General features: G+C 46.7%; 7 protein-coding genes and 2 pseudogenes across 7 annotated transcripts; 3 read left to right on the top strand and 6 right to left on the bottom strand.

Annotated features, from left to right (window-relative positions):
* Nucleotides 1–15,171: 15,171 nt before the first annotated feature.
* LOC141027522 (uncharacterized) lies at nucleotides 15,172–15,900 on the bottom strand. Its single transcript, XM_073504587.1, has one exon. The coding sequence runs from the start codon at nucleotides 15,898–15,900 to the stop codon at nucleotides 15,172–15,174; it is 729 nt and encodes a 242-aa protein (XP_073360688.1).
* A 15,649-nt stretch (nucleotides 15,901–31,549) lies between these two features.
* On the top strand, nucleotides 31,550–35,421 carry LOC141027869 (AAA-ATPase ASD, mitochondrial-like; annotated as a pseudogene).
* A 20,771-nt stretch (nucleotides 35,422–56,192) lies between these two features.
* LOC141027521 (uncharacterized) lies at nucleotides 56,193–56,921 on the bottom strand. The gene has a single exon (XM_073504586.1). The coding sequence runs from the start codon at nucleotides 56,919–56,921 to the stop codon at nucleotides 56,193–56,195; it is 729 nt and encodes a 242-aa protein (XP_073360687.1).
* An 8,059-nt stretch (nucleotides 56,922–64,980) lies between these two features.
* LOC141027520 (uncharacterized) lies at nucleotides 64,981–65,562 on the bottom strand. Its single transcript, XM_073504585.1, has one exon. It carries the CDS (start codon nucleotides 65,560–65,562, stop codon nucleotides 64,981–64,983), a length of 582 nt encoding a protein of 193 aa, XP_073360686.1.
* Nucleotides 65,563–73,098: 7,536 nt separating this feature from the next.
* LOC109769935 (AAA-ATPase ASD, mitochondrial) lies at nucleotides 73,099–75,510 on the top strand. Its single transcript, XM_020319815.4, has one exon. The coding sequence runs from the start codon at nucleotides 73,197–73,199 to the stop codon at nucleotides 74,841–74,843; it is 1,647 nt and encodes a 548-aa protein (XP_020175404.2). The 5' UTR covers nucleotides 73,099–73,196; the 3' UTR covers nucleotides 74,844–75,510.
* A 9,938-nt stretch (nucleotides 75,511–85,448) lies between these two features.
* LOC141027519 (AAA-ATPase At3g28580-like) lies at nucleotides 85,449–227,848 on the top strand (annotated as a pseudogene).
* Nucleotides 227,849–233,642: 5,794 nt separating this feature from the next.
* On the bottom strand, nucleotides 233,643–234,437 carry LOC109754235 (uncharacterized). Its single transcript, XM_020313147.3, has one exon. The coding sequence runs from the start codon at nucleotides 234,419–234,421 to the stop codon at nucleotides 233,912–233,914; it is 510 nt and encodes a 169-aa protein (XP_020168736.2). The 5' UTR covers nucleotides 234,422–234,437; the 3' UTR covers nucleotides 233,643–233,911.
* A 4,202-nt stretch (nucleotides 234,438–238,639) lies between these two features.
* On the bottom strand, nucleotides 238,640–239,281 carry LOC109754233 (uncharacterized). Its single transcript, XM_020313146.3, has one exon. It carries the CDS (start codon nucleotides 239,172–239,174, stop codon nucleotides 238,860–238,862), a length of 315 nt encoding a protein of 104 aa, XP_020168735.1. The 5' UTR covers nucleotides 239,175–239,281; the 3' UTR covers nucleotides 238,640–238,859.
* Nucleotides 239,282–248,786: 9,505 nt separating this feature from the next.
* On the bottom strand, nucleotides 248,787–253,138 carry LOC120970268 (uncharacterized). Its single transcript, XM_040397461.3, has 2 exons — nucleotides 251,794–253,138; nucleotides 248,787–249,154 (listed from the first exon to the last, which is right to left on the bottom strand). The coding sequence occupies exon 1, from the start codon at nucleotides 253,055–253,057 to the stop codon at nucleotides 251,798–251,800; it is 1,260 nt and encodes a 419-aa protein (XP_040253395.1). The 5' UTR covers nucleotides 253,058–253,138; the 3' UTR covers nucleotides 248,787–249,154; nucleotides 251,794–251,797.
* Nucleotides 253,139–288,358: the final 35,220 nt, after the last annotated feature.

The raw sequence follows: 288,358 nt of genomic DNA, 5'->3' as shown, positions 1-288,358 counted from the left end.
GTTGGAATTGGCTTTTTTTGTTGCAACCGGCTACTATTTTTGTTACTACCTCGACCAGCAGGCACAACCGAGTGGAACAAGTGACCGTGGCGAGCTGCGTCAGGCCACCGCGGAGAGCTGGAACCGTGGCAATGAGGTGCTGCAACCGTGAATCGACTTTGATGGAACCGTTGCGGCGACGACAATGTCACCATAGCGAGCTGGCGAGCTTCGAGGCCTGCAGTGAGATGTTGCAACCATGCACGCCATTGCTGGAACCCGTGCAAATGTAGCCTGCGAGTCTCGGTGCGGCAGGATCCATGAATGCTGCAATTTAGTGTGGTGGCGCCCACGAGGCGCAGTGCTTTGGACCGGCATGGCGCGGTTCCGCGACCGAGGGTGGTGGGAGCCATGGTACTGGGCGAGATGCGGGATGGGAAAGGGTGCTAGGGAGATGAGCGAAACCATTTAGGCAAATCAAACAACCGAAATTTGGGTTGGCCGACCGACGCTTAGCATCGGCCATTTTTATAATAGATCTTGGTATTTTGAAAAATAAAAAGTGAACACTTAGGAAAAAAAGACTAGCGCCAATTCATACTTCTGGCCCCCCTCATGCATGACTTAACAGCAACTTAAGGTGACAGGCCCCCGGCCTTGCCGCAAGCACAACAAGCACCAACGAGCTCGAGGAGACAGGTTACGAGCTACACCCCCCCCCCCCCGACGCGGTGCTGCGTGCTACAACCCCGGCAGCCGCCGTTATTGGAGATGGTGGTCTCATGAGCTGCAACCGGCAGCAACCGACGCTAGAGCGAGGCGTGCTTCTGGTGGCGTGGAGTCGACATGCTACAACTAACATGATTTTGAGCCACAACCGGATTTTCCTTTTGTTGGAACCGACGAGTTTCTTTTGTTGTGGCCGGCGACGGCGAGGCAATTTTGCTGGAATTGGCATCATTTTTTTGCCCAAACCGACGGAACCTTTTGCTTCAACCCGGCAACGCCGGCGGAATTTTTTGCTTCAACCCGGCGACGGCAAGACAATTTTTGTTGGAATTGGCTTTTTTTGTTGCAACCGGCTACTATTTTTGTTACTACCTCGACCAGCAGGCACAACCGAGTGGAACAAGTGACCGTGGCGAGCTGCGTCAGGCCACCGCGGAGAGCTGGAACCGTGGCAATGAGGTGCTGCAACCGTGAATCGACTTTGATGGAACCGTTGCGGCGACGACAATGTCACCATAGCGAGCTGGCGAGCTTCGAGGCCTGCAGTGAGATGTTGCAACCATGCACGCCATTGCTGGAACCCGTGCAAATGTAGCCTGCGAGTCTCGGTGCGGCAGGATCCATGAATGCTGCAATTTAGTGTGGTGGCGCCCACGAGGCGCAGTGCTTTGGACCGGCATGGCGCGGTTCCGCGACCGAGGGTGGTGGGAGCCATGGTACTGGGCGAGATGCGGGATGGGAAAGGGTGCTAGGGAGATGAGCGAAACCATTTAGGCAAATCAAACAACCGAAATTTGGGTTGGCCGACCGACGCTTAGCATCGGCCATTTTTATAATAGATCTTGGTATTTTGAAAAATAAAAAGTGAACACTTAGGAAAAAAAGACTAGCGCCAATTCATACTTCTGGCCCCCCTCATGCATGACTTAACAGCAACTTAAGGTGACAGGCCCCGGGCCTTGCCGCAAGCACAACAAGCACCAACGAGCTCGAGGAGACAGGTTACGAGCTACACCCCCCCCCCCCCCCCCCGACGCGGTGCTGCGTGCTACAACCCCGGCAGCCGCCGTTATTGGAGATGGTGGTCTCATGAGCTGCAACCGGCAGCAACCGACGCTAGAGCGAGGCGTGCTTCTGGTGGCGTGGAGTCGACATGCTACAACTAACATGATTTTGAGCCACAACCGGATTTTCCTTTTGTTGGAACCGACGAGTTTCTTTTGTTGTGGCCGTCGACGGCGAGGCAATTTTGCTGGAATTGGCATCATTTTTTTGCCCAAACCGACGGAACCTTTTGCTTCAACCCGGCAACGCCGGCGGAATTTTTTGCTTCAACCCGGCGACGGCAAGACAATTTTTGTTGGAATTGGCTTTTTTTGTTGCAACCGGCTACTATATTTGTTACTACCTCGACCAGCAGGCACAACCGAGTGGAACAAGTGACCGTGGCGAGCTGCGTCAGGCCACCGCGGAGAGCTGGAACCGTGGCAATGAGGTGCTGCAACCGTGAATCGACTTTGATGGAACCGTTGCGGCGACGACAATGTCACCATAGCGAGCTGGCGAGCTTCGAGGCCTGCAGTGAGATGTTGCAACCATGCACGCCATTGCTGGAACCCGTGCAAATATAGCCTGCGAGTCTCGGTGCGGCAGGATCCATGAATGCTGCAATTTAGTGTGGTGGCGCCCACGAGGCGCAGTGCTTTGGACCGGCATGGCGCGGTTCCGCGACCGAGGGTGGTGGGAGCCATGGTACTGGGCGAGATGCGGGATGGGAAAGGGTGCTAGGGAGATGAGCGAAACCATTTAGGCAAATCAAACAACCGAAATTTGGGTTAGCCGACCGACGCTTAGAATTGGCCATTTTTATAATAGATCTTGGTATTTTGAAAAATGAAAAGTGAACACTTAGAAAAAAAAGACTAGCGCCAATTCATACTTCTGGCCCCTCTCATGCAGGACTTAACAGCAAGTTAAGGTGCTTTTTGCCTCGACAGAACCTGGACCAGCAAGCTGGTGTATATGCTTTGCGTCATCGGCGATACGTGTGTCAGTACCAGGTTATTTAGACCGCGAAGTACGCCCCAATGCGAGCGGTGTGGTACTAATTTTTGTTTAGGCACGGTACGGTACTAAAAAGCACACGGCGAACCGAGCGGTTTGCTCGTCCCCGGCCCAGCGGCAGCTAAACGCTCGCTGGGCCACCTCCTCTTCCGCCCTCAACTCCTCCATCGCTCCCCTCAAAAGAAAAAAGAAAAAAAAAATCCTCCATCGCGTCGCCTGACCAAACCACTCCAAGCAAATCCTACGCCCCGCAAACCTGAAACTCCTCCGCCGTCGCCGTCGTCGTGCCATCAAGTCATCTCTGCCTCTGCATGTCGTCTTCTATATATCTAGACAATAAACATACACGAAGAAAAGTATTGCATGCTTCGTCTCGCCGACGACTGAGCACCATGCATGTCACCTGCCGACCACATGTATCGATCCCTGCTCACTTTCAAAGCTAGTACTGTACTATCGTAGTATTATACACATGCAGATTAATTATACTACCTGTTGTGACAAGATGCAGTCAATCGTCTAATAAAGTGACAAGATGCAATTAACAATCCGAATCCTGACGCATCTGGTTGCATACAAACTGAGCTAGCCAACTCTGCATTTGCCATTGCATCCATGCCCGGCGGTTCTCTCCTCACCTGCTCCGGCGCCAACAACGACGACTACACGTGCTTAGCTAAGCTTCAACCTAAGCAAATCACCACACGAATCGCAGTCACTGCCATTATATACGCAACACTTACACACATGTACAGTCCAGTCCAGGTCACTACGGCTTTCCGTCAACACACGATATCAAGAGGAGCTCCACGACCGGCCATGGCGGTGGCGGTGATGGAGAGGTGGGCGGGCTCCGATCGGCGCTGCCGACCGTCATCTTCCTCTGGTCTACGTCCCCCGACCTTCTGCCTCTACCTCTCCACCTGGGCCGCCAAGCTCGCCGCCTGATTCAACCCCTACCTCCGTCGTATCACCATCTCCGAGTATGGCGCAGAGCGCTTTCAGCGCAACGACTTCTTTCTCGCCGTCGAGGCCTACCTCAGTGACGGATGCGGCTGCAACGCGCAAGCTCAAGGCCGAGCTCAGCAAGAAAGCAAGAACCTCCATGTCTCCATCGACGACCATGAGGAGGTCACCAACAGTTCTCAGGGACCACCGTCTGGTGGTATGCCTCCAACAGGCCAACGTCATTAGCTTCTACCACGGCGAGGACGAGAGGCTCTAATCAGGGGCAAATTTCTGATCTAGTTCTTCAGCAGGCCAGCAGCAGTAGTATTCTCCCTGCTCAAGGCCATACTATCAGATCTGATCTTCTTATTTCAGGAGCCAAAGTTTATCTGGATGCTGCTTTCAGTTGTGCAAAGATCCCAGGATTACTTCATGGTGCAACAGCTACAGGAGTTGGGGTGTTCCTTAACTTTTTGCAAGATCAAGTTGAAGTGAATGTTCGAATTCAAGCTTCGGCTAAGAAAACCAGCTCGCCACTTCAAGCGGAAGCTCTTGCTTTGCTTCTCGCAGCTCAAATCATTCATAGGTTACAGATTTCTAAGCCTACTTTTCTTACAGATTGCCTCTCTTTGGCAAAAGCAGCGGCCAACAGAAATGTACTAGCGATTTCTACCACTTGGTTGCTGAAATTTTCTCCTCTACTAAGGAACTCCAACCACAGGTATATCACATTTCAAGAGACATCAATGGTATTGCTCATAATCTGGCTCATCAGGTTCTTAGATCCTCTACAGAGCCTGACATTTGCTGCTTTGCTTCATCTCATAGGAATTTGTCCTGCCCTGTAGTTTCTCTTCTCTCTGGTTTTAATTTTCAGTGTTTTGTTCTCCATGCTGTAAGATGCTACTGAGTTCAAATTGCAGGTTCTTGGATTCCCTCTGGCGCGTTTAAGACTACAGGAAAATCACATTTGCATCATACTAGACTTGAAGCTTTAGGTCATTTGGTGGAAGGCGCATCAACAAGCAGTTTACATACCACAGGACCCTTACCCTATTCTTGATGAAACTGCAGCTCTCCAGCTTGTGGTGGCAAATCATCACGGTGTGATCTTGATGGCTGATCACACATCATCTTGCTCATTACTTCAGCTACTAAGTGCACATTTCTGTAGTTATTTTTGGTGTAGCCTGCTATGGTGCTCATCAGGTTCTTACTTTCAATGTGGAACCTGTCTGTAGATATTTCAGTCAAGCTCATAGGTGCAGTTTAGCTGTTCTTCTTCCAACATTTGTTACTACTTGTTTGCTGAGGAGTTATAATCTTTGTTGTATCATGTACTTGAGCTTGATTTGAAATGAAATTGGCGCCTTCTGCGCCTCTCCTTTTTTCATAAAAAGAAAAAAACCGGGTTGTCTTCCATCGGTGGCACCGCGACCTCGTCGTCGACTCATTCCTGCCCTTTGTCATTCGCAAGGGTCACGCAAAAACGACCAACGCCGTCTCTTCACGAACAATGCCAACGACAGCCAGGGCCCCTACCAGGGGAGTGAATTGCAAAAACCATCAGCAATGAAAGCAATGAAGGTTAGGTTTGCAGGAAACCCAAGTTTACATATTCATGCCAAAAACAAAATTCTGCACCTACTTTTTTTTATTTTGCAGAAAACACTGGTTGGTGGCTTACACCATTGTGATTTTTTCTTTTGCAGAGAACACTGGTTGGTGGCACTAGTAGAAAAAGGGTCATCTGTCCCGGTTGGTAAGGGCCTTTTGTCCCGGTTGTTGAACCGGGACTAAAGGGTCGTTACTAATGCCCTAGCCCTTTAGTCTCGGTTCTTACACGAACCGGGACAGATGGGTCTCCACGTGGCCGCTGCGGCCAGCCCAGGCAGGAGGGCCTTTGGTCGCGGTTGGTGACACCAACCAGGACCAAAAGGCCTCCACGCGTCAGCATTTCAGTGGCTGGGGTTTTTGTTTTTTTGAAAGGGGGAGGGTTTAGGGGGTAATTTAGGGTGTGTAAGCTAGCTAACAGAGAGAACTGTCCTCTCTTATTTCCATGCTTGATTTACCAACGCTACTGCTATGCCTAAACATGGCTTAGATTAAAGTGAAGGCAACATGTGGTGCATGTCGAAAGTAATATTAATCCTAACTTGATCAAGTTTGGATTAGTACTACTTTTGACATGCACCACATGCTAGTTGCCTTGACTTCATTCTAATCCATGTTCATTTCACCCACTGATATACAATAACTCTTCATGCCCGCATCATGCATCATCATAATAACAAGTCCTACTAATCATCATCATACAACTTCTACTCGTTATTAATAACAAGTCATACGATCATCATCCTCATAGTCATCGAACCAACCCTACTTAATTGTTCTTAGCACATGATCATCAGTATTAGGTAGGACCTAAATACCCTCTTTAAGGTAAAATTGCATAAAACAATATAGACCCCGACTCTCCATTATGGAGAATGGAGATCATCCTGTCTCCAATTTTTGTGCTTCGCTTCCTTTTGCTTCCAAGAACCTCCTTGCGACTGTCCATACATTTTTTCCATTCTTTGATTTTCATGTCTCCACTTCTTTTAGAAATCCGGTATGGACAGTTGAGATTCGTAGGATGACCTGGTTGTATGTTCAAAACATCAAGGCTACCATTCTGATACATCAAATGAGGCACACAATCCTCTGGGATTATCTGTTGAAAAACATAGTAATAACTTCATAGTTAGCGATGATGTACTAGTTTTAGAAGTATGCAAAAGATGCACGAATGTCGTAATAGTAAGAAATCTTACCAGGGTATCTCCATAGTAGTTACCATAGTTCAACACGTGCACTAGTGGCACGTATTGACCATAATGTGGAGGAGTTTTACAATAGATATTGTAATTTTCAAGATCAGTACAAAATCCGACCACATGAGTTTTCTCCTTATAAGTTAACTCAGAGCCATCGGTGTAGTAGGTTCTGTCTACCATGTTCCGCACATTGTTTGAACAATCAAAATAAGCTGTCAATGAAAATAAGCTGTCAACTATTTTGAAATGAACAATATAAATTAGCTAATAACTATGTTTGAGAAACTCACATAGCGGTAGAATTGGAGGCGTATCAACAAGGACCCAAATGTCCATATTGTCTTGCTCGATGTCAGGATCACCAAGATCCATGGTGACAAGCATACCCTCATCAAAACCATACATCTTGCAAAATGCTTCCCAATTGTTGCAACCAAAATGGGTTACGCTCTCAGAATTATACAGATTTACTTCAAAATCTATATCATGATGGGTCCTTAGGTGAATTTTCTTTGTTTCCATACTTTCATGGTCTTCAAAACCCATCCTCTACAAGACGTAGCGTCTTGCATGACATGGGATAAGCTAGTTGAAGTGTAAAAGATGAAAAGTACACGTTGAAATAGTTGAAGTCGTGCTTAATTACGAAAAAATTACACTTGTCGTTGTTGCGTACCGTTTCAACATCGAAGGTCTCCTCCAGCTTAATACTGAAGCGCAGATCTTCGTCCAGGTGAGGCCTGTCGCACAGACCTCGGTCGTCGTGGCACCAGTCGCACTCCCACGAGAGACTTTCGTCGTTCGAGTACGACATTTCCTATGTTCATAATTCAAATATTAAACGTCTACAATTAAATATATGTACTAAAAAACCTAAGTTAGATCATTAGTATTCTTCACGGGTTGACTATCGGTTTGTCGAGTCTTTTCTTGAAAACCCTCAGCTCACGTGGTGTATACATTCGACCGTTGGTGATGGTCGCTCTTCCATTTGTCCCCGAGTGCATTACACCAAAATGTCTAGCACACGGGAACGAAGGAGAAGCGACCCCCACGACAACAGTCGGGATTCTTCATCCTCTCATATATATATGGTGGAACTCTCCCTCACTGATTCCTCTCAGACATTTCCGACCGTCGGTGATGGTAGCTCCTTCCTTTCGTTCCCGAGTGCATTACACCAAATTGTCTAGCACACGGGAACGAAGGAGAAGCTAGCCCCACGACAACAGTCGGGATTCTTCGTCCTTTCATATATGGTGGAGACTCAATAGACTTAAAGTCAACCCGAAATATCGTTTAATTATCTTTCTAAAACCGGTTCGTGGCTGGTCTCACCTCGAGGTCGGAGGGGGTCTGTGATGGGGACGACGGCGGGGATGATGGAGGGGGGCTCCTAGATTTCTGCGAAAACAAAAACCCTATAAGCTATCAACTAATCATATGCATACGCCTTGCATAGTGCTCTCCAATTTTAGCATTCAAAGTAGGAGTAGTTTTCCAATTTGAGCATTCAATAAGCAAAATCAAATCACAAAATAAAGTAGTATTCAAATTAGGATGCATTCAATTATAAGCAAAACTACATCATGTCCATGCGTCCGTAGATCGTCGAATATTATCACTAATACACCTCGAATACTATCATACATATCGCCAGTACAGCTAGAACCGTAGCGCCTGACGGGTATCGACGCGGGCGGTGGACACCCAAAGGGAAGGAACCATCACAGGATCATAGCTCCAGTGAGATCCCTGAAGAACCTGCCAGGTATTGTCGAACCTGCCCTCCAACGCAACCATGTAGCGACGGACGTGCTGGTCCTCCTCACTAACACGGTGACGTACCACCTCCGCGGTGTCCGAAAACCTCGGCACCGTCACTGGCCCACGCGACCGCCACCAAACAAGGAACGGGTCAACGACGGGCTGGCTCGTCACCAACCTACGCCCCCCGGAAGGTAGCACCTCCTAAAACCAGCCCGCCGGAGCCCAGTCCCGGACATGGCCCCTCTGATCAAGCCGGCCTCCTCCGCCGAGTCGACGACGTGGATGCGGGATTGGCATCGTCGACGTCGATGCGGGAATAATTGCTTTAACTAATAAAATAAACTAGTTCTATTAATTTTCTTGCTAAAAATAAACTACTTCTATATATAGTAAAATAAAGTAGTTTTATTAAATCAACTGGTTCAACTAGCTACTAAGCACTTACTATAAATAAAATAAAGTAGTACTTACTAAAAACAAACTACTTCAACATATAGTAAAATAAATTAGTTTTATTAAATAAACTAGTTCAACTACTAAGCACTTACTATAAATAAAATAAAGTAGTACTTACTAAAAATAAACTACTTCTATATATAGTAAAATAAAGTAGTTTCATTAAATCAACTAGTTCAACTACTAAGCGCTAACCTAAAATCAAGTAGTACTTACTAATTTTACTTTTTCCTCTACACTAACCTAAAATGCACTAACCTAAATAAAAAATTAACACATATATGAAAAAAACATATATAAACAAAAAAATGCTATGAACATTATATTCATACATACATAGCCACATCCATTCATCATATAGCTACCACATACATATATACATTATATATATATGAAAAAAATGCAATGACCAAAAAAATAATACACATTATATGAAAAAAAGCACTGAACTGAGCCGTGGCGGTGGTGGCTCACATCGGGGGCGGCCGGCGAGGGCGACGGCGGGGGCGGCGAGGGCGTCGGGGACGGCCACGGTGGGGGCGGGTCGTGGCGCAGGGGCGTGGCCGGGCGTGCTCGGGGGTGGCAGAGGGCGACGGCGTGGGTGGCGGACGGCGTCGGCGTGGGCTCGGGGGCGGCGGACGGCTTCGGCGTGGGCTCGGGGGCACGGGCGACGGCGGTGCAGCCTTGCGGCGTCGAGGAGGTCGGCGTCGTCAGGGGCAACTAGCGATGAAATTCTGAATTTTCTCCAAGTGTTTCTTATATAGGAAAGGCTTTGGTCCCGGTTCGTCGCACCAACCGGGACCAACGGCCCCTTTGGTCCCGGTTGGTGGCACCAACCGGGACTAAAGGGGTGGCATTGGTACGGGTTGGCGCCACGAACCGGTACCAATGCACACCTTTAGTCTCGGTTGGTGCCACCAACCGGGACCAAAGGCCTTGTGCTGCTGCGCCCACGTCGAAAGTTTAGTCCTACCTCGCTAGTTGACAGGGGCACGCAGTGGTTTATAAGCCCCACTGCCGCACCCCTCTCGAGCTCCTCTCCATTGCAGGCTTACGGGCCTAATTGTCACTGCTATGCCTGATGGGCTTACTGGGCCTTCTGCCGGCCTGAATTCTGGCCCATCGATGGGTTTCTAGTCGTATTCAGGCCGTGGTGGCCCAGTAGGTGGCATATTTTTTTTATTTTTTGCCTGTTTTTTGTTTTCTTTTTTGATTTATTTATTTTGTTTTGTTTCTACTTACAACAAAAAACTTATTTTATTTTATTTTATTTTGTTTTCTAATTACTTATTTATTTTACTTTATGATAATTATTTTTGCTATTAAAGTTTCTATCAAAAAGAGTTCTTTATGAAAATTCTTTTTGCTTTTAATGATTCTGAACAGAAAATACTTCGATAATTTTAGTTGCATCAATTTTATATGATTTTAGTATCAATAATACTAGAGGTTTCTTATAATGTTTTGAACAGAAAATACTTTGTTAATTTTAGTTTCATAAATTTTATTAAAACTTATTTTATTTTGTTTCTACTTATATATTTTAATAAAGTTTATATTATTTTGTTTCTAATTACTTATTTATTTTATTTGTTATTTTTCATGCACCATTTTTCATGCATTTACTAATTATTTTGAGCTATAAGACCCTAAAATTGAAAAGCATTTCAAATGAACTCTGAAAAGGTTGAAAGTTGGCATGGTATCATCATTTCATCCACATAGCATGTGCAAGAAAGTTGAGAGGGTTACGGCAAAAACTGGATGTACTTCGTGTACAAAACGGACAATCTCATTCCAAGTATCAGGATTTCATACGGAAACTCGTCTGTTAGAAAGGGATTTCATTTTTTAAAACTTATTTGAACTCCTGACTTTTTGTGTGTACAAAATGCACCATTCAAAGCCACATCATCATTTTTTAATCCTTTCTGACTTCATTTCTTATTTTTCATGCATTTACTAATTATTTTGAGCTATAAGACCCTAAAATTGAAAAGCATTTCAAATGAACTCTGAAAAGGTTGAAAGTTGGCATGGTATCATCATTTCATCCACATAGCATGTGCAAGAAAGTTGAGAGGGTTACGGCAAAAACTGGATGCACTTCGTGTACAAAACGGACAATCTCTTTCAAAGTATCAGGATTTCATACGGAAACTCGTCTATTACAAAGGGATTTCATTTTTTAAACTTATTTGAACTCCTGACTTTTTGTGTGTTAAAAATGCACCATTCAAAGCCACATCATCATTTTTCAATCCTTTCTGACTTCATTTCTTATTTTTCATGCATTTACTAATTATTTTGAGCTATAAGACCCTAAAATTGAAAAGCATTTCAAATGAACTCTGAAAAGGTTGAAAGTTGGCATGGTATCATGATTTCATCCACATAGCATGTGCAAGAAAGTTGAGAGGGTTACGGCAAAAACTGGATGCACTTCGTGTACAAAACGGACAATCTCTTTCAAAGTATCAGGATTTCATACGGAAACTCGTCTATTACAAAGGGATTTCATTTTTTAAACTTATTTGAACTCCTGACTTTTTGTGTGTTCAAAATGCACCATTGAAAGCCACATCATCATTTTTCAATCCTTTCTGACTTCATTTGTTATTTTTCATGCATTTACTAATTATTTTGAGCTATAAGACCCTAAAATTGAAAAGCATTTCAAATGAACTCTGAAAAGGTTGAAAGTTGGCATGGTATCATCATTTCATCCACATAGCATGTGCAAGAAAGTTGAGAGGGTTATGGCAAAAACTGGATGCACTTCGTGTACAAAACGGACAATCTCTTTCAAAGTATCAGGATTTCATACGGAAACTCGTCTGTTACAAAGGGATTTCATTTTTTTAAACTTATTTGAACTCCTGACTTTTTGTGTGTTCAAAATGCACCATCCAAAGCCACATCATCATTTTTCAATCCTTTCTGACTTCATTTCTTATTTTTCATGCATTTACTAATTATTTTGAGCTATAAGACCCTAAAATTGAAAAGCATTTCAAATGAACTCTGAAAAGGTTGAAAGTTGGCATGGTATCATCATTTCATCCACATAGCATGTGCAAGAAAGTTGAGAGGGTTACGGCAAAAACTGGATGCACTTCGTGTACAAAACGGACAATCTCTTTCAAAGTATCAGGATTTCATACGGAAACTCGTCTGTTACAAAGGGATTTCATTTTTTAAAACTTATTTGAACTCCTGACTTTTTGTGTGTTCAAAATGCACCATCCAAAGCCACATCATCATTTTTCAATCCTTTCTCACTTCTTTTGTTATTATTCATGCATTTACTAATTATTTTGAGCTATAAGACCCTAAAATTGAAAAGCATTTCAAATGAACTCTGAAAAGGTTGAAAGTTGGCATGGTATCATCATTTCATCCACATAGCATGTGCAAGAAAGTTGAGAGGGTTATGGCAAAAACTGGATGCACTTCGTGTACAAAACGGACAATCTCTTTCAAAGTATCAGGATTTCATACGGAAACTCATCTGTTACAAGGGGATTACATTTTCTTGAACTTATTTGAACTCCAGACTTTTTGTGTGTTCAAAATTAACCATTCAAAGCAGAGACTGATTTTGAATGATGCATATTCAACACACAAAAAGTCTGTAAAGATCGCCAACCCCAACATAAAAAAATGAGCATAGATGCGCCTATAGAGAGAATTCAACCTAAATTCATAATAAATTTCTATGAATTTCAAAGAAATTCACTCTGAATTTATGTCAAATTCCCTGTATAAGGGCATCTATTTTCATTTTGAGAGGAGCTCAACAAGGCAGAGAGGGACGGGCTTATAAACCGGTGTGAGCGCCTTTCGGTTGGCGAGGTGGGACTAAACTCTGACCGCAACGAGGACCAACCCTTTAGTCCCGGTTTGTGGCACAAACCGGGACAACTGGTCATGGGCCAGGGGCGAGGCGCATTGGTCCCGGTTCGTGCGTGGAACCGGGACCAGTGGCCGACGTGGCCAGGCCGGCCCCCTGGGCTCACGAACCGGGACAGTTGCCTCCTTTGGTCCCGGTTCGTGAGCGAACCGGGATTAATGGTATTACGAGGGCCGAACCAATCCCCTGTTTTCTACTAGTGGCTTATTTCCATTGACAGCTTATTTTGATTGTTCAAACAATGTGCCGAACATGGTAGACAAAACCCACTACACCGATGGCTCCGAATTAACTTATCAGGAGAAAAATCATCTGGTCGGATTTTGTACTGATATTGAGAATTACAATATCTACAATCAAACTCCTCAACATTATGGTCAATACGTGCCACTAGTGCATGTGTTGAACTACGGTAACTACCATGGAGATACCCTGGTAAGATATTTTACTATTACGACATCCGTGCATCTTTTGCATATTTCTAAAACTAGTACATCATTGCTAACTATGAAGTTATTACTATTTTTTCAACAGAGAATCCCAGAGGATTGTGTGCCTCATTTGATGTATTAGAATGGCAGCCTTCGTGTTTTGAACATATATCCAGGTCATCCTACGAATCTCAACTGTCCATACCGGATTTCTCAAAGAAGTGGAGACATGCTAATCAATAAATGGAAAAAATGTATGGACAGTCGTAAGGAGGTTCTTGGAAGCAAAAGGAAGCGAAGCGCAGGAATTGGAGACAGGATGATCTCCATTCTCCATAATGGATTGTCAGGGTCTATATTGTTTTATGCTATTTTACCTTAAAGAGGGTACTTAGGTCCTACCTAATACTGATGATCTTGTGCTAAGAACAAAGTAGGGTTGGTTCGATGACTATCAGTTTGATGATCGTATGACTTGTTATTAATAACGAGTAGAAGTTGTATGATGATTAGTAGGACTTGTTATTATGATGATGCATGATGCGAGCATGAAGAGTTATTATATATCTGTGGATGAAATGAACATGGATTGGATTGAAGTGAAGGCAACATGCATGTGGTGCATGTCGAAAGTAGTACAATCCAAACTTGATCAAGTTAGGATTAGTAGTACTTTTGACATGCATCGCATGTTGCCTCACTTCAATCTAAGTCATGTTTAGGCATAGCAGTAGCAGTAGCACGGAGATAAGAGAGGACACATCTCTCTATTAGCTACCTATACCAACCTAAATTACCCCCCAAAACCCCCAACCCCCCCTTTAAAAAAAAAAAAAACAAAAACCCCGGCCCCTGAAATGCTGACGCGTGGATGCCTATTGGTCCCGGTTGGTGCTACCAACCGGGACCAAAGGCCCTCCTGCCGGGGCTTGCCGGAGCGGCCACGTGGAGGCCCATCTGTCCCGGTTTGCATAAGAACCGGGACTAAAGGCCTAGGGCATTAGTAATGACCCTTTAGTCCCGGTTCAACAACCGGGACAGATGGCCCTTACCAACCGGGACAGATGACCCTTTTTCCACTAGTGTCAGTACAAGCACGGTTGTGGAGGTACGGGTATACTAAGAGACGCGTCTGTGCAGCACCAAAGTTGCATTGGCGATCACGCGTGCGGAGCACGTAGAGTTACTATGCGTTTCATGTGAGGCACATTGATCAAGCAAATAGAGGCACGGAAGTGCAGTCAGTACAAGCACGGTTATGTGGAGGCACGGTTTTGAACCCTCTTGCTGCTGTCAAGATTCTAGAGGCACAGATGTACGGCAGTAGAGGCATCGGTCCGAATATCTGGTTAGAGGGGCTCGGTTGTGGATGCATAGGTGTGAAGTCTCTAGGGTCACGGGTGCGTGACACCACAGGCATGGATTGAGTAGACACTTAGTGAGCCACGCTTGTACATAGGTCAGTTGCACACAGTAGTGTAGTTTTGTGGCATCGTGCAGAACTGGTGTACGGAGAGGAACCTGTGTGCAATAGCAAGGATGTTCTGAATGGACGGAGCGGTGTTTGATGTGAAATGGAGGCAAGGATTTTTTTTCAACGTGGTTAAAGTAACAAAGTTCTCGTCGCTTGTGACTGTGTACCAAATGATCTTCTGCAATATTTATGAATTGTTCACGCCAATGTTTAATAAGCATTGTACTGAAAGTTTACAACGATATCATCACATATTCTTGTAAATGCACGATGCATCTTGTAAAGGTTGAGTATGAAAATTATAATACAATATCGTGCGAGATATCTCTCGTTCTATAATCATGGATACAATATATGCTTGCTCAGTACTGGAACATAACTTACTAATTGCATTTAGACATGCAAAACGTAGTATGCATTTGTACATGAGCACACCACTGTGTTCAAAGTTCAAACGTAAAATAGTAATACAATACACACAGCATCTTTGAGCAACAACAAACATATTTACAACATAGGTTCATACAATCCAAATTATGATAATAGTAGTTCCTACTAGTTTAATGTAGACATCCATTTTCTCGCAATTTACCAACCACTGTTTCCCTTCCGGCGCTTCCAGCCGCTGGAAGATCCCTCGTCATTGCTCTTACGTGGGCGGAGTCTTTCTTTCATTGGTTGTTGGTGGAGGTGACGTAGCCCGTTCTTGATGGTTAGGATTCTATGGTACAACTCGTAGCTAACATACCCGTCCTTTGCCGCATACTCAAGGTGTATCGGGGAAAGTGGCTTCCAGTCCCAGAACTGGTGCTTCTCCTTTGGGAATGATTTCTTCATGTTCTTGTATGAGGGGTCGATGATGGCCGCTGAAAGGTCACCCATGGAGTCCCTTTCTCCACCACCCTTGATGCAGAATAGCCTCTGGAGGTCGACGTGGTGCTCGTCTAGAATTTTGATCCATGCGCGGGCAAGCATGGTCTTGTCGTTCCTGGTATCGACGCTAGTGAAAGTTACCGCTTTCCGTTGCAGGAAGTCAACTAACGCCTGGGAGCGCTCGGATCTGCAGTAGTGGTATACAAGGACATGCTCGCGCATGGCAAGTTGGACGATGGCGATCCCTTGTCGTATGTAACTGCTCTTACGTGTGTACTCGAGGTCGAGGCCGACGAACTTGTTCTTCTCCTCCTTTAGCCATTCTTCGTACTTTTTGATGATCCGCTCCACGGTCCTTGGGTCGTTGGTGTACACCACCTCGAGCACGGTTGTACCATGGGCAGTGATGTGTTCGGTGAGTGTTGTTAGTTTCCCGTCGTCCATGGCTGGAGGTGTGCGGTGGTGAACTGCGGCCGGCGAGAAACTTTCGAGGAAGAGGATGAAATGGAGTCGGAAAAGTGAAAGGGTTCTTTTGTTGTGCAAAAAAGGAAACCGCCAAAGAGCAGTTGCTAGTCACGCGGCGGTTCCAGGCGTAGAATTTCGGAAACAGGGGTTTGCTTTATCTGTTTTTTTAAGATTTTCACTTCTCTTGTTCATTATATTTTTTTATTCGTTTCGTGCTGCCTGCGTGATCCATCTTTGGCTGTGAAAGTAGTTGTGTAAACGGTAGAACACTCAGCAGATGCATGGTCGTGCCTTTTTGTGAAAACGGTTTTTTCAATTAATAATCTTCCTTGGTTAGGGAGGCACGGTTTTTATGTTAATCGGTGCACAAGTGTGTGTTTAGGTAAATTTGAAGTAAATATAGTTTGGACTTGAAAACGGAGTCCTGTTTGGTTTTTAATTGAGATATGTTTCACTAGAATAAGTTTGATAACATGGCATTGATAGAGGTTTTGAATCACAAACTGATTCTTGTTTCGATTGATTTTTGAAAATGAATCCTTTTGTTTTTTGATTTTTTGAATTGTGAACTTTTGAAAGGGTAAGAACTACATTTTTTTGAATGAATCATTTCGATAGTTCAAACAGGATTTGTTTCAAAGGATCATTCCGATGGTTGAAACAGCAAGCTGAGTGTCCGTAAGAGCTACATAAGTTGCAAAAGATCATTCTGATAGTTCAAGCAAGCTCATGGTCCATAATAATTACAGTACTCTACCATCCTAACTAGCAAACTTATAGTAATCAGTGTTTTGCTCCTGGAGGCATCATCATGAAACGAGCATTGAACATTCTAGGAGATACACTGTTTGCTTCCATTTTACGTGCTGGTTCCGACGGAATCTACATAATGCGCTGAATGATGATGGACACAGAACGGTCATGGCGCTCTTTGAAAGTGATTAGAACAACGTTCTTTTGAATGAAGGATGCAGCCGATATGAAGTCTCTGAAAGAAGACTTTTCTATTACCATCCTGCCGTCATTTTTGGAGATGTAGTACGATGAAGGAGTGATGACATGTGTAGGTTCATTAGGAGCTTCAAGGGTTACCCTGTCATTGGTTGGCATGTCCACCCATCTCTTCAGTGTTGAGACAACGCTCCTCAGAATTTTCTAGAAGAAAATGGAAATTAAATAGAAATTAAAACCGCTGATTTGTCACTTGGACAATAAATAAAAGAATGTCTGAATATGGTGAGTGCACAAACATTAAGAAATTTCATATTGGAAGTAATATAATTCCTGGCATGTTCAGGTTTGTGTGTAAACAGATAAAACAACATATTAAGAGAACAACAAAAGTTTTGTTGTTTTAGGTTTGAATAAACAGGTTCTTTATAATTTTACATATAAGCAATATTATGTCAGTATTGTTTATATTACATATTAGCAAAATACGTTTGGTATTTTGACAAGGACAGTTGTAACCAACCATGACATAGTCTTTGGTGTTAGTGGGAGTCAAGACATGGACAAATGGACGACAACGGATGAAAGTATCTCCGAAAAGGCGTTGTAGAAAGAATCGTGTCTGGTCGTAGGTAAGCTCAATATCCTTAGAGTAGACACAGCAGTGAACATGGTCGAAATCGTCAGAAGAAAGATCGTCGAGAGCTAGAAAAAGAAAAAAATTTAAAGTTAGATAAAGCTATATCCAACACGGGGTTAATATTATTCAGTTCGATTCCTGCATATAAAATTACAGCGAAAGAAGATAAGTTTGTAATATAAAAATATAACGAAAGATGATAAGTTTGTAATGTTTGTAATATTAAATACCTACCAACGTGGGGTAATGGAAGCAGCTTTTTGTCATCCCGATATGTTTGTATTTCGAGATTGAGACCCTCGTCTGGTTCAAATTCTATGCGGTCTCCAGCACGAAGTTCATAATCAGCCGCAAAGATGTTCCACTCACCACCGCAGAACTTTGTGTAGTTCGCCCTATGTTTAACAAAGCATTGTAAGACCTTCCTTCATGTGTAAGAAGGGCTGGCTCTACCTGCTGTTTACGCAATTTTCTTGCTTCTTTCTTCCTCTCTTCAATGTATTCAGCGAGAAAAGCTCTGACATTACAAGGTACATACTGGAAAAAATAGTGCAAATAACAACCTGTAAGTATAAATTTGAACTCGCGTGCTATTAATGTTAAAAGTTTTCTTAAATTGGATATGAATTTTTGATAAGAATTACAGGTAACAACATAATTGTATTATAAATTAATGGATACAGATTTTTGGCATATGTTGACTAATTTTAATTAGAACTGAAGATGCATTATAGTAATCAACGCATAGGCATGCAAAACTAATGGACTATATTAATCAGGGCATAGGCAGGCAAACTAATGGAAAATGAAAACACAAGGCAGGTGCGAAGAAGTGGCAGCAGGGGAACCTAGTGTAGGTGCAAGGGGGTATGAGTGACAGTGACGATTTCTACTGTGTTGTAAGCAACTAATGTGTTAGTGATGCTTACTAACCATGCGGTTGCAGCAATTTTCATCAAGAATAACCTCAAACTCCTGGAGAACTTCAGGGTGTGGTTCGCAAGGGCCGCCTGGTTGGCGGCAGGTAGGGCAAATCATACCTAAATAATTCAGAAAAACTATGTTAAGAACACAAGAATATCATAACAATTTAAAAACAAGTTTCAACGTTGAAGGTAGACAACGAATAGCTTCAAATATGTTAGCCATATTGAAGGCAGGCAACAACTACAAATTTACCAGAAATCTTCTCATCTACTCCTTCGAGAAAAGTAGTATGACAGAGTTTATAACACTTGTTTAGATTTTCAAATTGTTTTTATATTCCTTTAGAGAATGAAGTCGTTGTACCGGATCTGATGCTTCAATAACTATCAAATGAAAAACCTAAATGTAAAACGTTAATACGGATCGGAGCATGCTGCTTACGCATGTGCTTTTTACCTGGGACAGAAGAAGAACGAGGGTTGACGAACGGAGATTGGGGTAGGGGAAGCTTAGGGCAAGCGCACACGGTTAGCAAATGTGCGAGAGAAGCACGGCTTAGAAGTTAATCAAGAGACCCAATAAAAACTCTACAATAACTGTTTTGAGATTTGGAGATGATGATATTAGAGTAATGATAGTTGAGTAGTTGTGAATTTGAGAAATACTTATGTTAAAGTTTGTGATTCCCGTAGCATGCACGTATGGTGAACCGTTATGTGATGAAGTCGGAGCATGATTTATTTATTGATTGTCTTCCTTATGAGTGGCGGTCGGGGACGAGCGATGGTCTTTTCCTACCAAACTATCCCCCCTAGGAGCATGCGCGTAATACTTTGCTTTGATAACTTGTAGATTTTTGCAATAAGTATATGAGTTCTTTATGACTAATGTTGAGTCCATGGATTATACGCACTTTTCTTCCTTCCATCATTGCTAGCCTCTCTAATACCGCACACTTTTCGCCGTTATCATACACCCACCATATACCTTCCTCAAAACAGCCACCATACCTTCCTATCATGGCATTTCCATAGCCATTCCGAGATATATTGCCATGCAACTTACCACCGTTTCGTTTACTATGACACACTCCATTATTGTCATATTGCTTCTCATGATCATGTAGTTGACATCGTATTTGTGGCAAAGCCACCGTTCATAATTCTTTCATACATGTCACTCTTGATTCATTGCATATCCCGGTACACCGCCGGAGGCATTCACATAGAGTCATATTTTGTTCTAAGTATTGAGTTGTAATTGTTGAGTTGTAAGTAAATAAAAGTGCGATGATCATAATTTTTAGAGCATTGTCCCAAGTGAGGAAAGGATGATGGAGACTATGATTCCCCCACAAGTCGGGATGAGACTCCGGACTAAAAAAAAGAGGCCATAAAAAAAGAGAAAAGGCGCAAATAAAAAAATGATGAGAGAAAAAGAGAGACGGGACAATGTTACTATCCTTTTACCACACTTGTGCTTCAAAGTAGCACCATGATCTTCATGATAGAGAGTCTCCTATGATATCACTTTCATATACTAGTGGGAATTTTCATTATAGAACTTGGCTTGTATATTCCAATGACGGGCTTCCTCAAAATGCCCTAGGTCTTCATGAGCAAGCGAGTTGGATGCACACCCACTTAGTTCCTTTTGTTGAGCTTTCATATACTTATAGCTCTAGTGCATCCGTTGCATGGAAATCCCTACTCACTCACATTGATATCTATTAATGGGCATCTCCATAGCCCGTTGACACGCCTAGTTGATGTGAGACTATCTTCTCCTTTTTTTGTCTTCTCCACAACCACCCTTCTATTCCACATATAGTGCTATATCCATGGCTCACGCTCATGTATTGCGTGAAGATTGAAAAAGTTTGAGAACATCAAAAGTATGAAACAATTGCTTGGCTTGTCATCGGGGTTGTGCATGATTTAAATACTTTGTGTGGTGAAGATAGAGCATAGCTAGACTATATGATTTTGTAGGTATAACTTTCTTTCACCATGTTATTTTGAGAAGACATAATTGCTTAGTTAGTATGCTTGACGTATTATTATTTTTATGTCAATATTAAACTTTTGTCTTGAATCTTTCGGATCTGAATATTCATACCACAATTAAGAGAATTACATTGAAATTATGCCAAGTAGCATTCCAACATATCTATAATTTTTGATTGTTCCATGCTATATTATATTCTGTTTTGGACATTAATGGGCTTTATTATACACTTTTATATTATTTTTGGGACTAACCTATTAACCGGAGGCCCAGCCCAGAATTGCTATTTTTTGCCTATTTCAGAGTTTCGCAGAAAAAGAATATCAAACGGAGTCCAAACGGAATGAAACCTTTGGGAACGTGATTTTTGGAACGAACGTGATCCAGAGGACTTGGACCCTACATCAAGACATCAACCAGGAAGGCACGAGGTAGGGGGCGTGCCTACCCCCTGGGCGCGCCCTCCACCCTCGTGGGCCCCACGTTGCTCCACCGACGTACTTCTTCCTCCTATATATACCTACGTACCCCCAAACTACCACATACGGAGCCAAAAACCTAATTCCACCGCCGCAACCTTCTATACCCGTGAGATCCCATTTTGGGCCTTTTCCGGAGCTCCGCCGGAGGGGGCATCGATCACGGAGGGCTTCTACATCAACACCATAGCCTCTCCGATGATGTGTGAGTAGTTTACCTCAGACCTTCGGGTCCGTAGTTATTAGCTAGATGGCTTCTTCTCTCTTTTTGGATCTCAATACAATGTTCTCCCCTCTCTTGTGGAGATCTATTCGATGTAATCTTCTTTTGCGGTGTGTTTGTTGAGACCGATGAATTGTGGGTTTATGATCAAGTTTATCTATGAACAATATTTGAATCTTCTCTGAATTCTTTTATGTATGATTGGTTATCTTTGCAAGTCTCTTCGAATTATCAGTTTGGTTTGGCCTACTAGATTGATCTTTCTTGCAATGGGAGAAGTGCTTAGCTTTGGGTTCAATCTTGCGGTGTCCTTTCCCAGTGACAATTGGGCAGCAAGGCATGTATTGTATTGTTGCCATCGAGGATAACAAGATGGGGTTTATATCATATTGCATGAGTTTATCCCTCTACATCATGTCATCTTACTTAAAGCGTTACTCTGTTCTTTTGAACTTAATACTCTAGATGCGTGCTGGATAGCGGTTGATGTGTGGAGTAATAGTAGTAGATGCAGGCAGGAGTCGGTGTACTTGTCGCGGACGTGATGCCTATATACATGATCATACCTAGATATTCTCATAACTATGCTCAATTTTGTCAATTGCTCAACAGTAATTTGTTTACCCACCGTAATACTTATGCTCTCGAGAGAAGCCACTAGTGAAACCTATGGCCCCCGGGTCTATTTTCCGTCATATTTAATCTCCCGACAACAAGTTATTTCTCGCGCCGTTTTTATTTTGCTTTCTTTACTTTGCATCTTTATCATAAAAATACCAAAAATATTATCTTATCATATCTATCAGATCTCACTCTTGTAAGTGACCGTGAAGGGATTGACAACCCCTTTATTCCGTTGGTTGCGAGGATTTATTTGTTTGTGTAGGTGCGAGGGACTCGTGCGTGGCCTCCTACTGAATTGATACCTTGGTTCTCAAAAACTGAGGGAAATACTTAAGCTGCTTTACTGCATCACCCTTTCCTCTTCAAGGGAAAACCAACGCAGTGCTCAAGAGGTAGCAGTCCCCAGCCCAGGGGTCCAGCCAAAACAGCGTGGATGACCCAGTTCCGATCGAGATGGAGGTCCCAATGCGGAGGACCGGTAGTAGCTGAATGACAGATTGCCAGAACTGGGACCCTCCGGTCCGGACGCAGAAGGCGAGGGGTTGCCCACGCAGGTATTTCTGGTGCACAATCTGCAACCACAGGCCTCCATCGCCATTCGCAATGAGCTAGAGCCAACGAGTGAGGAGCGCCAGGTCCCGGGGCTTGCAGATTTCGGACCAGCGCACCATATGGTACTTCTGCTTGTCACCCTCGCCCGCCCAATAGAACCGGGCCTGGACCGAACCAATCTCGTGGTGGAGAGTCTCAGGGAAGCTGTAGAAGCTCATGGTGAATAGGAGGAGGCTGGAGAGGGACGAGTTGATGAGGATCGTATGGGCTACCTTAGAGAGCCATCAGCCCTGCCACAGCTCGATGCGGTGTTGAAGCTTGAGCACTGAGGGCCGAAGGTCGGCCATGGACAGGCGAGAGTCACTAAGGGGAACCCCAAGGTAGGTACTAGGGAATGTCCCCAACCGATAGTTAAGTCGGTTAGCGATGCTCTGGCTCTCAGCGGGCGAATAACCCAGAATCATCACCTCGCTTTTATCAAAATTTATTTTGAGGCTCGACAGGTGTTGAAAACAGAGTAGGAGAAATTTGAGGTTTGACATCTCAGGCGCCGAGCCTTGAACCATGATGATGGTGTCATCGGCGTATTGGAGAAGGGAAACGCCTCCTCCCTCCACCAAGTGCGGGGCGATGCCTAGAATGTGGCCGGCGGCCTTGGCCTTATCCAGGATCGAGGCCAGGGCATCAACCACCATATTGAACAAAAACGGGGAAAAGGGGTCACCCTGTCTAACCCCACAGGAGGTGGGGAAGTAGGGCCCGATTTCCCCATTGATGTTCACCGCGGTGCGACCTGACGACACCATCTGCGTGACCCAGGATACCCAGCGATCATCGAACCCTTTTCTAAGCAGCACTTCCCGAAGGAAGGGCCAACTAACCGTGTCGTACGCCTTATGGAAGTCGATCTTCAGGAAAACCGCCTTGAGGTTTTTGGAGCGCACCTCATGTAGGAGTTCGTGGAAGTCTAGGACCCCATCCAAGATATATCGACCCTGAATGAAGGCGGATTGATCCGGGTGGTTTATTCGGTCAGCTAAAGGGGCCACCCTATTGGCGTACCCCTTGGCAAGAATGCGGAAGATCACATTGATCATCGTGATAGGACGGAACTGGTGGATGTTAGAGGTGCCTGGGACCTTGGGAATCAGAGTGATAATCCTGTAGTTAAGGCGCTTGAGATCTATGGAACCGACATAGAACTCCTCGAAGATGGCCATGACCTCCTGTTTGATGGCGGGCCAGAAGGTCTAAAAGAACTCAACCGGCAAGCCGTCAGGTCCCGGGGCGGATGATGGGTTCATCCCTTTAATCGCCAGCCACACTTCCTCCTCAGAGAACGGGCCGTGAGGGCCGCATTGTCTGCGGCCGAGACACACTGCGGTCCGACCCAGAAGTGTGGCGCAAGAGCTAGGGGGGCTGCAAACAGGGCTTGATAGAAGCCGTCAACGTGGGCACGACTGTCAGCAGGCCGCTGGAGATGCGTCTCGCCATCCCACAGCAGGGGGATGGTATTCCGCCGCCGCCGACCATTGGCGATCGCCTGGAAGTAGGCGGTATTCGCGTCACCCTGGAGAACCCACTTTTGGGTACCTCAAAGGTGCCAATACACCTCCTCGTCGGTGTATATGACCATAAGATGGTCTTCAAGGTCATACCGCTGCATACATTCGTCAGGAGAGAGGCCCACCGAGTCGGCCCGAAGGTCCAGGGCCTGAATGGAGTCAAGGAGGGCTTTCTTGCGAAGACGGAGGTCCCTCCCGAGATTCGCGCCCCAGCCCTTCATGAACTGACGGGCGCGCTTGGCACAGAAGTGCCAGTCATCCACCGCCGAGATGGATCGGTGGGAAGCAAGGCGGGCTTCCAGCCAGCGGCTGCGCACGGCCTCAGCGAAACCGTTCTGGTTAAGCCAGAACGTCTCGAAGCGGAATCTAGGGGCAGAGGGGGGGGCGTTCATCCTGAGAGGATAGAAGAAGAGGAACGTGGTCCGATCCAATACGCGTGATGGCGCGGAGGGAGGCAAGGGGGTACCTCAACTCCCACTCAGGAGATACCAAGACCCGATCCAGCACGGAGCGCGTTGGGTCGGCCTGGCGATTGGTCCAGGTGAACCTGGCACCAATCCTATCCAATTCCCGCAAACCAAGATCTGCAATACAGTCGTTGAACAACTTCATGCGTGGGAAGTTAACTAAGCCGCTATTCTTGTCCTCTGCAGATCAGAGAAGGTTGAAGTCGCCACCGATGACGACGGGAAGCGGGCCGCGGATACCTTACTCGAGAGCTCGTCGAGGAAGGACACCGAGCGACTGTGGTCGGCGGGGCCATAGACTATAATGATCTCCCACTTAAAGTTCAGTGCGCGCTCGAAGATTTCCATGCTCACAAAGAACTCACCCCTATCCATGCTCCCAACCTCAAAGGTGGCATCCTTGACACCTAATAGGATGCCACCAGAGTGCCCGGCGATCCCACTAGAAGGGAGCCAATGCCAGGCGAACAAGTGGGTGCTCAGGTGCTCAAGCTCGGCCAGGGTGAAATCGGTTTGCATGGTCTCTTGGATTGCAACTATGTCAATGTGTTCGTCACGCATGTATTCGATGAGTTGGCAGCGTCGGCCATCCTGGCCGAACCCGCAGATGTTCAAGAAGAGAGTCCGCATCAGACCGCCATGGAGGGGCTGCTTGACCCCAGGACACGGGAGGCGCTTTGCGCGCGGAGGGCGGCGGTGCGGGATCGGGTGCGGCCCCGAATCTCCAGGGGGGCGGGGGCCGCCAGACGGGACGACTGGGGGTCCGGGGGAGGGCCGCTAGCCTCCGAGGAGGAGGAGGCCAGGCGGGCACGGGTCTCGGCCAGCCGGCCATCCAGGACTTCCCGGGCGCGGATGGCCTCGATCTGGACTCTGGGGGAGCAACTTCCCCCTAAACACTATATCAGAGTCGGCCGTGACCTTGGCAAGATGTCCAAGTGGGACCGACTCCAACACAGAGGAACATGTAGCAGAAGAAGCGGGGATGACCGGGGTACCTGGCTCGAGGTTACGCGCCGCAGCCCGGAGCTCAGCCCGCTCCGAGATGGGAAGGGCGGGGCTGCCAACCGGGCGAGCAGCGTCAATCCGGGCACTGCCCCGCGAGGATGTCACCGGAGTCGACGTCGACCGGCCGCGTCTGGTGTAGGCCGTGGACCGCGGTGGGTGTGGGGGCGCCGCCAGGGGAGTAGTCAGGGCGGAGGCACCCGCACATCCAGCGGTAGTCGTCGGCGGGGGGGAGGGGGGAGACCGCAGGCAGGCGAGGCGAGGAAGGCGGGGGAGCGGCCGCCAGCGCCACGTCTGGCCCGGCCTGCACCTGCAGCACCAGAGGTAGTGGGGGAGAAGCCATCTGGACTGGCGGTGGAGGGGTCGGCACCCCGTCGAGGGCCACAGCAGGAGACTCAGGCGAGGGCACCAGGGCGGGTGCATCGGGAGTCGCGAGAGATGGGACGGGTCCCGAGGGGCGGGGGGAGGCCGGCGGGGACGAATCTGGCTGGACAGGGAGGGAGCCCAGGGCGGGGGAAGAGGCTGTCGGACCAGACGGAGGAGGCGCAGCCAGCGCATCAGGAGAGCGAGGCGAGGACGCCGGGATGACGACGAGCCCGACGCTGGAGGTGTCGCTGGACTGCTGCTCCGCGAACGGTGTCGAGGGTAGGAGCGAAAGGAGCCCCTCAGGCAGAGTCGCAAAGGGACCGGCCGGCCGGCCGCCCACCCTGGGTCGAGGTAGAGGGCGGGGGCGCCGGCGGAGGGGAGTGGGAGGGGCTATACTCCGAACCATCCTCGTCGTCAGAGCGGTGGGAGCGGGGGTGGTGGCGACCGTGATAGTCATCGTGAGGGTCCGAGCGACCACCGGGAGGAACGTCGTCAGTGAAGCGAGGGCGCCCCACATGGTTGGGCGGCTTGGGAGCAATGCGGAGGTCGAATCCTTGGTCGTTGAAGAAGACCCGAATGGTGGCCCGCAGCTTGTCGGAGTCGAGGCACTTGACCTTGACTCGCACCTCCTCCTCCTTGCGGAGGGAAAGCTCATCGACGACGACCACCTTGCCCAGAATCCGTGACATTTGACGGATGACACGCTCAGAGCGCGCGATGTCGGGGAGACTAGCAATAAGGATCCAGGCCGTGTCGAGAACGGCCACCGCCTTCGGGTCGAGAATCGGCTCGGAAATGTCGACGATGAGTTTGTTGAGGGCAAGTGTGATCTGGTCGCTGCGGGTGGCGTATCCGTGGCTGACGGAGTCGGGGAAGACCACAGAGAACTCGGTGCCAGAGATGGGAGTGACCGCCCAATCCAACTGACGGCGGTACAGGTGGTTGAGCTCCGCCTCGATCATCTCGGGGGAGGCCACACCGTCTATCACTATGACCACCGCCTGGAGGGATGGGGTGGGTGGCGAGATGTCGGGGACCTCAATGTGGAAGAACCCCAACCCCTCGATCCCATGTCCATACATCCTTAGCTTGTCCGGGATCGGCCGATCCGGGCATAAGAGGGCAGGGTGTCCGAGGTCCTTGCAGATGTAGCAGCAGGCGGGGTTGGCGCAGTTGACTTGAGTGTGGCCCTCAATACCACAGTTGAAGCAGGGCGGACCGGGGGGGCCGGACACCGGACACGGGAGCGGAGTTGAGCCGGGGATGCAGCTGGCCGGGTTTTGCACAGCCCGGCCCTGGCCACGCCTCTTCTTCTTCTTGGAATGCCCTTGGAGGCCACGGGGCTGCCCCCCACCCATGACACCCGAAGCGAGGGGTGTGGCCGAGGAGGAGGCATGGGGCGGGACATATTTCCGGGTGGGGGCAGCCGGAGCCGGTGCGGGAGGGCGCGGGGATGGAGGGCGCTGTTGCCGGGGCAGGGAGGGTGAACGGTCGTGACGGTGCACCGGGGAGGGGGAGCGGCGGCGAGCCGGCCGGCCACCCGCGACAGGGGGGAGCGCGACCGGCCACGCCATGCGGAGCGGTCGGGTGACCAGCGCGCGTCCTGGCGATCCTCCCGGGCAGACGGGCGAGAGGAGTCGCGATCGCGGCCGCGGAGCTCCCGGCGCAAGTCTTCCTCGCGGCGGAGAGAGTCCGGAGAGGGGCGAGGCGGGTCCCGGAGATCCTCGTACCGGCGCTTGCGCCGCGCCTCACCGTCATCCCAAGCGCGGGACATGGCCGGAGGAGGGGGCCGGGGGAGGGGGCCGAGGGAAGGGGCGGCAGGCGCGGTCGAGGTAGGGAGAGGCAGACCGACAGGATGGGGGGGAGGCGGCTGAGTGCCGGGGGGGAGGGGCGGAGGGGGAACCCGTAAGGGAGCCAAATGGCAGGCACGGCGGAGGTGGGCCTAGGGCAAGCAACCGGCCCAGAGGCAGTAGGCCGGCCCAACGGGCCCACCCCCTCGGGCGCATGGACCAGGGAACGGCACACCGGACCAGTCCGCACCACCTGGCGGCCCACTAGGCCACGGCCCAAGACCCTAGGGCCCAGGGAGCAGGGGGAGGGGTACCAGCGCGGAGGGTTTCCCCTCGATGCACCAGCGCCGCTGCCGCCGTCCCGGAGGCCGAGGAGGGGAGCGGCAGGGCCACCTGGAGCTGACGAAGCAGGCCGGTCGCCTGGACTTGGAGGTGAACCTTCGCCAATACTCCAGTAAGAAAAGATATCTGATCAAGGGGTGCCGCTGGAAGGGGTATCAGGCAACGATTGGCTTTATGGAGCGCGCTCCTGCGATTCCGCCTTCGGGCGACTCGCCGGCGCCCTTGCCCTCGGTCGTCCCCGCTGCCTGCTCCTCGCCGGCGCCCCCGCCTCCGCCGCCTCCCGCGCCCTGCCCGTCCCCCCCTGCCGCTCCGCTTGGCGCTGCACCGGTAAGGATCCGGTGGGCCGACCTCGCAGATGACGACCCCGTCTCCGCCGGTGCTAGAGCCCCCATCCCCGCTTCTCCCTCCCCCCCCGACGCCTGGCTCTCGCCGCGCCATCTAGCGTGGCCCCCATCTCAACCTCCCAGGAGCGAGGTTCGGGCACGGGCTCGCGGAGGCTGCCGCCGACGCAGGTGACGACCGGTGCAAAGGGCGGTGCTTTGCCGCGGGATGGGTCGCGCCTGCGTCGCCGCCGTTGATGGGGCGTTGCAGGCCGCTCTGAGCTGGGGTCCGCCCGAACTGCGTGGCACCCGTCCGCCTCAGCTTCGTCCTCCCGTCCGGCGACCCTTGGCCCGCTCCTCCTGCCCCTCGGCCCCGCGGCTGCTCGCATTTCTTGACCCTCGCTGTTCCGCCCGTTTATCGCCTGCCAGTTATTTCAATAACGACACATACTCGTGTGGTAGGTCGTCGATTTAGGTCCATATCTTCAGAGAATCGAGCTTGGTCGACGAGGGTTTTGTAAACCCTTCATATGGCGCCAACACCACGACATTACCACGGAAATTCTAGGGCCCTTCTTCCAACCTGTTTCGAATCGTCAAGGCAATAGAACTGCAAGGTGTAAAGGTTGTCGTTCAGGGGCGAAGGTTCACCTCCTTGGCCAAATTCCACCCCGCTCTCATGTTCTTCTAAAACCAATATTGGTTGTTGGGCTTGTCCATATGGACTCGGGCAATGGCTATCCATCATGTCAAATTAGTCGTCAGTGCTTCATCCTGTTGCACAGGAACATCATGGAGGTCGTCCTCTCTAAGCCCAAGTCGCCATCGCCTCTGAGGAAAAAGCTAACCCTAGCATGAGGGGGAAAAGAGGTCTTGGTGATGTCCAATAGGTTTTTTAGACAATGGTGGTGTCCAATACGTGATCCGCATTGGAGTTATCCTAAGGCTTGGTTTCGTGCGTGTGATGTTATTTCATGTAAATGAAGCAGTACGGGTACGCCTCAACCAACACACATATTCGATCCCCGAGCTCCTCTCATCCTTGTCTCATGGCCTCCTCAGCTTCCTCCTCCCTCTCCCTAGCAGCCCTCCCAGCTACCACTCCACCTCCACCCCTCGCTCCCTCCGCCCTCCTAATCCAGATCCAGATCCCTCGCTTGCTGCCGCCGTTGGAGGGCTGGAGGCTCCCGTCCCTTGCTCCCTAGGGTGCTCTGAGCTCCTGCTGCCACCTCCTCCACCTCGCCTTCCCGCGAACTCTACCCCAAAGCTAGTCGCCGAGGCACCTGTGCAGCCTTGGGTGGAGGGTGGGGGACAGCGTCGTTCGCGGATGGAGAAGGCGCCTACTCCATCTCCCGGGAAAGGGGTCGGTCTCTCCCTCGCCTTCAAGAGGAGAATGTATGGCCGCTGCTTCCGTTGCCTCGCGTCGGAGCACTTCGTGGCTAACTGCCGCGACCCTATAAGGTGCCTGGGTTGTGGCATCTCTGGCCACCGCGAGCGGGAGTGCCTGACGCGCCTTCCGTCCAGACAAGCTTCAACCCGCCACTCCCCTCGCCTGCGGCCTCTCCACGTCGGCCACCGGATGCGCTACCCTGCCACGCGCCTCCGCCATATCCGCGACATTGCTCGTGGGCCTCCGTTGCTGCCTCTCCGGCTGTGCTCGTTCAGGAGGCGCCTTGTAGCAACTCCGGCTCCCCCTGCTCAGGTCTTGCCGACCTCGTCAAGTCTTCCATTGATGCTGAATTGGGGCTGCTGCAACCCCACTTTGCAGCTCAGATCGAGGCGCTGCGCATCGAGGTGCAAGCCCTGGCTGCCGCTCGTACAGAGGAGGTCATTCAGCCTCTCCGCGACATGGCGTTCACTCTGCAGGGTTGGGCAGTTCAGGTTTCGATCCTCTTAGAGCGGCTGGAGGTTATCAGTGGAAGTGTTGTTTCTTCGCCGGCCATCAATGGGTCTCCTGAGGTGCGAGAGGGAGGGACTACGAGGATCGGTGGGGGACCTTTCTCTTCCTCGGCGCCGATGGGTCTGCCTCCCCCCTGGTGTGAGCATGAGGAACCGGCGCCTCTCGTTGTTGCTTGTGCTAAGGGTGTTAGTGAGACTAGTGTGGCTGCTTGCTCGTCTGAGGTACTGGCTACTATGGTGCAGATGTTCTTCCTACTTTGGATGTAGTTTTGCACTAGATGGTGATTCAACATGAGGAGGAGCAAGGAACGTTTGAGGAGATAGTCAAAGTGAGCAAGGACATGGAGCAGATTGAGGTGGTTTTGCTCGCTGGCTTGGCTGTAGAGGTACCTCCCTTGGTCTCCTCTCCAGTGATGCTTTCTTCAGGGGGCACGACCACTATGATGTCTTCGGGGTCCGGGAAGCTACTTGATGACATTGGCATGCCTCAAGGTCCGGCTTGAACCACCTTGCTGGATGAGTTCCTAAGTAGTTTCAGTTGCACAGCGCCACGGTCCTTGCTCGAAGCACCAATTCATGTGCAGATTGAAGGGGCATCTACTTGTTCCGAGAGGCCTAGTGGACGTTTGGATAATAAGAACAAAAGTTCCAACATCCCGGCTGCCAAGCATGCTGAATATAGGTTGGCGGAGGCTTTTGGGGAGCTACCGAAGGGAACGACATCTAAAAAAGTCACCGAGGAGGATGTGCAAGAGAAGATGAAGTCTTATTTGCGGATGTACAAGAAACCGCTACGTCGACGGCGATCCAGGCAATTCGTGCCTTGGTGGAGGTTAATGTGTGATAGCATTTTTCTGAAGGTTAGGCGTGAGTGCACATCTGGTTGCAGGCGTGTTCTTGAGGTTGCAGAGGTTGATTTGGTTGGGTATGTTGTGTTGTCGATGGTCTTGGGCCTAGGCACTCTTGTATCCGGCTCGGACGATGTTCCTTGAGTGCTAGTCGGGTGTGTGTGGTCTTCGCCGGTTTTCCTTGATTAACCGTGCCATGTACGGTTTTTAGGTCCGGTTTCCCTTATTAACTGGACCAATTCTCTTCTTCTTAATGCAATGCGGGAGCTCCCCGCCCTTTGACGAGGTTCCGTCAAAAAAAGAAATTTCAGTGGTGTTGCCGATGAATTGACCCAAATAAGTGTGTGTGCGTGCGCGCGTGCGCACAAGGTCCCGCTGTTATTGGGAGTATAATGTTCTAACCTATGTTGATAGCCAGATTCAAAAAAATGTTGATAGCCTTATAATCGTATATTTGCCAACTATTATTCCGTAATAAAGCTTATGATTTTCCTTAAAAGAAATCGTCATTTCTTAATTTCCGGATGACCAAAAGGTCGAGTTCTATTAAAATCTCAGCAAATGAAGTAACATAGGAATAGCAGAGGCTGAAAAATGAAGGCTCTCAGTGAGCCGTTCTGACAACGATATAGTGATCGTTTGGTGGCCCAATGACATTCATATAATTTTTAATATGTTTGAAATAGCTTGTACTTCAAACTTTTATAATAGATGTTGGTATAAGAAAAGCGAAGGCTCAGAAGAAAAGAGAAGATTGACGTGAATCCGTACTTTTAGCCCCCCTCATGCTGAGTTAAAGGCAACTTCAGGTGACAGGCCCGTGGCCTGGCCCGGCCAGAAGTACGTCATGACTGCTTTTTGCCTCGGCAGACCCTGGACCAGCAAGCTGGTGTATATGCTTGCGTCGTCGGCAATAGGTTGGTCACTACCAGGCTATTTAGACCGTGACGTAGGATTCGTGGCGAGCGGTGTGGTACTAATGTTTCTTTCGGCACGGTGTGGTTTGTACACGCCCGACCGAGCGGTGTACTCGTTCACGGCCCAGCGAGCCACCTCGATCGTCTTCCGTCCAGCTAAGCTGTGCCTTTCCCAGGGAAGAAAAAAAAAAGCTAAACTGTGCCTTGTCCTCGGGGGTCATCAGCACCATGCAAATCGTCACCCATGCTTCATCTCGCTGACGACTCAGCACGATGCCGACCTCATGCATCTCTGATTAGTTTCAAAGCTACCTACTATTGTATAATACACATGCAAAATTTTATACTAGCCTGTTGTAACAAGATGCAATCAATCGTCTAAAAAATGTTTCATGATGCAATTAACAATCGCAATCCTGACGCATCTGGTTGGCTACAAAACTGAGCTAGCCAAGTCTGCATTTGCCATTGGATCCATTAAGTAATCTCGTTTCCATGGACTGTTCGATCAACGCTCGCCGGTTCTCCTCACCTGCTCCGGCCCCAACGATCACGACAGCACGTGCTTAGCTAAGCTTCAACTTCAGCAAAATCACCACACACGCATGTCATTATATACGCAACATGTACACGCATGTCCAGTCCAGTCCAGGTCACTACGGCTTTACATCCACACAATATCAAGAGGAGCGCTAGGTCCGGCCATGGCACCGGCGGTGGTGGAGAGGTGGGCGGGGCTCGGATCGGCGGTGGCGACCGTCATCTTCCTCTGGTCCGTGGTGCAGAACTACGTGCCCCCCACCTTCCGCCTCTACCTCACCACGTGAGCCGCCAAGCTCGCTGCCTTCTTCAATCCCTACCTCCAGATCACCATTTCCGAGTACGGCGCCGAGCGCTTCCAGCGCAGCGACTTCTTCCTTGCCGTCGAGGCCTACCTCAGCGATGCCTGCGCCCGCCGCGCGCGCAAGCTCAAGGCTGAGCTCGGCAAGGACAGCAAGAACCTCCGGGTCTCCGTGGACGACCACGAGGAGGTCACTGACGACTTCTCCGGGATCACCATCTGGTGGTACGCCTCCAAGAGGCAGTCCAAGGCCAACGTCATCAGCTTATACCCCGGCGGGGACGAGAGGCGCTTCTACCGAGTCGTCTTCCATCAGCGGCACCGCGACCTTGTCGTTGACTCCTACCTTCCTTTCGTACTCGGCGAGGGCCGCGCTGTCACTGTGAAGAACCGCCAACGCCGCCTCTTCACCAACAATGCTAGTGGTAGTTGGAACCCCTACAAGGGCAAAAGCGTCTGGAGCCATGTCCCCTTCGAGCACCCCGCCACCTTTGACACGCTCGCCATGCACCCCGATGAGAAGGAAGCTGTCATCGACGACCTCATGGCCTTCCAGGAGAGCAAGGAATACTATGCCAAGGTCGGCAAGGCATGGAAGCGTGGGTACCTTCTTTACGGACCGCCTGGCACCGGCAAGTCTACCATGATCGCCGCCATGGCCAACTTCCTCGACTATGACGTCTACGACCTCGAGCTCACGGCGGTCAAGAACAACACCGAGTTACGGAAGCTCTTCATCGAGACAACGGGCAAGTCCATCATCGTCATAGAGGACATCGACTGCTCCGTCGACTTCACAGGAAAACGCCGCAAGGACAAGAAGGCCTCAAGCAACAAGGACTCCGACAACGATGACAAGCCCAAGCTACCGATAGAGCCAGAGAAGGACGATGCCACCAAGGTGACGCTCTCGGGCCTGCTTAACTTCATCGACGGGCTGTGGTCTGCTTGCGGAGGTGAGCGGATCATCATCTTCACCACCAACCACAAGGAGAAGCTGGACCCGGCGCTGATCCGGCGGGGCAGGATGGACAAGCACATCGAGATGTCCTACTGCCGCTTTGAGGGCTTCAAGGTGCTCGCCAAGAACTACCTAGATGTCATTGAGCACGAGCTGTTTGGGGAAGTCCAGCGCCTGCTCGAGGAGACCGACATGTCGCCCGCTGACGTTGCAGAGAACCTGATGCCCATGTCGAAGAAGAAAAAGAGGGACCCGGATGTGTGCTTGATAGGCCTAATCGAGGCGCTCAAGCAGGCCAAGGAGGAAGCGGCGGCGGCCAAGGTGAAGGAGGCAGAGGAGGCTCAAGCGAAGAAAGCCAAGGAGAAAGAGGAGACAGAGGTGAAGAAAGGCAAAGACAAAGACAAAGCACCCGAGGCAGCCAATGGGGATATTAAGCAAGGTGACAAGTGAAGTGACATCACAACAGGAAGCCAAAGAAAAAGAATGAGCTTGTTCACTAGTGCTCCCTTACAAAACAAAAATGCAGTGTTTGGTGAGAGAAAAATAATGCACCTCTCAACTGAAACAATATTTCTTTCTTCTCTCACTTGTAATGCTGCTGCATATAAAGCGTGCAACAATACAAAATGCTACAGTAACAAGAACCACACGCTTTTCATACACCAAAAGGCCAACAAGTTTTTTTCAGGGAATTAAAAAATAAACATGGTATCATGCAGGCTTCATTACCATTTCACCAACACAATGTCGCCACTACGCATGACAGTGACAATACGCAATTAGCAATCGAATTTCTCCTGCTCCTAGAGTTAATTAAGCAACCCAAATCTGAATTGGCCCGTTCATTAATTAATTAACTAATTAAGCAACCCAATTCTGCATTCCTTCAGCCCTGACCAAATGTAACATGATATTGTTGTAAGAACAGAACAAAAACAGAGCGTCGTTTACAAAACAAAAAGACAGCAGTCTAGCGTATATAACTCGCCTATAAAACTTCCTTGCTCTGATAAAGTATACAAATGCTACAGCAGACCCGAAGACACAGACACATGCCAATGATCAGGAAAGAGAATGCGAAGCATTGCTTACCAGCGCACGCAAGCTCACCTTGTGGTCACCATGTTGAAGGTGGTGAAAAATGGTTCAGCCCGAACACCTCTGACGTTATGATGAGCATGTTTTGATGGATACTAGACCATGAAGGCGCGCGTTGCCGCGCCCGTCTATTTTAGAAATAATAAATTTCAATCATGTATATATTTTGAACAGTTCAAATTTACAATGCTTACGCCACATGACTGCTTGAATACTTAACATTGGTTATGTTCTAACACAAATATATTACCAGCAAAAAGACAATACACAGTTCCAAAGTAGACATTCATTAATGCATTTGTCTGCGTTAGCACTTGAACAGGGAGGAGTATGCACAAACACATGCCCTCGCCGAGATAGGACATGTGTATGAGCTTCAGGTCTAGTTAGGCTGACCGTTCACTGAACAAACACTAACCATGTAATACCTATATAATAAAACGAAAGATGAGCTATAGAATATCAGAAGAGCTTCTATAACCTACAGTTTCAGGGCAAAAAATGGCATGTACTAATCTGAAAAGGTACATTATTCATAAGCTACGCTATGACACACTTGTTCGAACTTAGGCTACATTTCATCAGTATGCAAATGCTATGTTTGGAGATGGTATTATTATTAGCAAGCATGTAATATAGTCACAATATATATTATTATTATCAGTTGTACTACGACCTTACATAAATAACAAAAGTCAATATACATTTCATTTTCTTAAGTACGTAGATGATTGTCTACCAAATAGCAAACCTACAATAGGAGAATGCTAAACATAAAGAATGCTGAAAAGGCGACGATCAAATTTTGTAGTTCATTTCAGCAATCCTTCACATAAATATATGGGACTAACCAAAGTGTGACCTTAAAACACATTACGCTAGAAGTAAAGAAAATAAAGGTCCAACGCTAGCACACAAATATCCATACGCAAGAACAAACAATGGAAATCACATGATAGTATCATAACACGAAGCTTGAGCATTACATCAATCACTTTCCCATGTCATACAAATAATGTCACAGAAAAAGCATACCTAGAACATGCCATAGGGAAGCGTCATGGAAATAACCATATTGCCATGCTATGCGATTTGTCGGTATCCTTCCACTGCAAGTTTATGACCACCACATGGTGGTACATCAAACTCTACCTTATCATGGCCCATGACCTCTGAAACATTATATTGCCCAATGTAACGGCAAACAAAATACTCATACAATCAAAGACAACACTATGAATTGCATAAGCTATCTTCCGTGCACTCACAACACTCACAACAATGAGAATGAGAACTAAAGAGCATCTTCATTTGGATGGCTATCTGAGTACATTTCTTTGAAACATGGTTTATATCTGATGTGATTTAAATCTTCATGGAGTCCATAGAATATGCAGGGAAGCAAGTTCTAAAAACAACTTGGGTCCATTTATTCTGAAAAAGTTATTTGTTTGATCAAGTGTCTAACACACCACCAACCATATTGCAAGATATTCATATCATTATTAAATAACTTGGTCCGGCAAGAAAACAAATGTAACTATAATAATTGTGTACTCCGCTCCATCTAAAATGACCATTTCTAAGTCGGGATTTGGAATACATATCAGCTAGGAAATGTTTTTTTAGATCCTTTCATAAATGATTGAAGAATGGTGACTGCTACTGAACCTCAGTAAGAAAAACGTCACACTCTCATATGCCAAATCCATTATTGGGATAAAAAAAATTAGGGTCATCCTACTTACATTCTATTTCTTTGATGCCCACAGGAGAATAATGATCAACACTGGGAGCAGGAACCATAGGAAGATGATGGGAGATGATCACACTGTACACATTTCATAGTTTTAAATAGCGCGCTAAGCATCTTAGCGGCGGACCTCTTCCAAATGCTATAGCGGAGCTATAGCGCGCTATTTAAAATATTTGTTCATTTGTTTGGACCAAAGTCTCTTAGCGCAAGACCTTTTGTAAACGCTATAGCGGAGCTATATCGGGCTATTTAAAACAGTGACACATTTGCGCCAATATAATAGCAATAGTTTATTAACATTAGCAGGTGCTTTACTAATGAATGGGAAGATGGGGAGTGTGTGAACATGGCTCTGCAAAGAATCAAAATAGCGACATGAAGTCAGCATTAAGAAAAAGGGTTCAATCTTGACAACAACCCCCCCCCCCCCCCCCCCCCCTTGCGACATAAAAGGTCGAACAAGTTACCTATAAAACAAACTCGAGCTGATCAATGAAACTCAGTAAACAAGTTACCTTCACAAAACCAAAGAGAGACTGTAATCTAGTAACCACCACTTAGGAAAAACACGCACATCCCCATGATTAACCGAGAGGAAGCAGAAGGAAAAGAGACTTCTGCACGTGTCTGTGTCCCGTAGTCAGCACGGTGAGGAGAATGGAAGCTGGGCAGAAAGCTAAACGGCTGCGGCAACGTCGGCACACTGTCTCTCCTTCACGGCCGCTTCCCCTGCAGCTAGCAACCCGGCTGGTGCCCGCAGAAGGGGTGGGTCGATATTATGCGGGCGCAGGATGGAAGATGCATGGGAGGACAAGACGATGGAGCGGACTTGGTCATCGTATCTATGCTTTTGGTAGGGTGTGCGGTGGTGAGAGAAGGCTGCCGCCATCACCGCTAGGGTTCGCCCAAATCGGCGGCGAGCAACAACCCCACCCCACACGCGCTCCCATAGCCATGTGCTGATCGCAACCGTCTGTTCACGATCAGGCATTACGATGCATCAGTGAATGAGCGGGCGCCCAGATCGCTGTCCGGAGCAGCAGCCCATTAACGTTGGGCCGACCGGGAAGCCCGAGTTGGAGCGGTACAAAAGGCCATGGGGTGAGGTGGGATGACAGGACGATCAGGAGCGTTGAGTGACGCAATCGAACGGTTTTTAGCGTTAAATTGATGTGGAGAGCCGTAGCTCACCCCATTATACTGTTTTCTCAATATAGATGCGCAAGAGATATTAATAATTTGTAAGATGAGCATGTGCAGAAGAGCCATGATTTTGCACCAAATTTAAGCATAACTACATTATGATCAATGATGAGACGGATTGAGGAAACTAAAATAAGGTTAGATGTAAGCCATCAATACTAATGCTTAATTAATCATCACTGGACAATTTCTAAACTATTTAGTTTTAGATATACACTAATGACCAAATAAGAAGGAATAAAGACAAACAAGTCAAACCGTGCAAATTTTGACCGAATTTCTAGAAAAAATTATCCAGAAATTGAACGCCAAATTAGTATCAGTAAATACATAATACTATATTTTTAATATCACTATTTCAGGGTAAATATTTTTCAAATTTTTAAATAGCCCGCTATAGCACGCTATAGCGTTTAGATGAGGTCCCGCGCTAAGAGTCTTCCGTTCAAACACTTGAGCAAACATTTTAAATAGCTCGCTATATCACCGCTATAGCACGCTATAGCATTTAGAAGAGGTCCGCCGCTAAGAGACTTAGCGCGCTATTTAAAACTTTGATATTTTTTAAGTATTATAGTTATTGATAGTTTTTCCTACAAAGGTGGTCCACTTTATGGGCCTTCTTCTTTTGGAGTCGGAGGGAGTACAATAATTTTGCCACCAGGTATGTTAGCTATATTTAATTATTTTATTTTGATGGTATAGAACATGGGCTATAAAAAATTAATCAGATAAAACTTAGTGCGCAGGAGAATAATTGGCTTAGGTCAAGGAACACTAAAAAATCATTCTAGGTCGCTAAATAGTTTCTTTTGCTATAAACTTTTCTGTAACCTATGTGAATATAATGGTATCTGAACATATTAACTTTTTTAACAGTAAAACTAATCTAGCCGCACAAATGCGCGAGTTACCCTTAGGGATGTAAATGGTGCAGATAATTCCTGTTCCGGATCAGTATTCGCATCCGTTACTAAGGATATGGTCTGCACTTGCACGAATCCGTCAGATGTCGGATATGGATACAGATACGGATTTTGGTCAACTGGGTATCCAGCGGCTATGGTATCGACAATATCGGCCAGATGTGGATTATCCGGTACATTTCATGGATTATCTGAAGTTGTGAAATATGATTAACTGATAAGTTCAGCCCTATCGACAAGCCTGATATACAATTAACCCACCAATTAGAATCACCGGATATAAAATTGTTGATGTATTAACATGAGTTTTTTTTTCGAAAATATCATATCTATTATAAAGATTTATCAAAAATACAAAACACCCCCAACATAATAAAAATTACATCAAAAGTACAAGTCCTCACCTACTCTGGCCCCAACGATGACCAGAACAAGTGCTTAGATAAGCTTCAACCTCAGCAAAATCACCACAGGAACCATTGGCATTATATACGCAACACATACACGCATGTCATTAAGGCTGGCATATGGAAGCATCGTCAATTTGCTCAAGCTAACGTGATTAGGAACTTGAAGTTCAACCATTTGAAAAGGAAGGAAAGGCTTACATAAGAGAGGGGTAGTTGGCGTTTCAGTGGGTCGTTCTCGCGATGTTTGGTGATGTTTGGTGATTCGGTGGTCCAAATACCTTGATGTAATACTTATTACATTTGAGATACATTGTACTTTCGATGAATTTTTATAGGAAAACATTTGTATACGGCCCATCGGCCCAACTTTGCGCCGGCCGCTCGATCCAAACTAATCATGCGTCTGACAACTACTATCTTATCTCCATAACCGATTAACTTTATCTCTCTCACCCACATCTCTATCTTTCCCGCGCCGACGACCGCCTCCTACTCCCCTGCGTCGAGCGTCGGCGACCGCCCACCTCCTGCTCCCCTGCGTAGCACCCACGGAGCCACCACCGCGCATTGGATTTGCTGCGACCAACCCCGCGCTCGCCGCATGCTCCCCCGGCCTTGCCGCAAGCACAACAAGCACCAACGAGCTCGAGGACACAGGTTACGAGCTACACCCCCCGACGCGGTGCTGCGTGCTACAACCCCGGCAGCCGCCGTTATTGGAGATGGTGGTCTCATGAGCTGCAACCGGCAGCAGCCGACGCTAGAGCGAGGCGTGCTTCTGGTGGCGTGGAGTCGACATGCTACAACTAACATGATTTTGAGCCACAACCGGATTTTCCTTTTGTTGGAACCGACGAGTTTTTTTGTTGTGGCCGGCGACGGCGAGGCAATTTTGCTGGAATTGGCATCATTTTTTTGCCCAAACCGACGGAACCTTTTGCTTCAACCCGGCAACGCCGGCGGAATTTTTTGCTTCAACCCGGCGACGGCAAGACAATTTTTGTTGGAATTGGCTTTTTTTGTTGCAACCGGCTACTATTTTTGTTACTACCTCGACCAGCAGGCACAACCGAGTGGAACAAGTGACCGTGGCGAGCTGCGTCAGGCCACCGCGGAGAGCTGGAACCGTGGCAATGAGGTGCTGCAACCGTGAATCGACTTTGATGGAACCGTTGCGGCGACGACAATGTCACCATAGCGAGCTGGCGAGCTTCGAGGCCTGCAGTGAGATGTTGCAACCATGCACGCCATTGCTGGAACCCGTGCAAATGTAGCCTGCGAGTCTCGGTGCGGCAGGATCCATGAATGCTGCAATTGAGTGTGGTGGCGCCCGCGAGGCCCAGTGCTTTGGACCGGTGTGGCGCGGTTCCGCGACCGAGGATGGTGGGAGCCATGGTACTGGGCGAGATGCGGGATGGGAAAGGGTGATGGGGACCTGAGCGAAACCATTTAGGCAAATCAAACAACCGAAATTTGGGTTGGCCGACCGACGCTTAGCATCGGCCATTTTTATAATAGATCTTGGTATTTTGAAAAATGAAAAGTGAACACTTAGGAAAAAAAAGACTAACGCCAATTCATACTTCTGCCCCCCCTCATGCATGACTTAACAACAACTTAAGGTGAAAGGCCCCCGACCTTGCCGCAAGCACAACAAGCACCAACGAGCTCGAGGACACAGGTTACGAGCTACACCCCCTGACGCGGTGCTGCATGCTACAACCCCGGCAGCTGCCGTTATTGGAGATGCTGGTATCATGAGCTGCAACCGGCAGCAGCCGACGCTAGAGCGAGGTGTGCTTCTGGTGGCGTGGAGTCAACATGCTACAACTAACATGATTTTGAGCCACAACCGGATTTTCCTTTTGTTGGAACCGACGAGTTTTTTTGTTGTGGCCGGTGACGGCGAGGCAATTTTGCTGGAATTGGCATCTTTTTTTTGCTCAAACCGACCAAACCTTTTGCTTCAACCCGGTGACGGCAAGACAATTTTTGTTGGAATTGGCTTTTTTTGTTGCAACCGGCTACTATTTTTTTTTACTACCTCGACCAGCAGGCACAACCGAGTAGAACAAGTGACCGTGGCGAGCTGCGTCAGGCCACCGCGGAGAGCTGGAACCGTACCAATGAGGTGCTGCAACCGTGAATCAACTTTGATGCAACCGTTGCGGCGACGACAATGTCACCATAGCGAGCTGGCAAGCTTCGAGGCCTACAGTGAGATGTTGCAACCATGCACGCCATTGCTGGAACCCGTGCAAATGTAGCCTACGAGTCTCGGTGCGGCAGGATCCATGAATGCTGCAACTGAGCATGGTGGCGCCCGCGAGGCCGAGTGCTTTGGACCGGCATGGCGCAGTTCCGCGACCGAGGGTGTTGGGAGCGATGGTACTGGGCGAAATGGTGTGGTGGAGCTGAGCGAAACCATTTAGGCAAATCAAACAACTGAAATTTGGGTTGGCCGACCGACGCTTAGCATCGGCCATTTTTATAATAGATCTTGGTATTTTGAAAAATGAAAAGTGAACACTTAGGAAAAGAAAAGACTAGCGGCAATTCATACTTCTGGCCCCCCTCATGCATGACTTAACAGCAACTTAAGGTGACAGGCCCCCGGCCTTGCCGCAAGCACAACAAGCACCAACGAGCTCGAGGACACAGGTTACGAGCTACACCCCCCCGACGCGGTGCTGCATGCTACAACCCCGGCAGCCGCCGTTATTGGAGATGGTGATCTCATGAGCTGCAACCGGCAGCAGCAGACGCTAGAGCGAGGTGTGCTTCTGGTGGCGTGGAGTCGACATGCTACAACTAACATGATTTTGAGCCACAACCGGATTTTCCTTTTGTTGGAACCGACGAGTTTTTTTGTTGTGGCCGGCGACGGCGAGGCAATTTTGCTGGAATTTGCATCTTTTTTTTGCTCAAACCGACCAAACCTTTTGCTTCAACCCGGCAACGCCGGCGGAATTTTTTGCTTCAACCCAGCGACGGCAAGACAATTTTTGTTGGAATTGGCTTTTTTTGTTGCAACCGGCTACTATTTTTGTTACTACCTCGACCAGCAGGCACAACCGAGTGGAACAAGTGACCGTGGCGAGCTGCGTCAGGCCACCGCGGAGAGCTGGAACCGTACCAATGAGGTGCTGCAACCGTGAATCGACTTTGATGGAACCGTTGCGGTGACGACAATGTCACCATAGCGAGCTGGCGAGCTTCGAGGCCTGCAGTGAGATGTTGCAACCATGCACGCCATTGCTGGAACCCGTGCAAATGTTGCATGCAAGTCTCGGTGCGGCAGGATCCATGAATGCTGCAATTGAGTGTGGTGGCGCCCGCGAGGCCCAGTGCTTTGGACCGGCATGGCGCGGTTCCGCGACCGAGGGTGGTGGGAGCCATGGTACTGGGCGAGATGCGGGATGGGAAAGGGTGCTGGGGAGCTGAGCGAAACCATTTAGGCAAATCAAACAACCGAAATTTGGGTTGGCCGACCGACGCTTAGCATCGGCCATTTTTATAATAGATCTTGGTATTTTGAAAAATAAAAAGTGAACACTTAGGAAAAAAAGACTAGCGCCAATTCATACTTCTGGCCCCCCTCATGCATGACTTAACAGCAACTTAAGGTGACAGGCCCCCGGCCTTGCCGCAAGCACAACAAGCACCAACGAGCTCGAGGAGAAAGGTTACGAGCTACACCCCCCCCCCCCCCCCCCGACGCGGTGCTGCGTGCTACAACCCCGGAAGCCGCCGTTATTGGAGATGGTGGTCTCATGAGCTGCAACCGGCAGCAACCGACGCTAGAGCGAGGCGTGCTTCTGGTGGCGTGGAGTCGACATGCTACAACTAACATGATTTTGAGCCACAACCGGATTTTCCTTTTGTTGGAACCGACGAGTTTCTTTTGTTGTGGCCGGCGACGGCGAGGCAATTTTGCTGGAATTCGCATCATTTTTTTGCCCAAACCGACGGAACCTTTTGCTTCAACCCGGCAACGCCGGCGGAATTTTTTGCTTCAACCCGGCGACGGCAAGACAATTTTTGTTGGAATTGGCTTTTTTTGTTGCAACCGGCTACTATTTTTGTTACTACCTCGACCAGCAGGCACAACCGAGTGGAACAAGTGACCGTGGCGAGCTGCGTCAGGCCACCGTGGAGAGCTGGAACCGTGGCAATGAGGTGCTGCAACCGTGAATCGACTTTGATGGAACCGTTGCGGCGACGACAATGTCACCATAGCGAGCTGGCGAGCTTCGAGGCCTGCAGTGAGATGTTGCAACCATGCACGCCATTGCTGGAACCCGTGCAAATGTAGCCTGCGAGTCTCGGTGCGGCAGGATCCATGAATGCTGCAATTTAGTGTGGTGGCGCCCACGAGGCGCAGTGCTTTGGACCGGCATGGCGCGGTTCCGCGACCGAGGGTGGTGGGAGCCATGGTACTGGGCGAGATGCGGGATGGGAAAGGGTGCTAGGGAGATGAGCGAAACCATTTAGGCAAATCAAACAACCGAAATTTGGGTTAGCCGACCGACGCTTAGAATTGGCCATTTTTATAATAGATCTTGGTATTTTGAAAAATGAAAAGTGAACACTTAGAAAAAAAAGACTAGCGCCAATTCATACTTCTGGCCCCTCTCATGCAGGACTTAACAGCAAGTTAAGGTGCTTTTTGCCTCGACAGAACCTGGACCAGCAAGCTGGTGTATATGCTTTGCGTCATCGGCGATACGTGTGTCAGTACCAGGTTATTTAGACCGCGAAGTACGCCCCAATGCGAGCGGTGTGGTACTAATTTTTGTTTAGGCACGGTGCGGTACTAAAAAGCACACGGCGAACCGAGCGGTTTGCTCGTCCCCGGCCCAGCGGCAGCTAAACGCTCGCTGGGCCACCTCCTCTTCCGCCCTCAACTCCTCCATCGCTCCCCTCAAAAGAAAAAAGAAAAAAAAAATCCTCCATCGCGTCGCCTGACCAAACCACTCCAAGCAAATCCTACGCCCCGCAAACCTGAAACTCCTCCGCCGTCGCCGTCGTCGTGCCATCAAGTCATCTCTGCCTCTGCATGTCGTCTTCTATATATCTAGACAATAAACATACACGAAGAAAAGTATTGCATGCTTCGTCTCGCCGACGACTGAGCACCATGCATGTCACCTGCCGACCACATGTATCGATCCCTGCTCACTTTCAAAGCTAGTACTGTACTATCGTAGTATTATACACATGCAGATTAATTATACTACCTGTTGTGACAAGATGCAGTCAATCGTCTAATAAAGTGACAAGATGCAATTAACAATCCGAATCCTGACGCATCTGGTTGCATACAAACTGAGCTAGCCAACTCTGCATTTGCCATTGCATCCATGCCCGGCGGTTCTCTCCTCACCTGCTCCGGCGCCAACAACGACGACTACACGTGCTTAGCTAAGCTTCAACCTAAGCAAATCACCACACGAATCGCAGTCACTGCCATTATATACGCAACACTTACACACATGTACAGTCCAGTCCAGGTCACTACGGCTTTCCGTCAACACACGATATCAAGAGGAGCTCCACGACCGGCCATGGCGGTGGCGGTGATGGAGAGGTGGGCGGGCTCCGATCGGCGCTGCCGACCGTCATCTTCCTCTGGTCTACGTCCCCCGACCTTCTGCCTCTACCTCTCCACCTGGGCCGCCAAGCTCGCCGCCTGATTCAACCCCTACCTCCGTCGTATCACCATCTCTGAGTATGGCGCAGAGCGCTTTCAGCGCAATGACTTCTTTCTCGCCGTCGAGGCCTACCTCAGTGACGGATGCGGCTGCAACGCGCAAGCTCAAGGCCGAGCTCAGCAAGAAAGCAAGAACCTCCATGTCTCCATCGACGACCATGAGGAAGTCACCAACAGTTCTCAGGGACCACCGTCTGGTGGTATGCCTCCAACAGGCCAACGTCATTAGCTTCTACCACGGCGAGGACGAGAGGCTCTAATCAGGGGCAAATTTCTGATCTAGTTCTTCAGCAGGCCAGCAGCAGTAGTATTCTCCCTGCTCAAGGCCATACTATCAGATCTGATCTTCTTATTTCAGGAGCCAAAGTTTATCCGGATGCTGCTTTCAGTTGTGCAAAGATCCCAGGATTACTTCATGGTGCAACAGCTACAGGAGTTGGGGTGTTCCTTAACTTTTTGCAAGATCAAGTTGAAGTGAATGTTCGAATTCAAGCTTCGGCTAAGAAAACCAGCTCGCCACTTCAAGCGGAAGCTCTTGCTTTGCTTCTCGCAGCTCAAATCATTCATAGGTTACAGATTTCTAAGCCTACTTTTCTTACAGATTGCCTCTCTTTGGCAAAAGCAGCGGCCAACAGAAATGTACTAGCGATTTCTACCACTTGGTTGCTGAAATTTTCTCCTCTACTAAGGAACTCCAACCACAGGTATATCACATTTCAAGAGACATCAATGGTATTGCTCATAATCTGGCTCATCAGGTTCTTAGATCCTCTACAGAGCCTGACATTTGCTGCTTTGCTTCATCTCATAGGAATTTGTCCTGCCCTGTAGTTTCTCTTCTCTCTGGTTTTAATTTTCAGTGTTTTGTTCTCCATGCTGTAAGATGCTACTGAGTTCAAATTGCAGGTTCTTGGATTCCCTCTGGCGCGTTTAAGACTACAGGAAAATCACATTTGCATCATACTAGACTTGAAGCTTTAGGTCATTTGGTGGAAGGCGCATCAACAAGCAGTTTACATACCACAGGACCCTTACCCTATTCTTGATGAAACTGCAGCTCTCCAGCTTGTGGTGGCAAATCATCACGGTGTGATCTTGATGGCTGATCACACATCATCTTGCTCATTACTTCAGCTACTAAGTGCACATTTCTGTAGTTATTTTTGGTGTAGCCTGCTATGGTGCTCATCAGGTTCTTACTTTCAATGTGGAACCTGTCTGTAGATATTTCAGTCAAGCTCATAGGTGCAGTTTAGCTGTTCTTCTTCCAACATTTGTTACTACTTGTTTGCTGAGGAGTTATAATCTTTGTTGTATCATGTACTTGAGCTTGATTTGAAATGAAATTGGCGCCTTCTGCGCCTCTCCTTTGTTCATAAAAAGAAAAAAACCGGGTTGTCTTCCATCGGTGGCACCGCGACCTCGTCGTCGACTCATTCCTGCCCTTTGTCATTCGCAAGGGTCACGCAAAAACGACCAACGCCGTCTCTTCACGAACAATGCCAACGACAGCCAGGGCCCCTACCAGGGGAGTGAATTGCAAAAACCATCAGCAATGAAAGCAATGAAGGTTAGGTTTGCAGGAAACCCAAGTTTACATATTCATGCCAAAAACAAAATTCTGCACCTACTTTTTTTTTATTTTGCAGAAAACACTGGTTGGTGGCTTACACCATTGTGATTTTTTCTTTTGCAGAGAACACTGGTTGGTGGCACTAGTAGAAAAAGGGTCATCTGTCCCGGTTGGTAAGGGCCTTTTGTCCCGGTTGTTGAACCGGGACTAAAGGGTCGTTACTAATGCCCTAGCCCTTTAGTCCCGGTTCTTACACGAACCGGGACAGATGGGTCTCCACGTGGCCGCTGCGGCCAGCCCAGGCAGGAGGGCCTTTGGTCGCGGTTGGTGACACCAACCAGGACCAAAAGGCCTCCACGCGTCAGCATTTCAGTGGCTGGGGTTTTTGTTTTTTTGAAAGGGGGAGGGTTTAGGGGGTAATTTAGGGTGTGTAAGCTAGCTAACAGAGAGAACTGTCCTCTCTTATTTCCATGCTTGATTTACCAACGCTACTGCTATGCCTAAACATGGCTTAGATTAAAGTGAAGGCAACATGTGGTGCATGTCGAAAGTAATATTAATCCTAACTTGATCAAGTTTGGATTAGTACTACTTTCGACATGCACCACATGCTTGTTGCCTTGACTTCATTCTAATCCATGTTCATTTCACCCACTGATATATAATAACTCTTCATGCCCGCATCATGCATCATCATAATAACAAGTCCTACTAATCATCATCATACAACTTCTACTCGTTATTAATAACAAGTCATACGATCATCATCCTCATAGTCATCGAACCAACCCTACTTAATTGTTCTTAGCACATGATCATCAGTATTAGGTAGGACCTAAATACCCTCTTTAAGGTAAAATTGCATAAAACAATATAGACCCCGACTCTCCATTATGGAGAATGGAGATCATCCTGTCTCCAATTTTTGTGCTTCGCTTCCTTTTGCTTCCAAGAACCTCCTTGCGACTGTCCATACATTTTTTCCATTCTTTGATTTTCATGTCTCCACTTCTTTTAGAAATCCGGTATGGACAGTTGAGATTCGTAGGATGACCTGGTTGTATGTTCAAAACATCAAGGCTACCATTCTGATACATCAAATGAGGCACACAATCCTCTGGGATTATCTGTTGAAAAACATAGTAATAACTTCATAGTTAGCGATGATGTACTAGTTTTAGAAGTATGCAAAAGATGCACGAATGTCGTAATAGTAAGAAATCTTACCAGGGTATCTCCATAGTAGTTACCATAGTTCAACACGTGCACTAGTGGCACGTATTGACCATAATGTGGAGGAGTTTTACAATAGATATTGTAATTTTCAAGATCAGTACAAAATCCGACCACATGAGTTTTCTCCTTATAAGTTAACTCAGAGCCATCGGTGTAGTAGGTTCTGTCTACCATGTTCCGCACATTGTTTGAACAATCAAAATAAGCTGTCAATGAAAATAAGCTGTCAACTATTTTGAAATGAACAATATAAATTAGCTAATAACTATGTTTGAGAAACTCACATAGCGGTAGAATTGGAGGCGTATCAACAAGGACCCAAATGTCCATATTGTCTTGCTCGATGTCAGGATCACCAAGATCCATGGTGACAAGCATACCCTCATCAAAACCATACATCTTGCAAAATGCTTCCCAATTGTTGCAACCAAAATGGGTTACGCTCTCAGAATTATACAGATTTACTTCAAAATCTATATCATGATGGGTCCTTAGGTGAATTTTCTTTGTTTCCATACTTTCATGGTCTTCAAAACCCATCCTCTCCAAGACGTAGCGTCTTGCATGACATGGGATAAGCTAGTTGAAGTGTAAAAGATGAAAAGTACACGTTGAAATAGTTGAAGTCGTGCTTAATTACGAAAAAATAACACTTGTCGTTGTTGCGTACCGTTTCAACATCGAAGGTCTCCTCCAGCTTAATACTGAAGCGCAGATCTTCGTCCAGGTGAGGCCTGTCGCACAGACCTCGGTCGTCGTGGCACCAGTCGCACTCCCACGAGAGACTTTCGTCGTTCGAGTACGACATTTCCTATGTTCATAATTCAAATATTAAACGTCTACAATTAAATATATGTACTAAAAAACCTAAGTTAGATCATTAGTATTCTTCACGGGTTGACTATCGGTTTGTCGAGTCTTTTCTTGAAAACCCTCAGCTCACGTGGTGTATACATTCGACCGTTGGTGATGGTCGCTCTTCCATTTGTCCCCAAGTGCATTACACCAAAATGTCTAGCACACGGGAACGAAGGAGAAGCGACCCCCACGACAACAGTCGGGATTCTTCATCCTCTCATATATATATGGTGGAACTCTCCCTCACTGATTCCTCTCAGACATTTCCGACCGTCGGTGATGGTAGCTCCTTCCTTTCGTTCCCGAGTGCATTACACCAAATTGTCTAGCACACGGGAACGAAGGAGAAGCTAGCCCCACGACAACAGTCGGGATTCTTCGTCCTTTCATATATGGTGGAGACTCAATAGACTTAAAGTCAACCCGAAATATCGTTTAATTATCTTTCTAAAACCGGTTCGTGGCTGGTCTCACCTCGAGGTCGGAGGGGGTCTGTGACGGGGACGACGGCGGGGATGATGGAGGGGGGCTCCTAGATTTCTGCGAAAACAAAAACCCTATAAGCTATCAACTAATCATATGCATACGCCTTGCATAGTGCTCTCCAATTTTAGCATTCAAAGTAGGAGTAGTTTTCCAATTTGAGCATTCAATAAGCAAAATCAAATCACAAAATAAAGTAGTATTCAAATTAGGATGCATTCAATTATAAGCAAAACTACATCATGTCCATGCGTCCGTAGATCGTCGAATATTATCACTAATACACCTCGAATACTATCATACATATCGCCAGTACAGCTAGAACCGTAGCGCCCGACGGGTATCGGCGCGGGCGGTGGACACCCAAAGGGAAGGAACCATCACAGGATCATAGCTCCAGTGAGATCCCTGAAGAACCTGCCAGGTATTGTCGAACCTGCCCTTCAACGCAACCATGTAGCGACGGACGTGCTGGTCCTCCTCACTAACACGGTGACGTACCACCTCCGCGGTGTCCGAAAACCTCGGCACCGTCACTGGCCCACGCGACCGCCACCAAACAAGGAACGGGTCAACGACGGGCTGGCTCGTCACCAACCTACGCCCCCCGGAAGGTAGCACCTCCCAAAACCAGCCCGCCGGAGCACAGTCCCGGACATGGCCCCTCTGATCAAGCCGGCCTCCTCCGCCGAGTCGACGACGTGGATGCGGGATTGGCATCGTCGACGTCGATGCGGGAATAATTGCTTTAACTAATAAAATAAACTAGTTCTATTAATTTTCTTGCTAAAAATAAACTACTTCTATATATAGTAAAATAAAGTAGTTTTATTAAATCAACTGGTTCAACTAGCTACTAAGCACTTACTATAAATAAAATAAAGTAGTAGTTACTAAAAACAAACTACTTCAACATATAGTAAAATAAATTAGTTTTATTAAATAAACTAGTTCAACTACTAAGCACTTACTATAAATAAAATAAAGTAGTACTTACTAAAAATAAACTACTTCTATATATAGTAAAATAAAGTAGTTTAATTAAATCAACTAGTTCAACTACTAAGCGCTAACCTAAAATCAAGTAGTACTTACTAATTTTACTTTTTCCTCTACACTAACCTAAAATGCACTAACCTAAATAAAAAATTAACACATATATGAAAAAACATATATAAACAAAAAAATGCTATGAACATTATATTCATACATACATAGCCACATCCATTCATCATATAGCTACCACATACATATATACATTATATATATATATATGAAAAAAATGCAATGAACAAAAAAATAATACACATTATATGAAAAAAAGCACTGAACTGAGCCGTGGCGGTGGTGGCTCACATCGGGGGCGGCAGGCGAGGGCGACGGCGGGGGCGGCGAGGGCGTCGGGGACGGCCACGGTGGGGGCGGGTCGTGGCGCAGGGGCGTGGCCAGGCGTGCTCGGGGGTGGCAGAGGGCGACGGCGTGGGTGGCGGACGGCGTCGGCGTGGGCTCGGAGGCGGCGGACGGCTTCGGCGTGGGCTCGGGGGCACGGGCGACGGCGGTGCAGCCTTGCGGCGTCGAGGAGGTCGGCGTCGTCAGGGGCAACTAGCGATGAAATTCTGAATTTTCTCCAAGTGTTTCTTATATAGGAAAGGCTTTGGTCCCGGTTCGTCGCACCAACCGGGACCAACGGCCCCTTTGGTCCCGGTTGGTGGCACCAACCGGGACTAAAGGGGTGGCATTGGTACGGGTTGGCGCCACGAACCGGTACCAATGCACACCTTTAGTCTCGGTTGGTGCCACCAACCGGGACCAAAGGCCTTGTGCTGCTGCGCCCACGTCGAAAGTTTAGTCCTACCTCGCTAGTTGACAGGGGCACGCAGTGGTTTATAAGCCCCACTGCCGCACCCCTCTCGAGCTCCTCTCCATTGCAGGCTTACGGGCCTAATTGTCACTGCTATGCCTGATGGGCTTACTGGGCCTTCTGCCGGCCTGAATTCTGGCCCATCGATGGGTTTCTAGTCGTATTCAGGCCGTGGTGGCCCAGTAGGTGGCATATTTTTTTTATTTTTTGCCTATTTTTTGTTTTCTTTTTTGATTTATTTATTTTGTTTTGTTTCTACTTACAACAAAAAACTTATTTTATTTTATTTTATTTTGTTTTCTAATTACTTATTTATTTTACTTTATGATAATTATTTTTGCTATTAAAGTTTCTATCAAAAAGAGTTCTTTATGAAAATTCTTTTTGCTTTTAATGATTCTGAACAGAAAATACTTCGATAATTTTAGTTGCATCAATTTTATATGATTTTAGTATCAATAATACTAGAGGTTTCTTATAATGTTTTGAACAGAAAATACTTTGTTAATTTTACTTTCATAAATTTTATTAAAATTTATTTTATTTTGTTTCTACTTATATATTTTAATAAAGTTTATATTATTTTGTTTCTAATTACTTATTTATTTTATTTGTTATTTTTCATGCACCATTTTTCATGCATTTACTAATTATTTTGAGCTATAAGACCCTAAAATTGAAAAGCATTTCAAATGAACTCTGAAAAGGTTGAAAGTTGGCATGGTATCATCATTTCATCCACATAGCATGTGCAAGAAAGTTGAGAGGGTTACGGCAAAAACTGGATGTACTTCGTGTACAAAACGGACAATCTCATTCCAAGTATCAGGATTTCATACGGAAACTCGTCTGTTAGAAAGGGATTTCATTTTTTAAAACTTATTTGAACTCCTGACTTTTTGTGTGTACAAAATGCACCATTCAAAGCCACATCATCATTTTTTAATCCTTACTGACTTCATTTCTTATTTTTCATGCATTTACTAATTATTTTGAGCTATAAGACCCTAAAATTGAAAAGCATTTCAAATGAACTCTGAAAAGGTTGAAAGTTGGCATGGTATCATCATTTCATCCACATAGCATGTGCAAGAAAGTTGAGAGGGTTACGGCAAAAACTGGATGCACTTCGTGTACAAAACGGACAATCTCTTTCAAAGTATCAGGATTTCATACGGAAACTCGTCTATTACAAAGGGATTTCATTTTTTAAACTTATTTGAACTCCTGACTTTTTGTGTGTTAAAAATGCACCATTCAAAGCCACATCATCATTTTTCAATCCTTTCTGACTTCATTTCTTATTTTTCATGCATTTACTAATTATTTTGAGCTATAAGACCCTAAAATTGAAAAGCATTTCAAATGAACTCTGAAAAGGTTGAAAGTTGGCATGGTATCATGATTTCATCCACATAGCATGTGCAAGAAAGTTGAGAGGGTTACGGCAAAAACTGGATGCACTTCGTGTACAAAACGGACAATCTCTTTCAAAGTATCAGGATTTCATACGGAAACTCGTCTATTACAAAGGGATTTCATTTTTTAAACTTATTTGAACTCCTGACTTTTTGTGTGTTCAAAATGCACCATTGAAAGCCACATCATCATTTTTCAATCCTTTCTGACTTCATTTCTTATTTTTCATGCATTTACTAATTATTTTGAGCTATAAGACCCTAAAATTGAAAAGCATTTCAAATGAACTCTGAAAAGGTTGAAAGTTGGCATGGTATCATCATTTCATCCACATAGCATGTGCAAGAAAGTTGAGAGGGTTATGGCAAAAACTGGATGCACTTCGTGTACAAAACGGACAATCTCTTTCAAAGTATCAGGATTTCATACGAAAACTCGTGTGTTACAAAGGGATTTCATTTTTTTAAACTTATTTGAACTCCTGACTTTTTGTGTGTTCAAAATGCACCATCCAAAGCCACATCATCATTTTTCAATCCTTTCTGACTTCATTTATTATTTTTCATGCATTTACTAATTATTTTGAGCTATAAGACCCTAAAATTGAAAAGCATTTCAAATGAACTCTGAAAAGGTTGAAAGTTGGCATGGTATCATCATTTCATCCACATAGCATGTGCAAGAAAGTTGAGAGGGTTACGGCAAAAACTGGATGCACTTCGTGTACAAAACGGACAATCTCTTTCAAAGTATCAGGATTTCATACGGAAACTCGTCTGTTACAAAGGGATTTCATTTTTTAAAACTTATTTGAACTCCTGACTTTTTGTGTGTTCAAAATGCACCATCCAAAGCCACATCATCATTTTTCAATCCTTTCTCACTTCTTTTGTTATTATTCATGCATTTACTAATTATTTTGAGCTATAAGACCCTAAAATTGAAAAGCATTTCAAATGAACTCTGAAAAGGTTGAAAGTTGGCATGGTATCATCATTTCATCCACATCGCATGTGCAAGAAAGTTGAGAGGGTTATGGCAAAAACTGGATGCACTTCGTGTACAAAACGGACAATCTCTTTCAAAGTATCAGGATTTCATACGGAAACTCATCTGTTACAAGGGGATTACATTTTCTTGAACTTATTTGAACTCCAGACTTTTTGTGTGTTCAAAATTAACCATTCAAAGCAGAGACTGATTTTGAATGGTGCATATTCAACACACAAAAAGTCTGTAAAGATCGCCAACCCTAACATAAAAAAATGAGCATAGATGCGCCTATAGAGAGAATTCAACCTAAATTCATAATAAATTTCTATGAATTTCAAAGAAATTCACTCTGAATTTATGTCAAATTCCCTATATAAGGGCATCTATTTTCATTTTGAGAGGAGCTCAACAAGGCAGAGAGGGACGGGCTTATAAACCGGTGTGAGCGCCTTTCGGTTGGCGAGGTGGGACTAAACTCTGACCGCAACGAGGACCAACCCTTTAGTCCCGGTTTGTGGCACAAACCGGGACTACTGGTCATGGGCCAGGGGCGAGGCGCATTGGTCCCGGTTCGTGCGTGGAACCGGGACCAGTGGCCGACGTGGCCAGGCCGGCCCCCTGGGCTCACGAACCGGGACAGTTGCCTCCTTTGGTCCCGGTTCGTGAGCGAACCGGGAATAATGGTATTACGAGGGCCGAACCAATCCCCTGTTTTCTACTAGTGGCTTATTTCCATTGACAGCTTATTTTGATTGTTCAAACAATGTGCCGAACATGGTAGACAAAACCCACTACACCGATGGCTCCGAATTAACTTATCAGGAGAAAAATCATCTGGTCGGATTTTGTACTGATATTGAGAATTACAATATCTACAATCAAACTCCTCAACATTATGGTCAATACGTGCCACTAGTGCATGTGTTGAACTACGGTAACTACCATGGAGATACCCTGGTAAGATATTTTACTATTACGACATCCGTGCATCTTTTGCATATTTCTAAAACTAGTACATCATTGCTAACTATGAAGTTATTACTATGTTTTTCAACAGAGAATCCGAGAGGATTGTGTGCCTCATTTGATGTATCAGAATGGCAGCCTTCGTGTTTTGAACATATATCCAGGTCATCCTACGAATCTCAACTGTCCATACCGGATTTCTCAAAGAAGTGGAGACATGCTAATCAATAAATGGAAAAAATGTATGGACAGTCGTAAGGAGGTTCTTGGAAGCAAAAGGAAGCGAAGCGCAGGAATTGGAGACAGGATGATCTCCATTCTCCATAATGGATTGTCAGGGTCTATATTGTTTTATGCTATTTTACCTTAAAGAGGGTACTTAGGTCCTACCTAATACTGATGATCTTGTGCTAAGAACAAAGTAGGGTTGGTTCGATGACTATCAGGATGATGATCGTATGACTTGTTATTAATAACGAGTAGAAGTTGTATGATGATGATTAGTAGGACTTGTTATTATGATGATGCATGATGCGAGCATGAAGAGTTATTATATATCTGTGGATGAAATGAACATGGATTGGATTGAAGTGAAGGCAACATGCATGTGGTGCATGTCGAAAGTAGTACAATCCAAACTTGATCAAGTTAGGATTAGTAGTACTTTTGACATGCATCGCATGTTGCCTCACTTCAATCTAAGTCTTGTTTAGGCATAGCAGTAGCAGTAGCACGGAGATAAGAGAGGACACATCTCTCTATTAGCTACCTATACCAACCTAAATTACCCCCCAAAACCCCCAACCCCCCCCCCCTTTAAAAAACAAAAAAAAAAACCCCAGCCCCTGAAATGCTGACGCGTGGATGCCTATTGGTCCCGGTTGGTGCTACCAACCGGGACCAAAGGCCCTCCTGCCGGGGCTTGCCGGAGCGGCCACGTGGAGGCCCATCTGTCCCGGTTTGCATAAGAACCGGGACTAAAGGCCTAGGGCATTAGTAATGACCCTTTAGTCCCGGTTCAACAACCGGGACAGATGGCCCTTACCAACCGGGACAGATGACCCTTTTTCCACTAGTGTCAGTACAAGCACGGTTGTGGAGGTACGGGTATACTAAGAGATGCATCTGTGCAGCACCAAAGTTGCATTGGCGATCACGCGTGCGGAGCACGTAGAGTTACTGTGCGTTTCATGTGAGGCACATTGATCAAGCAAATAGAGGCACGGAAGTGCAGTCAGTACAAGCACGGTTATGTGGAGGCACGGTTTGGAACCCTCTTGCTGCTGTCAAGATTCTAGAGGCACAGATGTACGGCAGTAGAGGCATCGGTCCGAATATCTGGTTAGAGGGGCTCGGTTGTGGATGCATAGGTGTGAAGTCTCTAGGGTCACGGGTGCGTGGCACCACAGGCATGGATTGAGTAGACACTTAGTGAGCCACGCTTGTACATAGGTCAGTTGCACACAGTAGTGTAGTTTTGTGGCATCGTGCAGAACTGGTGTACGGAGAGGAACCTGTGTGCAATAGCAAGGATGTTCTGAATGGACGGAGCGGTGTTTGATGTGAAATGGAGGCAAGGATTTTTTTTCAACGTGGTTAAAGTAACAAAGTTCTCGTCGCTTGTGACTGTGTACCAAATGATCTTCTGCAATATTTATGAATTGTTCACGCCAATGTTTAATAAGCATTGTACTGAAAGTTTACAACGATATCATCACATATTCTTGTAAATGCACGATGCATCTTGTAAAGGTTGAGTATGAAAATTATAATACAATATCGTGCGAGATATCTCTCGTTCTATAATCATGGATACAATATATGCTTGCTCAGTACTGGGACATAACTTACTAATTGCATTTAGACATGCAAAACGTAGTATGCATTTGTACATGAGCACACCACTGTGTTCAAAGTTCAAACGTAAAATAGTAATACAATACACACAACATCTTTGAGCAACAACAAACATATTTACAACATAGGTTCATACAATCCAAATTATGATAATAGTAGTTCCTACTAGTTTAATGTAGACATCCATTTTCTCGCAATTTACCAACCACTGTTTCCCTTCCGGCGCTTCCAGCCGCTGGAAGATCCCTCGTCATTGCTCTTACGTGGGCTGAGTCTTTCTTTCATTGGTTGTTGGTGGAGGTGACGTAGCCCGTTCTTGATGGTTAGGATTCTATGGTACAACTCGTAGCTAACATACCCGTCCTTTGCCGCATACTCAAGGTGTATCGGGGAAAGTGGCTTCCAGTCCCAGAACTGGTGCTTCTCCTTTGGGAATGATTTCTTGATGTTCTTGTATGAGGGGTCGATGATGGCCGCTGAAAGGTCACCCATGGAGTCCCTTTCTCCACCACGCTTGATGCAGAATAGCCTCTGGAGGTCGACGTGGTGCTCGTCTGGAATTTTGATCCATGCACGGGCAAGCATGGTCTTGTCGTTCCTGGTATCGACGCTAGTGAAAGTTACCGCTTTCCGTTGCAGGAAGTCAACTAACGCCTGGGAGCGCTCGGATCTGCAGTAGTGGTATACAAGGACATGCTCGCGCATGGCAAGTTGGACGATGGCGATCCCTTGTCGTATGTAACTGCTCTTACGTGTGTACTCGAGGTCGAGGCCGACGAACTTGTTCTTCTCCTCCTTTAGCCATTCTTCGTACTTTTTGATGATCCGCTCCACGGTCCTTGGGTCGTTGGTGTACACCACCTCGAGCACGGTTGTACCGTGGGTAGTGATGTGTTCGGTGAGTGTTGTTAGTTTCCCGTCGTCCATGGCTGGAGGTGTGCGGTGGTGAACTGCGGCCGGCGAGAAACTTTCGAGGAAGAGGATGAAATGGAGTCGGAAAAGTTAAAGGGTTCTTTTGTTGTGCAAAAAAGGAAACCGCCAAAGAGCAGTTGCTAGTCACGCGGCGGTTCCAGGCGTAGAATTTCGGAAACAGGGGTTTGCTTTATCTGTTTTTTTAAAGATTTTCACTTCTCTTGTTCATTATATTTTTTTATTCGTTTCGTGCTGCCTGCGTGATCCATCTTTGGCTGTGAAAGTAGTTGTGTAAACGGTAGAACACTCAGCAGATGCATGGTCGTGCCTTTTTGTGAAAACGGTTTTTTCAATTAATAATCTTCCTTGGTTAGGGAGGCACGGTTTTTATGTTAATCGGTGCACAAGTGTGTGTTTAGGTAAATTTGAAGTAAATATAGTTTGGACTTGAAAACGGAGTCCTGTTTGGTTTTTAATTGAGATATGTTTCACTAGAATAAGTTTGATAACATGGCATTGATAGAGGTTTTGAATCACAAACTGATTCTTGTTTCGAGTGATTTTTGAAAATGAATCCTTTTGTTTTTTGATTTTTTGAATTGTGAACTTTTGAAAGGGTAAGAACTACATTTTTTCGAATGAATCATTTCGATAGTTCAAACAGGATTTGTTTCAAAGGATCATTCCGATGGTTGAAACAGCAAGCTGAGTGTCCGTAAGAGCTACATAAGTTGCAAAAGATCATTCTGATAGTTCAAGCAAGCTCATGGTCCATAATAATTACAGTACTCTACCATCCTAACTAGCAAACTTATAGTAATCAGTGTTTTGCTCCTGGAGGCATCATCATGAAACGAGCATTGAACATTCTAGGAGATACACTGTTTGCTTCCATTTTACGTGCTGGTTCCGACGGAATCTACATAATGCGCTGAATGATGATGGACACAGAACGGTCATGGCGCTCTTTGAAAGTGATTAGAACAACGTTCTTTTGAATGAAGGATGCAACCGATATGAAGTCTCTGAAAGAAGACTTTTCTATTACCATCCTGCCGTCATTTTTGGAGATGTAGTACGATGAAGGAGTGATGACATGTGTAGGTTCATTAGGAGCTTCAAGGGTTACCCTGTCATTGGTTGGCATGTCCACCCATCTCTTCAGTGTTGAGACAACGCTCCTCAGAATTTTCTAGAAGAAAATGGAAATTAAATAGAAATTAAAACCGCTGATTTGTCACTTGGACAATAAATAAAAGAATGTCTGAATATGGTGAGTGCACAAACATTAAGAAATTTCATATTGGAAGTAATATAATTCCTGGCATGTTAAGGTTTGTGTGTAAACAGATAAAACAACATATTAAGAGAACAACAAAAGTTTTGTTGTTTTAGGTTTGAATAAACAAGTTCTTTATAATTTTACATATAAGCAATATTATGTCAGTATTGTTTATATTACATATGAGCAAAATACGTTTGGTATTTTAAAAAGGACAGTTGTAACCAACCATGACATAGTCTTTGGTGTTAGTGGGAGTCAAGACATGGACAAATGGACGACAACGGATGAAAGTATCTCCGAAAAGGCGTTGTAGAAAGAATCGTGTCTGGTCGTAGGTAAGCTCAATATCCTTAGAGTAGACACAGCAGTGAACATGGTCGAAATCGTCAGAAGAAAGATCGTCGAGAGCTAGAAAAAGAAAAAAAATTAAAGTTAGATAAAGTTATATCCAACACGGGGTTAATATTATTCAGTTCGATTCCTGCATATAAAATTACAGCGAAAGAAGATAAGTTTGAAATATAAAAATATAACGAAAGATGATAAGTTTGTAATGTTTGTAATATTAAATACCTAGCAACGTGGGGTAATGGAAGCAGCTTTTTGTCATCCCGATATGTTTGTATTTCGAGATTGAGACCCTCGTCTGGTTCAAATTCTATGCGGTCTCCAGCACGAAGTTCATAATCAGCCGCAAAGATGTTCCACTCACCACCGCAGAACTTTGTGTAGTTCGCCCTATGTTTAACAAAGCATTGTAAGACCTTCCTTCATGTGTAAGAAGGGCTGGCTCTACCTGCTGTTTACGCAATTTTCTTGCTTCTTTCTTCCTCTCTTCAATGTATTCAGCGAGAAAAGCTCTGACATTACAAGGTACATACCGGAAAAAATAGTGCAAATAACAACCTGTAAGTATAAATTTGAACTCGCGTGCTATTAATGTTAAAAGTTTTCTTAAATTGGATATGAATTTTTGATAAGAATTACAGGTAACAACATAATTGTATTATAAATTAATGGATACAGATTTTTGGCATATGTTGACTAATTTTAATTAGAACTGAAGATGCATTATAGTAATCAACGCATAGGCATGCAAAACTAATGGACTATATTAATCAGGGCATAGGCAGGCAAACTAATGGAAAATGAAAACACAAGGCAGGTGCGAAGAAGTGGCAGCAGGGGAACCTAGTGTAGGTGCAAGGGGGTATGAGTGACAGTGACGATTTCTACTGTGTTGTAAGCAACTAATGTGTTAGTGATGCTTACTAACCATGCGGTTGCAGCAATTTTCATCAAGAATAACCTCAAACTCCTGGAGAACTTCAGGGTGTGGTTCGCAAGGGCCGCCTGGTTGGCGGCAGGTAGGGCAAATCATACCTAAATAATTCAGAAAAACTATGTTAAGAACACAAGAATATCATAACAATTTAAAAACAAGTTTCAACATTGAAGGTAGACAACGAATAGCTTCAAATATGTTAGCCATATTGAAGGCAGGCAACAACTACAAATTTACCAGAAATCTTCTCATCTACTCCTTCGAGAAAAGTAGTATGACAGAGTTTATAACACTTGTTTAGATTTTCAAATTGTTTTTATATTCATTTAGAGAATGAAGTCATTGTACCGGATCTGATGCTTCAATAACTATCAAATGAAAAACCTAAATGTAAAACGTTAATACGGATCGGAGCATGCTGCTTACGCATGTGCTTTGTACCTGGGACAGAAGAAGAACGAGGGTTGACGAACGGAGATTGGGGTAGGGGAAGCTTAGGGCAAGCGCACACGGTTAGCAAATGTGCGAGAGAAGCACGGCTTAGAAGTTAATCAAGAGACCCAATAAAAACTCTACAATAACTGTTTTGAGATTTGGAGATGATGATATTAGAGTAATGATAGTTGAGTAGTTGTGAATTTGAGAAATACTTATGTTAAAGTTTGTGATTCCCGTAGCATGCACGTATGGTGAACCGTTATGTGATGAAGTCGGAGCATGATTTATTTATTGATTGTCTTCCTTATGAGTGGCGGTCGGGGACGAGCGATGGTCTTTTCCTACCAAACTATCCCCCTAGGAGCATGCGCGTAATACTTTGCTTTGATAACTTGTAGATTTTTGCAATAAGTATATGAGTTCTTTATGACTAATGTTGAGTCCATGGATTATACGCACTTTTCTTCCTTCCATCATTGCTAGCCTCTCTAATACCGCACACTTTTCGCCGTTATCATACACCCACCATATACCTTCCTCAAAACAGCCACCATACCTGCCTATCATGGCATTTCCATAGCCATTCCGAGATATATTGCCATGCAACTTACCACCGTTTCGTTTACTATGACACACTCCATTATTGTCATATTTCTTCTCATGATCATGTAGTTGACATCGTATTTGTGGCAAAGCCACCGTTCATAATTCTTTCATACATGTCACTCTTGATTCATTGCATATCCCGGTACACCGCCGGAGGCATTCACATAGAGTCATATTTTGTTCTAAGTATTGAGTTGTAATTGTTGAGTTGTAAGTAAATAAAAGTGCGATGATCATAATTTTTAGAGCATTGTCCCAAGTGAGGAAAGGATGATGGAGACTATGATTCCCCCACAAGTCGGGATGAGACTCCGGACTAAAAAAAAGAGGCCATAAAAAAAGAGAAAAGGCGCAAATAAAAAAATGATGAGAGAAAAAGAGAGACGGGACAATGTTACTATCCTTTTACCACACTTGTGCTTCAAAGTAGCACCATGATCTTCATGATAGAGAGTCTCCTATGATATCACTTTCATATACTAGTGGGAATTTTCATTATAGAACTTGGCTTGTATATTCCAATGATGGGCTTCCTCAAAATGCCCTAGGTCTTCATGAGCAAGCGAGTTGGATGCACACCCACTTAGTTCCTTTTGTTGAGCTTTCATATACTTATAGCTCTAGTGCATCCGTTGCATGGAAATCCCTACTCACTCACATTGATATCTATTAATGGGCATCTCCATAGCCCGTTGACACGCCTAGTTGATGTGAGACTATCTTCTCCTTTTTTTGTCTTCTCCACAACCACCCTTCTATTCCACATATAGTGCTATATCCATGGCTCACACTCATGTATTGCGTGAAGATTGAAAAAGTTTGAGAACATCAAAAGTATGAAACAATTGCTTGGCTTGTCATCGGGGTTGTGCATGATTTAAATACTTTGTGTGGTGAAGATAGAGCATAGCTAGACTATATGATTTTGTAGGTATAACTTTCTTTCACCATGTTATTTTGAGAAGACATAATTGCTTAGTTAGTATGCTTGAAGTATTATTATTTTTATGTCAATATTAAACTTTTGTCTTGAATCTTTCGGATCTGAATATTCATACCACAATTAAGAGAATTACATTGAAATTATGCCAAGTAGCATTCCAACATATCTATAATTTTTGATTGTTCCATGCTATATTATATTCTGTTTTGGACATTAATGGGCTTTATTATACAACTTTTATATTATTTTTGGGACTAACCTATTAACCGGAGGCCCAGCCCAGAATTGCTATTTTTTGCCTATTTCAGAGTTTCGCAGAAAAACAATATCAAACGGAGTCCAAACGGAATGAAACCTTCGGGAACGTGATTTTTGGAACGAACGTGATCCAGAGGACTTGGACCCTACATCAAGACATCAACCAGGAAGGCACGAGGTAGGGGGCGTGCCTACCCCCCTGGGCGCGCCCTCCACCCTCGTGGGCCCCACGTTGCTCCACCGACGTACTTCTTCCTCCTATATATACCTACGTACCCCCAAACTACCACATACGGAGCCAAAAACCTAATTCCACCGCCGCAACCTTCTATACCCGTGAGATCCCATTTTGGGCCTTTTCCGGAGCTCCGCCGGAGGGGGCATCGATCACGGAGGGCTTCTACATCAACACCATAGCCTCTCCGATGATGTGTGAGTAGTTTACCTCAGACCTTCGGGTCCGTAGTTATTAGCTAGATGGCTTCTTCTCTCTTTTTGGATCTCAATACAATGTTCTCCCCTCTCTTGTGGAGATCTATTCGATGTAATCTTCTTTTGCGGTGTGTTTGTTGATACCGATGAATTGTGGGTTTATGATCAAGTTTATCTATGAACAATATTTGAATCTTCTCTGAATTCTTTTATGTATGATTGGTTATCTTTGCAAGTCTCTTCGAATTATCAGTTTGGTTTGGCCTACTAGATTGATCTTTCTTGCAATGGGAGAAGTGCTTAGCTTTGGGTTCAATCTTGCGGTGTCCTTTCCCAGTGACAATTGGGCAGCAAGGCATGTATTGTATTGTTGCCATCGAGGATAACAAGATGGGGTTTATATCATATTGCATGCGTTTATCCCTCTACATCATGTCATCTTACTTAAAGCGTTACTCTGTTCTTTTGAACTTAATACTCTAGATGCGTGCTGGATAGCGGTTGATGTGTGGAGTAATAGTAGTAGATGCAGGCAGGAGTCGGTGTACTTGTCGCGGACGTGATGCCTATATACATGATCATACCTAGATATTCTCATAACTATGCTCAATTTCGTCAATTGCTCAACAGTAATTTGTTTACCCACCGTAATACTTATGCTCTCGAGAGAAGCCACTAGTGAAACCTATGGCCCCCGGGTCTATTTTCCGTCATATTTAATCTCCCGACAACAAGTTATTTCTCGCGCCGTTTTTATTTTGCTTTCTTTACTTTGCATCTTTATCATAAAAATACCAAAAATATTATCTTATCATATCTATCAGATCTCACTCTTGTAAGTGACCGTGAAGGGATTGACAACCCCTTTATTCCGTTGGTTGCGAGGATTTATTTGTTTGTGTAGGTGCGAGGGACTCGTGCGTGGCCTCCTACTGGATTGATACCTTGGTTCTCAAAAACTGAGGGAAATACTTAAGCTGCTTTACTGCATCACCCTTTCCTCTTCAAGGGAAAACCAACGCAGTGCTCAAGAGGTAGCAGTCCCCAGCCCAGGGGTCCAGCCAAAACAGCGTGGATGACCCAGTTCCGATCGAGATGGAGGTCCCAATGCGGAGGACCGGTAGTAGCTGAATGACAGATTGCCAGAACTGGGACCCTCCGGTCCGGACGCAGAAGGCGAGGGGTTGCCCACGCAGGTATTTCTGGTGCACAATCTGCAACCACAGGCCTCCATCGCCATTCACAATGCGCTAGAGCCAACGAGTGAGGAGCGCCAGGTTCATGCGCTTGGATGACATGATACCAAGGCCGCCTTGGTCCCGGGGCTTGCAGATTTCGGACCAGCGCACCATATGGTACTTCTGCTTGTCACCCTCGCCCGCCCAATAGAACCGGGCCTGGACCGAACCAATCTCGTGGTGGAGAGTCTCAGGGAAGCTGTAGAAGCTCATGGTGAATAGGAGGAGGCTGGAGAGGGACGAGTTGATGAGGATCGTATGGGCTACCTTAGAGAGCCATCAGCCCTGCCACAACTCGATGCGGTGTTGAAGCTTGAGCACTGAGGGCCGAAGGTCGGCCATGGACAGGCGAGAGTCACTAAGGGGAACCCCAAGGTAGGTACTAGGGAATGTCCCCAACCGATAGTTAAGTCGGTTAGCGATGCTCTGGCTCTCAGCGGGCGAATAACCCAGAATCATCACCTCGCTTTTATCAAAATTTATTTTGAGGCTCGATAGGTGTTGAAAACAGAGTAGGAGAAATTTGAGGTTTGAGATCTCAGGCGCCGAGCCTTGAACCATGATGATGGTGTCATCGGCGTATTGGAGAAGGGAAACGCCTCCTCCCTCCACCAAGTGCGGGGCGATGCCTAGAATATGGCCGGCGGCCTTGGCCTTATCCAGGATCGAGGCCAGGGCATCAACCACCATATTGAACAAAAACGGGGAAAAGGGGTCACCCTGTCTAACCCCACAGGAGGTGGGGAAGTAGGGCCCGATTTCCCCATTGATGTTCACCGCGGTGCGACCTGACGACACCATCTGCATGACCCAGGATACCCAGCGATCATCGAACCCTTTTCTAAGCAGCACTTCCCGAAGGAAGGGCCAACTAACCGTGTCGTACGCCTTATGGAAGTCGATCTTCAGGAAAACCGCCTTGAGGTTTTTGGAGCGCACCTCATGTAGGAGTTCGTGGAAGTCTAGGACCCCATCCAAGATATATCGACCCTGAATGAAGGCGGATTGATCCGGGTGGTTTATTCGGTCAGCTAAAGGGGCCACCCTATTGGCGTACCCCTTGGCAAGAATGCGGAAGATCACATTGATCATCGTGATAGGACGGAACTGGTGGATGTTAGAGGCGCCTAGGACCTTGGGAATCAGAGTGATAATCCCGTAGTTAAGGCGCTTGAGATCTATGGAACCGACATAGAACTCCTCGAAGATGGCCATGACCTCCTGTTTGATGGCGGGCCAGAAGATCTAAAAGAACTCAACCGGCAAGCCGTCAGGTCCCGGGGCGGATGATGGGTTCATCCCTTTAATCGCCAGCCACACTTCCTCCTCAGAGAACGGGCCGTGAGGGCCGCATTGTCTGCGGCCGAGACACACTGCGGTCCGACCCAGAAGTGTGGCGCAAGAGCTAGGGGGGCTGCAAACAGGGCTTGATAGAAGCCGTCAACGTGGGCACGACTGTCAGCAGGCCGCTGGAGATGCGTCTCGCCATCCCACAGCAGGGGGATGGTATTCCGCCGCCGCTGACCATTGGCGATCGCCTGGAAGTAGGCGGTATTCGCGTCACCCTGGAGAACCCACTTTTGGGTACCTCAAAGGTGCCAATACACCTCCTCGTCAGTGTATATGACCATAAGATGGTCTTCAAGGTCATACCGCTGCATCCATTCGTCAGGAGAGAGGCCCACCGAGTCGGCCCGAAGGTCCAGGGCCTGAATGGAGTCAAGGAGGGCTTTCTTGCGAAGACGGAGGTCCCTCCCGAGATTCGCGCCCCAGCCCTTCATGAACTGACGGGCGCGCTTGGCGCAGAAGTGCCAGTCATCCACCGCCGAGATGGATCGGTGGGAAGCAAGGCGGGCTTCCAGCCAGCGGCTGCGCACGGCCTCAGCGAAACCGTTCTGGTTAAGCCAGAACGTCTCGAAGCGGAATCTAGGGGCAGAGGGGGGGCGTTCATCCTGAGAGGATAGAAGAAGAGGAACGTGGTCCGATCCAATACGCGTGATGGCGCGGAGGGAGGCAAGGGGGTACCTCAACTCCCACTCAGGAGATACCAAGACCCGATCCAGCACGGAGCGCGTTGGGTCGGCCTGGCGATTGGTCCAGGTGAACCTGGCACCAATCCTATCCAATTCCCGCAAACCGAGATCTGCAATACAGTCGTTGAACAACTTCATGCGTGGGAAGTTAACTAAGCCGCTATTCTTGTCCTCTGCAGATCAGAGAAGGTTGAAGTCGCCACCGATGACGACGGGAAGCGGGCCGCGGATACCTTACTCGAGAGCTCGTCGAGGAAGGACACCGAGCGACTGTGGTCGGCGGGGCCATAGACTATAATGATCTCCCACTTAAAGTTCAGTGCGCGCTCGAAGATTTCCATGCTCACAAAGAACTCACCCCTATCCATGCTCCCAACCTCAAAGGTGGCATCCTTGACACCTAATAGGATGCCACCAGAGTGCCCGGCGATCCCACTAGAAGGGAGCCAATGCCAGGCGAACAAGTGGGTGCTCAGGTGCTCAAGCTCGGCCAGGGTGAAATCGGTTTGCATGGTCTCTTGGATTGCAACTATGTCAATGTGTTCGTCACGCATGTATTCGATGAGTTGGCAGCGTCGGCCATCCTGGCCGTACCCGCAGATGTTCCAGAAGAGAGTCCGCATCAGACCGCCATGGAGGGGCTGCTTGACCCCAGGACACGGGAGGCGCTTTGCGCGCGGAGGGCGGCGGTGCGGGATCGGGTGCGGCCCCGAATCTCCAGGGGGGCGGGGACCGCCAGACGGGACGACTGGGGGTCCGGGGGAGGGCCGCTAGCCTCCGAGGAGGACGAGGCCAGGCGGGCACGGGTCTCGGCCAGCCGGCCATCCAGGACTTCCCGGGCGCGGATGGCCTCGATCTGGACTCTGGGGGAGCAACTTTATCAGAGTCGGCCGTGACCTTGGCAAGATGTCCAAGTGGGACCGACTCCAACACAGAGAAAGAACATGTAGCAGAAGAAGCGGGGATGACCGGGGTACCTGGCTCGAGGTTACGCGCCGCAGCCCGGAGCTCAGCCCGCTCCGAGATGGGAAGGGCGGGGCTGCCAACCGGGCGAGCAGCGTCAATCCGGGCACTGCCCCGCGAGGATGTCACCGGAGTCGACGTCGACCGGCCGCGTCTGGTGTAGGCCGTGGACCGCGGTGGGTGTGGGGGCGCCGCCAGGGGAGTAGTCAGGGCGGAGGCACCCGCACATCCAGCGGTAGTCGTCGGCGGGGGGGGGGGGGGGGGGGGGGGAGGGGGGAGACCGCAGGCAGGCGAGGCGAGGAAGGCGGGGGAGCGGCCGCCAGCGCCACGTCTGGCCCGGCCTGCACCTGCAGCACCAGAGGTAGTGGGGGAGAAGCCATCTGGACTGGCGGTGGAGGGGTCGGCACCCCGTCGAGGGCCACAGCAGGAGACTCGGGCGAGGGCACCAGGGCGGGTGCATCGGGAGTCGCGAGAGATGGGACGGGTCCCGAGGGGCGGGGGGAGGCCGGCGGGGACGAATCTGGCTGGACAGGGAGGGAGCCCAGGGCGGGGGAAGAGGCTGTCGGACCAGACGGAGGAGGCGCAGCCAGCGCATCAGGAGAGCGAGGGGAGGACGCCGGGATGACGACGAGCCCGACGCTGGAGGTGTCGCTGGACCGCGGCTCCGCGAACGGTGTCGAGGGTAGGAGCGAAAGGAGCCCCTCAGGCAGAGTCGCAAAGGGACCGGCCGTCCGGCCGCCCACCCTGGGTCGAGGTAGAGGGCGGGGGCGCCGGCGGAGGGGAGTGGGAGGGGCTATACTCCGAACCATCCTCGTCGTCAGAGCGGTGGGAGCGGGAATGGTGGCGACCGTGATAGTCATCGTGAGGGTCCGAGCGACCACCGGGAGGAACGTCGTCAGTGAAGCGAGGGCGCCCCACATGGTTGGGCGGCTCGGGAGCAATGCGGAGGTCGAATCCTTGGTCGTTGAAGAAGACCCGAATGGGGGCCCGCAGCTTGTCGGAGTCGAGGCACTTGACCTTGACTCGCACCTCCTCCTCCTTGCGGAGGGAAAGCTCATCGACGACGACCACCTTGCCCAGAATCCGTGACATTTGACGGATGACACGCTCAGAGCGCGCGATGTCGGGGAGACTGGCAATAAGGATCCAGGCCGTGTCGAGAACGGCCACCGCCTTCGGGTCGAGAATCGGCTCGGAAATGTCGACGACGAGTTTGTTGAGGGCAAGTGTGATCTGGTCGCTGCGGGTGGCGTATCCGTGGCTGACGGAGTCGGGGAAGACCACAGAGAACTCGGTGCCAGAGATGGGAGTGACCGCCCAATCCAACTGACGGCGGTACAGGTGGTTGAGCTCCGCCTCGATCATCTCGGCGGAGGCCACACCGTCTATCACTATGACCACCGCCTGGAGGGATGGGGTGGGTGGCGAGATGTCGGGGACCTCAATGTGGAAGAACCCCAACCCCTCGATCCCATGTCCATACATCCTTAGCTTGTCCGGGATCGGCCGATCCGGGCATAAGAGGGCAGGGTGTCCGAGGTCCTTGCAGATGTAGCAGCAGGCGGGGTTGGCGCAGTTGACTTGAGTGTGGCCCTCAATACCACAGTTGAAGCAGGGCGGACCGGGGGGGCCGGACACCGGACACGGGAGCGGAGTTGAGCCGGGGATGCGGTTGGCCGAGTTTTGCACAGCCCGGCCCTGGCCACGCCTCTTCTTCTTCTTGGAATGCCCTTGGAGGCCACGGGGCTGCCCCCCACCCATGACACCCGAAGCGAGGGGTGTGGCCGAGGAGGAGGCATGGGGCGGGACATATTTCCGGGCGGGGGCAGCCGGAGCCGGTGCGGGAGGGCGCGGGGATGGAGGGCGCTGTTGCCGGGGCAGGGAGGGTGAACGGTCGTGACGGTGCACCGGGGAGGGGGAGCGGCGGCGAGCCGGCCGGCCACCCGCGACAGGGGGGAGCGCGACCGGCCACGCCATGCGGAGCGGTCGGGTGACCAGCGCGCGTCCTGGCGATCCTCCCGGGCAGACGGGCGAGAGGAGTCGCGATCGCGGCCGCGGAGCTCCCGGCGCAAGTCTTCCTCGCGGCGGAGAGAGTCCGGAGAGGGGCGAGGCGGGTCCCAGAGATCCTCGTACCGGCGCTTGCGCCGCGCCTCACCGTCATCCCAAGCGCGGGACATGGCCGGAGGAGGGGGCCGGGGGAGGGGGCCGAGGGAAGGGGCGGCAGGCGCGGTCGAGGTAGGGAGAGGCAGACCGACAGGATGGGGGGGAGGCGGCTGAGTGCCGGGGGGAGGGGCGGAGGGGGAACCCGTAAGGGAGCCAAATGGCAGGCACGGCGGAGGTGGGCCTAGGGCAAGCAACCGGCCCAGAGGCCGTAGGCCGGCCCAACGGGCCCACCCCCTCGGGCGCATGGACCAGGGAACGGCACACCGGACCAGTCCGCACCACCTGGCGGCCCACTAGGCCACGGCCCAAGACCCTAGGGCCCAGGGAGCAGGGGGGAGGGGTACCAGCGCGGAGGGTTTCCCCTCGATGCACCAGCGCCGCCGCCGCCGTCCCGGAGGCCGAGGAGGGGAGCGGCAGGGCCACCTGGAGCTGACGAAGCAGGCCGGTCGCCTGGACTTGGAGGTGAACCTTCGCCAATACTCCAGTAAGAAAAGATATCTGATCAAGGGGTGCCGCTGGAAGGGGTATCAGGCAACGATTGGCTTTATGGAGCGCGCTCCTGCGAATCCGCCTTCGGGCGACTCGCCGGCGCCCTTGCCCTCGGTCGTCCCCGCTGCCTGCTCCTCGCCGGCGCCCCCGCCTCCGCCGCCTCCCGCGCCCTGCCCGTCCCCCCCTGCCGCTCCGCTTGGCGCTGCACCGGTAAGGATCCGGTGGGCCGACCTCGCAGATGACGACCCCGTCTCCGCCGGTGCTAGAGCCCCCATCCCCGCTTCTCCCCCCCCCCCCGCCGCCTGGCTCTCGCCGCGCCGTCTAGCGTGGCCCCCATCTCAACCTCCCAGGAGCGAGGTTCGGGCACGGGCTCGCGGAGGCTGCCGCCGACGCAGGTGACGACCGGTGCAAAGGGCGGTGCTTTGCCGCGGGATGGGTCGCGCCTGCGTCGCCGCCGTTCATGGGGCGTTGCAGGCCGCTCTGAGCTGGGGTCCGCCCGAACTGCGTGGCACCCGTCCGCCTCAACTTCGTCCTCCCGTCCGGCGACCCTTGGCCCGCTCCTCCTGCCCCTCGGCCCCGCGGCTGCTCACTCTGCTTGACCCTCGCTGTTCCGCCCGTTTATCGCCTGCCAGTTATTTCAATAACGACACATACTCGTGTGGTAGGTCGTCGATTTAGGTCCATATCTTCAGAGAATCGAGCTTGGTCGACGAGGGTTTTGTAAACCCTTCATATGGCGCCAACACCACGACATTACCACGGAAATTCTAGGGCCCTTCTTCCAACCTGTTTCGAATCGTCAAGGCAATAGAACTGCAAGGTGTAAAGGTTGTCGTTCAGGGGCGAAGGTTCACCTCCTTGGCCAAATTCCACCCCGCTCTCATGTTCTTCTAAAACCAATATTGGTTGTTGGGCTTGTCCATATGGACTCGGGCAATGGCTATCCATCATGTCAAATTAGTCGTCAGTGCTTCATCCTGTTGCACAGGAACATCATGGAGGTCGTCCTCTCTAAGCCCAAGTCGCCATCGCCTCTGAGGAAAAAGCTAACCCTAGCATGAGGGGGAAAAGAGGTCTTGGTGATGTCCAATAGGTTTTTTAGACAATGGTGGTGTCCAATACGTGATCCGCATTGGAGTTATCCTAAGGCTTGGTTTCGTGCGTGTGATGTTATTTCATGTAAATGAAGCAGTACGGGTACGCCTCAACCAACACACATATTCGATCCCCGAGCTCCTCTCATCCTTGTCTCATGGCCTCCTCAGCTTCCTCCTCCCTCTCCCTAGCAGCCCTCCCAGCTACCACTCCACCTCCACCCCTCGCTCCCTCCCCCCTCCTAATCCAGATCCAGATCCCTCGCTTGCTGCCGCCGTTGGAGGGCTGGAGGCTCCCGTCCCTTGCTCCCTGGGGTGCTCTGAGCTCCTGCTGCCACCTCCTCCACCTCGCCTTCCCGCGAACTCTACCCCAAAGCTAGTCGCCGAGGCACCTGTGCAGCCTTGGGTGGAGGGTGGGGGACAGCGTCGTTCGCGGATGGAGAAGGCGCCTGCTCCATCTCCCGGGAAAGGGGTCGGTCTCTCCCTCGCCTTCAAGAGGAGAATGTATGGCCGCTGCTTCCGTTGCCTCGCGTCGGAGCACTTCGTGGCTAACTGCCGCGACCCTATAAGGTGCCTGGGTTGTGGCATCTCTGGCCACCGCGAGCGGGAGTGCCTGACGCGCCTTCCGTCCAGACAAGCTTCAACCCGCCACTCCCCTCGCCTGCGGCCTCTCCACGTCGGCCACCGGATGCGCTACCCTGCCACGCGCCTCCGCCATATCCGCGACATTGCTCGTGGGCCTCCGTTGCTGCCTCTCCGGCTGTGCTCGTTCAGGAGGCGCCTTGTAGCAACTCCGGCTCCCCCTGCTCAGGTCTTGCCGACCTCGTCAAGTCTTCCATTGATGCTGAATTGGGGCTGCTGCAACCCCACTTTGCAGCTCAGATCGAGGCGCTGCGCATCGAGGTGCAAGCCCTGGCTGCCGCTCGTACAGAGGAGGTCATTCAGCCTCTCCGCGACATGGCGTTCACTCTGCAGGGTTGGGCAGTTCAGGTTTCGATCCTCTTAGAGCGGCTGGAGGCTATCAGTGGAAGTGTTGTTTCTTCGCCGGCCATCAATGGGTCTCCTGAGGTGCGAGAGGGAGGGACTACGAGGATCGGTGGGGGACCTTTCTCTTCCTCGGCGCCGATGGGTCTGCCTCCCCCCTGGTGTGAGCATGAGGAACCGGCGCCTCTCGTTGTTGCTTGTGCTAAGGGTGTTAGTGAGACTAGTGTGGCTGCTTGCTCGTCTGAGGTACTGGCTACTATGGCGCTTCCTGCAGATGTTCTTCCTACTTTGGATGTAGTTTTGCACTAGATGGTGATTCAACATGAGGAGGAGCAAGGAACGTTTGAGGAGATAGTCAAAGTGAGCAAGGACATGGAGCAGATTGAGGTGGTTTTGCTCGCTGGCTTGGCTGTAGAGGTACCTCCCTTGGTCTCCTCTCCAGTGATGCTTTCTTCAGGGGGCACGACCACTATGATGTCTTCGGGGTCCGGGAAGCTACTTGATGACATTGGCATGCCTCAAGGTCCGGCTTGAACCACCTTGCTGGATGAGTTCCTAAGTAGTTTCAGTTGCACAGCGCCACGGTCCTTGCTCGAAGCACCAATTCATGTGCAGATTGAAGGGGCATCTACTTGTTCCGAGAGGCCTAGTGGACGTTTGGATAATAAGAACAAAAGTTCCAACATCCCGGCTGCCAAGCATGCTGAATATAGGTTGGCGGAGGCTTTTGGGGAGCTACCGAAGGGAACGACATCTAAAAAAGTCACCGAGGAGGATGTGCAAGAGAAGATGAAGTCTTATTTGCGGATGTACAAGAAACCGCTCACGTCGACGGCGATCCAGGCAATTCGTGCCTTGGTGGAGGTTAATGTGTGATAGCATTTTTCTGAAGGTTAGGCGTGAGTGCACATCTGGTTGCAGGCGTGTTCTTGAGGTTGCAGAGGTTGATTTGGTTGGGTATGTTGTGTTGTCGATGCTCTTGGGCCTAGGCACTCTTGTATCCGGCTCGGACGATGTTCCTTGAGTGCTAGTCGGGTGTGTGTGGTCTTCGCCGGTTTTCCTCGATTAACCGTGCCATGTACGGTTTTTAGGTCCGGTTTCCTTTATTAACTGGACCAATTCTCTTCTTCTTAATGCAATGCGGGAGCTCCCCGCCCTTTGACGAGGTTCCGTCAAAAAAAGAAATTTCAGTGGTGTTGCCGATGAATTGACCCAAATAAGTGTGTGTGCGTGCGCGCGTGCGCACAAGGTCCCGCTGTTATTGGGAGTATAATGTTCTAACCTATGTTGATAGCCAGATTCAAAAAAATGTTGATAGCCTTATAATCGTATATTTGCCAACTATTATTCCGTAATAAAGCTTATGATTTTCCTTAAAAGAAATCGTATAATTTCCGGATGACCAAAAGGTCGAGTTCTATTAAAATCTCAGCAAATGAAGTAACATAGGAATAGCAGAGGCTGAAAAATGAAGGCTCTCAGTGAGCCGTTCTGACAACGATATAGTGATCGTTTGGTGGCCCAATGACATTCATATAATTTTTAATATGTTTGAAATAGCTTGTACTTCAAACTTTTATAATAGACGTTGGTATAAGAAAAGCGAAGGCTCAGAAGAAAAGAAAAGATTGACGTGAATCCGTACTTTTAGCCCCCCTCATGCTGAGTTAAAGGCAACTTCAGGTGACAGGCCCGTGGCCTGGCCCGGCCAGAAGTACGTCAGGACTGCTTTTTGCCCGTTGGTACGATGCCGACCTCATGCATCTCTGATTAGTTTCAAAGCTACCTACTATTGTATAATACACATGCAAAATTTTATACTAGCCTGTTGTAACAAGATGCAATCAATCGTCTAAAAAATGTTTCATGATGCAATTAACAATCGCAATCCTGACGCATCTGGTTGGCTACAAAACTGAGCTAGCCAAGTCTGCATTTGCCATTGGATCCATTAAGTAATCTCGTTTCCATGGACTGTTCGATCAACGCTCGCCGGTTCTCCTCACCTGCTCCGGCCCCAACGATCACGACAGCACGTGCTTAGCTAAGCTTCAACTTCAGCAAAATCACCACACACGCATGTCATTATATACGCAACATGTACACGCATGTCCAGTCCAGTCCAGGTCACTACGGCTTTACATCCACACAATATCAAGAGGAGCGCTAGGTCCGGCCATGGCACCGGCGGTGGTGGAGAGGTGGGCGTGGCTCGGATCGGCGGTGGCGACCGTCATCTTCCTCTGGTCCGTGGTGCAGAACTACGTGCCCCCCACCTTCCGCCTCTACCTCACCACGTGGGCCGCCAAGCTCGCTGCCTTCTTCAATCCCTACCTCCAGATCACCATTTCCGAGTACGGCGCCGAGCGCTTCCAGCGCAGCGACTTCTTCCTTGCCGTCGAGGCCTACCTCAGCGATGCCTGCGCCCGCCGCGCGCGCAAGCTCAAGGCTGAGCTCGGCAAGGACAGCAAGAACCTCCGGGTCTCCGTGGACGACCACGAGGAGGTCACTGACGACTTCTCCGGGATCACCATCTGGTGGTACGCCTCCAAGAGGCAGTCCAAGGCCAACGTCATCAGCTTATACCCCGGCGGGGACGAGAGGCGCTTCTACCGAGTCGTCTTCCATCAGCGGCACCGCGACCTTGTCGTTGACTCCTACCTTCCTTTCGTACTCGGCGAGGGCCGCGCTGTCACTGTGAAGAACCGCCAACGCCGCCTCTTCACCAACAATGCTAGTGGTAGTTGGAACCCCTACAAGGGCAAAAGCGTCTGGAGCCATGTCCCCTTCGAGCACCCCGCCACCTTTGACACGCTCGCCATGCACCCCGATGAGAAGGAAGCTGTCATCGACGACCTCATGGCCTTCCAGGAGAGCAAGGAATACTATGCCAAGGTCGGCAAGGCATGGAAGCGCGGGTACCTTCTTTACGGACCGCCTGGCACCGGCAAGTCTACCATGATCGCCGCCATGGCCAACTTCCTCGACTATGACGTCTACGACCTCGAGCTCACGGCGGTCAAGAACAACACCGAGTTACGGAAGCTCTTCATCGAGACAACGGGCAAGTCCATCATCGTCATAGAGGACATCGACTGCTCCGTCGACTTCACAGGAAAACGCCGCAAGGACAAGAAGGCCTCAAGCAACAAGGACTCCGACAACGATGACAAGCCCAAGCTACCGATAGAGCCAGAGAAGGACGATGCCACCAAGGTGACGCTCTCGGGCCTGCTTAACTTCATCGACGGGCTGTGGTCTGCTTGCGGAGGTGAGCGGATCATCATCTTCACCACCAACCACAAGGAGAAGCTGGACCCGGCGCTGATCCGGCGGGGCAGGATGGACAAGCACATCGAGATGTCCTACTGCCGCTTTGAGGGCTTCAAGGTGCTCGCCAAGAACTACCTAGATGTCATTGAGCACGAGCTGTTTGGGGAAGTCCAGCGCCTGCTCGAGGAGACCGACATGTCGCCCGCTGACGTTGCAGAGAACCTGATGCCCATGTCGAAGAAGAAAAAGAGGGACCCGGATGTGTGCTTGATAGGCCTAATCGAGGCGCTCAAGCAGGCCAAGGAGGAAGCGGCGGCGGCCAAGGTGAAGGAGGCAGAGGAGGCTCAAGCGAAGAAAGCCAAGGAGAAAGAGGAGACAGAGGTGAAGAAAGGCAAAGACAAAGACAAAGCACCCGAGGCAGCCAATGGGGATATTAAGCAAGGTGACAAGTGAAGTGACATCACAACAGGAAGCCAAAGAAAAAGAATGAGCTTGTTCACTAGTGCTCCCTTACAAAACAAAAATGCAGTGTTTGGTGAGAGAAAAATAATGCACCTCTCAACTGAAACAATATTTCTTTCTTCTCTCACTTGTAATGCTGCTGCATATAAAGCGTGCAACAATACAAAATGCTACAGTAACAAGAACCACACGCTTTTCATACACCAAAAGGCCAACAAGTTTTTTTCAGGGAATTAAAAAATAAACATGGTATCATGCAGGCTTCATTACCATTTCACCAACACAATGTCGCCACTACGCATGACAGTGACAATACGCAATTAGCAATCGAATTTCTCCTGCTCCTAGAGTTAATTAAGCAACCCAAATCTGAATTGGCCCGTTCATTAATTAATTAACTAATTAAGCAACCCAATTCTGCATTCCTTCAGCCCTGACCAAATGTAACATGATATTGTTGTAAGAACAGAACAAAAACAGAGCGTCGTTTACAAAACAAAAAGACAGCAGTCTAGCGTATATAACTCGCCTATAAAACTTCCTTGCTCTGATAAAGTATACAAATGCTACAGCAGACCCGAAGACACAGACACATGCCAATGATCAGGAAAGAGAATGCGAAGCATTGCTTACCAGCGCACGCAAGCTCACCTTGTGGTCACCATGTTGAAGGTGGTGAAAAATGGTTCAGCCCGAACACCTCTGACGTTATGATGAGCATGTTTTATGGATACTAGACCATGAAGGCGCGCGTTGCCGCGCCCGTCTATTTTAGAAATAATAAATTTCAATCATGTATATATTTTGAACAGTTCAAATTTACAATGCTTACGCCACATGACTGCTTGAATACTTAACATTGGTTATGTTCTAACACAAATATATTACCAGCAAAAAGACAATACACAGTTCCAAAGTAGACATTCATTAATGCATTTGTCTGCGTTAGCACTTGAACAGGGAGGAGTATGCACAAACACATGCCCTCGCCGAGACAGGACATGTGTATGAGCTTCAGGTCTAGTTAGGCTGACCGTTCACTGAACAAACACTAACCATGTAATACCTATATAATAAAACGAAAGATGAGCTATAGAATATCAGAAGAGCTTCTATAACCTACAGTTTCAGGGCAAAAAATGGCATGTACTAATCTGAAAAGGTACATTATTCATAAGCTACGCTATGACACACTTGTTCGAACTTAGGCTACATTTCATCAGTATGCAAATGCTATGTTTGGAGATGGTATTATTATTAGCAAGCATGTAATATAGTCACAATATATATTATTATTATCAGTTGTACTACGACCTTACATAAATAACAAAAGTCAATATACATTTCATTTTCTTAAGTACGTAGATGATTGTCTACCAAATAGCAAACCTACAATAGGAGAATGCTAAACATAAAGAATGCTGAAAAGGCGACGATCAAATTTTGTAGTTCATTTCAGCAATCCTTCACATAAATATATGGGACTAACCAAAGTGTGACCTTAAAACACATTACGCTAGAAGTAAAGAAAATAAAGGTCCAACGCTAGCACACAAATATCCATACGCAAGAACAAACAATGGAAATCACATGATAGTATCATAACACGAAGCTTGAGCATTATATCAATCACTTTCCCATGTCATACAAATAATGTCACAGAAAAAGCGTACCTAGAACATGCCATAGGGAAGCGTCATGGAAATAACCATATTGCCATGCTATGCGATTTGTCGGTATCCTTCCACTGCAAGTTTATGACCACCACATGGTGGTACATCAAACTCTACCTTATCATGGCCCATGACCTCTGAAACATTATATTGCCCAATGTAACGGCAAACAAAATACTCATACAATCAAAGACAACACTATGAATTGCATAAGCTATCTTCCGTGCACTCACAACACTCACAACAATGAGAATGAGAACTAAAGAGCATCTTCATTTGGATGGCTATCTGAGTACATTTCTTTGAAACATGGTTTATATCTGATGTGATTTAAATCTTCATGGAGTCCATAGAATATGCAGGGAAGCAAGTTCTAAAAACAACTTGGGTCCATTTATTCTGAAAAAGTTATTTGTTTGATCAAGTGTCTAACACACCACCAACCATATTGCAAGATATTCATATCATTATTAAATAACTTGGTCCGGCAAGAAAACAAATGTAACTATAATAATTGTGTACTCCGCTCCATCTAAAATGACCATTTCTAAGTCGGGATTTGGAATACATATCAGCTAGGAAATGTTTTTTTAGATCCTTTCATAAATGATTGAAGAATGGTGACTGCTACTGAACCTCAGTAAGAAAAACGTCACACTCTCATATGCCAAATCCATTATTGGGATAAAAAAAATTAGGGTCATCCTACTTACATTCTATTTCTTTGATACCCACAGGAGAATAATGATCAACACTGGGAGCAGGAACCATAGGAAGATGATGGGAGATGATCACACTGTACACATTTCATAGTTTTAAATAGCGCGCTAAGCATCTTAGCGGCGGACCTCTTCCAAATGCTATAGCGGAGCTATAGCGCGCTATTTAAAATGTTTGTTCATTTGTTTGGACCAAAGTCTCTTAGCGCAAGACCTTTTGTAAACGGTATAGCGGAGCTATATCGGGCTATTTAAAACAGTGACACATTTGCGCCAATATAATAGCAATAGTTTATTAACATTAGCAGGTGCTTTACTAATGAATGGGAAGATGGGGAGTGTGTGAACATGGCTCTGCAAAGAATCAAAATAGCGACATGAAGTCAGCATTAAGAAAAAGGGTTCAATCATGACAACACCCCCCCCCCCCCCCCCCCCCGCGACATAAAAGGTCGAACAAGTTACCTATAAAACAAACTCGAGCTGATCAATGAAAATCAGTAAACAAGTTACCTTCACAAAACCAAAGAGAGACTGTAATCTAGTAACCACCACTTAGGAAAAACACGCACATCCCCATGATTAACCGAGAGGAAGCAGAAGGAAAAGAGACTTCTGCACGTGTCTGTCTCCCGTAGTCAGCACGGTGAGGAGAATGGAAGCTGGGCAGAAAGCTAAACGGCTGCGGCAACGTCGGCACACTGTCTCTCCTTCACGGCCGCTTCCCCTGCAGCTAGCAACCCGGCTGGTGCCCGCAGAAGGGGTGGGTCGATATTATGCGGGCGCAGGATGGAAGATGCATGGGAGGACAAGACGATGGAGCGGACTTGGTCATCGTATCTATGCTTTTGGTAGGGCGTGCGGTGGTGAGAGAAGGCTGCCGCCATCACCGCTAGGGTTCGCCCAAATCGGCGGCGAGCAACAACCCCACCCCACGCGCGCTCCCATAGCCATGTGCTGATCGCAACCGTCTGTTCACGATCAGGCATTACGATGCATCAGTGAATGAGCGGGCGCCCAGATCGCTGTCCGGAGCAGCAGCCCATTAACGTTGGGCCGACCGGGAAGCCCGAGTTGGAGCGGTACAAAAGGCCATGGGGTGAGGTGGGATGACAGGACGATCAGGAGCGTTGAGTGACGCGATCGAACGGTTTTTAGCGTTAAATTGATGTGGAGAGCCGTAGCTCACCCCATTATACTGTTTTCTCAATATAGATGCGCAAGAGATATTAATAATTCGTAAGATGAGCATGTGCAGAAGAGCCATGATTTTGCACCAAATTTAAGCATAACTACATTATGATCAATGATGAGACGGATTGAGGAAACTAAAATAAGGTTAGATGTAAGCCATCAATACTAATGCTTAATTAATCATCACTGGACAATTTCTAAACTCTTTAGTTTTAGATATACACTAATGACCAAATAAGAAGGAATAAAGACAAACAAGTCAAACTGTGCAAATTTTGACCGAATTTCTAGAAAAAATTATCCAGAAATTGAACGCCAAATTAGTATCAGTAAATACATAATACTATATTTTTAATATCACTATTTCAGGGTAAATATTTTTCAAATTTTTAAATAGCCCGCTATAGCACGCTATAGCGTTTAGATGAGGTCCCGCGCTAAGAGTCTTCCGTTCAAACACTTGAGCAAACATTTTAAATAGCTCGCTATATCACCGCTATAGCACGCTATAGCATTTAGAAGAGGTCCGCCGCTAAGAGACTTAGCGCGCTATTTAAAACTTTGATATTTTTTAAGTATTATAGTTATTGATAGTTTTTCCTACAAAGGTGGTCCACTTTATGGGCCTTCTTCTTTTGGAGTCGGAGGGAGTACAATAATTTTGCCACCAGGTATGTTAGCTATATTTAATTATTTTATTTTGATGGTATAGAACATGGGCTATAAAAAATTAATCAGATAAAACTTAGTGCGCAGGAGAATAATTGGCTTAGGTCAAGGAACACTAAAAAATCATTCTAGGTCGCTAAATAGTTTCTTTTGCTATAAACTTTTCTGTAACCTATGTGAATATAATGGTATCTGAACATATTAACTTTTTTAACAGTAAAACTAATCTAGCCGCACAAATGCGCGAGTTACCCTTAGGGATGTAAATGGTGCAGATAATTCCTGTTCCGGATCAGTATTCGCATCCGTTACTAAGGATATGGTCTGCACTTGTACGAATCCGTCAGATGTCGGATATGGATACAGATACGGATTTTGGTCAACTGGGTATCCAGCGGCTATGGTATCGACAATATCGGCCAGATGTGGATTATCCGGTACATTTCATGGATTATCTGAAGTTGTGAAATATGATTAACTGATAAGTTCAGCCCTATCGGCAAGCCTGATATACAATTAACCCACCAATTAGAATCACCGGATATAAAATTGTTGATGTATTAACATGAGTTTTTTTTCGAAAATATCATATCTATTATAAAGATTTATCAAAAATACAAAACACCCCCAACATAATAAAAATTACATCAAAAGTACAAGTCCTCACCTACTCTGGCCCCAACGATGACCAGAACAAGTGCTTAGATAAGCTTCAACCTCAGCAAAATCACCACAGGAACCATTGGCATTATATACGCAACACATACACGCATGTCATTAAGGCTGGCATATGGAAGCATCGTCAATTTGCTCAAGCTAACGTGATTAGGAACTTGAAGTTCAACCATTTGAAAAGGAAGGAAAGGCTTACATAAGAGAGGGGTAGTTGGCGTTTCAGTGGGTCGTTCTCGCGATGTTTGGTGATGTTTGGTGATTCGGTGGTCCAAATACCTTGATGTAATACTTATTACATTTGAGATACATTGTACTTTCGATGAATTTTTATAGGAAAACATTTGTATACGGCCCATCGGCCCAACTTTGCGCCGGCCGCTCGATCCAAACTAATCATGCGTCTGACAACTACTATCTTATCTCCATAACCGATTAACTTTATCTCTCTCACCCACATCTCTATCTTTCCCGCGCCGACGACCGCCTCCTACTCCCCTGCGTCGAGCGTCGGCGACCGCCCACCTCCTGCTCCCCTGCGTCGCACCCACGGAGCCACCACCGCGCATTGGATTTGCTGCGACCAACCCCGCGCTCGCCGCATGCTCCCCCGGCCTTGCCGCAAGCACAACAAGCACCAACGAGCTCGAGGACACAGGTTACGAGCTACACCCCCCGACGCGGTGCTGCGTGCTACAACCCCGGCAGCCGCCGTTATTGGAGATGGTGGTCTCATGAGCTGCAACCGGCAGCAGCCGACACTAGAGCGAGGCGTGCTTCTGGTGGCGTGGAGTCGACATGCTACAACTAACATGATTTTGAGCCACAACTGGATTTTCCTTTTGTTGGAACCGACGAGTTTTTTTGTTGTGGCCGGCGACGGCGAGGCAATTTTGCTGGAATTGGCATCATTTTTTTGCCCAAACCGACGGAACCTTTTGCTTCAACCTGGCAACGCCGGCGGAATTTTTTGCTTCAACCCGGCGACGGCAAGACAATTTTTGTTGGAATTGGCTTTTTTTGTTGCAACCGGCTACTATTTTTGTTACTACCTCGACCAGCAGGCACAACCGAGTGGAACAAGTGACCGTGGCGAGCTGCGTCAGGCCACCGCGGAGAGCTGGAACCGTGGCAATGAGGTGCTGCAACCGTGAATCGACTTTGATGGAACCGTTGCGGCGACGACAATGTCACCATAGCGAGCTGGCGAGCTTTGAGGCCTGCAGTGAGATGTTGCAACCATGCACGCCATTGCTGGAACCCGTGCAAATGTAGCCTGCGAGTCTCGGTGCGGCAGGATCCATGAATGCTGCAATTGAGTGTGGTGGCGCCCGCGAGGCCCAGTGCTTTGGACCGGTGTGGCGCGGTTCCGCGACCGAGGGTGGTGGGAGCCATGGTACTGGGCGAGATGCGGGATGGGAAAGGGTGCTGGGGACCTGAGCGAAACCATTTAGGCAAATCAAACAACCGAAATTTGGGTTGGCCGACCGACGCTTAGCATCGGCCATTTTTATAATAGATCTTGGTATTTTGAAAAATGAAAAGTGAACACTTAGGAAAAAAAAGACTAACGCCAATTCATAGTTCTGCCCCCCCTCATGCATGACTTAACAACAACTTAAGGTGAAAGGCCCCCGACCTTGCCGCAAGCACAAAGGGCACCAACGAGCTCGAGGACACAGGTTACGAGCTACACCCCCTGACGCGGTGCTGCATGCTACAACCCCGGCAGCCGCCGTTATTGGAGATGCTGGTATCATGAGCTGCAACCGGCAGCAGCCGACGCTAGAGCGAGGTGTGCTTCTGGTGGTGTGGAGGTGACATGCTACAACTAACATGATTTTGAGCCACAACCGGATTTTCCTTTTGTTGGAACCGACGAGTTTTTTTGTTGTGGCCGGTGACGGCGAGGCAATTTTGCTGGAATTGGCATCTTTTTTTTGCTCAAACCGACCAAACCTTTTGCTTCAACCCGGCAACGCCGGCGGAATTTTTTGCTTCAACCCGGTGACGGCAAGACAATTTTTGTTGGAATTGGCTTTTTTTGTTTCAACCGGCTACTATTTTTTTTACTACCTCGACCAGCAGGCATAACCGAGTAGAACAAGTGACCGTGGCGAGCTGCGTCAGGCCACCGCGGAGAGCTGGAACCGTACCAATGAGGTGCTGCAACCGTGAATCAACTTTGATGGAACCGTTGCGGCGGCGACAATGTCACCATAGCGAGCTGGCGAGCTTCGAGGCCTACAGTGAGATGTTGCAACCATGCACGCCATTGCTGGAACCCGTGCAAATGTAGCCTACGAGTCTCGGTGCGGCAGGATCCATGAATGCTGCAACTGAGCATGGTGGCGCCCGCGAGGCCCAGTGCTTTGGACCGGCATGGCGCAGTTCCGCGACCGAGGGTGTTGGGAGCGATGGTACTGGGCGAGATGCGGGATGGGAAATGGTGTTGTGGAGCTGAGCGAAACCATTTAGGCAAATCAAACAACCGAAATTTGGGTTGGCCGACCGACGCTTAGCATCGGCCATTTTTATAATAGATCTTGGTATTTTGAAAAATGAAAAGTGAACACTTAGGAAAAGAAAAGACTAGCGGCAATTCATACTTCTGGCCCCCATCATGCATGACTTAACAGCAACTTAAGGTGACAGGCCCCCGGCCTTGCCGCAAGCACAACAAGCACCAACGAGCTCGAGGACACAGGTTACGAGCTACACCCCCCCGACGCGGTGCTGCATGCTACAACCCCGGCAGCCGCCGTTATTGGAGATGGTGGTCTCATGAGCTGCAACCGGCAGCAGCCGACGCTAGAGCGAGGCGTGCTTCTGGTGGCGTGGAGTCGACATGCTACAACTAACATGATTTTGAGCCACAACCGGATTTTCCTTTTGTTGGAACCGACGAGTTTTTTTGTTGTGGCCAGCGACGGCGAGGCAATTTTGCTGGAATTTGCATCTTTTTTTTGCTCAAACCGACCAAACCTTTTGCTTCAACCCGGCAACGCCGGCGGAATTTTTTGCTTCAACCCAGCGACGGCAAGACAATTTTTGTTGGAATTGGCTTTTTTTGTTGCAACCGGCTACTATTTTTGTTACTACCTCGACCAGCAGGCACAACCGAGTGGAACAAGTGACCGTGGCGAGCTGCGTCAGGCCACCGCGGAGAGCTGGAACCGTACCAATGAGGTGCTGCAACCGTGAATCGACTTTGATGGAACCGTTGCGGTGACGACAATGTCACCATAGCGAGCTGGAGAGCTTCGAGGCCTGCAGTGAGATGTTGCAACCATGCACGCCATTGCTGGAACCCGTGCAAATGTTGCATGCAAGTCTCGGTGCGGCAGGATCCATGAATGCTGCAATTGAGTGTGGTGGCGCCCGCGAGGCCCAGTGCTTTGGACCGGCATGGCGCGGTTCCGCGACCGAGGGTGGTGGGAGCCATGGTACTGGGCGAGATGCGGGATGGGAAAGGGTGCTGGGGAGCTGAGCGAAACCATTTAGGCAAATCAAACAACCGAAATTTGGGTTGGCCGACCGACGCTTAGCATCGACCATTTTTATAATAGATCTTGGTATTTTGAAAAATAAAAAGTGAACACTTAGGAAAAAAAAGACTAGCGCCAATTCATACTTCTGGCCCCCCTCATGCATGACTTAACAACAATTTAAGGTGACAAGCCCCCGGCCTTGCCGCAAGCACAACAAGCACCAACGAGCTCGAGGAGACAGGTTACGAGCTACACCCCCCCCCCCCCGACGCGGTGCTGCGTGCTACAACCCCGGCAGCCGCCGTTATTGGAGATGGTGGTCTCATGAGCTGCAACCGGCAGCAACCGACGCTAGAGCGAGGCGTGCTTCTGGTGGCGTGGAGTCGACATGCTACAACTAACATGATTTTGAGCCACAACCGGATTTTCCTTTTGTTGGAACCGACGAGTTTCTTTTGTTGTGGCCGGCGACGGCGAGGCAATTTTGCTGGAATTGGCATCATTTTTTTGCCCAAACCGACGGAACCTTTTGCTTCAACCCGGCAACGCCGGCGGAATTTTTTGCTTCAACCCGGCGACGGCAAGACAATTTTTGTTGGAATTGGCTTTTTTTGTTGCAACCGGCTACTATTATTGTTACTACCTCGACCAGCAGGCACAACCGAGTGGAAGAAGTGACCGTGGCGAGCTGCGTCAGGCCACCGCGGAGAGCTGGAACCGTGGCAATGAGGTGCTGCAACCGTGAATCGACTTTGATGGAACCGTTGCGGCGACGACAATGTCACCATAGCGAGCTGGCGAGCTTCAAGGCCTGCAGTGAGATGTTGCAACCATGCACGCCATTGCTGGAACCCGTGCAAATGTAGCCTGTGAGTCTCGGTGCGGCAGGATCCATGAATGCTGCAATTTAGTGTGGTGGCGCCCACGAGGCGCAGTGATTTGGACCGGCATGGCGCGGTTCCGCGACCGAGGGTGGTGGGAGCCATGGTACTGGGCGAGATGCGGGATGGGAAAGGGTGCTGGGGAGCTGAGCGAAACCATTTAGGCAAATCAAACAACCGAAATTTGGGTTGGCCGACCGACGCTTAGCATCGACCATTTTTATAATAGATCTTGGTATTTTGAAAAATAAAAAGTGAACACTTAGGAAAAAAAGACTAGCGCCAATTCATACTTCTGGCCCCCCTCATGCATGACTTAACAGCAACTTAAGGTGACAGGCCCCCGGCCTTGCCGCAAGCACAACAAGCACCAACGAGCTCGAGGAGACAGGTTACGAGCTACACCCCCCCCCCCCCCGACGCGGTGCTGCGTGCTACAACCCCGGCAGCCGCCGTTATTGGAGATGGTGGTCTCATGAGCTGCAACCGGCAGCAACCGACGCTAGAGCGAGGCGTGCTTCTGGTGGCGTGGAGTCGACATGCTACAACTAACATGATTTTGAGCCACAACCGGATTTTCCTTTTGTTGGAACCGACGAGTGTCTTTTGTTGTGGCCGGCGACGGCGAGGCAATTTTGCTGGAATTGGCATCATTTTTTTGCCCAAACCGACGGAACCTTTTGCTTCAACCCGGCAACGCCGGCGGAATTTTTTGCTTCAACCCGGCGACGGCAAGACAATTTTTGTTGGAATTGGCTTTTTTTGTTGCAACCGGCTACTATTTCTGTTACTACCTCGACCAGCAGGCACAACCGAGTGGAACAAGTGACCGTGGCGAGCTGCGTCAGGCCACCGCGGAGAGCTGGAACCGTGGCAATGAGGTGCTGCAACCGTGAATCGACTTTGATGGAACCGTTGCGGCGACGACAATGTCACCATAGCGAGCTGGCGAGCTTCGAGGCCTGCAGTGAGATGTTGCAACCATGCACGCCATTGCTGGAACCCGTGCAAATGTAGCCTGCGAGTCTCGGTGCGGCAGGATCCATGAATGCTGCAATTTAGTGTGGTGGCGCCCACGAGGCGCAGTGCTTTGGACCGGCATGGCGCGGTTCCGCGACCGAGGGTGGTGGGAGCCATGGTACTGGGCGAGATGCGGGATGGGAAAGGGTGCTAGGGAGATGAGCGAAACCATTTAGGCAAATCAAACAACCGAAATTTGGGTTAGCCGACCGACGCTTAGAATTGGCCATTTTTATAATAGATCTTGGTATTTTGAAAAATGAAAAGTGAACACTTAGAAAAAAAAGACTAGCGCCAATTCATACTTCTGGCCCCTCTCATGCAGGACTTAACAGCAAGTTAAGGTGCTTTTTGCCTCGACAGAACCTGGACCAGCAAGCTGGTGTATATGCTTTGCGTCATCGGCGATACGTGTGTCAGTACCAGGTTATTTAGACCGCGAAGTACGCCCCAATGCGAGCGGTGTGGTACTAATTTTTGTTTAGGCACGGTGCGGTACTAAAAAGCACACGGCGAACCGAGCGGTTTGCTCGTCCCCGGCCCAGCGGCAGCTAAACGCTCGCTGGGCCACCTCCTCTTCCGCCCTCAACTCCTCCATCGCTCCCCTCAAAAGAAAAAAGAAAAAAAAAATCCTCCATCGCGTCGCCTGACCAAACCACTCCAAGCAAATCCTACGCCCCGCAAACCTGAAACTCCTCCGCCGTCGCCGTCGTCGTGCCATCAAGTCATCTCTGCCTCTGCATGTCGTCTTCTATATATCTAGACAATAAACATACACGAAGAAAAGTATTGCATGCTTCGTCTCGCCGACGACTGAGCACCATGCATGTCACCTGCCGACCACATGTATCGATCCCTGCTCACTTTCAAAGCTAGTACTGTACTATCGTAGTATTATACACATGCAGATTAATTATACTACCTGTTGTGACAAGATGCAGTCAATCGTCTAATAAAGTGACAAGATGCAATTAACAATCCGAATCCTGACGCATCTGGTTGCATACAAACTGAGCTAGCCAACTCTGCATTTGCCATTGCATCCATGCCCGGCGGTTCTCTCCTCACCTGCTCCGGCGCCAACAACGACGACTACACGTGCTTAGCTAAGCTTCAACCTAAGCAAATCACCACACGAATCGCAGTCACTGCCATTATATACGCAACACTTACACACATGTACAGTCCAGTCCAGGTCACTACGGCTTTCCGTCAACACACGATATCAAGAGGAGCTCCACGACCGGCCATGGCGGTGGCGGTGATGGAGAGGTGGGCGGGCTCCGATCGGCGCTGCCGACCGTCATCTTCCTCTGGTCTACGTCCCCCGACCTTCTGCCTCTACCTCTCCACCTGGGCCGCCAAGCTCGCCGCCTGATTCAACCCCTACCTCCGTCGTATCACCATCTCCGAGTATGGCGCAGAGCGCTTTCAGCGCAACGACTTCTTTCTCGCCGTCGAGGCCTACCTCAGTGACGGATGCGGCTGCAACGCGCAAGCTCAAGGCCGAGCTCAGCAAGAAAGCAAGAACCTCCATGTCTCCATCGACGACCATGAGGAAGTCACCAACAGTTCTCAGGGACCACCGTCTGGTGGTATGCCTCCAACAGGCCAACGTCATTAGCTTCTACCACGGCGAGGACGAGAGGCTCTAATCAGGGGCAAATTTCTGATCTAGTTCTTCAGCAGGCCAGCAGCAGTAGTATTCTCCCTGCTCAAGGCCATACTATCAGATCTGATCTTCTTATTTCAGGAGCCAAAGTTTATCCGGATGCTGCTTTCAGTTGTGCAAAGATCCCAGGATTACTTCATGGTGCAACAGCTACAGGAGTTGGGGTGTTCCTTAACTTTTTGCAAGATCAAGTTGAAGTGAATGTTCGAATTCAAGCTTCGGCTAAGAAAACCAGCTCGCCACTTCAAGCGGAAGCTCTTGCTTTGCTTCTCGCAGCTCAAATCATTCATAGGTTACAGATTTCTAAGCCTACTTTTCTTACAGATTGCCTCTCTTTGGCAAAAGCAGCGGCCAACAGAAATGTACTAGCGATTTCTACCACTTGGTTGCTGAAATTTTCTCCTCTACTAAGGAACTCCAACCACAGGTATATCACATTTCAAGAGACATCAATGGTATTGCTCATAATCTGGCTCATCAGGTTCTTAGATCCTCTACAGAGCCTGACATTTGCTGCTTTGCTTCATCTCATAGGAATTTGTCCTGCCCTGTAGTTTCTCTTCTCTCTGGTTTTAATTTTCAGTGTTTTGTTCTCCATGCTGTAAGATGCTACTGAGTTCAAATTGCAGGTTCTTGGATTCCCTCTGGCGCGTTTAAGACTACAGGAAAATCACATTTGCATCATACTAGACTTGAAGCTTTAGGTCATTTGGTGGAAGGCGCATCAACAAGCAGTTTACATACCACAGGACCCTTACCCTATTCTTGATGAAACTGCAGCTCTCCAGCTTGTGGTGGCAAATCATCACGGTGTGATCTTGATGGCTGATCACACATCATCTTGCTCATTACTTCAGCTACTAAGTGCACATTTCTGTAGTTATTTTTGGTGTAGCCTGCTATGGTGCTCATCAGGTTCTTACTTTCAATGTGGAACCTGTCTGTAGATATTTCAGTCAAGCTCATAGGTGCAGTTTAGCTGTTCTTCTTCCAACATTTGTTACTACTTGTTTGCTGAGGAGTTATAATCTTTGTTGTATCATGTACTTGAGCTTGATTTGAAATGAAATTGGCGCCTTCTGCGCCTCTCCTTTGTTCATAAAAAGAAAAAAACCGGGTTGTCTTCCATCGGTGGCACCGCGACCTCGTCGTCGACTCATTCCTGCCCTTTGTCATTCGCAAGGGTCACGCAAAAACGACCAACGCCGTCTCTTCACGAACAATGCCAACGACAGCCAGGGCCCCTACCAGGGGAGTGAATTGCAAAAACCATCAGCAATGAAAGCAATGAAGGTTAGGTTTGCAGGAAACCCAAGTTTACATATTCATGCCAAAAACAAAATTCTGCACCTACTTTTTTTTTTATTTTGCAGAAAACACTGGTTGGTGGCTTACACCATTGTGATTTTTTCTTTTGCAGAGAACACTGGTTGGTGGCACTAGTAGAAAAAGGGTCATCTGTCCCGGTTGGTAAGGGCCTTTTGTCCCGGTTGTTGAACCGGGACTAAAGGGTCGTTACTAATGCCCTAGCCCTTTAGTCCCGGTTCTTACACGAACCGGGACAGATGGGTCTCCACGTGGCCGCTGCGGCCAGCCCAGGCAGGAGGGCCTTTGGTCGCGGTTGGTGACACCAACCAGGACCAAAAGGCCTCCACGCGTCAGCATTTCAGTGGCTGGGGTTTTTGTTTTTTTGAAAGGGGAGGGTTTAGGGGGTAATTTAGGGTGTGTAAGCTAGCTAACAGAGAGAACTGTCCTCTCTTATTTCCATGCTTGATTTACCAACGCTACTGCTATGCCTAAACATGGCTTAGATTAAAGTGAAGGCAACATGTGGTGCATGTCGAAAGTAATATTAATCCTAACTTGATCAAGTTTGGATTAGTACTACTTTCGACATGCACCACATGCTTGTTGCCTTGACTTCATTCTAATCCATGTTCATTTCACCCACTGATATATAATAACTCTTCATGCCCGCATCATGCATCATCATAATAACAAGTCCTACTAATCATCATCATACAACTTCTACTCGTTATTAATAACAAGTCATACGATCATCATCCTCATAGTCATCGAACCAACCCTACTTAATTGTTCTTAGCACATGATCATCAGTATTAGGTAGGACCTAAATACCCTCTTTAAGGTAAAATTGCATAAAACAATATAGACCCCGACTCTCCATTATGGAGAATGGAGATCATCCTGTCTCCAATTTTTGTGCTTCGCTTCCTTTTGCTTCCAAGAACCTCCTTGCGACTGTCCATACATTTTTTCCATTCTTTGATTTTCATGTCTCCACTTCTTTTAGAAATCCGGTATGGACAGTTGAGATTCGTAGGATGACCTGGTTGTATGTTCAAAACATCAAGGCTACCATTCTGTTACATCAAATGAGTCACACAATCCTCTGGGATTATCTGTTGAAAAACATAGTAATAACTTCATAGTTAGCGATGATGTACTAGTTTTAGAAGTATGCAAAAGATGCACGAATGTCGTAATAGTAAGAAATCTTACCAGGGTATCTCCATAGTAGTTACCGTAGTTCAACACGTGCACTAGTGGCACGTATTGACCATAATGTGGAGGAGTTTTACAATAGATATTGTAATTTTCAAGATCAGTACAAAATCCGACCACATGAGTTTTCTCCTTATAAGTTAACTCAGAGCCATCGGTGTAGTAGGTTCTGTCTACCATGTTCCGCACATTGTTTGAACAATCAAAATAAGCTGTCAATGAAAATAAGCTGTCAACTATTTTGAAATGAACAATATAAATTAGCTAATAACTATGTTTGAGAAACTCACATAGCGGTAGAATTGGAGGCGTATCAACAAGGACCCAAATGTCCATATTGTCTTGCTCGATGTCAGGATCACCAAGATCCATGGTGACAAGCATACCCTCATCAAAACCATACATCTTGCAAAATGCTTCCCAATTGTTGCAACCAAAATGGGTTACGCTCTCAGAATTATACAGATTTACTTCAAAATCTATATCATGATGGGTCCTTAGGTGAATTTTCTTTGTTTCCATACTTTCATGGTCTTCAAAACCCATCCTCTCCAAGACGTAGCGTCTTGCATGACATGGGATAAGCTAGTTGAAGTGTAAAAGATGAAAAGTACACGTTGAAATAGTTGAAGTCGTGCTTAATTACGAAAAAATAACACTTGTCGTTGTTGCGTACGGTTTCAACATCGAAGGTCTCCTCCAGCTTAATACTGAAGCGCAGATCTTCGTCCAGGTGAGGCCTGTCGCACAGACCTCGGTCGTCGTGGCACCAGTCGCACTCCCACGAGAGACTTTCGTCGTTCGAGTACGACATTTCCTATGTTCATAATTCAAATATTAAACGTCTACAATTAAATATATGTACTAAAAAACCTAAGTTAGATCATTAGTATTCTTCACGGGTTGACTATCGGTTTGTCGAGTCTTTTCTTGAAAACCCTCAGCTCACGTGGTGTATACATTCGACCGTTGGTGATGGTCGCTCTTCCATTTGTCCCCGAGTGCATTACACCAAAATGTCTAGCACACGGGAACGAAGGAGAAGCGACCCCCACGACAACAGTCGGGATTCTTCATCCTCTCATATATATATGGTGGAACTCTCCCTCACTGATTCCTCTCAGACATTTCCGACCGTCGGTGATGGTAGCTCCTTCCTTTCGTTCCCGAGTGCATTACACCAAATTTTCTAGCACACGGGAACGAAGGAGAAGCTAGCCCCACGACAACAGTCGGGATTCTTCGTCCTTTCATATATGGTGGAGACTCAATAGACTTAAAGTCAACCCGAAATATCGTTTAATTATCTTTCTAAAACCGGTTCGTGGCTGGTCTCACCTCGAGGTCGGAGGGGGTCCGTGACGGGGACGACGGCGGGGATGATGGAGGGGGGCTCCTAGATTTCTGCGAAAACAAAAACCCTATAAGCTATCAACTAATCATATGCATACGCCTTGCATAGTGCTCTCCAATTTTAGCATTCAAAGTAGGAGTAGTTTTCCAATTTGAGCATTCAATAAGCAAAATCAAATCACAAAATAAAGTAGTATTCAAATTAGGATGCATTCAATTATAAGCAAAACTACATCATGTCCATGCGTCCGTAGATCGTCGAATATTATCACTAATACACCTCGAATACTATCATACATATCGCCAGTACAGCTAGAACCGTAGCGCCCGACGGGTATCGGCGCGGGCGGTGGACACCCAAAGGGAAGGAACCATCACAGGATCATAGCTCCAGTGAGATCCCTGAAGAACCTGCCAGGTATTGTCGAACCTGCCCTTCAACGCAACCATGTAGCGACGGACGTGCTGGTCCTCCTCACTAACACGGTGACGTACCACCTCCGCGGTGTCCGAAAACCTCGGCACCGTCACTGGCCCACGCGACCGCCACCAAACAAGGAACGGGTCAACGACGGGCTGGCTCGTCACCAACCTACGCCCCCCGGAAGGTAGCACCTCCCAAAACCAGCCCGCCGGAGCCCAGTCCCGGACATGGCCCCTCTGATCAAGCCAGCCTCCTCCGCCGAGTCGACGACGTGGATGCGGGATTGGCATCGTCGACGTCGATGCGGGAATAATTGCTTTAACTAATAAAATAAACTAGTTCTATTAATTTTCTTGCTAAAAATAAACTACTTCTATATATAGTAAAATAAAGTAGTTTTATTAAATCAACTGGTTCAACTAGCTACTAAGCACTTACTATAAATAAAATAAAGTAGTACTTACTAAAAACAAACTACTTCAACATATAGTAAAATAAATTAGTTTTATTAAATAAACTAGTTCAACTACTAAGCACTTACTATAAATAAAATAAAGTAGTACTTACTAAAAATAAACTACTTCTATATATAGTAAAATAAAGTAGTTTCATTAAATCAACTAGTTCAACTACTAAGCGCTAACCTAAAATCAAGTAGTACTTACTAATTTTACTTTTTCCTCTACACTAACCTAAAATGCACTAACCTAAATAAAAAATTAACACATATATGAAAAAAACATATATAAACAAAAAAATGCTATGAACATTATATTCATACATACATAGCCACATCCATTCATCATATAGCTACCACATACATTTATACATTATATATATATGAAAAAAATGCAATGAACAAAAAAATAATACACGTTATATGAAAAAAAGCACTGAACTGAGCCGTGGCGGTGGTGGCTCACATCGGGGGCGGCCGGCGAGGGCGACGGCGGGGGCGGCGAGGGCGTCGGGGACGGCCACGGTGGGGGCGGGTCGTGGCGCAGGGGCGTGGCCGGGCGTGCTCGGGGGTGGCAGAGGGCGACGGCGTGGGTGGCGGACGGCGTCGGCGTGGGCTCGGGGGCGGCGGACGGCTTCGGCGTGGGCTCGGGGGCACGGGCGACGGCGGTGCAGCCTTGCGGCGTCGAGGAGGTCGGCGTCGTCAGGGGCAACTAGCGATGAAATTCTGAATTTTCTCCAAGTGTTTCTTATATAGGAAAGGCTTTGGTCCCGGTTCGTCGCACCAACCGGGACCAACACCACCTTTAGTCCCGGTTGGTGCCACCAACCGGGACCAACGGCCTCTTTGGTCCCGGTTGGTGGCACCAACCGGGACTAAAGGGGTGGCATTGGTACCGGTTGGCGCCACGAACCGGTACCAATGCACACCTTTAGTCTTGGTTGGTGCCACCAACCGGTACCAAAGGCCTTGTGCTGCTGCGCCCACGTCGAAAGTTTAGTCCTACCTCGCTAGTTGACAGGGGCACGCAGTGGTTTATAAGCCCCACTGCCGCACCCCTCTCGAGCTCCTCTCCATTGCAGGCTTACGGGCCTAATTGTCACTGCTATGCCTGATGGGCTTACTAGGCCTTCTGCCAGCCTGAATTCTGGCCCATCGATGGGTTTCTAGTCGTATTCAGGCCGTGGTGGCCCAGTAGGTGGCATATTTTTTTATTTTTTGCCTGTTTTTTGTTTTCTTTTTTGATTTATTTATTTTGTTTTGTTTCTACTTACAACAAAAAACTTATTTTATTTTATTTTATTTTGTTTTCTAATTACTTATTTATTTTACTTTATGATAATTATTTTTGCTATTAAAGTTTCTATCAAAAAGAGTTCTTTATGAAAATTCCTTTTGCTTTTAATGATTCTGAACAGAAAATACTTCGATTATTTTAGTTGCATCAATTTTATATGATTTTAGTATCAATAATACTAGAGGTTTCTTATAATGTTTTGAACAGAAAATACTTTGTTAATTTTAGTTTCATAAATTTTATTAAAATTTATTTTATTTTGTTTCTACTTATATATTTTAATAAAGTTTATATTATTTTGTTTCTAATTACCTATTTATTTTATTTGTTATTTTTCATGCACCATTTTTCATGCATTTACTAATTATTTTGAGCTATAAGACCCTAAAATTGAAAAGCATTTCAAATGAACTCTGAAAAGGTTGAAAGTTGGCATGGTATCATCATTTCATCCACATAGCATGTGCAAGAAAGTTGAGAGGGTTACGGCAAAAACTGGATGTACTTCGTGTACAAAACGGACAATCTCATTCCAAGCATCAGGATTTCATACGGAAACTCGTCTGTTAGAAAGGGATTTCATTTTTTAAAACTTATTTGAACTCCTGACTTTTTGTGTGTACAAAATGCACCATTCAAAGCCACATCATCATTTTTTAATCCTTTCTGACTTCATTTCTTATTTTTCATGCATTTACTAATTATTTTGAGCTATAAGACCCTAAAATTGAAAAGCATTTCAAATGAACTCTGAAAAGGTTGAAAGTTGGCATGGTATCATCATTTCATCCACATAGCATGTGCAAGAAAGTTGAGAGGGTTACGGCAAAAACTGGATGTACTTCGTGTACAAAACGGACAATCTCATTCCAAGTATCAGGATTTCATACGGAAACTCGTCTGTTAGAAAGGGATTTCATTTTTTAAAACTTATTTGAACTCCTGACTTTTTGTGTGTACAAAATGCACCATTCAAAGCCACATCATCATTTTTTAATCCTTTCTGACTTCATTTCTTATTTTTCATGCATTTACTAATTATTTTGAGCTATAAGACCCTAAAATTGAAAAGCATTTCAAATGAACTCTGAAAAGGTTGAAAGTTGGCATGGTATCATCATTTCATCCACATAGCATGTGCAAGAAAGTTGAGAGGGTTACGGCAAAAACTGGATGCACTTCGTGTACAAAACGGACAATCTCTTTCAAAGTATCAGGATTTCATACGGAAACTCGTCTGTTACAAAGGGATTTCATTTTTTAAACTTATTTGAACTCCTGACTTTTTGTGTGTTCAAAATGCACCATTGAAAGCCACATCATCATTTTTCAATCCTTTCTGACTTCATTTGTTATTTTTCATGCATTTACTAATTATTTTGAGCTATAAGACCCTAAAATTGAAAAGCATTTCAAATGAACTCTGAAAAGGTTGAAAGTTGGCATGGTATCATCATTTCATCCACATAGCATGTGCAAGAAAGTTGAGAGGGTTATGGCAAAAACTGGATGCACTTCGTGTACAAAACGGACAATCTCTTTCAAAGTATCAGGATTTCATACGGAAACTCATCTGTTACAAGGGGATTACATTTTCTTGAACTTATTTGAACTCCAGACTTTTTGTGTGTTCAAAATTAACCATTCAAAGCAGAGACTGATTTTGAATGGTGCATATTCAACACACAAAAAGTCTGTAAAGATCGCCAACCCCAACATAAAAAAATGAGCATAGATGCGCCTATAGAGAGAACTCAACCTAAATTCATAATAAATTTCTATGAATTTCATAGAAATTCACTCTGAATTTATGTCAAATTCCCTGTATAAGGGCATCTATTTTCATTTTGAGAGGAGCTCAACAAGGCAGAGAGGGACGGGCTTATAAACCGGTGTGAGCGCCTTTCGGTTGGCGAGGTGGGACTAAACTCTGACCGCAACGAGGACCAACCCTTTAGTCCCGGTTTGTGGCACAAACCGGGACTACTGGTCATGGGCCAGGGGCGAGGCGCATTGGTCCCGGTTCGTGCGTGGAACCGGGACCAGTGGCCGACGTGGCCAGGCCGGCCCCCTGGGCTCACGAACCGGGACAGTTGCCTCCTTTGGTCCCGGTTCGTGAGCGAACCGGAATTAATGGTATTACGAGGGACGAACCAATCCCCTGTTTTCTACTAGTGGCTTATTTCCATTGACAGCTTATTTTGATTGTTCAAACAATGTGCCGAACATGGTAGACAAAACCCACTACACCGATGGCTCCGAATTAACTTATCAGGAGAAAAATCATCTGGTCGGATTTTGTACTGATATTGAGAATTACAATATCTACAATCAAACTCCTCAACATTATGGTCAATACGTGCCACTAGTGCATGTGTTGAACTACGGTAACTACCATGGAGATACCCTGGTAAGATATTTTACTATTACGACATCCGTGCATCTTTTGCATATTTCTAAAACTAGTACATCATTGCTAACTATGAAGTTATTACTATGTTTTTCAACAGAGAATCCCAGAGGATTGTGTGCCTCATTTGATGTATCAGAATGGCAGCCTTCGTGTTTTGAACATATATCCAGGTCATCCTACGAATCTCAACTGTCCATACCGGATTTCTCAAAGAAGTGGAGACATGCTAATCAATAAATGGAAAAAATGTATGGACAGTCGTAAGGAGGTTCTTGGAAGCAAAAGGAAGCGAAGCGCAGGAATTGGAGACAGGATGATCTCCATTCTCCATAATGGATTGTCAGGGTCTATATTGTTTTATGCTATTTTACCTTAAAGAGGGTACTTAGGTCCTACCTAATACTGATGATCTTGTGCTAAGAACAAAGTAGGGTTGGTTCGATGACTATCAGGATGATGATCGTATGACTTGTTATTAATAACGAGTAGAAGTTGTATGATGATGATTAGTAGGACTTGTTATTATGATGATGCATGATGCGAGCATGAAGAGTTATTATATATCTGTGGATGAAATGAACATGGATTGGATTGAAGTGAAGGCAACATGCATGTGGTGCATGTCGAAAGTAGTACAATCCAAACTTGATCAAGTTAGGATTAGTAGTACTTTTGACATGCATCGCATGTTGCCTCACTTCAATCTAAGTCATGTTTAGGCATAGCAGTAGCAGTAGCACGGAGATAAGAGAGGACACATCTCTCTATTAGCTACCTATACCAACCTAAATTACCCCCCAAAACCCCCAACCCCCCCCTTTATAAAACAAAAAACAAAAACCCCAGCCCCTGAAATGCTGACGCGTGGATGCCTATTGGTCCCGGTTGGTGCTACCAACCGGGACTAAAGGCCCTCCTGCCGGGGCTTGCCGGAGCGGCCACGTGGAGGCCCATCTGTCCCGGTTTGTATAAGAACCGGGACTAAAGGCCTAGGGCATTAGTAATGACCCTTTAGTCCCGGTTCAACAACCGAGACAGATGGCCCTTACCAACCGGGACAGATGACCCTTTTTCCACTAGTGTCAGTACAAGCACGGTTGTGGAGGTACGGGTATACTAAGTGACGCGTCTGTGCAGCACCAAAGTTGCATTGGCGATCACGCGTGCGGAGCACGTAGAGTTACTGTGCGTTTCATGTGAGGCACGTTGATCAAGCAAATAGAGGCACGGAAGTGCAGTCAGTACAAGCACGGTTATGTGGAGGCACGGTTTTGAACCCTCTTGCTGCTGTCAAGATTCTAGAGGCACAGATGTACGGCAGTAGAGGCATCGGTCCGAATATCTGGTTAGAGGGGCTCGGTTGTGGATGCATAGGTGTGAAGTCTCTAGGGTCACGGGTGCGTGGCACCACAGGCATGGATTGAGTAGACACTTAGTGAGCCACGCTTGTACATAGGTCAGTTGCACACAGTAGTGTAGTTTTGTGGCATCGTGCAGAACTGGTGTACAGAGAGGAACCTGTGTGCAATGGCAAGGATGTTCTGAATGGACGGAGCGGTGTTTGATGTGAAATGGAGGCAAGGATTTTTTTTCAACGTGGTTAAAGTAACAAAGTTCTCGTCGCTTGTGACTGTGTACCAAATGATCTTCTGCAATATTTATGAATTGTTCACGCCAATGTTTAATAAGCATTGTACTGAAAGTTTACAACGATATCATCACATATTCTTGTAAATGCACGATGCATCTTGTAAAGGTTGAGTATGAAAATTATAATACAATATCGTGCGAGATATCTCTCGTTCTATAATCATGGATACAATATATGCTTGCTCAGTACTGGGACATAACTTACTAATTGCATTTAGACATGCAAAACGTAGTATGCATTTGTACATGAGCACACCACTGTGTTCAAAGTTCAAACGTAAAATAGTAATACAATACACACAGCATCTTTGAGCAACAACAAACATATTTACAACATAGGTTCATACAATCCAAATTATGATAATAGTAGTTCCTACTAGTTTAATGTAGACATCCATTTTCTCGCAATTTACCAACCACTGTTTCCCTTCCGGCGCTTCCAGCCGCTGGAAGATCCCTCGTCATTGCTCTTACGTGGGCGGAGTCTTTCTTTCATTGGTTGTTGGTGGAGGTGACGAAGCCCGTTCTTGATGGTTAGGATTCTATGGTACAACTCGTAGCTAACATACCCGTCCTTTGCCGCATACTCAAGGTGTATCGGGAAAGTGGCTTCCAGTCCCAGAACTGGTGCTTCTCCTTTGGGTATGATTTCTTCATGTTCTTGTATGAGGGGTCGATGATGGCCGCTGAAAGGTCACCCATGGAGTCCCTTTCTCCACCACCCTTGATGCAGAATAGCCTCTGGAGGTCGACGTGGTGCTCGTCTGGAATTTTGATCCATGCACGGGCAAGCATGGTCTTGTCGTTCCTGGTATCGACGCTAGTGAAAGTTACCGCTTTCCGTTGCAGGAAGTCAACTAACGCCTGGGAGCGCTCGGATCTGCAGTAGTGGTATACAAGGACATGCTCGCGTATGGCAAGTTGGACGATGGCGATCCCTTGTCGTATGTAACTGCTCTTACGTGTGTACTCGAGGTCGAGGCCGACGAACTTGTTCTTCTCCTCCTTTAGCCATTCTTCGTACTTTTTGATGATCCACTCCACGGTCCTTGGGTCGTTGGTGTACACCACCTCGAGCACGGTTGTACAGTGGGTAGTGATGTGTTCGGTGAGTGTTGTTAGTTTCCCGTCGTCCATGGCTGGAGGTGTGCGGTGGTGAACTGCGGCCGGCGAGAAACTTTTGAGGAAGAGGATGAAATGGAGTCGGAAAAGTGAAAGGGTTCTTTTGTTGTGCAAAAAAGGAAACCGCCAAAGAGCAGTTGCTAGTCACGCGGCAGTTCCAGGCGTAGAATTTCGGAAACAGGGGTTTGCTTTATCTGTTTTTTTAAGATTTCCACTTCTCTTGTTCATTGAATTTTTTTATTCGTTTCGTGCTGCCTGCGTGATCCATCTTTGGCTGCGAAAGTAGTTGTGTAAACGGTAGAACACTCAGCAGATGCATGGTCGTGCCTTTTTGTGAAAACGGTTTTTTCAATTAATAATCTTCCTTGGTTAGGGAGGCACGGTTTTTATGTTAATCGGTGCACAAGTGTGTGTTTAGGTAAATTTGAAGTAAATATAGTTTGGACTTGAAAACGGAGTCCTGTTTGGTTTTTAATTGAGATATGTTTCACTAGAATAAGTTTGATAACATGGCATTGATAGAGGTTTTGAATCACAAACTGATTCTTGTTTCGATTGATTTTTGAAAATGAATCCTTTTGTTTTTTGATTTTTTGAATTGTGAACTTTTGAAAGGGTAAGAACTACATTTTTTCGAATGAATCATGTCGATAGTTCAAACAAGATTTGTTTCAAAGGATCATTCCGATGGTTGAAACAGCAAGCTGAGTGTCCGTAAGAGCTACATAAGTTGCAAAAGATCATTCTGATAGTTCAAGCAAGCTCATGGTCCATAATAATTACAGTACTCTACCGTCCTAACTAGCAAACTTATAGTAATCAGTGTTTTGCTCCTGGAGGCATCATCATGAAACGAGCATTGAACATTCTAGGAGATACACTGTTGGCTTCCATTTTACGTGCTGGTTCCGACGGAATCTACATAATGCGCTGAATGATGATGGACACAGAACGGTCATGGCGCTCTTTGAAAGTGATTAGAACAACGTTCTTTTGAATGAAGGATGCAGCCGATATGAAGTCTCTGAAAGAAGACTTTTCTATTACCATCCTGCCGTCATTTTTGGAGATGTAGTACGATGGAGTGATGACATGTGTAGGTTCATTAGGAGCTTCAAGGGTTACCCTGTCATTGGTTGGCATGTCCACCCATCTCTTCAGTGTTGAGACAACGCTCCTCAGAATTTTCTAGAAGAAAATGGAAATTAAATAGAAATTAAAACCGCTGATTTGTCACTTGGACAATAAATAAAAGAATGTCTGAATATGGTGAGTGCACAAACATTAAGAAATTTCATATTGGAAGTAATATAATTCCTGGCATGTTCAGGTTTGTGTGTAAACAGATAAAACAACATATTAAGAGAACAACAAAAGTTTTGTTGTTTTAGGTTTGAATAAACAGGTTCTTTATAATTTTACATATAAGCAATATTATGTCAGTATTGTTTATATTACATATGAGCAAAATACGTTTGGTATTTTAACAAGGACAGATGTAACCAACCATGACATAGTCTTTGGTGTTAGTGGGAGTCAAGACATGGACAAATGGACGACAACGGATGAAAGTATCTCCGAAAAGGCGTTGTAGAAAGAATCATGTCTGGTCGTAGGTAAGCTCAATATCCTTAGAGTAGACACAGCAGTGAACATGGTCGAAATCGTCAGAAGAAAGATCGTCGAGAGGTAGAAAAAGAAAAAAAATTTAAAGTTAGATAAAGTTATATCCAACACGGGGTTAATATTATTCAGTTCGATTCCTGCATATAAAATTACAGCGAAAGAAGATAAGTTTGTAATATAAAAATATAACGAAAGATGATAAGTTTGTAATGTTTGTAATATTAAATACCTACCAACGTGGGGTAATGGAAGCAGCTTTTTGTCATCCCGATATGTTTGTATTTCGAGATTGAGACCCTCGTCTGGTTCAAATTCTATGCGGTCTCCAGCACAAAGTTCATAATCAGCCGCAAAGATGTTCCACTCACCACCGCAGAACTTTGTGTAGTTCGCCCTATGTTTAACAAAGCATTGTAAGACCTTCCTTCATGTGTAAGAAGGGCTGGCTCTACCTGCTGTTTACGCAATTTTCTTGCTTCTTTCTTCCTCTCTTCAATGTATTCAGCGAGAAAAGCTCTGACATTACAAGGTACATACTGGAAAAAATAGTGCAAATAACAATCTGTAAGTATAAATTTGAACTCGCGTGCTATTAATGTTAAAAGTTTTCTTAAATTGGATATGAATTTTTGATAAGAATTACAGATAACAACATAATTGTATTATAAATTAATGGATACAGATTTTTGGCATATGTTGACTAATTTTAATTAGAACTGAAGATGCATTATAGTAATCAACGCATAGGCATGCAAAACTAATGGACTATATTAATCAGGGCATAGGCATGCAAACTAATGGAAAATGAAAACACAAGGCAGGTGCGAAGAAGTGGCAGCAGGGGAACCTAGTGTAGGTGCAAGGGGGTATGAGTGACAGTGACGATTTCTACTGTGTTGTAAGCAACTAATGTGTTAGTGATGCTTACTAACCATGCGGTTGCAGCAATTTTCATCAAGAATAACCTCAAACTCCTGGAGAACTTCAGGGTGTGGTTCGCAAGGGCCGCCTGGTTGGCGGCAGGTAGGGCAAATCATACCTAAATAATTCAGAAAAACTATGTTAAGAACACAAGAATATCATAACAATTTAAAAACAAGCTTCAACGTTGAAGGTAGACAACGAATAGCTTCAAATATGTTAGCCATATTGAAGGCAGGCAACAACTACAAATTTACCAGAAATCTTCTCATCTACTCCTTCGAGAAAAGTAGTATGACAGAGTTTATAACACTTGTTTAGATTTTCAAATGGTTTTTATATTCCTTTAGAGAATGAAGTCGTTGTACCGGATCTGATGCTTCAATAACTATCAAATGAGAAACCTAAATGTAAAACGTTAATACGGATCGGAGCATGCTGCTTACGCATGTGCTTTTTACCTGGGACAGAAGAAGAACGAGGGTTGACGAACGGAGATTGGGGTAGGGGAAGCTTAGGGCAAGCGCACACGGTTAGCAAATGTGCGAGAGAAGCACGGCTTAGAAGTTAATCAAGAGACCCAATAAAAACTCTACAATAACTTGTTTGAAATGAGACTGTGTGCGGGGAAGAAGCACGAACCCTAGAAGTAGGCGGACGAATAAGGCAGATGGGTTTTGATGGGAAGCTTAGGGCAAGCACCCACGGCCAGCAATCTACGAGAGAAGTATGGCTTAGAAGTTAATCGATTGTGTGCGGGTTAGAAGCACGAACCCTAGAAGCAGGAGACGGAGAAGAAGCACGAACCCTAGAAGTAGGCGACGGAGAAGGCAAATGAGTTGTGATGTGGCTGAGGGAGTCGGAGCTTATTGAAATGTAGCGATGGGAGAGAGCAAGAGTAGTAATGAGTGCTTCTTGTTTTATTTTTTATTCTGCGAAATGGAATGAATGCTGGCTGTAGATGGTGTGCGTGCATTTCGAGGTGTCATGGGGACACGAGATGTTTGACTCGTCCAACTGCCTCCCATTATAGTCGTCCAGCTGTGCTGCCTCCGAGTGGAGTCTTTTACGTGCCTATCCTGCCTCACATACTTTTTGTGAGGCACGGTTATACATGCTGAAAAGCATACTCGTGCTTCTGTGTTTTAATTTTTTTAATCACATGTTTAATCAGATATGGTTGGGTGTGTATTTAGGAGAGGAATGGTGATGATGTTATTAGATGCACGGTCGTTGTAGCAGGAGAGGCATGGTCGATACGTCGGGGGAGGCAAATTGAGGGGAGGCATGATGGTTCCTAATGAGAGGCACTTTTGTATCTGGAATGGAGTCACGGTTCATGACTCTGTTATTGCAATTTTTTTTCAAGCAGTTGTTGACCCAGGGAGCCACTGTTTTTATGTACGTTGGGTTCAGGCGGGAATATCTATGATAGCCCATAGTTATTTGTATGTGAGAAGCATGGACGTGCTTTTGTTTTGGCAATGTTTTCGGTGGTATGCAGACATAGAGATGCAGGTCCGTTGATATCACTGAGGTTTGTCTTTAAAGCAAAGTGGAGGCACGCGTGTGGCTTTTGTGCTGGCCGAACCGTGCTTCTATTTTTGTTCAGTCCCCGTGTAGTATTTGTACGACAGGGTCATCTTGTTTGCTTCCTCTCATTGTTCTCTCGGTCAAAAGATGTGCTGGTGACCGATGGGATGGCTATTTATTGTTAGTATTCACTGTGCCAGATACCGTGCTAGAGTTAACCTAGAGGCTCCTCGATTACAGCGTGGCAGTCGTGACTTTTGAAGTGCATGGTTTCACGAGCTGCAGAAGCACAATCGTCCATTCACCGTTTCCTTAGCAATTAAATGGGCGCATGGTAACTGAGCCGTCTCTCCCCAAAGGTTAAGTAGTGGTCTATTCCTGGAGGTTATCGCGTCTTATTCCCTCCAGAGAAGTGCAGGTAGCTCCCGTCCTCCTCGCCTCGTACGAGAAGCACAGTCAAACTCCATTGTCGTCTCAGCCTCGGTTCCATGGACAACTTCAGGAACACTACTGAGCGTCTCTTTATAGATGCTGATGGTAATACCAAGCTCGAGGTGTCGTACACCAATGAGCCCCACAAGGTGGAGGAGATTCTTACTCTCTATGAGGAATGGCTGCGTGAGGACAGGTACAAGTTTGTTGGTCTTGATCTGGAGTACACACGAGAGGATTATTTTGATCGTAGTAGAAAAGTGGCCGTTATGCAACTGGCGATGCGCAAGCATGTTCTTATTTATCACTTGTGCAAGGCCAGGACGGAGTGCGCTGCTCTGAAGGATTTCCTTCGGAACAAAGGTATAATTTTCGCTAGTGTCAACGTCAGGAACGATAGGGATGTTCTCGCAAACAGTTACCTCAAAATCCCAAGAGAGTGTCACATCGACCTTCAAGAGGAGCTCATGATCAAAGGAGGCAATCTAAGGGATTCCATGGCAGATTTGGCAGGAGCCGTCATAAACAAATCTTACTTGAGTATGAAGTCGTCTTTTCCACAAGGTCTGCATGACTACTAGGAATGGAAGCTGCTTTCCCTTGAACACCTGAAATATGCGGCAATTGTAAGTGAAAATTTCGTCTTTATATTTTTGTTTTATTGCAACAATAGTACTTTTTCCCCTTTACGCATATCCTCATTCTCATCCGCTTTTTATTTTAGGATGGGTATGTCAGCTACGAGCTCTACCGCCGAGTTCTGTCTATGAAGGACATGATGCATCCTCGTTGTCTTCCCGACCCCGGACGCCGTTGATGCTTTTGAGCAGAACTCCAACTGAGTAGAATGGTCCCGGTGGTCTTAGCAGAATGGACTCCTGGAAGACTTTCATTTCTTTTTTTTGTATAATTAATGAGTACTTTTAGTTCAAACCTATGGAGTACGTCTCATGTTATGTGAATATAATTTCTTATGTTTTTTCATGTTACAAGTTCATTGTTGACGTTTGCGCGAGTTCATGTATATTTAGAGAACCTGTTGAAGTGGCGCATATGTATTTTGTGGGAGAAGCGCGTTTTGTGTTTGGCTTTTATTCAGTGCCGTTTGTTTGTGTTTGTATTGTGGTCTTTTACACGTTTGCACAAGAGAGGCACGTCTGCTAACGTACGAGGCAACATTTTAGTTTCATGTCTTTGTGTGCTTTAGGACCATGCCTCGAGAATCCGGGCATCCGTGTCTGTTCAGGCTTCACTTCCATGGCTTCTTTCCGTCTATGCATGTACATCCGTGACACACGCCATGTCCGTAAAGTGCTGGTTTCACACGGCAGTTCCTCTTGACACTACACAACCATGCCTTTGCCACCACTCTTTTGTGCATCCAGGTTGTTTGTACCCGTGCCTCGACAACTATGAGAAGCCGCAATTCCGTGCTTGTATACGATTTAATTCGGTGTCTCCTGTACGTGCATTTGCGTGTCTCAGGCGTCATGCTGGCTGTGACTCTACGTGCCTCTAGTGCCAGACGCCCGTCCGTGAGGGGACGCATATGTATTGTTTGGGAGAAGCGTGTGTTTTGTTTGGCTTATATTCACCACTGTTTGTTTGCGTTTGTATTGTTGTGTTTTACACATTCGCACAAGAGAGGCACGTCTGGTAAAGTACGAGGCAACATTTTCAGTTTCCTGTCTTTGTGTTCTTCGGGACCGTGCGTCTAGAAGCCCGCATCCGTGTCTGTGGAGGCTTCACTTTCGTGGCTTCTTTTCCGCTATTCATGTACCTCACGTGACACACGCGATGTCTCTATGTGGTGGTGTCACACGGCAGTTTCTCTTCAGACCACACAACCGTGCCTCTGCCACCACTCTTTTGTGCGTCCAGGTGGTTTGTACCCGTGCCTCGAGAACGCCAATTCCAAAGCCGTACCTGTGCGCCAAAAGCCGCAATTCCATGCCTGTATACGCTTCAGTTCCGTGCATCCTGTACCTGCATTCGCTTGTCTCAGGAGACACGCTGGCTGTGACTCTACGTGCCTGTGGTGCCAGATGCCTGTCCGTGAGGGGATGCGGTGGCTGTGACTCGTCGTGCCTATGCTTCTACACGCCTGTGCCTCTGGACACTTTAAAACTGTGGCTCTTTCACTTCTCCCGTTGATTCGCTGCTTGTATTTGATGTATCCTCACGTGATACACGTCATGTGTCTATGTGTCTGCGGTGTCACATGGCTATCTCTCTTGAGAGTTTGCAACCGTGCCTCTCGAATAGAGTGTTCTTACCGATGCCTCTGCCACCTCTCTTTTTTGCATCCAGAGGATTTGTATCTGTGCCTCGAGAATGCCAATTCGAAAACCGTGCTTGTGCATCGGAGAAGCTGCAATTCCATGTTTGTACGCAGAGGGTGTGTAGCCGTGGCTCGAGAACGTTAATTGCAAGGCCGTATTCGTGCCTTGCCAAGCCGAAGCACGTGCCTGTAGAGGCTACGTTTCCGTGCCTTCGTTGCCTGCATTCACGTGTTTACGGCGAGTTGCTGCCTGTATCTCTACGTGCCTGTGGTGATACCCATGCCTGTGGAATAGACACGTATGTGCGTCGTGTGCCTGCATACCCGTGCCTGATAGACACGTATGTGCGTCTTGTGCCTGCATACCCGGGCCGCACGTGAAACCAGCCTTGACTATCGAGGGACATATTTTGTGAATCTAGCTAGATGAGGCACGGATGAGTTTTGGCCTTCGGATCTAAGGTGTACGGCTGGCTGTTTGTTTGCTTCATTGGATTCTTCCGTCGGTGGTCTTTGTTCAAAGGAGGAATTGATGACCGATGTGCCGGCTGTTCGATGTGACTATTCAGTGTGTCAGTTACCGTAAAATAAAATTAGAGGCTCCTCGATTTCTCCACGGCATCAAATATTTTGTGCACGGCCGTGACTTTACGAAGTGCATGGTTTTATGAGCTTCGGAAGCACAACCGTCTATTTGCTGTTCCTAGTTCACACGTTAATGCGCATTGTAACTCAAACGTCCCTCGCCAAGGTTAAATACCGGCCGTGTTTGTGAGGTCTTCACATCGTATTGTAGCCACAGAACATCAGTCAGTTCCCACCCTCCTCGCCACTCCCCAAACTTGTCGCAGGGTCTCAGGGATCTCCATTGGCACCTTGCTGCTCGCTGCCATGGACGACTTTTTGAACACCACCGAGTACCATCCTATAGTTGGCGATGGTAACACGAAGCTCAACGTGTGGTACACCAACGAGCCTGGCAAGGTGGAGGAGATCATTGGCTTGTACGAGGACTAGTTGCGCGAGGAGAAGCACGAGTTTGTTGGTCTCGGCATGGAGTTCACGCGAAAGGATTGTTACGGGCGTAGAAAAGTCGCCGTCATGCAACTGGCTATGCGGAATCATGTTTTGCTCTATCACTTCTACAGGGCTAGGACAGAGTGCCCTGCTCTGAAGGATTTCCTTGAGAATAGAGGTATAAATTTCTCTAGTGTGGGCGTCAGGAATATTAGAGATGCTCTATTTCAAGATTTCATCAGAATTCCAGAAGGGTACCACATCGACATCCAAGAGAAGTTTATGATCAAAGGCGGCGAAGAAAGGGACTCCATGGAGGACTTAGCAGGAGCTATCATTGACGAATCTTATTTGAAGCTGGAGTCATCTTTTCCAGAACTTCTTCGTCACTACTGAGATTGGAAGCCACTTACTTTTGATCACCTGAAATATGGAGCTACTGTAAGTGAAGATTTCATTTTCGTTAGTTTCTGCCTTTGTTGCTAGAACAGTACTTGTTTTTTTTTTGTATATTCATGTTTTCATTTGATTTTCCTTTAGGAAGGGTATGTGAGCTATGAGCTATACCGCCGGTTTCTGTGGATGAGGGACATCCTGCATCGTCGCTGTCTTCCTGATCTCAGATGGCGAGGACGTTTCTGAGGAGTAGTCCAGGTGGAAGTGCTGGCAAGATGGATTGTGTGATGAATTGGTTATTTGATAGTTATTGTATGGGGTAATATTACATAGACTGATGAATTTGTAATTGTGGTTGTTTTATTTTGAACCAGATGGAGTTGACTAGTTTGGAAATTTAAGTTTATTTTCGTTCCATTATGTTTTTCTTGATTGGGTGCCTTCAAGAATATTTTCCTCCATGATTTTTTGCTACGAGTTGGTATAAGATGAGATGTATTAAGGGGAGCACTTAGATGTGCACTTTCGTGATTCTAGGCAGCGCACAGTCGTCTGTTTAGGGAGGCATTGTTTTTGTTTTAGGCAAGGCACGCTCTGGTCTTATTAGTTTGCTAGCTTCTTCACTGACAGGTAGGGGCTTTACTTTTGCTTTGTGTTTGTACTGTGCTTGGCACGGTTGTTTTTATATTGAATATACGGTTGTGGTTGTGTGTTTGAAATTCTTTTTATGCAAAGCTTGAGTGTGTTTAAGATTCTTCAGATTTTCTCACTTTGGTGTCTGTTTCAGTATATGTTGTCTGTTTCAATATATGTTGTCTGTTTTAGGCACGGTAATCCAGTGTGATACTTGCTGTGGGAGTATTATGTTATCGACGGTTGCGTTTCTGTGTTTCAATTATTGTGGTGGTACTTTGATTTTGAACGGCATGGCCGTGAAGGCATTGGATGCATTGTCGTATGTTTGGTAGAGGCGTTATCCTTCCTTTGGGTAATATTTCTAGCTAGTCTGCTAGTGAAGTCACGTCTGTCTAGTTAGTGGAGGCAAATGCTATGTTATGTTGAGTCAGAGTTCTGTCTGTTGTTCGCAAATGCTTTCTCTTACACATTCGCTCGGAGAGGCACGTCTACGATGTTACTCAAAGGCATGGTCGTGCCTTTCTTTCGAAACGTTTGCTTTCACTTATTTGCTGAGAGAGACTCGTCGTTGAAACTTGTGAGGTCACGGACCTTTTACAGTTGAAGTCACGGTCGTTCTTCTGTTTTGGTATTTTTTTCAGTTTAGTCGTCTATCATAGAGGATGGTTCTTCTTTCGTTAACTTGAGCCACGGTCGTGCTTCCATGACTCATTTGGCTTGGAGAGGGACCGGTGTTAAGCTGTCGAGAGGGGACGGTCCTGTGTTAACTGGTGGCGCACTTGCGTGTGTCATCTTAGTTGTCCGTGGTAAGAGAGGCACGTTCTACGTGGATAAGAGGCACGACAGTGCCTCTGTGACCCGGATTTAGCTCCTTCGTCAGATGCTTACGAATCGATAGTGTTTTTCCTCTGTGTTCGAATTGTTTCTTTTATTATGTCTACTCGAAGTGAGTGGTGTTCTAGTGCAAGGAAGTGATGTCTTGAATATCATGTTTAGAACTTTTGGAAAAAGTATGATTCTTATTTGTAAATGTTTGCTGTTCAGGAATTTAAGACTTGACCATTTGAATGCACAGCTGTGTTTAACGGGATCCATAGCAGATATCTTGGACGAACACACAAATAGCTGAAACATTGTTGTGATTACATATGAGTCGATATGGCTGAAACAATGTTCGGATGGCTCCAACTAAATTAAGGCACATTTAAGCAGTAGTCATCTTCTTCCAACTCTTCTTCTTTCGCGCCGGATATTGTGCTTGTCGAGGACGATGCTCAGTGCCTCAAATACATGGCCTGTGTTGTGGTTGGATGTTATCATTTTGTAAGTTAGTTGTTCTCTCATCGGTTTCACATGGATCTGCAAACACATAACCGTGCAAATTAATAAAATTTATTTTAAAACTTAATGTTCAGCTAGCTTGGATGAACGTATGTTGATGTGTTTGAAGGAAATATGCCCTAGAGGCAATAATAAAGTTATTATTTATTTCCTTATATCATGATAAATGTTTATTATTCATGCTAGAATTGTATTAACCGGAAACATAATACATGTGTGAATACATAGACAAGTAGAGTGTCACTAGTATGCCTCTACTTGACTAGCTCGATGATCAAAGATGGTTATGTTTCCTAGCCATAGACATGAGTTGTCATTTGATTAACGGGATCACATCATTAGGAGAATGATGTGATTGACTTGACCCACTCCGTTAGCTTAGCACTCGATCGTTTAGTATGTTGCTATTGCTTTCTTCATGACTTATACATGTTCCTATGACTATGAGATTATGCAACTCCCGTTTTCCGGAGGAACACTTTGTGTGCTACCAATCGTCACAACGTAACTGGGTGATTATAAAGGTGCTCTACAGGTGTCTCCAAAGGTACTTGTTGGGTTGGCGTATTTCGAGATTAGGATTTGTCACTCCGATTGTCGGAGAGGTATCTCTGGGCCCACTCAGTAATACACATCACTATAAGCCTTGCAAGCATTGTGACTAATGAGTTAGTTGCGGGATGATGTATTACGGAACGAGTAAAGAGACTTGCCGATAACGAGATTAAACTAGGTATCGAGATACCGACGGTCGAATCTCGGGCAAGTAACATACCGATGACAAAGGGAACAACGTATGTTGTTGTGCGGTCTGACCGATAAAGATCTTCGTAGAATATGTGGGAACCAATATGAGCATCCAGGTTCCGCTATTGGTTATTGACCGGAGAGGTGTCTCGGTCATGTCTACATAGTTCTCGAACCAGTAGGGTCCGCACACTTAACATTACGATGACAGTTATATTATGAGTTTATATGTTTTGATGTACCGAAGGTTGTTCGGAGTCCCGGATGTGATCACGGACATGACGAGGAGTCTCGAAATGGTCAATACATAAAGATTGATATACTGGAAGCCTATGTTTGGACATCGGAAGTGTTCCGGGTGAAATCGGGATTTTTCTGGAACCCCCCGGTAACTTAATGGGCCTTAGTGGGCCTAGGTGGAAGAGAGGAGAGGAGGCCAGGGCAGGGCCGCACGCCCCTCCCCCCCAATCCGAATAGGACAAGTAGAGGGGGGCGGCGCCCCCCTTTCCTTCCTCCCCTCCACCTCTTCCCCCTCTCTCTCCTAGTCCAACATGGCAAAGGGGGGAGTCCTACTCCCGGTAGGAGTAGGACTCCTCCTAGCGCGCCTCTCCCCTTGGCCGGCCGAACCCCCCCTTGCTCCTTTATATACGGGGGCAGGGGGCACCTCTAGACACACAATTGATCATTGATCTCTTAGCCGTGTGCGGTGCCCCCCTCCACCATATTACACCTCGATAATATCGTAGCGGTGCTTAGGCGAAGCCCTGCGTCGGTAGAACATCAACATTGTCACCACGCCGTCGTGGTTACGAAACTCTCCCTCAACACTCGGCTGGATCAGAGTTCGAGGGACGTCATCGAGCTGAACGTGTGCTGAACTCGGAGGTGCCGTGCGTTCGGTACTTGATCGGTCGGATCGTGAAGACATACGACTACATCAACCGCGTTGTGTTAACGCTTCCGCTTTCGGTCTACGAGGGTACGTGGACAACACTCTCCCCTCTCGTTGCTATGCATCACCATGATCTTGCGTGTGCGTAGAATTTTTTTGAAATTACTACGTTCCCCAACAGTGTTGCCAATGAGAGTGAACTTACATTATTGATTAAAAATGAATTATTATTCAAATTAATGAGCGGCATCAAATGCATGGTGTAAATAGCACTGTCAACCCTGAAAATTGAGAGCATTAATGTATGTGATTAGAAGGTGAACAGTAGATATGGGATGTGTAGTGGAACAAAAAGATGCATGGTTTAAATGAGGTAGAGCTATAGTTAAAAGAAACTTACTCTCTGTCTGAGTTACATACACTCTGCACAGATTTGACATGAAAGGAGGCCATGGTGTGAGGATAGTTGTTGTAAGCACAATGGTAAGCTCTCTTGAAGTTTTCGATGACAATGTCCGAGTGTTCCTTTATACCGTCGCAATTGATATAAGGACACAGAATTTCGAAGCGACACATTGCAAGATTCACGATGATGAGGTAGATAAAATGTGGATCCTTTCTCACAGGTATTAAGACCTAAAACAATTAACAGGGAATAATATCATTGTAACAAGAAAAACTTGTAGAATCAAAGACGAACACTGGGCAGATAGAGTGAGTAGGGTGAACTCATGATGTTACATTTGTTGGGCAGCCTGTACCCAATAGTTTTTTCCACAATGTGTTCCTTGAGTAGTTCTGTGCTTGCTCCTAGAACTTTAAATTTATCCTGCAGAAAATTGAAGCTGTGTCACTCAGTGTGGTAGTAGTAGTAAATGTGGTTTGTTATTATTATTTATGACAAGCAAGAACTTACATTATATGCTTGTGCACAAATGCTGGCGTTGCGTAGAATTGTTCTTTCATCAGCAACACTTAGTAAGCATCGACCAAGAATGAGTTGATATATCCGTATACCTTCATTGACAAACCTAAAGTTCGATGATCGGCCCAACGTCGATCGACGGAGAATATCCTCTTGCTTTCAAAAAAAACAAATGAATTTTAAATCATAAGATTTTCTTTTTTAACATAAGAGGAAATGATTAGTATTCAATTTCAATAGTAGAAGAATCGAGCCGAAACACTTGAATATGACAGCTTCAGGCAGAATATATTGCATTAGTAAACGAAGGGACCAAAACTTTACTGTAACAGGAACAACAAATTCATTACCTGTCATTTTGCTTGATACCTGGCGTATTGTCGACGATTGTTTCATACACTTCTTTCTCCTCGTTTGTGGAATCTCTTATTTCCAAAAGTTGGCAGTGATCTTGATGGTCATTCCCTTGGTCAGTGAATCGAGTCTGTTCTAGCTCAGAATGATGTTGGTGAGGCTGGAAGACATGACCACCGGACTTCAATTGACCATTACTAATTTGCAGACGACCCTCATTATAATTGTTGTTTCTTTGGAACATTAGGCGTTGTGGTTGGTGCTGCATGCACAGTTCCAATGTTCTGACAGTTGGATCACCGGTTGAGCTTCAAGAAATATCTGTTGGAAAATGCTGGAGAGGATGGCCGGCATACTGCATGCTGTTGAGCTGTTGTTGCAAGGCACTGTAACTTTGCCCGTTGACCTGCCTCTGTGTGGTTGCTGATTGTTCTGCTCTTGAGGTTGGCGTTGTTGGCACCGTGTAGTGCTGTTATTCTGAGCATCATTGTGTTGGGGGTAGTGGGCATCACGGACAGTGGTTTGTTGCTGGTACTGCTTGTGACTTTGGTTGTTCATTGCATATGGTGAGCGCTGGCTTTTGTTTGAACCGCCGTTATTCTGAGCACCAGGATGTCGGTAGAAGTGGTTTTTGATACTAGGAGCTGGTTGGTTGTATTGTTGGGACAAGGGAGTTGCTGGTAAACTTTGGGACAAGACAGTTTGAGTTAAACCTGTAGAGTATGACGTATCAAAGGCCTGTGTGAGGTGGCTACCGCCTGACATTGATTCTGATCTGCTGGGTATAGGTGTCTCTGGATAGTTAGAAAGGGAAGATCTAGCTGACAAGCTTGAATTCTTGGCCAAGTGTGAGACAGTATCAGGTTGGCATTGTTGTGATGCTACTTGGTTATGAAAGGGTTGTTTCTTTTTTTGTTCAATGACTCTGTCAAGTTGTTCATAGATAGATGGGTCAGACCATATTTGATCATCATCAATGAATCCACAGTTAAGGAGGCCTCTGTGGTTGTCATCTTGTAGAGACTGATTGTTTGCAGTTTCTGTTGAATTATGTGGAGGCTCCAGTATCCTAACTCTCTTCATAGGAGGCGCTGTACTCTTGTTACCTGGATCTTCTGACTGCTATAAGGACCTCTTGTGAGCTGCGATTTGTGGTTCCGGTTCTGGCCGATGTGCACTTGTGGTAATAGAGACGCTATCTGTGGGATCAATAGGTGGTTGCTTCGTACACTGTTCATGTTCTTCTGCAATGTTATTGTCTTCTGCATTGACCGATGGTGCAGCAACCAGTGGAGCATCACTAGTGGATGGAATTGCTTTTCCCGTGTCCAGTACTGAGCCAGAACCGCTGGCAGAATCACTGGGGACTTCTACTATAGGAGCAAGGGAGGAAGTAGCTCTTGTGCGTTCTGTTTCAGCAATGTTCTTCTCGTCACTCAAAGTTGAAACAAGATGGACCTTATCTTCCGGCAGCGAAGAAGAACGTTGTCCAGTGACATTGTGTGATTTTTGTGCTGGCTGGGATACAGTGAGGCTCTTTGTGTTGGTTGAAGAGTTGTTGTGAGCGCTGTCAGAACCGCTGGACCGTGTAGTAGTTGGTAGCGTTTTCCCAACGTGATAAACAGGTGCTCCAAGTGTGTCTGTTGAGATGGGATCAGTCAGTAATTGTTTGTCAACCGCAGAGTGCGAGGCTGATGTTTGTGTTGCAGTAGGTTTTGTTGTTTCCTCCAAGAGTTTTTCCAGTGGGCTTGTCAGAGAGTTGTGGTCTGCAGATCCTCCAGCAGAATTTTGGGTTTCAATCGGTACAGAACACTCAGATGAATTTTCACCTCTCATTATATTTTCCCCGCTCTCTAGCATCTCGGATGTTGACACGAAGGGCTCATGGACCGGCAAGCCATCAAGGCAGTTGTGCAGATGGTTATGCACTTTGTCCAGATGAATCTTGGCTTGTTCATCAATGTCCTCTGTGTTGTGGTCGATCATGTTCACTTCCAGTAGCAACTTAATCTGGGTTGATGATTTTAGGCATGAAGATAGATGAATTTGGGACTGCTCTTTGTCGTACGGATTCTGGGATTCTGGGTCAGGGGTATCGCAGCAACCCTTTAAATTTTCCAGGGAGTATGATGTGGCGTGAAGGACACTGGACGAGCCACTGCTGGAAGAACTTTGACTGCTTGTCGTGCTAGAACTTGCAAGCGTAGAATATGTTGAAGGGAGTGATGAAAAAGTTTCATTTTCATTTGAGTTATCCTGTTGCAAGTTACAATAAACGCCCTGGTCTCTGGTCTTGGTTTCTTTTGCACTAAGATCCCTACCAAGTGATAGGAGCTTCTCCAATTTCTGCTCGAGAACTGGTTGAAATCGCGAGAAAAGTTCTGTGTACATTTCATTGATAAAGTAGACAATCTTCATCTTGGCCTGGAATTGAAAGAAAAACCATCAGATATTATTAACACCGAGAATGAAAAGAAGTTATTAATACCGAAAATGAAAAATATCTTGTGAACTACTGTACGTTGTGTCAATAATTGCAGAAAGGGCATGGAATAATGTGCTGCGGGAAGCGCGGCTAACAAAGTCCATGAATCATGGTGAACACATTCCTTGAAAGAGCACACTCGACATACCTTATGAAGCATGGTTGATCTACCGTCGTAGGGAAGCAGTGCTACATTTAACACAAAGGCACAGCTAACGTAATATAGGAAGCACTTCTATATTTAACACAAAGGCACAGTTAACGTACTATAGGAAGCATTTGTAGTTTTAACACAAAAAGCACAGATGACGTACTATAGGTAGCACTTCTATATTTAACACAAAGGCACAGTTAACGTTCTATACGAAGCACATGTAGTTTTAACACAAAAGCACAGGTAACGTACTATAGGGAGCACTTCTATATTTAACGCAAAGGCACAGCTAACGTATTATAGGAAGCACTTATAGTTTTAACACAAAAGCACATCTAACGTACTATAGGAAGCACTGTTAGCTTTAACGCAAAGGCACGGGTAACGTATTGTAGGAAAGCACTTCTAGTTTTAACACAAAAGCACAACTAACGTACTATAGGAAGCACTGTTAGTTTTAACGCAAAGGCACGGCTAACGTATTATAGGAAGCACTTCTAGTTTTAACACAAAAGCACAGCTAGCGTACTATAGGAGGCACTTGTATATCTAACACAAATGCACAGTTAACGTACTATAGGAAGCACTTTTATATTTAACACAAAAGCACGGCTAACGTATTATAGGAAAGCACTTCTAGTTTTAACACAAAAGCACAGCTAACATACTATAGGAAGCACTGTTAGTTTTAACGCAAAGGCACGACTAACGTCCTATAGGAAAAACTTCTGGTTTTAACACAAAGGCACAGCTAAGGTACTATAGGAAGCAATCTTATATTTAACACAAAGGCACAACTAAGGTACTATAGGAAGCAATCCTATATTTAACACAAAAGCATAGCTAACGTACTATAGGAAGCACTTCTAGTTTTAACACAAAAGGACATCTAACATACTATAGGAAGCACTTCTGGTTTTAACACAAAAGCACAGCTAACGTACTATAGGAAGCACTTCTGGTTTTAACACAAAAGCACAGCTAACGTACTATAGGAAGCACTTCTATTTTTAACACAAAAGCACAGCTAACGTCCTATATGAAGCACTTCTAGTTTTAACACAAAACCACAGCTAACGTACTATAGGAAACTATCTGGATGAACACAATAGGACATGTATCTGTTTCGTAAAAACATAGGGAATATCATTCCAAACATAAAATCAGGTGCAGAAGGTGGAAATCACTTACGGAACAAAGTTTTTCTTGAGGTACAAATTCTTCTATGTAGGCTTCTAGTCTGGGACTCATTTGGAAAAATGGCGCCTGAAAGCCAGGCAGTGGTTGGAAAGGCGTGCGCCTAATGTCTTTCAGCTGCCATGTGGAAGGAAAGAATTACATTCAAGTCAAATTAATACATGGTAGCTAAGTCACTATGTTGAGTCGAAAACTTCGCCAAAGGAAAATGATGAAAAGTTGACTCACCGTGTGTTTCCCAAAAATTCCGTCCTCTGTTGACAGGTTGTCTATGTTAGCATAATTCTTAATGGCCTCTGTGTCCCACATGACAAGACTTGCAGGAGTGTCAGGTTCCAGGTCCATAATCTTCGTATCCAGGTACTCAAGATACGTTATCTGCAAGTGGGGAAGAGGTAAAAATTAATCATGTTCTTGTAGCTGCTTGTGGGTATAAAGAAGTGTACAAGTTACTGAACGAACCACTGGAATCAGGAGGTAGCCACACAAGGCGCCTGCGAATCCTTTGTCCTTGAAGGTCTGGAGTGATGTCACCAGTTTCTCTGTGACAGCATTGGACCAATCATATGATGGTATGTTACTTGCTTGTCCTTCTAGAGCGGCTAAATAGTCGGGGCTAACGCAATCATATGTCGTTGGGCATAGAAATACCGTTGTTGCAAACATCACGAAAACCCGTTGAAACACTTCTCCTGTCAGCTCTGGGGTTATGAGATCAGTTAACTCTCTGATGTTTGGAGCGTGCCCAGCACACCGAGTTTCAAACTTAACCTGACATCTGAAAGCTTCTGAGCATTTTCTAGGGATAATCTGCCCGCCCAGTGGAATTCCTAAGATCCGGTGCACGGTGTACGAGTTGATAAGGAATCTGTATCCACTAGGCAGTATGAAACACCTGGAAGGGCAATCAAAATAGCGGACAAGCCAGCGAACGAAACACCTTGAAAGCTCGCGACAGCACAGATCTAGAAGGTATCTAAAACCAATATCTCTGACAAACTGCTTTTGTGGTTCTGTTAGCTTTTCATAGACAGAAATGAATTTCTGGAAGCTAAGTTTTGTGCTGAACTCTTCTTCGTATTCACCCATTGCAGCAGCTCTGTGGACAAAGATAAGAAATGACCTTTAGCAAATGTATTGTTGAACCACATGCTTTTCTGGCAGAAGCTTACATATAAACGCCGAGTCAGCAAAACAGAGATAAATATTTAAGCCGTGATGAAAAATGCAGCTAGAATGAGAAGCATTGATTTCCAAAGAAATTTCAACGACACGCGCGAGATGCATGATAAAAAACACCTACTTCGAGGCAGCAAGCTGCTTCTTTGTCCTGTACTCCTCAACAAGCTTTTTGTGCGTTGCATGTTTTAACTCCATCCTTAGTCTCTCTGTCTCTAGTTGGTCATGAACCATGAAATCTTGGGTGACAATCTCCGTGCCATCGACAGACTGAGACTGAGTCTCCGACAGCTGTGGGGTGGAGTCCATCTCATCGAACTCTACATAAGAGGTCATGTGACGTCATCGTTACCAGGTTAGCTATGTAAGATAGTTGTTAGCAGTCCATGTGAGACCATCATCAACAGGTTGGTTAGCTAAGATGGGTTCTAACTCTGAGTTAGTAACTGCTTTGCAAAAACGGACGTAAATCCTTTGGATCTCTGCTATAGATTGCGGATCTATACAAATAATTTGACCTGTCTCTAGTTGGTTAGCTAAGACGAGTGCTTAAGTTTTGCATGGCTGGAGATATAACTCAAGTTAACAAAACCACGGCGCAAGCATGCAGTTGGCTTGATTAAAGTGAGGTTAGCTGAGTCCTAATTTTAAATCCATAACCCCCTCTGCTGTTAAGACGGCGCAACAGTTTCAGCACGGACCAGCTGAAGATAACTGGATCCGGAACCGATATTCAAATCGCGCCCCACCTGCTGTGTTGCGCACATGCGGTGTGTACGCAGCCCGCGGAATTGCTAGCACCGGTAATTTTTTTGTTCAAACGTTGAATCGGTGGCATAATCATGGTGAGGATGCAATGGATTACCTGAACAGGAGATCCACGGCGAGTGAGATGAAGGAGACCGATAATTTTTCAGTGACGAGCGAACTCTGCGGAGGGATCAGGATTGGCTTTCCTTTGGAGAGCTCGCCTGTCGCCACCGATGCTAGATGGAGAGAGATCTGGAACTCATCTGCGGACGACCCCACAAGTTAGTCAAATACTTGGAGGAATTATTTGAGAGCCCACATGTCAGTATGAGTTTGAAGTCCACCTACCACATTTTCTCACCTCAGATGGAGGTACTCCTCATAGGACTCATATAAGGCCGACCCCATAAGTTAGTGAGAGACTTAGAGGAATTAGTAACTGAGAGCCCACTTGTCAGTGTCGTCGACGGTCAAGTGAAGTCGACCTACCACATCTCGTCACGCCCAAGAAACATGCCCATCTCTCATGCGTCGCAAAACTCACCCCACCTATCAGGTTATTCTTCTCCTGCACGGAAAAAAAACGAAGTAGCCTCTCTCTTTCTTTCTCTCTCTCGCTCCCTCTCTCTTTCTCTTTTCTCTCTCTCCGAGATTCAAAATCATTGAAGAGGTCGCTGACAAACTGCAGGGAAGCAGATCCCCCCACAATTTAGAAAGGTGTGACTTCCGAACAATCAGCGCATAAGATTCGGCAATCAAAGGTTAGTAAAAAATTTATCAACGCACCTTTTGCATGGCGATTCCTGATACACGAGATTGAATTCGTTGATGAATTTAGTTTTACACTGTAGCTTTGATTTGAGTTTGTTTTTTTTTGTATCCTCTCGTCCTTGTAACACGAGGTTGTTACTTTTGTTAGGTTTCATGGTTATATTTGTGTTGAGTGTTGCACAAGCAAATTAGCATCAGAGGATCTCACTTTGGTTGAGGTTGTAGTTTAATTAAAAATTAATATATGTATATATTTATATATGTTAATTATATAGAACTAAAAATATATCTCTGTTGTTATCGACTTCGAAAAGTTTCAACACTAATACTGTAGGTTTATAACCTTTATATTTATTACGTCTCTTTTTCGGGGCAGATGTTCAGGAGTGCGTTATCTGGTCAGGACAACAGGGACGGTCGGTCTTTGAACGACATCGTCAAGGATTATGGGAGGCAGGTAATAGTAAGGCAGTTGAACATTAGTGTTTGGTTTTTTATTTCTGGGACGTTTGCTGTCAAGGTGTCACCACTGAGAACACCAAATAGTAGATCATTAACAACAACAAAAATGATTTATATATCCTCGATGAATGCTGTAATATCTGTTTATCCTGTGCATCTACTCTGCAGTTGAGTATCGAGGTGGAAGAAAAAAAATTACTACAAAACGAGAAGAAGATCAAGGATGCAGATGCTGTCAAACACGCACATGCCATGCGGGCTGGAATAATTGGAGTCAAGAGTGAGATACACGTTCTTGGCAAACGCCCCAACCAGGAGCATGGTGTTCAACAGACACCTGCCAAGAGGAGCATTCTAACCAGCAGAGACTCCACTAAGCAGATTGTGAAGGTAACGACAAAAACTTCAAACGCTGGTTTTAACGTACGTGGAAGTTTTACTCGCACATGCCTCTAATTATTTTTTGGTTTGAAGACACAGATGCCCACAAAGGCGCAGAGCGGGCGTTGTGACGGCCCAGTGTTTGTAGGCGGTCATAATGAAGAGGTACAGGGTAACATAATTTCCTTTGATGCAAGCAGAAGGATCATTGGCAACAAAAGCATTGGTGTTCAAGGATTCGGTACGGTTTGCACAAGCAAGAAGAGCCCAACGACAAAATCAAACATAGGAGCAATAAGATCTAACATACAGCAGCATCAGAAAGCAATACAGGTGACAACATATACGAACGTGCAACAACATTTAAAGCAAATGTATATTTTTTGTGAGCAATTTTTTCTTTGTTTTCGTCTGGTATACTCAAATTGCAGTATCTTCCACACGCAGGTGTACGAGGAAGGAAGCAAGTATCGCGGTAGTCCATGGATTGATGAAAACATAAGGCAAGGTCCTTTGAAAGGATCACTTGTGGCGTTCAACATGAGGTGTCCTTCCAAAGGATCTCCGATGGCATTCAAAATCGTCAGCGAAATCACCAATGCACGGAGGTTGTCGCCAAGATTTGCTGGACAAGAGAGGCATGGGAAAACAAAGGTGACATTGGAACTATGCTTTTTCAATTCAACACACAAACAGTTTTATGGGAGAACAGGGTTAAGTGCAAAATAGGAGGACGGCTGTCCGTCTTGTACGGCTGTATGTGCAGTTGTTCTTTTATATAGGATGTTGTTGTGCCTCTCCGGCTGTATGGTGTAAATAGAAGCACATGTGTGCCTCTTTGTGAAGATGTGTGTGTAGCATGGTCACATTCGTTCTGCTGGGTGTAATGTGAACAGTGCCTCTAGTGTACCATTTATACTCGGTGAAGAGGCACGGGTCTGGTTTTGGTATACTAGATGAGCCCTGATGAGTCATATAAATATTTTGTTTAGAAATTAAAAAAATGCATATGCTGCTCTGGACATCTAATTCTGTTTCTTGCCATGTGTTCAGGATTTGGCGGAGGGGATAACAGATGAGGGAAAGAAATATCATAGTTCTCCATCCATTTCGAAGGAAACACAACGTTCACAGCAGCAACTAGCGTACAGCACCAGCACGGATTGCATGGTAGAAGCAGCACAGTCCCTTGGTTGCACGAGTGTCGGAGAAATAGGGAGAAGCATTGCACAATGCAACATTGGAGAGGCAGACTCATTTATGGATTTGGCCGTGCCATGCAGAAACGACGCTGCTGCGTGTGACAAACAACAGAGCAGCAGCAGCTCCGCTGTAAGTGGACCTGTGGCTGGCGATGAGACTGATGTCGTCAGAAGTGAATGCGATCACAAGAACGAAGACACGGTAGACAGAATCATTATGGCGCCGCCGACCACTGTAGAGAAAGAAATGGATGACATGTTTAAAGAAGGCATATAACCAACGATTCAGGAGGTCACCGAAGCACTCGAACCAGAGGGTGGTATGGTATTCGGATCATTGGATGAGTGCTTTTTGTTTTTCTGCAGATATGCTAGAAAGGTTGGCTTTGCTGCCAAGCGATCAACAAGCAGAAGATCGACATATGATTAGCAGCTTGACAAGCAGGTGTTTCAGTGCACCAAGGAAGGGCAGAATAAAACAACTAAGAGACATGTTAAGGAGAGAAGGAGCAACTGCTTGATCCGGACAAGCTCCCCAGTCCAAATAACAGCCAAGAGGGATACAGATAGGAGGAAATGGTATCTGAAGAACGTGCGTCTATAGCACAACCACCAACTTCACCCATCTGATTGGATGCTGAAGTTCATGAGATGCTATAAGAAGATGACACCTCAGGAGAAATTCTTTATACAAGTGCTGCAGAAGGCGAGGTTAGAACCAAGGAAGGTTATGCAGATTTTTACTGCCATGGGGAAACCGAGGCGAGAAATTATGTTCCACATGATTGACATAAGCAACATTGCATGCCGGGACAGGGCTGGAGAGCGCGGCACTAATATCGCAGACAGCATGAAACTGTTTGCTGATATGCAGAGGCGGAGACCGGGATTCCACCATGTGGAAGAGACAGAGAACAATGTAGTGCGCAGCCTGTTCTGGACAGACTCCTTGTGTAAGATGAATTATGGTCTATATGGCTTGCCATTTGCAGCAATTATAGGTGTCGACAACCACGGGTCGACCGTCCTGTTTGGAGTAGGCCTTTTGAAGGATGAGAAAGTAGGGTCATTCAAGTGGCTCCTAAGCACGTTTGTCGAGGCAATGGGAGGTAAAGAGCCGAAATACATAATAACAGACCAGGACCAGGCGATGAAGACTGCAATAAAGGAAGCTCTTCCGAGAACGAGGCACAGGTTCTGCTGGTGGCATATTAGGAAGAACCTGAAGGAAAATAATGCAATAGTGTTTGCGCAGCACCCAGGGATGTCTGATGATATATTTCGAATCGTCAAAAACTCACTAGATCAAGACGAGTTTGAGCGTGCCTGGAAAGCAGCAATTTCTCCGCACAAGGCGGAAGGCAACAAACACCTGAACACGCTATGGGAACTGCGAAATTTTTGGGTGCCGGCCTACTTCAAGGACTGTTTCTATCCTTTCTCGTCAACAACCACTCGGAGTGAGAGCACGAATTCGATGTGGAAGAATTACGTCGACCACAAGGACACTATAAAAAGGTTTGTTAATGTCTATCACATGATTCAGCAAAATTGCCTCGCCACGCTTGACAAGAAAAGACACTGAACAAAAGAGAAGGCGCCATCACTAGAGACGGGTTCTCCGATTGAAAGACAAGAAAGTCAAGTATACACGAATGAGATTTTCAGGAAATTCCAGCTGGAGCTACGGAACCGGACTTACTTCAAGTGCTCTGACCTGGCAAAGGGGAGACAGTATTTTTAAAAAAAGATTATTGAGCCTGGGGAAAATGGGTGGAAACCATATCCGTGCGAGGAATTTGACAGGTCTGAGTTCAGGGTAGATGTGGATGAGCAAAAAGAAATATACAGTTGCAGCTGCAAGAAAATGAGTAGGGATGGCATTCAGTGCTGCCATGTGCTTAAGGTGATGGACCAAACAAGCATGATCGATCAACTTCAAAAATCCTTTGTCATCCCCAGATGGACCAGGAATCTATCAGAGAGTCTGAAAGTTCTGTCTACAAGTCAAGGTGATAGCATGACCGAACAAGACGATGAAACTATGAGATTCGGCCTCGCTTGCGCCGAGTTGTCGAATATCTGTTCAAATGCTTGCAAAAAAGAGAAGGCATACTGTGTGCTGCGTGAGTGTACGGTAGATATGAAAATAAAAGTCATGGCGGCACTTGCCGAGGCACCAGACACATGCATTCTTGCCGAAACTCTCAAGAACCCTCCCATGAGTGGCTCAAAGGGCACGGAAAAGGAGATCGAATCAAAGCTGGTTCTGAGAAGAGAGGAAAAGGCAACAAAGCCGCATCCAAGTGCGACCGTTGTAGAGTAAAGGGTCATAGGAAAACAAATTGCCCGGATAACCCAGAAGTCCAGAAGAGGATGAGGATTGAAGAGGAGAAGAGGAAATCGCAGCAGGAGAAGAGGGCAAGGTCAATGAAATGGCCGACAACTCCGACAACACCATCAAGGACATCAAACGGCTCAGGACAATGCACTCCAAGCCCAGGAGGAAGACGTCAGACGCCAGCAACTCCAACGACCCCACTGACAGCAGGGAGCATTTACCAAAGTCTTGCATCTATGCCAGAATTGAACATCACACAAGCCAGGCACACAGAATGCGTGAAGGGAAGCCCGGGACAAGGCATGGAATCTGCACAGTCCATTTTCAGAAAGGAAAGGTCTGAGTGGAGACTTTTTGGTACCGGAGAACAGTACGAACAGAAAAATTAAAAGGTAATAATGCAGCTTAAATAGGATGTAAGCAAAAAAAGTGATGACCGCAATCTTTCACTTTGTTTTTATGAATATTAATTTTACAGGTAAATAGGTTGAACAGCTACGCAGAAGGGTGGGGTTGCACAAGGGTCGATAAGGAAGAATGGATCGCTGAACATTCAAAAACAAGGCCGCACATGGAGCGATGAAATAGCAAGCAATTGGTGGGGAGGCCGGGCGGTTGTCGATTGTTTATTTTCTTGTGTTGTGGTTATAAGAACGGCTTGTAAGTTAGTTTGCTGCAGTTATAGAAACAAAACAAATTTAAATAAGAACGCCTTTTGCTTCTTTATGTAATTTTTACTCGGCGGACAAAAATATCAGAGGCACATGTTTCCTTGTTATTTTCCGCAGCCGCGTCGGTTTCTGAACATGGATGTTGTAAGCATACAAGCATGCTTCTCTGATGCGTGATAGAGAGATAAAAATAACCTAAGGGCACAGCGGCCATGCCACTGGTGAGTGTTCAACCGTGACTCTCACGGTTGCATGGTCACGCCCGCCATTATGGAACGAAAACGTTTTTAAGCACAAAATCTGGGTCGTGCTTCTGGGGCTGCATAACCGTGGCTTTCGAGGTAACTGTGCCTCGCCTGTTCTAACACATGTTCTTCTGTTATGAATGCATGACTGTAAGTAATTCAAATAACCGTGCTTGCGATGCGTGTCCAACCGTGCCTCATGTGCCTTCATGCTGTGCTTCTGTCATGCAAAGATTTCAAACTGAATGGGTCACGGTTGTGTTTGTTTTTCTGTTTCACGAATGGATATAGTGCCTGGCAGTAGGTTCACGGCATTTGCCGTGAGAGAATCACGTCTTTACATGCTACTAAAGCACGTGGAATCACGGCCGTGCTTGTGTGTGGCATGTAGAACAGTGCTTTACAATGCCGAAGGCAGGACCGTGTGTCTCGTTCTTGAAAAGCCGTGGTTCTGCCATCACTTCATTCACTTGGTTTTGTCCGCGTTTTAGCAGAATCATCAGCAAAGCAGAGGCACGGCCTTGAATCTTCTAGTGACTTAATTGTCAACGTGGCCGTGGAAAATTTTGCCGCTTGTAGAGGGAAGATGGCTGTAGAATCATGCTTCCAGCGTGGAACAGATTCACAAAGACAGGCACGCTTTGTGAATGTGTGCGGTAAATAATTAAATCACGGAGGGGCACGCACGTTCCTGGTCCGCAAGTACAATAGTACATCTCGTACCATCAAAGCCGTGCCTCTATTTGACGTTTCAAGCAGCCACCTAGCATTGACTTGTTACTACTTTTGAGTTTTCAGTGACCCAGTCGATCTGTCATGATCAGGACTTCTAACTACTGTGTGTGTTCTACTATAAGTTTGAGTCTAATGTTGTATACCTGTTGCTAAGTTCCATTATTAATTAATACCATTGATTGTTTACTATTACTAACTTAGTTTATCTCTTGTAGTCCACTTTTTATGCATCTCTCTATATGCGTGCGCATGTATAATCTGATTCATTTGTGGTGATGTTAATCTACATGCCTCCTCGTGCCTCTTGTACCTGTAAGACTGTGCATTTGTTATCACTGCACGACACTTCCTCTGTGTATGTCCGTGACCCTGTGGTGAACGTTTGGGTGGAAACATGCTACACAGCCTAGAACATTGCGTCCAGTAGAACCACGACAGTGCTGTTTCTGCAAATCGAGACGTGCTTGTGCTTTGTTTAAACCCGTGCTCGTGCTTCACTGTGCAACAATGAAATACAGATAGCCACGAACGTCCATGCCTTTTATGTCGAAATAATATACGTAACATCAAGAAAGATGTGTGACGCAACTCAATACGGAACTGTGTCCGTAGGGAGTTCACATCCGTGCTTTTATACTCAAGGAAATAAGATTTTAAAATCAGCGTCCCTCACATAGGCCATTGGGTGCCTCTGTGGGCTAAACGCCCGTGCGTGTCCGTCTGATAGAGTCACAGGCTACCACCGACCATGCTTTTGAGCACTTCATGCCCGTGCCTGTGACCCGAAACACTTAAACAAAGAAAGGTAGGAATGTCCACGCCTTCATGTGTGCACAAGACATGACTCTAGTTGGTACAAAGAACCTTGGCTGCAGAGACTTCACGCCCGTGCTTTTAAAAACAGCGCCTCTCGAATTGGCCATTACGTTAATGTTAACATTTGTACCCATAAATATGACCCAGGAAACCAAAACACGTTTGTTATCAAAGTTACTGACTACAAGGTGACACAAGACAAAATAAGAAACTTTTTAGTCCACTGCTTAATTGCTTCAGATACAGCGATCAGGGTCGCTGGGCGCGAAGTTCCTTGACTTCTTTTATCATAACGCATGTCTCCAGCGTGAGCTTGTCGTACTCAAGTTTGAGCTTCGCCTTCGTCTTCTCATCCAGAAGATCATACAACCTCGTGGATATCTCCACAATCTTCAAGAGGTGAGCTTCCGTAGCCTCCCACCGGTTCTTCACCTGGACAAAAGAGAAGGTGTGAGATTGATGGCAGGACGCACTATCATCAACTTAGGATGAAGTTCACCACAATGATCCACGTTTCACAACTAATGCGGGTAGCTGAAAGAAAGAAAAAACGAATGAAATGGAAGCACAGTGAACTTATAGATGAGGAAGCCTGGCCAGCGGAGATTTCCTCCTGCCTCAGGACACGGCTCTTTAGAGTAGTGTCATCCTGCACAGGCATGGCGGAGAGTGTCAGGGTAGAGAACAGCAAGAGGAGTGGATAGCCTGGAGGCGGATAAAAGGATGAAGGGGATGTGGTAGGGTTTCGAGATCCCGTCTAGCTTATTCACGTTTCACAACTAAATCAAGTAGCCGAAGGAAAGAAAAAAGGAAAGAAGCGGAAGCAGAGTTAACTTACAGATGAGGAACCCTCACCAGCCTTGATCCCCTCTAGTGTCTGGGCACGGGGTTCCGCAGTAGTGTCCTCCTGCGCAGCCATGGCGGAGAGGGTCAGGATGGAGAGCACCAAGAGGAATGGATAGCCCGGTGGCAGGCAGAGGGGGGAAGAGGGTGTGGCTAGGGTTTCGAGACTCCGTCCTGCTTAAATAGCCGGAGCCTGGCCTCGGGCTACGACCCAGAGCGGCGTCATCGGAGGAGATGCCCGTCGGACCCTTGGGTTTCCGGAGCGGTTCCACATGGCGTTCACACCCGAATATGAGGAGGCACCCGTCGAAACGTTGGGTTTCCGCAATTAACGCACGAACGTGACTCCACGTAAAACACAAGCTTGCCTCCCTAAGCGTCTTTATCGTGCCACTCCTGGTTATAGATCAACGGATGCATTTGAAGCACAAAGATACACGAAGGTGACCTCTGACTTGAAACACAGACACACTTGACGGTTCGTGCTTTGAGTTAAAATCTTATAACGAAAACAATTGTAACACGGACAGTCATCCGATTCTATTAGGTTTCCGTAATAATCACACAATCGTGACTCCGGGTAAGAATAAACCATGCCTCTCCGCCGACTCATTATGAATAGAATTATAAAACCTCTGTGCGTGACTCTATGTAATTAGAAGATCTTTGAGGGTTGTATGCCCGTGCTTGTGACCTTTGACACTCAAATACAGAGTAAACGCCCGTGCCTCTATGCTGTATGCACGTGCTTATGCCCGTACAAGGAAATACGCTTTTAAAAACAGGGTCTCTCGTATAGGCCATTCTGTGCCTCACAGAGTAAATGCCCGTGGCTGTGCGTAAGACAAAGGTTAGCGTGACTCTATGTAATACCACCGACCATGCCTTTATGCGCTTCATGCCCGTGCCTGTGATAATTGTGATCCCGCGTAAAACGCAAGCATGCCTCTCTGGGCCGCCATACCGTGCCTCTCCTGGTGTTAGAGTCAACGAAATCATCTGGAACACAAAGAGACACGAACGTAGACATGAACTGTTCTACATGCCTGTGTGGCATGTAGAACAGTGCGTCACAATGCCAAAGGCAGGACCGTGTGTCTGGTACGTGACAATGCCAAGCCGTACCGTGTGTCTGGTACGTGACAAGCCGCGACAGGAGCGTTTCAGCAGAATCATTTGCAAAGCAGAGGCACGGCCTTGAATCTTCTATTGACTTAAATGTCAACGTGTCTGTGGAAAATTTTGCTGCTCGTAGAGGCAAGATGACTGTCGAACCGTGCTTCCGGCGTCAAACGGATTCTTCTATTGAATGTGTGCCGTAAATAATTAAAACACGGACGCGCACGCCCGTGCCTAGTCTGCGTGTGCAACAGTGCATCTCGTACCTTGAAAGCCGTGGTTCTATTTAATGTTTCAAGCAGTCACCTACCATTAACCGAGGCCCCCCTGTCAGAAAGAAAAGAAGAAGAAGTAATTAATCTGGACCCCTCCGCTCCCCCGTCGTGGGTATTTAAGTCGTCTCGTGGATTGACAGGCTGTAATCCATTTCTCCAGATCCACCTCAGTGAGCACTGGTCGTGGGTGGCGCCACCCCAGCAACGGAGGTGGAGATGGAAAGCGCTGCTCGTAGCATCAAGAAGTCGAGAGTGGCGCCACCGGCGACGTCGCTTTCTGGTGGTGTGCTGGTCGTCGGAGGGGATGGAAGCGGCGACCGTGCTCCCTCCCGATCCGATGAGGAAGAAGAGGGATGTCGTGCAGACCGCATCAGCGATCTCGCCGACGGCGTCCTAGGTGAGATCATCTCTCGTCTTCCCATCAAGGATGGCATCCGTACTCGAATCCTCGCACGTCGCTGGCGTCCTTTGTGGCCCATCGCTCCTCTGAATCTCGACTACCGTGAGATCACTGACTCTCGTCTTTTTAAGGATGGTCAAAAAGTTCATATCGAGACCATATCTCATCTGTGCGCCTTCACCAAGGAGCCCGTTCGCAAATGCTATTTCAGAACGCGGCTCTGTCGAAATCATGTTGTCAGTCTTCCGAAATCCATTCTATCCGGCCATGCTGGCTCGGTTAGCCGCCTCTCTATTCCGGCGTGCTACCTAAAGTGCAGGCCCTCCACCGTTGATGCCTGGCTCCGATCCTGGAAGTTGAACAATATCCAGGTTCTTGAGTTCTACTACCTCTTCCCAGAATTTCTGACGCAAGAGGTAACTCTATTGGATCTATGCACTTCAACTACGCCCTCGGCACCGGAGTCCGTGTTTCGGTTTTCCTCCTCTCTCCACACCCTCGGCTTTGCTCTTTGCCAAATACCAGACAATTACGTAGGGACGCTTAAGCTACCACAGGTGAAAAGACTCTCGCTTGTGGCTGTTGATATATCCGACGCGTCGCTGCAAAGCATAATCCACTCTAGTTGCCCTGCACTTGAGTCTCTCCTGCTTGTTTGCAATAGAGGAGGTCGTCGCGTCACAATAAACTCGTCTAACCTTGTAAGCATTGGCATTTGTTGTCCACACGGAGAACTCATTGTTGAGGATGCCCCTTCGCTTCGACGGTTGATTTTTGATTGTCTGGTTGACGACTGTTCGATAACCGTTGTCCCTGCACCTAAACTGGAGACGTTGGGTGAATTCGTGTTTGTGTCTCCCTCGAAGTGTCTTGAGGTACAGACTTTCCTTAATACTGGAACAGAGCTGTACTTGTTCCGATGTTTGTTCTATTAATTTGATGGTCTATGTTCTATTCTTCATGCAGAGTCAGGACTTGGAGTTACCGCTGTCTCTGCGTCTGAACCGTATCCATGTCGTCTCACGTGTCTTGAGGTATTGAATTTTTATGATACTTCCAGCTTAACTTTATTTGTGAGAAAACAAGTTTTATTTCATCCAACCTTTATGCTATTAGTTTTGTGATTCATCTTCTGTTAATTTTCATCAAGGGTTTGAAGGAAGTGAGTCTAACAACAACGCGTCAATCTGTCAAGACCTTGCTTATCTACATGTATTATAAGGTGGACACCGTCGTTGAATTGCTGCAATGCTTTCCAAAACTGGAGAACTTGTTTGTCGAGGTGATGATATTCAGAAATTTGCATACTGTAGTACTCGTTCCTTTTTGAAATGCTTGTCTTAATTTTGACTGAAATTGATGCACCCGTATCTACACATGATTTATTGTTCTATACATCCATATATAGACAAGTCTATGTCTAACTTCTTGTTACGGAGGTGGTAGAACTAATTGTTTCATTTGGTTTTTTGATGGTCTGTATCTCTTTTTATAGACCCTAAGTATTTTCAACCTATCATTTATATTTTAGGGATCGTTGATTTCTCATGGTGAAAAAAACAAATGGTGTTGTAAGTACCGACAGTTTCTCAAACATCACGACGTTTGTCGGAAGACAGTATCGCTGGAAGATTATGTTCGCTCTGGGAGTTATGCTGAATTTGCGATGTTCTTTGTTCTTAGTGCAAAGGATCTGGAGACCATGACCATTAAGTTTACCTCCCCTCCCGCAGAGTTCACGGGAGTATTTTACGAAAAGCAACAAAGGGTTCTGGAGTGGCATAGAAGGGCTTCTAAATGTGCACGTCTTAGATTATCATCAAGTTGCAGCCACGCGCGTCCGCATTTAAGAAAGAGGAGTGTTGAATACCTGGATTTGACGGTTCCGTTCAGGTGTGGATGCTGAAATCAGGCCTTGTGTTAGTTGTTGTTGTGTTCTTTTGAGCTTGGATTTTATGTAAACTTTATCAGACAACCTTTGTAGTCTTTGCACCATGTGTAGGCTTGTCTGTTTTTGTGTTGCGTGCAGTCATGAAGGAAATGTGTGGTTTTGCGGCTTTGTACGGGTCGAAGGACCATAAAATGCTGTGGCACCAAGGTTAAGAGACATAAATTAGATTTAATGTTTCAGTGGAGAGATGCGCGCTGAATGTGTAATCATGATGTGTTGTATGTACGACGGTGCCTGTCTTATATATGTACCTGTCATGCACACAATGCCTGCACAACCGTGCCTGTGTTGCAGGTAGAGCGGTGCTTCTCGGATGTACCTGCCATACACACTAAGGAGCTGCAGTTGAGCCTTGCACTGATGGAGCTGCATTTGAGCCGCTGCACTGTTTCTGGTCCTCGTACTGTGGTTATAAAAAATGGCTTGTAAGTTTATTTGGTGCAGTTGTAGAAACAAAGCAAATGTAAGCATAACAGATTTTGCTTGTTTAGGTATTTTTATTACTCAGCTGGGAAAATATTATAAGGGCGATAGGTTTGTTTGTAAATGTTTGCAGCCCTTTCTTTATGAAGTTGGATGGTGTAACAATACAACCATGCGTCTCTGCTGCGACACAGGAGAGATGAAAAGAGTTGAAAGCATAGAGAGCCACCACAACGGTGAACCAAACCTGTTTTGCGGAGCGTTACGTAGTGCTTCTGGTTACCGCACAACCGAGTTTCTACTCAACAGGCCACACCGAAATGCGTCTCGAGGATTCTAGCCGTGACACTGCAGACTCACAACAATGCTTTTGACCTTGTCCTGGCATCGTGATGTTCGTTCTCTGCTTGAATAACGTGCGTTCCATAGCCACCCTACTGTGCGCGTAGCAAAGGAGCAACGCCAGCTGATAAAGTGCTTTTTCTACTACTAAAAGTGTGGCCCTCGTTGCATGACTTCCATGCGTTTGACAGTGGCTCTTTGGTATAGAACCGTGGTTGCAGAGAGTTATTTACCGTGCTTTTAAGGACAGTGTCTCTCGGATCGGTCATTGATTGCCTCACAAAGTAAACAGTGAGGGTTCACATCTGAATCCAATTCTGTTATTTTTCTGCAGTAAACGCACGAACGTGACTCTGCCTAATACTCAAGTATGCCTCCATGGGCTTCTCGTTCGTGCCTCTCCGTCTAAACGAGTCGACGGAATCATTCGGAAAACAGACACAAGCGAACATGACTCTATATAATACCACATGATGCCTTTGTGGATTTGATGCCCGTGTCAACGACCCTTATCACTAAAATACAGAAAGTCACAAACGCACATAACCGTGGCTGCAGAGACTTCAAGCCCGTTTAGCTAATGAAATGTACAGTTATCATAATAAACGAATGAACATGACTCTGCCTAATACTAAAGTATGCCTCCATGGGCTGCTCGTCCGTGCTTCTCCGTCTGAACGAGCCGACTGAATCATTCGGAACACGAACACAAGTGAACATGACTCTATTTAATACCACATGATGCTTTTGTGGATTTGACGCCCGTGGCTGTGACCCTAATGACTGAAACACTGAAACACAGAGAGTGCAAGCCCGTGCTTTTAAAAAACGCGCAACAGCGGTGACACCTGCAATTATGTCCCTGCACTGTGCCTAACCGTACCTCATGTGCATAACCGTGCTTGCGATGCGTGTCCAACCGTACTTCATGTGCCTTCACGCGGTGCTTCTGTGATGCAAGGATTTCAAACAAAACGGGTCACGGATGTGTTTGCGTTTCTGTTTTAAAAATGGATATAGTGCCTGGCAGTAGGTTCCCGGCGTTTCCTGTGAAAGAATTGCGTCTTTACGTGCTACTGAAGCACGTGGAATCACGGGCGTGCCTGTGTGGCATGTAGAACAGTGCGCGTCGTATCACTTCATGGCCGTTGTGTGGTTCGTGGCAAACCGTGCGTTTTCCATGGTCGTGCCCGTGTGACAGGTAGAACAGTGCGTCTTGAATCGCTTTTCTACGAAGGCATGATCGCCTGTGTGTTTGCTGACAAACCGTGGTTCACTGAATCATTCAGAACACAAACGCTAGCACAAGGGAACATGACTCTATATAATACCACACGATGCCTTTGCGGATTTGACACCCGTGCCTGTGACCCTTATCACCGAAACACAGAAAGTCACAAATGTACATAGCCGCGGCTGCAGAGACTTGAAGCCCTTTTAGTTAATGAAATGTACGGCATGAGCAAAGGACCGAAATACCGAGTTTGCTGTTGGCAAGGTTACAGATTGAGCAAAAAAGGTACGGGCATTGTTTCACCACACCTACGTAAATTACAAACCGGAAAGTGGCGGCAACATCTCACTGCAGCACTGTTTTCAGCACTTACAAGTGAATGGATCCTTTAAATCCAGGTGCTCAACACATGCGTGCCTTAGATCCAAGTCCCCGTGGTTGCAACTTGGCGACAACCTAAGGCAAGCATGTTTAGAAGCCTTTTTGTCCCACTGAAGCACGTCTTGTTGCTATTTGTAGAATTCTTCTGTGAAGTCTTCCTGAAGAAGAAACTTGATCCTCATAGTCTGCAGCTGTGCTGCGTTGAGAATAAAGAATGTCGCAAATCGAATGCTTTTCTCAAATTGAACATAGCTTTCCAGCGTCAGTGACTTCAAACAAACATCATGATGGTGCTTGCTAGAACAGTTGTTCGCAAGACTTTCTTCATTAGAGGCTATTTCCTGAATAAACATGAAGATTTAAAATGGTTAAGCTCCATAAAGAGTGATTCTGCTGGGAGAGCAAGTGAAGGAATAATTCTATAACCTCTGTTGTAATAAAAGCTTTACTGGTCCATGACTATATACACCTTTGTCCATTACATACAAATGTAAGTGATGTTTTTCTTTGAATGGAGTTCTACACCATGCATGGTATGTGTTTTACAATTTGTGTGAGAAGCATCACCACGATATACAAGTTTTCCAAGCTTCGGAAGTGTTCCACCAAGGAAAAGACTGCGTGCAGGTCATAATCCATGCTGATAGACAACGTCCTGATAGAATGAACCGCTGTGGATGTGCTGACTGTCGGCAAACACTTCATGTAGAATAAAACATAATATTAGTGGAGTAAAGGTTGAATTGCATGGAACTTGTTCGTACCAATGAATGGAGGTGAAAGTATTGTTGAAAGTCAGTACCTGAATAATTATACGGTCATTTGTGACGCCGGATTCACAGAAAATATTAGATAATTTGCCCATGACCTGCAGTTTGGTGCAGGGGTGATAACTATCCGCTACTTTTTGCAATCAGCATCACAAAGCAACCGTTGAAGTGACGAGGCATCTTCTATAACAATTTTCCCATAGTAACCAGAAATGCCGGTGCTTATAAGGTTAGGTGAGTTTATTCTGATGCAATGGTGCCTGACTGTCCAAACAAGCAGCAGAGACTCAAGTGTAGGAGAAGTAGAGCTGATGATGCTTTGTAATGAGACGTCTGATACATCAACATCTACTAGCGAGAGTCTCCCGAGCAGTGGTAGTTTAAGCACCCGTACATAATTGTCTGGTAACTTGCAAAGAGCAAAGGCGATGGTTTGGAGAGAGGAGGATATCTAAGGGTTTAATGCTGGTGGTTTTGGCATGAGCGAAGGGCATGAGAATGGCCCTATGTCATGTTGTCTCAAGCATGGTGGGAACAGGTAGTAAAACTCGAGCACCTGGAGATTGTTCAGTCTTGGGGATCGAAGCCAGTCGTCAACTGTGGAGTGCCTGCAGTGGAGGTAGGACGCCGGAATGCAGAGCACTCCGACGCCCGGAGACGATGGCCTCTGGAAGGTACGAATCATCATAGGAATTATCTTCACCGACATGTTCTCCTCTAAAAAAAGTTCCAGTGTATGTTACGCGGACGAGTTCCTCCGGTGTGGCGGAGTTCGCGGTGACCAACTCGAAATGTACTTGATCTAGAGGGTTAAAAAATACGTGGGACAGGGATCTCACGGCAGTCTAGATTCAGAGGAGCGGCGCGCCAAACAGGGCGCCCCGACGTGCGAGGATTTGAGTGCGAACCCCTTCCTTAGTGGACAGACGGGATATGATCTCACCGAGGACACCGTCCGGGAGGTCGCTGATGCGGTTCGGACCAGACTGCTCTTCTTGATCCTTGGATCCAGTAGGCGCACCCTCGCCGCTTCCAGCCGGTACCGCCAAACCACCAGAGGAAGGCGTTGCCGGTGGCGCGAGCCTCGCCCTCTTGGTGCTCGGGGCACCGGAGTTGACCTCCCTCTCCGTTTCCATTGCTGGGGTCGCGCCGCCTGCGAGCACCGGTTTATGTGGCGTGGATCTGGACAGTCCAAGAAAGAGGGTGTGGTTAGGGTTTCGAGACGCCGCCCGTCCGCCTTTAATAGCCGGAGCCTGGCCTCGGGCGACGAGCCAGACCGGCGTCACCGGATGAGACGCCCGTCGGACCCTTGGGTTTCCGTGGCGACGACACGTGGCGTTCACACCCGAATACGTGGAGACGCCCGTCAAAACGTTGTGTTTCCGCAATCAACGCACGAACGTGGCTCCGCACAAAACACAAGCATGCCTCCATCGCCATCCCGACCGTGCCTGTCCTGGTAATATAGTCAACGGATGCATTTGGAACACAAAGAGACACCAAGGTGACTCTGGATAATTACACGTCATGCGTTTGTGAGTTTGACAACTGTGCCTGTGACCTGAAACACTGACACACAAAAAGTCGTCTTCGTGCATAAAGGATCGTGACGCTACTAAACATGCAAAGTCGCCTTTCGTGCATTTGAGTTAAAAATCTTACAACGAAAACAATTGTAACAAGGACAGTCGCCCGATTCTACTAGGTTTCCGTAATAAACGCACAAACGTGACTCCGGGTAGGAACGAACCATGCCTCCGTGTGCTGGACGTCTGTGCCTCTCCTTTTGACCGAGTCCACCGACTCATTCAGAACACAATCAGAAAACCTTTGTGCGTGACTCTATATAATAGCACGCCATGCCTTTGAGGGATGTATGCCCGTGCTTGTGACCCTTGACACTGAAACACAGATAGCCACGAACATCGACGTCCTTATCAAGAAAGAAGCATGACGCAACTCGGTACTGAACCGTGTCTGTATGGACTTAACGTCTATGCTTTTAAATACAAGGAAATGAGCTATTAAAATTCCGCGACCCGGCTCGCCGGCCTCCATGGGAACGATCTCTTTCGCGCACTGATGGCCCTGCAGCTCCCGGTCGGCACGTCGCCGAGGACCACCTGGAGGTCGCTCTCGCCGCGCAGCGCCTCATCATGCATGATGACATCGACAAGTTCAGCTAGATCTACGGACAGATTGTTTATGACGACACCTGCAGCGCCGTCCACGAGTCGACCATGGCGGCCTACTTCGACCACAGGCAAACTTTGGCGAAGCTCGTTCAGGAGCACATCCACCTCGCTGATGCCGCCCCAACTTCTCGTCCAACCTCTGGACCATCAAGGGCACAATCCCGGGCGCCTTGATTAGGTCCTTGCCTTGGCTCTCCACTCATTTGCTGCAAGCCACATCCCACATGCTTGGAGGCAAGTTCTATATATTTATGCTACCTACTACTACTTTTGAGTTTCCAGTGACCCAGTCGATCTATCATGATCAGGACTTCTATTTATTGTGTGTGCTCTACTATAAATTTGACTCTAATATTGTATGCCTGTCATCAATTTCCATTATTAATTAATACCATCGATCGTTTAGTATTACCAACTTAGTTTATCTCTTGTAGTCCACTTTTTATGCATCTCTCTATATGCGTGCGCATGTATAATCTGTTTCATTTGTGGTGATGTTAATCAACATGCCTCCTCGTGCCTCTTGTACCTGTAACACTGTGCGTCTGTTATCACTGCACGGCACTTCCTCTGTGTATGTCCATGACCCTGTGGTGAACGTTTGCGTGGAAACATGGTGCACAGCCTAGAACATAGCGTCCTGTAGAATCACGACAGTGCTGTTTCTGCAAATTGAGACGTGCTTGTCGTGGAACCACTGTGCTTGTGCTTTGTTTAAAAGCGTGCCGTCGCTATCTTTTAAATACAAGGAAATATAGATAGCCACGAACGTCTACGCCTTTTATATCAAATAATGTACGTAACATCAAGAAAGAAGGGTGACGCAACTCAATACGGAACCGTGTCCGTAGGGAGTTCACGTCCGTGCTTTTAAATACAAGGAAATAAGATTTTAAAAACAGCGCCCCTCACATAGGCCATTTCGTGCCTCACAGAGTAAACGCCTGTGGCTGTGCGTAAGACAAAGGTTTAGCTCTGTGGGCTAAATGCCTGTCCATCTCCGTGAGCCTATGTAATACCATCGACCATGCCTTTTGAGTGCTTCAAAAACAGTGTCTCTCTAATCTGCCACTCATTGCCTCACAAAGTAAACAACGAGTGTTCATATCAGAACCCAATTCTATTCGGTTTGCGCAATAAATGCATGAACATGACTCTCTCTAATAGTAAAGTACGCCTTGCTGGGCTTCTGACCCGTGCCTCTCCGTATAAACGAGTCGACGGAATCATTCGGAAAATAGACACAAGCGAACATGACTCTATATAATACAACATGATGCCTTTGCGTAAGACAAAGGTTCAGCTCTATGGGCCAAACGCCTGTGCATCTCCGTCTAATAGAGTCACGGGCTAGCGTGAGTCTATGTAAAAATACTACCGACCATGCCTTTGAGCGCTTCATGCCCGTGCCTGTGTCCAGCTTGAGCTTGTCATAATGTATGTGTCCAGCTTGAGCTTGTCGTACTGAAGGTCGAGCTTCGCCTTCGCCTTCTCATCCATAGGATTGATGGAAGTCTCAAATAAAGCAACAACACCAAGCATCCAACAACAAGTCAAGACAGTTTCAAGTTGGAGGAAGTCTCAAATAACCGCTGGGGCAACAGCAAAACAAGCCCCAAACATAACAAGTTCATTTCACAGCGATACATGGCCCATTTACTAAACCTAGATATATATAGATAGATAGGTACGGTAATACACGACAAGTACTTGGAAACAAGAGCTAACATACGAAGTCCATTTCACATCGAAACATGGCCCAGCCAGTTCTAAATGAGGTTGATGGTGATCATCATCCTCAATTCATGGCGACGAGTGTTCGCAACAGTGAGTAGCATGCCCTGACCTACCCGAAGATTCTTGCCATGAAGGAACTTCTTCCACCCCGCCCGGTTGAAGACAGTGCGACCGTCCGTCTCCACTGCGTAGGCACAGGTGGTGATGGAGCCCGTTCTGGTAAGGCGTAGTCCAGCAGCCTTCTTCATGCGGCTGGATGCCACAACTAACAGATAACCTCTTAGGTAATTTCTAAAAACAGTTGATATGATATATGAGCATGTCATGTGCAATTATCAGCAAATCATACACTTGAAGACACATATATCATTGGATTCAACACTGAGCATATATATCATCACATCACTACACTAGACGCTAATCATCAAATTACTACAGTAATTAAGCATATCATTAGTTTACTACGTACACTAACCATATCATCGCATATTACTACACTACATAAGGATATATCGCATTACTACAACACATGCATACCATAAAAAATTCTGCACTAAATGAATTCTACACATGGCATATCATCACAGTACTACAACATGCATATCATATCAACTAGTACACTTATTAAGCATCCATATCATGTAATTACCACAGTAAGTAACATACCATGAGATGTTGTTTAACATTCGTCCTTTGTGAGGCGGGTCACGAATGGCATCCCGATGTAGTCTTCACGTAGCGGAAGCATGTCCCAGAGGTTGCACGTTTCATCGCCGCTCAGCCTCAGTCTTTGGGCATAGAGTGCTTCATCAAGTGGGTTCTCATCATCATCTGAACCCTCACTATCGGAAATCAAATTCTGATAGATAACAGAAATCCTGGGCCTTTCTCCTCTGAAGGAGAAGCTGATCAATTCACCCCCACTAAGACGCAAGCGGGAGATGAAACGATCCCATTCATCTCCTTCAATCTGGGTTATCGTTCGCCCCTTATCGACCTGCATAGTGTACGCCCCCCAAGAGCGTCGAAGGTCACGGTGTCTCCGACGAGCTCATTGAATGCCAATCTCACATTGCATGGGACGATCTATGCAAGATAAAAACAAATAACAAACACAATGAATTAGTGGAAATAGCAATAAAAAAACAAAATTAATGAACTGTCAGAAGGTTCATATAAATTGTTACCGCTGCAAAAACAAAAGTAGGCTGGAAGTAGATGCCGAATAGCGTGGCAGTACAAAGGCTGGCCCGGCACCGTGACTTGTACAGTGGACACGGTGCTTCCTCCATTCTACACAGAACATGTTGAACTCTAAGTTGAATTGTACGCTACCATAGTACAATACAAAGATCATACATATAATAAATCATAGTGATAACCTAAAATGCAATGCCTATTAAAATTGTTTACTATCATCTACCTAAAAAAGCAATGCCAATGACAATGGCAATGCCAGTATCGTCTACCTAATAAATCCCAATCAGATCCAATCCAATGTCAGTACTACATACTATAGTGAAGAACGGATGAATTATTTTGATTTATTTTTTCACACATAGGGCCTCATTTTGACTTGCACAGGGCCTCTCTTTTCCCTAGTACGGCTCAGATCCTACACTACGACATCCATCACTCTATCAAAGAACCATCATATCCATCAACAAATCATCTACCACATGTGGATGTGCTGACTGTCGGCAAACACTTCATGTAGAATAAAACATAATATTAGTAGAGTAAAGATTGAGTTGCATGGAACTTGTTCGTACCAATGAATGGAGGTGAAAGTATTGTTGAAAGTCAGTACCTGAATAATTATATGGTCATTTGTGACGCCGGATTCATAGAAAATATTAGATAATTTGCCCATGACCTGCAGTTTAGGTGCAGAGGTGATAACTATCCGCAACTTTTTGCAATCACCATCATAAAGCAACCGTTGAAGTGACGAGGCATCTTCTATAACAATTTTCCCATAGTAACCAGAAATGCCGATGCTTATAAGGTTAGATGAGTTTATTCTGATGCGATGGTGCCTGACTGTCCAAACAAGCAGCAGAGACTCAAGTGTAGGAGAAGTAGAGTTGATGGTGCTTTGTAATGAGACGTCTGATACATCAACATCTACTAGCGAGAGTCTCCTGAGCAGTGGTAGTTTAAGCACCCGTACATAATTGTCTGGTAACTTGAAAAGAGCAAAGGCGATGGTTTGGAGAGAGGAGGAAATCTGAGGGTTTAATGCTGGTGGTGATGGCATGAGTGAAGGGCATGAGAATGGCCCTATGTCATGTTGTCTCAAGCATGGTGGGAACAGGTAGTAAAACTCGAGCACCTGGAGATTGTTCAGTCTTGGGGATCGAAACCAGTCGCCGACTGTGGAGTGCCTGCAGTGGAGGTAGGACGCCGGAATGCAGAGGCGGCGAACTGCACTCCGACGCCCGGAGAGGATGGCCTCTGGAAGGTACGAATCATCATAGGAATTATCTTCACCGACATGTGCTCCTCTAAAAAAAGTTCCAGTGTATGTTACGCGGATGAGTTCCTCCGGTGTGGCGGAGTTCGCGGTGACCATCTCGAAATGTACTTGATCTAGAGGGTTAAAAAGACATGGGACAGGGATCTCACGGCAGTCCAGATTCAGAGGAGCGGCGCGCCAAACAGGGCGCCTCGACGTGCGAGGATTTGAGTGCGAACGCCTTCCTTAGTGGACAGACGGGATATGATCTCACCGAGGACACCGTCCGAGAGGTCGCTGATGCGGTCCGGAGCAGACTGCTGTTCTTGATCCTCGGATCCAGTAGGCGCACCCTCGCCGCTTCCAGCCGCTACCGCCCAACCACCAGAGGAAGGCGTCGCCGGTGGCGCGAGCCTCGCCCTCTTGGTGCTCGGGGCACCGGAGTTGACCTCCCTCTCCGTTTCCATTGCTGGGATCGCGCCGCCTGCGAGCGCTGCTTTATGTGGCGTGGATCTGGACAGTCCAAGAAAGAGGGTGTGGCTAGGGTTTCGAGATGCCGTCCGTCCTCCTTAAATAGCCAGAGCCTGGCCTCGGGCGACGAGCCAAACAGGCGTTACCGGAGGAGACGTCCGTTGGACCCTTGGGTTTCTGTGGCGGCGCCACGTGGCGTTCACACCCGAATATGTGGAGACGCCCGTCGAAACGTTGTGTTTCCGCAATCAACGCACGAACGTGGCTCCGCACAAAACACAAGCATGCCTCCATCGCCATCCCGACCGTGCCTGTCCTGGTAATATAGTCAACGGATGCATTTGGAACACAAAGAGACACCAAGGTGACTCTGGATAATTACACGTCATGCGTTTGTGAGTTTGATAACCGTGCCTGTGACCTGAAACACTGACACACAAAATGTCGTCTTCGTGCATAAAGGATCGTGACGCTACTAAACATACAAAGTCGCCTTTCATGCATTTGAGTTAAAAATCTTACAACGAAAACAATTGTAACAAGGACAGTCGCCCAATTCAACTAGGTTTCCGTAATAAACGCACAAACGTGACTCCGGGTAGGAACGAACCATGCCTCCATGTGCTGGACGTCCGTGCCTCTCCTTTTGACCGAGTCCACCGACTCATTCAGAACACAATCAGAAAACCTTTGTGTGTGACTCTATATAATAGCACGCCATTCCTTTGAGGGATGTATGCCCGTGCTTGTGACCCTTGACACTGAAACACAGATAGCCAGGAACGTCGACGTCCTTATCAAGAAAGAAGCGTGACGCAACTCGGTACTGAACCGTGTCTGTATGGACATAATGTCTATGCTTTTAAATACAAGAAAATGAGCTTTTAAAATTAGCGTCTCTCATACAGGCAATATTGTGCTTCATAGAGTAAACGCCCGTGGCTGTGCGTAAGACAAAGTTTCAGTTCCATGGGCTAGACGGTCGTGCATCTCCGTCTGGTCGAGTCTCACAGGAGAGCATGACTCTGTGTAATACCATCGACCATGCGCAATAAACGCATGATTGTGACCCTACCTAATACTAAAGTATGCCTCCATGGGCTGCTCGTCCGTGCTTCTCCGTCTGAACGAGTCGACAGAATCATTCGGAACACAAACACAAGCGAACATGACTCTATATAATACCACACGATGCCTTTGTGGATTTGACGCCTGTGCCTGTGACCCTAATGACTGAAACACAGAGAGTCACAAATGTACATAACCGTGGCTGCAGAGAGTGCTAGCCCATGCCTTAGTGGGCGTCACGTGCGTGCCTCTCTTTCCTACCGAGTCCACCGTGCTTCCGGCGTCGAACAAATTCTTCTAGTGAATGTGTGACGTGAATAATTAAAGCACTGAGGGGCACGCCCGTGCCTGGTCTGCGTGTGCAACAGTGCATTTCGTACCTTGAAAGTCGTGGTTTTATTTAATGTTTCAAGCACCCATCTACCATTGACTTGCTACAAGTAGTACTTAACCGGGGTCCTCCTGTCAGAAAGAAAAATAGAAGAAGTAATTAATCTGGACCCCTCCGCTCCTCGTCGTGGGTATTTAAGTCGTTTCGTGGATTGACAGGCTAGTCCATTTCTCCAGATCCACCGTCTGTCCAGATCCACGCCACATAAAGCGGCACTCGCAGGCGGCGCGATCCCAGCAATGGAGACGGAGAGGGAGGTCAACTCCGGTGCCCTGAGCACCAAGAGGGCGAGGCTCGCGCCACCGGCGACGCCTTCCTCTGGTGGTTTGGCTGTAGTGGCTGGAAGCAGCGAGGGTGCGTCTACTGGATCCGAGGATCAAGAAGAGCATGCTGGTCCGGACCGCATCAGCGACCTCCCGGACCGTGTCCTCGGTGAGATCATATCCCGTTTGTCCACTAAGGAAGGATTTCGCACTCAAATCCTCACACATCGGTGGCGCCCTGTTTGGCGCACCGCTCCTCTCAATCTCGACTGTAGTGAGATCCCTGTCGGTCGTCTTTTTAAGCCCCTAGAAACAGTTCATATCGGCATACTGTCCATGCTCCCCAGTAAAGATGTCATTCGCATTAGATATTTTGGAACTCGGTGTAGTTTTCAACCTGACGTTGATGGTTCGTGCCTTCCGAAAGCCATCCTCTCTGTTTATGGGGCACAGTTCATTGTCTCTGCATTCTGGCGTGCTACCTCCACTACAGACCCTCTACAGTTGACGCCTGGCTTTGATCCCCAAGACTGAAGAATCTACAGGTTCTTGAGTTCTATTACATGTTCCCACGTTTTGTGGGAAAAACCATCACACTACCACATGAAATCTCTTCATCCACGCCCTCACCACCGACTTCCACGCTGCTGTTTTCCTCCTCACTGCACACCGTCACATTTGCTCTTTGCCAGATACCTGATAAGTATGCACGATCATTTAATCTTCCACTCCTCAAGAGGCTTTCATTTTTGGAAGTTGATATATCAGACGTCTCACTGCAAAGCATAATCAGCCATGGTTGCCCTGCCCTCGAGTGTCTCCTGCTGGTTTGCAATAACATGGACCACTGCATCAGAATAAACTCAGGCAAAGTTGAAGTCATCTGTATCCTCTGTGAGAATGGTGAACTCCTTGTTGAGGATGCGCCCTCACTTAAACGATTGATTCACGATATTCAGAGCCGGCACTTGCAGATAACTGTCTTTTCTGCACCTAAGCTTGAGTATTTGGTTAATTTTTATGAAGGATTTCCTGAATCCAAGATTGTTTTTGGCTCTACAGTTATCGAGGTACTCACCTTTTGCACTATACTCTTTACTTGCATTCCTTGCAGTGCCAAAGTTTCATGTCACGCGACCTTTTTATCCAGCTAATTTTATGATATCTGCTTGACGCAGGCTTTGTTTGTAGTCAGCCTATCAATGGCGGTTCAATCTGTGAAGACCCTGCTTATCCACAAGTCATTAAATCTGAACTAGGTTGTTGCCTTGATGCGATGCTTTCCTAGCCTAGAGAACCTATTTATCGAGGTAACGATTTCCAGACACACTGAAAGCGCATACAATGCATAGCGTACTATATTGGAGTCCTCTATCTCCCTTTGTAGTCCTCGAGTATTCTCTCTCTTCATGCATTTTCAGGCAGGAGTATGCCGCGAGGAAGGTGTAACAAATAGGTGGCGCCACAAGCACCGGGTGTTTCTCAAACAGCATGACATTCGCCTGAAGACAGTAACGCTGGAAAAATATGTACACTGCAACAAAAACATTTAATTTGCAACGTTCTTTGTTTGGAACGCAAAGGAGTTAGAGACTATGAGGCTTAAGTTTCTCTCCCCCCAGACAACATCACTGAAGGATTTTATGAACATCAAGAAGAGGTGCTTCAATGGGGCAACAAGGCTTCTAGACGTGCTCATCTTATATTGTCAGGGTATTGTAGGCATATGAACTTGGATTTAAAAGTACACATCTGGACAAACCAGTGTCCAGTCATGGATTTGCTGGATCCATTGACCTGTGGATGTTGAAAACGGTTATCCGGCTACCAGAGATAGGTGTTGTTGCGTGCTTTCCAGTTTGGACTTCCAGCTTTTGTAATTTATCCATTGTCTGTAAGGTTGTCAGGAACTTGTTTTTGTGCTCTTCAGCCGTGAAGCAACTCAAAAGCTCAAAAAACTATCAAGTTTTCATGTTTTTGTGCACCATCTGTATGTTTGGATTTCCTTTTGTGAATAGAGCGAGCGACTAAAATCATCTGGAACACGCAGTCACGTGTGATGTGACGGCCGTACCTCTCCAAATAACTCGTTAGCTGAAGTATTTTACAATACAGAGGCGGGTGTGCCTCTTGTACCTGTAAGACTGTGCGTCTGCTATCACTGCACGAAACTTCCTTTGTGCATTTCCATGACTCTGTGGTGAACGTTTTGGGTGGAAACACGCTGCACAGTCTAGAACACAGTGTCTTGTAGAACCATGACAGTGTTGTTTCTGCAAATCGAGACGTGCTTGTCGTGGAACCGCTGTGCTTGTGCTTTGCTTAAAAGCGTCACCATCCATCTTCTTCTACTCCGATCCAACTATCTGGCAATCAGAGCAAGAGCGAGACGGTGAGAGATCGGCCATGGAGGCGATTCAGGCGACCACCGTACGTCTTATCGAGGTGGTCAGGGAGAGCAACCCGCAGCCCAATGCGCTGCAGCGCCTCTTGGGGATGCTGGTGTCCGCCATGGCGCGTTCCTTCTTCGACGCCAGCTTCGCCGCCTGGCTCAAGGTGCACTGGAAGACTTCATCCACAAGTTCAGCTTCGCCAACAGAAAGGTGAAGGACCTGACTGCTCGCCTCCATTCCATGTGTCGCTTCCGTAAAGGCCGAGCCTCCGCCTCAGCTTCCATGACCCGGCTCGCCGGACTCCATGGGAACGATCTCTTTCGCGCGCTGATGGCCCTGCAGCTCCCGGTCGGCACGCCGCCGGAGGACCACCTGGAGGTCGCTCTCGCCGCGCAGTGCCTCATCATGCATGAAGACATCGACAAGTTCAGCCAGATCTACGGACAGATTGTTTACGAGGACACCTACAGCGCCGTCCACGAGTCGACCATGGCAGCCTACTTTGACCACAGGCAAACTTTGGCGAAGCTCGTTCAGGAGCACATCCACCTCGCTGACGCCGCCCCCACTTCTCGTCCAACCTCTGGACCATCAAGGGCACAAGCCCGGGCGCCTTGATTAGGTCCTTGCCTTGGCTCTCCGTTCATTTGCTGCAAGCCACATCCCACATGCTTGGAGGCAAGTTCTATATATTTATGCTAGCTACTACTACTTTTGAGTTTCCAGTGACCCAGTCGATCTATCATGATCAAGACTTCTATTTATTGTGTGTGGTCTACTATAAATTTGACTCTAATATTCTATGCCTGTCGTTAATTTCCATTATTAATTAATACCATCGATCGTTTAGTATTACCAACTTAGTTTATCTCTTGTAGTCCACTTTTTATGCATCTCTCTATATGGGTGCGCATGTATAATCTGTTTCATTTGTGGTGATGTTAATCTACATGCCTCCTCGTGCCTCTTGTACCTGTAAGGCTCTGCGTCTGTTATCGCTGCACGGCACTTCCTCTGTGTATGTCCATGACCCTGTGGTGAACGTTTGGGTGGAAACAAGGTGCACAGCCTAGAACATAGCGTCCTGTAGAATCACGACAGTGCTGTTTCTGCAAATTGAGACGTGCTTGTTGTGGAACCACTGTGCTTGTGCTTTGTTTAAAAGCGTGCCGTTGCTATCTTTTAAATACAAGGAAATATGGATAGCCACGAACATCTACGCCTTTTATATCAAATAATATACATAACATCAAGAAAGAAGGGTGACGCAACTCAATACGGAACCATGTCCGTAGGGAGTTCCTGTCCGTGCTTTTAAATACAAGGAAATAAGATTTTAAAAACAGCGCCCCTCGCATAGGCCATTCCGTGCATCACAGAGAAAACGCCTGTGGCTGTGCGTAAGACAAATGTTTAGCTCTGTGGGCTAAATGCCTGTCCATCTCCGTGAGCCTATGTAATACCATCGACCATGCCTTTTGAGCGCTTCAAAAACAGTGCCTCTCTAATCTTCCACTCATTGCCTCACAAAGTAAACAGCGAGTGTTCATATCAGAACTCAATTTTGTTCGGTTTGCGCAATAAACGCATGAATGTGACTCTCTCTAATAGTAAAGTATGCCTCGATGGGCTTCTCACCCGTGCCTCTCCGTCTAAACGAGTCGACGGAATCATTCGGAAAACAGAGAGAAGCGAACATGACTCTATATAATACCACACGATGCCTTTGCGTAAGACAAAGGTTCAGCTCTGTGTGCCAAATGCCTGTGCATCTCTGTCTGATAGAGTCACGGGCTAGCGTGGGTCTATGTAACAATACTACCGACCATGCCTTTGAGCGCTTCATGCCCGTGCCTGTGTCCAGCTTGAGCTTGTCATAACGTATGTGTCCAGCTTGAGCTTGTCGTACTGAAGGTCGAGCTTCGCCTTCGCCTTCTCATCCATAGGATTGATGGAAGTCTCAAATAAAGCAACAACACCAAGCATCCAACAACAAGTCAAGACAGTTTCAAGTTGGAGGAAGTCTCAAATAACCGCTCGGGCAACAGCAAAACAAGCCCCAAACATAACAAGTTCATTTCACAGCGATACATGGCCCATTTACTAAACCTAGATATATATAGATAGATAGGTACGGTAATACACGACAAGTACTTGGAAACAAGAGCTAACATACGAAGTTCATTTCACATCGAAACATGGCCCAGCCAGTTCTAAATGAGGTTGATGGTGATCATCATCCTCAATTCATGGCGACGGGTGTTCGCAACAGTGAGTAGCATGCCCTGACCTACCCGAAGATTCTTGCCATGAAGGAACTTCTTCCACCCCGCCCGGTTGAAGACAGTGCGACCGTCCGTGTCCACTGCGTAGGCACAGGTGGTGATGGAGCCCGTTCTGGTAAGGCGTAGTCCAGCAGCCATGCCTTCTTCATGCGGCTGGATGCCACAACTAACAGATAACCTCTTAGGTAATTTCTAAAAACAGTTGATATGATATATGAGCATGTCATGTGCAATTATCAGCAAATCATACACTTGAAGACACATATATCATTGGATTCAACACTGAGCATATATATCATCACATCACTACACTAGACGCTAATCATCAAATTACTACAGTAATTAAGCATATCATTAGTTTACTACGTACACTAACCATATCATCGCATATTACCACACTACATAAGGATATATCGCATTACTACAACACATGCATACCATAAAAAATTCTGCACTAAATGAATTCTACACATGGCATATCATCACAGTACTACAACATGCATATCATATCAACTAGTACACTTATTAAGCATCCATATCATGTAATTACCACAGTAAGTAACATACCATGAGATGTTGTTTAACATTCGTCCTTTGTGAGGCGGGTCACGAATGGCATCCCGATGTAGTCTTCACGTAGCGGAAGCATGTCCCAGAGGTTGCACGTTTCATCGCCGCTCAGCCTCAGTCTTTGGGCATAGAGTGCTTCATCAAGTGGGTTCTCATCATCATCTGAACCCTCACTATCGGAAATCAAATTCAGATAGATAACAGAAATCCTGGGCCTTTCTCCTCTGAAGGAGAAGCTGATCAATTCACCCCCACTAAGACGCAAGCGGGCGATGAAATGATCCCATTCATCTCCTCCAATCTGGGTTATCGTTCGCCCCTTATCGACCTGCATAGTATACGGCCCTCCCAAGAGCGTCGAAGGTCACGGTGTCTCCGACGAGCTCATTGAATGCCAATCTCACATTGCATGGGACGATCTGTGCAAGATAAAAACAAATAACAAACACAATGCATTAGTGGAAATAGCAATAAAAAAACAAAATTAATGAACTGTCAGAAGGTTCACATAAATTGTTACCGCTGCGAAAACAAAAGTAGGCTAGAAGTAGATGCCGAACAGCGTGGCTGTACAAAGGCTGGCCCGGCACCATGACTTGCACAGTGGACACGGTGCTTCCTCCATTCTACACAGAACATGTTGAACTCTAAGTTGAATTGTACGCTACCATAGTACAATACAAAGATCATACATATAATAAATCATAGTGATAACCTAAAATGCAATGCCTATTAAAACTGTTTACTATCATCTACCTAAAAAAGCAATGCCAATGACAATGGCAATGCCAGTATCCTCTACCTAATAAATCCCAATCAGATCCAATCCAATGTCAGTACTACATACTATAGTGAAGAACGGATGAATTATTTTGATTTGTTTTTTCACACATAGGGCCTCATTTTGATTTGCACATGGCCTCTCTTTTCCCTGGTACGGCTCAGATCCTACACTACGACATCCATCAATCTATCAAAGAACCATCATATCCATCAACAAATCATCTACCGCTTGTATCAAATAAAATTTCTGGATCAGATCCACGCCCGGAGGGAGCCGCGTGCGGTTTGGGAAGGGAAGAAGATTCGCGAGGGGGGTGAGGGGAGATCTCACCTACTTGCCGGAGTTGGCGGCGGCCGCGCAGATCCGGCGGCGAAGAGAGGCGTCGTCGGGAGCTGGCGGCGGCGCTTGTCGAGAAGGGGGCGAAGAAGTTGAAAATGATGTGGAGTACTAGGTGCACTTAGCCAAATGTGGTACATGTGGTGGCGCGTTTATGTGGATGACAAGGGGACCCCACGTGTCGGTACCCATAGAAAAAATTTGGCATTTCCAACTGCCTCACGGGGATTCGAACCAGGGCCGTGCGGGTGTGAGGTAAAGGGTCTAGCCAGTTCGGCTGATGCAGTGTGTTCGGCCGAACCAATTAGCCTTTCCTTAAGACATTTATCCAGACACAGACACATGAAAAAAAACCATGCACCGAGGTTGTGCTCCATGTGTGGCATAAGTGGTCCTGTGAAGCTGCAACTAGGACCAATGTTGATATATGTTGTTATTAGCTAGGGTACCAACACTATTTATTGAGGAGACGCCCGTCGGACCACTTGATTTCCGGAGCAACGACATGTGGCGTTCACAGCCGAATCTGAGGAGACGCCTGTCGAACCGTTGGGTTTCCCCAATAAAGGCACGCATGTGACTCTGTGTAAAGCGTAACCATGCCTGTATGGGCTTCGGCGGTGCCTGTGCTCGCGGACAGTTCAACGGATTCATTTGGAACACGTAGAGAAACTAACATGATTCTACACAATGGCACGCTGTGACTTTCTGGGACTCACGACCGTGCGAGCAATATACCAGACCAGCGTCGCTCGAATAAGCCATTCCGTGCCTCACAGAGTAAAGAGTGGGTGTTCTCATCTGAACCAATTCCGCTGGGTCTCCGCAATTAAAGAACGAATGTGACTGTGCGTAAGACAAAGCTTTGCCTTTGTGGGCTTAATGACCTGCTTCTTCATCTGATCGAGTGGACGGAATCATTTGGAACACAAAGACAGACGAGCATGACTCTATATAATACAATACCATGCCTTTGAGGACTGTACGCCCATGCCTGTGAACCTTAACACTGTGACACATACAACGACAAACCTCCACGCTTCTATCGAATAATATACGTAACATCAAGAAAAAAGCTTGACCCAACTCAGTACGCAATTGTGTCCGTAGAGGGTTCATATCTTGTGAACATTTATTAACAAGAGTTCGTGTCCGTAATACCACCGACCATGCCTTTGAGCGTTTTATGCCCGTGCCTGTGACCCTTAAGACTAAACGCCCGTGCGTCTCCGTCTGATAGAGTCATAGGCTAGCGTGACTCTATGTAATACCACCGACTCTGCCTTCCTGTGACCCGAAACACTGAAACAAAGAAAGGCAGGAATGTCCACGCCTTCATGTGTGCACAAGACATGACTCTAGTTGGTTCAAAAACTTTGGCTGCAGAGACTTCACGTTCGTGCTTTTAAAAACAACGTCTCTAGAACTGGCCATTACGTCAATGTTCATCTGTACCCATAAACTTGGAATGAACGTGACCCAGGAAAGTAAAACACATTTCTTATCAAAGTTACTGACGGCACGAGGTAACGGAAGACAAAATAAGAAACTTTTAGTGCACTGCTTAACAGCTTCAGATACGAGGATCATGGTCGCTGCTGTCTACTTAGTCCGGCGAGACTTCTTTTTTGGTTGCTCGGCGCGAAGTTCCTCGATCTGTTTCTTCATAACGTATGATTCCAGCTTCAGCTTACCGCGCTGAAGTTCGAGCTGCGCCTTCTCATCCATCAGAAGTGCAATGATGGCTTTGTTCTCATCGTCCAACTTCGTGGATATCTTCACGAAGTCTTCCACAGTATTGAATAGGTTCTTCAGCTGGTCAAAGGAGAAGATGTCAGATTGATGGCAGGACGCACCCTCATCAACATTAGGATCAAGCTCACCACAATGATCCATGTTTCACAACTAAATCAAGTAGCCGAAAAAAAGAAAAACCGAATGAAGCCGAAGCAGAGCGAACTCACAGATGAGGAACCCTCGCCAGCCGAGATCTTCTCCTGCGACTGGACACAACACTCTGGAGGAGTTTCCTTCTGCACAGCCGTGGCTGAGAGTGTCAGGATAGAGAACAACAAGATTACTGGATGGCCTGGAGGCGGACAAAAGGACGAAGGGGATGTGGCTAGGGTTTCGAAACTCCGTCTGGCTTATTCACGTTTCACAACTAAACCAAGTAGCCGAAGGAAAGAAAAAAAGAATGAAGCGGAAGGAGAGTGAACTTACAGATGAGGAACCCTCGCCAGCCTGGATCTCCTGTAGTGTCTGGACACTAGGTTCTGCAGTAGTCTCCTCCTGACCAGCCATGGCGGAGAGGGTCAGGATAGAGAGCAGCAAGAGGAATGAATGGCCTGGCGGCGGGCAGAGGATGGAAGAGTGTGTGGCTAGGGTTTTGAAACTCCGTCTGTCCGCCATAAATAGCCGGAGCCTGGCCTCGGGCGATGAGCCAGACCGGCGTCACCGGAGGAGACGTCCGTCGGACCCTTGGGTTTCCGTGGCGGCGCCACGTGGAGTTCACACCCGAGTAGGTGGAGACGCCCGCTGAAACGTTGTGTTTCCGCAATCAACGCAAGAACGTGGCTCCGCGTAAAACACAAGCATGCCTCCCTCGACATCCCGACCGTGTCTGTCCTGGTAATCAACGGATGCATTTGGAACACAAAGAGACACGAAGGTGACTCTGGATAATTACATGACATGCGTTTGTGGGCTTGACAACTGTGCCTCTGACCTGAAACACTGACACGCGTAAAGGACAGTGACGCTACTAAACATATAAAGTCGCCTTTGTGCATTTGTGGGCTTGAAAACCGTGCCTGTGACCTGAAACACTGACACACAGAAAGTCGTCTTCATGCATTTGAGTTAAAATCATACAACAAAAACAATTCTAACAAGGACAGTCGCCCGAATCTATTAGGTTTCCGTAATAAACGCACAAACGTGACCCCGAGTAAGAACAAACTATGCCTCCGAGGGCTTGACGTCCATGCCTCTCCTTTTGACCGAGCACACCGACTCATTCGGAATACAATCAGAAAACCTTTGTGCGTGACTCTATATAATAGCACGCCATGCCTTTGAGGGTTGTATGCCCGTGCTTGTGACCCTTGACACTGAAACACAGACAGCCACGAACGTCGACGCCTTTATCAAGAAAGAAGCGTGACACAATTCAGTACGGAACCGTGTCTGTATGGACTGCACGTCTGTGCTCTTAAATACAACGAAATAAGCTTTTAAAAACAGCGTCTCTCTTATAGGCCAATCCGTGCCTCGTAGAGTAAACGTCCGTGGCTATGCGTAAGACAAAGGTTCATCTCCGTGGACTAAACGCCCGTGCATCTTCGTCTGATAGAGTCACAGGCTAGCGTGACTCTATGTAATACCACCGACCATGCTTTTGAGCGCTTCATGCCCGTGTCTGTGACCTGAAACACTGAATCAAGGATGAGGCGGCCGCCGCGGGTTTCCGCTATAAACACACGAACATGACCCCACGTAAAACGCAAGCATGCCTGTCTGGGCCGCCATACCGTGCCTCTCCTGGTGATAGAGTCAACGGAATCATTTTGAATGGATCCCTCCAATCTTCTCCCCTTCCCTCCCGTCCCCAGTTATGTTTCGACGGGTGTCTCCTCGTATTCGGGTGTGAACACCACGTGCGCCGCTCCGGAAACCCAAGGGTCTGACGGGCGTCCCCTCCGGCGTTGCCGCTCTGGCTCGTCGCCCGAGGCCAGGCTCCGGCTATTTAAGGCGAACGGACGGCGTCTCGAAACCCTAGACACACCCTTTTCCTTGGTCTTTTCAGATCCACGCCACATATAGCGGCGCTCGCAGGCAGCGCGATCCCAGCAATAGAGACGGGGATGGAGATCCACTCCGGTGCGCCATGCACCAAGAGGGCGAAGCTCGCGCCACCGGCGATGCCATCCTCTGGTGGTTTGGCGGTAGCAGCTGGAAGCGGCGAGGACCGCATCAGCGACCTCCCAGACGCCATCCTCGGTGAGGTCATCTCCCGTCTCTCCACTAGGGAGGGCATCCGCACTCGGATGCTCGCACGTCGTTGGCGTCCTGTTTGGCCGACCGCTCCTCTGAATCTTGACTGCCGTGAGATCCCTGTCGCTCGTCTTTTTAACGCCCTAGAAACAGTTCATGTCGAGATCATCAGTAGGGTCTCTGCCTACAGCGAGGAGCTTGCTCGTATACGATACATCGGAACATAGCATCAGGGAAAAACAGTTCCTGGTGATGGTTCTTGCCTTCCAGAGTCCATCCTCTCCAGCCATGTGGGCGCAGTTCTCCGTCTTTGTATACCGGCGTGCTACCTCCAATGCATACCCTCTACTATCCACGCCTGGCTTGAGTCCCCCAGATTGAACAATCTTCAGGTGCTTGAGTTTTACTACCTGTTTCCACGATTTGTGAAAGAAACTGTCAAACTATCGCACACATGCTCTTCATGTACGCCCTCACTACCGAAGTTCGTCTTTCGGTTTCCTGTTCTCTACGCACTGTGAACTTTGCGTGTTGCCAGTTACCAGACCATTATGTAGAGGTACTTGAACTACCACTGGTCAAGAGACTTTCGCTTGTTGAGGTTGATATATCAGATTTCTCGTTGCAAAGCATGATCAACTCTAGTTGCCCTGCACTCGAGTGCCTGCTGCTTGTTTGCAATAGAGAAAGGCATCGGATCACAATAAATTCCCCTAACCTTGTAAGCATCGGCATCCGTGGTGAGAAAGGAAAATTCATCATCGAGGATGCCCCCTCACTTCAAAGGTTCATCCACGATCTCCAGAGCAATAACATGGAGGTATTCATCGTCTCTGCACCCAAACTGGAGACATTGGGCAAATTCAGGATCTCGCTTGACTCCACAGGTCTTATGGTACTGACATTTCACAATAATTCCACCTGCATTTCCTTGAGAAAGTAGTTTCATGTCATCCAACCTTTTGTTCTAATAATTTTATGTTTTATTTTCCATGTTATGCGAAGGGTTTGGCGACGGCTAGCCTATCTACAATGCGGCAATCTGTCAAAACCTTGTTTTTGGCCATGACTTATGAAGTGGACCTGGTCATTCACTTGCTTAAGTGCCTTCCAAATCTGGAGAACTTGTTTGTTCAGGTGATGATTCTCACGCCCAATGAAAAGGTCATACCGTGCATAGTCCAGCACTCCATGCATCTCAAAAAGCTTATCTTACATTTTGTTTGCAATGGATATACCCTATGTCTCACTACTAGGAAAAGGCCTACTAGTGGCGCACCAGTTTTGCCTACTAATGGCGCACTACTGGTGCGCCACTAGCATCACGCCACTAGTATTTTTTACTAATGGCGCACCAGTGGTGCGCCATTAGTATCTGGTATACTAATGGCGCACCACTGGTGCGCCATTAGTATAGGCCATGGTGCGCCATTAGTATAGGCCACTGGTGCGCCATTAGTATAGGCCACGGTGCGCCATTAGTATTTTTGAATTTTGAAGGCGGGAAAATAGTAGTGGCGCACCGTCTAACCCCCACCGTGCGCCATTGCTATTTTTGAATTTTGAATTTGGATCTGGATCGCGATTTTTTGCCCATTTTTTGGTCGTTTTTTTGCTCGTTTTTTTTGCTTGTTTTTTTGCACGATATTATTTCAAATTTTGTTCATGTTTTTGGATCTTGTACGTTCTTTTGCCGTGTTCTTTTGCTGGAGAGGAGGAGGAGGAGGTCACCGGAGATGCGCTCGCCTACATCGCCAGAGAGGAGGAGGAGGTCGCCGGAGAGGAGTTCACCGGAGCATCGGAGAGGAGGAAGGAGAAACCATGAGGGGATGGGAGGAGAGGAGGGAGGAGGAGCTCACCGGAGAGGAGGGAGGAGGAGCTCACCGGAGAGGAGGGAGGAGAAGCTCACCGGAGAGGAGGGAGGAGGAGCTCATCGGAGAGGAGGGAGGAGAAACCGTGAGGGGAGGGGAGGGGAGGGGAGGAGAGGAGGGAGGAGGAGGTCGCCGGAGAGGAGGAGGAGGTCGCCGGAGAGGACGAGGAGGAGGTCGCCGGAGAGGAGGAGGGTAGTATGGTGGAGGAGAGAAGGGAATGTGGATGTGGTGCGCCATTAGTATTTGCACACTAATGGCGCACCAACACATGGTGCGCCATTAGTATTTAGTAAAGGCGCACCACATGTACAGTGCGCCATTAGTGTCCATATTGGCTATAGCTGTTTTTGTAGTAGTGTCTAGGCATGTTTTTATTATTATTATTATTATTATTATATATACATTCATATCTAGGGAAATGTTCGCCGAACTGATTGGGACGGGGGTCATGGAATTTATCGTTCATTTTGTCCTTCCATAGATCTTGAGTATCTTTCAACCTTTATGTGTTTTCAGGGAGGAAACGTTCCTGATGGTGCAAGAAATTTTTGGCGTCGCGAGCACCGTGCGTTTCTCAAAGAACACATCATTCATTTAAAGACAGTAACGCTGGAAGATTATGAAAAAAGCGGGAAGAACACTGAGTTTGTGAGGTTCTTTATTCTGAATGCAATGGAGCTAGAGACCATGAGGATTAAGTTTCGCTTTCCCTCAGACTTCACGCAAGAATTTTATGAACAGCAATAGAAGTTGTTCCTGTGGGAGAATAAAGTTTCCAAACGCGCCAATCTCAAGTTATCAGCATGCTGCAATCATCTGTGCTTGGATTTGAAACACAGGCGTCTTGAGTGCCTGGATTTGTCAGATCCGTTCACTTGTGCCTGCTGGACACAGGGCTGTAGTTAGTGCCTCAACCTAGTACAGTTAGATGTTGTTGCGCCAATCTGATTCTGTGTTATGTCTAAACATGGCTGAAGCCTTTTGCACCATTTTATAAGCTTGTTATAACAATGCTTTTGTGCTATGCACCCGCTGTTCTGAAAATTTGATAGTTTTATGTCACTATCATGATGCTACAAAAACATTCATGTGCGGTCGTCGACCAGGGAACAAAAACATTTGGAAGAGAAGAGGCACTGTCTTGCCTATTCTTCAAGGAACGTGCATCTAGTGCATGTAAACCAGTGCGTCTGCAGTGACCAGACGGCACTGCCTCCTTTCGTGCCAGACTGTACGTGCACATGGTTGTGGCTCTGCTTAATCTCAAACCGTGCTCCCAGCGACCTCAGACTGTACGTGCCTTTCATGTAAACGCATGTCCGTGAACGAGTTTATGTCTAAGTACAAACAATCGAGTTGGCACTGGCGTGCGTCGGCTTCAGGAGTAAGCGCGACTCTGTAGATTGTAGGTTTTATGTGTGTCGGTGCTAGTGCGGTGCTCCTATCTAACATAGGACCATGCCTTTGACAAATCAGTGCCACGTCACCAGAGGCTTGGTTCCCCATGTCTGCCAAAGCAACATCTGTGCCTTGCTAGATTACAGTAACCCATGTCTCGTGGAACGATCCAAGACGAAAGATTGCCGGATGCGCCTTGCTAGCAGCACGTTTCTTTGAAATATAAAAATATTCAGGAGATCAATATTTGATGTGTGTAGACTGTCACACACCCTCTGAAAGATTGCAAAAAATGAGATACATGCCTTTAGTCAAGTAACCATGTCCAAGCATAAACTTATACTAGACGAGTATCCCTTGCAACGTTTCAAAAGAAGGCAACTGTTAATGATCATTCTTCGAGGATTGCCTTGATCATGTTAATGATCATTCTTCGAGGATTGCCTTGATCATGTTAATGATCATTCTTCGAGGATTGCCTTGATCATCAGGAGGTCATCAGTGTTCGCAAACCCTTGCCCCAAAAGATCACAGATGACGGTTTGCATCTTCTTTCTATTCTCCTTCAGCTTATGTACCTCCTCCTTCAGAAAATCCCTGTCCATCTTTATCTCACCCTTGTCATCCTTAAGATTATGAATGGCACTTGTGAGACATCTGAATGAGCTTGACATCTTTATCAACGATACCGATGTGCTTCTTCTGCCTGTCAATCTTCATGGTAGTTACATTAGTTCTTTCCACAGCTGCAACAAGATTCTCGAGCTTAAGGTTCACTTGTTCATTATCCATTTTAAGCCTGCTTATCTCTTCATCCTTTGCTTGCCTATCATAATTGCTCTCATCTAACATCCCCCAGAGCTTGAGTAGGCACCTCTGCATAATGATAGGCCATGGGCGGTCAACCCATTCGACGACTCCACAGTTCACGCCTCTTTGCGAACAAAAAAGGAACAAAATAAACAGAGACTATTAATACACTGCTGCAGAAGCTCTGGAATATAATAAAGTTCACATATACTTGGTTTATAACCTCATTCAACTAACTATGAACCATGTTTGTGCAATGTGGCACTTCAATGGTTAGGTACCCGCAACACTAATTATGGTGCTTCGCCCACCTTGTCCGCGGAGTTATTTCATAATTGTACTTAGTTTCTTATAAGCCAGCTTGAATTAATCTAGAGCTACCTCTGCAGACAACTTATTTAGAGAGTTTTTTGAAGAATATACTGACTATTAAACAGAAGTCCCATTTGTAAACAAACATGAGAGTGTCTAGATCACTTCTTTTGTGTTCAATGATGTAAAATAAGTAGTGACCTTTACCCTTTTATGTAAAGTAAAAGGACTACACAATGTTTCCTACAATCAACCGGAAAACACAAGAAGAAATCGGTCTTATTTTGTAGACTACAAGTCCTATATCCAAATAGTTTGATTCAACAAGAAAGTAACTCGGATTTTTGAAAGTGACTAACTTTCACAGCACAGCCGTAGAACCTCCTCCCCGTGTCACTTCCTTCAAAAGCCACACACCTGAGAGGCTTGGTATCGTGGAGAACACAGTAGAGAGGACGGTCGAGCTCTTTGCCACAGAAATCATGGTCTTCGATGCTGTCAGGGTTCTCCTACAAGGACACTTGAATGTTTAGAGCTCAGATCTTTTGTTTGGAAAAAAAACCCCAGTTCAACGCTCCGCATGTAGCAGGAAATCACCTACATAGAAATCAAAATCCAGTTCAAGGAAGTTCAAGCCTTCCTTCCTCCCCTCTTGTCCAAACTTTTGGGTCGACATGGCTCGGAGGATGTGAGCAGATTTGATGCCGTAGGCGGCATCGAATTCAAGAGGAGAGAGAGGGAGAGAGAGAGACTTAGAGAGAGAGGGGAAGAGATATAGTGAGAGAGCGAGAAGGGAAATGAAAGCGAGGGACTTCGACATGGTCCGGCTCGACCAAATACTCCACCTACTCGCCAGACCCACCAACCCCCACCCCCCTCCCACGCCCCTTTTTTTGCGCTGGGATGGCAATGAGCCATTTACAATTGTCAGTAGTTTCAGCTTTGGCGAGCGAGTACACAAAATTTCTTCCCTCTCCATAATTACTCCATAAATGCATCGTTTTGTGCGTCTTCCCACCCGAGTCACTTGCTCTTCCGCTCCCCTTCTCTGGTTCCTTCCGTCTTTCTTGCTTCGTCTTCCTCACTCTACAGTCCACATAGATGGATCTACGATTCGCCCACTTGCTCTGAAATACAGTAATTTTTTTCCCCTCTGCTTAATACTTACGCGTTGCGCACTGTGTTTTTTTAGATGGATTCTTGTTGTATGTACCCTCTTAATTTTAGTTTTTGTGTCAATATCCTTCCCCTTTGAAGGGGTTCTATAGGGGAATAATCTTGGAGGACAACAGTTGATTTTTTTCAGCTAGTTCGCTGCAAGAGCTTGTAGATTTGAAGAGTTCTGTGCGTGTTCTTTCATTTTTTACAGAGACACTAACATCAATGGATATCACCATATCAGCATTCGCTCCGCTCTGTCTTACTCGTTGAAACAAGCGTGTATCAGTGATATACAATCCTTTAATTCTTTGTACCATTAGCAGAGTGTTGAAATAAATTGTCTTTACTAATTAATGAACCCGAGTCTTATATATTGTTACATCTCGCAGACAAAGATGGCGTGTGATGTTTGCAGGAACCTCAACTGTCCCGGTGTTGAATCTGATGTTGCCCAATCTTTCTTGACTGTGTCTGTGCCTCGTTGTTATGAGTCATGCCTGGTAAGTTTTGCAACCAAATCATGCGTGGCCAGTAAAAAACCTTCGTCACTGTATTTATTACAGTTATCTTTATTCAGCAGTCAGCAACCACACGTATTCCTTCAGAGCGAACTATACTGCGCATGCTTGTTTTTATTTTATAGGCCTTGATTTAATTAGAAGTTCAATTGTTTTTTATAGGTTTAATTAAATGTCATAGATGTTGCCTCTGCCCGTGCCTGAAAGCCAAGAAATTTCAAGGAAAAAAACTCTTTCATGCATTCTTTTTCTGAAATTTATATACCTTTGTCTTAATTTTACTTTTATGCAGTATGTCCCATGCTACTACCGGAACTGGGTCCTTTCTTTGATCTCTTTATGGAAAGATGAAGCTTTCGAGGATGGTTTTGAAGACGAAGATTTTGACCTTGTGTTCGGCACTACTCAGGAATTGTCTTACATGATTAAGTTTACAGATGGCAAACACAGGTCTAAGTCTCATGGATCTGGATGGGAAAAGTTGATACGTGACTATGATCGGTTTTATGGTGATATTATACAATTGGATTTGCAAGCAGAAGATTTCTTCTTTCCCATTGACTTGATGTTGAGTGAGTCTCGAGGAGGTCACAAAGCGTTTCCCAAACCTTCCGTTGGTATGTTCTGATCGTTTATCAATATTTGTTCTGGTTTAACATTTATCTATTATAATTTTACTATGGTATGCCGTTGATATTTATGTGCTTAATCTCTGTGATATAATGTATTAAATCTTTCTTTGTACTCACAATGTAGTTTAAAATTGTAATTTCCCTTTTAAAAGCCAATATTCGTTTATTTTAGTTTTAACTGCTCTATTCATTGCTTCACACATAGTGGCTAATACATGGTTGTATTTATTTAGCCCTTGAAGGCCTCTGTTTATCGGAAAGGAGCTACATAGACGAGACAGTCTACACCCGGGGAATAAAACTTTCCCAGATCGACATGGCTTGCATGATTAAACTAGTCCTAAATGCTAAACACATCCCTGCCATTACCTTTGTGCACCGTCTATGTTTCACCAGCGTTCACACATACCGTTTGGTATGTCGTTGTTTCTTTCTCTAAACCACAGTCAACATGCGTGTCTTAGTAATCTAATGCCAGAATAATTTGTTATTGTATAGAAAATCCCAGCTATTGTTACCAATGATCTTAGGATGAAGCTTGGATATTTGCCTCTCAAGGGCAGCATCAGGCTTGTACAAATTTTCAGCAGCGTTGATTTGCCTGGCACCTACTGTATACACAAAGATGGAAGGATGGCGATCACCTGGATTTGTGCTTTTGCAGATGCAGCTAGGCTGACAGTTGATTGTGTTGTACTCATCAGTATCCAGTGGCACACTGTGCTCGTGCAGGACTCGCTCTCACTTGTGATCACCGGTCTTTACAAAAAAACGGAATGACGCGATATGTGTACGGTGATGGAGGGATGGCATTACACCACATAAATTTTAACTACTATGGTATTAAGTTAAGTACCGTATGTGTGTTATTTCAAACTATGAGTGCAGTTCAAATCCTCATAGTACATACCTAATAGAACTTATCAGTTCAAATTTTTATTCAGACTATGGTACTGAAAGCAGATGCGATCCTAAACATGGTTGTCGTCGCTGTTGTTGTTGTTGTGGGTGTGTCTCTCGGTTCGGCATGTTTGCTCAGAGAGGCACTTGAACCTAGTGCAGGTTCAGTCTTGTGTTAAGAAGACTCATGGTCATGCCTCTGTGCTATGATTAGCTTAGCTGACTTTGTGCAGTAAGAGAGGCACAACCGTGAAGTTAGTGAAGGCACGGTCATATATTATAAGAGGGGACGGTCGTGCCTCCCAATTGTGATTATTTCAGCTGAGTTGTGTACTCAGATAGGCACGTTGGTCGAGCAAGCGGAGGCACGGTCCCATATTAGGAAGAAGACTTGCGGCCGTGCGTCCCATGTCAAAAAGAAGAGTTGCGATCGTGCGTCCGTGTTCAGTATGTTTGTAGTGACACGCTGCTCGGAGAGGCATGTGCGTGAATCAAGTGGAGGCATGGAGTACGAGTTGTTGCCACTGTCCGATGTCACTGTTCTCGCAACGACATCACTTAAAAAATACTACTTTTTTATAAATGGTGTTTTGCAACACCTCCGTCCTCCAAACCGTCTTTCCAGATCCACCGCACTCGTCGCTCCTAGATGGAGTCCGACGCTTCTAGTACCAAGAGGGCAAGGCTCATGCCACCGACGACGCATTCCTCTGGGTGTTTGGCGGTACCGGCGGGGACCGGTGAGGGTCCGCCCACCGGATCTGAGGAGCACGGGAAAAAAACTCGTCCGGACCGCATCAGCGATCTCCCGGACGTCATCCTAGGTGTGATCATCTCTCGTCTCCCCATCAGGGATAGCATCCGTACTCGCATCCTCGCTCGTCAATGGCATCCTTTATGGCCCACCGCTCCTCTGAATCTCGACTACCGTGAGATCCCTGCTGCTCGTCTTTTTAAGCCTCTAGAAACAGTTCATATCGAGAAAATCTTGGTGGCGCCTCCTACCTGGGAGCTCGCCCGCCAAAGGCACTTCGGAACTCGGTGCCCTCGCAAATCTGGCACTGACGATACGACCCTTCCGGAAGCCATCCTCTCCGCCCATGTGGGCGCAGTTCACCGTCTTTGCATACCGGCGTGCTACCTCCAGTCTAGACCCTCCGCCGTTGATGCCTGGTTGAAATCATCCAAAATGAACAATCTCCAGGTGCTCGAGTTCTATTACATGTTCCCAGATTTCGTGAGAGAGTGTGTTGTACGACCACTCACACACCCATCATCTGCGCCTTTTGCACCGGCGTCCTTCTCTCCGTTTGCATCCTCCCTACACACCGCCACCTTTGCTCTTTGCCAAATACCAGACAGTTACGTTCAGGCTCTTAAACTACCACTGCTCAAGAGACTTTCACTTGTGGACATTGGTATATCAGACATCTCGCTTGAAAGCATCATCCACTGTAGTTGCCCCGCACTCTGGTGCCTACTGCTTACTTGGAATATGGAAAGCCGCTGCAAAGAATAAACTCACGTAACCTTGTAAGCATTGGAATTCGCTGTGGACATGGCGAACTTGTTATAGAGGATGCCTCGTCACTTCAGCGGTTGCTTAACGATATTCTCAGCAGCAACTTGCAGATAACTGTCATGTCTGCACCTAAACTAGAGACTGTGGGCAAATTCCATGATTTTTCTCTGAATCCAAGGTCACGCGTAACCCTACAGTTATCCAGGTACCTAGTTTTCAGCTGCATTTGTCCGAGTAAACAAATTTCATGTAATAGAACCTTTTGTTCGATTTTTAAAATCGTTGTGCGTGCACCATGCAGGGTTTGCCGGCAGTCTGCCTGTCAACAGTGCTTCAAACGGTCAAGACTTTGCTCATCAAGATGTGTTTTGAAGTGGACGTGGCCGTTTCCCTAATGCAATGCTTTCGAAGCCTTGAGAACTTGTTTATCGAGGTGATGATTCTCACACACATTGAAAGCCCATAACATGCAGACTGTACTACTTCTACTGTATGTCTTAAAAGGCTTGTCTTACATTCGTCTGTAAATTGATACACCCGTGGCTAGACATGTTTTAGTATTACATACACCCGTATCTACAAAAAAATCCAATAAATACCTTACACTGGATGCTCTTTCGACAGAATCTCTGTTTTTAGAGCTTAAGCATTTTCATTCTTCATGTACATCTAGGGAGGACTCTGTTGCGGAGAAACAAATACATGGCGTCGTAAGCAACGACCGTTTGTCAAACGAGATGAATTTCGTCTGAAGACAGTAACGCTGGATGACTATGAACCCTGCCTGGTAAACATTGAATTTGTGAGATTCTTTATTCTTAGTGCAAGCAAGCTTGAGACCATGAGGTTTAACTATCGCTACCACCAAGACTTCACGGAAGAATTTTACGAAAAGCATCAAAAGGATCTTCTGTGGCACAAAAAAGCTTCTGAACGTGCTCGCCTTATATTATCAGGAGCGTGCAAGCACCGGTTCTTTTATTTAAAACTCACGCGTGTTGAATACCTGGATTTGACGGACCCATTCAGATGTGACTGCTGAACACAGAGCTGGAGTAAGTTGTCCAAGCTTGGAGGGTTATATGTTGTTGCGCCCTTTTGAACGTGCGTTTCGTCTGAACATGAACAGACAACCCTTGTAATATTTTGTACCGTCTGTAAGCTTGCCATAACAATCCTTGATTAGAAAAGTGTTGTAACTGTGCAAACGAAAGTGTTGTAACTGTGCAAACGTCAATGTTTCAGCGGAAAGACTCTGTGTATTTTACCGTCACGACACTGAGTCATTGTTAGTATAGTACCATGTTCCCACTGATAATGAAATCGTCGGTGGGAACCTTTCCAATACCGAAGCAAGTCCGTGATTGGTAGGCCAATAAAACCGTGTGTCTCGTGACATGACGGCTGTTCTTCGTCCTAAGGTCAGACTTTGTCTAGAAAGTTCACAACTGTGCTTTTCTAACTTAGTATCAAGAAGGTTGGTACACGTGCATGTAGAGCCCTTACTTCGGCGCCTTCTGCTCACACTTTTCTGCACCCAGAGAGGGTTGATGCTGAGTCAGGCATGGAGAAATGCCACGCCCGTGCGTGTAGTCACTCCCCAGCAGTGCCTCCGGCGCGTGCATCTATGTGCCTCCATAGCTGACATAAGCCGTGACTGTTAGGTGCCCGTGGAGCCAGACGCCCGCGGGTCCAGAGAGCTCACAACGGTGCCTCTCCAGCAGAGCATTCTCACCCATGCCTCTGCCACCACACTTTTGTGCAACCATTGGCTGACACTCATGCCTAAGAGGCTTCATTTCCGCGCCTCTGGTGTTTCAATACACGTGCCTCACATGACACTTGCCGTGACCCTTCTGATTGCAGAGAATACACACCCGTGCCTCCATAGCTGAGTATTCTGATCCATGCCTCTGCCACCGAAATTTTGTGCATTCAGAGGGTTGACAATCGTACGTGCCTGTAGAGGCTAGACTTCGGTGCCTCCGGAGCCTGAACCCTTGTGCCTCACGTGCCATGAGCCGTGGCTTTTACGTTCCGCTGGAGACACACTGCCCTGGATCCAGAGACTTCACAAACGTGTCTTTTCACCTGAGTGTTCGCAGGCATGCCTCTGCCACCACACTTTTGTGTATCCAGGGAGTTGATAGCTGGCTTTGTGGAGGCTTCAACGAGGTCCGTGCTTGTACAGACTGCAATTAGATGCCTCCACCGCCTGCACGCATGTGCCTCACATGACATTTGCCCCCGTGTCGTGGCGCCACACCCCCGTGTCTCTACAGACCGCGCAACCATGCGTCTCTAACTGAGTATTCGGACACATGCCTCTCCCACCAAACTTCTGTGTATCTGGATAGTTGATACCCATGCCTCGTGAAGACGCACGTCTGTCCATGCCGTGACTATTCCACCACATCTGTCGAAATCTTCTAGATTAGGTACGTATATATATTGTCTTCTTTATGGATCATAAAACCCTAACCCTTTTCCCAGATCCACCGCACAGAGACCTGCAATGGAGGCGGCACGAGCTTGGCAATGGAGATGAAGAAGCGTGCCTCTAGCAACAAGAAGACGAGGTTCGCGGCTGTACTCGTGCCCTCTAAGCTCGTTAAGAGGAGCAGCTGTGGCTCGTCCACTGGATCCGAGAACCATGTTGAGCCTGGTCCGGACCACATCAGCGATCTTCCCGACGCCATCCTTGGTGAGATCATCTCTCGTCTGCCCATAAAGGAAGGCATGCGCACACAAGTGCACGCATCTCGGTGGCGCCGCATATGGAGCACCGCACCACTCGATCTCGACTTTTGTGTGATCCTTGATACTCGTTCTTCAGATCTCTGGAAAAAATCTGTTGCCAAATCATCCGCGTTCTCCCGGGCAAGCAAATCGTCCAGGAAACATACGTCGGAACTCACTGTCGACATCTTAGTTGCAACTGCCGCGGAGAATCTGTCGCTGATGGCTTCAGTCTTCCTGTATCTATCCCCTCCGATCACAAGGGCCCGATTCACCGCCTCTGCATCCCGACAAGCTACCTCCAGTGCGAACCTTGTGGCGTCGATGAGTTGTTCCTGTCTCGGAATCTGGACCAACTCCAGGTTTTAGAGTTCTATCATATATTCCCAAAGTTCTTCTACCCAGGGCCCAGGCAAGCACGCAGAATCCCTTCTTCTATGTCGTCGCCACCGGCATCCATCTCGAGATTTCACTCGTCTCTCCACACCATCACCTTCGCCATGTGCAAACTAGAAGACAATCTTGTAGAAATGCTTTCTCCCATTGCTCAGGAGACTTTCGCTGGTGGAGGTTTATATATCGGATGTCTCCTTGCGGAAGTTCATCCACCACGGTTGCCCTGCCCTGCAGTGCCTGCTCCTTGTTTGCAACAAGAAATTCTGCTGTCTACGAATAAACTCAGCTAGGCTTGTAAGCATTGGCATTCGTTCCGACGGAGGAAAACTGATCATTGAGGATGCGCCTTCCCTCCGGAGACTGCTACATGATTCTGTAGATGCACAACTACAGATAACAGTTTTGTCCGGACCTGCGTTGGACACACTGGGAAAAATTTCTGAATTACCCAACGAAACAAATATCGTCATTGAGACTACAGTTATTCAGGTACTGCCTCTGCACGTTACTTTCACCTGCGTTATTCAAAAGCACTTGAGATCCACATCCACGAGCTAATAATATCACGTTATTTGCTCAATGAAGGGTCTCTGCATAAGTAGCCTACACGCGGTGCTGGATTCCGTCAAGACCTTGTTTATCTCACAGACATGCTTTAATCTGGATGAGATTGTTGACTTGCTGCGATGCTTTCAATGCTTGCAAAACTTGTTTATCGAGGTGATGATTTCACACACGTTGAAAGCCCACGCATAATATGCATAATATATTGGCACTAACTCTTAAGTTTGCTCTTCTCGTGTGTTTAGGGGGAGGATGGGATCAAAGAGGTATAACAAATGAATGGCGCCAAAAGCAGCGGGTGTTTCTCAATAATCACGACATTTGTTTGAGGACATTAACGCTGGAAGACTATGAAGTCACAGATGCAAACACTGAATTTGTGGCATTCTTTATTCTCAATGCTAGGATGCTACTGACCATCAGGTTTAAGTTTGGCCTGCGCAGAGATTTCACTCGTGAATTTTACAAACGGCAAGAAGAGGTACTGCAGATGGACAAAAGGGCTTCTAATTGCGTAGAGCTTAAATTAACAACAACTTGCGAGCATATGCACATGGACTTAAAAAATACAGGTGTTGAATATCTGAATTTGCCAGATCCACTCAACTGTGGATGCTGAAAACAGGTCTGGAGAGATGTACTTGCTATATTGAATGAGTGCATTGTGTAAACATGGTCAAGCAATTATGTACATGCTTTCTGTTTTCAATATCGATCATATGTTTCTGGACGCAATGATAAAAGAAATCAGCTCACACAGATGCTCAAAAATCAAACTAGTATCCTCTTGTTTATCTCAGTTGCTTGGCATGAAATTCTGTCTTTTAAAAGCAACATGTGTCCACTACAAACCTGCAACTGCTGCAACCGCGCCTCTCCGTAGGACGTCCGTGCACCCCACAGGAAACGAACATGCATAAAGAGGTTGTGAAAATCATACATCCGTGTGAACACGTCTCTGAAAACATTTGGAATGTTGTGATAATGACTTAAGGTCAGCAACGAACCTCCAATCACTTTTTAGATGTTGGGTTTCCGTTCTCATTATCATATTGAATAAAACTCATGCATCCGAAGAATTCGTCAAAGCGAAAGACTACGTGCCCCTTTTAATTGCAGACACCGTGTCCCTCCAAGAGACCGTGTCAGAAATGAACAATTCGGAAGATAGTAGCACGGTCTTGCGTCATTTAAACAGATACCCGTGCCTCTCTCAGTGAACAAGCAACTAAAAATGTTACGAAAACTGAGGCACTTCACTGGATTTTCTCCTTGCATAACCGTGCGCACCGTGGCTTCACTCCACTGTCCCTCGGAGTGGCTGTGTCATGCGAAAACAACTAAGAGAACACAACTAGGAGTGGCCGTGTCATGCGAAAACAACTAAGAGAACACAACTAGGAGTGGCCGTGTCATGCGAAAACAACTAGGAGAACACAAAAGACGTATGTGCGTCGTCCGCATGTACAACCGTGTGCCAACTGCTTAAAGACCATGCCTCTGTCAATGAACACGTCACTGAGAACATTTAGAATACACAGGCCTTTCCGTGCGTCTCATTCTTATCCTTATAGGACGATGCGCACTGTGGCTTCACGTCCCTGTCCCGCCGAGAGACCGTGCTAGGGAAAAATACTTCGGAAAACAGAAGCATGGTCGTGCATCCTGGACGTGCACAACCTGTCTCAGTGAACGCCTCACTGAGAAAATTTGGATAATAGAAACAAAGCCGTGCCTTATTTGCATGTAAGTCCGTGCGTGTTGGGGCCGTCAGTGCGTGCCTCTATGCTCCTAATAAGCCAATAGTCTTGTCTTTGCCGCTGTACAGTAGCCTCATGTCAGTGAGCAGGCGCGTATTATAACTGTTCTGTTTTGTGCCAACCCAGACCGCCCCCTCCCACTCACCCGTTGTAGAGTTCATCGTCTCTTCTCTCTCGATTCTCCCTCTAGATCCAGGGTTAGTCTATTTTCTCTTAATTTCTATGTGAATTTTTCGCTACGATCCGTTTTCCTCTCTGTTGGTTTCGTCTCTCCGTGATTGAAAGCGACGCATCTGCGCTGTTATGCTAGGAATTGCCTGCAAATTCGTTGTGATCTAGACCAAATCAACGCAGTACGAGGCCGAACCTGTACACGACCCGTAACTCTTAGGGGTGGGGTTGATTGGAAGTCAGCGTTTGTGCTTGAGAACGCTATGAGCTGCAGCGACCTGCGGCGTCCAAGTCCCAGGTGAGCGATGAACTTGGCCGAGGGAGGTTGGTAGTTTAAATTGAAGCCCGTTAGGTCTTGCAAACAACGGCAGTAGCCGGAAGTCCAAGCGAGTGGCCAGACGTTGAGGTCTATTGCTTAACCGGCCACAGGGTGCTGGAGGTCGGCGTTTGGGGTGCTGTTGACTGGGAGTCGGCGTCTGTGCTTGAAGATAGCGTTTGGGGTCCTGTACGCTGGAGGCAAGGTTAACGTTGACGGATCACCCGTTTCAAATGCCACCTAGCCACACATGTTCCGGTGGTTGGCGTCGTCAACAGTGGCGTATGGTCGCGGATGACGTTGTTGCTGGGTGCAGCTCCGACGAATTTACATATAATTTTAATGTTACAAACACTCCTTTGAGCTGCCTGATGATAGACTATTCTTTCTCCTTTTTTCTTGTCTTGTCTTGAAATATACATTTGCTAAAGCTGCTTTTAAAACCAAGCAGCAGAAATCCTTTCACTGATTGACATTCACAACCAAGATTGTGAACTGCTCTAGAAATAGTCAATACTGAATTGTGATGAATTAAGCAACCATTTTTGGAAAATAAAATGCTGATTTAGTTAAATTCATATTTCCTCTGTTATTACATATCCCATATCTACTGTTCACCTTCTAATCAAAAGCTGTGCACATGTCTTTTTAGGAAATTGCTTGTGAATGACTATTTATGTAAAAAAAACGGTTTAGCCGAATAGTTTTTCAACATAATAAAACTTTCCTTGTGTTGAGAATTTCATATAAACGTTGTTTTGCAACGTATTCCAGGGGAAACCATGTGCCGTGATATATGTACCAACTTCTTTTGCTCCGGACTGGAGTCAGGCGTTCTTCACAGCGCGATAACAGTGCATCTTCCTCGATGCTTCAAGACATGCCTGGTAAGGAGAAATGTTTGCCACCCCATGCTGCCCATCAGTTACTACCAACTAGTGTATCTTTCTGACGAAGGAAATAAAAGTTTCTACCATATTGCTTGAATGGAATGCCTACATTTAAGCATTTAATGATATGTTTTCAATTTTTTATGTACCTTGTTTTATCAAATAGCAACCTGTTGAAAACAATTGGTACATATATGATAAGCGCTATCTGTCTTGGTTATACATGCCTGGTAAGATTTATTTTTCTTGCGCAGTATGTGCCATGCTACTGCAGGCAGCAAGTCGCTTCTTCAATCTATCGGTGGAAAGAGGAAGCATTTCAAGAAGAAGTAAAACAAAGAAATCCAGTACTGATTACCAACGAGGATCTGTCATATGAGATCTACATCACCGATGAACCTAACCGGTCTAAAATTCATGGACCTGGCTGGGAAAAGTTAATTAGTGACTACGATCTTCATTATCGAGATCTAATCATCATAAACCTGGATACTGGGAGTCTGTCCATTGAGATAGATCTGAGACTCAGTGATTCTCGAGGAGGTCACAGGCCCCTCCCCAAACCATCACTAGGTAAGTGCACCAACTTCCATCCTGTTTTATCAACTACGTTTATCAGCATACTTTGGTACTCCTACCCCTAAACACTAAATTAATGACATACTTGCAGTCAAAGTTATTTTGAAAACATTTTATGCAATTCTGTTGATTATCATCCCAACTTGATCACATGCATTGAATTTAAGCATTCATTTTAAACTTAAATACCGAGTTCATTTGTTTAAAAAAATTGTTTGAAAATGAGTTATTTTTTTCCATAGCACGGCACAAAAACAAGAAGAAAACAACAAAGAAGAGGTAAAACTTCCAAACCCACTTTGCCCAAATACCGTCAGCTCATATTGTTTCATCTATCAGGTATTACAAGCACATCAAAGAGAAGAGGATGCCCATGCAAAACAGAAAGTTGATATAGAAGAGCTCTTCAGCACAAGAGCATTTCAGATGACCGATACAGGGGAGAAAGCCTCAGACACTGCACCTGGTGACACACCCAAGGCTGGTATACAAAGCAAAGAAAAAGTGGACACACAAACGGATATCCAACCACTGGCGCAAAGGTAAAATTCAACAAGAACCATTTTTCCAAAATTTATAAGAAATGTACTGCCCAGCACAACCTGTCACAGTAATACAAGAATTACAAGCAATGAATCATGCTTTTCCTTTTTCATGAAACACAGGAAAAAAACAAGGACGGTCATGCCGAAGAACACCAAGGAGTACAAACAGAACAAACCAAAAAACAAGGGCAAATGGCGACTAAAATGGTACCCAGTACGCCGACCAAAGAGCAGTCTTCACGTGAGAAACACAACCGAGAAGACATGCCACTAGCATCGAAGACCAACGAGGTAAAGCTACACGCACCTGCTCCTACAACGTTAAAACAAAAAAGTTATGCATGCACAGATGAAGTCCAAACTTTATTTACATTTTTTGATCGAACAGAAGAAAGAAACAAATGAAGCAGAAGATGTGCCTCAATAAGCGATAGAAAGTGCTGCTACCGCTCGACAATGTACAAAAACTCCAGAAGACAGAGAAGAAGTGACAGGAACGGCAAAAGAGAGTTTGAATGTAGAGGTCAAGCTACAAAACCTCTTTCTATAGCATATAAAAATATGCACCTACCAGAAAGAAACACAGACACATTTTAATTACTTTTTCGCGTTCCGACAGATGCAAGAAATAGAGGAGAGCACCAATATTCAAGACCAACAAACACAACAACACAAGGGAATGGAACAAACAGAAGATGTTCTTCCAACAACGGACAGCGTAACTGCCGTAGACCAAGTCAGAAAACCTTTGCTGTCCGAGCAAGAAATAATAGGGATGCCAATGTCGACGCAAAAGATTGAAAAGGTGAAGTGAGATAACCTGCTTTTAAGGAAATTAGATATTTGAGTGAACAAAGACACAAATGCAATCTCATTTACCTACCTCTATGTCTCAACAGCCACAAGACAAAAACGACGACACCACGGATGAACAAAACGAAAAAGATCCAGACGAGCTCCAAAAACCTCCACTCACCGAAGAAAAGCTCGAAAAGGCAGCACCGGCGGAAACGACTTAAAAGGTGAAGCTACAAAAAAACGTTCAAAGACACACTAAACATTTGAGTATTTTTCTTAGGGAACGGACACTAAACTACAATGAAAATAACGAGCATATTTAATTATTTTTTAACCACGCTTTTGCACAACAACGCAGAAACCTCAACAAGACACGCACGCAGACACAAGCAAAGAAGCAAAGGGCCACGGTGCATTGGAAGACCATGCAGCAAACATTTCAGAGAGAGAGTCAGACAACAACAAGAAAAAGGCCGCACCATCAGACAAGAAACATTGTGATGTAAAAGATGTTGCCGCCACAAACACGACGGTAAGCCAGGACGGCACTCAAACAGAACGTGAACCATTGATCATACAAAACCTGGCCACCGAAGAAGGCACAAAAGATGAAGGGATCGAACGCCTGTATAACAACGTCATGACAGCGAATAAGGACAAAGGGTAAGTTCATGTTACCACCAACGAATTATATTCTTCCTATGATTTTCTCCCTTAAACATTTTACATGTATACTTGTAAATATATATATATATATATGTTGCAGGCACGAGATTTTTATAAATACAGAGACGTCAACAGTAACAGTCAGCCTCATGGCAGAAAGCTTCGAGACTGGAAAGGCAGTGCATAGCGAAACCATGGCAGTCATGCTACAGATGTTGAAAAAGCAATTCAGGGGCACAAAGAGAAAGAATCTATCAACATACAACACCGTAAGTAAACCTCAAGTTTCAACAATGAACATCACTCTATCGATCAATCAACCTTTCTGTACAATTGACTTTACAAATCTCTTTTACGCACATGTGACAAAAAAAGCAGGCATCAATATGCATGGCCAACCACGAAGATCCATTGGAGTTCAAGAATAAAGACGAAGCACACGTCAGAGACAAGACAATGCCTAAAAGGCTTAAAAGATTCCTTGATCTGGAAGGAGAGCAACTACAAGATTTCGACATAGTAAGCACATCTCATGTTACAGATAAGAAATACAATCTCGGCACTACAATTCCGTCTAACGATCAACAAATCATGACTAAATCCAAGAAGGATCCCTTATTTATTTATTTTCCATTTTGCAGTTCTTTCTACCAGTTTGCATAGGCGGGCCTGTTCGAGAAGGAGTTGTGGGCCACTACTTCGTTGTTACAATAAACATGAAAAAAGAGCGCTTTGAACTCCTTGACTCTTTAGCCGTTGAATATCAAGGCACAATGGATTACTTCAACACAGTAACAAGCAGAGTAAAGAGGATATGGAAGCAAGCAAGCAAATTGCTCCAGCTGTCTCCAAGTAGTATTGACCATTTCGAAAAGGTCAAAATGCAGGTTCCACTTCAGGGAGGAAAGTAAGCACTACAAACCTTTCTCCTTTTCCTTACTCACTGTAACAATTAAATTATTAATGCAATCCACAAAAAACATAGGACGTTAGGACAACTTCACCTAAACTGCCCAACCATCTTTGGACAACGACAATAACCAATCATCCTTCCACCTGCAGACTCGACTGTGCGTTCTATATGTTCATGAACGCAAAGCACTACACCGACGGTGGAGAAACAGTGTACCTAACAGAAGAACAAGTCCCGGAGTTGAGGAAAAAATTCTCTATCAAATAATCAGCCAATACAGAGATACGGGCGCACTATCATTAATCAACTACACCAAAGGTTTCTCTTTCTAAAGACAACAAAGTGAAATTCTACTTATATAATTTTCAGAGACACAACAATAAGTTTTTATTTTTTATTTTAACAGATATGCTGAACTCTGAGGTCGATATGGAAGACAGTGAAATGCAACGAATACATTGTTACATAATTCAAGAAGAGATTCCCCCAACTCCCGAGCATATTGGGACGAGCGCTCAAGAGATACAAGTTATTGACATTAATGACACAAGCAGCAATGAGGAGAAACAAGATTATCATGTGAGAAGCAAGGATACCACCAAAGCGTCTGAAGAAGCACTCATGGAAGAACAAGCCTAGACAGATGCTGGTTTACAGAGGGAACAACACGCGCAGCCAGACACTGATTTACAAAAGGAAGACGAACGGAAAGATCCACCGATAGAACCAGGCAGACCACCCCCAGATAAAAAGACAGAACACATAACAGGCTCTCCTTTAGAAGGTGATAATAGGACAAAGAGCATACCAACTCGCCAACAAGAGCTTTCCAAACAGAACAAGAACCCTGTTGACGAAGATCGCAAACCAGGAACATCACCCGAGGTGAAACATGCACAAGAAGAAAAGAAGCAGAAAGAGAAGGATTTAACAGAAAAGATACTTCAACAGAGGAAACGCGATGCTGCAATCTCAGTAGAACCGAGCATCAAAAACAACAGCACACAAAAGGAAACACCAACACCTAGGCAGCCTAATGAGCAGGCGCAGTTAGGTCACGACAAGAAAAAGGCAAGGCATCTTGCAAGAGTACAGACAAGATCCCCAAAAGCCTCAACGATTCAATCATCAGAGATCAGCTTAGCAAACATAATCTCAATTAAGAGGCCATTCAAACGACCAAGCAAGGAACCTGGGAAAGTCAAGGTTGCATCACTTGTTCTAGGAGATTTCATTTACAGAGAAAAGGCCATACAACTCTATAGATATCTGATGAGCCGACAAGGACAGAGAGAATGCGCAGGGTAAGAAGATTCTCCTAGTTCCATGGAAACAAGTACAGAGAGCTACAGATTCTCTAACATCCAACTAACAATTCACTCACCTACTTCCAAACCCTCCATGCAGACAAGTGCTATATAAATATAAAAGGTCAAACAGAGAAGACTGCATTTCAGCAAAATCCTTCATGGAACAAGCAGGAAAAGAAGAAACACAGATGGGGGGCTCCATGCTAAATGCGTTATTGGAGGAATGGACATAACAAGAACAATTCAACCCAGACGACACAACTGTACTACCTGCAGGTTTCACAAATGTATGCATACCTCACCCACAAAAACACCACCGCCATTACTACGATAGAATATTTAACTAAAACCACACACTCTCTTCCTTGAAGCTGGTGCTCGGTCTCAATTATGATAACGGAGGGCTATCAGAATTCAACGAGGACGAAGCACTAAAAGGATTTGAACTCCTCGTGGGAGGTAAAGACATCCTCCATTCGAAGATGGTAAGTTCAGTATTATTACTTAGCACATGACCTATTCTCTTTGAGCTTCAACGATAAAATGAAATTCAATTTTTACATCAACCATGATCTCCTCTCTCAACGTAGATCATGATACCTCATCACACAAACAACCACTACACGCTCTATGTACTGAACAAGTACAGAGATAGCATCGACATCCTTGACTCACTGAACTACGTAAACTACGCCGATTTGTCTTGGAATCAACACCACGTGCATCGAGAAGAACTGGTACGTACTTTTTGTACATTGATTTGCTCTTTTCCTCATGATAGTATGATACTCTTAGTTTCCTCAATGCTGCACCCAAACAACAAAACCATAATGCAATAACAGATGAGAAGGATGTCCGTGCTGATGAACAAGCACCACGGACTAAAACACAAGAACGAACTAGACTGGGAAAGGATAGAAGAAAGGCCTCACAGGGTCTGCACACCAAAGCAAGAAGGAACACAATGTGGTCACTTCACGGCCCAATTTGCGAAATACTATAATGGGAAAGAAATGGTCAAGGACAGAGAGCATTTTCATGTAAGTTACCACTACATACACATCAAATAACTTGGTTTCTTTATTACCGTAATTAGTTTATTAACAATTGTGAACAACACGTAACTATAAACCATACATTTTCACATGCCTGCAGCCCAGCAAGGTCGATGCCGAATGGAAACCGGAGTACGTATACACACTCATATTCGGTAAAACCAACCAAATAAAGGACCATCAACTCCCTGGAAAACTCAAAGATTACAAACCAGAGACTACAAACCTTTTTTCACCCATGAAAGGTAATATAACTATTTTCATTTTTACCATCAGTCAACATTACTAGAACTTCAAATATTTCTTTTAGAAACAACAGCCATAATTTTTTATCTGCTTTGACAGAGCGAGACGAAAAAAACCAGCATCAATCAGAGAGCAGCAAGAAATACCCGCAACACCGGCATTCGTTTCTACACGTGGATAAGGCAAACGAGCTCTACAACATAGTCATGAGTGACACATGGCAGGATTAATTCAAAAGGTAACTTGGTTCCTTTTACACCTCAAATTAGTTAAAGTTAGGCAGCAATCACACAAATAAGAAAGGAAACTGGAAAGAACCTTAAATTCCTGTTTATCAGCTTACTTAGTTAATGACTTTCTCAACAAAAATTTCTTCTACTGCCCTGTATGTAAGAAGAAAAGTAGTATTCTCGAGAGATCAACCACAGAGCAAAAGCACAACTCTTACTGGATCAAAGCTAAAGGAAATATTTGGGCCTGCAAACAAGAAAAAACGTCAAGGAATGGAAAAGAAGGTGCTCGATGAGTTAGCAGAGGCATGGGAAAGCAGCAACCTAACTATACACAAAAGACATAGACTATTATTAGGCCCAAGCTTTGCAGAGGTAAATTTCAAAAAACAATCACAGTGATCATATAAACTCATCTTTTTCGAACTATTGTTTAATCTCTTGGTACCAATCTATTTTTTCTAACTCGTTTTTATCGTTTTTTATTTGTTGGCTGCAGCATATTCTTGGTTTAAAGGATAAAAGAAAATCTATGAAGAACTTCAGAGATGATTTCACACGAGAAAAGGATGTCTTGGTTCCTTTGTTCCTTAAGAAATGTCAATCAGAGAAGCTCAAAACAGCAAAATGGTAATAGCGTTTTCCATACAACAAAATAAAAATAAGCATTTCAAACAGAATACTATATTCTAAACTCTCCTCTAACAATAAAACTTTTTTACCATAGGTATTCATGACATTTGAAAAGGAAGACCGATACACACTATTCGTGCTCGACAGATATAGAAGGAAGCTTCAAATCATCGAACCTGAAGAAACCTCTCTTGAAGAATTAAAGAGGCAAGAATACCTGAAAAATCAACGTGATCGACACGTGCATGATGGCAAACTAATTAAGCATTGCTAACATGGAAAACAATGAGGCCATCAAAGAAAAGGAGCATAACAAATACCACAACCATAAAGACAAACTGGTAAGAATTGTAAATAACGCCATCTTTCAGTTTTACAAATTACACTACATGTCTCTCTAAAACAAAAACAAAATGCAATTCCCAGGTTCCCAGGTTTAAAGAAGTATACGAAATATTACTGGGTGAAAAATTCGAAAAGGAAAAGACTAGATGGGTTGTTGAATTTTTACAGGGCGTTCCAAAGGTGAACAAAGGTGAAACCCCGTTTGCTGTTCTAAGGTTCGCGCATCTCTTTGATGGCAACCACTTCGTCGAAGAGATAGATAATTTCGACGTAAGTTTTCACTTAAAACTCGCAATAAATCTGCTAGATATCATACAACTGCATGACCTAATACTGACGTGTTTTTTCTCCTTTTTTTCAATGAACTTTTTATAGGATGGCACGGAACAATGGAAAGCACAACAACTGTGCAAGCTACTATTTAGCGATCAGAATACAATCGAACCCAGCGAAATGGGCGATGAGATTAGAAAGATCTACGACGACATCACGGAATAAAAAGTTGTTGATAAGCGAACGAGCCTAGCTCCAGGAAACATCAGAAGACGGTTTAACCGCACATCATACTGTAATAATGAAGCAACACACTATTTTTATTGATGTAGTTCCTTGATTCTTCAGTAACCAAGCATTCGAACACAAGCCGGTGCCCCTACACACTTCACAACTATCAATCCAGGCGGTTAATGACCATGCCCCATAAAGCCCCAAGTCCGTCCCTAGACATACGTGCGTCACGTCGACACGCCGTGACTCTACATACTACTCACGCGTGACCGCCGGTGACTTTGATGTTTCACAAACATTCCCCCTCTCTGCAACCGTGTGCTGCCGAATGCACCAACCTACAGCATGAATCTGGCGTGAGTACAAACGTGACTCTCTAAATGAGTATTCAAACAAATGCATGTGGTGCCACCCACTCACGCTGTTAGAGACCTCACACCTGTGCATCCACAATGGTGCCTTCCTACCTCGGTATTAGCAAGCAAGCCTCTCCTACCACACCACCATGCATCCAGAGGGTTAAGGGCCAGTGATGCCTCTCAAAGCCCCACACCACTCCATGCCCGTGATGCCAGACACGCGTGACTCTCTAGAGGCTTCACAACCGTGACTCCCTAACTGCGTATTCGGAAGCATGCCTCTGTTATCACACTTTTGAACATCCACAGGATTGATAGCTGTTCGCAACAACAAAAACCCCACTTCCGTGCCTCTTGGGTCTTCACCTCCGTGCCTTTCGTAACTGCATCCACGTGCCTAACATGTCATGCCCCGCGACTCTTACATGGTCGCGGTACCACACCCATGTCTCTTCACAAACGTCACAACAGTGCATCTCTAACCGAGCATTCCAACACATGCCTCTAAGACCACACTATTATGCACCCACAACGTTGATGCCCCTGCATCGAGAAGTCGCAATCCCGTGCCTTGCGTACCTGGATCCAGGTGCCTCTCTCACATGACACTTGCCATGACTCTTACATGCCCCATGGTGTCGCACAACCTTGACTCTGCACACTTCCAAACCGTGACCCTGTAACTATGTATTCGGAGCTCAACTCTGCTACTCCGACCACGTGCCTCTGGATGCTTGTGATGCCTTCATTTCTGTAGAGACTTCCATTCCGTGCCTCGGCCCTTGTAGTAACACACGCCGGTGGCTCTAGAGACTGCAAACATGTGCCTCTCTAACTGTGTATTCCGACCAATACCACTCCTGCCACTCCTCAGGAAGCCACGCTTGTGTGCACAAGTAAACTGTACTCAGCGTAAAAAGACTGCTTTGTATTTTGTTGTTTTTAGAGTAAAAAGCATCATTACTACTTCAAAATCACATGATTACTGAATAAACATAGTACTTAGGAAGCTAAATAACTTGCTCAATCACATAAACAAACTACAACTTGACATAAGGAAACTTGTTTAACCTGATACAGATGACATTAGAAACTGCTTCGTTCTAACAGAAGTAAACTACGAACCTGATACAATAGAAAGGACAAGCATAAACACAAGCAACTCCACGACCAGTTTTCTATGTTTTCGTCATCACTAGTATCCGTAGTAAGGATCGTCATAATTCTTCTCTGCCTCTTTTGCACTCTCCAGACCTTCTCTGATGTTTTCAATTCTCTTCCACGACTCGTAGGTGGCGTACGCATCTATCGCTGCATACTCAATGAGGTAATTTGGCAGTGGACTGATCCCCCACGGTTTATGGTCTTAAACCCTATCAATCTTATCCTTCATCTGTTTGTAGAATGGGTGGATCACGCTCCCTGCAACATCAGCCAAAGAGTGGTACCTCGTTCTTCCCTTCAAAGGAACTCTCCATTTGCGCTGGATGTCGATGTACTTATCGGGGTTGATCTCCAAACCAGAACTTCGCAGCATCTCTTTGTCACCTTCAATACTGAAGCCGGCAAAGGTGTAGAACCTGTCCTCCTTCAGGAACGGGCGCAGGCTCTTGGGCCCGCAGGGGGGTGACACATTTAAGGTGGATCCATCAAGTATCGATCAAGTACATGCTTATATAGTACGTATAATTCATGGACGAAAAAATTTCAGAAACTGCTATGCAGAGTTCAGAAATAAAATACAAGCATAGCATGTTATTTTTATTTTTGGTATTTACACTTGAATCAATTACTTATCTACTTCTTAGCCACGTTAACACATCAATTCAAGAAACTGAACTACACTAGAACATGAAATATAGAAACTACACTAGAACAGAAAGTACACTAGAACATCAAGTTCAGAAAATAATCTCGTACATCAAATCCATAAATTAATCTAGTGCATCAAATACATAAACTGATCTGGTGAGTCAAGTTCAAAATCTATTATGCTGCATCTACTTCAGAAACTTCACTGATACATCAAGTCAATAAACCAATTTAATCAAATTTTAGGGTGAAAAGCTAATTAAACAGAAGCATGGAGAGGTTGAAAATGTAGGATGGTTCACCATTTTGTTGCCGCGGTGATGTGATATACCAAACAGAGTTCCTCCACGCATAACTGTAGAACCGCTGCCCTCTGCGGAGGTTCGTCCTCCCTGGTATACTCGACATCAACGCCGATGTACTAAGGGTACAAGCCGCAGACCCTCTTCAGGATCCTGCTGATCATCTTGTCGGCTTCCTCAGGATTGCTGGTGCATACGACATCCAGCTTTTCCTTGCCATGGATGTCAACCTCCTTGAGGTGCACTTTGTAGTCGTGCTTCTGACCGGGGACCTGAATGTCATCGACCTCGGTGCTCTGGTCGGACGTCTCACCACGGGGACGCTTGGCCGATGGTTCCTCCGCCATTATCCTCCTCCAGCGATGGCCGCCTTGACACAGAGATTGTGAGGAGATGCTAGTTGAGATGGAACGGCAATAGTGTTTTCGGGATTGAGCGGCTATGGAAGCGCAGTTGCCCTTTTGTGCCAAGGTCTGGGTCATGGAGGAGGCGGTTGGACGCGGCCTCGTCGTGGTAGTGAGGCCGGAAGACATGCGCTCGCTGTTGCTGTGCGTCGAGGCAACCGCCGAGTGGCAATGCTCGCGATTGCCGGGAAAAAGCAACCGTCAAATCGTCCGATTAAGCACGTAACAAATGTTATTGCTCGCACCTTTCCCGACGCACGCCGCTACTACCACACGACCAATGCTGCACAGACTTCACACATGTGGACCCACAACCGATACTCTCTGAGTACTATTCGCACCGATGCCTCTACTACCAAACTTCCCGATGCATCACTCTCACGTGCCCGTGGTGACACACGCTCGTAACTCTAAAGACTTCACAACCGTGACTCTCTGAGTAAGTCTTCAGATGCATGCCCCTGCCACCACACACTTGTGCATCCAGAGAGTTGATACCAGTGCCTCTATAATTCCAACGTCAGTGCCTGTAGAGCCTGGTGTTCCGTGCCTCACACGTCTATTAAGATGCTATAGCGAACAAAAAAAAGCCAGGCGACACGAATCTTGATACTAAAATCAGACCGTCGAAGATTACAGACGGTTCCATCATTTCCATCTCTCCCACCTCCACTACTCTCTTCCTTCCTCTCTTCCACAGCAAAATCTCGAAACATTTCACACTCACACAAGGTCTCCTCCTAGGTTCAGTGAACGGGCCCAAATTCCAAGTAGAGTTCCCCTTGCAAAACAACCGCCACCACGCTTTGCCAACCACCCTCCCACTTCGAGATACACACCGTCAAACGGTGCGCCCAACAACACAAAGTACCCACCCGACGACGACGAAGCAAGGACTTCAACACCGCCGGCGGAGATCACAACCAAAAAGACGAACAGGCAGAATAGACAGATGGAAGCGAGAAGCCGAACCCAAGCAATTGAATGTAAATAACAATCTATCCCATTGCATTCCATTTCCAGGGACAACAACCCCAGCCACCACAAAAAGCCGAGTTTTGCACTATCCAAAATCAACTGGTCTAAAAAATTGAAGTGCCGTACACACGACATTTAATAGAAACGCTACTGCTCCCCTCTACGGAATTTTCACCACATGATATGTGCTTAAAAGTACTACACCTGCCACATCACTAACTATCATACCTCAAACGATTCAAATACTGGGAGCATCCTGAGAGCTCAAACTTGGTAATTACACCAGATTTTCTCTGCCCGTTGTCCCTTGATTGTAACTATTTTCAAGTTAAGTGCCTCATGTCCGTCACAACAGTGTTTTTACTTCAGTGCCTCCTATACATTCAAAGCCCTGCCTCATGTGCGTACATCCACGTGCCTCGCATGACACTTGCCGTGACTCCTACGGGCCCCGTCGTGCCACACCCACATCACTTCACAACCGTGGTTCTCTAACCGATTAGTCGGACCCATGCCTCTGCCGACACACTTTTGTGCATCCATAGAGTGCACACCCGTGACTTGAGAAAACACACGTACGTGCCTGTTGTGGACACACCTTTTCTGCCTTCCGTGACTGAACCAACGTGCCTAACGAAACATGCGTCGTGACTCTTACATCGTCCCACTGCCACGCCCGCGTCACTCCCGAGACTTCACAGCCATGCCTCTTTAACCGAGCATTCTAACACATGCCTCTCCCAACGCACTCTTGTACTACATCCACAGGGTTGATACCCGTGCGTCGAGAAGCAGCATGCCCGTGCCTGTGTTGGCTTCATTTCCGTGCCTCCGCTGCTTACATCCACGCGCCTCACACGACACTGGCCTCCTGTGCCAGCGTCAACGTGCATGTAGAACCTGCACTTCCGTGCCTCGTGTGCCTGCATCCACATGCCTGTAGAGAGGCTCCACTTTAGCACTACCACGTGACTTCACAAACATGGTGCCTTCATTTCTGTGCCTACACATACCTGCACCCACATGCCTCACGTCACTCGCCGAGACTCTTACATGCCCTGTAATGCCACACCTCACGTGACTTCACGAACGTGGTTCTGTAACCGAGTAGTCGGACCCATGCCTCTGCCGCCACACGTTTGTGCATCCAAAGAGTCCACACCCATGACTTGAGAAAACACACGTACATGCCTGTTGTGGATTCACCTTTTCTGCCTTCCGTGCCTGAACCAACGTGCCTTTGTGTTTGTGAGACTTCACAGCCATGCCTAATTAGCCGAGCATTCTAACACATGCCTCTCCCAATGCACTCTTGTACTACATCCACAGGGTTGATACCCGTGCCTCGAGAAGCAGCATGCCCGTGCCTGTGTTGGCTTCATTTCCGTGCCTCCGCTGCTTACATCCACGCGCCTCACACGACACTGGCCTCCTGTGCCTGCGTCAACGTGCCTGTAGAACCTGCACTTCCGTCCCTCGTGTGCCTGCATCCACATGCCTGTAGACAGGCTCCACTTCAGCACTACCATGTGCATTCACAAACGTGGTGCCTTCATTTCTGTGCCTACACGTACCTGCACCCACGTGCCTCACGTGTCACTCGCCGAGACTCTTACGTGCCCCGTAATGCCACACCTCACGTGACTTCATGAACGTGGTTCTTTAACCGAGTAGTCGGACCCATGCCTCTGCCGCCACACGTTTGTGCATCCAGAGAGTCCACACCCGTGACTTGAGAAAACACACGTACGTGCCTGTTGTGGATTCACCTTTTCTGCCTTCTGTGCCTGAACCAACGTGCCTTTGTGTTTGTGAGACTTCATAGCCATGCCTCTTTAACCGAGAATTCTAACACATGCCTCTCCCAACGCACTCTTGTACTACATCCACAGGGTTGATACCCGTGCCTCGACAAGCAGCATGCCCGTGCCTGTGTTGGCTTCATTTCCGTGCCTCCGCTGCTTACATCCACGCGCCTCACACGACACTGGCCTCCGGTGCCTCCATCAACGTGCCGGTAGAACCTGCACTTCCGTGCCTCGTGTGCCTGCATCCACATGTGTGTAGAGAGACTCCACTTCAGCACTACCACGTGACTTCACAAACGTGGTGCCTTCATTTCTGTGCCTACACGTACCTGCACCCACGTGCCTCACGTGTCACTCGCCGAGATTCTTACGTGCCCCGTAATGCCATACCTCACGTGACTTCATGAACGTGGTTCTTTAACCGAGTAGTCGGACCCATACCTCTGCCGCCACACGTTTGTGCATCCATAGAGTTCACACCCGTGACTTGAGAAAACACACGTACCTGCCTGTTGTGGATTCACCTTTTCTGCCTTCCGTGCCTGAACCAACGTGCCTTTGTGTTTGTGAGACTTCACAGCCATGCCTCTTTAACCGAGTATTCGAACTCATGCCTCTCCCAACGCACTCTTGTACTACATCCACAGGGTTGATACCCGTGCCTCGAGAAGCAGCATGCCTGTGCCTGTGTTGGCTTCATTTCCGTGCCTCCGCTGCTTACATCCACGCGCCTCACACGACACTGGCCTCCTGTGCCTGCGTCAACGTGCTTGTAGAACCTGCACTTCCGTGCCTCGTGTGCCTGCATCCACATGCCTGTAGAGAGGCTCCACTTCAGCACTACCACGTGACTTCACAAACATGGTGCCTTCATTTCTGTGCCTACACATACCTGCACCCACGTGCCTCACGTGTCACTTGCCCAGACTCTTACGTGCCCAGTAATGCCACACCTCACGTGACTTCACGAACGTGGTTCTGTAACCGAGTAGTCGGACCCATGCCTCTGCCGCCACACGTTTGTGAATCCAGAGAGTGCACACCCGTGACTTGAGAAAACACACGTACGTGCCTGTTGTGGATTCACCTTTTCTGCCTTCCGTGCCTGAAGCAACGTGCCTTTGTGTTTGTGAGACTTCACAGCCATGCCTCTTTAACCGAGCATTCTAACACATGCCTCTCCCAACGCACTCTTGTACTACATCCACAAGGTTGATACCCGTGCCTCGAGAAGCACCTTGCCCGTGCCTGTGTTGGCTTCATTTCCGTGCCTCCGCTGCTTACATCCATGCGCCTCACACAACACTGGCCTCTTGTGCCTGCGTCAACGTGCCTGTAGAACTTGCACTTCCGTGCCTCGTGTGCCTGCATCCACATGCTTGTAGAGAGGCTCCACTTCAGCACTACCACGTGACTTCACAAACGTGGTGCCTTCATTTCTGTGCCTACACGTACCTGCACCCACGTGCCTCACGTGCCACTCGTCGAGCCTCTTATGTGCCCCGTGATGCCACACCTCACGTGACTTCACGAACGTGGTTCTATAACCGAGTAGTCGGACCCATGCCTCTGCCGCCACACGTTTGCGCATCCAGAGAGTGCACACCCGTGACTTGAGAAAACACACGTACGTGCCTGTTGTGGATTCACCTTTTCTACCTTCTGTGCCTGAACCAACGTGCATTTGTGTTTGTGAGACTTCACAACCATGCCTCTTTAACCGAGCATTCTAACACATGCCTCTCCCAACGCACTCTTGTACTACATCAACAGGGTTGATACCCGTGCCTCGAGAAGCAGCATGCCCGTGCCTGTGTTGGCTTCATTTCCGTGCCTCCGCTGCTTACATCCACGCGCCTCACACGACACTGGCCTCCTGTGCCTGCGTCAACGTGCCTGTAGAACCTGCACTTCCGTCCCTCGTGTGCCTGCATCCACATGCCTGTAGAGAGGCTCCACTTCAGCACTACCATGTGCATTCACAAACGTGGTGCCTTCATTTCTGTGCCTACACGTACCTGCACCCACGTGCCTCACGTGCCACTCGCCCAGACTCTTACGTGCCCCGTAATGACACACCTCACGTGACTTCACGAACGTGGTTCTGTAACAAAGTAGTCGGACCCATGCCTCTGCCGCCACACGTTTGTGCATCCAGAGAGTCCACACCCATGACTTGAGAAAACACACGTACGTGCCTGTTGTGGATTCACCTTTTCTGCCTTCCGTGCCTGAACCAACGTGCCTTTGTGTTTGTGAGACTTCATAGCCATGCCTCTTTAACCAAGAATTCTAACACATGCCTCTCCCAACGCACTCTTGTACTACATCCACAGGGTTGATACCCGTGCCTCGACAAGCAGCATGCCCGTGCCTGTGTTGGCTTCATTTCCGTGCCTCCGCTGCTTACATCCACGCGCCTCACACGACACTGGCCTCCGGTGCCTCCATCAACGTGCCGGTAGAACCTGCACTTCCGTGCCTCGTGTGCCTGCATCCACATGTGTGTAGAGAGACTCCACTTCAGCACTACCACGTGACTTCACAAACGTGGTGCCTTCATTTCTGTGCCTACACGTACCTGCACCCACGTGCCTCACGTGTCACTCGCCGAGATTCTTACGTGCCCCGTAATGCCATACCTCACGTGACTTCATGAACGTGGTTCTTTAACCGAGTAGTCGGACCCATACCTCTGCCGCCACACGTTTGTGCATCCATAGAGTTCACACCCGTGACTTGAGAAAACACACGTACCTGCCTGTTGTGGATTCACCTTTTCTGCCTTCCGTGCCTGAACCAACGTGCCTTTGTGTTTGTGAGACTTCACAGCCATGCCTCTTTAACCGAGTATTCGAACTCATGCCTCTCCCAACGCACTCTTGTACTACATCCACAGGGTTGATACCCGTGCCTCGAGAAGCAGCATGCCTGTGCCTGTGTTGGCTTCATTTCCGTGCCTCCGCTGCTTACATCCACGCGCCTCACACGACACTGGCCTCCTGTGCCTGCGTCAACGTGCTTGTAGAACCTGCACTTCCGTGCCTCGTGTGCCTGCATCCACATGCCTGTAGAGAGGCTCCACTTCAGCACTACCACGTGACTTCACAAACATGGTGCCTTCATTTCTGTGCCTACACATACCTGCACCCACGTGCCTCACGTGTCACTTGCCCAGACTCTTACGTGCCCCGTAATGCCACACCTCAGGTGACTTCACGAACGTGGTTCTGTAACCGAGTAGTCGGACCCATGCCTCTGCCGCCACACGTTTGTGAATCCAGAGAGTGCACACCCGTGACTTGAGAAAACACACGTACGTGCCTGTTGTGGATTCACCTTTTCTGCCTTCCGTGCCTGAACCAACGTGCCTTTGTGTTTGTGAGACTTCACAGCCATGCCTCTTTAACCGAGCATTCTAACACATGCCTCTCCCAACGCACTCTTGTACTACATCCACAAGGTTGATACCCGTGCCTCGAGAAGCACCTTGCCCGTGCCTGTGTTGGCTTCATTTCCGTGCCTCCGCTGCTTACATCCATGCGCCTCACACAACACTGGCCTCTTGTGCCTGCGTCAACGTGCCTGTAGAACTTGCACTTCCGTGCCTCGTGTGCCTGCATCCACATGCTTGTAGAGAGGCTCCACTTCAGCACTACCACGTGACTTCACAAACGTGGTGCCTTCATTTCTGTGCCTACACGTACCTGCACCCACGTGCCTCACGTGCCACTCGTCGAGCCTCTTATGTGCCCCGTGATGCCACACCTCACGTGACTTCACGAACGTGGTTCTATAACCGAGTAGTCGGACCCATGCCTCTGCCGCCACACGTTTGCGCATCCAGAGAGTGCACACCCGTGACTTGAGAAAACACACGTACGTGCCTGTTGTGGATTCACCTTTTCTACCTTCTGTGCCTGAACCAACGTGCATTTGTGTTTGTGAGACTTCACAACCATGCCTCTTTAACCGAGCATTCTAACACATGCCTCTCCCAACGCACTCTTGTACTACATCAACAGGGTTGATACCCGTGCCTCGAGAAGCAGCATGCCCGTGCCTGTGTTGGCTTCATTTCCGTGCCTCCGCTGCTTACATCCACGCGCCTCACACGACACTGGCCTCCTGTGCCTGCGTCAACGTGCCTGTAGAACCTGCACTTCCGTCCCTCGTGTGCCTGCATCCACATGCCTGTAGAGAGGCTCCACTTCAGCACTACCATGTGCATTCACAAACGTGGTGCCTTCATTTCTGTGCCTACACGTACCTGCACCCACGTGCCTCACGTGCCACTCGCCCAGACTCTTACGTGCCCCGTAATGACACACCTCACGTGACTTCACGAACGTGGTTCTGTAACAAAGTAGTCGGACCCATGCCTCTGCCGCCACACGTTTGTGCATCCAGAGAGTCCACACCCGTGACTTGAGAAAACACACGTACGTGCCTGTTGTGGATTCACCTTTTCTGCCTTCCGTGCCTGAACCAACGTGCCTTTGTGTTTGTGAGACTTCATAGCCATGCCTCTTTAACCAAGAATTCTAACACATGCCTCTCCCAACGCACTCTTGTACTACATCCACAGGGTTGATACCCGTGCCTCGACAAGCAGCATGCCCGTGCCTGTGTTGGCTTCATTTCCGTGCCTCCGCTGCTTACATCCACGCGCCTCACACGACACTGGCCTCCGGTGCCTCCATCAACGTGCCGGTAGAACCTGCACTTCCGTGCCTCGTGTGCCTGCATCCACATGTGTGTAGAGAGACTCCACTTCAGCACTACCACGTGACTTCACAAACGTGGTGCCTTCATTTCTGTGCCTACACGTACCTGCACCCACGTGCCTCACGTGTCACTCGCCGAGATTCTTACGTGCCCCGTAATGCCATACCTCACGTGACTTCATGAACGTGGTTCTTTAACCGAGTAGTCGGACCCATACCTCTGCCGCCACACGTTTGTGCATCCATAGAGTTCACACCCGTGACTTGAGAAAACACACGTACCTGCCTGTTGTGGATTCACCTTTTCTGCCTTCCGTGCCTGAACCAACGTGCCTTTGTGTTTGTGAGACTTCACAGCCATGCCTCTTTAACCGAGTATTCGAACTCATGCCTCTCCCAACGCACTCTTGTACTACATCCACAGGGTTGATACCCGTGCCTCGAGAAGCAGCATGCCTGTGCCTGTGTTGGCTTCATTTCCGTGCCTCCGCTGCTTACATCCACGCGCCTCACACGACACTGGCCTCCTGTGCCTGCGTCAACGTGCTTGTAGAACCTGCACTTCCGTGCCTCGTGTGCCTGCATCCACATGCCTGTAGAGAGGCTCCACTTCAGCACTACCACGTGACTTCACAAACATGGTGCCTTCATTTCTGTGCCTACACATACCTGCACCCACGTGCCTCACGTGTCACTTGCCCAGACTCTTACGTGCCCCGTAATGCCACACCTCAGGTGACTTCACGAACGTGGTTCTGTAACCGAGTAGTCGGACCCATGCCTCTGCCGCCACACGTTTGTGAATCCAGAGAGTGCACACCCGTGACTTGAGAAAACACACGTACGTGCCTGTTGTGGATTCACCTTTTCTGCCTTCCGTGCCTGAACCAACGTGCCTTTGTGTTTGTGAGACTTCACAGCCATGCCTCTTTAACCGAGCATTCTAACACATGCCTCTCCCAACGCACTCTTGTACTACATCCACAAGGTTGATACCCGTGCCTCGAGAAGCACCTTGCCCGTGCCTGTGTTGGCTTCATTTCCGTGCCTCCGCTGCTTACATCCATGCGCCTCACACAACACTGGCCTCTTGTGCCTGCGTCAACGTGCCTGTAGAACTTGCACTTCCGTGCCTCGTGTGCCTGCATCCACATGCTTGTAGAGAGGCTCCACTTCAGCACTACCACGTGACTTCACAAACGTGGTGCCTTCATTTCTGTGCCTACACGTACCTGCACCCACGTGCCTCACGTGCCACTCGTCGAGCCTCTTATGTGCCCCGTGATGCCACACCTCACGTGACTTCACGAACGTGGTTCTATAACCGAGTAGTCGGACCCATGCCTCTGCCGCCACACGTTTGCGCATCCAGAGAGTGCACACCCGTGACTTGAGAAAACACACGTACGTGCCTGTTGTGGATTCACCTTTTCTACCTTCTGTGCCTGAACCAACGTGCATTTGTGTTTGTGAGACTTCACAACCATGCCTCTTTAACCGAGCATTCTAACACATGCCTCTCCCAACGCACTCTTGTACTACATCAACAGGGTTGATACCCGTGCCTCGAGAAGCAGCATGCCCGTGCCTGTGTTGGCTTCATTTCCGAGCCTCCGCTGCTTACATCCACGCGCCTCACACGACACTGGCCTCCTGTGCCTGCGTCAACGTGCCTGTAGAACCTGCACTTCCGTCCCTCGTGTGCCTGCATCCACATGCCTGTAGAGAGGCTCCACTTCAGCACTACCATGTGCATTCACAAACGTGGTGCCTTCATTTCTGTGCCTACACGTACCTGCACCCACGTGCCTCACGTGCCACTCGCCCAGACTCTTACGTGCCCCGTAATGACACACCTCACGTGACTTCACGAACGTGGTTCTGTAACAAAGTAGTCGGACCCATGCCTCTGCCGCCACACGTTTGTGCATCCAGAGAGTCCACACCCGTGACTTGAGAAAACACACGTACGTGCCTGTTGTGGATTCACCTTTTCTGCCTTCCGTGCCTAAACCAACGTGCCTTTGTGTTTGTGAGACTTCATAGCCATGCCTCTTTAACCAAGAATTCTAACACATGCCTCTCCCAACGCACTCTTGTACTACATCCACAGGGTTGATACCCGTGCCTCGACAAGCAGCATGCCCGTGCCTGTGTTGGCTTCATTTCCGTGCCTCCGCTGCTTACATCCACGCGCCTCACACGACACTGGCCTCCGGTGCCTCCATCAACGTGCCGGTAGAACCTGCACTTCCGTGCCTCGTGTGCCTGCATCCACATGTGTGTAGAGAGACTCCACTTCAGCACTACCACGTGACTTCACAAACGTGGTGCCTTCATTTCTGTGCCTACACGTACCTGCACCCACGTGCCTCACGTGTCACTCGCCGAGATTCTTACGTGCCCCGTAATGCCATACCTCACGTGACTTCATGAACGTGGTTCTTTAACCGAGTAGTCGGACCCATACCTCTGCCGCCACACGTTTGTGCATCCATAGAGTTCACACCCGTGACTTGAGAAAACACACGTACCTGCCTGTTGTGGATTCACCTTTTCTGCCTTCCGTGCCTGAACCAACGTGCCTTTGTGTTTGTGAGACTTCACAGCCATGCCTCTTTAACCGAGTATTCGAACTCATGCCTCTCCCAACGCACTCTTGTACTACATCCACAGGGTTGATACCCGTGCCTCGAGAAGCAGCATGCCTGTGCCTGTGTTGGCTTCATTTCCGTGCCTCCGCTGCTTACATCCACGCGCCTCACACGACACTGGCCTCCTGTGCCTGCGTCAACGTGCTTGTAGAACCTGCACTTCCGTGCCTCGTGTGCCTGCATCCACATGCCTGTAGAGAGGCTCCACTTCAGCACTACCACGTGACTTCACAAACATGGTGCCTTCATTTCTGTGCCTACACATACCTGCACCCACGTGCCTCACGTGTCACTTGCCCAGACTCTTACGTGCCCCGTAATGCCACACCTCAGGTGACTTCACGAACGTGGTTCTGTAACCGAGTAGTCGGACCCATGCCTCTGCCGCCACACGTTTGTGAATCCAGAGAGTGCACACCCGTGACTTGAGAAAACACACGTACGTGCCTGTTGTGGATTCACCTTTTCTGCCTTCCGTGCCTGAACCAACGTGCCTTTGTGTTTGTGAGACTTCACAGCCATGCCTCTTTAACCGAGCATTCTAACACATGCCTCTCCCAACGCACTCTTGTACTACATCCACAAGGTTGATACCCGTGCCTCGAGAAGCACCTTGCCCGTGCCTGTGTTGGCTTCATTTTCGTGCCTCCGCTGCTTACATCCACGCGCCTCACACAACACTGGCCTCTTGTGCCTGCGTCAACGTTCCTGTAGAACTTGCACTTCCGTGCCTCGTGTGCCTGCATCCACATGCTTGTAGAGAGGCTCCACTTCAGCAATACCACGTGACTTCACAAACGTGGTGCCTTCATTTCTGTGCCTACACGTACCTGCAACCACGTGCCTCACGTGCCACTCGTCGAGCCTCTTATGTGCCCCGTGATGCCACACCTCACGTGACTTCACGAACGTGGTTCTATAACCGAGTAGTCGGACCCATGCCTCTGCCGCCACACGTTTGCGCATCCAGAGAGTGCACACCTGTGACTTGAGAAAACACACGTACGTGCCTGTTGTGGATCCACCTTTTCTACCTTCTGTGCCTGAACCAACGTGCATTTGTGTTTGTGAGACTTCACAACCATGCCTCTTTAACCGAGCATTCTAACACATGCCTCTCCCAATGCACTCTTGTACTACATCAACAGGGTTGATACCCGTGCCTCGAGAAGCAGCATGCCCGTGCCTGTGTTGGCTTCATTTCCCTGCCTCCGTTGCTTACATCCACGCGCCTCACACGACACTGGCCTCCTGTGCCTGCGTCAACGTGCCTGTAGAACCTGCACTTCCGTGCCTCGTGTGCCTGCATCCACATGCCTGTAGAGAGGTTCCACTTCAGCACTACCACGTGACTTAACAAACGTGGTGCCTTCATTTCTGTGCCTACACGTACCTGCACCCACGTGCCTCACGTGCCACTCGCCCAGACTCTTACGTGCCCCATAATGACACACCTCACGTGACTTCACGAACGTGGTTCTGTAACCAAGTAGTCGGACCCATGCCTCTGCCGCCACACGTTTGTGCATCCAGAGAGTCCACACCCGTGACTTGAGAAAACACACGTACGTGCCTGTTGTGGATTCACCTTTTCTGCCTTCCGTGCCTGAACCAACGTGCCTTTGTGTTTGTGAGACTTCATAGCCATGCCTCTTTAACCGAGAATTCTAACACATGCCTCTCCCAACGCACTCTTGTACTACATCCACAGGGTTGATACCCGTGCCTCGACAAGCAGCATGCCCGTGCCTGTGTTGGCTTCATTTCCGTGCCTCCGCTGCTTACATCCACGCGCCTCACACGACACTGGCCTCCGGTGCCTCCATCAACGTGCCGGTAGAACCTGCACTTCCGTGCCTCGTGTGCCTGCATCCACATGTGTGTAGAGAGACTCCACTTAAGCACTACCACGTGACTTCACAAACGTGGTGCCTTCATTTCTGTGCCTACACGTACCTGCACCCACGTGCCTCACGTGTCACTCGCCGAGATTCTTACGTGCCCCGTAATGCCATACCTCACGTGACTTCATGAACGTGGTTCTTTAACCGAGTAGTCGGACCCATACCTCTGCCGCCACACGTTTGTGCATCCATAGAGTTCACACCCGTGACTTGAGAAAACACACGTACCTGCCTGTTGTGGATTCACCTTTTCTGCCTTCCGTGCCTGAACCAACGTGCCTTTGTGTTTGTGAGACTTCACAGCCATGCCTCTTTAACCGAGTATTCGAACTCATGCCTCTCCCAACGCACTCTTGTACTACATCCACAGGGTTGATACCCGTGCCTCGAGAAGCAGCATGCCTGTGCCTGTGTTGGCTTCATTTCCGTGCCTCCGCTGCTTACATCCACGCGCCTCACACGACACTGGCCTCCTGTGCCTGCGTCAACGTGCTTGTAGAACCTGCACTTCCGTGCCTCGTGTGCCTGCATCCACATGCCTGTAGAGAGGCTCCACTTCAGCACTACCACGTGACTTCACAAACATGGTGCCTTCATTTCTGTGCCTACACATACCTGCACCCACGTGCCTCACGTGTCACTTGCCCAGACTCTTACGTGCCCCGTAATGCCACACCTCACGTGACTTCACGAACGTGGTTCTGTAACCGAGTAGTCGGACCCATGCCTCTGCCGCCACACGTTTGTGAATCCAGAGAGTGCACACCCGTGACTTGAGAAAACACACGTACGTGCCTGTTGTGGATTCACCTTTTCTGCCTTCCGTTCCTGAACCAACGTGCCTTTGTGTTTGTGAGACTTCACAGCCATGCCTCTTTAACCGAGCATTCTAACACATGCCTCTCCCAACGCACTCTTGTACTACATCCACAAGGTTGATACCCGTGCCTCGAGAAGCACCTTGCCCGTGCCTGTGTTGGCTTCATTTCCGTGCCTCCGCTGCTTACATCCACGCGCCTCACACAACACTGGCCTCTTGTGCCTGCGTCAACGTGCCTGTAGAACTTGCACTTCCGTGCATCGTGTGCCTGCATCCACATGCTTGTAGAGAGGCTCCACTTCAGCACTACCACGTGACTTCACAAACGTGGTGCCTTCATTTCTGTGCCTACACGTACCTGCACCCACGTGCCTCACGTGCCACTCGTCGAGCCTCTTATGTGCCCCGTGATGCCACACCTCACGTGACTTCACGAACGTGGTTCTATAACCGAGTAGCCGGACCCATGCCTCTGCCGCCACACGTTTGCGCATCCAGAGAGTGCACACCCGTGACTTGAGAAAACACACGTACGTGCCTGTTGTGGATTCACCTTCTCTACCTTCTGTGCCTGAACCAACGTGCATTTGTGTTTGTGAGACTTCACAACCATGCCTCTTTAACCGAGCATTCTAACACATGCCTCTCCCAACGCACTCTTGTACTACATCAACAGGGTTGATACCCGTGCCTCGAGAAGCAGCATGCCCGTGCCTGTGTTGGCTTCATTTCCGTGCCTCCGTTGCTTACATCCACGTGCCTCACACGACACTGGCCTCCTGTGCCTGCGTCAACGTGCCTGTAGAACCTGCACTTCCGTGCCTCGTGTGCCTGCATCCACATGCCTGTAGAGAGGCTCCACTTCAGCACTACCACGTGACTTAACAAACGTGGTGCCTTCAGTTCTGTGCCTACACGTACCTGCACCCACGTGCCTCACGTGCCACTCGCCCAGACTCTTACGTGCCCCGTAATGACACACCTCACGTGACTTCACGAACGTGGTTCTGTAACCAAGTAGTCGGACCCATGCCTCTGCCGCCACACGTTTGTGCATCCAGAGAGTCCACACCCGTGACTTGAGAAAACACACGTACATGCCTGTTGTGGATTCACCTTTTCTGCCTTCCGTGCCTGAACCAACGTGCCTTTGTGTTTGTGAGACTTCATAGCCATGCCTCTTTAACCGAGAATTCTAACACATGCCTCTCCCAACGCACTCTTGTACTACATCCACAGGGTTGATACCCGTGCCTTGACAAGCAGCATGCCTGTGCCTGTGTTGGCTTCATTTCCGTGCCTCCGCTGCTTACATCCACGCGCCTCACACGACACTGGCCTCCGGTGCCTGCATCAACGTGCCCGTAGAACCTGCACTTCCGTGCCTCGTGTGCCTGCATCCACATGTGTGTAGAGAGACTCCACTTCAGCACTACCACGTGACTTCACAAACGTGGTGCCTTCATTTCTGTGCCTACACATACCTGCACCCACATGCCTCACGTGTCACTCGCCCAGACTCTTACATGCCCCGTAATGACACACCTCACGTGACTTCACGAACGTGGTTCTGTAACCGAGTAGTCGGACCCATGCCTCCGCCGCCACACGTTTGTCCATCCAGAGACTGCACACCCGTGACTTGAGAAAACACACGTACGTGCCTGTTGTGGATTCACCTTTTCTGCCTTCCGTGCCTGAACCAACGTCCCTTTGTGTTTGTGAGACTTCACAGCCATGCCTCTTTAACCGAGCATTCTAACACATGCCTCTCCCAACGCACTCTTGTACTACATCCACAAGGTTGATACCCGTGCCTTGAGAAGCACCTTGCCCGTGCCTGTGTTGGCTTCTTTTTCGTGCCTCCGCTGCTTACATCCACGCGCCTCACACAACACTGGCCTCTTGTGCCTGCGTCAACGTGCTTGTAGAACTTGCACTTCCGTGCCTCGTGTGCCTGCATCCACATGCTTGTAGAGAGGCTCCACTTCAGCACTACCACTTGACTTCACAAACGTGGTGCCTTCATTTCTGTGCCTACACGTACCTGCACCCACGTGCCTCACGTGCCACTCGTCGAGCCTCTTATGTGCCCCGTAATGCCACACCTCATGTGACTTCACGAACGTGGTTCTATAACCGAGTAGTCGGACCCATGCCTCTGCCGCCACACGTTTGTGCATCCAGAGAGTGCACACCCGTGACTTGAGAAAACACACGTACGTGCCTGTTGTGGATTCACCTTTTCTACCTTCTGTGCCTGAACCAACGTGCATTTGTGTTTGTGAGACTTCACAACCATGCCTCTTTAAACGAGCATTCTAACACATGCCTCTCCCAATGCACTCTTATACTACATCCACAGGGTTGATACCCGTGCCTCGAGAAGCAGCATGCCCGTGCCTGTGTTGGCTTCATTTCCGTGCCTCCGCTGCTTACATCCACGCGCCTCACACGACACTGGCCTCCTGTGCCTGCGTCAACGTGCCTGTAGAACCTGTACTTCCGTGCCTCGTGTGCCTGCATCCACATGCCTGTAGAGAGGCTCCACTTCAGCACTACCACGTGACTTCACAAACGTGGTGCCTTCATTTCTGAGCCTACACGTACCTGCACCCACGTGCCTCATGTGCCACTCACCGAGACTCTTACGTGCCCCGTAATGCCACACCTCACATGACTTCACGAACGTGGTTCTGTAACCGAGTAGTCGGACCCATGCCCTGCCGCCACACGTTTGTGCATCCGGAGAGTGCACACCCGTGACTTGAGAAAACACACGTACGTGCCTGTTGTGGATTCACCTTTTCTGCCTTCCGTGCATGAACCAACGTGCCTTTGTGTTTGTGAGATTTCACGGCCATGCCTCTTTAACCAAGCATTCTAACACATGCCTCTTCCAACGCACTCTTGTACTACATCCAAAGGGTTGATACCCGTGCCTCAAGAAGCAGCATGCCCGTGCCTGTGTTGGCTTCATTTCCGTGCCTCCGCTGCTTACATCCACGCGCCTCACACGACACTGGCCTCCTGTGCCTGCGTCAACGTGCCTGTAGAACCTGCACTTCCGTGCCTCGTGTGCCTGCATCCACATGCCTGTAGAGAGGCTTCACTTCAGCACTACCACGTGACTTCACAAACGTGGTGCCTTCATTTCTGTGCCTACACGTACCTGCACCCACGTGCCTCGTGTGCCACTCGCCGAGACTCTTACGTGCCCCGTAATGCCATACCTCACATGACTTCACGATCGTGGTTCTGTAACCGAGTAGTCGGACCCATGCCTCTGCCGCCACACGTTTGTGCATCCGGAGAGTGCACACCCGCGAGTTGAGAAAACACACGTACGTGCCTGTTGTGGATTCACCTTTTCTGCCTTCCGTGCATGAACCAACGTGCCTTTATGTTTGTGAGATTTCACAGCCATGCCTCTTTAACCAAGCATTCTAACACATGCCTCTTCCAACGCACTCTTGTACTACATCCACAGGGTTGATACCCGTGCCTAAAGAAGCAGCATGCCCGTGCCTGTGTTGGCTTCATTTCCGTGCCTCCGCTGCTTACATCCACGCGCCTCACACGACACTGGCCTCCTGTGCCTACGTCAACGTGCATGTAGAACCTGCACTTCCGTGCCTTGTGTGCCTGCATCCACATGCCTGTAGAGAGGCTCCACTTCAGCACTACCAGGTGACTTCACAAACGTGGTGCCTTCATTTCTGTGCCTACACGTACCTGCACCCACGTGCCTCACGTGCCACTCGCCGAGACTCTTACGTGCCCCGTAATGCCACACCTCACGTGACTTCATGAACGTGGTTCTTTAACCGAGTAGTCGGACCCATGCCTCTGCCGCCACACGTTTGTGCATCCAGAGAGTGCACACCCGTGACTTGAGAAAACACACGTACGTGCCTGTTGTGGATTCACCTTTTCTGCCTTCCGTGCCTGAACCAACGTGCCTTTGTGTTTGTGAGACTTCACAACCATGCCTCTTTAACCAAGCATTCTAACACATGCCTCTTCCAACGCACTCTCGTACTACATCCACAGTGTTGATACCCGTGCCTCAAGAAGCAGCATGCCCGTGCCTGTGTTGGCTTCATTTCCATGCCTCCGCTGCTTACATCCACGCGCCTCACACGACACTGGCCTCCTGTGCCTGTGTCAACGTGCCTGTAGAACCTGCACTTCTGTGCCTCGTGTGCCTGCATCCACATGCCTGTAGAGAGGCTCCACTTCAGCACTACCACGTGACTTCACAAACGTGGTGCCTTCATTTCTGTGCCTACACGTACCTGCAACCACGTGCCTCACGTGTCACTCGCCCAGACTCTTACGTGCCCCGTAATGCCACACCTCACGTGAGTTCACGAACGTGGTTCTGTAACCGGGTAGTCGGACCCATGCCTCTGCCGCCACACGTTTGTGAATCCAGAGACTGCACACCCGTGACTTGAGAAAACACACGTACGTCCCTGTTGTGGATTCACCTTTTCTGCCTTCCGTGCCTGAACCAACATGCCTTTGTGTTTGTGAGACTTCATAGCCATGCCTCTTTAACCGAGCATTCTAACACATGCCTCTCCCGACGCACTCTTGTACTACATCCACAGGGTTGATACCCGTGCCTCGAGAAGCAGCATGCCCGTGCCTGTGTTGGCTTCATTTTCGTGCCTCCGCTGCTTACATCCACGCGCCTCACATGACACTGGCCTCCTGTGCCTGCGTCAACGTGCCTGTAGAACCTGCACTTCCGTGCCTTGTGTGCCTGCATCCACATGCCTGTAGAGAGGCTCCACTTCAGCACTACCATGTGACTTCACAAACGTGGTGCCTTCATTTCTGTGCCTACACGTACCTGCACCCACGTGCCTCACGTGCCACTCGCCGAGACTCTTACGTGCCCCGTAATGCCACACCTCACATGACTTCACGAACGTGGTTCTGTAACCGAGTAGTCGGACCCATGCCTCTGCCGCCACACGTCTGTGCATCCAGAGAGTGCACACCCGTGACTTGAGAAAAAACACGTACGTGCCTGTTGTGGATTCACCTTTTCTACCTTCCGTGCCTGAACCAACGTGCCTTTGTGTTTGTGAGACTTCACAGTCATGCCTCTTTAAGCAAGCATTCTAACACATCCCTCTCCCAACGCACTCTTGTACTACATCCACAGGGTTGATACCCGTGCCTCGAGAAGCAGCATGCACGTGCCTGGGTTGGCTTCATTTCCGTGCTTCCGCTGCTTACATCCACGCGCCTCACACGGCACTGGCCTCCTGTGCCTGCGTCAACGTGCTTGTAGAACCTGCACTTCCGTGCCTCGTGTGCCTGCATCCACATGCCTGTAGAGAGGCTCCACTTCAGCACTACCATGTGACTTCACAAACGTGGTGCCTTCATTTCTGTGCCTACACGTACCTGCACCCACGTGCCTCATGTGCCACTCGCCGAGACTCTTTCGTGCCCCGTAATGCCACACCTCACATGACTTCACGAACGTGGTTCTGTAACCGGGTAGTCGGACCCATGCCTCTCCCGCCACACGTTTGTGAATCCAGAGAGTGCACACCCGTGACTTGAGAAAACACACGTACGTGCCTGTTGTGGATTCACCTTTTCTGCCTTCTGTGCCTGAACCAACATGCCTTTGTGTTTGTGACACTTCATAGCCATGCCTCTTTAACCGAGCATTCTAACACATGCCTCTCCCAACGCACTCTTGTACTACATCCACAGGGTTGATACCCGTGCCTCGAGAAGCAGCATGCCTGTGCCTGTGTTGGCTTCATTTCCGTGCCTCCGCTGCTTACATCCACGTGCCTCACACGACACTGGCCTCCTGTGCCTGCGTCAACGTGCCTGTAGAACCTGCACTTCCGTGCCTTGTGTGCGTGCATCCACATGCCTGTAGAGAGGCTCCATTTCAGCACTACCATGTGACTTCACAAACGTGGTGCCTTCATTTCGGTGCCTACACGTACCTGAACCCACGTGCCTCACGTGCCACTCGCCGAGACTCTTACGTGCCCCGTAATGCCACACCTAACATGACTTCACGAACGTGGTTCTGTAACCGAGTAGTCGGACCCATGCCTCTGCCGCCACACGTTTGTGCATCCAGAGAGTGCACACCCGTGACTTGAGAAAACACACGTACGTGCCTGTTGTGGATTCACCTTTTCTACCTTCCGTGCCTGAACCAACGTGCCTTTGTGTTTGTGAGACTTCACAGCCATGCCTCTTTAAGCAAGCATTCTAACACATGCCTCGCCCAACGCACTCTTGTACTACATCCACAGGGTTGATACCCGTGCCTCGAGAAGCAGCATGCCCGTGCCTGTGTTGGCTTCATTTCCGTGCCTCCGCTGCTTACATCCACGCGCCTCACACGACACTGGCCTCCTGTGCCTGCGTCATCGTGCCTCTAGAACCTGCACTTCCCGGCCTCGTGTGCCTGCATCCTCATGCGTGTAGAGAGGCTCCACTTCAGCACTACCACCTGACTTCACAAACGTGGTGCCTTCATTTCTGTGCCTACACGTACCTGCACCCACGTGCCTCACGTGTCACTCGCCCAGACTCTTACGTGCCCCGTAGTGCCACACCTCACATGACTTCACGAACGTGGTTCTGTAACCGAGTAGTCGGACCCATGCCTCTGCCGCCACACGTTTGTGCATCCAGAGAGTGCACACCCGTGACTTGAGAAAACACACGTACGTGCCTGTTGTGGATTCACCTTTTCTGCCTTCCGTGCTTGAACCAACGTGCCTTTGTGTTTGTGAGACTTCATAGCCATGCCTCTTTAACCGAGCATTCTAACACATGCCTCTCCGAACGCACTCTTGTACTACATCCACAGGGTTGATACCCGTGCCTCGAGAAGCAGCATGCCCGTGCCTGTGTTGGCTTCATTTTCGTGCCTCCGCTGCTTAAATCCACGCGCCTCACATGACACTGGCCTCCTGTGCCTGCGTCAACGTGCCTGTAGAACCTGCACTTCCGTGCCTTGTGTGCCTGCATCCACATGCCTGTAGAGAGGCTCCACTTCAGCACTACCATGTGACTTCACAAACGTGGTGCCTTCATTTCTGTGCCTACACGTACCTGCACCCACGTGCCTCACGTGCCACTCGCCGAGACTCTTACGTGCCCCGTAATGCCACACCTCACATGACTTCACGAACGTGGTTCTGTAACCGAGTAGTCGGACCCATGCCTCTGCCGCCACACGTCTGTGCATCCAGAGAGTGCACACCCGTGACTTGAGAAAAAACACGTACGTGCCTGTTGTGGATTCACCTTTTCTACCTTCCGTGCCTGAACCAACGTGCCTTTGTGTTTGTGAGACTTCACAGTCATGCCTCTTTAAGCAAGCATTCTAACACATGCCTCTCCCAACGCACTCTTGTACTACATCCACAGGGTTGATACCCGTGCCTCGAGAAGCAGCATGCCCGTGCCTGGGTTGGCTTCATTTCTGTGCTTCCGCTGCTTACATCCACGCGCCTCACACGACACTGGCCTCCTGTGCCTGCGTCAACGTGCTTGTAGAACCTGCACTTCCGTGCCTCGTGTGCCTGCATCCACATGCCTGTAGAGAGGCTCCACTTCAGCACTACCATGTGACTTCACAAACGTGGTGCCTTCATTTCTGTGCCTACACGTACCTGCACCGACGTGCCTCATGTGCCACTCGCCGAGACTCTTTCGTGCCCCGTAATGCCACACCTCACATGACTTCACGAACGTGGTTCTGTAACCGGGTAGTCGGACCCATGCCTCTGCCGCCACACGTTTGTGAATCCAGAGAGTGCACACCCGTGACTTGAGAAAACACACGTACGTGCCTGTTGTGGATTCACCTTTTCTGCCTTATGTGCCTGAACCAACATGCCTTTGTGTTTGTGACACTTCATATCCATGCCTCTTTAACCGAGCATTCTAACACATGCCTCTCCCAACGCACTCTTGTACTACATCCACAGGGTTGATACCCGTGCCTCGAGAAGCAGCATGCCCGTGCCTGTGTTGGCTTCATTTCCGTGCCTCCGCTGCTTACATCCACGCGCCTCACACGACACTGGCCTCCTGTGCCTGCGTCAACGTGCCTGTAGAACCTGCACTTCCGTGCCTTGTGTGCCTGCATCCACATGCCTGTAGAGAGGCTCCACTTCAGCACTACCAGGTGACTTCACAAACGTGGTGCCTTCATTTCTGTGCCTACACGTACCTGCACCCACGTGCCTCACGTGCCACTCGCCGAGACTCTTACGTGCCCCGTAATGCCACACCTAACATGACTTCACGAACGTGGTTCTGTAACCGAGTAGTCGGACCCATGCCTCTGCCGCCACACGTTTGTGCATCCAGAGAGTGCACACCCGTGACTTGAGAAAACACACGTACGTGCCTGTTGCGGATTCACCTTTTCTGCCTTCCGTGCCTGAACCAACGTGCCTTTGTGTTTGTGAGACTTCACAACCATGCCTCTTTAACCAAGCATTCTAACACATGCCTCTCCCAACACACTCTTGTACTACATCCACAGTGTTGATACCCGTGCCTCAAGAAGCAGCATGCCCGTGCCTGTGTTGGCTTCATTTCCGTGCCTCCGCTGCTTACATCCACGCGCCTCACACGACACTGGCCTCCTGTGACTGCGTCATCGTGCCTGTAGAACCTGCACTTCCGAGCCTCGTGTGCCTGCATCCACATGCCTGTAGAGAGGCTCCACTTCAGCACTACCACGTCACATCACAAACGTGGTACCTTCATTTCTGTGCCTACATGTACCTGCACCCACGTGCCTCACGTGTCACTCGCCCAGACTCTTACGTGCCCCGTAATGCCACACCTCACGTGACTTCACGAACGTGGTTCTGTAACCGAGTAGTCGGACCCATGCCTCTGCCGCCACACGTTTGTGCATCCAGAGAGTGCACACCCGTGAATTGAGAAAACACACGTACGTGCCTGTTGTGGATTCACCTTTTCTGCCTTCCGTGCCTGAACCAACGTGCCTTTGTGTTTGTGAGACTTCATAGCCATGCCTCTTTAACCGAGCATTCTAACACATACCTCTCCCAACGCACTCTTGTACTACATCCACAGGGTTGATACCCGTGCCTCGAGAAGCAGCATGACCGTGCCTGCGTTGGCTTCATTTCCGTGCCTCCGCTGCTTACATCCACGCGCCTCACACGACACTGGCCTCCTGTGCCTGCGTCAACGTGCCTGTAGAACCTGCACTTCCGTGCCTCGTGTGCCTGCATCCACATGCCTGTAGAGAGGCTCCACTTCAGCACTACCATGTGACTTCACAAACGTGGTGCCTTCATTTCTGTGCCTACGCGTACCTGCACCCAGGTGCCTCATGTGCCACTCGCCGAGACTCTTACGTGCCCCGTAATGCCACACCTCACATGACTTCACGAACGTGGTTCTGTAACCGAGTAGTCGGACCCATGCCTCTACCGCCACACGTTTGTGCATCCAGAGAGTGCACACCCGTGACTTGAGAAAACACGCGTACGTGCCTGTTGTGGATTCACCTTTTCTGCCTTCCGTGCCTGAACCAACGTGCCTTTGTGTTTGTGAGACTTCACAGCCATGCCTCTTTAACCAAGCATTCTAACACATGCCTCTCCCAACGCACTCTTGTACTACATCCACAGGGTTGATACCCGTGCCTCGAGAAGCAGCATGCCCGTGCCTGTGTTGGCTTCATTTCCGTGCCTCCGCTACTTACATCCACGCGCCTCACACGACACTCGCCTCCTGTGCCTGCGTCATCGTGCCTGTAGAACCTGCACTTCCGTGCCACGTGTGCCTGCATCCACATGCCTGTAGAGAGGCTCCACTTCAGCACTACCACGTGACTTCACAAACGTGGTGCCTTCATTTCTGCACCTACACGTACCTGCACCCACGTGCCTCACGTGTCACTCGCCCAGACTCTTACGTGCCCCATAATGACACACCTCACGTGACTTCACGAACGTCGTTCTGTAACCGAGTAGTCGGACCCATGCCTCTGCCGCCACACGTTTGTGCATCCAGAGAGTGCACACCCGTGACTTCAGAAAACACACGTACGTGCCTGTTGTGGATTCACCTTTTCTGCCTTCCGTGCCTGAACCAACGTGTCTTTGTGTTTGTGAGACTTCACAGCCATGCCTCTTTAACCAAGCATTCTAACACATGCCTCTCCCAACGCACTCTTGTACTGCATTCACAGGGATGATACCCGTGCCTCGAGAAGCAGCATGCCCGTGCCTGTGTTGGCTTCATTTCCGTGCCTCCGCTGCTTACATCCAGGCACCTCACACGACACTGGCCTCCTGTGCCTGCGACATCATGCCTGTAGAACCTGCACTTTCGGGCCTCGTGTGCCTGCATCCACATGCCTGTAGAGAGGCTCCACTTCAGCACTACCACGTGACTTCACAAACGTGGTGCCTTCATTTCTGTGCCTACACGTACCTGCACCCACGTGCCTCATGTGCCACTCGCCGAGACTCTTACGTGCCCCGTAATGCCACACCTCACATGACTTCACGAACGTGGTTCTGTAACCGAGTAGTCGGACCCATGCCTCTGCCGCCACACGTTTGTGCATCCAGAGAGTGCACACCCGTGACTTGAGAAAACACACGTACGTGCCTGTTGTGGATTCACCTTTTCTGCCTTCCGTGCCTGAACCAACGTGCCTTTGTGTTTGTGAGGCTTCACAGCCATGCCTCTTTAACCAAGAATTCTAACACATGCCTCTCCCAACGCACTCTTGTACTACATCCACAGGGTTGATACCCGTGCCTCGAGAAGCAGCATGCCCGTGCCTGTGTTGGCTTCATTTCCGTGCCTCCGCTACTTACATGCACAAGCCTCACACGACCCTGGCCTCCTGTGCCTGCATCATCGTGCCTGTAGAACCTGCACTTTCGGGCCTCGTGTGCCTGCATCCACATGCCTGTAGAGAGGCTCCACTTCAGCACTACCACGTGACTACACAAACATGTTACCTTCATTTCTGTGCCTACACGTACCTGCACCCACGTGCCTCACGTGTCACTCGCCCAGACTCTTACGTGCCCCGTAATGACACACCTCACGTGACTTCACGAACGTGGTTCTGTAACCGAGTAGTCGGACCCATGCGTCTGCCGCCACACGTTTGTGCATCCAGAGAGTGCACACCCGTGACTTGAGAAAACACACGTACGTGCCTGTTGTGGATTCACCTTTTCTGCCTTCCGTGCGTGTACCAACGTGCCTTTGTGTTTGTGAGACTTCACAGCCATGCCTCTTTAACCAAGCATTCTAACACATGCCTCTCCCAACGCACTATTGTACTACATCCACAGGGTTGATACCCGTGCCTCGAGAAGCAGCATGCCCGTCCCTGTGTTGGCTTCATTTCCGTGCCTCCGCTGCTTACATCCACGCGCCTCACACGACACTGGCCTCCTGTGCCTGCGTCAACGTGCCTGTAGAACCTGCACTTCCGTGCCTCGTGTGCCTGCATCCACATGCCTGTAGAGAGGCTCCACTTCAGCACTACCACGTGACTTAACAAATGTGGTGCCTTCATTTCTGTGCCTACATGTACCTGCACATACGTGCCTCACGTGCCACTCGCCGAGACTCTTACGTGCCTCGTAATGCCACACCTCACGTGACTTCACGAACGTGGTTCTGTAACCGAGTAGTCAGACCCATGCACTGCCGCCACACGTTTGTGCATCCAGAGAGTGCACACCCGTGACTTGAGAAAACACACGTACGTGCCTGTTCTGGATTCACCTTTTCTGCCTTCCGTGCCTGAACCAACGTGCCTTTGTGTTTGTGAGACTTCACAGCCATGCCTTTTTAACCGAGCATTCTAACACATGCCTCTCCCAACGCACTCTTGTACTACATCCACAGGGTTGATACCCGTGCCTCGAGAAGCAGCATGCTCGTGCCTGTGTTGGCTTCATTTCCGTGCCTCCGCTGCTTACATCCACGCGCCACACACGACACTGGCCTCCTGTGCTGCGTCATCGTGCCTGTAGAACCTGCACTTCTGTACCTCGTGTGTCTGCATCCACATGCCTGTAGAGTGGCTCCACTCCAACACTACCACGTCACTTCACAAACGTGGTGCCTTCATTTCTGTGCCTACACGTACCTGCACCCACGTGCCTCACGTGTCACTCGCCCAGACTCTTACGTGCCCCGTAATGCCACACCTCACGAGACTTCACGAACGTGGTTCTGTAACCGAGTAGCCGGACCCATGCCTCTGCCGCCACACGTTTGTGCATCCAGAGAGTGCACACCCGTGACTTGAGAAAACACACGTACGTGCCTGTTGTGGATTCACCTTTTCTGCCTTCCGTGCCTGAACCAACGTGCCTTTGTGTTTGTGAGACTTCACAGCCATGCCTCTTTAAGCAAGCATTCTAACACATGCCTCTCCCAACGCACTCTTGTACTACATCCACAGGGTTGATACCCGTGCCTCGAGAAGCAGCATGCCCGTGCCTGTGTTGGCTTCATTTCCGTGCCTCCGCTGCTTACATCCACGCGCCTCACACGACACTGGCCTCCTGTGCCTGCGTCATCGTGCCTGTAGAACCTGCACTTTCGTGCCTCGAGTGCCTGCATCCACATGCCTGTAGAGAGGCTCCACTTCAGCACTACCACGTGACTTCACAAACGTGGTGCCTTCATTTCTGTGCCTACACGTACCTGCACCCACGTGCCTCACGTGTCTCTCGCCCAAACTCTTACGTGCCCCATAATGACACACCTCACGTGACTTCACGAACGTGGTTCTGTAACCGAGTAGTCGGACCCATGCCTCTGCCGCCACACGTTTGTGCATCCAGAGAGTGCACACCCGTGACTTGAGAAAACACACGTACGTGCCTATTGTGGATTCACCTTTTCTGCCTTCCGTGCCTGAACCAACGTGCCTTTGTGTTTGTGAGACTTCATAGCCATGCCTTTTTAACCGAGCATTCTAACACATGCCTCTCCCAACGCAATCTTGTACTACATCCACAGGGTTGATACCCGTGCCTCGAGAAGCAGCATGCCCGTGCCTGTGTTGGCTTGATTTACGTGCATCCGCTGCTTACATCCACGCGCCTCACACGACACTGGCCTCCTGTGCCTGCGTCATCGTGCCTGTAGAACCTGCACTTTCGTGCCTCGTGTGCCTGCATCCACATGCCTGTAGAGAGGCTCCACTTCAGCACTACCACGTGACATCACAAACGTGGTGCCTTCATTTCTGTGCCTACACGTACCTGCACCCACGTGCCTCACGTGTCACTCGCCCAGACTCTTACGTGCCCCGTAATGCCACACCTCACGTGACTTCACAAACGTGGTTCTGTAACCGAGTAGTCGGACCCATGCCTCTGCCGCCACACGTTTGTGCATCCAGAGAGTGCACACCCGTGACTTGAGAAAACCCACATACGTGCCTGTTCTGGATTCACCTTTTCTGCCTTCCGTGCCTGAACCAACGTGCCTTTGTGTTTGTCAGACTTCACAGCCATGCCTCTTTAACCGAGCATTCTAACACATGCCTCTCCCAACGCACTCTTGTACTACATCCACAGGGTTGATACCTGTGCCTCGAGAAGCAGAATGCCCGTGCCTGTGTTGGCTTCATTTCCGTGCCTTCGCTGCTTACATCCACGCGCCTCACACGACACTGGCCTCCTCTGCCTGCGTCAACGTGCCTGTAGAACCTGCACTTCCGTGCCTCGTGTGCTTGCATCCACATGCCTGTAGAGAGGCTCCACTTCAGCACTACCACGTGACTTCACAAACGTGGTGCCTTCACTTCTGTGCCTACACGTACCTGCACCCACGTGCCTCACGTGCCGCTCACCTAGACTCTTACGTGCCCCGTAATGATACTCCTCACGTGACTTCACGAACGTGGTTCTGTAACCGAGTATTCGGACCCATGCCTCTGCCGCCACACGTTTGTGCATCCAGAGAGTGCACACCCGTGACTTGAGAAAACACACGTACGTGCCTATTGTGGATTCACCTTTTCTGCCTTCCGTGCCTGAACCAACGTGCCTTTGTGTTTGTGAGACTTCACAGCCATGCCTCTTTAACCGAGAATTCTAACACATGCCTCTCCCAACGCACTCTTGTACTACATCCACAGGGTTGATACCCGTGCCTCGAGAAGCAGCATGCTCGTGCCTGTGTTGGCTTCATTTCCGTGCCTCCGTTGCATACATCCACGCGCCTCACATGACACTGGCCTCCTGTACATGCGTCAACGTGCCTGTAGAACCTGCACTTCCGTGCCTCGTGTGCCTACATCCACATGCCTGTAGAGAGGCTCCACTTCAGCACTGCCACGTGACTTCACAAGCGTGGTGCCTTCATTTCTGTGCCTACACGTACCTACACCCACGTGCCTCACGTGTCACTCGCCCAGACTCTTACGTGCCCCGTAATGCCACACCTCACGTGACTTCACGAACGTGGTTCTGTAACCGAGTAGTCGGACCCATGCCTCTGCCGACACACGTTCGTGCATCCAGAGAGTGCACACCCGTGACTTGAGAAAACACACGTACGTGCCTGTTGTGGATTCACCTTTTCTACCTTCCGTGCCTGAACCAACGTGCCTTTGTGTTTGTGAAACTTCATAGCCACGCCTCTTTAACCGAGCATTCTAACACATGCCTCTCCCAACGCACTCTTGTACTACATCCACAGGGTTGATACCCGTGCCTCGAGAAGCAGCATGCCTCTGCTTGCGTTGGCTTCATTTCCGTGCCTCCGCTGCTTACATCCACGCGCCTCACACGACACTGGCCTCCTGTGCCTGCGTCAACGTGCCTGTAGAACCTGCACTTCCGTACCTCGTGTGCCTGCATCCACATGCCTGTAGAGAGGCTCCACTTCAGCACTACCACGTGACATCACAAACGTGGTGCCTTCATTTCTGTGCCTACACGTACCTGCACCCACGTGCCTCATGTGCCACTCGCGGAGACTCTTACGTGCCCCGTAATGCCACACCTCACATGACTTCACGAACGTGGTTCTGTAACCGAGTAGTCGGACCCATGCCTCTGCCGCCACACGTTTGTGCATCCAGAGAGTGCACACCCGTGACTTGAGAAAACCCACATACGTGCCTGTTCTGGATTCACCTTTTCTGCCTTCCGTGCCTGAACCAACGTGCCTTTGTGTTTGTCAGACTTCACAGCCATGCCTCTTTAACCGAGCATTCTAACACATGCCTCTCCCAACGCACTCTTGTACTACATCCACAGGGTTGATACCTGTGCCTCGAGAAGCAGAATGCCCGTGCCTGTGTTGGCTTCATTTCCGTGCCTTCGCTGCTTACATCCACGCGCCTCACACGACACTGGCCTCCTCTGCCTGCGTCAACGTGCCTGTAGAACCTGCACTTCCGTGCCTCGTGTGCTTGCATCCACATGCCTGTAGAGAGGCTCCACTTCAGCACTACCACGTGACTTCACAAACGTGGTGCCTTCATTTCTGTGCCTACACGTACCTGCACCCACGTGCCTCACGTGCCGCTCACCTAGACTCTTACGTGCCCCGTAATGACACTCCTCACGTGACTTCACGAACGTGGTTCTGTAACCGAGTAGTCGGACCCATGCCTCTGCCGCCACACGTTTGTGCATCCAGAGAGTGCACACCCGTGACTTGAGAAAACACACGTACGTGCCTGTTGTGGATTCACCTTTTCTGCCTTCCGTGCCTGAACCAACGTGCCTTTGTGTTTGTGAGACTTCATAGCCATGCCTCTTTAACCGAGCATTCTAACACATGCCTCTCCCAACGCACTCTTGTACTACATCCACAGGGTTGATACCCGTGCCTCGAGAAGCAGCATGCCTCTGCTTGCGTTGGCTTCATTTCCGTGCCTCCGCTGCTTACATCCACGCGCCTCACACGACACTGGCCTCCTGTGCCTGCGTCAACGTGCCTGTAGAACCTGCACTTCTGTACCTCGTGTGCCTGCATCCACATGCCTGTAGAGAGGCTCCACTTCAGCACTACCACGTGACATCACAAACGTGGTGCCTTCATTTCTGTGCCTACATGTACCTGCACCCACGTGCCTCATGTGCCACTCGCGGAGACTCTTACGTGCCCCGTAATGCCACACCTCACATGACTTCACGAACGTGGTTCTGTAACCGAGTAGTCGGACCCATGCCTCTGCCGCCACCCGTTTGTGCATCTAGAGAGTGCACACCCGTGACTTGAGAAAACCCACATACGTGCGTGTTCTGGATTCACCTTTTCTGCCATCCGTGCCTGAACCAACGTGCCTTTGTGTTTGTCAGACTTCACAGCCATGCCTCTTTAACCGAGCATTCTAACACATGCCTCTCCCAACGCAGTCTTGTACTACATCCACAGGGTTGATACCTGTGCCTCGAGAAGCAGAATGCCCGTGCCTATGTTGGCTTCATTTCCGTGCCTTCGCTGCTTACATCCACGCGCCTCACACGACACTGGCCTCCTCTGCCTGCGTCAACGTGCCTGTAGAACCTGCACTTCCGTGCCTCGTGTGCTTGCATCCACATGCCTGTAGAGAGGCTCCACTTCAGCACTACCACGTGACTTCACAAACGTGGTGCCTTCATTTCTGTGCCTAAACGTACCTGCACCCACGTGCCTCACGTGCCGCTCACCTAGACTCTTACGTGCCCCGTAATGACACTCCTCACGTGACTTCACGAACGTGGTTCTGTAACCGAGTAGTCGGACCCATGCCTCTGCCGCCACACGTTTGTGCATCCAGAGAGTGCACACCCGTGACTTGAGAAAACACACGTACGTGCCTGTTGTGAATTCACCTTTTCTGCCTTCCGTGCCTGAACCAACGTGCCTTTGTGTTTGTGAGACTTCACAGCCATGCCTCTTTAACCGAGCATTCTAACACATGCCTCTCCCAACGCACTCTTGTACTACATCCACAGGGTTGATACCCGTGCCTCGAGAAGCAGCATGCCCGTGCATGTGTTGCCTTCATTTCCGTGCCTCCGCTGCTTACATCCACGCGCCTCACATGACACTGGCCTCGTGTACATGCGTCAACGTGCCTGTAGAACCTGCACTTCCGAGCCTCGTGTGCCTGCATCCACATGCCTGTAGAGAGGCTCCACTTCAGCACTACCACGTCACATCACAAACGTGGTACCTTCATTTCTGTGCTTACATGTACCTGCACCCACGTGCCTCACGTGTCACTCGCCCAGACTCTTACGTGCCCCGTAATGCCACACCTCACGTGACTTCACGAACGTGGTTCTGTAACCGAGTAGTCGGACCCATGCCTCTGCCGCCACACGTTTGTGCATCCAGAGAGTGCACACTCGTGACTTGAGAAAACACACGTACGTGCCTGTTGTGGATTCACCTTTTCGGCCTTCCTTGCACGAACCAACGTGCCTTTGTGTTTGTGAGACTTCGCAGCCATGCCTCTTTAACCGAGCATTCTAACACATGCCTCTCCTAACGCACTCTTGTACTATATCCACAGGGTTGATACCCGTGCCTCGAGAAGCAGCATGCCCGTGCCTGTGTTGGCTTCATTTTCGTGCCTCCGCTGCTTACATCCACGCGCCTCACAGGACACTGGCCTCCTGTGCCTGCGTCAACGTGCCTGTAGAACCTGCACTTCCGTGCCTCGTGTGCCTGCATCCACATGCCTGTAGAGAGGCTCCACTTCAGCACTGCCACGTGACTTCACAAACGTGGTGCCTTCATTTCTGTGCCTACACGTACCTGCACCCACGTGCCTCACGTGCCACTCGCCCGGACTCTTACGTGCCCCGTAATGACAAACCTCACGTGACTTCACGAACGTGATTCTGTAACCGAGTAGTCGGACCCATGTCTCTGCCGCCACACGTTTGTGCATCCAGAGAGTGCACACCCATGACTTGAGAAAACACACGTACGTGCCTGTTGTGGATTCACCTTTTCTGCCTTCCGTGCCTGAACCAACGTGCCTTTGTGTTTGTGAGACTTCATAGCCATGCCTCTTTAACCAAGCATTCTAACACATGCCTCTCCCAACGCACTCTTGTACTACATCCACAGGGTTGATACCCGTGCGTCGAGAAGCAGCATGCCCGTGCCTGTGTTTGCTTCATTTCCGTGCCTCCGCTGCTTACATATACGCGCCTCACACGACACTGGCCTCCTATGCCTGCGTCAACGTGCCTGTAGAACCTGCACTTCTGTGCCTCGTGTGCCTGCATCCACATGCCTGTAGAGAGGCTCCACTTCAGCACTACCACGTGACTTCACAAACGTGGTGCCTTCATTTCTGTGCCTACACGTACCTGCACCCACGTGCCTCACGTGCCACCCGCCGAGACTCTTACGTGCCCCGTAATGCCACACCTCACATGACTTCATGAACGTGGTTCTGTAACCGAGTAGTCGGACCCATGCATCTGCCGCCACACGTTTGTGCATCCAGAGAGTGCACACCCGTGACTTGAGAAAACACACGTACGTGCCTGTTGTGGATTTACCTTTTCTGCCTTCCGTGCCTGAACCAGCGTGCCTTTGTGTTTGTGGGACTTCACAGCCATGACGCGCCTCACACGACACTGGCCTCCTGTGCCTGCGTCAACAGGCCTGTAGAACCTGCACTTACGTGCCTCGTGTGCCTGCATCCACATGCCTGTAGAGAGGCTCCACTTCAGCACTACCACGTGACTTCACAAACGTGGTGCCTTCATTTCTGTGCCTACTCGTACCTGCACCCACGTGCCGCACGTGTCACTCGCCCAGACTCTTACGTGCCCCGTAATGCCACACCTCACGTGACTTCACGAACGTGGTTCTGTAACCGAGTAGTCGGACCCATGCCTCTGCCGCCACACGTTTGTGCATCCAGAGAGTGCACACCCGTGACTTGAGAAAACACACGTACGTGCCTGTTGTGGATTCACCTTTTCTGCCTTCCGTGCCTGAACCAACATGCCTCACGTGCCTAACGTAACATGCGCTGTGACTCTTACATGGTCCCACTGCCACGCCCGCATCGCTCCTGAAACTTCACAACCATGCCTCTTTTACCGAGCATTCTAACACATGCCTCTGCCACCGCACTCTTGTACTGCATCCACTGAGTTGATACCCGTGCCTCGAGAAGCAGCATGTCCGTGCCTGTGTTAGCTGCATTTCCGTGCCTCCGGTGCTTACATCCACGTGCCTCACGTGACACTGGCCTGTCCCGTGCTTCTCCAACTGCCTGTAGAACCCACACTTCCGTGCCTCCTGTGCTTCCCTCTGGAAGTGCCTGTAGAACTTGCACTTCGGTGCCTCCTGTGCCTGCATCCACGTGCCTATAGAACCTGCACTTATGTGCCTCGTGTGCCTGCATCCACATGCCTGTAGAGAGGCTCCACTTCAGCACTAACAGTCTCAACACTAAAAAAAATACTGTAGCACACAAAAAAACCCAAGCCAAGCATAACGAATCTTGATGCCCAAACGGACGGTTGAATATTAGAGACGGTTCGATGGTTTCCATCTCTCCCTCCCTCTTCTACTAGCTTGCTTCCCCTTCCGCAAAGTAAATCTCGAAACCTTCATCACTCCCGCACGCTCTCCTCCTTCCTTCTGCACACAAACACAAACTCGAAATCGAGTTCGCGTCACCGGACAACCGCCACCGCGTTCGCCAACCACACTCAAATCGCACATACAAACAGCCAAACTCTGCCCGCGACAACACCAATAACCCCGCCGGCTGCGGCGACCGACGGCGAGGACTTCAATAGCGGCGGCGGAAATCGCAACAAAAATGGAGCAACGACACAATAAGCGGATGGAAGCGAAAAACACAGTACAAGTAATTGAAGGTAATTATCATTCTATCCCACTCCATTCCACCGGGTAGATCGTAGTGATTTTTCCACTTCCAGGAACAGCAACCCTAGCCACCGCTACCAAGGAGTTTTCTAATAACCTAAATCAATTTGCCTAACAAATTGAACGAGCGCGGATATGAGATTTAATAGAAATGCTACTGCTCTCCGCCCTGGGATTTTCGCCATACGATTTGTGCTCAAAGGTAAAAAACCTGAAACATCAGTAACTAGAATACGTCGATAGATCCAAACCCCGCAAGCATCCTGAGAGGCCAAAACTGATAACCGTATGAGATTTTCTGCATCCCTTGTCCCGTCAATGTAACCGTTTTTCAAATTAAGTGCCTCTGGTGTGAAATACCGTAAACAAAGAATAGGTGTACCCTGTGCTTCTAGGGTAAAACAACCCATGCCTCTCTATCCATGCAAATTTGTTTTCACACCACGCAGGTTTTTTTCCTGTGACACTCGACTCTGCTTCTAACACCTGCCCATTTTTTATGCAGCAATGACAAATCCTCACGAAGAAGCTAAAACCCAGCAAAATACTGACGAAGACCCTGCTGAAGAGCATGCAATCCAGCAAGCTCCTGTCAAAGGTTTGAGCAAAAAGTCTCCACTGTCCATCTACAAAAAACTATATTGAGATATTAATAACTTAACCGCTATCCTTGACAACAATAACTTAACTATGTCTACAAATAAAACTACCTGCCACTTTTTATATATTTCTTTATAGAATACATTAAAAATGTTCGCACACTATCTTATTTTTAATTCAAAAACAGTTTAACTTACCCAATAAATCTTGAACTATCATTGATGATATTCCTCCCGTTATGAAATCTCACCTGCAGAGTGCATTTTTGTCTCAGAAAATGCTTCACCCTAACTTCACTACCCCAGCTGTACTCATAACCATAATTAATATTTTCTTCCATCCCCTGATTAGCTCAATCGGTAACAATAGTAATAACCTTCTTAACCCAAGAAAAGAAAACTAAAAATCCCCTTTGGGAGTTTCACATTCCATATGCATAATCATGGAAGATATATATTTTAAATGTGTATCAACTATTTTCGGACAAAAAGAACATCCTTTTTTGTTACCTGGTCATTATACAGGACACGAAGACGGTGATATTCAAAGCGCAGAAACAGGCAGCATGTCTCCTCATTCATCAGAAAAGGACACAGAACAAAACATGAGGAACAAACCACCTGCGGAAGAAATGATAACTTACACCAGGCTCAACAGGATTAAACATCTAGCAACAAGCAAAAAAAAGAGAAAATTAGATACAAGCACTGTTTTTACTCCTGGAGCAAAAAGGCAAAAGCAAAAGGACAATGCTGAAAACATGGTCGACACTAGTACATTGCAGCATCAACCATTACCTCTAATGGTACTCCCGCCAACAGCACCAACCGCCATGAAGAAACAAGGTGAACGCAAGAAGAAAAACAAACGACAAAGGGTAGAAAAAGAACAAGATGATACCAACAGCAAAGGTTCAGATACCAATGATGACGACGATGACAGGGAACATGATGCAGATTTCATTCCTACAGACGACGATGATGCCGAAGAGCATGACAGCGACGCAGAACATGACGACGATGTAAAAACACACTTATGTACTAATTTTGAATACCACTATTCAGCACTTAGGATCTAACGTTCCTTTCTAACGAAACCCTTTCTTTTTGTCTTCTGAAACAGAACAAATCAGGACAGAAGGACAGAAAGAGGAGAAAGACAAGCGGAAAAGAATTGGCAGCACCAACAGTTGACGAAGAGAAATGCCAAATCAAGGCAGGGGCAGCATTCGCTCATGTCAAGAAAGCATGGAATTTACTTAAAGACCGTCACAAGCAAGATATTAGGACGGCAGGATTTGGCAGCATAGAGAACTGCAAAATAATGGGCTCCATCTGCAGACCACTTGCAGCACACATCTACGACAACCTGGACACAGAAAGCATGACAATAACCTTTAGTGATGGTACCGAAGACAAGAAAATCAAGATTACCAAGGAAGCTATACACAAGGTGTTTGGATACCCAAACGGCACGGAAAAGTCAGCACCAAGGCGAACGAAGAGCCCAAGTTCAATGAAAGAACTGATGTCAGACCTTGGCTTCAAGCCAGTCCACAACGTTGTCTGCGGGTCAAGCGCCGCTATCTTCGCCCGACAAGCTATAATGGTAGAGGACATGGACAATCCAGAGATGGTAAAGATGGATTTCTGCGAGGTAATCGTCGAATGTATTAAGGAAGGAGCCAAGATATGGCAGAAACACAGAAATTTGCCTCGGGAAGAAAAGAACAAAAAGCATGTCAATGGTTTGGCACAGGGGCCAGTAATCATGTACCTCGACTCCCTGCTGCTGCCAACCAACACAAAAGAAATGCGGAAGATTGCAAAGACAATGGACAAGACCTCATTACCACGAGCAAACCATCTCAAAGAGAGTGACCTAGCGAAAATAGCTAGAGCAGACATGAAAAGGGACAGAAGAGCACGACCAGATGACTATGAATTTGGCAAAATACAGGTATAGCTATATTGTACATAAATCAGTCCTTCCCTTTTTGAAAACGGATTCCATTCTAATCAACTACATTACACCAAAACGATACAGACATGGAAAGGAACAGCAGAGAGGATCTTCTATGCCAACACAGCATCAACTTCGTCTTCAATTCACCAGATAGCAGTAGAACATCGCAAACAACAGCAACACCAGAACATGACCAAACTGCAACCACCTCCACCCAAACGCCGGAGTAAACCACGTGTCGGCACCAGTCGAAGCAGGGAACCAAACAAAAGCATCAGCACAGGAGCAAAAGAAAGATTCCAAAGGATAAACAAATTGTTGGAAAAAGTACTCCATGAAGCAGAACTGATGCCCGCAGTAACCACCAGGGCTGAACACCAATGCAACGAACAGGAAAAGATATTGGATGAAAAAAACAAGAACCTAGTCGTGCAACAAACAATTGCCCTGATGGATTCATTAGAACAACTCAGACAATTTCAGGACATAGTTTGCACAAGGTACCTGACAGACAACGCGACCCTGCAGACACTAGAGCAAGCAGATCCAGCAGCCTCAAGTAGACTAGCCGATGCCAACCGCACGAATGAAATCGTAGCCACAACAGAACCAAGAGAAAGGAGAAAAAAAAAGAAGAAGACGAAGAGAGGAAGAGAAGAACAAAATCAAGGGACATAGGCATTGACAAGAACAAGATAAAGTGGCAAAAACAGGTAAGTAAATAGTAATGCATGGTGCCATACGCACCCTAAAGCAAACCCCTGTTTTCATACCTGAACTGAAAAGAACTGCCTCAATGCTTTCAGGAACGTACCAATAGCACGCCAGGCCAAGATGAACTCCAACAGCAGGATGGTGTCAACAACCCCAAAAACACGAATGAACGGAACAAACAAAGCAACCTCCCAACAGACAATGCTACAACAACAACTACCCCGACACAAGCACAAGATCCGATCGACGTCAGAACCTGTGAAGAGGTCAGTATGAACATCCATTTTTTCTTTCAAAACTGTATAGAGTTATAAGTTAACTGACAAACCTCCAACAAAATATAGGCTCAGCTGAAGAACAATCAAGTCAGCAGCCCCGCCAACCAAATGCAAGAGGCTAACCCACAATCAACCATTAGCATAACAAACAACAAAGAAGAAGAAAACAATGAAGAGGAGGTAAACTTCCATAGCCCACTATTACCCACACCGAAAACTCATAAATGACAGGAAAGAAAGTGAACCGCAAACTCATAATGTTTGATCTCCAGGTATCACAAGCACTGCAAGACCAAGAGACAACCCGTGTTGAAATTGAACCCCATAGTGAACCTCAAACAGACGAAGGCGTCACAGAAGAACAGGAACTTTGTGTACAAGAGATTTCCAGTGCCACAACATTGCAGATCACCATCACGAGTACAAAGGATAAAGCACAAGACATCCCAGCCGATGAGAAACTAGAGACTGTTATACCTGACAAAGAAACAGTAGATGCAGGCACAAATAACCCAGTCATCAACACGGAGGTAAAAATTCAACAACAACAACCACTTTTCAAAATATTTTTATGATGTCTGAACTACCTAATACACCCAGCCACGGCAATACAAAGATTATAAGGGATGTCTCACCCTTTTCTTTGAACAAATGCAGGAAACAAACGAGTACGCTGATCTCGAAGATCAAGAACTTCAAACAACAACATCTGAAGAGGTGAGGTTACAAAGCTCAGACACAAATGAAGTTCAATATATAATTTCAATTTTTATTAAACGGGAAGAGGAAGCATGCAAAAGCACTAGAATAGACATTCAACAAGAAAAACTAGAGGACAACACGAGACAAGGAGAAGCCGTAGTACAAGCAGTAGACAGTCCTGCAACTCCAGAGATAGAGGTCTTACAAAAAAATTGTAACTGAACAGTCAGAAATGCACCCATTTCTTAAATATTTTTTGTGTTGGTGCAGGCACAAGAAGCTCAAGAAACCATCAACAATCAAGACCATCAAACACAACCAGAGGAGCCCAATGAACAACCCGAACATGTTCTTCAAACGATAGACAATAATGCCACTGAAGACCAAGCCACAAAAAATTCACTCACCAAACAACAGGTACCAGAGACAGGGGCAGCGTCAACGACTGAAAAGGTAAACTTACGAAACCTGCAACTATGAAATTATAAAATTGCTGCCTGCACAATCAAATAAACTCAAACCTACCACATTTGTATTCACTCCAATGGACTCTCACTTTGCCGCCTCTATGTTTGAACAGCTACAAGAAAAAAACAAGGTCAGTGACGATGAACAGCAAAATAAAGAGCAAGAGAAGGACCCAAAACCACCACTGAACAAAAAATCAGCAGTAACAACAACAAATGCAGAGGTGAAAACACATAATACCTCTTCATGAACTTATAGTTCAAAAACACGCATTTGACATTTCACTACATTCCTGCATCGCAGAAAAAGGAGACCAATGAGCAAAAGGAGGACACTGAAGAAGGGCAACATGTTCTTCAAAAGGCGGTCATCAACGTAACAGAGGACCAAGCCCCAAAATATTCACTCACCGAAAAACACGCAGCAGAGAGGGCAGCAGCAACAATGACTGAAAAGGTAAAGTTACATACATTGATCCTATCAAAGTATAAAATAGCTATGTGGAACCTCAAATGCACTGCCACTTAGCCACCTGTGTGTTTCAAAAGCTACAAGACAAAAATGACGGCAGCGACGATGAACTACAAAAGAAAGAAGAAGAAGATGCCCAAAAACCTCCACTCAACGAAGAACAAGCACAACATTCAGCAGCAACGATTGAGGAGGCAAAGTTACATAAGCTGATTCTACGAAAATATAAAGTAGTTCCATGAGAACTAAAATGCACTCAAACTTAGCCACCTTTATGATTGAACAGCTGCAAGACAAAAACCATGACAGTCACGATGAACACCAAAACAAAGAACAGGAGGACACCCAAGAAACTACACTCGATGAAAAACGGGTGGAACAGTCAGCATCACCAACGACAGCTCAACAAGTGAAGTTGCATAAAATATTACCACAAAATTAAACGACTTAATCACAATCAAAATAGCTCAAACAACGCACCAAACGCTTCGCTATTTTCCCATAACAGCTGCTATAATTAAAATAAAGTAGCAAGTTAAATTATTTCAATGCTTTTTCAATGATAACGCAGAAACACGAAGAAGGCGACCACGGAGATACAAGCAATGAAGCAAACACACACATTGTTCCATAGAAAGAAGCAGAAACCATCGAAGAAAACCCACCGTCGTACGATGCCAATTCCCCTGGCAGAGAGGTCAGTGCCAACCAGGTCGAGACTGAAAAACAAGACGGAAAAGACCACCAGCAAGACACGATGGTTGACAAGGAAAAACATGATGCTAAGAAAGACACAGACGACTCAAATGAGGATGCAGCAAAAACTGAACAAAAGGGTACAATGCAAAAAGAAGACCATAACATGCCGCAAGAAGCAGAAGGAGAACAAGAAAGGAACAACACTGGACATGACATATCTTCTAGCATCGAAGCAGGCAAGACAATAGAAACTTAATTGCTATCTTGTGATCTAGTGACTTGGAATTATTTACATTAAATTCAAAATCATCGCAGGCACAATGGAGAAAGGGGACAAAGATAGTGATTCGTCAACAAAGCCATCGAAGACCTGTACAACGTTGTATGCAAGCCATGGACACAGAGAGAAATGTAAGTTCATGCAACTAACACAAAACACATTATTACACATGATCATTTTGACTGTATCATGTGTAAACTAAAACATTTTTCTAAATATACTTTGCAGGGATGAGCTTTTCATTACAACAAACAAGTTTGATGTCAATCTAGGCCATGTCGCCGAAAGCTTCAAGGTCGGTAAATCAGTACGCACCGAAGCAATCGAGCCCATGCTAACAATCTTGAGAAAACAACTAAATGGCACAGGGAGAAAGATTCTGTCGTTAAGCAACACTGTACGTAAAGATCACGGCAAAAGAATCAAGTTTAAAACAATATATATGACTTTATAAATAGATAAACTTCCCCTATAACTGAACATACAAATTCCCTTTGTGTATCTGTGACAAAACAAGAAGCACTCGATAAAGGAAGCCGACGACGAAGATCCAATGTGCTACAGAAATAATGATCAAGAACACATTAGAAAAAAATTACTACCTGCCAGGCTTAGATCATTTTTCAACATGCAAGAAGAAGAAAAACTGCAAGATTATAACATGGTAAGCAGATCAGCTTGCGTGTATGTTATGCAAAAGTTCTCTTTTTATTTTATGTTTCTAAATATAAGAAGATTTCCAAATATTTTCTTTTTATTATTTGTTTTGCAGTTCCTTCTACCATGTTCGTTGCGCGGGTTTGAGCAAGACGAAAATACAAGTCATTACTTCACCATTACAGTTAACATGCAAAAACAGCGCTTTGAACTCCTTGACTCTTCAACTGCATATCCAGGCACAATAGAATTCTTTAACAATGTAACCAGCAAATTAATGAAAATATGGAAGCATGTAAGCACAGAGCTACGGCTTTCATAAAAAAGCATCGACCATTTCAAAAGGGTCAAACTGCAGGTGCCACTTCAAGGAGAAGACACGTAAGCACTTCCAACATTTCACTTCTTTCTTTTTTTCAATGCAAGATTCAATACTACAATCACTGAAATAATCCTGTTCTTTTGTCTTTTCAATGCAACAATTACCACTACCATTGCTCCAACACTTCTCTTCTTTTCGTTTGTTGAATGCAACAATCCTACTAGTACCATTCCTCTACATGCAGAATGGACTGCGCATTCTATATGTACATGAACCTGAAGCACTACTCCAATGATGGAACAGCAACAACCTTAGTGCCAGAACAAGTACCAGAGTTGAGGAAAAAAATTCTATATCAACTAATCAGTCAACACAGAGGGAATACCAAACTGTCATTAATCAAGTGTACAACAGGTTAGTCTTTTCAGAAACTAATCCTTACAATTTTCTCACACTAGAAGAAGTAATATTCTTTTTTTAATTATTATTTTTTGATTCTAACAGATATGCTGAAGTATGAAGTCGATATGGGAGACAAAGAAATGCAACAGACAGAATGTTGCGTACTAGAAGAGTTTCCGCCAAATCCCGAGCCAAAAGAACATATTATGCATGCGACAACCACAAAAGAGCATGAAGTTATTGATATATCCAGTAAACACAAAGAGGTTATGGATGTCAGCAGACACGCCGTCGCCCAAGAATCTTGCACTGACCATGAAGAAAAGGATCCACCAATAGAACCAGATCAACCACCACCAGACGACAAGATACCACACCATGCTGAAGAGCAAACGGACGGGCAAAATATCAACAGCAATACCCCGAGCACAGAGCAACTTGAACAAACAGGCACTGATTTAAAAGAGGATGGCACAAGCAACGACGTACCAAATACAAAAGAACAGGTTTCCGAGCAGAAGAAACAACATGTTCTTCTTCAAAAAGAAACAGGCTCGACAAGCAATGAGCAAGGCACCTCCAGCACCATCTCTCTAGAGTTCCTAAAACCCAAAACAATGGAAAAGCACGACGAAGTTGATGAATTTCTTTCAAGACTTAACCCGCTCCAACTAGAGGAATACAACGAGCATGTAAAGATGGGCGTTGAATTCGATGTAATCAAAACATGGCTGAATGACCATGAAAGCTATGAATTCAACAAAGATCCCACACTGTATCTGACAATCTTGCAGCAAGAATCGGGAGAACATTCAATGCCTCCATCATCTGAGAACAGCTCAGACAAGAAAATCTCGGTCAAGAAGAGACCGGTAAAGCCTTCAAGAAAGCTGCATGGAAAAATTCCTACTTTTGTCCCAGAAGATTTAAAATTTATGAACAAAGCTAGAGCACTTCATGAATACCTATTCAGCAAAGAAGGACAGGATGAATGCGGAGAGTAAGAGTAAGTACTTTCTCTTGTCACAACAAAAAAAAAGAAATGTTGCCCCTTTTTAAACCAACCTAACTAATGTATTTCTGCTTGCAGTCTAAATGTATATATTAGCTCGAAGCGGCCCGATTGGATTACAGGAAAACAAATGATGGAACAGCTACAGAAAGGAGATCATGGACAGATGGAGGGATCCATCGCAAACTCATTGTTCGAAGAATGGACAGTGCAGCAACAATACAACACAACCGATAAAGCCATACTTCCCACAGAATTTGCAAACGTATGAAGTCCAATTTGACAAAAACACTTGCATCATTTCAGTGATTACAAAGATTGTACAAAAAAGTAGAAAAAAAATTGGTCGCAGATCATGCTCGGTGTTAAAATTGGAGGAAAAGGAGGACTAGCAGAATTCAATGAGGACGAAGCATTGAAACAGTTTGCACCCCTTGTAACAGAGAAGGAACTTTTAAAGAAAAAGCTCGTAATTTAATAGAAATATACAAACATAATTCATTTTTCCTCCAGATTGCACATTTACATGTCATTTAATTCTCCTGACAAGAATGAACTTTAACTCACTCTGTCTCCAAACACCGCAGATTATGATACCTCACAACACAGCTAAACACTACACAATGTACGTGCTCAACAAGTACACGAGCTCCATCGACATACTTGACTCACTGAATTACAGAGACGAAGACGGAAAGAATACATGGAAAACACACCATAAGGATCACCCAGAACTGGTACGTCAATTCAACCTTGTGTTCTAATTGGTTTTCCAATTCCTGCATTCCCTTGTTTAATGCGAAAACCCAACAATAACACCAAACCGTAATCACAGATTAAAAGGATGCACGCACTCATGAAGAAGCATTACGGCGAAGCAGAGCTACGAGCCAACGGCGAACCGAACTGGTCGAGGATAGCAGAAACACCTAACAGAGTTTGCGTGCCAAAACAGCAGGGTACCCAATGCGGACACTTCATGGTTCAATTTGCAAAATACTGGAATGGCATTGATCTCATAAAAGATGACGAGGATTTCGATGTAAGTGAATAGTACGAGAGAAACAATTTTAATTTTCACAAGCAGCACTACTTGAATACTTCAATTATCTCATGAAAGAAAAATAAAAGAATATCCAATGACCTCCATGCAGCAAAGCAACGTAGATGCCGAGTGGAAACCAGAGTTCCTTTTTACAGCCATATTTGGTGAAACAAACCAAGTAAAGTGCGAGAAACTACCTGGAAGAATCAAAGAATTCAAACCAGAAACTTCAAAGTTCTTTTCCACCAACAAAGGTAAGAAAATCATTTCTACTTATCTTTTTTTTGTAATAACCTACCCATCCCACGGTTCACCAATGTCTTTCGTATCACAAGAGCTTACATATTACATATCTGCTTCCGCTGACAGAAACAGATGAAACTAAAAGGGAAAAAAGACGAAGCACCAGTCCATACCCAAAACATTCTCATTGCTTCCAACACACAACGGAGGCGTCCGACCTCTTCCATCTAGTCATGAGAGACAACTGGCAGGAGGAATACAAAAAGTGAGTTGTTTTCTATTGCACCTCAAAATAGTTGGACAGAGGCCAAAAATAATGTAAAAATCTGTTTCTCACTGACCGTGACCTCCAAAATTATTTAATCTCCCTATCGCAGCAAAACTATATTTAGGCACATCCGCAGGGACAGTGAAATCACGCAACTTACTGGAGCCCAACTGAAGGCAGTATTTGGTCCAAGACCAGCACAGACGAACATACCACATCATATGGAAAAGAGGGTGCTCGATGACATAGAAGAAATCTGGGAAAGCGGACAAGATTCAAATGAGAGCGACAGAGTAATATTAGGCCCAAACTTTGCAGAGGTAAACTTTTAAGAAGCAAAATATTGTCCATATTGCAACACCTACTCTTTTTATATTGTTGCACATCTCTTTTTTCTAACAGTTTTTTTCATCGTAATTATTGTTTGCAGCATATATCGGATTTAAAGGAACACAAAACTAGTATTGCAAAATTTAAAAATAAATTGCAAAAAACAAAGAATCAGCTGGTTCCCATGTATCTCAAGGAAAATCAACGGAAAAAGCTCTCAACAGCAAACATGGTAACAACCCTTTCCTCCATGACAAAATCACAAAAAATGTGTTCTATTAAATTACTTTATATTAAACTGTCATCTAAGCAACAAGTATTTTGTACGCAGATATTCATTCCAATGGAGAAGCATGACCGCTATGTACTATATGTGCTGGACAAATACAAACACAAAGTTCACATTATTGATCCTCGAGAAACGACTCCGGAGGAATTTGAGAAAGAAAAGATAGACATGGATAAATTGGATCTAAAAGAAGCATCTCGAGTTCTTCAGGAAAATGAAGATGCTAAAAAAGAAAGAGAAAGACAGTTTCAAGAATATCATGTTCATAAGTCGGCAATCGTAAGCATTTATACATAACAATTTTTTCAGTTTTACAAGTTGCAATATTTAAACAATTAATTACAAAATGCAATATTCCCAGGTACCTAGGTTTAAAGAAGTCTTAAACACCATACTAGGACAAACAATGAATGCCAAGGGTACAAGATGGCAGATTCATACCGTGCAAGATGTTGCAGTGGTGGAAAAGGGAGAATCAACATTTGCTGTTTTAAAGCTTGCATTCCTCTACAATGGTGAAAAGTTTGTCGAAGACCTGGAAGATTTGACAGTAAGTTTATATAGATTTACTTATAAACAACTTATATGCACAAACTCTAATAATATACTTCCCTTCTCCGCAAAATTTCACAGGATGAGGTCGAAGACTGGAGGACAGACGCAATGTACATTCTCTTAAGTAGCGAGATGAATGAAGTCAAAGCTAGTGAAATGGGTGACGAGATTAGCAAGATCTTGAGCAAAAATGAAGACTAAAACTTTTGATTTAGCCCGCAAGGCTAATTCTATCTAGACGTGACAAAAAAGTTTATCAATAACTCACATTTCTATGTAATGTAGTTAGAAATTGCGTGTTCATGTTGAAAAGAGAACTATTTCGACAACAGTGCCTCTTACATCATCAGAGAGTGCCAGTAAACTATAAACAACAATGCCTTTTCTTATTTGTACGACAGCAGTGACTCCCAAAATGAACCCTTACGCGTGACTCTGGAAACCACCCTCCCGTGGCCTTGTGCCACCAAACCCTGGGTCACCATGCCTCCGGGCAATATCCACACACACACACACATACCCTTACGCGTGACTCTGGAGACCACCCTCCCGTGCCTCCAGAGGTGACATGGCCTTGTGCCACCAAAGCCTGGGTCACCATGCATCCGGGCAATATCCACACACAAATACCAAGAACGCCTCAACCGTGACTAGCTCCTACGCACACGTGACTTCACATGCTTCAAACCCGTGTCTCTGGAGGCAACATACCAATGACTTCACGTGACTTCACATGCTTCAAACCCGTGCCTCCGGAGACAACATACCAATGCCTTCGTAGTATACACACATGTGAATGCACGCACAAACCTAGCTCGTAAGCAGACGTGATTGCACATGCTTCAAACCCGTGCCTTTCGAAACAAAGCAGCTTGCCTTTTGCACAACCTGCTATATAAAAATTAAACACGCAGGTTCCCTCGCGCCGGAGGCGCCGTGCCACACCACGATGTACAACGCACCGCACGAACCAGCACACCGCACGACCAACACACACTTCGACCTATGCCCCCCCCCTTCAAGATGTTTTTGAAAATTGAACGAGCCGAAGGCGAGCCGGAGGCGCCGTGCCACACCACGACATACAACGCGCCGCACGAACCAGCACACCGCACGACCAACACACACTTCGACCTATGCCCCCCTCCTTCAAGATGTTTATGAAAATTGAACGAGCCGAAGGCGAGCCGGAGGTTCCCTCGCGCCGGAGGCGCCGTGCCACACCACGACGTACAACGCACCGCACGAACCAGCACGTCGCACGACCAACACACACTTCGACCTAGGCCCCCCCCCCTTTCAAGATGTTTATGAAAATTGAACGAGCCGAAGGCGAGCCGGAGGTTCCCTCACGCCGGAGCCGCCGTGCCACACCACGACATACAACGCGCCGCACGAACCAGCACGCCGCACGACCAACACACACTTCGACCTATGCCCCCCCCTTCAAGATGTTTATGAAAATTGAACGAGCCGAAGGCGAGCCGGAGGCACTTTTCTTCAATCTAGTAAAGTTATTATACACCCGTGCCTCTCCTAGTGTTCACCTGGGCCTATAAAGAAGTCACACGATTGAATGATTCTGGAGACTGCCGTTTTACATTAAAAAGTTGCTTTTTTCTTTACTTGAAAGGTCATATTTGATAGTGTTGGTAGTCCCCGCCCGTAACTACCCATAAATCTCCATTACCCGGAAATATAATGGGAACAAAAAGGGAAACAGGAAAGGGAAACAGGAAAGGGAAACAGGGAACCAACCGCGCGAGCTGGTATTTTTTTTGTGTTTTCGCGCGGAAAGGGAAAACGGAAAATTCTGGTAGTTCGAGGGTCATACTGCAAAACGCACCCAACCACAAACCGGAAAGGAAAAACCGGGAACCAACCGCGCAATTGGTTTTCCCTTGCGGGAGCGCTCCGCGCGCGACACTTGTCACGCGCGGAGCGCTCCCGAACCGCTCGTTAACTAGTTGCTCCCGGCTTATGAAGCGCATTCATCATCCGACTGATTTCAATGCTTTTCCTTTTTATAATAGATGTTGATATTTTGAAAAAATAAAAGTGAAGTCTTAGGAAAAAAAGACTGATGCCAATCCATACTCTTGGCGCCCGTCATGCACGACTTAACAGCAACTTAAGGTGACAGGCCCATGGCCTGGCCCGGCCAGAAGTATGTGATGACTGTTTTTTGCCTCGATAGACCCTGGACCAGCAAGCTGGTGTATATGCTTTGCGTCCTCGGCGAAACGTGTGTCGCTACCAGACTATTTAGACAGCGAAGTAGGCTCCAACGCGAGTGATGTGGTACTAAAAAGCATACGGCGAACCGAGCGATGTGCTCGTTCCCGGCCAGCAGCAGCTAAAAGCATCTCCAGTCGTTGCCCCCCCAGGACGCATAAAAATCGCCCCCTGGGGGCGAGCCGGCGATACAATCTGCGCTGGGGGCGGTTGTGCGCCCAGTGGTCGCCCCCAGCTCGCCCCCAGGCGCCGAAATTGGCCCACTTTTCAGCCCCATTTCGGCAAATAAAGGGCCCATATGGGCGAGAATAGGCCCATATTCGGCGTGGTTCGCCGTGTCTTGGCGTTCAATTATCAACACAATTTTTTCTTATCACATATTTCATCACAGAAAAATCAAATACTTCAACAAAATAGTACAACAACAAATAGTTCAATACAAATTATATAGTTCAACAAATAAAAACTCATATTTCATCACACGGCGTCCCCCTTGAGCCTCCGTAGGTGCTCAATCAGATCTTTCTGCAGTTGATGATGAACCTGTGGCTCTCGGATCTCCTGACGCATACTGAGATAGGCAGTCCAGGTTGCCGGTAGCTGGTGATCAACTTCGGCTAGAGGACCCTGCTTGTAGTATGGTTCAGTGTCAAACACTGGGTCTTCTTGCTCGCACTCGATGATCATGTTGTGCAAGATGACACAGCAAGTCATAATCTCCCACATTTGATCTTTGGACCAGGTCTGAGCGGGGTACCGAACAACAGCAAATCGAGATTGGAGCACACCAAATGCCCGCTCGACATCCTTCCTGCAAGCCTCCTGAATCTTCGCAAACCAGGCGTTCTTGCCTCCTGCCACAGGGTTTGAGATCGTCTTCACAAATGTCGACCATCTCGGATAGATGCCATCAGCTAGATAGTACCCCTTGTTGTAGTGCCGCCCATTGATCTCGAAGTTCACCGGAGGAGAATGACCTTCAACAAGCTTGGCAAAGACAGGAGAGCACTGCAGCACGTTGATGTCATTGTGAGTTCCTGGCATACCAAAGAAGGAGTGCCAAATCCAGAGGTCCTGTGTGGCCACCGCCTCAAGTACCACACTGCAACCGCCTTTGGCGCCTTTGTACATCCCCTGCCAAGCAAATGGGCAATTCTTCCATTTCCAATGCATGCAGTCGATGCTTCCAAGCATCCCAGGAAATTCTCTTGTTGTATTCTGTGCTAGGATCCGAGCAGTGTCTTCCGCATTGGGTGTTCTCAAGTATTGCGGTCCAAACACTGCCACCACTGCCCGACAGAACTTGTAGAAACACTCTATGCTGGTGGACTCGGCCATGCGCCCAGGAGCTCCGTATGCAAGCATCCTCATCGCTGTCGTGCACTTCTGGATGGAGGTGAATCCAAGGGCGCCGGTGCAATCCATCTTGCACTTGAAGTAGTTGTCGAACTCCCGGATGGAATTCACAATCCTGAGGAAGAGCTTTCGACTCATCCGATAACGGCCCCGAAATGTTTTCTCGCCGTGAAGTGGAGCATCGGCGAAGTAGTCGGAGTAGAGCATGTAGTAGCCTTCGAGACGATGTCGGTTCTTTGCTTTCACCCGCCCCGACGCCGACCCACCTCGCCGCGGCTTTTCATTGCTCGCCAGCAGCTGGGCGAGGGTGGCGAGCACCATGAGATGCTCTTCTTCCTGGACGTCAGCCTCGGCTTCCTCCTCCAGCAGCGCGGCGAGCGCTTCCTCGTCATCCGAGTCCATCGCCGAGGCAGGCAAATCGCCGAACAGCTTGCGCCCGGTGGGCGTGTACCCGCCGCTAAACTGCCCCTCCGCGGCCGGAAACGGCGGCCGGAAACGCCCAGCTGCTGTTGGAGGGGCTGCCGCGGCGAAGCTCTGCTATTTTTCTGGCGGGGAATGGCTATCTAGCGGTGACGGGCGGCGGGCGGCGCCGGGATATAGCTAGTGGCGGCCAAGGGCGCGGGGGGTGGGAGGCGAGTCGGGGAAGAAAACCTTGACTTTTCCCCTGACGGTGTGGGCCAGCCGCGCTTTTCCCTTGCACCGACGATTTTCGGCGTCCTGGGGCCGCGGCTGGGGCGTTTTTTTTACGCCGGCGCCGAAAAAGTGGCCTGGGGGGCCTGTTGGGGGCGTGGCTGGAGATGCTCTAAACGCTCGCTGTGCCACCTCCTCTTCATTCTGCCCACCAGCTAACCTGCCGTTGCTCAGAAAAAAACCCAGCTAACCTGCTCAACTGGTTCTCCTCGGAGCTCCTCGTCATCTGCTCCGGCACTAACGACGACGACGCTTGGCTAGTTAGCTTCAACCTAAGCAAATCACCCCCAGAATCATTGGTATTATATACTATACGCAACACGTACACACATATCCAGTCCAATCCAGGTCACTATCTCCAGATCACCATCTCTAGTCCTAGTATGGCATCGAGCGCTTCCAGCAGAGGTACTTCGTCCCCGCCGTCGAAGCCTACCTCAGCGATGCCTGCGCCCACCGTGCACGCAAGCTCAAGGCCGAGCTCGGGAAGGACAGCAAGAACCTCCGGGTCTCCGCTGATGACCACGAGGAGGTCAATGACGACTTCTCTGGGACCACCATGAGGAGGCCATTGACGACTTCTCCAGGGCTCCTACCTTCCTTTCATCCCCTTCGAGCACCCTGCCACCTTTGACACGCTCGTCATGCACCCTGATGAGAAGGAGGCCGTCATTGACGACCTCATGGCATCCAAGGAGAGCAAGGAATACTACGCCAAGGTCGGCAAGGCATGGAAGCATGGGTACCTCCTCTATGGATAGCCCAACACCGGCAAGTCCACCATGATCGCCTTCATGGCCAACTTCCTTGACTACGACATCTACGACCTCGAGCTCACAACATTCAAGAACAACACCAAGTTGCGGAAGCTCTTCATCGAGACCACGGGCAAGTCCATCATCTTCATAGAGGACATTGACTGCTCCGTCGACCTCATGGGAAAACGTCGCAAGGACAAGAAGACCGCAAGAAACAAGGACTCCAAGAATGATGACAAGCCCATGCTACCGGTAGAGCCGGAGAAGGACGACGTCACCAAGGTGACGCTCTCAGGCCTGCTTAACTTTATTGACTGGCTGTGGTCTGCTTACGGAGGTGAGCGGATCATCATCTTCACCACCAAACACAAGGAGAAGCTAGACCAGGCGTTGATCCAGAGGGGCGGGATGGACAAGCACATCGAGATGTCCTACTGCCGCTTCAAGGGCTTCAAGCTGCTCGCCAAAAACTACCTAGATGTCATCGAGCATTAGCTCTTTGCGGAAATTTAGCGTCTACTCAAGGAGATAGACATGTCGTCTGCCGACGTTGCAGAGAACCTGATGCCCATGTCAAAGAAGAAAAGGAGGGAGCCCGACGAGTGCTTGACAAGCCTCATTGAGGCGCTCAAAGAGGCCAAAGAGGATGCTGCGGCCGCCATGGAGGCTGCAGCAAACAAAGCCAAGGAGAAAGAGGAGGCAGAGGTGAAGAAAGCCAAGGAGGAAGACAAAGGGAAGGACAAAGCACCGGAGGAAGCCAATGGAGATATCAACAAGTGAAGTGATCTCAAGCCAGGAAGCCAAGGAAAAAGAGTGAGATTGTTCACTAGTGCTCCCTTGCAAAAGAAAAATGTCGTGACCTCACTTGTAATGCTGCTACATATAAAGTGTGCAACAATACAAAATGCTATCTTTATAAGTAACTATCTAATTTGCATGTTCCATTTTATTTCAGATGTAACACATTCTTTGTATGTATTATGATGGATTTTAGATATGCTTAGTTGATATCAATTTTTTCTCTTGACTCTAAAACAGGTATGTACAAGCTATTTAAGAGGGCCAAGAAGGCGGAATAGCCTCGCTTATATAGTTTCTGACTGCTAACAGTGCCATCATCAATGAGCTTCACTCTAAAGTCTGTTCATGAGAGGGTTGGGCTTCCTTCAATGCTAGGGCTAAAATTGGAGAATAAACAAGGGGTTGACATGCCTGTGAAGTTCTATTACACTAGTACAAAACAGGGCTTTCGTCACAGGGCAATATTCACATTAGTCCCGGTTCAGTCACGAACCGGGACTAATGTGAGCATTGGTCCCGGTTCGTGCGGCTAAGGCATTAGTCCCGGTTCACCTGGGCCCTTTAGTCCCGGTTGGTGCCACGAACCGGGACTAAAGGGTGTGATGCCCATTAGTACCGGTTGGTGGCACCAACCGGGACTAAAGGTTAGTCCTTTAGTCCCGGTTGGTGCCACCAGCCGGTACTAATGGGCTTTGAGGCATTAGTACCGGTTCATGGCACGAACCGGTACTAAAGGGCCCATCAAACTCTACCCCCCCGGACCGCCTTTTCAGTTTTAGAAAAAACAAAAGAAAATGAGTTTCCCATGTGATATGTGGTCTAGTTGTTGGGAAAATTAACAAATATGAATTTCGACTTTATTTGCAAAATCTCTCTGGAATTTCTTAAAATGGGCATAACTTTTGCATACGAACTCGGATGAAAAAGTTTTTTATATGAAAAATCATCTACTCGAAAAGTTACATCCGAATTAAACGGGGGGAACCCCGTTAAACATTTTCAAAATCCTCAAAAACCTAACAGAAAAAAATTACGGGGCTTTTAAGATCTGGAGAGGCAAAAAAATTCAAAAAATTTCAAATTATGGTCAAACTGTGGTCAAACAATGGTCAAACTAATTATTCTAGAATATTAGTGTTACTAAATAATTATTTCAGTTTTTTTGAATTTTGGTCAAATCTGGTCAAACAGTGGTCAAACAATGGTCAAACTAATTATTCCAGAAATATTAGTGTTACTAAATAATTATTGTTTTTTAAAACAATAGTTTCAAACTCAAACAGTGAAATGTGTCACTTCATGCTCAAGCTAAATTCCTGGGGGTTAATAGAATTGACATCTTACTATTGTCAGGAAAACAACAAGTGCAGACTTGGAAACGAGGGAGAATAGAACCCGGAAGTTAAGCGTGCTCAGGCTGGAGTAGTGAGAGGATGGGTGACCGTCCGGGAAGTTAGATGATTTGGAATGATGAGGGGTGATTAGAGATTAGAGGATAAATTGAGCAGTGATGAGGGGTGATGATTAGAGATTAGAGGTTAAAATAATTCAGAAATTTGAAAATCACAAAAAAATCACAAAAAAAATTTCAAAAAAAAATATCATAAAATTTCAGACTGCGTCCACGTGGACGGCCTTTAGTCCCGGTTCGTGTAAGAACCGGGAAGCATTAGTAACGACCCTTTAGTCCCGGTTCAAAAACCGGGACTAAAGGCCCTTACCAACCGGGACAAAAGCCCCATTTTCTACTAGTGTTAGGTATGCTTCTCTCTCTCCCCAAATCTTTCGGTTCCTGAAGCACAAACCCTGTCAGTTTGTCCATATGTAGATTTTTTTTCCTTCTTGTTGGTGCACTATTCTCGGGTTTTTTGTGTGTTTCTTTCGTGCGGCCAGCTTGACCATTTACTCTGGAAGGAGTTACACAACTAAAAAAGAGCGAACAAGTTGAGATTCTTTTGTCTTGTCTATATCGTTCCTACAATGTTGTTTGGGTTGATTTTCTTGCTTTTTTGTAGTTTGTGGAGAGAGTTAAGTAGTAGGGTAGCCTTCATATGGTGGCGATCGCATGCTGTGCAGCCAAGTGTAGTTAATTTGATGGTTCATGTTACAAGAAAAATCATTCATCTGTTTGTAGGTTTCAGGTTCCTTTTGTTGTGAGGTGCTCCATGGCCCTTTGCTTGGTTGCTCTGTGGTGAGGCAACAGAGATAATTAGCAGTCTTGTATACTAACCAAGAGAACATCAATTTCATGATTTTGGGTATTGGGTTCTCTTTGCTAAACCAGCTGCAGCTAGATGAGAGAAGTAGTAGGTAATATCAGGTGCATAATCTCTATCAGTCTGTGTATTCTAATGACTACTGATATCCCCTTTCCTATAGTGTGGCACTGAATCAATAGTCATTTTTGCACAATCATGTGTCATGTTCCTTTACAAGTCATATAATATCAAGAGACCACTTATGGAACTGTTCAGATTTTTATGGCAGCCCTAACTTCGCTAGGTAATAACTTTATTTGGTCTTTATCCAACTGGTTTTTATCATATCAAATTACTGCAGAGCATACTGATTTTTTTTGTCACCTAGCAACGGTGCCTTTCAGTTCAACTAGCAGTTTAAACCTCCAAAGGTTTAAGGTGAACAATGAGATATTTTTGGGTTTGTTTGAACTGTTGTGTCTGTCCACTTGAGTGCCTCCATATGTGGTTCTCCTGTTGCGTTAGTTATATTTTTATTTTTGATCATCTTGCCCAAAACTAAAGTTTCACTACATGAAAAATGACTACTTTATTTTATACCATGTTATCCTCTTTCTCTTCCCCACAGGACAGTGTCTCCCCGCGTTCTCGATCCGGCGCCGCCACATATCGTGATTCTGTATCGGGCGCAGGTCGTCGCCATAAGAGAGCCTGGCTGGTGTGGTCTTCATGCTTGGTGTGGAGAAGCACGGGAGGATGAGTAGGACGGGCATGGGGAAGGAGCAGCCAGGCCGGAGCTCCGGCGTTGCTCGCGTCATGGTCGAATGGAGCCGGCCATCACTATGGGCTGCTGCTCGCCGGTCGTCGTTCGCCAATCTCAGTTGCTCATCTTTGGCTTCGCCATCTTCCTCCCCTGATCATGCATCTATTTTAGATCATATAATTATGCTATATCATATATGTTCTTTAGTTCAGACTTGTGCATGTGCATGCATTGGCATTGATTTAGACAGAGATATTGCATGATTTGTACATAGAAGGAGTACGGATGATCTAGGAATAAATGTTTGAATAAAGTTAGTAGTGAGATTTAGGTAGAGGTTACCTGCACTGTTCTGTTTTATGTAGATTCTAAGCTGCAAAATCATACATGGTCCTGTTAGTAATTTGTTTGAGTAGTGAGTTTACGCATTTTCCCTTGGAATGTTTGTATGTGTGATCACTTGCTTTTAGGTTCCTAGTGGTATATCATGAGAAGTTTTTTACTTTGCACCGGGTAATCAACTACATATTTAGACGAATACACTATTCAGGACCAGGAACATTAAGATTTCTAATGTTGTTTTCTTTTCAAGATTGCAGTTTTCATAAGCCTTAGATAGCTAAGGTACATAGTTTTCATTGAAAAAAAAAATTACTGTTCTCTCATCTCCTATATGGTGTCTAAGAAATACTAATGTAGACACTTCAAAAATTTTAAATACCTTCTGGCCAATTATGTGGGGAAGGTTCAGCAAGCCGGCCCTCGCGTTGCAGTAGAGTGGAGCCAGCAATTTTATGATCGGTCTCTAAATATTTCAACTTGCAGAGTTTGAATCAGCTTCAAATGGTATATAGTTTGAACATAGGTATTCCTTAATTTTTCATATAAAAGGTTTAGAATTATTACCCTCAGTGCTAAAACTCGAAGTTACTAACAAATGCAAACATTTCTGTTACAAAAGGTTTAGAATCATTACCCTTGATGCTTGAATTTGGACCTTTCACCTTACTTGGGTAACATAGAGCCAAATGGCACATTGTCCAAATATACGTTCAAAACACTTTGGGTTTGACATGTTCTCCATCCTTGATCAAACATGAAATTACTAAAAAAGGTAAATATTTCTCAACACGAACATGGTTTCAAATGGGTCTCTGCGCCATTTGGCGCATCGGGTCATCTAGTGACGATCAACAAAAGTCTGTGGCAAAGACTTATGAAAATCTGTGTTTATGCCAAATTTCTCTTTCGAACAATTATATATAGCAGCTTCATGATCATTGAGTTCCGACCAATGTAACAAAAAGGACATCGTATACAAGGAAATCGTGAATTGAATGACTCCGCTCTGCTTTTGTTTTAGAACTTTGTGGTTGCTTGAAGATTATAGCTTGCTTCCGTACCGCTAAGCTATAATTCAGTCAACAACAGGTTCAAATACCGGCGCGGCGTAATGCCGCGCTTCTGCACAGCTAGTATACTATAGATCCTGTGTAACTGTTAACCTATGGTTCACCCCTGTTTTTCTGAAAGAAAAGAAGAAGAAAAGTGTAGAGGAAGATTTTTTTTATTTTCTGAAAAAAGAAAAACAAAGAAGAAAGTGCAGATGAAGAATTTTCATTTTTCTCAGTATGTGACAATTGGGGCGAAAGCTCCACTCGTGAGCCGTGACGAGCGGATAGTAAAAAATAAACCCAAATGATAATGCCCACAAGTGTGACATGTTTATACATTACCCACACGTCTTGATCCACGTTGACTTTGTTTTGCACGAATCCTAAAGAAATCTGTTAGAATCTGAGTGCCACGTGGGCATCATCGTGTGTGCGGGTGTTGGAGAGTTCGCCCACATGCCCCGCAGCACGCCGTTTACCAGCTGCGTTGTGTGGGCGAACTAGTTTCTGCCACACAGCCACCACCTAGTCCACGCGCGTGTGGGCGAACTGCTTTTCGCCGACATGACACTCGTACGTTGTTGGATGGCAACTGCAGTTTCGTCTACGTGGCAACTAGATAAATACATATGGCAAATATGTTTCGTTGCTAGACGGTAACTACAGTTGCCCGTACGTGGCAACCAGATAAACACACATGACAACTGTGATTAACCAATTGTTTGATCATATGTGGGAAGTAGTTAATCACACACAGCAATTATAGTTTGATTACACACGGCAACTAACATAAATTAGACATGACAATTATAGTTAACCAAAATAGAGAGAATTGACATGCTTTTACAGCTACATTTGCCATCCCGGATAGCAACTAAATCGTCATCCCATGGGTACCTAACGTGGCTGCGCCAGAACGTGTGGTCATATTTGCTTCGTGCCACACGCGAGGGGTGGGGATGAGTAGTACTTGTTGGGCGTGTGGCACGAAGTAGTTGCGCCCACACCTGTGGGCAATTCTAATGTTCGCCCACACAGCCCGTGTGGGCCGCCTCCTGCTCACGCCACACATGATGTGAGGGCGGATGTCTAGTACACCACACGTGTGAGCGTTATCAGGACCCAAAATAAAAGACCTGGCTCGATATTTTTTATTGTTCCCAAGTCAAATAAAGAGAGATATTTTTGACTGTTCGCTAATCCTTTGCAGCACCCTTTCACCCACGTACATCGTTGGATATACGCGCAGCCCACACGGAGGAATAGGATGGCGACGGCATATGACTCTGGTTTTTTTTCCCTTTTCCTTTTTTGCGGATAGACGGCAGATGATTCCGATTCCCACCCGCCACCAACCCAAATACCCAATTAAAGAGTAAACTTCCTTCACAGTTCATCATCCAAAAGAAAAGGAAGCCTTTTCCGGATCAAACCAATTCTTCATCTTCTTGCATTGAGAACCGACGGAACATTAAAATTGGTTGATTGATTCCTATATATGTATACATGATGCTACTGATACACTGCTACTACTGACCGCTGCGATTTGCACGGCCGTATAAGCTGCTTTCACACAGCAGAGTTAATACAATTTCACTTGGAGAAGAAGAAGAATCAGAGAGACAAAAGCTACAGAAGCAGCAAAGGACGGCCGCTAGCTACCACTACCACGATTCGGTTCCGGACTTCAGGCGATGGCAACGGCTCTGGAGGCCGGCGCTGGCGGCGAGGGCGGCAGGCGAGAGTTGAAGTTCCGGTACCGGAAGGCTGCGTCCTCTGCTTCCGCGCCGTCGTCGCTGCCGCCGTCGTCGAAGTTGAGCGCGTAGCTGAGCGGGTCGTACCTGAACTCCCCAGCGGCCGCCACGCGCCTCCTCCACCTGGCCCTGCCCCCGCTTTGCGGCCTCTCCCCTGCGCTGCCTGGTGAGGAGGGGGAGCCGAAGCAGCCGCACACGGTGGTCCGCAGCTTGTGGCGCAGCGACGGCGGCGAGTACGGCGAAGTGGTGGAGTCCACAGCGTCCATGGCGTCTGCCTTGGTGCTAGTGTGCTTCAGCGGGTAGAAGCTAGAGATGGATATGGGCTGTCGAGTTCTGAGAGTGTGTGACAGTGTGCTCTGCTGCTGGAGAAGGAAGGCGGAGGTGGGCGGGACTAAATAGGAGGGGCGGCAAAAGACGGATAAGGACAGGGCCGACGACGGCATGGAGGGCAAGAGACGCGCACGCGGGGAAGCAACCAACCAAAAAAAAAGACGCGAGGGTGTTCTGGGGATTTCGCAGGTGTCGGGGCTCCGGAGCCGTTGGGACGGGAGGAGGGCGATGTCAACGGTCGGTCGTTTGTGCAAGCTGTGAGAGACAGCTGACCAGCTGACCGTGATAGTAACGGTAACAGTGGTAGCTTAGCTGCTTCAGTGCACTTACAGTTACAGGCTTTGATTGTTGCCTTTTCAAGTGTCAAACAGTTGGCACTTTTTTTCTCTTTTGGAATTGGAGATCAACATCTGATGCTCACGCGGACGTACGCTATGCCTCCATTCACGTACTACGTTCGCATCATACAGAAAAAGAGCATGATAAAAAGAATTGACACGGCCGAATCGATGGATGCGAACGCCGACCGAATAGGATGCCAAACCTCCCGGCGGGGTCAAAGGTTCCGTACTCACGAACGGACAGGATCAAGGCGAGGATCCACGTCTGCCTTTTGATTCCCGTGACGGCGACAGCGGCGCTGCTCGAGTGAGCGCGCGGTCAAAACGTGCACCTCGCCGAAGAAGAAATATCCTGCCTCCGTCTCCGTGCACCGTTCGTTTGGCTTGCAGTCTGCAGAAGCGACCAACACAACACGCACGACGGACAATGCACATCGGAGATGTCCACGACGACGGTGCCGGGCACCGGGTGGACGGGCGTGTAGGAGGGCTCCGGCTCCTCCTCCTCCTCCTACTAGACCTCATTCATGTAGGTGAACACTTCCTCCTCCGAATCCACTGCATCGGCAAGTAGCCCCGCGGCGATCCGGGCTTCGCGCCTTGCCCAGATCTGCTCAAGGAGCTGCAGCCAGCGCTCCGGCGTTAGAAATGGGTGACCCCTTATCCGGCGGTGTGGGGGCATGGCTACTAGTGGTGGCAGATGGGGAGAGGAAAGTGGCGTCGGCGGCGGACGAACGGAGGAAAATATGGAGGGGTGGGGTTTCGGTGTCGGCGGTCGGCTTAAATAGCCGGGCTAGGCACTACACAGCCCGCTAGTGCGGCGACACACGACGACATTGGTCCGACGGAGGAGACGAGCTTCGGACCGCCGAGTTTCTGGGCGATTCTGCATGGACCCCGACGTCAGTCCGACGTGGTGGACGCGCCCGGGTGCCCCATATCCGCCATCATATTTGGGCCGGATATGAGGGCTGCCGATCAGTACGAATGTTTGAGGCCCATTTTAGGCGCCCGACTGGGTCGAAATTTCGTGAGCGGTCGGTGGCCAGGCGGCCCATCCAGGCGTTTGAGGAGGGTTTAGGGTGCCCGGCTGTAGATGCTCTTAATCAATCACTTCATGCTCTTGAAAGGTCAGAGGCTTGGAGAATATATTAAACTCAGTTTTTTAATCGCCAACAGAAGTTTCTAATCGTCACAAACTGAGAAGGGTGATTTGAACACTCCCATTACATAGCTTGGGACAGCCTGGGCTACAAATTTTATCATGACCTATTTGGTCGCCTGCGAGAGCGTTCAAATGTTGTGTCCAAGTTCAGCCTGGGCTACGGATTTTATCATGACCTATCTGGTCGCCTGCGAGAGCGTTCAAATGTTGTGTCCAAGTCATGCGACTGAATAGTGGACTTATCGCTCAGCGGCCGTCGGTGTCAAAACCGGCGAATCTCGGGTAGGGGGTCCCGAGCTGTGGATCTTGGGTCAATGGGGAACAAGGGACGAATGAGACAATGTTTAGCCAGGTCCGGGCCCTCTCGAAGAGGTAAAACCTACATTCTTCTTGATTGTATTAAAGTGTATACGATGGTTACGGAGTCAATCTACCACGAGATCAGATGAACTAAACCCTAGGTAAGTAGGATGATAGTTGTTCTTCTAGCCTCTACGGACTAAACCCTCTGGTTTATATAGACACAAAGGATACTAGGGTTACACATGGTCTGTTACAAGGAAGGAATAAACATGTTGATTCTCTTATCTTGACTTGGAGGACACACCAAGGCTTCAAAGATCTCCTGTTCGGACACGGAGCCACCGTATAAGCTCGGCCTTCTAGTAGTCGCGGAGCGGCCCACCTGTCTGGCCCATAAGAGATAGGCCGGCAGCCCGAGGACCCCCCGTCCGGGACTCCCTCAGCAGCTCCCCCACCCCCAAGAAAAGCTTACGGTTTCTCCGACTCCCGCCGATGTCGTCGTCGTTCCGTCTCATCTCCGGGAGGGCTCTGTTTTTAGATGTTCTTTCGAGTTTTGTTAGGATTTGTGTCCTGCTCAGGAAGACGAGACGGCGGCGGCTACCTGAAGATGGAATAAAGTTCTCCCCGCCTAGCCCCCATCTCGGTGGTGTGTCTAGAATCGTCGGTGGGCATGTGGAGGTGTGTCTCCGACGGATCCGTCCTTGATGGATTTTTACCATCGAAATGAGGAAGTTCAACACGCGGAGCAACGAGAAATTGATCAGAACTCTCTCTATGAAAGGGATCGAGATGGGGAGATTTTTTTTTGGGTAACTTGGCTCACACTCATCTCTGTCCGGAGGAGGAATATAAGCATATACCTTCCCTCGTTAATCCTTATCGAATCCAGTGGTGGTGGCGGCAGCCTCTGCATCCGCAGTGGCAGGCGAAACTAGAAGGAATCGGCTCGCTCCCGTGCCAGCCGGATCTCCTCGAGCTTCAGCATCAACGTCAATGTGAATCTTTTTTCGTTAATACACAAAGCTTACATATCATTCATTGATAGGTAGAAAGCTATACAATGTCGGGTATTACACCTAGGGACGTACACGACAAGACGGCGTTAAGTGCAATACCTGAGTAGCAAGAAAAGTGGGCTACTCAACCCATGAGACGGAAAATCAACCTATACCAACAATGTTGTGTAGCCCGTTGGCTCTGGCACGAGCCCGTAGTTGCACCTCCTGTCGGATGTTCTCGGTTAGGCAGCTGACGGAGGGGCGTAGCCCATCAAAGACGCAACCATTTCGATGCTTCGAGAGCTCCCAAGTCGTGAGCAAGACCAGAGAGTTGAAGCCTTTGCGAGCACTCGCAGGGAGATCAACATCAACATCAATGTGGATCTGGCTGATGTCGAGACTGAGATCGTGATGAACTCCTTCTAGCTTGGCGAAGAGGCGACGATTTAGCAGAACTTTCGTCCAACATCTTGTGGACTTCCCTGATGGTCGCCGTGCACTGATCCTCAAGCTTGGGATCGATGTCATCATCGAAGCCATTCCGAAGCAGATCACATATGTGCCTCCCTTTTGTTGTCAACTCCTTGATCGCGAGCAAACCTTGTGGCGGGTGTAGTGGCTGTGGCCCGGCAGTGCCAGGGCGTGTCTCTGAATACCAGATTGTTAGCACTACTAGTTAAGCTACGGGATCATAGCCATGGTGCATTGAATTCAAGATAGGGTTTGCATTTCAGAGGAATTCCACCCAACCTCCATCACCTATGTTCTAAAGATTACAAGCCGACCGAATGGCCTTTCTTCTCCGCCAAGTTCTCCTCTCTACGGCTAGCTAGTACCCATTCGCAGCCTAAAAACCGGGCTGGTGGACGAACGGCCTTTTTGGGCCGGGCCACCAGCCCATTTCCTTTGTTTGAATCCTTGTTTGCGGTTGGAGACCGGACAGTGCAATCCCGAGATTCTTAAAAATGAAAAAAGATAAAGAGAAGACAGTGTAATGCCCGTGGAAGGGTGGTTTCTACGAAACAGCGGAGATGATACCGCGCATGTTCAGCGACCGGCCAAAGTCAACTTGGGGTGAATACGAAACATGAGTGGAGGCCGAGGCCGGTCGTATAGTCTCGTTCGAATGCTACCGTGCTTTGCCCCTGTTTTTTCTGAAAGAAAGGGAAGTGCAGAGGAAGTTTTTTCTTAGCGCGAAAGCTCCAGCCGTGAACCGTGACAAACTGCACGAGTTGGTTCTTCTTCAGATTCGTTTGGTGTGTGTGTGTGGTTGGTTCGATATTTTTGACTGTTGGCTACTCGCTAATCCTTTGCAGCACCCTTTTACGGTTTTACCCACGTACTGTTTGTACATGGTTGGATACGCGCAGCCCACACGGTGGATGGCGACGGCCGACGGGAGATGATTCCACCCACACCACCAAATCAGAGGGAAACTTCGTTGACGGTTCATCATCCAAAAATATTCCGAACGAAACCAATTCTTTATCTCCGTGTAGTGTTGGCTTGCATTGAGAATTGATGGAACATTAAAATGGACTGATTGATTCTTATATGTGTAAGTACATGTTGCTATTGCTAGTTTGCTACTCCTCGGTACGTACGTTTCCCCGGCCGTATAAACTGCTTTTACAGATGTAGTGATTCACTGATTCAGACATTCAGTCTCGCTCAGAGAAGAAGGAAAACCAGAGAGACGGAAGCTACAAAAAGTTAAAAGGGACGATTGCTGCCAAAATTCAGTTCAGGCAATTGCGACGGCCCGGGAGGCGGGCGTCGGCGAGGGGGGCAGGCGCGAGTTGAAGTTTCTGTGCCTGAAGGCGGCGTCCTCCGCGTCGTCGTCGCTGGCGCCGTCGTCGAAGTTGAGCGCGTAGCTGAGCGGGTCGTACCTGAACTCCCCCGTGGCTGCCACGCGTCGCCTCCACCTGCTCCTGCCGCCCCCCGTGTGCGGCCTCTCCCCGCCGCTGCCCGGCGAGCCGAAGCAGGCGCAGACGGTGGTCCGCAGCTTGTGGCGCAGCGAGGGCGGAGAGTACGGTGACGAGGACTCCACAGCGTCCATGGAGGCTGCCTGCGTTGGTAGTGTGGTTGAGCTGGTAGGAGGTGGAGTTGTGGGAGAAGAGTTGTCCTGTGTGAGTGAGGAGGTGGGGATTGGCAATGGCTGGAATGGATGGACTAAATAGGGAGAAGGTAGAAGGACGGATAAGGACAGTGACAGAGAGACGCGCACGCCGACGGGGACGCGGGGAAGCAAAGGAAATCAGCTATCGCCGTAGCGCACGCGTGCGGCTATACGTACAGACGTGAGGGTGTTTCGGAGATTTCGCAGGTCTGTGGCTCTGGAGCCGTTGCGACGTGATGTGGGCGATGGCAACGGTCGGTCCTCGTGCAAGCTGGATGCTGAGTAGTAGTAACGGTAACAACAGTGGCAGCTTAGCTCGCATCTGTTCTTTTATGAAACGTTAGCGTCAATCACGCGGAGGTACGACATACTTAGCTCCATTTTTACGTTCCCATCATACATAACAGAACAGAAGAGAACATGATAGAAAGCACACGGCGGGCCGAAAGGAAACGAGAAAAAGGCCGTGTTTTTTTTGTGCGTGCGGAATGAATCCACTCAACAAAAAAGAAAAGAAAAAGTGAACGCCGGCCGAATCGGATGCATGCCAAACCTCACGGACGGGTGAAAGGTTTCGTTCCTACGCCCCGCGCCAACGCCCAACGGACGGACAAGATCGATCGAGACGACGATCCACCTCTGTCTGTCTGCTTTCCATTCCCGCGACGACAACGGCGACTCTGCTCGGTCAAAAGTCAAAACGTGCACGTCGCGAGAGCAGAAAAATATCCTGCCTGCCTGCAGACGCGACAACACGCACCAGACGGTTCCTCAATTTTCCAGCTGATCAGCACCTGAAGGTTTTCTGCTCGCGTGCTGGCCCTATCCACTCATTTTCCAGCTGATCATCATCTGAGCTGATCTGATCAGTCCACCACTGATAGTGCAATGCCCATTTAATCAACCCCTCGATGCTCTTGCAAAGCCTAAGCAGTTTTTCAATAAGCTCAGGCTCAGCCATGCCTTATTTTTCATCCCCTGAACGGCGGTGACGAGATTGTTGAGGACCCCGGTGATCTTCGCCGGGGAGTAGACGGCGGCCGGTGGTGCGGTGGAGGGCGCCGTCACCTGGGTGGTGGCGGCACCGGAGGATGCGACCAGCGGCGCAGATGGGGAGGGCAGTGGTGCGGTGGAGGGCGCCGTCATCTGGGTGGTGGCGGCATCGGAGGATGCGACCAGCGGCGCAGATGGGGAGGGCAGCGGCACAGTGGAGAAGGCCAGCGGCGCGGTGGTGACGGTCGGCAGCGAAAGCGACGGGATGGGCGGCGGCGAAGACATGATCGGAACTGAGCTACCTGATACCAAGGTGTTAGGAGCTAGGGTTCTGTCGGTTCTAGGGCGGAGATTGTAGGAAAAAGACGGAGGAAGACGAGGTCGAGGACGCGGCGGCCGGCGGCTGGGCGCCGTCCTTGCGTGGTGGAGAAGAGGCGGCGGCGGCGCAAGAGGCAGCTAGGGTTAGGTCTCCCGGCTCCCTAAGGGAAGCCGAGCAAATACTGATTGCTTCTCGCTTGATTAGATTGGTACATCTCCTTTCCTTATATAAAGAGGTTTACTTGACTCCTAAGCAAACGACCCTATAACGATAAAATAATTAGACCCTAATAACGATAAGATAATTTGGGCCACAGCCCACTGGGCTAAACCCCTAATATGCCGGTCATAATATAGTAGAGTAGTAGTGGTATGCCCAGTTGCCCATGATCTATCTATCTATCTGTCGGCTGGGATAAGGATCGATTCCTTTCCTTGATCACACCATCAGCAAAGCCTACTACTACTACTTGACAGATATAATCTACTAGTACTACAAGAAAAGAAAAAAGATCAACGAGCGGTCCACGGCAAAACCACATGCGAGAGGAATGGTATCAATCCATCCATCGACCTCACATGCTAAATCTTTCTTTACTTCCTACTTGCTGCATATCTAATACTAGCGCGCTTTATAGTTGACTTATTACGCTTTCTAGGTGCCTCACGCACAGGCCACGTCAACACCATTCACTGATGTTTCGCAACAAAAAAAAAAAACACCATTCACTGATGTACTGTATAATAATCCTGCATACAATTGGCAAAGACAGAACAGGGATAAGGCCGGCGAATATAACCAGGTAGGCCCTAGCGGAGCCCTGTCACACAAGTGTCAACATTCCTCTCACTGTCATAGGCTCATAGCCAAAACAAGCTTCTGAAGAAAACTGTACTATGTTTTGCATCCTCATCTTCTTACAAACACTGCATCACAAACTGCTTTTTAAATTCCAGAGCCACGCTCTTAGTTTCGGCAGAGACAGCCACACGGTCGATCGATATTACACCAACTGAATCCCGGATCCAGACAACTACAACATGAGAGCAAGAACAACAACATGCTCTACATACACATGAGCCAGCCAGCCAAAATTGTAGATTAAGAGCATCTTCTTGTAGGCGAGGCGACCACATCCGCACGCGCAAAGTCCACGTGACCGAGACCGCAACCACTTCGAGTTCTGACGACAAGGGTGTTCATCTGACAATGACTCTGATCCATCGACTCTGTGCAACACAAGACATGAGTTAGTCAGCGATGCAAAACAACTTTCAGCTCAGATTGTACACATTCAGTAGTAGTTTAAAAAACGCAAGCTAAATGGGACATATTACAGTGGGGGCTATACTGTATATACAGAGTATCACAGGCAGAAGCAGAATAGCATTTGTGTCCCGTTGGTAATATTGATCTCAGCTGGATTTGAAATTTTGTAACCGTAAACACTCAACTTTTATGTGTTTAGCGCAATAACTTGCGCAATGCACGTTGGATCAATAGGTAGGTAGAGGCATGTATAAGCTTAACATAACAGTTCTCCTAAACAACAGCTAAGCTATTTTTCAATCGGTGCAGAGTCAAATTTTTGTCTGTTAGATTTGGTGGCGTCTGCCCAAAAAACTGACCCGATTTTGAGAGGTCGAGCTGCTGGTAGGGGAAGGACAAAAGCGTCCGGCACCGGCAAAGGAGGTCAGTCTCCACTCCGGATTTAATCTACTTTTCTGTCAGTAAGGTGTGCCCCTTTTGTCTTAATTTGGTGCACGGGGACTCCATGGTTGCAGGGAGTTGAGATCTGTGGGTTCATCAGTGTGTAATTTCACTTCATCTGGATCCAGTCTGCAGTTAATTCTGTCTTTTCTGCGAAAGTTTTCAGTTAATTTCTGACACCCGTTTCTGATACAAATCTCTGGCGTCCATTCTTTTTTTAGAGGAAAGGCATACGCCCGACTTTATAAATAAAGCCATAAGGCAGGTAGCAACAGCATCACCGAAAAGTATCAAACACACCCAAGCCCCAACGCTTGGCAAGACGACGAAGGATAAAGTCAGGTACATGGCTCCCACGCCAGTACACGGCACGCAGGCCGGAAGAGAAAGAACCAACTAAAGCTAAAGCATCTGGCCCAAAAGAAGCAATCAAGCATCCTGCTCTTGTCTGCATAACTGAGACGCCGTGGTCCGGATTTTGTAGATCAGCATAGAGAGCGCCTCTTGGTCGTCGACCTTAGTCAATGATTTCCACTGCTGCAGGAAAGCACACGATTTAAATAAGCAGTCAGCCGGTTTAGCCGGAAACACGTGCTCGATAGTAAATTTGTTCCTAGTAGTCCACAGAGACCAGCATAAAGCCCCCAAGCCCACCCAAAAGATGCGTCTAGATACACCGGAGAGGTTGGAAGCCAAGCTGCGCAACTCGGCAAAGGAGGCAGGGGCCCAAGACACATGAAGCCAGTCCCGCACACAACTCCAAATAAGCTTAGCCAGGTGACAGTGAAAAAAGATATGATCCGAGTCTTCCACATCACCGCAAAGAGCACAGAACTGGGAGCCCGGCCCATTTCTCTTACGAATCTGGTCAGCCGAGGGCAACCGGCCTCGAAAGGCTTGCCACAAGAAAATTTTAATCTTAGGGGAATACGGGCCTTCCAAACTTGGGAAAAACGATTGGTAGGCGTGCCACCAACGAGCTTAGAATAAAGCGACTTAACAGAAAAACGCCCAAAGGCAGAAAGCGGCCAAAGCACCGAATCCCTGACCGTCGAGAGCGTAGGGAAGAGGGCAGTAAGACGTTGCCAATCTTCAAACTCTACAGGCGACAGAGAACGGCGAAAGGCCAGGTTCGACCCCTGGGATGCAAGCTTCGCAATAGAAATATTAGGGTCAGAGCAGTAAGAGAAAAGGGTAGGGAAGGTCACCGAGAGAGGTGAATCTCCACACCACCAATCAAGCCAAAACCGAATCGAGGAACCGTCCCCAACAACAAACTTAACGAAAGATTGAAAAACAGGTCTAACTTTGACCAGAGACTTCCAAAACTGAGAGCTGCCACGCGGCAGAGCAAACATCGGGCTCGAGGACGGGAAATATTTAGCCTTAAGGATCGACAACCAAAGGGGTTGATCCTCAGCGCTCGTAATCTTCCACCACCATTTAATCATCAAGCATTGGTTCATGATGGAAGTATTAAGAATTCCTAACCCCCCAAGGTTTTTGGGCCTGCACATCAATTTCCATTTAACGAAGCGATATTTGCGACGATTGTCCGCAGCATTCCAGTAAAACGCCCCACAGTGTTTGTCAAAACCAGCATGAATCCCAGCCGACAAGAGAAAGAAGCCCATAAGGAACATGGGGAGGGAGGAGAGGCAAGCACTAATTAGAGCCACTTTACCAGCATTCGTATTATATCTACCCCGCCAGGGAAGGACCCTGTTTCCCACCTTAGTGACTACCGGGGCAAAATCTTTGGCATGGAGCACATCCGGGGAAATAGGCAAACCCAAATACTTGAACGGATAGGAGCCCTGCTTACAGTTAAGAAGGTGGGCCACTCGCGCGGCTTCCGATTCGTCCACACCAGTCACAACTACTTCACTCTTGGCAAAGTTAATCTTAAGCCCCGACATAGCCTTGAAGCATTGTAAAATAAATTTGAGGTGGGCAAGGCAGGCCTCATTCAACTCGACCAGAATAATAGTGTCGTCCGCATATTGGAGATGGTGAGACCATGGGGAATGAGATTAGAACACACCGGAGTAATGTGCCCACTAGTGGCTTCCCTAGAGAGTAGGCGAGATAAAGCATCTGCCACAAAATTGAATAAAATGGGAGAGGCAGGATCGCCTTGCCTCAGGCCCCTACCGTTGGCAAAGAATTTGCTAACCTGACCATTAACATTGATGGTAGTGTGGCCACCCGAGACCAACTGCAGAATCCTATGGACGAGGGGCCCCTCGAACCCTTTGGCCAATAAAACTCTACGAAGAAAATGCCAACTCACCGAGTCATAGGTCTTCTCAAAGTCTAATTTTAGAATCACCGCTTTCGACTTGCGAATCTTAAGGTCATGAACGATTTCATGCAAACAGAGAACCGCGTCCAGAATGAAACGACCCTTAATGAAAGCCGACTGAAAAGGGCTAATGGTACGGTGGGCAATGGGGGAGAGACGAGTGGCTAACCCTTTAGCCGGAAACTTGGCGAAGTTATTAATAAGGGCAATCGGCCTAAATTGCGAGATCAAATCCGCGCCCTTGACTTTAGGAATAAGGGTAATGACAGCGTAATTAAGGCGAGAGATGTCCACCGTACCCAACCAGAACCCTTTGATGATCGTCCATTCTTTTAGGGAACCTAGCCCTTGGATTTCTGGTCTATCCTTCATTCCAGAATCTCCAAGATGGCTGGTGCGTATATGCTCAAGTTCAGCATGTGAAATAGCCCATCACTCTGAGTGAAATCTGTATATGAGGACATGTCTGTCTCCCGGCAAAGATGGACTTGATGGATGATTTCAAGACTCCTCTGAAAGTTTTGAGGGGACCTGAGACCGACACTAAATGGAAGCACTTTCACTCATTTTTTCCCTTATTGACATGGAAATCCGTCTGGAGTCTGGACTACTTTTCAGTCTGATATATTTTTGTCTAACATTAGAACAATGTGTACATTTAGGTCATGCTTGAAGTAACATCATCAAGTTTAGTGTTGAACTTTTGATTGACGCCGTGCAGAGAGCAGTAGCATCAGCAAACATCTATATGCAGGCCACAGTCCATTTTCAATGGCTAAATCAAAAGAAGTACAGAACTCCACTAATAGTAATTTCTGTATCCACTTTCATCCTCATGGTCAATTCTGTATGCTACATTTGGGCAGTTAGGAACTGACCTTCTAGTACATCAAAATCTTGACATACTGTTCTATACAAATAAAATCTTCAGAGCTGCAGGTGAGTTATTTTTCGTTTCAAGTGTTTAGGCATATTAAGAACCGTAACAGTAGATTGTTCTCTCCTTCTACAGGGAACTTCAGGTGAAACGAGCAAGCAACCGAAGGACATCTCGGCCTCGACAGACTGACCCTCTGCACATACCTGACATACTAGGATCCGGAACACTGATGTTGAGGAATGTAGCATATCATTTTTGGTTTTGGTTTACCTTTTGTTATGTACAATTTGAACAGTCATCTTTGGGCCTAATGTTTTTTTCAGGCTGTGTCTCACTGTTACTACAAAGAAAATCGAATTATCTGTTGAGTATACTGGTCATAGCTTTGGTATGTAAACCCTTCCTGAAAAAGTCAGTTCAAACATCCATAACCATTGAAGATTGAAAGAATATGTAAAGTGCGTTTACTCTGTTTCTAGATATTTTGGCAGTTCTAAGTTATCACATATTTAAGTAAGCAATCATATTCTTTATATATGCTGACCCACACAATACCCTTGAGTAACATCTCAATTAAGCACAAGTAAAAAGGTAGCGGAGATGGATAAATCTTAACAGGGGTTTAGGATAATGCCCTGGAACTTGTATGTGTCAAGTATTTAGAGTGTCACATTTATGGAAAAGGTATGAAGAAACAACACATTTTGAAAAACTCTATCTATCCTTCACGAGTTATCATCCTTGTGCTAAAAATGAATAATGCTCCCGGAAGAATGGACAGAAAAGAGAATGTACCAGCAACTGAAGGTGTCGCTGTCGCACGCACATCCTCGGACTTGGGAACTCTGGTCGGTTGTGGAGCAGGTGAAGGCGCTGGCGTAAAGTGCGCACTTGCATTCAGGACTAGCAGGCACGCAGTGAGGAGATCAAGGTGCTCGATGCACCAAGTCCTCCATGGCCGAAGCACTCCAGTAAACACGGCATCTGCTAGTTAGTCCATTCTATTTATGCAACCTTATTATCCTGCAAATACGAATCAGGTTCAGAACCTTGTTTAGAGCATCTACTACCTGTTTCTGCAGGAATTAATGACTAACTACACAAACACATCTCATGTGAGATGCTAACTAGAAGTACTTTTTTTATCCCGCCAAAACAATATCAACTACACAGTCAGCAGAGCAGTTTTATATTCGTCTCAAAATTAACTAAAATGTTCAGTTAATATCAAGTGCAGCTCTCACTGTCTCAACGAGAGCTGGAGAAGAGCATCGACAAATCATGAACGTATTAGCCAAACCTAACAAGGTGGAATTAATCAGAAGCTTCCTCGGCAAGGAACACTTACCAATTCGCTCTTCCACCTCCTACCGGCACTTTGCCGACCTGAATTAAGAAATTACCACGGGAGGAAATAATTAGCTCCCGGATCATGATACCATCACTCAAACCTAATAAACTAATTACTACTCGTGTGCAGAGAGAAATCGAGAGTAGGATTTTTTTCCAATGTTAAAACTGCATTGGCTAAATATTTATTACAAAGGAAGTAGCCATCAAGCATCCAAAGTTTAACCATATCAAGCACAGTAGTGGATCCAAAATTCAGGCACTAGTTGAAGCATCATTACCTCACAAATTCAAATATAAGAGTCCCTACAATTCTTATAGCTATCATCAGAGTTGTTAGAAAACACAAACAAATGATCTCTCACAGAAGAATGGATGTAAGCCAGGAAATCAGACTTGAATTTTTTTTTAAAATTATTCAATTAACCAACTGTTTAGCATGATGTAAGCCAGGAAATCAGACCTGAATTAAAAAAATTATATTACTCCTAGCACGGAAGGAAGGATCATCACTCACAACTAACAAAGTAATTAGTACTAGAGTATGTTTATGCAGAGAGAAATGGAGAGCGGGAAGCAGGAACTTACACGGATGGACGGACTTGTTCTTGGGGTTAAGTTCTAGGCGTGTCATTGTCATTCCCATTATTTATTTCACTCTCTTCTCTTTGTATATATTAATCATTCTTTTCTATATCAGTTTGTCGCTCAAGTCTATATCATCAGTTCTGTATATACATCTTTTTCATGTCAGTTTAGAAGTGATACTAACTCCTCTCTTTCTTCAGTCCATCAGTGTTGTTCGGTCACTAATCTCTGTCCTCAGTCTTTGTTTCTTTAGTTTTCACTCTCTCTTCAATGTTTACTCTATTTCTTCACACTTTTTCATCAGTCACCTTTTTTATGTGTCTTCTCATTTTTAATTATCTTGTCATCAATTTCTCATTTGATGTCTTCAGTCTACTTTCTTCTTCAGTACGTCTTTTCCCTATGTCTTTCTCTGTAAGACCACGCCATAGAAATCAGGATCACTTTGACTCGACCTGAACAAACAAGACCGAAAAATAATAATTCAAACAATAGAGAAGAGGAATACTGATCTAAATACGACCCCATCTGCACATATTCATTACTTCGAGAGCAAAAAGGAATAAACTATAGATCTTCTATTGGCTAGATATATAGTATCATAGGCTGACAAGAATATCAAAGGAATAACGAACTTCTAACTTATAGGTCACCAAAGCGGGGAAAATATGGGGGGTTTTGACAAACAATCAACAAAAAGAAAACAATCCTCCTCCATACAATTAGCATGACCACTGCCAGCTGAATCATTCTTGATTCAGATGTCACACTCTTAGGCAGGGAAGAACCATATCGATTTTAGACTAACCGAAACATAGACATCAGGTTGGTGGGTTCTGCCTCGTCAAGGCTGCACTCAGGTGGGGGCAGCAAATAGCAGTGTTCAAAAGTTCAAATATATACAGCCAAACAAAGGCAAACATGGCGAAATGAGTCCTAGAAAACACAGGTCATGCAGAAGTGGTACTACCTCTGTTTCTAAATATTGAACTGCCAAAACGTCTGATATTTAGGAACAGAAGGTATACCTTCGTTTGCAGGACGCCGTATATTACCTAGTAGCTAGTATAACAAACTTTCAACTTGGTCGTCAGGCAACCACACTCAACAATCTATGTGGTCCTCTAAATCATATACATACATAGATTATACTTATTCTGGGTGTGAAATGTTGAGCTGTCTAAAATAGAAATGAAAATTAAAGAAACCAGGGTGCACTGCCTATAACTGATGTTATGAGGCTGATTTAAATCACACAGCTTCCAAGCACAAGCTGCTCTTTCTATTCAGAGCAGCAACGGATCTCTTTTTGGCAACCATACCAGTCAGATTCATTTCAAAACAACTGACACTAGATATTATATACGCGGACAAGGTGAGTCGTACTTCACCTTCACAATAAAACTATTTGTCAAAAATAATTGTCGGGTTGTAGTACTTTGTGATTTCAAGAGGCCCAAATTAATAATCGATGCATGTCACTGATTTGTTTCCTCGTCAGATTCCTTTGAGCAGCAATTTGAGCAAACAAGACAACAGATAACACAGCCATGTTCCATCAGCTTTCCCACAAGCACAAGAAAAACAACCACTACTAATTAAGCCATGTGAACATGAATGGCAAAATGACCAGTAGCACCAAGTGCAGCACCGCAGATTCCCACATCTTGTAAGCAAGGTGTGGCCACCTTCTGCGAGAAATCCTTGGTGATGCAATCACAATCTCTCTGAGCTTTGCGGACATGAATGTTCATCTGACTATGACTCCATGGAACCTGAGCAAAATAAACAAAAAATAGAAATTAAGCTCGAATTGTTTCAAGAGCTTATAAGCAGAATGGAACAAATCATTGGTCTTATATTAGGCCTGAAATAATAACAGTATCAAAGGCAGAAGCAGGGTATCATTTCGTCCAATTGGTATTGGTCTCAACTGAATTTGGAATATGCAACTGGCCAACTGTAAACAATCACTTTTATATGTTTAGCACTATAACTTTGCAATACTTGTAAGTTGGAATATATAGCTACGCAAAGGAATGTAAACATAACAAAATCAGTGCGGCAAAACTTAGGTCATGCAAAATTTGGTTGCTTTGTGTTACACGACTTGGTAAGTTACCTAGTAGAGTATACTGGTACAAATAATAACTTCTAAAGGCATAACAATGCAGCAAACTATGCGTGTCATCTGCCATCCAACAGAGATGCCAACACTACTCTAAAGGCATAATTGTGCTGTAGTTGTACACCTTAAGCCACTAATTTCCTTTTGGATGGCTCCGATCTCAACATCTTACTATGTGTCTGCAGCACTATATAGCAGCATCCCAGGAAAAGCCTGGCATAGACGAGCAAGCTCTGCCATAAGAACAATAACTCAATTCAAAAGATCAAAGATTTATATTGGGTTTTGTGGATTTTATTTTGAGAAAGGAGCAATTGGACCTGAAAAACACCTTAGAATTTTCCTAACTCCTTGTTCCTATCGTCCTTCCTTATCCCTCCCATATTTCTCACTGTTTCCAGCATCTGCATTCAGTTTGTCACCCTTGGCCATAATATGCTCCCAAGCCTGGGAGAATTTGCTTCCCATAGTGTATCTGGTCCCTGGTACAACATCATGAAGTAGCATCGGCTCCAGCCAGGAGACCATGGGCAGTGAGAAGCTTCAGCGTCAGAGAGTGAGCATGGGCAGAGAGAGGCTTTGGCGGCCCAGAGGCAAGCACAGGAAGGAGTGATAGAGGATGATCATGAGCAAGTGGTTGCGAGTATGGCGGCAAGCATGGAAATAATTTCGGACTGCGTGGAATTAAGGACGAGCAGCAAGCACCTGGAGTAATCCTAATTTGAACCAGTTTTACTTCTTTTAACAATGATATGTCCTTATATTGTTGTCGTCAAAAAAATCATTGTATTGGGCCGGGCCTTCTAGGTTTCGAAGCACTACGTAAGGCGTTTGAGATCGGAACGTCCAAATGGAAAGAAAGGCTGGGATGTACAATGGCACGACTATGCCATTTCAATTGCCACTTCCGAAGGTAAAGTGGATGTATTCCTTTTCAACTACCTTTACCATAAAAAGTAGTCCTCCAAAATAAATACTACGATTTAGCATTTTGTGAATTGACGAGGCCTAAAATAACAGGCTACGCATAAGCTATTTTGTCTTGTCTGGTTATCTTAAAAATGGCCAGTGGAACAAACAAGACAATGAATCACAAATATATTCCTGAGCTAGCTTTCCCACAAAGGAAGAAAGATAACCACTACCAAATCATGTAAACAAGAATGAACAATTGTGATAATTACGTATCAGGCATTAGGAAAATTGTGTGATAACTATGAAGGGAAGCAGATAACTGAGATGCAACGAAAAATTTAGATGAGCCAGCTTCCGTGGAAAGGCTCGGTATATGTGGATGAGCCAGATCTGCCATAAGAATGACAACTCCTAGTTGCTATCGTTATGCCTTATCCCACACGTATTTCTGACTATTTGCGCATCGGCATTTGATTCGTCACTGCTCAACCCAAGATTGCCGAACTTGCTTCCCGTAGTGTATTCTGTCCCTGTGCAGCAACAAACAGTAGCACCGGCTCCCGCTGGGGGGAATATGGGCAGTGAGAAGCATCGGCATTAGCAGTGACTGTGAGAAGCGTTGGTGGCCAAGAAGCAAGCACATGAAGCAGCATCAGAGGATGATCATGAGCAAATAGGTGAGGCAGCACGCATGAAAATAATTTTGGGACTGCGTGGAATTAAGAACAAGCATCAAGCTCCTGGAGTAATCCTAATTTGTGAACCAATGTTACCTTTTTTAGCAATGATATATTCATGTATTGGGCCGGGCCTTCTAGGCCTCAAAGCACACGGTAAAGCATTTGAGATCCGAACCATCCAAATGGAAGGAAAGGCTGGGATGTACGACGGCACGACTATACCTTTTCAATTGCCTCCCCCAAAGGTAAGCTGGATCTATACTTGAATTTATTTCCAAAGGCCTTGACGATAAAAACTAGTCCTTGCAAATAAATGTTGTGATCTAGCAATTTTGTGAATGGACTAGACCTAAAATAACAGGTGATGCATAAGCTATGTCATAGTTATTTTGCCGTATATGACTATCGTTAAAACAGCCAATGGAACAAACAAGACAATGAATTAAACTTATATTCCTGAGCTTGATTACCTCTCCCACAAGGAAGAAAAATAACCACTACTAAATTGTGTAAACAGCAATGGTCAATTGTGATAATGAGTTATCAGGCATTAGAAATTTTGTGTAATACTCCCTCTGTAAATAAATATAAGACGTTTTACATCACTAGAGATATAGAACATTTTATATTTGTTTACAGAGGGAGTAACTATGAAGGGAAACAGATAACTGGGATGAAACAGAAAATTTACCCCTTCATATTGTCGGTGAAGACAGCAACGGTGGTGGGAAGTTGGTATATAAGTGTGTCCTTGATGTGCCAGACGAGATAGGTTTACCGCAAACTCTCTCAAGATGCAATGTCTCGACATCAAGTGAGAAATATTCCATATTTAGCGAGTCCAACCCAAGCCACCTAAACAGCGAGCCTTCTTCCCTTTCTAGGAGCAAATACCTCCCTGTTGTAGCTCCGATACAATGCTGGTAGCTATAATCTAGCGAGATTGTCTTCTCCGTCTGCCAGTGGCTAAGATTCTCACCTTGTTTTCGTCCAACGATGTAACACAGGACATCCGCAAATTCATCACGAAGACCAAACAGCCCAAGCTTGTCTTCCCCTGCCTCCACGATAGCTATATCTGCCATGTTCCATGCTTCGAGTGGCAGGTCAGCAATCGAGAACTCCATCCTCCGAGTATCCAGAACCAGCAACTTCTTCCACCTTTCATTTGTCATCCACTTCCAATAGACGCATCCACAAGCATAATAGTGCCCGCGAAACAAAGGGTGCTGCGGTGTAATCATGGTCAACTCGCCCTCCCCAGTGAGCAAATCCGTCAAGCCCTGGGATGCAGCGGCTCGCCATTGTCTGGTGCTCGAAGAGAATACGAGGGTGTATACCTTGATGTTGGAATGCGCGAACCAGATCACTCTGAAGGCCGTCTCTTCCAGAGCCGCCGCTGCCTCCTCCTCGCTGGGGGGGATGAGGCTGGGCTCGCAGAAGCACCCGCAAAATACAGGGTCAGCTGGGTCGTCCACCGAAGCGGCTAGGTCACGGGGCACCGGGGGAAGCACGATGAATCGCCGGTGCAAGGGGTCACACACCACGAGATCCGTGAATACCGGGGGCTGCTCATCCTCCTCCTGGGGGTCGGGGTCGCGGGCGAGGAGGACGCGGCCGTCGCGGACGTCCTGGACAGTCCAGCTGCAGTAGGAGGGGAGGAAGGAGAAGGAGAAGTCGGCGATGCGGGCAAGCGCGCGGGCGGCCGGCGCGGCGGGGTGAGGAGGGGCGGCGGGGTGGAACCCTTCGCGGTCGAGGAAGCCGAGGAGTGGTGGGGCGTGGAGGCGGCGGAATCGGCGGCGGAAGGAAGCGTCGGTGGCGATTCGGCGGAAGGTGCTGCAGGCGGCGCATGCGCGGGCGAGGTCTTGTGGGGTGGGCAGGCGGAGGAGAATCTCCGTCAGGGGGTGGTCTGGGATCTCCGTCAGCAGCAATTCCCCTTTCTTATCGGTGGCCATCGGGAGTTGGACGCCGGCGAAAGAGCACCCAGCCGCCAGGAACCCTCGGGGAGAGAAGATTTTGCGTGCTGCCAAAGTGGGCTTGCTGGGTCACGGGCCACAGTGGGACGAGGCCGTTTGTCATCCTACTCCTCCTAGGAGGGAAAAAATGTTAACTACAGTCTCGGTAGCGTATTCTACTGTAGCTATGATTTTTTTCGCTCAGCAACAAAAATATAGCGAGAAGTTCCCTTTGTGGTTCTCACTTCTCAAAAAAATAAAAATGTTATTCATCTTTGATCTGGTCGGTCAGAACATGAACTAAGACTGACCTAGCATTTGGCACATTGCATTAAGAGGTGGTCAAATGATTTCAGAACCTCATCGCAAGTAGGTAGATGATCGGCCCTTGATGCCATGACTCGTCGGGCGATCCCTTGTCTAGCAGCTGTTGCGCATCATCAACATCTGAAGAACTTCTCTTTTAAAGGCTCATGAGACTCCCACCACAACCTAGCGTGGTCTGCTTCGATCAAGCCATAGAAGAAAGCTGAGAAGGCACAAGCAGCAGAATATATACCATTGGTTGTTAACCGTTACCAGAAAGAATCCAGTGTGTTCAATATTAGGGGCCGCAGATCCATCTGCCATCTCCAAATCTTACTCGATCGCCAGTGCCGACCACACTCTGCATCGCCATTCAAGAGAGATCTCAGCTTCAAGCAGCAGGGAGAACTCCAACTCTGACCTCTAAGCCGTCGAGGCATTTATATAGAGATATTTTTCTAAAGAATGTGGATGTTCTTACAAATCAGCAGAGGGGCGACTGTCAAGTACGAGTATTCTAGGTTGCATTTGTGCAAATGTTCCAAGATAAATGGAAAAGATCAATTGTTCGATCTTATGGTTAGGCTACCGCAGAAACAGAAAAATCGTTGATATAGAAATAGAAAAATACTTATATCCCCAAAAAAAAAGATGGAAAAAAAATAATGTATATAGAAAAGCCAACAAATGTGTACATCAGCTAGCTTTACTAGTCCTTTTTTCTGATATCAAGATGAACGTTCATTTCAATGTCACTTTCCTAAGCATGATACAAGAACAGCATAGACACCACTGTGAACTGAAATACTTAAATTCCAATGTCACTCTCAGGCAGGGAATAACAACCACATTGATTCTACAGTAAAATTAATCCAAACATAGACATGACCAGCAGTCCAACACCAGGCGAAGCAACCTAGATTGTGACATTGCGTCATCCCTGTAGGCAAGGTGATCCAACTCCCCGCTATTGAAATCTCGGTCACTTTGAATTAAGAGGTTATTAGACACCCGAGAAGAATTTTGGTTTGAATCTGTACACACATTTCAGAGTTTATACGAGCTAAAAAGGAACAAGTTATAGCTCTTATATTTGTAAAGGTGAATATCACAAGCACAAACAGAAGAGCAATTATCCCGTCGGTAAGATTGATCTCAGCTGGATCTGAAATATGTGACCAGAAAAAGACTGACTTGCTTTCGTGTGTTTAGCACTGTAATTTGCAATGCAACTCGGTACGCATAGCCAGACAGAGGCATCTTAAGTATAAAAAACAAATAGAAAAGAGAGCCCTGGAAATATTATGTCATGCTAAATTGGCAGTTTCCTATTGATTGCTTCATGTATTTCCTTTCTTATTCGAGGAACAGCTCTGCCTTTCTTATTAAGAAGGAGAATCAACCAGTTAATAAGGAAAACTGGCTAAAACTTTTTCATTAAGAAGGAGAATCAACAAGCTAATAAGGAAAACTGGCCAAAACTGAAACAACAGCAATGCACATACGGACCTGAGGCCATGCAACAGGCGAGCCGTCGACTCCCGTCACCTGAGCAACCCGAGCCGACACCCTACAACCCTATCTGAAGCCGCCACTCCGGCATCAATGCTGGCCCCGAGGCCACGCGCCATGTAAGTTGCCTACTCTGACACTCGAGCAACCAGAGCTAACACCCTACAACTATCTCCGGAGCCGCCGCTCCGACTTACAAATGCAAGCAAAACACATGCCGACCGCGAGACCACGCACCAGGCGAGTTGCCGACACGGTCACCCAAGCAACCGAAGCCGACACCCTACAACCCTATCTGAAGCCGCTGCTCCGGCATCCACACCGACCTCGAGGCCACACGCCATGTAAGTCGCCTGCTCCGTCACCCGAGAAACCAGAGCTAACACCCTACAAGCATCTCCGGAGCCGCCGCTCCGACTTACAAATGCAAGCACAACACACGCCGACTGTGAGGCCGCTCACCAGGTGAGCCACTGCTGTGTCACCCGAGCAACCAAAGCCGACATCCTACAACCATCTCCGGAGCCGCCGCTTCGACATCCACGCCGACCCCAAGGCCGCGCACCTTGCTGGCCAACGATACTGTCAACCAAATGAACAGTGTCGACGCCCTTCCATGACGACTAGATCCAGAACCGCCGCTCCGACTTCCATACTAGCCTCGAGGTCGCACACAACACACCTCGATGGCTCGACCACGTCGTTCGTCACGCATGGCAGAGGCATGTCTGGCTAGGGAATGGCGGCCAAAGGCGACGCCTCCAAGGAGAAAGTGATGAGGACGCCATCATCGCCCGCACCGGTACCAGGAACTCGACCTTCAGCCGGAGGAACCAAAAACGAAGGAGCCAAGACGACACCTCGACAAGAGGGGAACCACACCCACGGGTGCCGTTGTCGTTGGCACCAACCAAGGCGGAGTGAGGCTTTCACCCGAGGCTCCGGCACTCCCACAACCCCCACCACCGCCCACCTCCGCACGGAGCACCTACCGTGGCACCTCATACCACGGTAGGCACCGCCACACCAACAATCACAAACCTGAGTCCGCCGCCCCAGCATACATGCGCCACCGGCAGCTGCACTGCACGCAGAGCCGAGCAACACCACAACAACCTCGACCTGAGCACATCCCCGCCCCCCCCCCCCCCCCCCCCCCCCGCGCACAGTCCGGCTGAAGACCGCCAACCAGCGACTTCCAATCGCCTCCATATCTGGCGAGCAACCGAGCAACTACTCACCGGCCCCACAGCCCCCGTTGCATGGACACCAATCACCCACCGTAGAGGGGCTCCACCACCATGGCACGAGGATGCCGCCCCAGCCTTCGTGTGTCGACGAGCAGGCCACCGCCGCCCCAGCCGCGACATCAACACTCAGACGCTGCCAGAATCTCCCACGTCACCTTGGCAGCTGGCCCGCCGCCGCCATGGCTAGGTGTCGCCTTGGGGTGTGATACTGGGGGGTCTCATTTTTCATTTCCTTATTCTAGTAATAGACTACTATATTAGGTCGGTTTCATTAAAAAAATCTAACTTAGGTCACGGAAGGAAGATACCACTGAGGAGTCTTGGTTAGTCACAATCCACAGATGATAGATGTGAAGTCTAGCTACAACTAATCTTATGAGGCTGATTCAATCAAACAGCTTGTGAGCACATGTTGTTCTTGCTATTGAGAGCAGCCGCTCAAACTGTTATTTGCGATCTAGGTTTGGTGTCATTGTAGATGAGCAAAAGCAAAAATAAATAAAAAGTCCAATGTCATGCTGCAATAGTGTTTGTCAAGTGTTGGGTTGGTTGCTAGTTCTGGCACAAAAGTCTTGCCATTTATAAGATCTACTTCCTCTCTCCTAAAATAAGTGTTGTGGCTTTAGTTCAAATTTGAACTAAAACCACACTTATTTAGGGACGGATGGAGTATTAATTATTAAACAGGATATAAGAAATCCATGACGTTATTCCACAAAAGAAAATTTATCTAATGTGTTGCAGTATATTTTTGTGGCCAAGATTCAAAAAATTAATGTACCTTATGTATGAAAACACCTAATATCAGCATATATGTTTGAAACAAAAACGGAAAGCCGATACATGCATGCCTTGACATCTATACATGCTAATGGAAGATGCAAGCAATTAAGATGGACTAACTTGCTAAACTACTGAACCACAGTTCACTGTATGAGTGTTCTCCAACTTCAGATATATTTCTCTTTCGGTCCGGCAGACCAAGGCGTGCACCGCGCACTGCTATATGACAGATTGAAAACACAACATCCATGCCTGGAGTTTATTTTCTATCTTATATGTGAAGTTAGGAAAAAAGAAATATAGCAATTTGGTTTCCATAGGAACTCCATATGAAGTCCAACTAGAGTGAGTGTGATGGAATGTTTACAGTTAGTATGGATTGATATAGAAAAATGACACCAGAAATTAGAGTAGGATTAAAACATATATGGAAATGACATTCAAGTAAGTGAAAAAAAAACATCAACCAATTCAGATTCAGATACAAGCGATAATTGTGTAGGTTTAGCTCTTGGTGAAACAATTAAAAATTTGTTGATTGAAAGGTAGACACCAACGTATGGTGGAGTGGATGGGAGCAAAATATAGATTATTTGGATTGAAGCCTAATCACATTAGTTAACTTTATGCTCAAAATATGGGTCACGTCAAAACCATGCATTGATGTATACTCCTACATATGCAAGACAAAACAGAGATAAGGCCGGCGGCTACCAGGTCCTAGTGAACCCTGTAAACATACTAAACATAGATGACAAGGCTCACACTGTCATAGAGAAACATCTTCTTAAATTGTAGCCACGTTGGCACCATAGTCTCACAAATGATGATCACACAACTATTAAACTTCAGTCTCACGTACTTAATTAGGCAAGGAGTAGCCACGTGATTAGTTGAAAGGAAGCACAACAAGACACGAGTCATGAGCACTTTTATGTGCAACATCAAAACTTCACTTTTGTGTGTTTAGCAGTGTAATTTGCAATGCAAAGCTTGAATACATAGCCCGACAGAGGCATGTAAACATAAGTAAATGAGTCTGGTAAAACTTAGATCATGCAAAAAAGGTAGATTTGTGTTGCAGCCTTGAAGGGCTCTGTATACTACATAGTAGTCTAACAAACTTTTAACCTAGGTCAATTTAAAAAAAAAAACACTTAAAACTTATGACTCTGAAAGAAAAAAAAATCAAGAGTTCTTGCCACAACCGACAAATGTTGCATGCTTATATTTGCTGTTCACTGGGAGACTCGGAAAGAGGCACGGGAAATAGTTCAAACTATCTTAAAATGGAAACAAAAAGAAAAACTGGGTGCCCCCCCTATCAGTGACCTTATGAGGCTGATTCAGATCAAACAGCTTGTGCAGCACAAGCTATTCACTGGTAGAAAATGGGCCTTTAGTCCCGGTTCGTAAAGGCCTTTAGTCCCGGCTGTGCAACCGGGACTAAATATGCGCGACTAAAGACCCCCCCCCCCTCCCTTAGTCGCGCCTCTTACGAACCGCGACTAAAGGCCCGTCCACGTGGGCGCCAGGGGTCCGTCGGGGCGGAGGACCTTTAGTCCCGGTTCTCGTGGCTAACCGGGACTAAAGGCCCGTCCACGTGGGCGCCAGGGGTCCGTCGGGGCGGAGGACCTTTAGTCCCGGTTCTCGTGGCTAATCGGGACTAAAGGCCTCCTCTGCAGGTTTAGGGTTTTAGCCCCCCTAAACCTGGTTTCTTTTTAATTTGTAGTGTTTTATTTCTTTTATATTTTATTTTGTGTTTTATTTTAATTTTGATGAAGTTTCGGTACACATATTCTACGCTACTATATACATGCATATGAAATTTCTAACAAGAAGAATTCAAGAGGAATATATAATATATATTCAATCTCGGGTGACCATATACAACTTCGAACAAGTTTCCATACACAATTAGGATGGATGACCATATACAACTTCGAACAAGTTTCAATCTCGGGTATGCATATAAATTTCTTCGTCCTCGGTATAGTGTTCTCCTTTAGGATTGATGACTTCCCTCATGAAAAATCCTGCTAATTCATCTTGAATTGGTCAGAAGCGAGCTTCTGGACTAAGCCTCCTCTGCAAGTTATCCGTCGCCTTCCGCACGCTATCCGATGCCTTCCGCTCAGAGGTGTGTCTCCGGATGTTCTCACAAACATAGTATCCACATAGATTGGTCCCCGGTGGCTGCTTATCCACATTAACTAACCTTCTAAAATCTAGCTCATGTTTGAATTCACCGACAATTTCTTCTGAGAACCGTCTCCAAACCCTACAGGGCAAAGAAAATTAAATGAACAAGGGAGTTATTAGTTACTTGATATTAGGAAATGAACGAAAGAGACCGATCGATATAGAGCTCAAATGATTGAAAATAACTACTTTTGCAGCATTTTTCTCATGTCGGCCCAACGCTTTGGATCCGAATCCATAGAGTCCATGATTAGAACTCTGGAGGTGTGAAGTTCAATATTTAGCAGAATCCAGTGGAACCTGCGGACACGTTACATGCACAGTCATGCATAACTCATCGATTAGACATACCATGCATGGAGTAAACAAAAGAGAATGGGCACAAGAGAGAAACACTCACCCAAAATGGTAAGGAAATAGAATATGACTTTTGAGTTGATGTTTTCTAAGAAACTTGTACAAGTCTTTCTCCACGTCTTCGGGGTGATTTTGTAACACATGTCCATTAACGATATGTGGGTCAATGAACCCAACATCATGGATGTTTCTTATTTTGCATTCCCAAATCTTCAATCTGCATAATAGCGTAGGCAACAATATAGTTAGGACAAATATATATATAGTGCAGGCAATGAAGAACGAGATGAGGTAGAAATAAATCACTTACAGAACGTAGCAACTCAGCATAGATTTGTCGAGGTCGCGCAGATTGAACAGCTGGAACAATTCACTCATATGAACTTGTACAGAGTACCGTTTGGTGTGATGCTCCTCTGTAACATCCGCATAAACATATTCTTTGTCGGCCCATGTTATGAATTGCTTGTACCAACGTAGCAGATTTCGCATTTGTGGTGGTAGACTCTTTTCCCGCGCAGGCTCGACAAGAGGCCCATTCCGCACATATTGTGATGCTATCTCACATACTGGCGCATCCTCAAGGCCTAAGAAGGCACGAAGAGTCAAACCCATCTCGGACGCTTGTTTCATGGCACTCGCTACAGTCAATCCAAGTGCTGCCGCAGCTGCTATGATCTCGGGGTCCTCTTCCGGACCGGCTTTCACTATGAGCGGGGGGATCGATTGTTTATTCTGCATCCCGAGCTGGTCAACTTGTTTCCCGCTTTTTTTACTTTCTTCTTTCTCCTCCTTCAATATTTTTGCTTGCCTACGAAGTTCATGTCCATAGTCGTCAGGCATATTCAGCTCGGCTTGGGACAGTGTCGTCAAAAAATCCTTAGCCCACTTCTTTTGCTTCTCAGTGAATACTTGCTTGGGCTCAGGCTCTTTTATCGCCTTCATATCCGCCTTCCATTTCTCATAATGAGCAGACGCGGCCAATTTGGTTTCAGCTTCACTAAGTTTCCAAGGCCTTGGGAGGAGAGGCTTCAGTGATGGCTCCGGTACCCTTGTGGTCTTAGGTACATAAGGGTCCGGGTTAATAGTCCAGGAGCGGGTTTCCTTGCTGTCCGCCTGCTTCTGCTTCTTCGCCGGAGGTGGATTGGGGGGCGTCGTACCCGCCGGAGGAGGATTGGGGGGCGTCGTACCCGCCGGAGGTTGTGGATCGGGGGACGGCGTCGAATGGCGTGAAGGAGGTGTAGGTGAACCACCACGACCACCACCACCGCCACCACCACCACCACCACCACCATCAGAGGGGGGTGGACTTGTTAGCCTTGGCGCCTCGCCTGGAAACACTATGTACTTCTTTTTCCATAGAATGATCTGGCGCTTGACATCTCCAAGTCTTTCTCTCCCCTTCGGGTGTAGCTTTGTCAATCTCCAGGTCCTCAAACCCTTGGACTATGTCTTCCACCGTGACACGAGCATAGCCATATGCAATGGGGTTGTTGTGGTGGAGTGCTCCAGGTGTACAGGGTAAAGCACTGCCGCTAGCTACCTTCGTGGAAACGTTCCCCACGGGATAATGCAGATCACATTCTTTCATCTCCTTTACATCATCCACGGGGTAGTGAGGCTCCGGTGCACGAATCTCGATCATCGGTGCACTAGCACCAGGCGGGGCATCCGTGGAAGCCACGCTGCTTCTCCGCTGCTGGCTTCCGCGATCCGCTTCATGATCATCATGCGGCCCTGCAGCCGATTTTTCTTTTACTAGTTCATGCACGGTCTGCTTCAACTCATGGAGTTCCGATGCAAACTTCGCCATAAGATCTGCATCCCGGTCCGTCTTTCTCTTACGGCTTCTGTAACAGTACGGGTCATTGTCCTGGGAAAACCCTACTTTCCACGGAACTTTGCCTTTGCCTCGTACACGTCCTCCATGTTCATCATTCCCAAGGGCTGTTGTCAGTGCGTCTTTCTCTCTGTTGAACTTGATCAAGCCCTCTTGAGCTTGGGTCATTGCGTCAATAAGGGCTTGGGTGGGAGCAAACTTTTTCTTCCGGTGAACACACACCCCTGTCTCCGGGTCTAGCGACAGGTTGGGTCGTTTGTTGACGGTTGACCTCCGTCGACAATGTCCGTTCCTTCACCTTCTTGATCATCGACAATGTTTGTTCCACCGTCAAGGTTCAGAAAAGAAGAGACTACATCCTCTTCTTGCTCATATTCTGAGCCCGGCACATAAGGAATCTCGTTGTTGATGATGCCCATTAAATAACGTTCAGCCTCCGGATCCCTAAGCGGCTCGGCTCTATCGTCCGCCATATGTCACTCCTGTATGTAGTAAAAATTCTTTAAGTATAAAGGAATTAAAAAATAAGATTAAGGGGACATAGAGGAGGAGGAATTAAAAAAATAAGATTATTGAGCACTAATTTGCATAGAAGTTTTTGTTTAGCACTGCCAAGTATTTTGTTTTTCCTTTTCTTTTTTCTTTTCTTTTTCCTTTTCTTATTTTGTTTTTCCTTTTCTTCTTCCTTTTCTTTTTCCTTTTCTTCTTCCTTTTCTTCTTCCTTTTCTTCTTCCTTTTCTTCTTCCTTTTCTTATTTTGTTTTTCCTTTTCTTCTTCCTTTTCTTATTTTGTTTTTCCTTTTCTTCTTCCTTTTCTTCTTCCTTTTTTTCCTTTTCTTCTTCCTTTTCTTCTTCCTTTTCTTATTTTGTTTTTCCTTTTCTTCTTCCTTTTCTTCTTCCTTTTCTTATTTTGTTTTTCCTTTTCTTCTTCCTTTTCTTTTTCCTTTTCTTATTCTGTTTTTCCTTTTCTTATTTTCTTTTTCCTTTTCTTCTTCCTTTTCTTATTTTGTTTTTCCTTTTCTTCTTCCTTTTGTTTTTCCTTTTCTTATTTTATTTTTCCTTTTCTTATTCTGTTTTTCCTTTTCTTATTTTCTTTTTCCTTTTCTTATTTTCTTTTTCCTTTTCTTCTTCCTTTTCTTTTTCCTTTTCTTCTTCCTTTTGTTCTTCCTTTTCTTTGTTTGAGGAGGACGGCGGCGGGCGGGCGGCGGGAGGCAGGCGGCGGCAGGGGCAGGTGTAGGGTAACGCAGCAGAAAACAAAAAATTTCCGACCTACGCACCAGCCCAGGACCACTATGGAGACTGCATACATGGTTTGATCTTTTTCGTTACCGACTCGTAGCGCAGCGGGAAGTAGAGTCGATGACGATCGGCGGTGCAGATCCCCGCAGCTAGGATTTACAACCTCCCAACCGCGAGGATGTATACCCTCATCTGCTCCTCAGACAGCCCTCCGGGAGGCGGTCGAATAGCCCCCCCGGACGGTGTCGCGGACAGCCCTTCGGGAGGACCTTCGAAACTCGAACGGTCACTCGGACAGCCCTTCGGGAGGCACTCACGAACTAAGACCGAAACTACGATCTCTCTACAGAGTTGCACACATACGGTGTCATCTATCCGGCAGGGCTTCGCCGTCCAGAACTAGTTCCTGCCGGAACCCAGACAGCCTTACGGCTCTACGAAACTCTTTTCGTGGGAGGGAGAGAAGAAGCCAGATAATGCATGGCATGTGTATGAGAGCAAGGGATGAGTGTGGAGGGCTGCCCCTCCACCTCTATTTATAGGAAATCCCAAGGGGGTAGGGTAGTTTCACAAAAAACCCAAAATGCACATGAATGAAGTCCTTCCACAAGGACCTAGGAGTGAAACCAAGGAACAAGAGGGTCCCCAAGGGGGGATACCCCATGTGGCCGGCCACACCCCCATGAGGGGCCCAAAAAATGGCTCCTATCCATCCATGTCATCCCCAAGATCTTTTGGAGCAAAGCCCCAAAAGGTGGCTTTCCATAAAGTAACCATAAAGCTGATTTTCACTATTCACGACGACATTTTTCAGCGTCTGATCGAATTGAAAATATTTATGTGGGCTAAGAACATTTCCAGTACCCACTAAAATGATTTTCAACGCGTTCCGAAACAATTCCGGTTTTAGTGATTTTCATCTGCGAAACGCATCTGAAGTGGCTCCGGCAGCTCCGGAACATTTCCGGTTTTTATCTCAGAAAATTCCAAAAAGCTTCCAGAATGATTCTGGCATCCTCCAAGAATTATCAGGCATGTGCCGAAACCAATTTGACTTAATGGTGTATCCCGAAACAACTTTTCGGTATCATCGAAACTTATCCGATGACCTCTCTCTGCGGTACGATTCCGCTGTCCGAAACTTTTCGGTGTCCGAAACTTTTTCGGTGATTTTCTCTCAGACTCCCTGTCTAGTATTCAGCAGATAGATGACCCTTAAGCGTGTGACCCTATAGGTTCGGTGAAGTATAGACATGACCCGGAACCCCTTCCGATCAATGATCAACATCGGAGCCGTGGACACCCATATTGACCCCTATACCCACACGAATAAATATTCGAGTGAACCTCCAGTTGCCGTGTGCTATTCCTGTTGCTTCGCGATATGTTACAAATACCCGAGGTGAGACATGTTGGCATTCCCGTGGATCAACAACTTGTCCACTATGCTAGTTACCTCGTTACCGGTATTGTTCTCTTTTCTCGTTATCGTGTTCCGGCATCCCCGTGATCAAATCACAAAGTGTCTGGCCAGACGATGATGGATACCGTAACACCGAGAGGGCCCAGAGATATCTCTCCATCGTTGGAGGAGCAAATCCCAATCTTGAGCTATCAAGTTACTTGACACACTTTTCCATGAACCCGTAAGCCGCCGTAATAGCCACCCATTTACGGATGACGTTTAACAAACCCCAAAGTTCATGAAGCAAGCATGAAGAAACTCGATACTCTCATGGTCTAAGGAATCATGCAAACGTTAACCATCTCTATGTTATGTACCAATAAACTTGTGACGAATGTATCTCATAGCATAACATCAATTCGGGTCGATTCAACACAAATGTCCTTCCTGACATTGTGCCCTCAAAGTTGCTTGGCATAGACATGCCCATGATTGGGAAAACATAATCATCATGCAACACTTGAGCTAGTCTTAGAGGCATGACTAGGAATACATTTTATCGTTTATTATTCCACACGTGCATATGGGTTCTCCCCAGAGCCTTATGGATATACGGGCTCGGGAACCACAGCAGTTATAGCATGGAACATAAACATAATTATGAACAGGGAGATAATCAATAACATTTATTATTGCCTCTAGGGCATATCTCCTACAGACTCCCACTTGCACTAGAGACAATAATCTAGCTTATGCTAATGCACTTCACACCTGTGGCACACCGGTGTAAATATGCTTCGCTTGTGGTATAGCCTGATGTCCAACGGATCTGACGACTTCAGTTCCGTGTGTATCTTTGCATGTCCTCGCGTTTTCACGTTTTCACAAAATTCATATTTTGTGTGGACTTGGCTTTGTATGTATGTGAATCACAGGTCGAACCTGGATTCCTCAGACTGAGTTATGGAGCAACTACCTGCAGTAGTGTCCCATTGTCAAAAGCCATCTTGGAACTATACTAAGTTCATGAATGAACTATATGATTCAACATCTTCTTTGTCGCTTCTAAAGCGTCAACATACTTAGCCCTTGTTATAGAATTCGCCACAGGAACTAGTTTGAACAAATTCCAACTAACCGTGCCACCACATTGTGTGTTACACAAAACCCTTAATTTAAATCGAAAATCGCATGGAGAAAAGATGAAGACTCTATCGATGTAACATTTTACAACGAACTCTTCATGATCTCTGCTTGCGAGAAAACCATGTCATCAGTACTTACTCTAGTACTCTGTGACATCTTTCACTGTTGTCCCATGATCAGTAATTTGATCACTTTGGTATCCATACTCGCAACACCTTGGGAGTATCGGACATATCTGGTTGTTTTACATACCATGGAATACATGATTAATCCAAACACAAAAGTGTGTGGAATCTGCATCATGTATTTTACTCATCAGTGTTTTGGGACACCGAGTCTTGCAAAAACTCTTTCCATGTGACTTTGGCAAGAATCACTCCTTGGCGTTTTAAATGCTAAAAGGTTTTAGCATCTTGTCAATATGTATTCATTGCTTAGCCCCATTAGGTAAATCTATCTCCATAGATCATCATGCCTAATATTGAGGCTATTTAGCCTAAGCACTTCATCGAAAAACTATTTTCAAATGAAGTCCTAATTTGTGTCAAGAAATTTATTTCCAATTACCAATGTGCCAAGCACATAAGGTTTTTAGAAATATTATTACGCTCCCACTTACTTTCTTGAATTACAAGCATCTTCGTTACCCATTGATGAAGTCAAAACCCCTTTGACCATTTCATCAAAACACGAAGATTCCAACTCCATTTTGCTCTCTTCTGTCCATTGCTGGAACTCTGAAGTTTGCATACCTACTAGCATCCTCTGGATCGACAAATTACTTTGGACTGTATCATATACAAGTCCTAGCTTTCATTTCCATCAGATGGAAATCCTTTTATCATCCATGTTTCATATCTCATGATTGAAATATGTATTAATTGCTAGTTCAACCCGAACCGACTTTAAGCATCGCTACGATGAAAACAACCTCATCGTAGTCAACTCTTGAACTTGTTATTTCAACAAGTCGAGCTTTATGGATAAAACATTTTTATCCGTATCAGTTTTAAGTTCCATAAATATTCATTAGACTCTAAGTCTTCCGAAAGGTGTATCAAGGTTTTAATCTTGAATCACTTATGTTGAAACTAACTCGGATTGTATTGGCATTTAGCCAATTCTGGAGTCAGGGCCCATCAACGCTTCCTTGTGTATCGTAGGTATAATGTTGTCTAACAACAATATCTCGTTTGCGCACCTGAGAGGTTTGCACGAGCCTTGCCTACGTGGTTCAGCTGCAAGTTCGACCGAAGTTCATACATTTTATTGTAGAGACTTCCGTATCAGTCGCAGCAGGAAACTCTGGAATTACTTCCAAGGTCTCTTTCCTTTGATCTGATGAAGATACTGTTTATCTCGTCGAGTTGCACTATTCTCCCACTCACCTTTTAGAAAGAACCATTCTCTTTAAAAGCACACCGTTTCGCGGCAAAACTATTTGCCTCGGTATAGTGAGGGAGGAATACCCAACATTTTGGTATAACCTACAAAGTAGCACTTGTCTGATTTGGAATAGGTTTGTAACCTTTTACACAAGCCCCATATTCCAAATGTTAAGAAAAGATATAACATGGTTGGGCGTACCATACCATGGCTTCATTTCAACAGACCCGATGTAGCTCTTTTCAGTGTAAAAGCCGCAGTCTCTAAAGCATCACTTTAAAAAGGATAATGGCAAATTTATTTATGTCATCTTTGACCTTACCATGTCATAAATGGTTAGATTACATCTCCACGGACTTTTCACTTGCAGTGGTGTTCCGGGAGGTGCAAGTTATGAAACCCCTTTCACAACTCATCAGACATTCGCTAAACAGGTAACTCAAATATTCCTTTGTGCAATCAAATTGCAGAAACATAATTTTCTTGTTACAATAACTTCTACTTCATTTTTGAAAACCTTTCGAATGATTTCAAAAGATCCAGACTTACGTCTCATCAAGTAAATATCCATATATCTACTGAAGTCATTTCTGAAGATAAATAAATCCACCACTAACAACACTTATCGGACTACACACATCAAATGTATGCTCACTAATAAGTTTGTTGTTCGTTCCTTATGGCCTGTGAACGGTATTTTAGTCACTTCACTTTTCGGAGGAAAGTTGCAAGTGTCAGATGATTCAAAATCAAAAAGACTTCAAAATCCATCATAATGGAATTTTCCATGCGGGTTTCTCCAATGTGACCAAATGTAGTGCCACACTTGTGTGGTATTCTTTTAGTCTTGCGACATTTAGCGTCAGTGTTATGGATGTATCATATTACCCTCAATATTCATAACATACGTCCCATCTTGGATGGAAGCATGGCCCTTCATGTTATTCATAATACTTAACAACAATTGTTGTTTTTATGAACAACTCTTTTGCAACAAACATTGTGCAATGGGCTAGAGTGTATGAAACTCTAAAATAAATTATGAAAGTAAACCCAGAGGTATTGTATTATTATCAATATTCATAACATACATCTCATTCATAATGAAAGTATGGCCCTTGTGTTATTCATAACATCAAACATAAAAGGTTCTCTTATGAACAACCTTCTTGCAAGATACCTTATGCAATGGGCTAGAGTTTGTAAAACTCTAAATGAATTATGAAAATAAATACAGACGGCAATACACCGATGGAAGGTATAGTAACATTTACTATGTTCCCTGTGTATACCTTAACCTCATTTCTGGCTAGTCTTTTTAGGCCACAGTAGCTCTTACAGTGATTCGCAATTGAATGCAATCGAGCGGGTATCTTTGTGATTAACTCACAATACCCAAGAATTAGTGATTAACATGTTTAACCATAATTCCCAAGAACTATATCTTTGAACAGCCTACTATACATCAAAAACTTGTATGACATTCATACATGAGCTGGATATTCCAGTCATCTTTCTTTCTGCCTTTATACTTCTAACAGTTTAACTTTTAGTATTTCTCCTACTCGCAAAAGAAGCACCCAACTTAAGAGTGGCGTTAGCCCCGGACTTCCTAGGCGTGTAAGTCATACTAACACCCTTTGGACACTTCCTTTCTCTTTAAGTTGTTGTTTTATTCACCTTTCATTATATGACAGGCGTTCTTCTGGATCCCTTTCCCAACAGTCAAATGCATAGTAAACACTTTTACTAATACTTGCAAACAAACATTGCTTTGTTTGTATCTGAAAATAATTTTCAGTTCCATGAATATCATATAACTATCCCAACTTTCGAAGTTTGGGTTTCATGGAAGCAAACATATTGCACTTGACTGAAACGGAATTATAGCTTTTGGATCAAAGGACAAGAGTCACATGATCAATAGCATTAGCGGGAGGATACGGAAAGCATGCGATAGGACAAAGTCCTTCTCGGCACTTTTGAGGACAATCCTCATATTACGGTACCAATCGTAAAGTTTTAACCAAATATTTAACAGCTATTCAATTTTAACAGGGAAGGTGGAAACGCGAGCCATTATTCTACAACTATTTTGCATATAACACTTAGACAATGTTCATAATTAATTGCACTAAGAATTAAACATGTTAATTCAACAGTGCGCTCCCACTCAAATCAATATCTCTCAAAATTGATTGTGAGTGATACAAGACCCACATTTCAATTGTTCGCCATTGGTGTAACACCACTGATGACGAAAAATCTCAACCGGTAGGCCAACTTGCCAATCACATCTCTATGTGACTCTTGTTCATCTTTCCATGCGTGTGTTCCGAGCTCATGACGGTCATGCCTGAACGTCAAGACAACCAAGTGATCTCGCTGCGAGGTCTCAACTCACCCGCCTCACACTTCTCTAATCGTTCGTACCCGTGTGACACGGCGCACCCCGAAAAGATAGGTGCCGTGACGGTGCTACACTTGGGAGAACACTAACTACTTGGTATTTTAAGTGAGAGATCACCCTAATAAAAGCGACTACCGCGCAATCAAGAAGGGTGCATCATAAGGGATAAACATCTCAGGCAATTCATAATAGCATGATATGGTATAGCCCTTTCTGACGGAGAAGTCTTTCATTTCTTCGTCTTCGGCATTCGCGTCGGTGTTCACCTTCGCGAAGATTGCCACCACCTTGTCGATGCACCAGATAATCTTGCTATCTCTATAGCTAACAAAATAATGCATTACAACAAGGTTGACACGCAGGTCATTAAAGTGCAATCATATGGCTCCAACCATCATGCCGAATCATGACACGCAGGTCATGTTAATCAAATTACATCATATAGTCATCTCATACATAATCCAATTAGTATGAGCACTGCTATACCACATCATATGCACATCCTGCAAAACCAAGTTAGACGCCTCTAATCGGTTTATGCAAAATTTATTTTACGTGGCTTCTAAGGTTTTGACTTAAACCGCAGCGACCAACGTTTTATCATCAAGTATGATTATTCAAGTTGCTAGATTAACATCTCGGGGTGTATGAAACACGGGATAATTAAATCTCGAGCCCCATACTAAACTTCGTCATACGCATGACCCCCGTGCAGATCATATCTGCAATGCCCTTTCATCTGCGAATTTCATCTTTCTTTTGACTACGGCAGAACCCAAAGAACTGATAGCACTTCCATGATCAATCAGGATCACGGATTGCCAGAACTTTGTCAAATTCCACCATGCTGTCTCGAGATTGAGCAAACGCAAATTCTAGGGAAGCAACAAGAACCTCGGGTAACAGATTTCATCTGTCACCCGCATAAATAATTTTCAGCAATAGATCTCATCTACTACCTAATTATATTATGCAATACCCATACATCTCCATGTATTCTAGATCGAAACCTGCATCTACGCATAGCATGGCTCTTGATGCCACTGTAGGGTAACGCAGCAGAAAACAAAAAATTTCCGACCTACGCACCAGCCCAGGACCACTATGGAGACTGCATACATGGTTTGATCTTTTTCGTTACCGACTCGTAGCGCAGCGGGAAGTAGAGTCGATGACGATCGGCGGTGCAGATCCCCGCAGCTAGGATTTACAACCTCCCAACCGCGAGGATGTATACCCTCATCTGCTCCTCAGACAGCCCTCCGGGAGGCGGTCGAATAGCCCCCCCGGACGGTGTCGCGGACAGCCCTTCGGGAGGACCTTCGAAACTCGAACGGTCACTCGGACAGCCCTTCGGGAGGCACTCACGAACTAAGACCGAAACTACGATCTCTCTACAGAGTTGCACACATACGGTGTCATCTATCCGGCAGGGCTTCGCCGTCCAGAACTAGTTCCTGCCGGAACCCAGACAGCCTTACGGCTCTACGAAACTCTTTTAGTGGGAGGGAGAGAAGAAGCCAGATAATGCATGGCATGTGTATGAGAGCAAGGGATGAGTGTGGAGGGCTGCCCCTCCACCTCTATTTATAGGAAATCCCAAGGGGGTAGGGTAGTTTCACAAAAAACCCAAAATGCACATGAATGAAGTCCTTCCACAAGGACCTAGGAGTGAAACCAAGGAACAAGAGGGTCCCCAAGGGGGGATACCCCATGTGGCCGGCCACACCCCCATGAGGGGCCCAAAAAATGGCTCCTATCCATCCATGTCATCCCCAAGATCTTTTGGAGCAAAGCCCCAAAAGGTGGCTTTCCATAAAGTAACCATAAAGCTGATTTTCACTATTCACGACGACATTTTTCAGCGTCTGATCGAATTGAAAATATTTATGTGGGCTAAGAACATTTCCAGTACCCACTAAAATGATTTTCAACGCGTTCCGAAACAATTCCGGTTTTAGTGATTTTCATCTGCGAAACGCATCTGAAGTGGCTCCGGCAGCTCCGGAACATTTCCGGTTTTTATCTCAGAAAATTCCAAAAAGCTTCCAGAATGATTCTGGCATCCTCCAAGAATTATCAGGCATGTGCCGAAACCAATTTGACTTAATGGTGTATCCCGAAACAACTTTTCGGTATCATCGAAACTTATCCGATGACCTCTCTCTGCGGTACGATTCCGCTGTCCGAAACTTTTCGGTGTCCGAAACTTTTTCGGTGATTTTCTCTCAGACTCCCTGTCTAGTATTCAGCAGATAGATGACCCTTAAGCGTGTGACCCTATAGGTTCGGTGAAGTATAGACATGACCCGGAACCCCTTCCGATCAATGATCAACATCGGAGCCGTGGACACCCATATTGACCCCTATACCCACACGAATAAATATTCGAGTGAACCTCCAGTTGCCGTGTGCTATTCCTGTTGCTTCGCGATATGTTACAAATACCCGAGGTGAGACATGTTGGCATTCCCGTGGATCAACAACTTGTCCACTATGCTAGTTACCTCGTTACCGGTATTGTTCTCTTTTCTCGTTATCGTGTTCCGGCATCCCCGTGATCAAATCACAAAGTGTCTGGCCAGACGATGATGGATACCGTAACACCGAGAGGGCCCAGAGATATCTCTCCATCGTTGGAGGAGCAAATCCCAATCTTGAGCTATCAAGTTACTTGACACACTTTTCCATGAACCCGTAAGCCGCCGTAATAGCCACCCATTTACGGATGACGTTTAACAAACCCCAAAGTTCATGAAGCAAGCATGAAGAAACTCGATACTCTCATGGTCTAAGGAATCATGCAAACGTTAACCATCTCTATGTTATGTACCAATAAACTTGTGACGAATGTATCTCATAGCATAACATCAATTCGGGTCGATTCAACACAAATGTCCTTCCTGACATTGTGCCCTCAAAGTTGCTTGGCATAGACATGCCCATGATTGGGAAAACATAATCATCATGCAACACTTGAGCTAGTCTTAGAGGCATGACTAGGAATACATTTTATCGTTTATTATTCCACACGTGCATATGGGTTCTCCCCAGAGCCTTATGGATATACGGGCTCGGGAACCACAGCAGTTATAGCATGGAACATAAACATAATTATGAACAGGGAGATAATCAATAACATTTATTATTGCCTCTAGGGCATATCTCCTACAGCAGGGGCAGCGGCGGGCGTTGGCGACGGCGAGGAGGAGCGGGCGGCGACGGGGCAAGGCGCGGCAACGGCGACAGTGCAGGGCGTCGGAGCTCACTGGGGGCAGGGCGAGGTCGGGGAGGCGTTGACGACGGCGAGGTCGGGGAGGCGTTGGCGACGGCGAGGAGGAGCGGCCGGCGACGGGGCAGGGCGCGGCAACGGCGACAGCGACGTGGAGCAGCCTGGCGGCGTCGAACCGCAGGGGCGTTGGCGTCCGGGGAGAATGTGGAAAAATCCTAAGTGCCACTTATATAGGAAAAGCATTAGTCCCGGTTGGGGAGACCAACCGCGACTAAAGGTACCCTTTACTCCCGGTTGGGGACACCAACCGCGACTAAAGGATACTTTTAGTCGCGGTTGGTGTCCCCAACCGGGACTAAAGGTTCTTTCGCGCCGCTTTCGTTCCCGCGCGGAAAGAGCCTTTAGTCGCGGTTCGTGTCACGAACCACGACTAAAGGTCCTTTTTCATATAAAATAAAACTAATTCATTTTAAAATCTTAAAAATACAAATAATATATCAAAAAAATCAGAAAAATAAAACTAATTCATTTTAAAATCTTAAAAATACAATTATATATCAAAAAATCAGAAAAATAAAACTAATTCATTTTAAAATCTTAAAAATACAAATAATATATCAAAAAAATCAGAAAAATAAAACTAATTCATTTTAAAATCTTAAAAATACAAATAATATATAAAAAACAGAAAAATAAAACTAATTCATTTTAAAATCTTGAAAATACAAATAATATATCAAAAAAATCAGAAAAATAAAACTAATTCATTTTAAAATCTTAAAAATACAATTATATATCAAAAAAATCAGAAAAATAAAACTAATTCATTTTAAAATCTTAAAAATACAAATAATATATCAAAAAAATCAGAAAAATAAAACTAATTCATTTTAAAATCTTAAAAATACAAATAATATATCAAAAAATTCAGTTCATCGATCCCTTGAAGGTTTGACAAAAGGTTTGATACATCATTCAGTTCATCGACCAAATACAAATCATCCGGATTCGCCATCGTACGTTTTAATTCACATGATCCATTCAACAAAGTTTGGTACAATAAATTATTACACATCAATTCTTCCCTTGTGTCCCTGCTTGCTTACGATTGTGCCGTATCCATGGAGCATCCTCATCATTTAACTTAATGCTTGGGTCAGTGTTCACTTTGAAGGGCGGAATTTCACCAAACATATTATAATCTTCTGACATGTCTGTCTTGTCCTCCACTCCCACGATGTTTCTTTTCCCTGAAAGAACAATGTGGCGCTTTGGATCATCGCATGATGTACTGATCGTTTTCTTATCTTTCCGTTTCCTCGATTTGCTACTCATGTCCTTCAGATAGAAAACCTGAGCGACATCTTTGGCAAGGACGAATGGTTCGTCAAGGTAACCAAGATTGTTGAAATCCACCATTGTCATTCCGTATTGCTCGTCCACCTTTACCCCACCTCCTGTTAGCTTGAACCATTCGCACCCGAACAAAGGGACCTTAAAGGAGGGTCCATAGTCAAGTTCCCATATCTTCTCTATGTAACCATAATATGTGAACTTTTGCCCATTCTCGGTTGCTGCATCAAAGCGGACACCACTGTTTTGGTTGGTGCTCTTTTTATCTTGGGCGATGGTGTAAAATGTATTCCCATTTATCTCGTACCCTTGGAAAATCGTTATAGTCGAAGATGGTTTCTTGGCCAACATGTACAGCTAATCTCCAACATCATTGTCATTCATTAAATGTTTTCGCAACCAACTGCCGAAAGTCTCCATGTGGGCCTTTCTAATCCAGGATTCAGGCTTCCCCGGGTTGTCCGAGCGTAAAATATTCTTGTGTTGCTCGAAGAACGGAGCCACCAAGCTGGAATTTTGCAGAACTGTGTGGTGTGCTTCAGTCATAGAATGACCGTCCATACATATCGTTGATTTCCTTCCGATCGTGCCTTTTCCACTTAGTCTCCCCTCGTGCCGCGATTGAGGAATACCAATCGGCTTAAGGTCAGGAACATAGTCAATACAGAACTCAATTACCTCCTCATTTCCATAGCCCTTGACGATGCTTCCTTCTGGCCTAGCACGGTTACGAACATATTTCTTTAATACTCCCATGAACCTCTCAAAGGGGAACATATTGTGTAGAAATACAGGACCGAGAATGGAAATCTCTTCGACTAGGTGGAGCAGGAGGTGCGTCATAATATCAAAGAAGGATGGTGGGAACACCAACTCGAAACTGACAAGGCATTGGACCACATCGTTTTGTAACCGTGGTAGATCTTCTGGATTGATTACCTTCTGAAAGATTGCATTGAGGAATGCACATAGTTTCACAATGGCTACTCGAACATTTTCCGGTAGGAGCCCCCTCAAAGCAATCGGAAGCAATTGCGTCATAATCACGTGGCAGTCGTGAGACTTCAGGTTTTGGAACTTTTTCTCCGCCATGTTTATTATTCCCTTTATATTCGACGAGAAGCCAGACGGGACCTTCATACTGCTCAGGCATTCAAAAAAATGACCTTCTCTTCTTTGGTAAGAGCGTAGCTGGCACGACCTTGAAACTATTCCGGATGCCGGTCATCTGGGTCTTTCAAAAGTTGCTGGTCCTGCCGTGCTTCCTTTATATCATTTGTCTTCCCATACACGCCCAAGAAGCTTAGCAGGTTCACGCAAATATTCTTCGTAACATGCATCACGTCGATTGCAGAGCGGACATCTAGGACTTTCCAATATTCTAGCTCCCAAAATATAGATTTCTTCTTCCACATGGGTGCGTGCCCGTCAACTCCCCGCGGAACTGATTGTCCGCCAGGACCCTTTCCAAAGATGACTTTCAAATCCTTGACCATATCAAATATCTCAGCACCAGTACGTTCCGCAGGCTTCGGCCGGTGATCTGCCTTGCCGTTGAAATGCTTGCCTTTCTTTCTTACGTTATGATTTCGGGGAAGAAATCGACGATGACCCAGGTACACGTTCTTCTTACAATTAACCAAACATACACTTTCAGTCTCATGTAAGCAGTGCGTGCATGCATTGTATCCCTTATTTGTCTGTCCCGAAAGGTTACTGAGAGCAGGCCGACCGTTGATGGTTACAAAAAGCAACGCTCGTAGGTCAAATTCCTCTCCTTTGTGCTCATCCCAGACACGTACACCAGGTCTGGCCCACAACTGTAAAAGTTCATCAACTAATGGCCTTAGGTACACATCGATGTCGTTCCCGGGTTGCTTTGGACCTTGGATGAGCACTGGCATCATAATGAACTTCCGCTTCATGCACAACCAAGGAGGAAGGTTGTAGATGCATAGAGTCACGGGCTAGGTGCTATGGCTGGAGCTCTGCTCGCCAAAAGGATTCATGCCATCAGTACTTAGACCAAATCTTATGTTCCTTGCGTCAGTTGCAAAATCTTTGAACACTCTGTCGATCTTTCTCCATTGCGTTCCATCAGCGGTGTGTCTCAACTCCCCGTTAGACTTACGGTCCTCTTTGTGCCATCGCAACGACTTGGCATGCTGTTTGTTCCTGAACAGACGTTTCAACCGTGGTATTATAGGAGCATACCACATCACCTTGGCGGGAACCCTCTTCCTGGGTTTCTCGCCCTCAACATCGTCACCAGGGTCATCGCCTCTGATCTTATAACGCAATGCAGTGCATACAGGGCATTCATTCAAATTCTCGTATTCACCGCGGTAGAGGATGCAGTCGTTAATGCATGCATGTATCTTCAGAACCTCTAAACCTAGAGGGCAGACAACCTTCTTTGCTTCGTACGTACTGGCGGGCAACTCGTTATTCTTCGGAAACATATTCTTCAACATTTTCAGCAAATTTTCAAATGATGAGTCACCTACACCTTCCTGTGCCTTCCATTTTAGCAAATCCAGTGTGCAGCCCAGCTTTTTCAGACTATTATCGCATCCTGGATACAACGACTTTTTGTGATCCTCTAACATGCGATCCAAATTCTCCCTATCCTTGTCAGTTTCGCAGCGTCTCCGTGCATCAGCAATGGTCCGACCAAGATCATCAGCGGGCTCATCATGTGCCTCTTCTTCACCTTCACCTAACCCTTCCCCACCTTCAGCATCATCCTCCATGAAAGTATCACCGAAATGATCATGATAGTTGTCATCGATATCATGCCCTTCTTCATCTTCTTCCATTCTAACCCCTCTTTCTCCATGCTTGGTCCAACAATTATAGCTTCGCATGAAACCGTGCCGAAGCAGGTGCATGTGAACGTCTCTTGAGGAGGAGTAACCCTTCTGATTCTTACAGACAGCACATGGACAGATAATAAAACCTTGCTGCTTGTTCGCATTTGCCACTACGAGGAAATCTTTCAAACCCGTAGTGAACTCGCCGGAGAGTCGGGGACCGTACATCCATTGCCGATTCATCTGCATTATTATTATATAAAGTATATAATTAACCATCATGCATTTGTTAAACTAACTAGCTAGAAATAATACAATTAAACAATGAACTACACACATGCATATTTTATCAATGACACATGAAAGGTTCAAGTTGCTAACCGCGATCGCGGAGGAAAAATAAATGAGAAAGCTCAAGTGTGGCTCGGTCACTTCATATCATGTTTGTTTCAGGCTCTCGGGCATTTCATCGAACACCTTGTGTGCATAGGAGGAACCAAAATCAAACCCACCACCCCCTTCTGAATATTGTGAAGTGAGCTGAGTGAAGTGAAGTGAGCTGAGTCCTATATATAGGGATGGGCCTTTAGTCCCGGTTGGCCTGGCCAACCGCGACTAAAGGCCTTCGAGGACCTTTAGTCCCGGTTGGCCAGGCCAACCGGGACTAAAGCCCCTCCCGTCCGCCAGCTGTCGACCGAGCGCGCTGGGCCCAGATAGTTGGTCGCGGGTCTCCTCCCGAACCGCGACTAAAGACCCCTTTTGTCGCGGTTCGATTATTTTGGGGACTAATGGGGACGTATGGAAGCCTCTTTTTCTACTAGTGATTCCTGCTATACAGAGTAGTGAGTCTCTTATTTGTGACCACAATAGTTATTCAATTGAAGATATTATATATGTGAAGATGCCTCAAAATATAAAAAATCTTTTCTGCCTCCTTATGGTTAATATAAAAGAAGCAGACAAGATGAGCCGTGCTTGAATGGAATGAATTTGCGTGAGCTGAGTGGAACAATAAAATGAAAATTGGATCTACACCAATATTTCTTCTACACCTTGACCATAAAATACTCCTGTACAATAATTGTTCTATCATTTTTGTGATTTCATGAGGCCTAAATAACAGTGAATGCATAAGCTATGTGAAAAATCTTCTCTTTTCCGATTTTCTCCGGAAAGCGATTAGAACAAATAAAACAACAAATCACAATTAAATTATTGTGATTGATTAGTTTTCCCACAAGCACAAGTTAAATAACCACAACTGAAACGTATAAACCAGAATGACTAATCTCAGTAATGAACAATTAAGTGTTAGACAAGCTGTGTGCTAACTATGAAGGGGAGGACATAACTAGGATGCAATAGAAAGTTTACCACTTCATATTGTCGGTGAAGACGTCAAGGATGGTGGAAAGTTGGTGTATATGTGCGCGCTGGCCAAGCTAAACCCGAAAGATACACCACAAACCCTCTCAAGCTGCAATGTCTTGACGTCCATTGAGACATATTCCACCTCCAGAGATGAGCTTATGGACTGCAGGGGTCCAAGCTTTCTTAGGAGCAAGTACCTCCCAGTTGAAGCTTGGATATAGTACTGATAATCATAAGGTAGTGAGATTGTCTTCTCAATCTTCCACTGGCTAGAACTCTCACCTTTGTTTCCTCTAATGTAATAACAGAGATCACATTTGCCACCTAAAGTGTCATCATGGATATCCAACATCCCGAGCCTGCCTTCTCCTGCCTCCACAATGACTAGACCGAACATGTTCGATGTTTCGCGTGGCACGTCGAGGTTGGAGAACTCCATCCTCCGGGTGTCAAAGACAAGCAACTTCTTATTCATTGTGGACTCCAAATAAAAGCAGCCATAAGCATAATGGCACCCGACCAACTTTCTGTGCATTGATGAGATCATGGTTGACTCTCCCTGGTTGGGGAACAAATCATCCCAACCCTTGGATGCAGCGGCTCGCCATTCTCGGGTGCTCGAAGAGAAGATGAAGGCAGCCGGACCAGCTTCGCAATGTGCTATCATGACCACTATGAATGCCCTTGCCGCCTCTTCCATGGCTGCAGCTGCCTCGTTCCCGCCTGCTCCGGGGGAAGCTATTAAAAGCTGGCACCGGTGTACCATATGGACTGGAAACTCCAGCGAAGCAGCTAGGTCATGAGGTACTTGGGGAAGCAGGATGTGCCGCCAGTGCAAGGGGTCACACACCACGAGCTCCGTGAATAATTGGGGATCAGGGTTGGCGGAGAGGAGGACGCGGCCGTCGCGGACGTCCTGCACGGCCCAACGGCGGTGGGAGGGAAGGAAGGCGAAGGAGAAGTCGGCGGCATGGGCGAGCGCGCGGGCGGCTGGCGCGGAGGGGTGAGGCGGGAGGGCGGGATGAAAGCCGTCGCGGTCGAGGATGCCGAGGAGGGGCGGGGCGTGGAGGAGGCGGAAGCGGCGGCGGAAGGAGCCGTCGGCTAGGACTCTGCGGAAGGTGGCGCAGGTGGCAGCTGTGCGGGCGAGATCTTCTGGTTCAGGCAGCCGGACGAAGATCTCCGCCTTGAGGTGGTCGGGGATGGACATGAGCGACGAGGCCATTTCCTTGCCGGCCGCGAGTGAGGTGGAGGAGGGAGAGTGGTTGGGGGTAGGGGAATTCGAGGGCGGCTGAGGCGGAAGATTGGTCGGTGGGTGGAGGAGGCGGCCGCCGGGGACGGGGAGCCGGGATCGGGAACTGACGCTGGTTTTTTGAACTGGAGCCAGGACAGGAACCCTCGCCGCTGAATTAGGAGGACCCGGCCGCGTGTTGTGCGGCTGCTGAGAGAGTGATTTTGCGTGCTGGAGAAATGGGCCTGTGAGTAATGGTCATCTTCGGGCCGAGAGTCAACATTTACTATGGGCCGCGACATCCCAGTTCAAACATACGAGTATTTTTGTAGACCTGTTATTCAACCGCTTTGCTGCTACCTCGCAAGCACGACTTAATTACAAAATCCGGGCAGTTTGAGTTCGAGGATATTAATGCAAATTCCTATTGAGTGCTTAAGGCGCTAGTTATAGCTCTAACGGTACATGGCGCACACACACTATCCAATGGCTTGCGTAGTAAACCGGCCGATGTGGCGGATCTTTTTCCCGTTTTGGGGAACTTTCTAGAATGTTCCCTAGGTTTTTGGATGGTTTTTTTAGAATGGGTTCTTGTTTCTGTTTTCCTTTTTCTTCTTCTCTTAATTTGTGAACTTGTCTCAAATACATGAACATTTTTACAGATCCTTAGATTTTTTAAAATCAGCAACTCTTTTTCAAATCCATGATTTTTCTAATCCGTGAACCTATTTTCAAAACCGCGATTTTTTTTGAATCCATGAACGTTCTCCAAATTCATGAACCTTTTTTCAAACTCACATTTTTCATATTCAGAAACTTTTCTAAAATTCATGATCTTTTCTCAAATTTGTAACCTTTTTCCAAATACGTTAACTGTTATCAAGCACGTGAACATTTTTCAAATCCATGGACTTTTATTTCAACCACACACTTTGTTTTTTTATTCTTGATTTTTTTTGAAAAGTCAGCAGTCAGCCAAACGAACAAAGGTCAACATCGACCAACGGTCAAATGATTAGAGGTTAACTGTTGAGCGAATCAACTAGTTAGTGAACGAAGCCCTCCTAGTGGGCGAGTGGTTCGCCTTTGTTGGGTAGTCCTATGCGTGACAGGCGCATGGGCGTCGGTTGCCTCCTCTCACCTGTTTTGGAAGGTTCTAACACCTTCCCTCATCGTTTTTTCTGTTCTTTGTTTTGAATTTCTTATGTTCTTTTCTTTATCTTATTTTTCTTTTTTCTTCTTTTTCCATTTAAAAAATCATGAATGTTTTTTCAAGTCCCCATTTTTTTTTTAAATCTGAACATTTTCAAAATCTGCATATATTTCTGAATTCGTAAACATGTTTTAAGTTCTCCAAACTGTTAAACTTGCAGTTATATTTTAAAAATCCTCTAAATATTTTGAATTTTTTTAAACAGTCTGGCCGCAACAGTCTACACATGGGCTTAGCCCAACGACATCCTCTCTTGGTGCCTAGGGTTCACCTAAGGCAACCCTTAAGAGCTATGTGGGTGTGTTTTCCTATTTCAAGTCTCGCTTCGTCTATTTTTTTTCATTTTCGTGAGAGCCTACATAGGAAAGTAGCATCAGTCGCCCAAATGTGCTTGGCGACCAGATCAATTTGTCCCACATTAAGTTTGTTTCCCCCATTTAATTCTTTACTACCAGTTGCAGTGCTGAGAGTGAGAGTGACAGATATCTGTCAGCTTTTGTCATTGAAAAGTGAGTGTGGAGAGAGAAGGATGTTTGACATACTCGCAGATTCTCACTCCCAAATGAAAGGTACCATTCTATTTTATAGGGATAATTTAGATGATTGATAACTACTGAACTTAAATTCCATTTCTGAAGTTTGTATATAGTTGAATTCCTGGTGATAAGACCTTTAGAACGAGATCAAGCTTTGTATACATTTGACTAGTTTAGATTTTTTTTATTTCAATCATATTTATATTCGAGTAAATTCATTAGTGTAATTTCTAGTTCCTAATTTATTTCAAAGATGTTTCAACTATTTCCTCTTATTTAAGCCAACTACTTAAATAAGCACTGAATTGAGTGAAATGATTGAAACATGTGTGAAATCATTCCACTCATATTTTCAATAAATTCACAAACAAGAATTTAAATATGAGTAAAATATTTGATATTTGTGTGAAATGTCTATAAAATTGAAATAATTTATTAGCTTTCAATAAATTTAACATTTTTCAATAAAGTTCATAAATAAACACTAGAATGAGTGAAATAACATAAACATTTATTTATTTCACTCATATTTCAATTAAATTCACAAAGAAGCATTGAAATGTGAGTAAAATACTTGAAATTTGTGTCTATAAAATTGAAAGCATCTTTCAGCTTTCGATAACTTCAGCTTATTCCAGTCAAATTTGTAAATAAGCACTGGAAATGGGTGAAACGACTTAAATGTAAATGTGTTGTACAATTTGGGAAATAAATTTTGGGTGTGTATGAAGTGTTACTAATCACGTTCCTGAAATGTGCGATTTTGTTTTACATTTTTCTTAAAATTGCTAACATCTAGCTAAGTTAGTAGATATGTGTGAAAGATGCATGCGGAATGTTTTCCGTAATTGATCAAAATATAACTTAAATGATTTAAGATATGTGTGAATTTTTTGAATAATATTTAAAAACTTCAAACTGACTAAAATAATATTTGAATGCACATAAATGGAGTTAATATTTAGAAGGACAAAAATTGTGTGAAATTATTGATTGAAAGATGAGTGAAATGCATGTGAAATACGCATGTGGAATGTTTTCTATACTTGATGCAAATTTAACTAAAATAATAATGCTATGTCTGAATATTTACGGATGATATTTTATAACTTTTTTTTGCGAGAAAATTTCCAATCTGTTCATCTTCAATCATGGCAGTACAACGAATACCAGAAATAATAAAAAATTACATCCAGATCCATAGACCACCTAGCGACGACTACAAGCACTGAAGCGAGCCGAAGGCGTGCCGCCGTCATCGCCCCTCCATCACCGGAGTCGGGCACTACTTGTTGTAGTAGACAGTCGGGAAGTCGTCGTGCTAAGGCCCCGTAGGACCAGCGCACCAGAACAGCAACCGCCGCAAATGAAGAACAACATAGATTAGAAGGATCCAACTCGAAGACACACGAACGTAGACGGACAACGACGAGATCCGAGCAAATCCACCAAAGATAGATCCGCCGGAGACACACCTCCACACGCCCAGCAACGGTGCTAGACACACCGCCGGAATGGGGTCTGGGCGGGGAGACCTTTATTCCGTCTTCAGGGAGCTGCCACCGTCTCGTCTTCCTACGCAGGACATAAACCCTAGCAAAACTGAAAAAAACAACTAAAAATGGAGCCCTCCCGCCAGCCCTTGCCGAGATTCACCGCGCCCCCATGGCCCTATGGCCACCGGAGAGGAGCGGATCTGCGGCGGCGCTGGCGGGAGGCAGACACCCTAACACTTTTTGTGGACGAGGAGGCGGCGGCTAGCAGGGAAACATTGTGAAATAATATTTCAAAGTCCACAATGGAGTTAATATTCAAAATCACGTAAAATTGTGTGAAATAATTGATTGAAATATGTGTGGATGTATGTGAAATATGCACGTGGAATGTTTTTCGTGATTGAATGAGATACAACTTAAATCATTAAGGTATGTGCGAATATTTATGAATAATATTTGAAAAAAATGAAATTGAGTGAAATAATATTTGAAAGCACATAAATGGACTTAGTATTTGAAAGCACCGAGATTGTGCGAAATAGTTGTCTGAAATATGTGTGAAATGTAAGTGATGAACTATAGTTTGATTTTTTTGAAATGGTAAAAAGTGACTAATGCATTTGAAAGTATTAATGAATTAGAGGTTGGTGTTTTATTTTGACATGATGAAAAGGAAAGTGAAAATTCACATAAATTTAAATGTTTTTGGTTACATTTAAATCATTTCATAAATTATAATACTTCACTCGATCTTGAAAAATATTAAACATGTATTTTAGTTGATTGAAATAGTGAAATTGAAAGTAGTTTAAAATGTATCCAAGATCGGTCTTGTGCAATGTCTTGTCGCGAGGAATTTAAATATGTGAAAAAAATAAACTTTAGTTGAAAAGATATCAATCATCTAAGTTATCAAAGGGAAATAAAATGTATTGCTTTTGTTTCGCAAGAGAGGGGAGAAAGAATCGGATGAAAGAAAATCAACTGCCACTTCAATACCAAACACACCATATTGGTTTTTTTGGTGGGGGTGGGGGGGGGGCATTTAAGCCTAGAGCATCTCCAACGGACGCGCCAAAAAACGCGCGCGCGCGGTAAACAGGCATTTTAGCGTGTGCGGCAAGTTTTCGCGCGCTCCAGTGGAGGTGGGAAACTACCGCGTGCGGGAAGCGATTGCGCGCGCGGGGGAGATAGCGGCAGCTCACGCGGTAGATTTGGCGCGCCGCTTTGCGCGCGACTATAAAATGCGGCGCTCACCACGCGCTCCACCACACTGCCACGCGCCCATCCCATCGCCACCTCGCCGCTTCCACCTCTTTCTCTCCGCTTCCGGCGCCCCGCCACCACCGCGCCGCTGGGGATCTTCAGGCTACCGCGCCGTTAGGGTTTGATACCTAGGATCACGAACTCACATATATTCATGAAAACATAATAGGTTCAGATCTGAAATCATGGCACTCGAGCCCTAGTGACAAGCATTAAGCATAGCAAAGTCATAGCAACATCAATCTCAGAACATAGTGGATACTAGGTATCAAACCCGAACAAATCTAACTCGATTACATTATAAATCTCATCCAACCCATCACCGTCCAGCAAGCCTACGATGGAATTACTCACGCACGGCGGTGAGCATCATGAAATTGGTGATGGAGGATGGTTGATGATCACGATGGCGACGGATTCCCCTCTCCGGAGCCCCGAACGGACTCCAGATCAGCCCTCCCGAGAGAGATTAGGGCTTGGTGGCGGCTCCGTATCGTAAAACGCGATGAATCCTTCTCTCTGATTTTTTTCTCCCCGAACGTGAATATATAGAGTTGGAGTTGAGGTCGGTGGAGCACCAGGGGGCCCATGAGGCAGGGGCCGCGCCCAGGGGGGCAGGTGATACGTCTCCAACGTATCTATAATTTTTGATTGCTCCATGCTATATTATCTACTGTTTCGGACATTATTAGGCTTTATTATTCACTTTTATATTATTTTTGGGACTAACCTATTAACCGGAGGCCCAGCCCAGAATTGCTGTTTTTTTGCCTATTTCAGAGTTTCGCAGAAAAAGAATATCAAACGGAGTCCAAACGGAATGAAACCTTCGGGAACGTGATTTTTGGAACGAACAAGATCCAGGAGACTTGGACCCTACGTCAAGAAACAAAGGAGGAGGCCACGAGGTAGGGGGCGCGCCTCCCCCCCAGGGCGCGCCCTCCACCCTCGTGGGCCCCCTGTTGCTCCACCGACGTACTCCTTCCTCCTATATATACCTACGTACCCCCAAACGATCAGATACGGAGCCAAAAATCTAATTCCACAGCCGCAACCTTCTGTACCCACGAGATCCCATCTTGGGGCCTGTTCCGGAGCTCCGCCGGAGGGGGCATCCATCACGGAGGGCTTCTACATCAACACCATAGCCCCTCCGATGAAGTGTGAGTAGTTTACCTCAGACCTTCGGGTCCATAGTTAGTAGCTAGATGGCTTCTTCTCTCTTTTTGGATCTCAATACAATGTTCTCCCCCTCTCTCATGGAGATCTATTCGATGTAATCTTCTTTTGCGGTGTGTTTGTTGAGACCGATGAATTGTTGGTTTATGATCAAGTTTATCTATGAACAATATTTGAATCTTCTGAATTGTTTTATATATGATTGGTTATCTTTGCAAGTCTCTTCGAATTATCAGTTTGGTTTGGCCTACTAGATTGATCTTTCTTGCAATGGTAGAAGTGCTTAGCTTTGGGTTCAATCTTGCGGTGTCGTTTCCCAGTGACAGTAGGGGCAGCAAGGCACGTATTGTATTATTGCCATCGAGGATAACAAGATGGGGTTTTTATCATATTGCATGAATTTATCCCTCTACATCATGTCATCTTGCTTAAGGCGTCACTCTGTTCTTATGAACTTAATACTCTAGATGCATGTTGGATAGGGGTCGATGTGTGGAGTAATAGTAGTAGATGTAGGCAGGAGTCGGTCTACTTGTCTCGGACGTGATGCCTATATACATGATCATACCTAGATATTCACATAACTATGCTCAATTCTTTCAATTGCTCAACAGTAATTCGTTCACCCACCGTAAAATACTTATGCTCTTGAGAGAAGCCACTAGTGAAACCTATGGCCCCCGGGTCTATCTTCATCATATTAATCTTCCAACACTTAGTTATTTCCTTTGCTTTTTACTTTGATTTTATTTTACTTTGCATCTTTATCATAAAAATACCAAAAATATTATCCTATCATATCTATCAGATCTCACTCTCGTAAGTGACCGTGTAGGGATTGACAACCCGTTATCGCGTTGGTTGCGAGGATTTATTTGTTTTGTGTAGGTGCGAGGGACTCACGCGTAGCCTCCTACTGGATTGATACATTGGTTCTCAAAAACTGAGGGAAATACTTATGCTACTTTGCTGCATCACCCTTTCCTCTTCAAGGGAAAACCAACGCAGTGCTCAGGAGGTAGCAAGAAGGATTTCTGGCGCCGTTGCCGGGGAGGTCTACGCAAAAGTCAACATACCAAGTACCCATCACAAACCCTTATCTCCCGCATTACATTATTTGCCATTTGCCTCTCGTTTTCCTCTCCCCCACTTCACCCTTTCCGTTTTATTCGCCCTCTCTTTTCCGTTTGCCTCTTTTTCGCTTGCTTTTTGTTTGCTCGTGTGTTGGATTGCTTGTTTGTCACGATGGCTCAAGATAATACCAAATTATGTGACTTTACCAATACCAACAATAATGATTTCCTTAGCACTCCGATTGCTCCTCTTACCAACACTGAATCTTGTGAAATCAATGCTGCTTTGTTGAATCTTGTCATGAAAGATCAATTCGCCGGCATTCCTAGTGAAGATGCCGCTACTCATCTAAATAGCTTCGTTGATTTGTGTGATATGCAAAACAACAAAGATGTTGATAATGATATTGTTAAATTGAAGCTATTTCCTTGTTCGCTTAGAGATCGTGCTAAAATTTGGTTTTCGTCTTTGCCTAAAAATAGTATTGATTCTTGGAACAAGTGCAAAGACGCTTTTATCTCTAAGTATTTTCCAAACGCTAAGATCATCTCTCTTAGAAACGATATTATGAATTTTAAGCAACTTGATCATGAACATGTTGCACAAGCTGGGGAGAGGATGAAATTAATGATACGTAACTGCCCTACTCATGGTTTGAATTTGTGGATGATTATACAAAACTTTTATGCCGGATTGAATTTTGTTTCTAGAAATCTTTTAGATTCGGCCGCGGGAGGCACTTTTATGGAAATCACTTTAGGAGAAGCTACTAAACTCCTAGATAATATTATGGTTAATTATTCTCAATGGCACACTGAAAGATCTACTAATAAAAAAGTGCATGCGATAGAAGAAATTAATGTTTTGAGTGGAAAGATGGATGAACTTATGAAATTATTTGCTACTAAGAGTGTTTCTTCTGATCCTAATGATATGCCTTTGTCTACTTTGATTGAGAATAATAATGAATCTATGGATGTGAATTTTGTTGGTAGGAATAATTTTGGTAACAACGTGTATAGAGGAAACTTTAATCCTAGGCCTTATCCTAGCAATTCCTCTAATAATTATGGTAATTCCTACAACAACTCTTATGGAAATTTTAATAAGATGCCCTCTGAATTTGAGACTAGTGTTAAAGAGTTTATGAATTCGCAAAAGAATTTTAATGCTTTGCTTGAAGAGAAATTGCTTAAAGTTGATGAATTGGCTAGGAACGTTGATAGAATTTCTCTTGATGTTGATTCTTTAAAGCTTAGATCTATCCCTCCCAAGCATGATATCAATGAGTCTCTCAAAGCCATGAGAATTTCCATTGATGAGTGCAAAGAAAGAACCGTTAGGATGCGTGCTAAGAAAGATTGCTTTATGAAAGCGTGTTCTTCAAATTTCTATGAAAATAAAGATGACGATCTAAAAGTTATTGATGTGTCCCCTATTAAATCTTTGTTTTGCAATACGAATCTTGATAATGATGGGACTGAATATGATCCACCTTTACCTAGAAGGCGTTTCAAAAATTCGGAGTTTTTAGATCTTGATGCTAAAATTGATAAAAGTGGGATTGAAGAAGTCAAAACCCTAGATGTTAATAAACCCACTATTTTGGATTTCAAGGAATTTAATTATGAAAATTGCTCTTTGATAGATTGTATTTCCTTGTTGCAATCCGTGCTAAATTCTCCTCATGCTTATAGTCAAAATAAAGCGTTTACTAAACATATCGTTGATGCCTTGATGCAATCTTATGAAGAAAAGCTTGAGTTGGAAGTTTCTATCCCTAGAAAACTTTATGATGAGTGGGAACCTACTATTAAAATTAAGATTAAGGATCATGAGTTCTATGCTTTATGTGATTTGGGTGCTAGTGTTTCCACTATTCCCAAAACTTTGTGCGATTTGCTAGATTTCCGTGATTTTGATGATTGCTCTCTAAACTTGCACCTTGCAGATTCCACTATTAAAAAACCTATGGGAAGAATTAATGATGTTCTAATTGTTGAAAATAGGAACTATGTGCCCATAGATTTTATCGTTCTTGATATAGATTGCAATCCTTCATGTCCTATTATTCTTGGTAGACCTTTCCTTAGAACGATTGGTGCAATTATTGATATGAAGGAAGGGAATATTAGATTCCAATTTCCATTAAAGAAAGGCATGGAACACTTCCCTAGGAAGAAAATAAAATTACCATATGAATCTATCATGAGAGCCACTTATGGATTGCCTACCAAAGATGGCAATACCTAGATCTATCCTTGCTTTTATGCCTAGCTAGGGGCGTTAAACGATAGCGCTTGTTGGGAGGCAACCCAATTTTATTTTTAGTTTTTTGCTTTTTGCTTATGTTTAGGAATAAATATTTGTTCTAGCCTCTGGTTAGATGTGTTTTTATGTTTTAATTAGTGTTTGTGCCAAGTAACCTATAGGATCTTCTTGGATGATAGTTATTTGATCTTGCTGTAATTTCCAGAAACTTTCTGCTCACAAAAATAATTGTTAAAAATCACCAGAACGTGATAAAATAGTGATTCCAATTGCTGCTGATCAATAAAAAAATTGTCTAGGTCTTCCTATTTTGGCTGATGTTTTGGAGTTCCAGAAGTTTGCGTTAGTTACAGATTACTACAGACTGTTCTGTTTTTGACAGATTCTGTTTTTCGTGTGTTGTTTGCTTATTTGGATGAATCTATGGCTAGTAT

This window comes from Aegilops tauschii, chromosome 7 (assembly GCF_002575655.3).
Source record: "Aegilops tauschii subsp. strangulata cultivar AL8/78 chromosome 7, Aet v6.0, whole genome shotgun sequence".
Classification (NCBI taxonomy): domain Eukaryota; kingdom Viridiplantae; phylum Streptophyta; class Magnoliopsida; order Poales; family Poaceae; genus Aegilops; species Aegilops tauschii.
Note: the sequence above shows the minus strand (reverse complement) of the source record. Positions and strands in the feature narration are given on the sequence as shown.

What these genes read in the sequence shown, in the direction of transcription:
- LOC109754233 (XM_020313146.3), bottom strand. Translation starts at nt 239,174, where the DNA reads ATGGACGCTGTGGAGTCCTCGTCACCGTACTCTCCGCCCTCGCTGCGC.
- LOC120970268 (XM_040397461.3), bottom strand. Translation starts at nt 253,057, where the DNA reads ATGGCCACCGATAAGAAAGGGGAATTGCTGCTGACGGAGATCCCAGAC.
- LOC141027522 (XM_073504587.1), bottom strand. Translation starts at nt 15,900, where the DNA reads ATGGACGACGGGAAACTAACAACACTCACCGAACACATCACTGCCCAT.
- LOC141027520 (XM_073504585.1), bottom strand. Translation starts at nt 65,562, where the DNA reads ATGAAGTTGTTCAACGACTGTATTGCAGATCTCGGTTTGCGGGAATTG.
- LOC109754235 (XM_020313147.3), bottom strand. Translation starts at nt 234,421, where the DNA reads ATGCCGTCGTCGGCCCTGTCCTTATCCGTCTTTTGCCGCCCCTCCTAT.
- LOC141027521 (XM_073504586.1), bottom strand. Translation starts at nt 56,921, where the DNA reads ATGGACGACGGGAAACTAACAACACTCACCGAACACATCACTACCCAC.
- LOC109769935 (XM_020319815.4), top strand. Translation starts at nt 73,197, where the DNA reads ATGTCATTATATACGCAACATGTACACGCATGTCCAGTCCAGTCCAGG.